Source organism: Vidua macroura, chromosome 5 (genome assembly GCF_024509145.1).
Source record: "Vidua macroura isolate BioBank_ID:100142 chromosome 5, ASM2450914v1, whole genome shotgun sequence".
Lineage (NCBI taxonomy): Eukaryota > Metazoa > Chordata > Aves > Passeriformes > Viduidae > Vidua > Vidua macroura.
The window spans coordinates 73,425,541-73,698,987 of NC_071575.1; the positions used below are offsets into that span (position 1 = coordinate 73,425,541).

The 273,447-nt window shown below is 56.8% G+C and overlaps 14 protein-coding genes across 25 annotated transcripts; 7 read left to right on the forward strand and 7 right to left on the reverse strand.

Moving 5' to 3' along the window:
• Positions 1–5,817: 5,817 nt before the first annotated feature.
• On the reverse strand, positions 5,818–15,623 carry IMPDH1 (inosine monophosphate dehydrogenase 1). Its single transcript, XM_053977072.1, has 16 exons — positions 15,355–15,623; positions 13,828–13,923; positions 13,335–13,383; positions 12,893–12,994; positions 12,389–12,463; positions 11,480–11,686; positions 10,808–10,895; positions 9,998–10,197; positions 9,211–9,301; positions 8,718–8,813; positions 7,941–8,084; positions 7,557–7,701; positions 7,338–7,481; positions 7,175–7,258; positions 6,629–6,645; positions 5,818–6,425 (listed from the first exon to the last, which is right to left on the reverse strand). The coding sequence occupies exons 1-16, from the start codon at positions 15,621–15,623 to the stop codon at positions 6,325–6,327; spliced, it is 1,908 nt and encodes a 635-aa protein (XP_053833047.1). The 3' UTR covers positions 5,818–6,324.
• A 2,665-nt stretch (positions 15,624–18,288) lies between these two features.
• Positions 18,289–26,613, reverse strand: LOC128807770 (protocadherin-15-like). The gene is made up of 16 exons (XM_053978339.1): positions 26,553–26,613; positions 25,697–25,923; positions 24,851–24,910; positions 24,624–24,756; positions 24,089–24,249; positions 23,906–24,016; positions 22,927–23,097; positions 22,738–22,828; positions 21,896–22,002; positions 21,458–21,658; positions 20,793–20,927; positions 20,392–20,470; positions 19,824–20,020; positions 19,311–19,331; positions 18,682–18,747; positions 18,289–18,585 (listed from the first exon to the last, which is right to left on the reverse strand). The coding sequence occupies exons 1-16, from the start codon at positions 26,611–26,613 to the stop codon at positions 18,289–18,291; spliced, it is 2,118 nt and encodes a 705-aa protein (XP_053834314.1).
• A 6,865-nt stretch (positions 26,614–33,478) lies between these two features.
• On the forward strand, positions 33,479–55,495 carry TNPO3 (transportin 3). The gene is made up of 23 exons (XM_053977060.1): positions 33,479–33,673; positions 39,598–39,798; positions 40,423–40,496; positions 41,163–41,319; positions 42,974–43,117; positions 44,916–45,091; positions 45,569–45,707; positions 46,717–46,863; positions 47,534–47,641; positions 47,987–48,078; positions 49,039–49,178; positions 49,245–49,436; positions 50,532–50,623; positions 51,120–51,196; positions 51,415–51,475; positions 51,909–52,049; positions 52,584–52,700; positions 53,143–53,237; positions 53,366–53,522; positions 53,868–54,035; positions 54,158–54,270; positions 54,862–54,952; positions 55,027–55,495. The coding sequence occupies exons 1-22, from the start codon at positions 33,548–33,550 to the stop codon at positions 54,920–54,922; spliced, it is 2,778 nt and encodes a 925-aa protein (XP_053833035.1). The 5' UTR covers positions 33,479–33,547; the 3' UTR covers positions 54,923–54,952; positions 55,027–55,495.
• A 36-nt stretch (positions 55,496–55,531) lies between these two features.
• On the reverse strand, positions 55,532–59,948 carry IRF5 (interferon regulatory factor 5). Of its 2 annotated transcripts, none has more exons than XM_053977083.1 (10): positions 59,927–59,948; positions 58,799–59,162; positions 58,271–58,457; positions 57,959–58,011; positions 57,835–57,865; positions 57,477–57,758; positions 56,791–57,180; positions 56,365–56,483; positions 56,016–56,286; positions 55,532–55,664 (listed from the first exon to the last, which is right to left on the reverse strand). In XM_053977083.1, the coding sequence occupies exons 2-9, from the start codon at positions 58,967–58,969 to the stop codon at positions 56,053–56,055; spliced, it is 1,467 nt and encodes a 488-aa protein (XP_053833058.1). In that variant the 5' UTR covers positions 58,970–59,162; positions 59,927–59,948; the 3' UTR covers positions 55,532–55,664; positions 56,016–56,052. The 2 variants fall into 2 exon arrangements, with proteins under 2 accessions (XP_053833058.1, XP_053833057.1); XM_053977082.1 differs by having other exon boundaries at positions 55,532–55,692.
• Positions 59,949–66,508: 6,560 nt separating this feature from the next.
• CALU (calumenin) lies at positions 66,509–86,160 on the forward strand. 2 transcript variants are annotated; one of them, XM_053977088.1, is made up of 7 exons: positions 66,509–66,552; positions 76,119–76,349; positions 80,174–80,367; positions 83,854–84,020; positions 84,122–84,182; positions 84,468–84,667; positions 84,763–86,160. In XM_053977088.1, the coding sequence occupies exons 1-7, from the start codon at positions 66,524–66,526 to the stop codon at positions 84,865–84,867; spliced, it is 987 nt and encodes a 328-aa protein (XP_053833063.1). In that variant the 5' UTR covers positions 66,509–66,523; the 3' UTR covers positions 84,868–86,160. The 2 variants fall into 2 exon arrangements, with proteins under 2 accessions (XP_053833063.1, XP_053833064.1); XM_053977089.1 differs by lacking the exon at positions 66,509–66,552 and adding an exon at positions 70,853–70,912.
• A 759-nt stretch (positions 86,161–86,919) lies between these two features.
• Positions 86,920–95,205, reverse strand: OPN1SW (opsin 1, short wave sensitive). Of its 2 annotated transcripts, XM_053977087.1 has the most exons (7): positions 95,178–95,205; positions 95,019–95,086; positions 89,398–89,638; positions 88,614–88,782; positions 88,281–88,446; positions 87,653–87,892; positions 86,920–87,162 (listed from the first exon to the last, which is right to left on the reverse strand). In XM_053977087.1, exons 3-7 carry the CDS (start codon positions 89,627–89,629, stop codon positions 87,040–87,042), a joined length of 930 nt encoding a protein of 309 aa, XP_053833062.1. In that variant the 5' UTR covers positions 89,630–89,638; positions 95,019–95,086; positions 95,178–95,205; the 3' UTR covers positions 86,920–87,039. The 2 variants fall into 2 exon arrangements, with proteins under 2 accessions (XP_053833062.1, XP_053833061.1); XM_053977086.1 differs by lacking the exons at positions 95,019–95,086; positions 95,178–95,205 and having other exon boundaries at positions 89,398–89,740.
• FLNC (filamin C) lies at positions 94,971–123,206 on the forward strand. 2 transcript variants are annotated; one of them, XM_053977055.1, is made up of 47 exons: positions 94,971–95,340; positions 97,120–97,368; positions 97,629–97,726; positions 98,076–98,226; positions 98,791–98,909; positions 99,035–99,112; positions 99,685–99,847; positions 100,434–100,634; positions 101,032–101,169; positions 101,516–101,642; positions 102,044–102,180; positions 102,784–102,977; positions 103,128–103,241; positions 103,487–103,630; positions 104,007–104,130; positions 104,563–104,723; positions 104,866–104,956; positions 105,160–105,329; positions 105,911–106,028; positions 106,635–106,897; positions 107,249–107,846; positions 108,467–108,640; positions 109,139–109,301; positions 109,999–110,159; positions 110,615–110,782; positions 111,294–111,417; positions 111,508–111,664; positions 111,878–112,067; positions 112,541–112,564; positions 112,663–112,910; positions 113,603–113,690; positions 113,776–113,916; positions 114,128–114,256; positions 114,385–114,558; positions 115,137–115,298; positions 115,611–115,814; positions 116,495–116,647; positions 116,747–116,869; positions 117,589–117,849; positions 119,160–119,429; positions 119,838–119,975; positions 120,275–120,390; positions 120,809–120,938; positions 121,365–121,541; positions 121,739–121,957; positions 122,437–122,646; positions 122,968–123,206. In XM_053977055.1, the coding sequence occupies exons 1-47, from the start codon at positions 95,004–95,006 to the stop codon at positions 123,153–123,155; spliced, it is 8,067 nt and encodes a 2,688-aa protein (XP_053833030.1). In that variant the 5' UTR covers positions 94,971–95,003; the 3' UTR covers positions 123,156–123,206. The 2 variants fall into 2 exon arrangements, with proteins under 2 accessions (XP_053833030.1, XP_053833031.1); XM_053977056.1 differs by lacking the exons at positions 112,541–112,564; positions 117,589–117,849.
• Positions 123,207–124,322: 1,116 nt separating this feature from the next.
• Positions 124,323–125,986, forward strand: ATP6V1F (ATPase H+ transporting V1 subunit F). The gene is made up of 2 exons (XM_053977105.1): positions 124,323–124,655; positions 124,950–125,986. Exons 1-2 carry the CDS (start codon positions 124,498–124,500, stop codon positions 125,149–125,151), a joined length of 360 nt encoding a protein of 119 aa, XP_053833080.1. The 5' UTR covers positions 124,323–124,497; the 3' UTR covers positions 125,152–125,986.
• Positions 125,987–130,847: 4,861 nt separating this feature from the next.
• Positions 130,848–133,752, forward strand: LOC128807064 (acrosin-like). Its single transcript, XM_053977085.1, has 5 exons — positions 130,848–131,227; positions 131,419–131,661; positions 131,900–132,159; positions 132,906–133,051; positions 133,195–133,752. Exons 1-5 carry the CDS (start codon positions 131,157–131,159, stop codon positions 133,576–133,578), a joined length of 1,104 nt encoding a protein of 367 aa, XP_053833060.1. The 5' UTR covers positions 130,848–131,156; the 3' UTR covers positions 133,579–133,752.
• Positions 133,753–134,562: 810 nt separating this feature from the next.
• On the reverse strand, positions 134,563–138,919 carry LOC128807070 (rab-like protein 2A). 2 transcript variants are annotated; one of them, XM_053977094.1, is made up of 8 exons: positions 138,742–138,919; positions 138,610–138,639; positions 138,415–138,494; positions 137,095–137,174; positions 136,280–136,391; positions 135,585–135,682; positions 135,247–135,330; positions 134,563–134,990 (listed from the first exon to the last, which is right to left on the reverse strand). In XM_053977094.1, the coding sequence occupies exons 1-8, from the start codon at positions 138,879–138,881 to the stop codon at positions 134,910–134,912; spliced, it is 705 nt and encodes a 234-aa protein (XP_053833069.1). In that variant the 5' UTR covers positions 138,882–138,919; the 3' UTR covers positions 134,563–134,909. The 2 variants fall into 2 exon arrangements, with proteins under 2 accessions (XP_053833069.1, XP_053833070.1); XM_053977095.1 differs by lacking the exons at positions 138,610–138,639; positions 138,742–138,919 and adding an exon at positions 137,509–137,639.
• Positions 137,574–141,761, forward strand: LOC128807071 (nucleoside diphosphate kinase 6-like). 2 transcript variants are annotated; one of them, XM_053977097.1, is made up of 6 exons: positions 137,574–137,653; positions 139,326–139,428; positions 139,506–139,545; positions 139,959–140,119; positions 140,332–140,459; positions 141,533–141,761. In XM_053977097.1, exons 1-6 carry the CDS (start codon positions 137,645–137,647, stop codon positions 141,656–141,658), a joined length of 567 nt encoding a protein of 188 aa, XP_053833072.1. In that variant the 5' UTR covers positions 137,574–137,644; the 3' UTR covers positions 141,659–141,761. The 2 variants fall into 2 exon arrangements, with proteins under 2 accessions (XP_053833072.1, XP_053833071.1); XM_053977096.1 differs by lacking the exon at positions 137,574–137,653 and adding an exon at positions 139,125–139,230.
• Positions 141,762–149,263: 7,502 nt separating this feature from the next.
• LOC128807061 (hematopoietic lineage cell-specific protein-like) lies at positions 149,264–165,384 on the reverse strand. 5 transcript variants are annotated; one of them, XM_053977079.1, is made up of 15 exons: positions 165,294–165,384; positions 162,337–162,420; positions 161,074–161,147; positions 160,391–160,520; positions 159,071–159,181; positions 158,636–158,690; positions 156,621–156,731; positions 155,996–156,106; positions 155,265–155,320; positions 153,228–153,297; positions 152,855–152,991; positions 152,144–152,257; positions 151,347–151,659; positions 150,561–150,632; positions 149,264–149,795 (listed from the first exon to the last, which is right to left on the reverse strand). In XM_053977079.1, the coding sequence occupies exons 2-15, from the start codon at positions 162,418–162,420 to the stop codon at positions 149,659–149,661; spliced, it is 1,575 nt and encodes a 524-aa protein (XP_053833054.1). In that variant the 5' UTR covers positions 165,294–165,384; the 3' UTR covers positions 149,264–149,658. The 5 variants fall into 5 exon arrangements, with proteins under 5 accessions (XP_053833054.1, XP_053833055.1, XP_053833051.1 ...); XM_053977080.1 differs by lacking the exon at positions 165,294–165,384 and adding an exon at positions 164,633–164,690; XM_053977076.1 differs by lacking the exon at positions 165,294–165,384 and having other exon boundaries at positions 151,347–151,656.
• Positions 165,385–166,577: 1,193 nt separating this feature from the next.
• GOLGB1 (golgin B1) lies at positions 166,578–206,284 on the reverse strand. The gene is made up of 24 exons (XM_053977054.1): positions 206,205–206,284; positions 203,097–203,229; positions 201,073–201,169; positions 200,287–200,439; positions 199,633–199,785; positions 195,954–196,106; positions 194,879–195,001; positions 194,346–194,459; positions 192,229–192,625; positions 191,489–191,580; positions 191,081–191,177; positions 187,930–188,003; positions 186,235–186,322; positions 185,393–185,460; positions 179,556–184,489; positions 176,818–178,768; positions 175,171–175,349; positions 173,765–173,930; positions 172,522–172,653; positions 171,238–171,396; positions 171,008–171,105; positions 170,213–170,347; positions 168,620–168,725; positions 166,578–168,248 (listed from the first exon to the last, which is right to left on the reverse strand). Exons 3-24 carry the CDS (start codon positions 201,160–201,162, stop codon positions 168,114–168,116), a joined length of 9,597 nt encoding a protein of 3,198 aa, XP_053833029.1. The 5' UTR covers positions 201,163–201,169; positions 203,097–203,229; positions 206,205–206,284; the 3' UTR covers positions 166,578–168,113.
• Positions 206,285–206,500: 216 nt separating this feature from the next.
• LOC128807075 (guanylyl cyclase-activating protein 1-like) lies at positions 206,501–219,128 on the forward strand. Of its 2 annotated transcripts, XM_053977101.1 has the most exons (6): positions 206,501–206,534; positions 208,288–208,506; positions 209,626–210,083; positions 213,172–213,321; positions 214,963–215,053; positions 216,051–219,128. In XM_053977101.1, exons 3-6 carry the CDS (start codon positions 209,886–209,888, stop codon positions 216,176–216,178), a joined length of 567 nt encoding a protein of 188 aa, XP_053833076.1. In that variant the 5' UTR covers positions 206,501–206,534; positions 208,288–208,506; positions 209,626–209,885; the 3' UTR covers positions 216,179–219,128. The 2 variants fall into 2 exon arrangements, with proteins under 2 accessions (XP_053833076.1, XP_053833077.1); XM_053977102.1 differs by lacking the exon at positions 206,501–206,534 and having other exon boundaries at positions 207,756–208,506.
• Positions 219,129–273,447: the final 54,319 nt, after the last annotated feature.

A 273,447-nucleotide genomic window follows, 5' to 3' on the forward strand; every position in this document is an offset into this window, starting at 1 on the left:
CAGGTGTTCCAGCTGTGCCAGGTGTGCCGGCTGTGATGGTTGTTCCAGCTGTGCCAGGTGTTCCAGCTGTGCCGGCTGTGCCAGGTGTGGTGGCTGTGCTGGTTGTTCCAGCTGTTCCAGCTGTTCCAGCTGTGCCGGCTGTGCCGGCTGTGCCAGGTTTGCTGGTGTTTCCATCTGTGCCAGGTGTTCCAGCTGTGCCAGGTCGGCTAGCCGTGCCAGCTGTGCCGGGTATGGTGGCTGAGCCAGGTTTGCCGGCTGTTCCAGCTGTGCCAGGTTTTCCAGCTGTGCCGGCTGTTCCAGCTGTTCCAGCTGAGTCAGGAGCGCCGGCTGTGCCAGGTTTTCCAGCTGTGCCGGCTGTTCCAGCTGTTCCAGCTGAGTCAGGAGCGCCGGCTGTGCCAGGTTTTCCAGCTGTGCCGGCTGTTCCAGCTGTGCCAGGTTTTCCAGCTGTGCCGGCTGTTCCAGCTGAGTCAGGAGCGCCAGCTGTGCCAGCTTTTCCAGCTGTGCCGGCTGTTCCCGGTTTGCCAGCCGCGCCGGCTGCGCCGCCTGTTCCACCCGTGCCGGCCCCCGCCGCGCCGGGGCCGCCCGTTCCCGCAGCCCCGGCTGTGCCCACGGCGCTCACGGCGCTCCCCGTGCCCAGCCCCGGCATGGCGGCGCTGCCGCCCCCCGGTAAGGCGGTGGTGCTGGTGCCGGTGCTCGCGGTGCTGCCGGCGCTGCCGGCGGTGCTGATGACGCTGATCTCGGTGCTCCCGGTGCTCCCGAGCACGCTGACCCCGTTGCTCTTGGTTTTCCCACCGTTCCCGGCGCCGCCCGGGACACCGATCCCGGTGTTCCCGGTGCCCGCGGCGTTCCCGACGAGGCCGATCCTGGCGCTCCCGGTGCCGCCGATGCCGCCGTTCCCGGCGCGGAACATTCCCGGCGCTCCCAGGGCCTCGTCGATGGAGCGGCGCAGGTCGATGGGAGAGGGGGGCCGGTACCCGGCCGTGGGGGTCCCCGTCCGCATCCAGGGGGGACTCGGGGGGCCCCCCCGCCTCCTCCCCCGGCCCCCGCCCGCCGCCGCCCTCGGGGGGCTCGGGAGGGCCGCCGGGGGCGGCGCGGCCGCTCGGGGGGGCCGCGAAGGCCAGCGCCGCCAGCGCCCCCCCCATGGCGAGCTCGGCCAGGCGCCCCCCGAGCTGCAGCCCCCACCAGGCCCAGGGCCCCGGGGCGGGGGTCGCCGCCCACCCCCAGGCCTGCAGCGCCCCGAAGAGCTGCAGCCCCGCGCTCAGCGCCGCCCCCGCCGCCCCCACCAGCCGCGGGACCCCCGCCCGCGCCCCCCCCCCGCGCTTGCCGCGCCCCCCGCCCCCCCCCGCACCGCCGCAGCCCCCCCAGCGCCAGCGCGGCCGCCAGAGCGGCGAACAGAGCCCGGGGCAGCAGCAGCAGCGCCGCGGGCCCCCCCAGCGCCGCCACGGCCCCCCACGGCCCCCAGGGCCCCCCCCAGGTGCAGCACCCCCAGCGCCAGCAGCAGCGGGGCGCCCCGCGCGGGGGGGGCCAGCGCCAGCCCCCAGCCCAGGCACGGCAGGGGCAGCTCGAACAGGGCGCGGGCGGCGGGGGGCGGCAGCCGCCCCCCCAGCTCGTAGGGGTCGAAGAAGAGGGGGAAGGCGCGGGCGAAGGCCGACACGGCCAGCAGCCCCCCCAGCAGCCTCGCCAGCCCCGGCCGGCGCCCCCCCCAGCAGCAGCAGCGCGCCCAGCGCGCCCAGCAGCGCGAAGGCCGCCCCCGCCCCATAGACGTGCCCCCCCCCAGGCCGCGCCCCACAGCGCCGCGGCCTCGGGCCAGGGGGTGCCCAGCGGCAGGAAGTGGGGGGGCCAGGAGAAGGGGGGCGCGGGGGAGGCCCCGCCGGGGTCGGGGCCCCCCGAGCCGCAGGCGGATCCGGGGGTGCAGGCGGAGGCGGCGGCGGGGGGCGGCGCGGCCCCCCGGGAGGGCTGGCGGCCGGGGGAGAGCGCTGCGGGAGACGGGGGGGGGGGGGGGGGTCAGCTGGGGGAGGGGTCCCCACGTCCTGGGGGCGCCCCGAACCCCGCCGTTGTTCCTGCCGGGACGCCCCGTGTCTCCCGGGTACCCCCCCGCACCCCGCAGCTCACCAGGAATCCCGAGGGAGGCAGCCGCGCCCCCCCAGCCCCAGCGCCCACAAACCCACCGATGATCTCCCCGTTTCCCCAGCACCCCCCAATCCACAGCCTCGCCCCCCCAGACCCCGCGTTCCCCCAGGCCCCTCCAAATCCCAGCATCCCCCGTCCGTTCCTCCCGGACCCCCCCGAGCCCAGGATGCCCCCACATCCCAGGACCTCCCCGTTCTCCCAGCCCCCCATTAAATGCAGGACACTCCCACCCCCCAGGACTCCCCCAGTTCCCAGACCCCCCCCAGCCCCCCAAGGCCCCCCAGGTCGTCCCCAAATCCCCCCCCCCCCAAATGCCCGCCCCCCACCTGGCTCCGCGCCGCTCCCCGCCTCGTCCAGCTCCAGGGACGCGTTGCCCCTCTCGGCGCCCATCTTGGGGGGCCCCGTGGGAAACAGGAACCCTGGGGAGGGGGGGGCACCGAGGTGTTGGGGCGTTCCTCAGGTTTGGGGGGCCCCGGGGGGCCCGGCCCGCCCCCGTCACTCACCGGCGGCGCTGAGTCTCCCGGCCAGCTCCGAGAGGCCCGGCAGGAACCGGGGGCGTCCGGGGGGGCCCCCCAGGAGGCTGGTGGGGGGCACGGCCGCCCCCGAGCCCCCCGGGGGGGGGTCCAGCCCCGCTGTCAGGTCGATGGCGATGTCCAGCTCCAGCTGCTTGTCCCGGGGGCGCCCCGGAGCGGGGGTCGTAGCCCCGCGGCCAGGGGGGCCCCCCCGGCCCCCCGCCTCCTCCGGGGGCCCCGCGGAGCCCTGCTCCTCGCCGGGGTCAGGCAGGGTGGGGGGCGCGGCGCTCCGGGGGGGCCCCGGGCTCTTGGGGGCGCTCGGGGGGGTGGGGGGCGCGGGGGGGCGCGGCCCCCCCTGGCTCCGCACCTTGATCTTGAAGTTGAGGCCGAGGTTGAGGGACAGGACCGGGGAGTCGCTGTGGGGCGCGGCGGGGCCCGGGGGGGTCCCGGGGGGGCTGCTGGGGGGCGGGGGGGGCGGTGGCCGGGGGCCGACAGGCAGAGCAGCGCCAGCAGCAGCCGGGGGGCGGCCGCCCCCCCCACCGGGGACATCAGGGACATCGGGAGCGGCTGTGGAGAGGGGGACAGAGATGTCACCACCCCGGCATCCCAGAGCCCCCCATGGCACCCCGGAGCCCCCCCATGGCACCCTGGAGCCCCGGCAGCCCCCAGGGGAACATTCTGAGGGGGGGACAGGAGCGCCCCGCGGGCAGGGACAGGATGGGACGGGCCATCAGGGATGGACACACGGGAGCGCTCCAAGGGAGGGGACGGGAGGATCCCGGGGTGGGGGGGACACCGGGGCACCCGGGGACACGAGTCCCCGGGGGGAGGACAGGAGCAGCCCGAGGGGGAGCAGGGGGCACCCCGAGTTTGGGACAGGAGCACCTGTGGGGGACACAGGAGCCCCCAAGGAAGGGGCAGGAGCAGCCCGGGTGCGGCGGTGGCACTCGGGGACGGGGGGCACGCGGGGCCGCCCCCGCCGCGGGGGCGTGCGGAGCTGCCCCCTCCCCCGGAGCTCCCCCCGCCCGCGCCGGGTCCCTAATCGGGGTGACAGGGGCTGTCGCCGCGGGGCGGCACCGCGCCCGTCAGGGCGGCGGCGGCGCGGGGACGACGGATGCGAAGTGACACGCGGGACACGCGGGGACCCGCGGCCCCCGCGCAGGACAGCCCGCGCCGCCCCGCGCCCCCGGGCCCGGCACCCCCGGAACGTGCCCCAGCCCCCCGCGACTGCCACCCCCGCACGGGACACCCCCGGAATTGTCACCCCCGCACGGGACACCCCCGGGACTGCCACCCACGCACGGGACACCCCCGCACCCGCCGCCCCCCGCGCCGGCGTCACCCGTGGGTCACACCCGCGCGCGCCCCGCACACCTGCCCCCCCCCCCGCCGCCCCCTCCCGCCGTGCCCACGCGTGTGACAGGGACATTGCGGGTGGGGGGGACGGACGGACGGACGGACACGGACACGGCCCGGGGTGGGCACCCCCCCGCGCCCCCCCCTCGCTCACCTGTGCCCCCCCCCACCCCTGCTCACACCCCCAACCTGTGCCCCCCCCGCACATCGCACGCTGCCCCCGCCCCCCCCCGCGCGCCCCGCCCCCCCCCCAGGGCCCCCCCCCGGCCGTGCCCCCCCCCAGCAGCCCCCCCCCCCCTTTCCCGCGCGTGGGTGCGTGTGCGCACGTGTGCGCGCGCGTGACGGCGCGTGCGAGCGCGTGTGCGTGGGACAGCGCGCGCGGGGGGCGGCGCGGGGGGGGGGGGGGGGGCTCGGAGCTCGGCGCTGTTTGGGGGGGGGGGCACCCCCGAACCCCCCCAAACCCCGGCTCGCCACCCCCGCCCCGCGGACGCGACACCGCCCCCCCCCCCTCCCCCCCGCATCCCGCACCCCCCGGGGCACCCCCGCACCCGGGCCCCCCCCCCCCGCCTCCAAACCCGTGGCCCCCCGAACCCTCGGCACCCCCAAACCCGGCTCACCTCCTCCCCCGGCAGCCGGGACCTCGCGATCCGCGCCCCCCCCACCCCGGGGACCCCAGCCCCGGGCACGCCCCGCGCCCCCAAACCCCGCACCCCCGAACCCCCCCCCCCCACCCCGCGCCCCCAGCCCCGGCTCAGCAGCGCCCCGCGGCCGCCCGGGCGGGCGCTCCCCCCTTTCCCGCACCCCGGGCACCCCAACCCCGGGCACCCCCCGCGCCCCCAACCCCCCGCGCACCCCCAAACCCGCCCCCGCCCCCCCGCACCCACCGGCCTCGGCGGCGGCTCCAGCCCCGGCCCGGCCCCGGCGGCGGCAGCGGCGGGAGGGGCGGGCCGAGCCCCCCCCCCACTCCTCCTCCTCCTCCTCCTCCCACCCCCCGCGCCCCCCGGGCTCCCCCCGCCCCAGCTCCCGCCCCCCCCCCCGCGGGCACCGGGACCCGGCGGGGCCGCGCGGCCCGGCTGGAGCGGGGGGGGGGGCGTTTGGGGGTGTCCCACACCCGGGGGGGTCCCTGGTTTTAGGGAGTCCCCCTCTTGGACGGGGTCCCACACTGCGGGGGGGGGGGGGCGGTCATGTTTTTTGGGTTCACAAATTTGGGGGGGTCTCACATGTTGAAGTGGTCCCACACTTGGGGGTCCCACACTTGGGGGGATGTCCCACATCTGAAGGGGTCCTCCCACATTTGGGATGCCCCCCCCCCTTAGGGGAGGGGTCCCACATTTGTCGAGGGGAATGTCCTGCATCTGGGGGCTTGTCCCAGATTTGGGGGGAATGTCCCACACTTGGGGGGGAGGGTCTCACTTCTGGGAAGGTGCCACATTTGGGGTCCCCTATTTGGGGGGTGCCACTTGTGGGGGGTCCCAGGTGTGTGCCAAGGTGGGCCGGGTGTGTCCCAACCTTTGTCACCCGTGCCATGCGTGTGCCACCCGTGCCATGTGTGCCACCCTGTGTCACGGCATGTGCCCTCCTGGTGCCACGCGTGTCCCCGGTCCCCGTGCCACCGGCAGGGACAGGGACAGGAACACGCCCGGGGCCAGGCCGCGGGACAGGACCATGGACAGGGCCAAGGACGGGGACAGGGTGAGGGGACAGGGACAAAGGCAGGGACAGGGGACAGGACCATGGACAGGCCCAGGGCCGGGGCCAGCCCAAGGACAGGAACGAGGACAAGAGCGGGGACAGGAGCGGGGACAGGGACAAGCCAGGCTCCGATGCTCCAAGACTTTATTCACCCCTGGACACAGCGAGTCCGGGGCTCCCCCAGACCGGGAGGCCACAGGCCCCTGGGGTCCCCCGAGACACTGCGGGGTGCCCCGGGACGCTGCGGAGGTCCCTGCAGTGCTGGGGGTCCCCCCATCCCCACTCGGGGGGACAGGGGGACACGGCCCTGCAAGCTCCTCAGTGCCAGGGAGGGTCTGGGGGTCCCCGCGGGGTTTAGGGGGTCCCCGCACCATTGGGGGGGTTGTGGGGTCCCTGCCTCCCCCTCTCTGGAGAGGCCGGGGAGGTCCCCGCAGCCTCGTGGTGCCCCGGGGACTTTTGGGGGGTTCCCTGCACCCCCATTTCTGAGGGCTCTGGGGATCCCCCTCCCCTGCGGTGCCCCGGGGGGATTTGGGGGCTCCCCGCACCCCCAGTTCCGGGAGGGTTTCGAGGTCCCCGCAGCCCCTGTGCTCGGGGGGGTTTGGGGGTGCCCCCAGCGCGGGGTGCCCGTGCAGCATCAGCAGCGCCGGTGTCGGGGGGCCGGAGGGGTCCCCGCAGGCTCTGGGCGGGGGGCGCCGGCCCGGGGGGACCCCTCCTCAGGGCAGCCGCCTCTCGGCACTGGGGGGGCAAGGGGGGGGTCAAAGGGGGGGAAGGGAACCCCCAAACCCCTTCTGGGGGGGCTGGGACCCCCATACCCAGATCCTGGCTGGGAGACTGGGGGTCCCCCCTCCCCCAGCGCCCCCGTCCATCAGGGAGGGGACAGAGGAGGGGTAAAGGGGACCCCCGGGTGCCCCCCAATCCCGGGGGGAGCAGGTACTTACGGGGCAGAACCGTAAAGCTGCGGGGGAGGGGAAGGTGAGGGGGTTGGGGGGGGCACAGGAACCCCCCCAGACCCCAACCCCCATCCCCGACACTGGGCAAACCGGGGGTGCCCCAGAGCCAGTACTGGGGCAACTGGGGCCCTCCGATGGGATCTGAAGCGGTGCCTTCCTCAGCCCCCCAAAACCTCCCCTGCCCCCCAAGATCCCCCCAGCTCCTGTACCCTTCACAGCCCCCAAAGCCCCCTCAGCCCCCCAAGACCTCTGCCACCCCCATGATCCCCCCAGCTCCTGTACCCATTGCAGCCCCCTCAGCCCCCCAAAACCTCTGCCACCCCCCAAGATCCCCCCAGCTCCTCTACCCACTGCAGCTCCTAAAGCCCCTCAGCCCCCCCCAAGCCTCCTCCAACCACTCTCAGCTACCCGAAATCTCCCCCAAATCCCCCAGCTCTCCCAAACCCCTCCAGCCCCCAACACCTCTCCAAACTCCCCCAGCCCCCCCCAAACCCCCCAGGCCCCCCCAAAGCCCCCAGCCCCGTCCCCACTCACGAGTGCAGCCCGTGCACCCCCCCCTCGACCTGCGCCGCCACCGTCCTGCGCTCGAACTTCAGCTCCCCCGCGAACATCATGGACCTGGGGGGCACGGGGGGGGTCGGCGGGGGCGGCTGGGGACCCCCCCCCGGCCCTCCCCGGCCCCCCCCCCCGCACTGACCGGAGCGCCGAGAGGCTGCGGGCGCCCAGGTCCTGGCAGCCGTGCTGCAGCCCGGCCAGCAGGTACGGCACGAACTTGTGGATGGAGCCCTTGTCCTGCACCGAGCCCGACACGCCCTGCGCCACCTTCACCGCGTCCCCCTCGCTGCGGGGGGACACACAGGGGCTGGGGGGGCGGCCTGGGGGCGGCACCCCCCCCCCCCCCGGCCCCTGGGGGTACCTGAAGTAGCGTTTCTGGCTGCCCGGGCCCTGCTCCATGGCGTCCAGCGAGCCCATGCCCCGGTACTGCTTCAGCCGCACGCCCTCCGAGAAAAAGAACTCGCCCGGCGCCTCCGTGGTGGCCGCCAGCAGTGACCCCATCATCACTGGGGGGGGACGCCCCGTCAGGACCCCCCCCCCCCGGCGGGGTGGGGGGCGTGAAACCCCGCCAGGATGGGCTGGGGGCCGCGGGGCCATCTCCAGTCTGGAGATGGAGCCCTGGAGCGTGGGATCCCCCCGGCGGCACCAGGGTGGGCTGCTGGCCACGAGACCCCCTCAGGGTGCCCCCTCTGGGTGCTGGGTGCCCCCTCACGCCCCCCGTGCCCCCCGTGCCCCCTGCCCTCACCGGTGGAGGCTCCCAGTGCCAGCGCCTTCACGGCGTGCCCGGGGCTGCGGATGCCACCATCGGCGATGACGGGGACACCGAAGCGCCGCGCGTACTCGGCCACGCGGTACACGGCCGTGGCCTGGGCACGGCCACACGCCAGCACTGCCGTGGGGACAGGGACACATCAGGGACATGGCCATGGCCTGGGCACGGCCACATGCCAGCACTGCCATGGGGACAGGGACACATCAGGGACATGGCCATGGCCTGGGCACGGCCACATGCCACCACTGCCATGGGGACAGGGACAGAGACACATCAGGGACATGGCCTTGGCCTGGGCATGGCCACACTGCCATGGGGACAGGGACAGGGACACATCAGGGACATGGCCATGGCCTGGGCATGGCCACACTGCCATGGGGACAGGGACACATCAGGGACATGGCCTTGGCCTGGGCACGGCCACACTGCCATGGGGACAGGGACAGGGACACTGTGAGGGACATGGCCATGGCCTGGGCATGGCCACACTGCCATGGGGACAGGGACACATCAGGGACATGGCCATAGCCTGAGCCTGGTCACACACCAGCACTGCCACAGGGACAGGGACACCAGCACAGGGACACCTTCACAGGGACAGGGGATCAGGGACAGGGACACTGTCATGGCAACAGGGACATGGGGACAGGGGGACAGCGGCTACAGGCCCACACCGAAGGGCACAATGGGGACACTGCAGGGGTGTCCAGGGGTGTCAGGGTGGGGTCAGGGGTCCCAGGTGTCACCCACCTTCCTGGGTGATGCAGATGGAGCCGCTGCCCATCCCCACCCGCAGCGCGTCCACCCCGGCGTCGATCAGGTTCTTGGCCTGGGCCGCCGTCACCACTGCGGGGAACACCCCAAAATGGCACCTCAAGACTGCCCAGGGCACCCCAGAAATGGTGCCCCTAAACAGCACCCCAACACTGCCCAGGGCACCCTGAATCCCATCTCAGTGCTGTGGGGATGCACCCCAAACACAGCAGTGCCCCGAAACAGCAGCCCAAAAGTGGCACCCCAAATCCGGCCCCCCTCTCCCCAAATCCTGCCCCACTATGACGGGGGGGGCACCTCAAAAACAGCCCCCAAAAATGGCACCCAAATCCACCTCACCAGTGCAGGGGACACCCCAAACCCTGCCCCATTTCCCCCACCTCTCTTTTGGGGTGCCCGCGTTTCCCCCACTCATCAGTGCCCCCCCAGCCCGGGCAGTTCCCGTGCCCCCCCCCGTTTGGGGTCTCACCGTTGCCCCCCACCACCTGCAGCTCGGGGTACTTGGCCTTGATGTACCGGATCATGCTGAGCTGGTACCGGGAGTTCCCCTGTGACGAGTCCTGGGGCCGGTTTGGGGTGCGGGTGGGGCAGGTTTTGGGGTGCCACGGGGGGGGAGCAGCAGGTTGGTGTTCAATGAGCAGGGGGTACCCCCCAGGCCCCTTCTTTTTTTGGGGCACCCCACCACCCAGAACAAGCAGCTCAATCCCCATCCCCAGATCCCATCCCCTTCCTTTTGGGGTCCCACGGCTTTTGGGGTGCTCCCACCGTCCTATTTTTAGGGTCCCCCCCTGCACCCCCCCACCTGCACCAACGGCTCCATCCCCATCTTTTTCCCTTCCCTTCTATCCCTGCCCGGTTTTTGGGGTCTCCCATTTCTGGGGATCCCCATTTCTGGGGTTCCCCATTTTCGGGGTCCCTCACAGCAGCACCCTAAGGTCATCCCCCCCGGCACCAGCAGCTCCATCCCCACCCCATTTCTCCATCCTCATCCTCCCCCTTTTTGGGATGCTCCCCTTCCCCCATTTCCGTGTCGCCTCTTTTTCATCCCCCCCGCATTTTGGGGTCTCACTTTTTTTGGGGTGCCCTCACCCCCCCCCCAATTTTCGGGCACCCCTCCACACCCACCGGCACCACGAGCTCCACCCCCCCTGCCCGGCAGCTCGAGCCCCATCCCCTTCCTCCCTCTCCTCCCCGCAGCCCCCCGCTGCTCGGAGCCCCTGGGTTTTGGGGTCCCCCCGGTTTTGGGGTGCCCGCACCAGCACCACGAGGTCGGCGCCCGCCTGCACGAGCAGGTCCAGCCGGTATTTGTCGTCCTCGCGGGTGCCGATGGCGGCCCCGACCCGCAGCTGCTTCCGCTCGTCCTTGGAGGCCGCCGGGTGCTCCCGGTTCTTCTTCAGGTCCGTGCGCGCCATCAGCGCCACCAGCTCGTCCCGGCTGTTGACGATCGGCAGCTTCCCTGCGGGGACAGCGCGGGGACAGTCACCCCCGAGCCCGGGACACGGGGACACCGCGGGAACCCGGGCACAGGGGCCGCGGAAGGGATCCCGAGCGCAGCGCGATGGTGGCCACCAGCTCGTCACTGCTGGTCACCGCCGGCAGCTTCCCTGGGGACACGGGGGGAATGCGGGGTCACCGCGGGGTGGAGGGCACTGGGGGGGCTGCAGGGACACGGGGACGTGGAGGTGACACCAGGGACACAGGGCTGACCCCAGGGACAGGAATGGGGACACAGGGCTGGCCCCAGGGACAGGAATGGGGACACAGGGCTGGCCCCAGGGCCACAGTGGGGGGACCTGAAGGATGGGGGGGTGACGGCCACCGGTTCACCAGTGCTGGTCACCATCAGCAGCCCTAGGGACACAGCGGGGACAATGTGAAGGGAGGGGAACAGGGACAGGGGACATCCCCCATGGGTTGCCCAGGATGGCACGGAGGTGCCCCCGAGTGGAGGTGACCCCTGGGGGGTGACAGGGAGGTGCCTCCAGGGCTAACAGGGGACTTGGGGGTGTGACAGGTGACTCAGGGGGTGACAGGTGACTCAGGGGGTGACAGGTGCCCCCCTGCACCTTTCTTGCTGCGCTGCAGGATCTCGTTGGCCTCTTTGAGAGTGACACCGGCTGGGGCCACCACCAGGTCCCTGCGCTTGGTCATCACCTGGGGACACAGGGACCCACGTGTCATTGGCATCAGCACAGGTGCTGGCACTAGCACTGTCTGGCACTGCCACCGTCACCGTCACCAGTGCTGGCACTGATCCTGGCACCGGGACTGTCACCAGCACTGGCACTGTCACCTCCACTGCCACCAGCGCTGTCACCATCACTATCTGTCACTGTCACATGCACTGGCACGGTCACAGGCACCAGCACGGGCACGGGCACTGTCACTGTCACCTGCACTGTGTGTCACTGTCACCTTCACTGTCACCTGCACTGGGGGGCCCAGGGCCACCGTGGGCAGCCCCCGCCCCTGCCATGGATCTCTCCATCCTCCGTCCACCCCATCCCGCCCCACATTACAGCATCCCCCAAACCACCCCCACATCCATCCCTGCCCCACATCATCCCTGCCCCACATCCATCCCATCCCATGGATCCCATCCCGCCCCACACTACAGCATCCCCCAACCCACCCCCACATCCATCCCTGCCCCACATCCATCCCATCCCACCCCATGGATCCCACCCCATGGATCCCACCCCATCCCTGTCCCCGCTGTCCCCCGGCCCCACACCCACCTCGGCCAGGGGGGTGGCCCTGTCCCTCTCCCGCAGGAAGTCGATGTCGCGGGAGGTGACGATGCCCTCGAGCCGCCCCCCCAGGCGCCCCGAGTGGGTGACGGGGACCCCCGAGAAGCCGAGCCGGGCCTTGGCGTCCCACACGTCCCCCACGGTGTGCGCCGGGCTCATCACCAGCGGCTCCGTGATGAAACCCTGCTCAAAGCGCTGGGGACATGGACAGCGTCACCGGGGACACGGGGACAGAGGACAGCATCACTGGGGGGCTCAGGGACACAGGACAGTGTCACCCAGGGGCATGGGGACACAGGACAGTGTCACCAGGGGGCTCAGGAACACAGGACAGTGTCACCCAGGGGCATGGGGACATGGGACAGTGTCACCCAGGGGGTTCAGGGACATGGGACTGCGTCAGCGGGACATGGGGACATGGGACAGTGTCACCCAGGGGGATGGGGATGCGGGACAGTGTCACCAGGGGGCTCAGGGACATGGGACAGTGTCACCGGGGACACGGGGACAGGGGACAGCATCACTGGGGGGCATGGGGACACAGGACAGTGTCACCCAGGGGCATAGGGACATGGGACAGTGTCACTGGGGACATGGGGACACAGGACAGTGTCACGGGGGGACTCGAGGACACGGGACAGTGTCACCCAGGGGCATGGGGACACGGGACAGTGTCACCGGGGGGCTCAGGGACACAGGACAGTGTCACTCAGGGGGTTCAGGGACATGGGACAGTGTCACCAGGGGCACGGGGGTGCTCAGGGACACGGGGGGGGCACAAGGCCAGGGGACACCGAGGGGGCTCCCACAGTGGGGTGCTGATGGCCACCAGCTCAGTGGCACTGGCCAGCCCGCCCCAGGGGACCCCGGGGTGCCAGCGCGGGGTCCCCAGCTCACCTTGACCTTGCGCACCTCGCTGGCCTGGAACTCGGGCGTGCAGTTGTGGTGGATGATGCCGATGCCGCCGTTCAGCTGGGGGCAAAGGGGGGGCAAAAGGGGGCAGGGGGGGCCGTGGGTTCCTGGGCACCCCCCGGGTGGGCACCCCTGCAGCCGTGTCCCCTTGTTTGCCCTCGCACCCCCCGCGCACCGTGCCCCCCAAGCACCCACGGGTGCCCCCCCAAGTCTGACAGAGCCCCCCCAGCCCCTGGATGTCCCCTCAGTGCCCCCCGAGAAGCCTCCACCCATGTGGGTGCACCCCCACCCGTGGTGACAGCCATGTCCCCCTCGGTGACCTTGTCCCCCAGTGTCCTCCCAGTGCTTCAGTGTCCCCCAGTGTCCCCTCAGTGCCTCAGTGTCCCCCCCTGCTCACGGCCATGGGGATGGCCATGTCCCCCTCGGTGACTGTGTCCCCCAGTGTCCCCTCAGTGCCTCAGTGTCCCCCCAGTGTCCCCCCCTGCTCACAGCCATGGCGATGGCCATGTCCCCCTCGGTGACCGTGTCCATGGGGGATGACACCAGCGGCGTTTTCAGGGTGATGGTTCGGGTCAGTGCCGACGTCAGGTCCTGGGGGAGGGCAGCACCCCTAAAATCCTGACCCCCCTCTGAATGGGGGTCCCCGACTCCACCTGACCCCCCTGCCCTCCCAGCACCCCCAAAAGCACAGGGACCCTGCACCCCTAACCACCCCTGGGGGCTGGGGCTCAGTGAGCCCCCCGCACCCCAAAACCTGCGGGGACCCCATGGGCATCCCCAACCCCAGAACCACGGGGGGGCCCAGGAGGGGCTGGGGGGCACAGGGCTGTCACTGAGGGGGTCCCGAGCCGGGGGAGCCACCCCGGTGGGGAGAGCACCGGGGGTCCCAGGGGGATCCTGGGGGGCACAGGGGGTCCTGGGGGTCACTCACCACCTCGTCGGCCGTGAAGTCGATGTAGCCAGGGAGGATGAGGAAGTCACTGTGGGGGGACACAGGGCTGGGACCCCCCTGGGCCCCCCAAACTCACCCAGACCCATCGGGGGGGGGCAGCCGAGGTCTGGGGAGGCACCGAGGGCGGGGGGACCTGTGAGCTGGGGGGGTCAGAGGGTTCCTGGGGGTTCCTGAGGGGTTGGCAGTGGGGGTGCAGGGGGGGTCTGGTGGTTCCTGGGAGCCCCCGGTGGCATTCCTTGGGGGGGAACCGGGGGATCTTTGTGGGGATTCCCTGGGGCTGCCACGGGGGGGGAGCTGGGGCTTCCCTGGGGGGGCTCTGGGGGTGTCGGGAGGACCCTGGGGGTTCAGGCAGCCCCAGGGAGGCATCGGGGGGTGCCGGGTTGTGCTTGGGGGGGGGGGTCTGGAGGCGCCCGTGAGGGCCAGGAGGTGCCGAGGGGGGTCAGAGGGTTTTGGGGCCGGGGGTCACCCGCACTTGTAGGTGAGGCCATCGGCGCAGGCGAAGAGCTGCTGGGCCGTGAGCCCGTCCTCGGGCACGTAGCCGGCGCCGCTGATCAGCCGCTGCGCCATGCTGGGGGGAGGCTGGCACCGGGACCACCGGGACCACCGCGACCCCCGCCCCACCCCCGGACACCCTGGGGGAGGCTGGCACCGGGATGGGCACACCGCGACCCCCGCCCCACCCATGGCCAAGCTGCGGGGAGGCTGGCACGGGACACAGCGGGACCACCGCGACCCCCGCCCCACCCGCGGCCGCGCTGGGGGAGGCTGGCACCGGGACACACCGGGACCACCGCCCCACCCCCGGACACCCTGGGGGAGGCTGGCACCGGGATCCCCTCGAAACAGCCCCGGGGCCTCCCTGGGACCCCCACCCGCACTGGGACAGAATTCCCCCCTCTCCCCAGGACTGGGACCCCCACTGCACCAAGACCGTCCCCACCCAGGGCCGGGACCCCCGAACCACACCGGGATCCCCACCTGGACCCCCCCCCACAGGACTGGGACCCCCAGCCACACCGGGGCTGGCCGAGCCAGGCTGGGGAGGGGGTCCCGGTCCCGAGTGGGCTCGGTTTGGGGGGGATCACGGAGGGTTCATGGGGGGAGTTCCTGAGGGGGCCACGGAGGGGTCACTCTTTCGAGGGGAGTCCCGGGGGGGGGTCCCGTGGGGGTCCCCGGAAGGCTCAAGTTGGGTCCCAGGCGTTTCCCGGGGGTCCCCATGGGGCTCTCCCGTTCCCGTGGGGGTCCCGGGGGTCCCCGTGGGACTGTCCCGTTCCCGTGGGGGTCCCGGGGGTCCCCGTGGGGCTCTCCCGTTCCCGTGGGGGTCCCCGTGGGGCTGTCCCGTTCCCGTGGGGGTCCCGGGGGTCCCCGTGGGGCTCTCCCGTTCCCGTGGGGGTCCCGCGCGTTGCGCTCCCGCAGCGGCCCCGGCGCGGGGCGGATCAATGGGCGTGACCATGGGTGTGGTCGGGGGCGGGGCCGCTGCCGCGGGGCGTGGCCAGGGCCGGGACTGGCCGCCGCAGCCCCCCCCCCTCCCAGCCTGCCCAGCGCCTCCCAGTGCCCCCCTCGCCTCCCAGCACCCCGGGAGCGGCCCCGGCGCTCCCAGTAGCCTCTCCCGGACACCAGCGACTCCCCCCATCCCCCAGCGCTCCCAGTAACCTCTCCCGCAGCCCGGGGACCCCCCCCATCCCCCAGCGCTCCCAGCAGCCCCTCCCGCATCCCCCGGTAACCCCCAGTACCCCCCCACCTCCCTCCCCGCCAGTGCTGCCCCACACCCCCCCAGTAGCCCCCCAGTAGCAGCCCCAGTGTCCCCTCGCTGCTGCTCCCTCCCGCCCCAGTAACGCCCCAGTCCCTCCCAGTGCCCCCCACCGCAGCCCTTCCCTCCCCCCGTGGCCCCGCTGCCCCCCGTCCCCCCCCCGGTGCCGCTGTCCCCGTCCCGGGGTGCCCCCGGCGCGCCCCAGCAGCGCCCCAGTCCCCCCCAGTGCCCCCAGTAACCCCCCCGTACCTGGGCTCCCCCTCGCCCATGGCGCTGAGCGCCGCCGGGGGCGGGGCCTCGGGACCACGCCCGCAGCCCCGCCCCTCCTGGCCCCGCCCCCGGTAGCTCCGGGGACACCCCCGAGGACACCCCCGAGCCCCGGGATTGGGGCTCCCCCCGCTCTGGGGCTTGGGGCACCCCCTTTCCTGCGGGCAGCCCTGGGTGTGGCGCGGCGTGCACCCCTCTTTTGGGTGCACCCCGTTTCGTGGGGTGCGGTCCTTTCTTTTGGGTGCTCCCATTTTTGGGGGGTGCGTTCCTCTGGTGCGGGTGCGCCTCCTGCATTTGGGTGTCCCCCCGCTTTTTGGGGTGCGCCCCTTATTTCGAGTACTCCCTCTTTTGGGTACGCTTCCTTTCTTAGGGAGCAATCCTCTGTTTAGGGTGCCCCACTCTCTTTTGGGTGCTCCCCGTTTTTGGGTGCTCCCCGTGATTTTGGGGGTACCTCCCCTTCGGGGGGGACACGCTTCTGCTTTGGGTGTCCCTTGGGGTCCCCCCTGCCCCGGGTGGCTCTGGGGACGGCCCGCGCCCCGCGGGGTTGTTTGTGCGGGCGTAACGAGCCCCGGGGGATGGGGCGGCAGAGCAGCCGCACCTGTGAGCACCTGTGAGCACCTGTGAGCACCTGTGAGCACCTGTGCTCGATCACGTGTGTGAGCACCTGGGTGATCACCTGTAATCGATCACTCTCTGTGCACCTGTGTGAGCACCTGGGTGATCACCTGTGATCGATCACTCTCTGTGCTCCTCTGATCACCTGTGAGCACCTGTGATCGATCACGTGTGTGAGCACCTGGGTGATCACCTGTAATCGATCACTCTCTGTGCACCTGTGTGAGCACCTGTGTGATCACCTGTGATCGATCCCCTGTGTGAGCACCTGTGTGATCACCTGTGACCGATCCACTGTGTGATCACCTGTGATCGATCCCCTGTGTGAGCACCTGTGTGATCACCTGTGATCGATCACCTGTGTGCCCCTCGGACCCCCTGCCCGTGCCCCGCCCGCCCCCTGCCCGGGGCGCGCCCCCATCCCGAGCCCCCCGGGCTGGGGGCCGGCTCCCGGCACTGCGCCCCCCGCAGGCCGGGCCGGGCATGGCGGGGGGGGCGGGCAGGGTGGGCAGGTGCCTCCCCCCGGCCAGGACAGCTCTCCCCGCCCCCCTCCAAGGTGACCCCCCCCCCGTGTCCCCAGGTGACCCTCCCCAGCGCAGGGACCCGCAGGGGGCAAACAGAGCCCACCCGAGGCACGGCCACGGCACGGACCCCCCCACGGACCGCCTGTCACGGACCTTCCCCCCGCGCTGTCCCGTCCCCCGGCTCCGACCCCCGGGACCCCTCGGCACTGACGCCCCCATCCCGGCACTGACGACCCCCCCCTCACGGCACCCACAGAGCCCCCAGACCCCCACGCCCCCTGTTCCCCCCCATTACCTGCCCTCCCCCTGTCCCGCGGGGGTCACCTCGCCCTCGGGGGAGTCTGGGGGCGCTTCCATGGCGTGGGGGGGGTCCCGCGAGGGTCCGTGGGTGCCGCTGCCGGCGGGACCCGGTGCCGTGGGAGGGGGGACGTGGGGGGGCGGCACCGCCCCCTCGGCTCCGCCCACCCCGTGGGGGCTCGGTCGCGACGCGGGGGAAACTGAGGCACGGGGCGGCGCGGGGGTCAGACCCACGTTCGCGGGGAGGTCACAGAGGGGAGGTCACGCACAGGGGGGGTCCCCGCCGTGCCCCCCCCACTGGCCGCGCCTCCGCGCTCCCCCCGCCCCACCGTGCGGGGGGGGGTCGCACTTCCAGCCCCTCCCGAGCGGCGCAGGGGGGACACGCGTGGGAGCGCGACACGCGGGGGTCGCGGGGGGGGGGGCTCGGGGGTCATAGCCTGTGTGCCCCCCCGCCCCCGGGCCATTTGCAGCCGCGGCAGCTGCCGGGGATTATCGCGGCCGGGATTAAGGGGGGATTTGGGAGGGGGCGAGGGGGCGGGGGAGGGGCAGGAAGGTAATGGAGGGGCGGTGCTGCTCCGCCCAGCGCTCCCAGTATAGACCAGTACAACCCAGCTGCCCGAGTGTGTCCCAGTACAACGCATTGCACCCAGTGCTCCCAGTACCCCCCAGCGCTCTCAGAGCGCCCGGTTCTCCCAGCGCGTCCCAGTACACACCAGTTCGCCGTGCTCCCAGTGCTCCCAGTACAGCCCCGAGTGCCCCGGTAGGTCCAAGGCCCCCAGTACACCCTTTGTGTGCCCAGTGCTCCCAGTACAAACCAGCGCACCACGCTCCCGGTGTTCCCAGCGCTGCCAGCGGCGGTGTCGCGGCGCCGGTGCCACCCGCCGGAGGTGACCCGCCGGTGCCGGTGACCCCGGGGATTAGCGACAAACTCCCGCTCAAGCCTCTTAGCGGGGGCCGCCCACGGCCACGGGGTCACGCGTGGGGGAAGGGCGCCCCAGGGGACCCCCAGGGCACCCCTCGGGGACCCCCGGGGGACCCCAGTGCCCCCCGCGGGGCACGGGGACCCCGCGGCACCCTCGGGGCATCCCGGGACCCTCGTGGCACCTCGGGGACGCCCAGGGGACACTCCGCCCCCCCGGCCCCATCACTGCCCGCCCTCGGCACCCTCCCCACGCGGGGCACGGGGACCCCACGTCCCCCTCATGGGGCAGCGCAGGCAGCGCCGCTTAAGGGACGCGGCGCCTTTAAGGGGCGTGGTCAGAGAGAAACCCCCGCCCCCAGGGGCGGGGCCACGGGGAAGGCGGGAAACGCCCAAATGGGAGCGGGGACACGGGGACTGTGACACCCCCCGGGACATCCCGGTGACCCCCCCAGTGACCCCCCCCAGTGTCTCCCAGCACAGCCCAGCGCTGCCCAGTTCCCACCAGTGCCTCTCAGGCTGTTTATTGCGCCCCCCCGAGCGCGGCCGCCCCCGCCCCGCTCAGCACTCGATGGAGTCCTCGAGCAGCTGCAGCAGCGGGGGGGGCACCCGGGGGTCGCCGCCCGCCGCCTCCTCCAGGCTCTCCTCGCTCTCCTCCTCCAGCGCCGGCAGCACCCCCAGCGCCGCCCCCCGCCGCCCCCCCGCCGCGGGGCTGCCCCCCGCCTCCGCGGGACCCCCCGAGACCTCGCCCGGGCTGGGGGCGCGGGGGGGGCTGGGGCTGCCGCGGGCGGCCGGGGGCGACCCCGCCGGGGATCCCCCCCCGGGCGAGCCCCCCCCCGGCCGCCCCACGGAGTTGGCCTGGGGTTTGGGGGCGGGGGGCGCCTGGGGGGCTGGCGGCGGGGGCGGCGGGGGCGGCGGCGGCGGCGGCGGGGGGGGCGGCGGGACCTCCCCCACCTCGCTGTAGCCCTCGTTGGGGTAGTAGAGCCGCGGGGGGCTCGGGGGGGACTTGCCGGCCTGGACCTGCGGAGGGGACAGAGGGGTCAGGGGGGCCGGGGGACGCCCCCCGCACCGGACACCCCCCCCCTCGGGACCCTCTCCCGCGCGGGGACCCTCCATGGGAGCCCCCCAGCACCCCGACCGCCCCCATGGGGTCCCCCCTGCTCAAGGACCTCCCCATGGGGACCCCCAGTGCTCCGAACCCTGCCCAGACCGGGGACACCCCGTGGGACCCCCCTCCCCCCGGGCCCTACCTGGCACAGAAACCACCCCGTGGGACCCCCCCCGGGCACCTCGAACACCCCAGGCACAGGGACCCTCACCCCCACCCAGCACCCCGACCATGGGACCCCCCAGCACCCCAATGTCTCCCCAGCACCCGGGACCCCCGTGGGAGCTCCCATCACCCCGACTTCCCCCGGCAGGACCAGCATGGGACCCCCCATAGGACCCCCCAGCACCCCGACCTAATAGGACCCCCCTGGCACAGGGGACCCTGCATCCCCCTTCTGGGGGGGCTCAGAGCAGGATGACCCTCCCCCCCCAGCACTTTTTGGGGGGTCTCCGCCTTCCCCCCCCCCACTCACCGGCTGGAACCACCTCAGGCTCTGTGGGGTGGAACGGGGGGGGGTCAGCTGGGAAACTGAGGCACGGGGGGGCTCCCTCCTTCCCTCAGGCCCCAGACCCGGGTACCTCCTTCCAGCCCCCCCAGACCTGGGAACCGCCGTCCTACGGCCCCCCCAAGCCAGCAGAGCCCCCGTCCCACAGCCCCCCCAGACCCAAGAAGACCCCCTTCCTTCCCAGCCCCTCCAAAACAGGGGACCCCCTTTCCCCCCACTGGAGGGTCCCCGATCCCGCAGCGCCCCCTTTGACCCGGGGACCCCTTCCCTCACCCCAGACCCGGGGGTGGGATGAAGGTGCCGGAGGTTTGGGGAGATCTGGGGGTGTGGAGCAGTTTGGGGGTGCGGGAGCAACTGGGGGAGCTTTGAAGGTTCGGGGAGGGGGTTGAGGGGGGCGCGGGGGGTGCAGGGGGGTGTCGGGGGGCTCCGGGGGAGCAGGCACGGGGCCGTGGGGTGCCCGGGGGCTGGGGGGGCCCCTACCACGTTGGGGTGTTTCTCGATGGCGAGCGCTGCCCGGTCCGCCGTGCGCTGCTGCCGCCGCCGCCGCCGCCGCGCCCGCAGCGCCAGGAGCGCCAGCAGGAGCACGGCCCCGAGCAGGAGCAGCGCCCCCGCGCCCCCCGCCACCGCCCCCGCCGGCAGCCCCCGCCCGGCCGCCGGCTCCGACGGGTCCCGCGGGGCTGCGCGACAGAGGGGACGCGTCAGCGGGGGGGACATGAACCGGGGGGAGCGCGGGGAGCGGGCGGGGACAAACCGCGGCACATCCCGGGGGGCTCCGAGGGGTCCCGGGGGGCTACATCACATCCCGGGGGGGGCCCCATCACGGTCCGGGGCGGCCTGGGGATCCCGTCACCGTGACCGTGGGAGCTTGGGGAAAATCCATCTCGGAGGGGGACACAGTGCTGGGGGGCCCCTCTCCACCGGGCGGGGCTCTGGGGACACCCCATCGCTGGGGGCGGGGGGTCCTGGGGGGTGTCCCAGTCCCGTGGGGATGGGGAGGGTCACGGAGGGGTCCCTGGGGGGTTTCTGGGGGGATCCCCCTCCTCCGTACCCGCCTGCCCCGGCCACAGCACCTCCAGCTCCACCGTCGTGTTCGAGGTCTCGCCCGATTCCTCGTCCCGCGCCAGCACCTGACGGGGAAGGGGCGCGGAGAGGGGACAGGGGGACATGGTGAGGGCAGGGGGCATGCAGGGACATGGTGTGCCACCGGGGGGACACACAAGGGCACATGGAGGTGCCCCAAGCCTCAGCGTCCCCTCTGTCCCACCCTGTGTCCCCTCTCTGGTGCCACCCAGACCTTGGTGCCCCTCTGGTACCCACAACCTCCAGCCCCCCCATGCCCACCCAGTGCCCCTCAATCCTCCCGTACTCCCACGTGGTCCTGTCCCCCCATGCCCCCTAATCCCCCCTGTCCCCCCATGTCCCCCTTCCCCCGCTGCCCCCCACGCTCACCTGCAGGCGGTAGCTCTGCCCGGGCCGCAGCTGATCCGCCTGGGCCACCAGGAGCCCGTTGGGCATCACCTGGAACAGCTGCTGGCTCTGGTTGGCGCCGTGGCTCAGGGTGTAGCGCACCTGGGGATTCACCCCCTGCGGGGCGGGGGGTCAGCTCCTGCCCGCACCCACCCTCCCCCGGCACCTGATTGCTGCCCACACCTCTTCCTGCATCCCCTACCTGTGAGCCCTACCTGCATCCCTACCCAACCCCCACCTGTCCCTCTGCCGCATCCCCCTTCCTGCACCTCCTGCCCTCACCTGCATCCCTGTCCTCATCCTACCTTCAATCCACCTGCACCCCTGCCTTCATCCCACCTGCATCCCTGCCTTCATCCCACCTGCATCCCTGCCCTCATCCTACCTTCAATCCACCTGCATCCCTGCCTTCATCCCACCTGCATCCCTGCCCTCATCCTACCTTCAATCCACTTGCATCCCTGCCTTCATCCCACCTGCATCCCTGCCTTCATCCCACCTGCATCCCTGCCCTCATCATACCTTCATCCCACCTGCATCCCTGCCTTCATCCCTACCTGTACCACTCCCCGCGCCCTGCCCGCCCCCACCTGCATGCCCTGCTCACACCTTGCCTCACCCTCACCTGCGCCCCCTGCGCCGCTCACCTCGGGGAAGTCGGGGTCGTGTGCGCGCAGGGCGAGCACCTGCCCGCCGAAGGTGAGCAGCAGGGCGGCGCGGCGCGGGGCCGCGGGCACGAACGCGCGGTACCGGGCGCGGGGGAAGCGCGGCGGGTGCCGGTTCGGGGCCAGGACCCGCACCAGGGCCCGCGCCACCGCGTACTTGGAGGGGTCGTTCACCTGCGAGGCCTGGGGGGCGCGGGGCGACAGGACGGGGGGACATGGGGGGGACACGGGAGGACACAGGGGGCGCGGGGTGTGGAGGGACACACGGGACACCCAGGTGTCACTGCCAGCAGCTTCCTGCGCCCGTGGGGGCTTCCCGGAGTGCCCCGGGCAGCTCCCACCATCCCAGGCACCCCCATCTCCCGGGGGCCCCCCAGCCCAGGCCCCCCCATCTCCCCGGGCCCCCCGTCCCCTGCCCACCATGACGCTGAGGCAGATCTCGGGGGTCTGCCGGCTGCTCTCCACCGCCCGCAGCAGCGTAATGGCCCCGGTCACGTTGTCGATGTGGAACCTGCTGCTCTCCTGACCTGGGGGGCCACAGAGATGGGGACCCCCCGAGACCACTCCACCCCCCCGGACCCCCCTCCTGCCCCGGGACACTGTGGGAAACTCTCCCCGGGGCAGCCCTGAGGGAGGTCCCTGCTGTCCCCCCATCCATTCCTGGACCTTCATGGCAGGGAGGACCCCTCTTATTTTGAAAGGGGGGGGGGGGGGGCGCACGAGGAGGGCGTTATTAACCCTTTGAACCCCAGTATGGAGGAGGTTTAACCCCTCTGGTGCTGGAGCACCCTTGGGTGCACCAGGGTTTGACCCCCACCCAAGCCGGAGGGGGGATTAGGGCCCCCCCAGCTCAATCCCTTTATTCAATTTGCCCCAGTGGATCTGGCAATTGGATTGTGCTAACTTGGAATCCCGGCAGAGAAACCCCCGGCGGGGACCCCCCCTCACCACAGACACCCCCATCGCACGGAGACCCCCGGCAGTGCCAGGGACTGGGGGGCACAGGGTGGCCCTGGGGCCCACCCCGGGCACCATGGCCACCTCTGCCCCCCCATGTCCCCGCCCACCACATCCCTGTCCCCGTGTCCCGGCCCTGTGTCTCTGCTGTGGTGTCCCTGTCCCTGTGTTCCTGCCCACGCGTCTGGCATGGCTGTGTCCCCGTGTCCCCGCCTCCCTGCCCTCCTGTGTCTGTGTGTCGCTGCCTCCCACGTCCCTGACCGCCGTGTCCCCCCGTGTCCCCCCGCGTCCCCTGTCCCTGCTACCTGCCAGCAGGGAGTAGGTGATGGCCGCCCGCAGCCCCCTGTCCCCGTCCTCGGCATAGACGGCGCCGGGGCTGAAGCTCAGGGGACCCCCCTGGGGACAAGGAGGGGACACGGAGGTGTCCGGCTGAGCCCCGCGGGCCCCCCCTGACCCCCGCGTCCCCGCGGCGTCCCCAGGGTCCCGTGTCCCACCTGGAGCTGGCCCTCGGTGACGTTGGCGGTGTAGACGGGGCTGGTGCAGACGAGGGGGCTGTGGGGGGCGCGGGGGGTGCAGGGCAGGAACTGGGGGTACTGGTCATCCCCGTCCAGGACATTGACCCGCACGCGGGCCGAGGCGTTGAACCGCTCCCGGGTGTTCATCTCCTGCAGGCAGAGCACGGGGCACGGCCCCAAAACCTGCTGGGGGTGCACGGAGAGGCACAGGGACCCTCGCGGCATGGGGACAGCCCGGGGGTGCAGGGGACCCCACGGCACAGGACCCCAGTGAACGGTGACCCCACAGGCACGGGGACACCCCAGGTACAGGGACCCCCACGGGACAGGGGCCCCCGTGCAAAGGGGGCCTGGAGGGACAGGAACCCCCAGCCCCAGGCGGGAGTGGGGGTCGCAGCCGAGTTCCCACCAGGGCGTGGGGGTGCCGGGGGGTGCCGGGTGGGGGCGGGGGGGTGCGAGGGGCGGGGCGCTGGAGGGGGGAGGGGGCGCAGGTGGCCCATTAAGGAAATGAGGGGGATTGAGGGCAGGTGACGGGATCACGTCACCCCCAATTAGCGGGGCCGGCGGGGACGGCCGGCGGGCGTGGGGGGGCGGGCAGGCTTGGGGGGGACCCCCGCCTGTGCCACCCACCCGCGGCACGGCCGTGAGGGGGGCGTGACCCCGAGGAGGTGCGGGGGGCACAAGGACCCCAGACCCCGCGGGCGGGGGCTCTGTAGGGGTGGGGCTGGGGTCCTCCCCGGGGCCAGGGGTGGGTGCCAGGGCCCCGTTCATGAGGGTGGTCAGGGGTCCCACAGCCGGGGGTCTCGTGTCAGGGTCCTGCACCGGGGTCCCACAAGTGGGGGGCTCACAGAGGGGGGTCCCATGTTCGAGCGCCTCGGGTGAGGGTCCCACGGACATGGGGAGAGACGGGAGCCGCGGGGGGCCCGCAGCAGGGTCCCGGGGTGGGCGGGGGTCTCACCACGGCGGTCACGACCACCTCGAGGTGCCGCCGGCTCTCGAAGTCGAGGGCCCGCGCCAGCACCACGCGGCCGCTGTTCGGGAGGTCGATGCGGAAGAAGCGGGCGTCGGGCTGGGGGGGGGTCGGTCAGGCCGGCAGATGGCCCCGGCCCCCCCGCGGCCCCCCGCCCCCGCCCCGGCTCACCGAGGCCGTGTCGATGACGTACATGAGCGTGTCCCCGTCCGCGTCCTCGGCCTGGGCGCTGAACACCACCGAGTGCACCGGCGCCAGCTGCCCGCGGGGGTCACCAGGGGTCCCGGGACACCCCGGGGCCCCCCCAACATCCCCCGGGGTCCCCCAACACCCTGTACTCCCCAAACAGACCCCACACCCCACCTCAAACAGACCCTAAACACCCCCGATGGTCCCCAAATGCACCCGGGAATCCTGAACACACCCTGCACCCCCAAACACCCCTGAGCTGCCTCATGGGGGTCACCGGGGGGTCCCCCAACACTCCCAGCACTCACGAACACATCCCATATCCCCATTCCTACTTTTGGGTGTCCCCATCCCTTCTGGGCACCCACCCTGGCACAAACTGTCCCTGTGCCCATGAGCCTGACCATCCCTGTCCCCATGCCTGTCCCCATGCCTGTCCCCAGTCCATGCACACGGCCATCCCTGTCCTGGTGCCCATCCCTGCCCCATCACCATGACCGTGTGCAGGACATGTCACCACCCCTGTCCCCGATAGGCGCCCGCAGTGCCACTGTCACCTCGCTGACGTTGTGGGTGAGGACAGTGGCCCCCTGGAAGTGGGGCCGGTTGTCGTTCTCGTTGAGGACCTGGACGATGATCCGGAACTCGACCTGCCAGGGGTGTGGGGGACGGACACAGGCAGTGACCAGGGTGGGACTGGGCACCCCCAGAGCTGCCCGGGGTCCCCACCGTGCGTGGCCGTACCGGGGAGGAGCCGTCCTCGGCACACGTCAGGGCCACCATCAGCACCGGGGACTCCAGCTCCTGTGGGGACAAGGGACACTGGGACATGGGGTGACATGGGGGGCTGCCCCACGGGGTCCCCAGCCAAGCAGGGGCAGGAGGGTCCCAGCTGGACAAGGGTGGACAGGATGATCTGGGAGGGAGGGGCTGCAGGATGGATGGACACAGCATGGAGGGGGCGTGAATGGATGGACACGGGATGGACACGGGAGGAGTATGGGATGGACACAGGATGGACATGGGAGGAGTATGGGATGGACATGGGATGGACACGGGATGGAGGGAGGATGGATACAGGATGGGCAGAAGAAGGAGGATGAATGGAACATGGACAGATGATGGTAGACCCAGGGTAGGTGGTGTATGGATGAGAGACACAGGATGGACACAGGTGGGTGAGGGATGGACACAGGATGGACACGGGATGGACACAGGATGGACATGGGTGTGGGATGGAGGGATGGACACAGGATGGACACAGGATGGACATGGGTGTGGGATGGAGGGATGGACACAGGATGGACACAGGATGGACATGGGTGTGGGATGGAGGGATGGACACAGGTGGGTGTGGGATGGAGTGTTGGCACACGATGGACATAGGATGGACTCGGGTGTGGGATGGAGGGATGGATGGTGGAGGTAGATGGACACTGGGTGGGTGGAGGATGGACACAGGGTGGATGGGGGTGGATTCAGGATGGACAGTGGACACAGGATGGATGCAGGACGGACACGGATGGACATTCAATGGACACAGGATGGTTGGAGCGGGACAGGGGACCGGGGCTGTCCTGGCAGTGTCACCTCACGGTCCAGCGTCCGCCCTGCCGACACGTTGAGCCGGACGCTGCGCCCGTCCAGGTAGAACCAGGCGGCGTCGGCGCCCACCAGGCAGAGCTGGAGGCCGGCGCCGCCCCCCGCGCCCCCCGCGTCCCCCGGCGGGGGCAGCCGCGCCACCAGGCTCCCGTGGGCGCTGTTCTCCGCGATCTCCGTGAACAGGTTCCCGAAGCCGCTGCAGCCGTCGCCCCGGGCTGCCGTTGCCGCGCCGGGGATGGGCACACGGGTGTCCGTGTGGGTGTGGCCCCGCGGGTCCCCATGTCCCCTCTCCTGGCACTCCAGGGGTGGGGACAGGCCCCCTCTCCAGGTCCTCCCCCACCCGTTCCCTGCTGACCCTCCCAGGGTCCCTCTTGTCCCCGCCCCAGGGTCCCCATATCCCCAGCCCAACAACTCCATCCGCGCTGCCACCTCCCCCCTCAGTCCCCCCGTGTCCCCACCACCCAAGTCCCACTCCCTGGACCCCCAGCATAGTCGCCCGTGTGTCCCCCAGGGTCCCCACCCCCAAGTCTCCGTCCCCAGGAGACCAGTGGGCTATCAACCCCAGTGGTCCTGCACTCGGGTGACATCTTTGGGTCCCTCCCAAGGTCCTCTGTGTCCCCGTGCCCTGGGGTTCCACCTCTCACGGTTGCTACTCCCAGGGTCCCCTTCCCATGTCCCCGAGTCCCCATTCCCTGGTGACCTCATCCCTTGGGTCCCCATCACTCCTGGTTGCCACTCCCAGGGTCCCCTCCTTGGGTCCCCACCGGACGCCCACCGGGTCGCTCCCAGGCCCGGTGTCCCCCTCAGGTGTCCCCTGTCGGCCAGGTGCCCCCCAGGTGCTCACCTGTGGCCAGGTGCAGCGCCAGGCAGGCGGCCAGGAGCGCCGGGCAGGACGCGGCCGCCATGGGGACACGGGGACCTCGGGGGGCGCCTGTGGCGGGGGAGGGAGGAGCGGGGCTGCCACCCCGGCCCCGCGCCCCTGTCCCCAGCCCCCTCCGCAATGTCCCCCCGGGCGGACAGCCCCGGTGACAGCGGTGACACCACGCCGAGGTCCCCTTTCCCGGGTCCCCGTGCCCGTGTCCTCATCCCTGTCCCCCTGCCAGGTCCTCTCTCCTGGGATCCCCAGCGGTCACCACTCCGGGGTCCCCTTCCCCTGGGACTCTCGTGCTTGGCTGTCCCTGCCCGTGTCACCCACCCGGGCCGCCATGCCCGAGGTCCCCTTCCCCAGGACCCCAGGGTGCTGTCGCTGTCCCCGGTGCACGTCCCCAGGGTGTCCCTGTCCCCACCCGAGGGTCTCACCGGCAGGTGCCAGGCCGGACAGCCGTGTCCCCCCTCCGCGTCCCCCCCGTGTCCCCCTGACCAATCCCACTCGTGTCGCCCCCTGAGGCCCCGCACCGTGCGGCTGCCCCTGCCCTGGGGTCTGCAGGGGGGACCCTCAGCAGGGGGGACCCTCAGCGTTCCCCGCGCTCGGCAGTGGCAGCCATATGGCGCCCCCCCCCCCAATTAGCGGCAGGTAATTAGGGCGGGGGAAGGGGGGGCGCTCCCCGTCTGCCACCCCAGCACCGCGGTGCGGGGTCCCCCGTGCTGTTCCCCCAGGACCCGCTCCCTGCTGGGGGGCAGAGGAGGAGTCGGGGGGGCTCCCCTTCCCACCCTGCGGTCCCCGGGTGTCACCCCGCCCGTGTGTCACCCCGGAGCAGAGGCCCCCCGCGTCCGGGACGCCCTCCCACTCCGGGACCCCCTCCCGGGGATCACGTCCCCCCACGGTCTCCTCCCCCCGTCGCCCCCGGCCGCCCCACAGCCCCCGGCCCCCCCCCGGCCCCCGCCCCCCCCGTACCTGCCCGGCGCCGCCGCCCCCGGCGCTGCTGCCCCGGCCCGGCGGGACGGGGGGGGCGGGGGCGGGACCGGGCGGGGCCGCGCCGGGGGCGGGGCTGACCCGGGACCTGCGGCCTGGGATCGGAGTCCTGCCCGACCTGGCACCGCCTGGACAGCACCGGGCATCACCTGCACCGCCTGGGCATCACCTGTCCTTCCTGAGCATCACCTGCACCGCCTGGGCATCACCTGTCCTTCCTGAGCATCACCTGCACCGCCTGGGCATCACCTGCACCGCCTGGGCATCACCTGTCCTTCCTGAGCATCACCTGCATCACCTGGGTATCACCTGTCCTTCCTGAGCATCACCTGCACTGCCTGGGCATCACCTGCACCGCCTGGGCATCACCTGCACCGCCTGGGCATCACCTGTCCTTCCTGAGCATCACCTGCATCACCTGCCCAGCCTGGGCACCATCTGTATCACCTGCCTCACCTTGGGCATCACCTGCATCCCCTGGGCATCACCTGTCCTGGCTGGGCAACACCTGGGCAGCACCTGCATCACGTGCCCTGCCTGGGCATCGCCTGCATCACCCGGGCATCACCCACCCTCCTGCACCTCCTGGGTGTCACTGTCATCACCTGCCCTGCCCGCACCTCCTGGGTGTGGAGTCTTTGTTTCTTTTTTGCCAGGGTCGGTTCTCAGGTCAAATTCCGTGTTATCTTTAAAATGCTCAGTCACCAGGTTCCAACACCTGGGTATCACCTGCTGGCACCTGCCTGGGCATCTCCTGCCCTGCCCTCAGCCCTTCCTGCCCAGAGCCCCGAGCCCCACCTGCCGTGCCCGGGGATCACCCGCGTGCCCCGATCGCTGCCTGCACTTCAGGAGATGTCACCTGTCTGTGCTGCCCGGGAGCATCCCCTGTCACCTGCCTGCACCCCTTCTGCCCCCTGCCCGAGGGCCCTGCACACCTGGGCCATCCCCTGCACACGGTACCTGCCCTGCCGGGCTGTGCACGGCCTGCCCGCGCTGCCTGCTCAGGTGTGGGCCCAGGAAGGGGTGTGACCCTCCCTGCACACCTGGGAGGGGTGTCACACCCCCTGTGCACACCTGGGAGGGGTGTGACCGCCCCCATGCACACCTGTGGCCCGTGTGGGGCTGGTCGGGCGTGTGGCTCCTCCTTGCACACTCGCGTGTCCCCGCTGAGCCACCGCCATAATCCGCTTTGGGGACAAAGAGGATGAGCTGGGGGGAGGGGGAAGTGACACGGGGGCCACCGCGGGGGGAGTGTGGGTGTGAAAATGAGGTGAGAGTGTATGTGCAGGTGTGTGAGGCAGCTCTGTGTGTGTGGCACAGGTGTGTGTCTCACACCTGTGTGTATGAGACACCTGTGCATGTGTGTGACACACCTGTGCATGTGTGTGACATACCTGTGTGTGTGACACCTGTGTGTATGAGACACCTGTGCATGTGTGTGACACACCTGTGTGTGTGTGACATACCTCTCTGTGTGTGACACACCTGTGTGTGTGTGACACACCTGTGCATGTGTGTGACACACCTGTGCATGTGTGTGACATACCTGTGTGTGTGTGATACCTGTGTGTGTGTGATACCTGTGTGTATGAAACACCTGTGCATGTGTGTGACATACCTGTGTGTGTGACACACCTGTGTGTATGAAACACCTGTGCATGTGTGTGACACCTCTGTGTGTGTGACATACCTCTCTGTGTGTGACACACCTGTGTGTGTGTGACACACCTGTGCATGTGTGTGACACACCTGTGCATGTGTGTGACATACCTGTGTGTGTGTGATACCTGTGTGTGTGTGACACCTGTGTGTATGAAACACCTGTGCATGTGTGTGACATACCTGTGTGTGTGTGACACACCTGTGTGTATGAGACACCTGTGCATGTGTGTGACATACCTGTGTGTGTGTGACACACCTGTGTGTATGAGACACCTGTGCATGTGTGTGACACACCTGTGTGTGTGTGACATACCTGTGTGTGTGTGATACCTGTGTGTATGAAACACCTGTGCATGTGTGTGACACCTCTGTGTGTGTGACATACCTCTCTGTGTGTGACACACCTGTGTGTGTGTGACACACCTGTGCATGTGTGTGACACACCTGTGCATGTGTGTGACACCTCTGTGTGTGTGACATACCTCTCTGTGTGTGACACACCTGTGCATGTGTGTGACACACCTGGGTATGACACACCTGTGTGTGTGACACCTCTGTGTGTGTGACACACCTGTGTGGGTGTGACATCTGTCTGTATGACGCACCTGTGTGTGTGTGACACCTGTGTGTGGCTGGTGTGCACAGGTGCGTGCAGGTCTCTGTGCACTGTCTGTGCACCCGTGTGTGCGAGCGAGCGGCTGTGACTGCAGAGGTGTGGTGTCCTGCTGGGTGTGTGCGTGCAGCCAGGTGTACCCGCACCCTGTCTGTGTGCACAGGTGTGTGCTGCTACCTGTGCGTGCCAGGGCCCTGCAGGGACCCCCAGGCCCCCCGAGGCTCCCCGGGGCTGGCACAGCCCAGGTGCTCCAGGGCACCCCTGGGGCCCCCGGCAGCAAGATTTCATCGCTGGTCAGCCACGGGGACAGGGTGGGGACACCTGCCCGCGGGGTAGGGACGGGGACACGCCCTGCTGGAGCTGGACCAGCCCGTGGAGTGCAGCGACTACATCCAGCTGGGCTGCGTGCCCGACGCCTCGCTCAGGGTGTCGGAGCTGAAATCCTGCTACATCGCCGGCTGGAACTTTGCCAGAGGTGAGCTCCCCAACAGGGTGTGTGCTCCGAGGGTGAGCTGGGCACCCCGGGGACACGGACTGGGCACAGACAGGGACACGGACTGGGCACCCCGGGGACACGGACTGGGCACAGACAGGGACATGGACTGGGCACCCCGGGGACACGGACTGGGCACAGACAGGGACACGGACAGGGCACAGACAGGGACACGGACTGGGCACCCTGGGGACACGGACTGGGCACCCTGGGGACACGGACTGGGCACAGACAGGGACACGGACTGGCCACAGGGACACGGACTGGCCACAGACAGGGACATGGACTGGGCACAGACAGGGACACGGACTGGGCACAGACAGGGACACGGACTGGGTTTCCATTTCTGATTGGCGATTAATTATTCGTCTGTGCCGTGTGAGCTGGGCGTGATGACGAGGCTGGGCGTTAATTACCACGGCTCCTCCCGCCTGGCTGAACCTGTGCCCCGGGGCACCCGCACGCTCCCGAGGTCCACTCCGGAGCTGAGCAGTGATTACCCCAGCTGAGGGTGACAACAGCACACTGCGAGGCGTTGAAATAGAGATTTTTGGAGTTCACTTGAGTTAACAAAATGAATTAAGCATTTAAATTTTAGCTTGTAGAATTACGTGTTGAATTTTAACCTTTTACTTAAGAAACCTCTGCCATGGTACAAAGGGCATAGGAAAATGCAAATTTCTGGAGCTTCTTGCACAAAGAGCAATACCGAGGAGACCAAAAGATGCAAAGAACCCAGATAAAGAAGCTCCTCTATCTCCAAGCCCACCAAGACTGACAGACGTACTCAGATAAGCACCAAAGGACCAAAAGCGCACGCGCAGAGAGGAAAAGTTCAAAAGTTCAATCATGAGGAAGACCACAATCTTCAGCCTCAGGACCACCGAGAGACCCCCGTGCGACCACCACAGCAAACCACGCGTGCCCAGAAGGGCGTGGACTTATTTAGCATGAGAGGCGAGCACAGGCGGGGCCAGGGGTTGAATATGCATGAAAAAGTTGTGTAATGTGCTGCAGATGGAACACCTTTGGGAATAAAGGTGTGGGTCAGACCGAGGCTCGGGGCACAAGTTTTTGGAGAGCTATCTCACCTGTGCCAGGTGCTGACAATACATAACTACCCCAGGCTGTGGAGTATTTTTGTATTGTACAGCTATTTATTCTGTATATCGCCTCAGCGTGTTCTGCTGGGCACCCAAACTCAGCATCCAGCAGTGGTGAAGCCACCGTGGGACCTGACCTGTGACCTGTGACCCAGCAGTGACACTGCAATTGGAGATGGACTGACCACGGAATCCCGGAGCCTCGGGCTGGTCTGGGCTGGAAAAGACCAAAGGGATGGCCTCGTGCCACCCACCTGCCATGGGCACCGCCACGAGGGGACGTGGGGGCTGGCCCAGCCCCGGGCAGAGCAGCGAGCACCGCTGGCCTCAGAGGCCACCTCATCATTGTTCAACAGTGACTAGGAGGGAAAGGAAATTAAAGGAGTTTTCCCCCAAAATCCTTCTCAATCCAGCGCCCCCGCCTGCCGACACGTTGGGTTTGACTCCAGGCTCATCACCAAACCAGCAACTGAGATGAGGAACAAGGTGGGATCAGGGCCCCAGGGAACCCCCCATCCCAAAATCCCATCGCAGCTGCAGATGGAGATTTGTCCCCGGACGCTGGGGCCGGGCAGAGCCGCCCTCAGTGGCTGCTCACGTGCGTTGTAAACGCGGGTGGGGGGAAAATGCTGATGTCTGACCCCAGTTCTGAAGGCTGAACGATTTCTTTATTATAACTGTGCTATAATACATTAATATACTATTTAAGGGAGATACTGAAACTACAAACCTACTTGTTCTAACTACCTAATCTAACTTCTACAACTCGTGCCCCTCTCTGAGAGTCCAGCCACAGTGGGTTGGATTGGCCACCAGCCCCAAACAATCCTCACCAGAATCCAACCAAGCAATCACCCCAGGTGAACAATTCTCCAAGCACATTCCACATGGGAAAAACAAGGGCCAGAAATAGAACTTGCTTTCTCTTTCTCCCCTCTGTGCTCCTCTATGAAACAATCCTGAGAGAGAGAAGAATGTGCCTGCCTCAGCCGTGCGCTCAGCCCTCCCGCAGCCACCCCGGGACTGCCCCACGCCGGCCGGCCCCGCTCTGGGGCTGTGCGGGGCTGGCACACGCGGGGGAGGCGTTTGGGGACAGTTCCCTGTCCCCGTGCAGGCCGGGAGGAGCAGTCCCCCGGCCGATGTGACCCTGTCCCTCCTGAGACCCCTCTGGGCGGGGGTTATCGGGGGACCTGAGCCCCCTGCCGTGGGCTGGGATTCAATTATCCCCGCGATTAATATTTCCATTCCGTAACTATTGGAGCTGGCCCCAGCCCTGCTCCCGCAGGAGACCCCCAAACGCCGCGGCGGGGTCGGTGGGGCCCCGGGACCCCGGGCAGGCTGCGCGGCGGGGCGGCGGCTCCGGGGGCGGTGGAGCCCCTCGGGACGGGGCATCGGGGCTGGGGGCGCTGGCACTGCCGGGGGAGCGAGCCCCCGGGGACCGCTCACCGGGAGGGGGGCAGCGGGACCCCCGTGGGACCCCCGGGGCAGCGGGAGTCCTGGGACAGGCCGGGGGTGCCGGGGGGTGCCGGGGCCCCACGCTCCGGTTTGAGGGGGTCTCTGGAGCCCTCGGGACAGGCCGGGGTGCCGGGGGGTGCCGGGGCCCCACGCTCCGGTTTGAGGGGGTCTCTGGAGCCCTCGGGACAGGCCGGGGTGCCGGGGGGTGCCGGGGCCCCACGCTCCGGTTTGGGGGGGTCTCTGGAGCCCTCGGGACAGGCCGGGGGTGCCGGGGGGTGCCGGGGCCCCACGCTCCGGTTTGGGGGGGGGGGGCACAGACCCTTCCCGCCGCGCCGAGTGCGCCCGGACACATTTGGCCGCTGCACCGCCGGAAACCCGTTTTGGGCAGGGCGTGGAGGGGGGGCCGGTGGGACAAACCGTGGCGGGATGGGAGAGGGCGGGACGGGACGCGATGGAATGGGATGGGACGGGACGGGTTGGGATGGGATGCGATGAGATGCGATGAGATGGAAGGGGCGGAACGGGGCGGAGCGGGCAGCGGCGAGGGAGGCCGGCGGAACGGAAGGACGCGGAACGGAAGGCGCACGGGCGCGTTTCCGGGGGCCGGCCCGGTGCGGCGGAGCGGCGATGGCGGCGGGCGGGCGGCGCTGAGGGACCGGCCATGGAGCGCGGGCCGGGCCGGCCCAGCCTGCAGCTCGTCCAGCAGGCCGTGCAGGCGCTCTACCACGACCCCGACCCCAGCGGCAAGGAGCGGGCGAGCTGCTGGCTGGGCGAACTGCAGCGCTCGGTGAGAGCCGCGGGCGGCGGGTACCGGGCCCGGGCTCGCGGGGAGGCCTCGGGCCCCATCCGGGGTGGGGCGGGGAAGGGAACGGCGGCTCCTTGGCGGCCTCGAGGAGCCTCTACCCCGCCGCTGCCGCTTCCCGCTGCTCTGTGGCTGCCCCATTCCTGGGAGCGCTCTGCAGAGGGACTGGGGACAAGGCCTGCAGGGACAGGACACAGGGAATGGCTCCCACGGCCAGAGGGCAGGGATGGATGGGATCTTGGGAATTGGGAATTCCTGGCTGGGCTGGAATTGCCAGAGCAGCTGGGGCTGCCCCTGCATCCCTGGCAGTGCCCAAGGCCAGGCTGGGCACTGGGGCTGGAGCAGCCTGGGACAGTGGGAGGTGTCCCTGCCATGGCAGGGGTGGCACTGCAGGGGCTCTGGGGGTCCCTTCCCACCCAAACTGTTCCCCGGTTCCGTGAGTAACCAGGAACAAGGGACTGGGACGTTTGGCACAGTCCTGAGGTAGCCGGGAAGGGGGAATCGGCTCCCGGAGGGAAATCTGGGCTTCTCCTGCCGGCCGGGGCGAGGGAGCCGCCGGCATCCCTGAGGGGATGGAGCCGAGGCCTCCTTCCCGTCCCCTGAGCCCTCAGGACACACCCCTGGGTTTGGGGCGTTTGTCGGGGTTTTGGGGGCTCCTGCTGGAGCTGCTTTGTCCCCGCCTCCCTCAGGGGGTGGATGTTTCCCCACCCCGGAGCTGGGCAGTGTCCCCTCTGTGCTGCCCCCTTTCCCCAAGCCCTCCCCGGGGGCGGGACAAGATTCCCTGCCCTGGGGTCGGGGAGGAGCCGTGTCCTGGCCTTCCCTGCTCTGGATGTCCCAGCTCTCTCCGAGCAGCTCAGCTCCAGCCCCTTCCCACCCTCTGGCCAATCTTGCCGCTCTGTTCCCACAAACTCGTGTTTTCCCCATCTCCCCCCGAATTCCCTGCAGTGCTGCAGCCACATTGCAGTTCCCATCAGAGTTCCCAAGGGAACGTCCATAGCTGGGTCTGGGGGACTCTGCTGCTGCTCCCCCCATCTCCCCCGGGGCAGGGGCTCTACCAGAACAGAGATCTCGGGGCAGCTGGAGGAGGGACGTGCTCGTTTCAGGGATGGGTCCTGTCCCAGGCTCCCCTGAACCTGGGTAAGACCCCAGAGTCCCTGTCCCAGGGACCCCCAGATCTGGGGTCACCCAGTAGGGCTGGGGGCTGCCTGGGTGAGCCCCCCAGGATTGCTGTTGGGTAAAGGGGTGTCCCCAGGTCAGGCCGCCCCATCCCCTGGAGAGTTTGGGTTTTGGGGACTGATTTGTCTTCCCGAGTATCTGGCAATCCCGGGCTCTCTGCTCCAGTTTCTCTGGGCTTTTCCCTGGGCTGTTTCTGATAGAATGGTAGTAGTAATAATAGCAATAATAATAATAATAATAAAAACAGCAATAACAACGTTGTTACTAACTCAGCTCAGCCCCAGGGCAGCAGCATTCCTGCTTCTCCCCTTTTGTTGGGTTATTCCCCCTGCTCCCCTCTGAGCTGCTCCCAGAAGGAATCCCAGTTATTCCCCAGGTGTTCTGGCCCAGCCTGGTTCCATCCAGCACCTCCTCTCCTCAGAGCTGCTGGGTTGTCCCAGCCCTGGCGGGGGCACTGAGGTGACCCTGCACAGCAGGAGCTCCCTGGCATGGGCTGGGATGCTCCGGTGGGACCTTTCCCAGCTTGGGCTCACGGTGACACTGGTGGGACAGGAGTCACTGTGGCCCTGGCTGGGTGCTGGCTGTTTGTCCCTCAGGTGTCCCCGTGCCCTGATCTGGATGGAGGCACTGGCATTAACCCCCCAGGGGATGTTTGCTTGGATCCTCTTGTGTGCCAAGCCGTGTCCCTGCAGTGCCACCTGTCACGGGCTGTTTGCTGGCACCCCTGGGCAGTCTGTGCCCCTTCCGCAGCGCCCAGCCCTGCTCAGCTCTGTCCCGTTTGCCTCTGCTGGGACGAGCTCTCAGGGTGGGGTTCCCGCTGGCTTTTGCCTTTCTGGAGTTGTAATCACAGAATCCTGGGATGGTTTGGGTGGGAGGGGACCCCAAAGCCCCTGCAGTGCCACCCCTGCCATGGCAGGGACACCTCCCACTGTCCCAGGCTGCTCCAGCCCCAGTGCCCAGCCTGGCCTTGGACATTCCAGGTGCAGTTTGGGTGATGGGCAGTGGGAACAGGGAGATCCTTGGGTGTGGGTGCAGTTTGGGTGATGGCAGTGGGAACAGGGAGATGCTGGGAACAGGGAGATCCTTGGGTGTGGGTGCAGTTTGGGTGATTGGCCGTGGGGCTGCCCCAGCCCCATCCCCGTGGGCACAGCTGTGAGCAGCAGGTGAGCAGCACTGGCAGCACTGAGCCATGGAGTGCCCAGGTGTGCTGAGCCACCACACGGGGCACAGAGGGCACACAGGTGCCACGCATGAACGTGGGGGGATAAAAGGGGGGTACAGAGCAAGAGCAGATGCCTGCAGCCCTCTGAGGTGTGGTGTCGCTGTGTGTGGGTTGAAGCCTTCTGAAACTGTGTGTGTGGGACACATCCCCTCGTGGGGATGAGAAAGCAAAGCCTGAAGCGGAGTTCGGGTGCCTGGGTCACTCTGTGGGGGTTCAGGTTTGGCACTGGGCACCCCCAAACCTGAGTGAGATCCCCGCAGTTCCCATCCCTGGCACCTCTGGCAGGACGTGGGTTCAGCTTTGGGTCTGGAGGGCCCTGGGGGCCCAGGTTTGTCCCTCAGCTCCCCCGGCAGCCTCGTTCTGGCCTTTCCTGCTGGTTGTTCCTGGGAAATGGGGCCGGACGTGGCAGAGCAGCTCCGAGCTTGCACAGCACTGGAGAGCTCGGCTGAAGGTGCAAGTTGACCTAAATCCCAGAATTTGCGGATCCTTCAGCCAGCCGTGTGCTGGGAGCTGTGTGAAGGCTGATTGCAGACTAGCTGGGGTTTCCTCAGGCAGAGGAACTGTACCCAGTGTGGGATTGGCCTTGTCCCAGCTTTCCCAGCTTAATGGCTGGAGTTCCTCTGCATCCCTGGTGTCTGGAGCAGAGCCCTGGGAGAATGTTCCATGTGGATCCATGGCTGTGACCTGAGTGTTGGGATTTTGGTGTGGATTGAGTGGAGGTTGGTTTGGGTTTTAGTGGGGGTTCAGGAAGTGCTTTCTGGGAAGGAAATCCTCTGGCTTTGTAGAATTCCTGAATGTGCCATGAGGAGTTTCAGGCATAGAAACAGCTTCTTTGGTGCTCACAGCCCATTAATAATTGTGCTCTTTGCTGAGTTGGGTTCCCTGACAGATTATCCATGTGCCCTGGGGTTGGTGGGTTTGGAAGGATCTCCCGTGTCTGCCACCGTGTCCATCCAAACCGGGAATTACCAGCCCGTGATTGAGGGGAGAAAGAGTTCAGTGAGAGGGTTTGGTGGGATTCTGGCTGTTGTAGGTGTTGAGTTCAACTTCTTGTCTGTTCCCAGCGTGGGAATTCCCTGTGAGGATAAGTAAATCCAGGGGAGATGTTCATGACAGCACTGGCTCCAGGCTTTTCTCACTCCCTGTTAGAGTCATTCCAGGCGAGTTTTACACCAGGAGATCCTGACCATGGAACAGCACCTGTCGTGGAGGCATCTGGGAGAGGAGGAGCAGAGCCTGGAAAGGGCAGAGGAGCTTGTGCGAAGGCTCTGGGAGGGCTCTCCTTGGCCGTGCTGTGGTCAGTGGTGGTGAGGGACCAGCACTCGGTGGGGAGAACGCCCTGTTCTCCCAGGAGTGCTTCCGCCTGGATGTGGCAGGGATGGATCCACCGGCCGTGGGGGCTGAACCTGGAGGGACTGAGGAGCCGTGGGGATGTGGCATCTGGGGACATGGGGACATGGGGCAGTGGTGGCCTCGGCAGTGCTGGGGAGCTGTTGGACTGGATGGGCTCCGGGGGTTTCCAGCTCGGAGGATTCTGTGGAAAGGAGGAAGGGAGAGGGGAGCACGTGGGGTGCTGAGGGTCCCAGCCTCCCCAGCTTGTCTGGGCCCTTTGGGTTCTGCAGTTGGCTCCAGCTGCATTCCAGGCTCCAGTGGCCGTGGAAAGAGCTCCTAGCAGGAATTCTGGGAGTGGGATCAGGAACTAGGCCTTGTGCTATTGCCAACTATAACATTTTCCTTTTCCATGTGCAAGAGACTGGGTTTTCCTGGGAATCAGCCTGGATCATGCTGATCCTGCCTGGTGTTGCCCTTTTGTTCCCCTCTGTGATGCTGGAGAGCCCTGGGAGCCCTGGCCCAGGATTTGGGTCTGGAGCACTGGTGGGGTGGAGCCTCTGGGCACGGCTGTCCTGCCTGGGGGTGGATTTGGAAAGGGGATTATTTTGTCTTCCAGGCTGGAATGCAGCTGGAAGTGAGGTTGGGCAGGCGGTGGTTTATAACAGAGAGCTGTTTGGCTGTTGGAGTGACTGGCCAAGGGTTGTGATGGAATTGCCTTCATTAGTGAAGCTGGAATGAGGACCAGAGCTGGGTTTTAGGGATGTAGAGGTTTTATTTCACTCTGGATTGAGCTCAGGGAAGTCCTGTGGCCCAAAGGCTGTCAGAGACAAGGGCTGTGAAGGTCATGGAATTGATTCAAGTTTTGTTCCCAGGTTTCCACATCAGCTGGATTTGGGATTTTTAACCATGCTGGCCAGGGAGTTTTGGAGTTCCCATCCCTGGAGGTGTCCAAGGAAGGACTGGACGTGGCACTCTCAGTGCTGTGGGCTGGGGACAGGGTGGGGATGGGGCTCAGGTTGTACTGGATGGTCTTGAAGGTCTTTTCCACCCTCAGTGACTCTGGGACTCAGTGAATCTGTTCCCATGCCCCAGCCCAGCCAGGGGGCTCTGGAGTCTGTCTGGTGTTTCCCTGGCTCACCAGTGCCCTGATCCCACACTCAGGACCGAGCCTTTGGGTTCAGACCAGCCTGGCACCGGCTGGAGCTGCCCTGAGGCCGGGCAGGCTCCTGCCTGGCTCTCCTCCAGCTCTCGGGCACATCCCTGTTCTGCTCTGGAGTCCTGGTGTGGGCCCTCAGATGGGCCTGGTGTCCTCAGTCCTGGGATTCCATATTGTGGTTGTAGTCTGGGGAGACTTTTATCCAAGCCCCTCTGCCACCTGTGCCTTGCTGGGCTCTCTCCATGTTTGTTTCCATGTGAGACTCCACCTAGCCCAGAAAAGCCTCTGGTTGCCCTTTCCTGCAAGGGTGGGGCATTGGATCCCCGTGGAATCTGCTCTCCCATAGGAGCTGTGGGCTCTCTGCCCATGTAGGGTCTGTTATGGAGCTGCTCTGTCCCTCCAGCTCCTTGGGTGGGTGTCCCAGTGCCAGCACCTGCCCAGCCCCAGCCTGGGGATGGCAGCACGGTGTGGGCTCTGCAGCCAGGGCTGTCTGGGGAGTCATGGAATGGGTTGGGTGGGAAGTGCCACCTCCAGTGCCACCCCTGCCATGGCAGGGACACCTCCCACTGTCCCAGGCTGCTCCAGCCCCAGTGTCCAGCCTGGCCTTGGACATTCCAGGGATCCAGGGGCAGCCCCAGCTGCTCTGGCAATTCCAGCCCAGCCAGGAATTCCTAATTCCCAATCTCCCATCCATCGCTGCCCTCTGGCAGTGGGAGCCATTCCCTGTGTCCTGTCCCTGCAGGCCTTGTCCCCAGTCCCTCTGCAGCTCTCTTGGAGCCCCTTTAGGCCCTGGCAGAGCTCTGAGCTCTCCCTGGAGCCTTCTGCTCTCCAGGGGAACATTCCCAGCTCTGCCAGCCTGGATCCCTGGGAACTGAGGGGCTCCAGCCTTGGAGGAGCTCCGGGGTCTCCTCTGGACTCGCTCTGGCAGGACAGGGCTGTGTTTCCATTGGGAAATTTGGACTGTCTGCAGCAGCCTGACCCCCCCCGGCCCTGCCCGCTGACCACACCGTGGCTTTCCCACAGGTCCATGCTTGGGAGATCTCGGACCAGCTGCTGCAGATCCACCAGGATGTGGAGTCCTGCTACTTTGCGGCGCAGACCATGAAGATGAAGATCCAAACTTCATTCTATGAACTCCCCACGGATTCCCACGCCTCACTCCGGGACTCTTTGCTGTCCCACATCCAGAACTTGAAGGACCTGTCCCCGGTCATTGTCACACAGGTTGGTGATGGCAGAGGAGGGATGGAGCTGCTCCCTCTGCGTCTTGCTCCTGGCAGTCACTCTGGGACCGCTCTCCCTGGGCTGGAAAACTGATCCAGGGAAGGCTGATCCCTGCTCCCAGCCTGGCACAAGATTATTTTCCCTCCTTCATCACTTGGTTCCTTTAGTTGCATCCATTATTTCATCCTCGTTTGCTGTTTGGAGAGGAGGAGCAGGGGTTGTCCCTGTGCTCTGCCATGGAGACCAAACCTTGCAGTGCCCTGGGTGTTCAGGGGGATTTCTCTGCACGCTTCATTGCCATTATCCATATGTTCCTGTGGCACTGGGGGCCCTGACACCCCCAGGCTGAGCCACGGTGCTCCATCAGCCCCTGAATGTTGTGGCAGGGATTGTCAGCCCTCGGGGCGGCCGGTGTTCTGCACTTCACCGCGTGGATTGTGCACAGACAGGGATTGGGAGATGGATCCTGGAATTCCCTGCCTGTGGGCCACGTTGGGAATGATTCCTGAGTTACCTGCTGGCAGGGATGTTAGGGCTGGATTCCAGAGCTGCCTGCCAGCCCTATTTCCCGGGCACATCCCAGCACTCCCCACACTGATCCCTGTGTTTTCCATTCCCTTCCAGCTCGCTTTGGCAATAGCTGACCTCGCCCTGCAGATGGCTTCGTGGAAGGGCTGTGTGCAGACACTGGTGGAGAAGTGAGTGACTGTTCCTGCCCCTGGCCTGGGGATTGTTCACTGGGCTGTGTCAGGCGGGTGTGGTGCAGGAAAGGGAAATTTTTCTCCCGTGATGGCTGATTTCAGCTGCCCTTGGTGGTGGCAGGAGGGGCTGTCTGCCATTCATGCTTCCCTGCTCACAGCCCAACACTCAGCGCTTTTCCTCATCCCTGTTTTGTTAGGGACAATCCCTCTTTCCCTCAGCTGTGTCTGTGCTGTGGAATGGAGCAGTGGGGCTGGAGCCAGTCACTCTTGGGTGTCCCCAGATGTCCCCATGGGATGCCACACGCTGCTGCACAGTGACAGCAACAGCCCCTGGGGCTGCCACCACCCTGAGGTGGCCCTGTGTCCGTTGGCAACAGGAGGGGATGGGATTTGTCTGGGCAGTGGCACCTGGACTCCCAGAGCTCATGGGCTGGGAAAGCTGCTGTCACTGCTCTGTTGGAAATTTGGGCTGAGCCATCCTGGAGGCTCCTCTTGGCAGGGCTGTGGCTGGACACTGCCTGTCCTTGAGGCAGGACTGTTGCCGAATCCGTGGGATATGGAATCGTGGGGTGCTTGGGGTGGGAAGGGACCTTAAAGCCCTGCCGTGGTCCGGGGTGCACTGCTGTTCCGCAGTGCTGAGGTGTCCCCTGTCCCTCCTGGCAGGTACAGCAATGACGTGACGTCGCTGCCCTTCCTGCTGGAGATCCTGACGGTGCTGCCCGAGGAGGTGCACAGCCGCTCGCTGCGCATCGGGGCCAACCGCCGCACCGAGATCATCGAGGACCTGGCCTACTACTCCAGCACCGTGGTGTCCCTGCTGGTGAGCAGCCTCCAGCTGCAGCTGCCCCTGCCCCACGGCCCAGCCTGCCTCAGGGGATCGTGGCCTTGTTTGGGGTGGAAAAGCCCTCAGAGCCCCCACGTGTCCAGTCATCCCCCAGCACTGCCAAGGTCACCACTGACCGCGTCCCTGAGTGCCACACACACATGGCTTTGAAATCCCTCCAGGGATGGGGACTCCACCCGTGCCCTGGGCAGCTGTGCCAGGGATGGACAACCCTTTCCAGGAAGGAATTTTTCCAGGATCCAACCTGAGCCTCCCCTGGCACAGCTCGAGGCTGCTTCCCCTTACCCTGTATCAGGAAATGGAGCTGAGCTGTGTCCTCTGCCCAGCAGCTCAGGTGTTGCTGGAGAAGCCTGTTCCCCCATTCCACATTTATCCCAGCAGAGTTCCCTGCCAGTGCCACTGCAGCTGTTGGGGCAGCCCAGCTCCACCTGTTCCTGGGATAAGTTGTCTGAGCAAGTCCTTGCTCACTCTGAAATTCCTTCACCTTCCTCAAGTGCCTGTCCAGGGCCATCCTGCCCAGCCAGCCCCGGCTTTTCCAGGGATACCTGGGAGATCTTGGCTGGTCCCCACACTATGCTGTCTTCTCCAGCCCCATCGTTTCCTGGGACCCCTGGGATATCCCAGCTGGCACATCAGGAAACCCTCGCACTGGCCTGTCCCCTCCAGCCATGTCCAGCCCCAGCTTTTCCCAGCATCCCTGGGAGATCCTGATTGACGTGCTGGGGACACAGGCAGCGTCACCTCTCTCATGCTCACGGCTGCTCAGAGCTGACAGGGGATCAGCAAGGGCTGGCCCTGTCCCTGCACATTCCTGCCCCCTCTGCACCTGCCTGAAGCTTTCCTGAGCTTTCCCTGCTGGTGCCAGCATGGGCATTTCCACCACCTACCTGAAGAGCCAAATGTATATTTTCTGTGTAGGATTGAAATGCCAAATTCCCCTCTTCAGTTACAAAATGAGGGGTTAAAGCAGCATTCCAGGGACTGTGATGAGGTGCAGCATTCTGCCTTTAGGACTGAAGTGTCAAGTGAGGGGAGAAGATCTCTGGAAGGCTCTTGTGCAAGGATTCCTGGGCCAGTCCAGGGGTTCTGGGATCTTTTTCCATGTCCTGCCTGTCCACTTCTTCCCCCTTTCCCTGTGCCAGTTGAGGCTGGGGCTTTGGGCAGGGCTCTGCTGGCGCTGGGCCGCAGCTGGAGCATTGGTCAGCACTGGGAATGAGCTGCTGCCATCCCACATCTCGGCACATCCTGGCTTGGACGCTGGGGTGGCATGTTTGGAATGTCCCTTGGGCTAGGTCTGGCTCTCAGCACCAGCTTCTCTCTGCAGAGGTGGTTTTCTGGGAGAAGGGTTAAACTGGGATTTGTCAGGTGTGAACATCTCTGATGGCTGTGCTGCGCTGGCCCGACACGGGATCCTGCAGCAGTGGGAGTGAGGGAGGTGCTCCAGCTGCTCTTCCTGCTCCTGTGGGCTCTGTCCCTCCCTCTCACTAAGTCCAGGGCTGTTGGTGACAGGGCCTTTGGGAGCAGCCTGCCTCTGGAATGCTCTCATGTGGACTCCAGAGGATGTTATTGGTTATTTCTCATGGATCACCCGCTGGAGTCAGATCCTGACTGGCTCTTCCGTGCCCCGCAGGTGACGTGTGTGGAGAAAGCGGGCAACGAGGAGAAAATGCTCATCAAAATCTTCCGGTGCCTGGGCAGCTGGTTCAACCTGGGTGTCCTGGACAGCACCTTCATGGCCAACAGCAAGCTGCTGTCCCTGCTCTTCGAGGTGCTGGTGAGTGTTTCCCAGGAGGTAGGGGGGTTCTGGGGTGGGGGCACTGGGGAATCCCAGCAGGACTGAGGCGTGGGGCAGGGGTTCATCCCTCCTGTGTCGTGCAGGGACTCTCTGGTTCCCTCTGGGCCAGATCAGCTCCACAGAGCAGGCAGTCCCTCTGCTGGGAAGGGCAGTCAGGGACGTCCTGCTGCCCATGAGGTGCCAGGTAAGGTTTATCACACCTGAGGGTGCCAGGTGAGGTTTGTCCCATCCAGGAGGTGCCAGGTGAGGTTTGTCCCACCCAGGGGGTGCCAGGTGAGGTTTGTCCCACCCAGGGGGTGCCAGGTGAGGTTTGTCCCACTCAGGGGGTGCCAGGTGAGGTTTGTCATCCTTGTGGCTGGGCATTGGAAGATCAGGGGGGTTGAGGTTATTTTGGTTTCTTCCCAGATTGTCAGTAAAGCAGTATTCATTTTCTGACCCTTTATCCTTGGGAGATCCCCTCCTGGAGGTGTTGGGGTGTTTGTCCAGCTGAGTGTGGGAGAGCTGGAGGTGTGGAGAGTCCTGTGCCATGGAGCCAGGGCAGGCAGGCAGTGGAGCCAGAGCGAGGAGTTCCTGGAGGACAGAGGTTTCTGCTGCAGAGATTGTCCCTCCTCGCTCTCTCCCATGGGATCCCTCATTTCCATGATTCAATCAATGACAAATGCAGATGAGGGCTCCCAAGGAAAGATACCCATGCAGGATCCTGAATATCCATGTGGGATCCTGCTTTGAGTGGAGCTGTAGCAGGAGCTGCTCCCAGGACAGGCTGTGGGGCTCACCAGCCTGTTTAGTGGTTCATGGCACTTCAGGTGGGGTGTTTTTCCTTCCTCCCCTTCTCTCTTCAGTGGCACCAGGAATTGTTTCCAAAATCTGTTGAGACCTCATTCAGTAGGACTCGGAGTCTCTGCTTTGTTTCTTCCCTGTTTGCTCTCTCCTGGTTCTCTGTATGTCCTGTCTCCTTCCCTGTAAACCCCCCTCACTCATTCACCACCCATGGAGTTCACTGACCCTCCCACAGCCATCCCTGGTCAATATTCCACACATCCTTGTGGAAACACAAATATTCCACACATCCTCGTCTCCTTCCCCACCAAGGACTCCCCAGTTCCCACCTCTCCTCCCAGTGGGAGTGATGACTCCCTGTCCAGCCAGGTGATGAGCAGTATGATGGTTTCCTTCCTTCCAAGCTGCCCTGGCTTCCAGCTGGTGTTTTCCCTCCTGTGTTTGCCAGGGAATTTGCCAGGGTCCCTTGGGGAAGGGTCAGTCTGACCTGGAGTGTCTAGGGAAGCAGGTTACAAGGCTGGTGGGGGGGAGTGGGGGCTGTGGCTGTGCAGGACCTCTACAGAGTGTTTCCACAGAATTCTTTGGGTTGGAATAGATCTCCAGGATCAAATCCAACCATTGTGGGAACAAGAACAAAAACCTGGTGGTTTCATTACTGTCTGATTGCATGATACAATTGGGGCAGTGGAGGGGCAGCTCCCATCTCTGCTCTGGTGACCAGTTACAGGACCCAGGGAACAGCTGGAGCCGTGCCAGAGCAGGGTCAGGCTGGAAAGCAGGAAAGGTTCTTCCCCAGTGGGTGCTGGGCACTGCCCAGGCTCCCTGGGGAATGGGCACAGCCCTGAGGCTGCTGGAGCTCCCCTCCCAGGGATCCCAGGCTGGGATTGTTGGGGTGTCTGTGCAGGGCCAGGAGCTGGATCTGTGATCCCTGTGGGGCCCTTCTATCTCAGGAGATTCCAGGATTCTTTGATAATTGCTGGGCTTTTGTGCCTTGCAGCAACAGGACAAGACCTCGTCCAACCTGCACGAGGCTGCGTCGGACTGCGTGTGCTCGGCCCTCTACGCCATCGAGAACGTGGAGACCAACCTGCCCCTGGCCCTGCAGCTCTTCCAGGGCGTGCTCACCCTCGAGAGTGCCTATCACATGGCTGTGGCACGGGAGGACCTGGACAAGTGAGGGACAGGGACCTGTGCTGTGTCTGGGAGGGATGGGCAGGACAGCGCTGACCCAGCTGGTGCCATGTCCCTCCAAATGGAGATACCAGTGCCAGGAGCACCAGCAGTGATGGGGGCACTGGGGCTGGGCAGTGCCCGTCCCTGTGCTGGGCACTCGTGGGGTCACACCCAAATCCTGGGGGGAGGTCTGGGCCTCTCACTGCAAGAGGGACCTGGAGGGGCCAGGGGCTGGGCTGGACTGGAACCTTGCCCTCACTGGGCTTTTGGAGAAGTTTGAGATCAGTATTGCAGCAGATTTACTTATTGGAGCCCAGTGTTTGCACTCACTTCCCCTGCTGAAGTGTTTCCCAGCTGCTGGAGAAGCAGAAGTTGGGGTTTCTTGCTCCGGCCAAGGCTCTGGGCACATTTTGGCCCAGCCCTGCCCTGCACTGGGGTAAAGCCCGTGAGGTTGATCCAACCCTTGTCCCTCCGCAGGGTGCTCAACTACTGCCGTGTGTTCACCGAGCTGTGCGAGACCTTCCTGGACAAGATCGTGTGCACGCCGGGCCAGGGCCTGGGCGACCTGCGCACGCTGGAGCTGCTGCTCATCTGCGCGGGGCACCCGCAGTACGAGGTGAGCAGGAGCCAGGCACTTCTTCCCTGCTGCTGCCACACTCGGGGTCCCTGGGAGCTGCTGGCTCTGGAATTCCCGCTCTGCACTCACGGGCAGGGCATTTCCTCCCTTCCGCGTGTCCTGCAAGTCCGGGGTTGCCAGCACGGCTCTGAAACCCCTGTTAGTGCTTTCCCACACATTAAAGTCGAGCTCAGTGGGGATTTGTAGTTCCTGGGAATTTTGCCCTGTGGGTGACTGAAATGCTGGTTCACATCAAAGCTCCTGCCCACCTGCCTAAGGAGCAAAACTTGTCATTGTTTTGGTCTCTTTTTAGCCTTTATTTAATTCTTTATCCTTTTATTCTTCCCAAACCTTTAATTAAGTGCCAGTAGCTGGTCCCTGCCTGTGTTCAGTGGATGGGAGCTGCTGCCTGGCTGGTTTGCCATAGGAGGTGCAGAGCGGCTGTGCTCCAGCAAGCCCCATGCGCTCCCTGGGGTCCCGGGGCCCGTTTTCCTCCCTTCCCAGGTCTGTTAAACTCAGTTTTCCTTGGCCACAACCTCATCCTGTGCCTTGAGTGCTGAGGGGGCCATGGAGCTCTGCAGCTGCTCTTGACTAAATCCACACTCGTGGTTTTTGTGCAGTAACCACACATGAAATAAAAGAACCCACCACAAAGGGGCTGCACCCACTTCCAGCCTGAGCTGCTCCCAGAGCCCCAGGCTTCACTCTGGGGTGGTTCTGGGCCAGAGGGGCTTTGGCTGCCAAGAGCTGGGGCAGCTCTTCAGTGCCACTGTGGGGTCCCAAGCCCTTTATTAGCTGACAGGCAGAGAAATCGGTGGATCTGGGGCAGCTGGTCGCTGTGTCACCGCTGTGTGGCACAGCAGCTCCGACACACGTCTGTGGTGCTGCCACTGCTGCCACCAGGGCCAGGGTGTCGGTTTCTGCACCGGGACCACTTACAGAGTGGGGGGAAAACCATTCTGTGTTCTGCTATTCTGTAACAAAATGCTGCATTTTTCTTTCCAAACAGGTGGTAGAAATTTCCTTTAACTTCTGGTACAGACTGGGGGAGCACCTGTACAAGACGGACGATGCTGTGATCCACAGCATCTTCAAAGCCTACATCCAGCGCCTGCTGCACGCGCTGGCCCGGCACTGCCAGCTCGACTCCGACCACGTAAGGTCCCTGTGGAGCAGCTGGGCAGGGGGATGTGTGTGTGTCCCTATGGAACAGCTGGGCAGGGGGATGTGTGTGTGTCCCTGTGGAGCAGCTGGGCAGGGGGATGTGTGTGTGTCCCTATGGAACAGTTGGGGCACTGGGATGTGTGTGTGTCCCTATGGAACAGCTGGGCACTGGGATGTGTGTGTGTCCCTATGGAACAGCTGGGCACTGGGATGTGTGTGTGTCCCTATGGAACAGCTGGGCACTGGGATGTGTGTGTCCCTGTGGAACAGCTGGGGCACTGGGATGTGTGTGTGTCCCCTTTGAGAGCTGTGTTGTCCCTGCTTGAGGCAGTTTTGTTGGGATAAGGATGGCATGGCTCACTAGCCACAGCTGCTATCTTCCATGCAGTCTGGGATGGTTTATTGTCTCCTCTCCTTCTCATTCACTTGCTTCCCATTCCTTCCTTCCCTCGGAGGTGGAGCAGGAATACACAGTGTGTGCTCAGCCTGGTCATGTTTTCCTTGGGCACAATTCTCCAGTCCCTCCAGCAGCTTGGTCTGTGACAGGAGGGCAGGAATACTGTATCTCCTTAAAACAGAATCACTGGTGTTCCCCTGGCTGTGGCTGAGTGGGAACCTGGACTCCCCTGAGCTGCCCTTGTGCTCTCCCTCCTCTCCCTCAGGAGGGTGTCCCGGAGGAGACCGATGACTTCGGGGAGTTCCGGATGCGTGTCTCGGACCTGGTGAAAGACCTGATCTTCCTGGTGGGCTCAGTGGAATGCTTTGCTCAGGTGGGTTTGTGGGAGTGCAGTGAGGTGCAGGCAAATGCCAAGGGGGGTCACCGAGCCCTGGTGGCTTTTGGGACTGGAGGAGATCACACACATCTTGTGCATGAGGAAGTGTGTGGTGGGAGCTGCTCTGGGAGAGCAGGAGGTGTGGGAGCAGCTGGAGGTTTCTGACATTTTGGGGAAAGCCACTGTGGTCCCACAATGTCAGGGTAGCCTGTGGAATATGGGGTTTCTGTGGGCCCACAGATGGGGTGGGAGTTGGAGGTAGGGAGGGGTCAGGAACAGGGCCTTGGGGCAGGGGTTGGTGATGGGGGTTCGTGGCCCCTCGGTGACCGTCCCCTCCTGCAGCTCTACGCGACGCTCAAGGACGGGAACCCGCCCTGGGAGGTGACAGAAGCTGTGCTCTTCATCATGGCCTCCATCGCCAAGAGCGTCGACCAGTGAGTCCTGCCTGTGGCCAGGGGGGCTGGGGGCCAGGGCTGCCTCTGTGCGACACGGACACCACAAATATCCCGAGGACCTTCCCTTCCCTGGCAGTGCCCAAGGCCAGGCTGGACACTGGGGCTTGGAACAACCTGGGACTGTGGAAGGTGTGTCCCTGCCATGGCAGGGGTGGCACTGGAGGGGCTTTGGGGTCCGTTCACACCCAAACCATTCACTGGGGATCCTTCCACATCCAGGTGGAGTTTTCCTAGGTATCCTTAGGGACGGTTAAGTCACTGAAAGTGTTTCCTCCTATGTTAGTGGCAGTGGAAGCATGGACAGGCGATACCCAGTGTGCTGAGCCCACAGCGAGTCCTGTGCACTGCCACCAGTGGGACAACCCAGCTGACCTTCCCTGGGCTTGGAATGCTGTCCCTCCCACCCTTGGGACACTGGGATGCCCATACCTCTCTTCCCTGGCTGTGATTGCCACCACTCCTTTTCCCAAGGAGGCTGGTAACACCATCCCTCCCGTCCTTGTGAGGCTGGGAATCCTATCCCCCTGCTCTCCAGGCACCTGGAGGAGTCACCTCAGTCCCTTCACATCTCGTGTTATCTGTGTTGAGGCTGCTCCTGCTCGCTTTTCCAATGTCTTGTTCCTGGGGGCGCTGGCTGGAAGCACTGGGAACTCCAGCCCAGGATCACCCCATCACACCCTCCTACAGCGGAGGAGGCAGTTCCCAAATAATGAACCCCCCTGGTTCTCGTGTCCCCCAGTAGTGGTGGGGCTCTCCCTGGAGGTGTTTGGTGTTCCCTGTCTGTCCCCTGCTGTGGCACTGGTACCCGTGGGGCTGAGCCCCATCCTCGCAGGGTTTGTCCCAGTGTGCTCCACGTCACATTCCACATTCAGAGCGTCCTGCCCGGCAGTGGGGCCCCTCCCGGCCCGCTCCGGGCGCTGAGCCGAGGCTGTCCCACAGGGAGAACAACCCGACGCTGGTGGAGGTGCTGGAGGGCGTGGTGCGGCTGCCCGAGTCGGTGCACACGGCCGTGCGCTACACCAGCATCGAGCTGGTGGGCGAGATGAGCGAGGTGGTGGACAGGAACCCGCAATTCCTGGGTGAGTCCCGCTCCCCCGCGGCCCCGCCGCGCCCGCCGCCCCCTGACCCGGCCCCTGTCTCTGCAGATCCCGTGCTGGGCTACCTGATGAAGGGGCTCTGTGACCGGCGCCTGGCGTCGGCCGCGGCCAAGGCCATCCACAACATCTGCTCCGTGTGCCGGGACCACATGGCCCAGCACTTCTCGGGGCTGCTGGAGATCGCCCGCGCCCTCGACTCCTTCGCGCTGTCACCCGAGGCTGCCGTGGGGCTGCTCAAGGGTGGGTATCCGTGGGGTCTGGGGGTTGTCTGTGGGATCTACCAGGGTATCCATGGAAACTGCTGGGGTATCCATGGGAGTTGCTCCCCAGGGTGCTGAGCCTTATCCACACGGCGTTTGTCCTGATGGGCCCCAAGTCCCATTCCACATGCAGAGCATCCTCAGGAGTTCCCTTGGGGCTGGAGGCAGAAATAAATCCTAGATTGGTAACGGGTCCCCATCCCTGAGACAGAGCTCAGGGAGTGTCCTGGGCTAGATATGTGCGAAGAACATGTGGGAAATGCTGAGAGCCAGGCTGGCAGTGCTCCATCCAAACTCTGGGAATCACCTGCTGGACACAGAGGGTGGAGATTTGGGAGTATTGGTCATTTTAGAGAGTTTGGGCTCGAGAACAGAGATTTTCAACTCAGAGTGTTGGTGTCTCACTGGACTGTTAGGCACCATGAGCGTCCTCAGCCATGGCTGTTTTTGGGGATGTGCATTAAAGATTTCCAATGAATTCCAGTGCTGCTGGAACTTTTACCCCCAGAACCAGGGAGCCTTCCCTGCAGTTGTGTGCTGCCATGGCAGACAAAACTCCCCTTGTTCCACTGAATGCCCCAACGCTGGCCGAGCTGCTCCTCTTCCTGCCAAAGGGTTTTCTCCCCCTCCCTTAGAACAAGCCAGGGAGGTTTCCCCCACGGTGGTTGGCACCACAGCCAGATCCTGGCTGTGCCGGAGCTGGGAGTGAGCTGCTGCCCATGGGAGTGGGAGCAGCTCAACGCTCCTCATGTTCCATGGCTGGGAGCCCCAAAGCACCTTCCCTGGAGCTTCCCGGGATCTCACGGTGCTGCTGGACTGGGACAGGGACACTGGGGACACGCAGCAGGCCCAGAAGTGCCTGTGGCATCCATTGGCCTGTCCCTGTCCCTCCCACCAGCGTCACTCCCTGCTGGAGTGAAGTTTTCGGTGTCTGGTTCAGCCAGAGCCAGGTTCAGCTGCAGGGAAGCTCTCCCAGGCCCTGCCCCTGTCCCGCAGCCTTTCCATCTGGGAATGTCATTGCCCAGCCACCCTCCTGTGCTGCATCCCTGCTCCTGAGCCGTGTGTGTCCTTGCAGGGACGGCGCTGGTGCTGGCCCGGCTGCCCCTGGAGAAGATCTCGGAGTGCCTGAGCGAGCTCTGCGCCGTGCAGGTGCTGGCGCTCAAAAAGGTGTGTCTGGATGGGGGGGACAGTGGGGACAGTGGCCAGCCCTGCTACAGCAACTGTGTCCTCAGAGTCAGAGGTGTATCCTAGAGTGATGGAATTGTTTGGGTTGGAGAAGCCCCTGGACCCCCTGGAGTCCAGCTGTACCCCAGCACTGCCAAGGCCACCACTGCCCATGTCCCCAAGTGCCACATCCACACAGCTTTTAAACTCCTTCAGGCATGGGGACTCCACCCCTGCCCTGAGCAGCTGTGCCAGGAATAATTTCCCCAGTATCCAACATGACCCTCCCCTGGCTCATCTTGAGGCTGTTCCCTCTCATCCTGTCACTTGTTCCATGGGGGCAGGGCCCAGCACCCACACAGGACGTGTCCAGGACTGAGCCCTTCCCTAAGTCCCACCTGAGGAGGTGAAGAGGTGCTGTTGGTGGGGTCAGTGTCCAGGCAGTGTCTTCCCAGGGCTACCTGTGCTCTGAAATCCTATCTTTTCCCTCATTTTCCAGCTGCTCTCCCAGGAGCCAAGCAATGGCCTCTCCTCAGACCCTACAGTGCCCCTGGATCGACTCGCTGTCATTTTCAGGTGAGGAAGGAGCTGGGGCACTGCTGCTCCCCCAGAGCCTGACTCTGCACCGCCTCCTTCTCCCCAGCCTTTGGGGAATGGGCTGGAAGTCTCTGCTTCTCCAGGTTCCAGCTCCTGAGGTGCCCCCCCAAGCCAGTTGCTGGTCCACTTCCAACAGCTCCAACCCTTTTCCTTGGCTTTAATCCCAAACTCCCCTTAACCCTTGGCTGTTCCCACAGACACACCAACCCCATTGTCGAGAACGGCCAGGTGCACCCGTGCCAAAAAGTGATTCAGGAGGTGCGTGGGAGAGGGCTGGGATTTGGGGAGAGGGTTCTGGTGCGGGCTTTTGGGGTGGGAGTTTCCAGGTATGGGGGTACCTTGGGTGTTGTACAGAGTCCCAATCTTTGGCTGCCAGTGGATCCATGTGTCTGTACAGGAGGGGAGCTGTGGGGCACCCTCCTGTCCCTCGCGGAAGCAGGGATTGGGGTGTGGAGGGGAAATTTGAGCCTTCAACCCTCTGGAAGAGGCCTTGGCTCTGGGAATGTCCCAGGTGTTTGGTTTCCCTGCCCGTGTCCCATTTGCCACGCTGCACCGGAGGGGATCAGCTACCCCAGGCTCCTCCAGAAAGCTTTCGTCCCTCATCTGCTGCCCCTCACTGGGATCTGGGTGTTGTGGGGACCGGGAGGGAATGGGCGGTCAGGTGTGACCCCTGCCACCCGTCCGTGCCCAGATCTGGCCGGTGCTGTCGGAGACCCTGAACAAGCACAGTGCCGACAACCGGATCGTGGAGCGCTGCTGCCGCTGCCTGCGCTTCGCCGTGCGCTGCGTGGGCAAGGGCTCGGCCGCGCTGCTGCAGCCCCTCGTCACCCAGGTGCGGCTGGGCCACCGGGCTCTGGGGGACACGGGGGACGCAGCTGGCTCGAGGGCCTCGCTCAGGTCACTGCGGCTGCCGCCAGCGTCGCGGGGATGGCTGTGGGCACTGGGAGGTGCTGCAGTGAATCCTGGCAGTCTTGGGAATTCCAGCATAAACCCTTGGGGAGGAGAGAGGCTTTGGAAGAGGTGGGGGATGCCGGGTTGTGGATCCCCGTGTGTGTGTGTGTGTGTGATTTGGGAGGTGTGTGAAACCCTGCGTGGTGCAGCTCCCTGGGGAGGTAACCCAGCCTGAAGGAAGGATCCGTGAATCCCAGAGCTGGGTGTTCCCTGCTCCGCTTGGCTCCCGCCAGGCTCCAAGGAGAAGCTTCCATGGATAAGCGCTGCTGGCTCAGGGAGCCTCAGCACAGAGATGCTCCCAGGAGCTGTGCGAGTCCGTTGGGATGTCCCTGCCCACAGGGGACAGGCTGGGCCCGGAGGGGTGTGGGGTCAGGGCAGATCTGGCGGTGCCTGTGCAGCGTTCCTGTCTCCCCAGATGGTGAATGTGTACCGGGAACACCAGCACTCCTGTTTCCTCTACCTGGGCAGCATCCTGGTGGATGAGTACGGCATGGAGGAGGGCTGCCGGCAGGGCCTGCTCGACATGCTGCAGGTGGGACCCACCTACCCTGATCACAGCGTCACTCAGGGTGGAAAATCCCTCAGAGCACCTTGAGTCCAACCGTCCCCAGCACTGCTGAGGCCACCACTGGCCGTGTCCCCAAGTGCCGCACCCACACAGCTTTTCAATCCCTCCAGGGGTGGGGACTCCACCCCTGTCCTGGGCAGCTGTGCCAGGGCTGGACAGCCCTTTCCAGGAGCAATTTTCCCTAATATCCAGTCTATATAGAATCTCAAACTGGTTTGGGCGAGACAGGACCTTGAAGCCCGTCCAAGGGCAGGGACACTTTCCACTATCCCAGGTTGTCCCCAGCCCCCTGCAGCCTGTCCTTGGACACTTGCAGGGATGGGGCAGCCCTAGCCTGTTCCATGTGGGGAAGGGCAGCTTGAGGAGTGATCCCAGGTAGTTGCTGATGGATCCCTGTTCTTCCTAGGCTCTCTGCATCCCCACCTTCCAGCTCCTCGAGCAACCCAATGGCCTCCAGAACCACCCGGACACCGTGGATGACCTCTTCCGCCTGGCAGCCAGGTGCCACCTCCTCCCACAGGACACCCGGCCCCTCTCCCCTCATGGAGGGTCCCCGTGGGGGGCCCTGTGGGAGCAGTGGAGTGGGGAGAGGCAGGGCCTGCCCTGACGTCCGTCTGTCTCCCGGGCAGGTTTATCCAGCGCAGCCCCGTCACCCTCCTGCGCAGCCAGGTGATGATCCCGATCCTGCAGTGGGCCATCGCTGCCACCACCCTGGACCACCGGGACGCCAACTGCAGCGTCATGAAATTCCTGCGGGATCTGATCCACACTGGGGTGGCCAACGATGTGAGTGACGCACAGGGACGTTCCTCAGGAGGCTCCTCCTCCGTGTGGATGTCACCATGGAATCCTGGAATGGGTTGGGTGGGAAGGGACCTCAAAACCCCTCCAGTTCCACCCGCTGCCATGGCAGGGACACCTCCCACTGTCCCAGGCTGCTCCAAACCCTGTCAGCCCCATCATCCCCATCTGCCCTGTCCTGTTGTCCCCACAAACCACCCTGGTTTCTCCGCCACTGCTGGCAGAGAAGCTCTGGGAGTTGCCTGCAGAGTGAGGAGCTTATCCCTGTCCCCAGGACCAGTGTGCCCCTGTCCCCAGGTCCTGCCCACCCCCTTCTCCTTCCTCCCACAGCATGAGGACGACTTTGAGGTGCGGAAGGAGCTCATCAACCAGGTGATGACCCAGCTGGGGCAGCAGCTCGTGAACCAGCTCCTGCAGACGTGCTGCTTCTGCCTCCCACCCTACACCCTGCCCGACGTCGCCGAGGTGCTCTGGGAGATCATGCAGATCGACCGCCCGGTGAGGGGAGGGACGGGAGGGACCCCCAGAGGGTGGGGCTGGGACCCCGAAGCTCTGCCGAGGCAGGGCCCGGGAGCCAAGCTGGGCTCCACATTCCGAGTTCCTCCCTTTCCCTGGCACAGACGTTCTGCCGCTGGCTGGAGAACTCGCTGAAGGGGTTGCCAAAGGAAACCACGGGTGGAGCCATCCAGGTGACACACAAACAGCTCACCGACTTCCACAAGCAGGTCACCAGGTGAGTGGCACCAGGGTCTCCAGCTGGCACCAGCTCCCTCCTTCAGGCTGGCGTCCAGCAGCCCCCAGCCCCAGCCCTGCCTGTGCTGTTCATCCTGCTGGGATGTGCCATCTGCCTGCACGGGCACACGGAACCCTGGGGGCCACGCGGCGCCGCTGCCGTCACCCAACGGGTTTTTCTGCCCGGCCCGATCCCTGCGGAGCTGCTGGCCCTTCCTGACCCACCTCCTCATCCCCGTGAGTCACTGGTTCCAGCTGCCAGGCCCTGCCTGGGCCTGTCCCTTCCCAGGGCCACCAGCTGCTTTGGGAACGTTGACTCCCTCTGCCTGGCTGCATCTTGTCCCTGGACAAATCCCAGAGGCCAAGTGCCTGGGGGCAGCTGGTTCTTTCCACCCAGCCACCACCGTGGTGGCACACAGATCTCCTCCAGGGACAGTCCCGGGGGCTGCCGACCTCGTTCTGCCCTGATGATTGTCCCTTCATCTCTCCCAACACCTCGGAGCCGAGCTGCCACGCTCCCAGCTCCCATCCCTCGGCAGGACACCTTCCCTGGGTCCCAAACATCGCCTTGGGGTCATCCCTTGTCTTGCAGTGCTGAGGAATGTAAACAAGTCTGCTGGGCTCTGAGGGACTTCACCCGCCTGTTCCGATAGCTCCGGCTCCACGTGGCACCTGTCTCCCAGGTAAGGGCCTGGCTCTGGGATCCCCCGCCCCACAGGACGGGGACAAAGGGCTGAAGCTCCCTTCCTCCTCCCAGGAATGTCTTTAAGGAGAAGACAGGAAACAGCAACCCAAGAATGTGTCCCACAATCAGCCGAGGGCTCTCGCCCGCTCCAGCGCGTCCCGGAGTCCGGAGCCACGGGAGGACGGCTCGGGGGTCCCGCCTGCCCGGCGGCCTCGCGGCCCCGAGCTCGGCCACCGCCACGAGCAACAGCCCAAGGGGAACACCTCCAACCCAACTGCAACCCACCAGGCACCGGAGTCTCACGGATCCACTCGGATTCGCCCGGCAGCAAAAGAAGTAGAAAAACTTTCTGTGAAATGGAGACAAAAAAGAAGGAAAAGAAACAAACAAAAAACAAACAATACAAATTGTTATGGAAGATGGGGGGTCAGTGTGGGGGTCCTGGGGCGCTGCCCCCCTGAGCCCACCGTGGCCTGCCTGGTGCCGACTCCCAGAGACGACACAGGCGGGACGGACTCTGCAAATAGAGATTTATATTTTATTTTGTTCTGCTTTTTTTGTTTGTTTTCTTGTTTGATTGTTTTCTTTTTTTTTTTTTTCTTCCCTTTTTCGGGGTTTTCTTTGGTTTGATTTTTGGGGTAGGAGGCGGTGGCTCGAGTGCAGGCAGGGCGGGCGGGCGCATGCGGTTCCCTCCGGGGGTGTGTAGCCATCTCGAGAACAATAAAAAACAACAAAAAACTGAAAAAATAAATTAAAACCTGAGGTCCCTCTGGTTCTTCTCTCAGGGCTGGGGCTGCTTTGCGCCCCCCCCAGCGCTGGGTACCCCCCATCCCTGGGGGCTCCAGGTCCAAGGTGGCCCCAGCCCGTTTTCTTGCTTTTCCCCCCAAAACTGATCCTTAGGCAGTGCAGGGAGGGGCGTGTGGAGCTGCCCCAGGGTGCGGGGTCACGGTCCCCTTCCCCTACAGCGCTGCTGCTCTGGGAAGATGGGCATGGGGACAGGGACGAGGGTGGTGCTGGGTGGCCCCGGCCCCACCAGCCGCGATGGCCACGGAGCGACTCACCCCGGCTGGCGGTGCCACGGCTGTCCCCGTGTCCCTGTCAGTGGGGCAGGGGGCCGGGGGGCAGCGCCCAGGGCCCTGCGGAGGGGCCGGGCTGGGGCTGCGCCGGCGGCAGCCGCTGGTGGCTCTGCCAGAGCTGGTGCAGCTCCTTGAACTGCTCCACCATCCTGTCCTTGAGGTCGGGGTGCGAGATCTGCAGCGGGATGCTGTCGGCCGACCAGGACAGCTCCCCGGAGAACATCTCCAGCAGCAGCCGCGCCGCCACCGGCACCACCTGCAGGAGCCGCAGGGCGTCACCGGGGCAGGGACCCCGCCCGTGTCCCCGGGAGAGCCGAGGGTCCCGGCCCCTCACCTGCACCGTGATCAGCTTCTTCTCCTTGGGCTTCTGGTCCGGCCACTCCTCGCCGAAGCAGAGGAAGATCTCAAAGGGGGGCGGGGTGGGGGTCTGCCCCTTCTGGAACTGGATCAGGCCTGCGGGGCCCGATGCCGAGGTGAGGGACAGGACGGGGCCTCGCGTCTGCCTGGGCCACCACCGCCCCACTGAGGGCAACCCCGAGAGCCAGCTGGTGACCCCCATCCCAGCTCCGTCCCCCCCGTTCCACCAGGCTCCTGTGTGCCACCTGGTGTCTCCCCATTCTACCTGGTGTCCCTGTCACACCTTTGTCCCCCTCATGTCATCAGGTGCCCATGTGCCCGGTGTGCCCCCACCCTGGGTGACCTCTCCGTCCCAATCCATTGCCCTCAAGGGACACAGGGCCACCCCCCCTTTTCCTCTGACCGTTGAGGAAGCCCTCGAGGCTGAAGAGCTTGGTCCTTGTCTCCCTCTGGATGGGGTTGGGGCCGGGCCGGGGAGCGGCACAGGGCCCTGTCCAGAAGACCTTGCACTGGCAGAGCCGGAGGGCGAAGAGGTCCTGGCCCTGGAGCTCCAGGATGAGCCCTCGGTCCAGCACGTCCAGCAGCTGGTGGGTGTAGAAGCGCTGCTTCTCGTTGGGAATGGTGTCGGGAGCAGGGAAGGGCACCTGCTCCAGCGTCAGGGGCCCGAAGAGCTCCTCCTGCTCCCGCGTGGGCTCCAGGCTGCTGTGGAACAGCCGGCAGCCGTGGGGGTTGCTGACGGTCAGGGCGCACACCTGGCGGCCCCGGTACTGGAACTTCAGCTCCAGGTCAGTCACTGCCGGGGGGCCACGGGGTCAGCGGGGCCAGGGAGCCCCCAGGACCGCTCCAGCTGGCCACCCTCATCCATCCCACAGCCGCTCTGTGCCCACGGCCACCCCGATCCAGCCACCCCGTGGCCACCCTTCACCCAACGACCCAGCGGCCACTGCCATCCATCCCATGGCCACCCCACACCCATCATCACCTCTGTCCCACCACCCCATGGCCACCCCAATCCTCCCGGCCACCACCTGGCCTCACCACACCCACGAGCACCCCACCCCGCGCCCCCTGCGCCCCTGCCCTGCTCACGTGGCAGCATGTGTGGGCTGACCAGCAGGTCGGGGATCAGGTGCTCTGTCGGTGCCACCGGGCAGGTGGACGAGGGCCCCGGGGGGGCCAGGGGGGGCCCCATCTCAGCGAGGGCCCCGGGGAGCAGCTCAGGGGCCCCGTGGGTGCCCCCTGCCTCCCCCTGGAGCAGCGCCGGGGGGGGAGGCCCAAAGGGCCCCCCCGGGGGGCAGTGGTTGGCAAAAGGGGGAACCTTCTCCTTGGGCCAGGGGTAGGGGGGCAGCAGGTCCCCCTCGTGCCGCGTGTCTGGAGCAGAGAGGGGGGTCAGAGGGTGCCCCCCAGCCCCCCTGACACCCCGACCCGCCCTGAGCCCCCCACTCACCATCGATGCTCAGGGATGTCATCTTGTGGAGCTGCAGGGCAGAGTGGGCATTGCAGGGACACCCCTGGCCCTCTGAGGTGCCCCCGGTTTGGGGATCCCCCCCACCCCGAGCCCCCCCAGATACCTGGCTGACGTCTTCCTCCCCACTGCAGCCATAGTTATCCTCGTCCCCCCCATCTGCAAGGGAGAGAGCGGCTGGGAAATGCAGAGGGAACTGGGGGGTGCTGGGGGGGGTATTGAGGGGTTCTGGGGACTCAGGGGGCACTGAGGCTTCACAGGGGGGTGGGTCCCTTGTGGGGGGCCAGTTCTCTGGGGGCGCTGGGTCCTCATGGGCTGCTGGGGTTTGTGGGTGTGGGGGACTTGTGGGATGTCACGCCTTTGTGGGGTGCTGGGACTTCGGGGGCTGCTCAAAGGGCTCCCCAGAGCCCCCCCGTACCTGCGCCCCCGGGGGCCTCCTCGCAGAGCTCGTACACGCGGAAGGGCCGGGCCGGGGACCCGCGGGGCCCGTCCAGCAGCAGCCGGAACTCGCGGCTCTTGTTGAGGGCGCAGCGCAGCGTGGCCTTCCAGCGCGGGGGGTCCGGCGGGTCCCCGGCCCGGAACCGGCCCGTCTCCTGCGCCCACGCCTGGGGGGGGGTTAGCGCCCGCCACCCCCGCCTGCGTGTCCTGCCATCCCATCATCCCCACGTGCCAGGTCCCCCTTGCCACCCCACATCCCGTGCTCCCCCATCATCCTTGTCACTCCCTCCCGTGTCCCTCGTCACCCATGTCACCCTGTCACCCCTGTCCCTTGTCCCCCACTGTCACCCATCCCGTGTCCCCATTGTCACCCCATCACCCTGTCACCCCCATTCCGTTTCTCCTGTACCCCTACCGTCCCCACACCGTGTCCCCCTTGTCACCCCCTGACACATGGCCCCCATCCCACGTCCCCATTGTCACTGCCGCCCCGTGTCCCCAGCGTCACCTTGAAGATGGTGTCGTGGTCCTGGGGCCCCGGGGCGTTCCTGGTGGCCTGTCCCCAGGGGATGACGAAGCGGCGGTGCTCGGCGTCGAGCCAGTGCAGCCCCGGGAAGCGCCGGCTGCTCACCTGGGCCACCAGCCAGGGCTTGAGGCGCACCCGCCGCGGGGGCTCCATGGCCTGGGGACACCAGCGGGCACCGCGGGCCGCCCTCGGTCCGAAAGAGGAACAGGGGCCCCGCACGGCCCCTCCGGGGGAGCCCCGGTTCCGCTTTCGGGGCCGGGAGGGTGCGTGAGGCCGCCCCGGGCTCTGCCTCCCCCGCCGGTGTCCGGGGGCGTCACCGACAGCCCGAAAGCAGAAGCTGCGGTGGCTTCAGGGGAAGAAAAGAGGAGCTGAGAAGCGGAGGGGACAGGAGGGACACGAGGGGCACGAGGGGAGAGTGGGACATAGGAAATGTGGGACGTGAGGGGGATGTGGGGGCGCGAGGGACAAGGGGAGGACACGAGATAGGAGACACGGCGACACGGAGTGGATAAAGGGAGTACACAGGGGACACACGAGGGACGGGGACACATGTGGCGACACGGGGGAACGCTGAGGACACGAGGACGTGGAGGGACATGGGAAACGTGCGGGAGACGGGGGACATGGAGAGGAAGGAGGGACGCAGGGGTGACATGGGATGGGGAGGACACGGTCACAGGATGAGGGGGGGGACACAGAGACAGGCGGTGGCACACGCGGGATGGGGGGACACGGAGAACACATGCTGGACACGGGGACACGCGAGGTCCCCACCGCGGTCCTTGCGCAGTCACGGAAGCCCCGCGAGGGGAGACCCCGCCCGTCCCCCCTCGCGGGGCAGCGCCCACGCGTGTCGCACGGGCGGGCCGCGGCCACCGCGCCCGGGCACGGCGTGTCCGGGGCTGCCGCCCCCCGTCACGGACGGGCACTGTCCCCGCGTGTCCCCGTGCCTTTTCCCGGCCATCGCAGCATCGCCCCGCCACAGCGCCCACTGCCGCGGCCCCCTCCCCACGGGGTCCCACCCCACGGGGTCCCACCCCACGGGGTCCCACCCCACGGGGACCCCCCCGCGGACTCCCCGCGCCCATCGGGAGCGGCCCCGGGTCTCACCTGCGCTCGGGGCCGGTCCCGGGGCCGCCGCCCGGAGCTTCCGCGCGCGGGGCCGGGCGTGGGCGTGGGGCGAGACCGGCCGGTACCGCCCCCGGACGCGGGGCGTGGACCGGGGCTCCCCGTGTCCCCACAGGACCCCCCCGTCCCGTGTCACCGTCTCGTGTCCCTCCGGGCTCCCCCCTCGTGTGGCCCCCCCCCCCGTCTTCACCCCCACGTCCCCGTGTCCTCCCCGTGTCCCCACGCTCGTGTCCCCTCCCGGACCCTGCCCCTTCTCCCCGGCTGTCAGCCCGCACAGCTGTCAGCCCCCTCATTAACATACGCTTTGCATATATTTGCATACACAGTGCCTATTTCCCTCTCCACGTGACGCGAGGGGATCTCCGCGGTGGGCGGGAACACCGGAGCGCCTTCGCGGGATTTGATTGGCTGCACCCTCTGTCATTCATTAATGGGCGGGCCCGTGCGCCCCGAGCCCCGCCCCCGAATCAGCTCTCTGTCAACGAGGGGCGTGGCTTAGGTAGGCGTGGCCAATGTAGGGACCTGAGCGGGAGTGGGCGGGGCGAGTCCCGGGCGGGGCGGGGCCAGTCCCGGGGCGGGGCGGGGCTGCTCGCATGGCGCCGGGCGCGCCCCGCCGCACGCCGGGACCCCCCGGTGCCCCCCGCGCCCCCCCGGTGCCGCCGGTGCCCCCGCCCCGCCCCGGGAGGAAGAACCGAAGGAGGTACCGGGACTCCCCCTGCCCTGGCACCCGCCGGGGGACGACCCCGCAATGCCGCCGCGCGGGGGCGGCGGTACCGCTGTGTCCCCGGCGGTTGCCGCTGCCGGGATGTCCCCGGGGGGACGGGGGGGACTCGGGGGCCCCGACGGGCTTGGGCCACTATCGTCCCGTTTAGCTTGCAGATCTCGGGGGTTTAATGTTGGTTTTCGCCCCGATCCCGCTGCGACCGCTGGGAACGGGAGGGGGGCTTTCTCGAGGGGAGCGCAGATCCCGGGGCAGTGTTCGAAGGGAGGAGCAGATCCCACTGGATCCAGGGTGGTGGTGGGGGAGTAGAGCCCCGTGGATTGCCGGGGGAAGAGAAGATCAGATCCCGGTGTATTCCCAGGGAAAGACGCTCAGATCCCCGTGAGCAGGGGCCCCGTGGGTCCCCGGGGCAGAGGAGCGGGTGGATTCCCGGCTGGATCACCGCTCTGCAGCTTATCCCACCGCTGTGCCTGCTCTCGCCCTGTCCGTGCTTCTCCCGGGATCCCAGCTGATCCCAAGGGACAGCTGCAGCCTGTGTGTGTCTGGCCGCAGGCCAGTGCCTGATCCCAGATGGGGAAAGGCAGCAAAGCCACCAGTTATGGGGTGCTAAAGGGATATTTCCCCCAGGATCCCAGCCTGGTGTCTGCTCAGGCCTCACTGGGGGTTTCTCCAGAGTGGGATCTTGGGGGTGTGAGTGGCAGCATCGAGCATCTCGGCTGGGATTCTGGGAAACGGGAGCTTTGGTCACGGGGACAAAATGGGGGAAAACCTCAGGGTTTGGGTCATCCTGCAGTTGCTCCTTCCACCCCAAACCGGTGCTGCTGCCGTCGCATTCCTGGGCACGCTGCTGCTCCGTTGGGCTGGGGTTTCCTCCCAGCCTGGTACAATTCACCCTCTGCACTTGGTACTTTTCTGGAAAGAGAAACCGGAATAAATCTCCGGATCACCTCGAGGCTGTGGCCATGAGAGGGAGCCTCGGAACTGCCCACGCCGGAGCTGCTCCGGGTGGTGTTGGATGGGATTCCCTGGAGCTGGGCTGCTGCTTCCCCGGCCAGCCGCTGCTCTGGGTACCATCCCTATGGACTGGGTTTTGGGGCTACTTCAGGCAGGTTTGGGCCATAGAGGGAGAGCCTGTGGAAACAGCTCCAGTGCTGTCTCCTCCCTCATTTGGTGGCTGTGGAGCTGGGATGTGCTGCCAAGGAGCTGCCTGGGATGCCGGATCTGTTCCGGGGTGGAGGTCCATCCCCTCAGCGGGTCAGCTCTCCGGCTCTGACACTCCCTGTTCCCCACGGCAGCTCCGAGTGGACGATCCAGCGGAAGCTGCGGGAATTCTTTGCCGTCCCGCGGTGCCTGGTCAGCGTGTTCAGCCTCTTCCTGGTGGAGCTGATCCGCTTCCTTGGCGAGGCCGTGGTCCAGGTGAGCCGCCCCGTTCCCGCAGAGCCACGGCCGGAGCAGCTGCTGAGGATGTCAGAGTCCTTCAGTACTGGGAGAAGGACCCTCCATTTCCCACGGTTGCACATTTCCTCTCCCGTAGTGGAATTTTTGTGTCTCAGCCCCTGTTTGGTGACTCCTGCTGGCAAGTATCCCTCAAACACAGGATTTCATCCCAAATCCAGGCGCTGGTGGTCGGTGTACTGACAGCCATCGGCGACCACGTCCTGAAGCCCTTCCTGGCGGCGGCGTTTCACAGCCTCCTGCAGCCGCTCCTGCTCTTCCTGCTGAAGGTGCTGGGTGCTGTCCGGGACCTGACGGATCCTGTGCTGGACGTGGTGGCCCGGGTGTGCTCCCAGCTGGCCGTGCTGCTCCGCGCCGTCCGGCTGGTGGAGATCCGCCTGCGCCCCGACCTGCGGGCTGGCCCTGGCGACGGCGGCGGATGAGGACAGGCTGTGGGCGGTCAGATAAGACAAGGAAGAAGAATTCCTGGGAATTGCAGAAGAGCGGGATCAGCTGCGGCCCAGGAGGCACCGTTGTCTCCACGTGTGTCCAGGCAGGGGGCAGCACATGGTGTGCTGGGAGGGCGGTTTGGATCTTCTAGTTCTGCAAATATCTCCTTAACTTAATTAAATTCCAATTTTATCCATTGGAGCATTGCTCCAGTGAGGTGTTTTTCCTCTTCCTGCCTGGAAAACTGGGCTTCTCACTGAGTAGGATTTCCCTGTGCAGTCTATTGCCACCAGATGGGCTCCACAGCTGGGGTGGTGCCCAGGGCCTGAGCCTCAAGCACTGCCAGGAGGGGACAGCTTCTGCCAGCTTCCAGCTCTCTGGAACGGTCTCCAGAGCCAGTGGTATGGGACAGACTGGGATTCGGGGGCAATCAAAAAATAGGGATCACAATATAACAGAATAACCACCTCTGTGTTCCTAACAACTGGTTCTGGTGCACAGTTTGGGTCGTGTATTCCCGTCGGGATGAGGCGGCCAAGGAGCCAAACGGCGGCAGCAGAGCTCTGGGCGTGTTTTACAAACACTTGGAGGGGTCAGGGCCAGGACTGAGCTGTGTTTTGGGGCTCCCCCCGCCCCCAGCCTCAGCTCCCTCTGCCCTTTTGCCGTTCCAACAACGCTGCCTCCTGGGAGCGTCTCCCCCGGCTGGCGCAATCCCCGTGTTCCCGATGATTCCATGCCCAAAGCCCTTTGCTTTTTATGGGCAGGAGCAGCATGTTTGGAGCTTCCCAGGCTGTAAGATCATCCGCGGGCCAGCGCCGGGGCCGGAGCGCTCCTGCTGGGGGCCAGGCTCACCGGGCTATTTGGGGGGTGCTGAGTTCACGGAGCCGTGACGGGATGTTCCCTGGGCGCTGCGAGGGGCCGGGAGCTGGGAGCCAGCCCCGAGGAGCTCTCCGGGCTCGGGTGACCAAGGGCAGCGTGGGAATGGGTGCCGAGAGCTGCCGGGCAGCGGGAAGCGGCCAGGCTCTCGGGGACGGGCAGGGCCGCACGTGGGCACAAACAGGAGCCGGGCACAGGGACCGAATCCAGGACGTCCTGCAGCAAAGGCTCCGTGCCAGGACAGCCACACGCAGGCTCTGGAGCTCCTCGGGACACCGGGGACACACGATTGTCCCTGGGAACTTCCACCCTTGCTGGGCTGCAGGCCTGGCCTGGCCACTGCTCCTGTGACCTTTCCCTGATGAAACAATCCCAAGAAGGGAAGGGCAGAATTGATGGGGGGTTTCTCATTGCATTGATTTAGCTGGCAAATCACTTTAATATTTGTAGTGGTTTTAATTAAATTTGGCTACTCCGGACCCAGGAATTCCCCGGTACAGTTTCTCCCTTTTGGCTCAAGCTCTCCCAATCAAGGGCCCAGTAGATGGAGAGAGCTGGGAAAATTCAATGCCCAGGATGAGGAGAGGCCGATGGTGTCATCTTTGACCTCCATCCGTCATCCTGCAGCGGGAGAGGAGGGCGGAGAAAGCCCCGGAGCTGGGAGCCGCCGCCTCCCCGCAGCCCCGTCCCGCCGCGGGAGCCGGGCAGCTCCAAACGCGGCGGAGCAGCCGCTTGGAATTCGGGCTGTGCATCCAGCGGGAGCGTGCGGCTCGGAGAAACCCACGGGATTTTGGGGTGCAAAGGGGGGAGAGGGACGTCTGGCCCACCGTCTCACCGGGAACAAAAAAACCTCTTTTCTTCCTCAAAACACAGCCGAGGTTCCGGGAGCGCCGCCCGCGGCCGCCGCCCGGGGCCCACATGTGCCGGGGGACGGCGGCGTGTCCCGGGGCGGGCAGGACAACGCCGGGTGACCCGCGCGGGGACAGCGCCGTGCCGGGACAAGGACATTTCTGGGCTGGCGCTGCCGGCAGCCGGGCTGGCAGCTCCCCCGCATTGCTTCTCCCTGAGATCACGGCTCCGAGCGCTCGTCCCGGCTCCCAGCGCCCGTCCTGGGCACACGCGGCCGGCCCGAGCAGCGGCCATCCGCCGCTCCGGGCCGGTGCCGCTCCAGGGGCCGGGGCTCCGCGGTGCCCGGCCCGCCCCGGGGCAGCCCGGCCGAGGCCGGCCCGGAGCGGCCGGAGGAGGGGGCGCGGGCCCGGCTCCAGCCAGGAGCGGGAGCGGGGCCAGGAGCTGAGCGCGGCCTCCTTGGTTCTTCCCTAAATAGCCGGCGGCGGGCAGGAGGATTAGCCGGGGCATTCCTCGGCCCGTCATCCTCCCACGGCCGCCTCGCCGCTGAGCTCCCCCGGCCTCGGGATTCCTGCTCCTCCCTCACGCCGCCCTTCCAAACCACCGCGGGGTCACCCGCAGCCGCCCGAGCCCGGCCGCGTTCGTCCCGTTTGGCAGCGGCCTTTGGGCTTTTCCCGGTGGCGGCCCGGCCGGAGGAGCCCGGGCCCCTTCAGAGCCACTGCCCGTCCCGAGGGGACACGGCGGTGCCAGCCTGGGGACAGGGCCCGGGGACAGGGCCCGGGGACAGGGATGGGGCCCGGGGACAGTGTCTGGGGACAGAGCCCAGGCAGCACTGTATGGGGCCCAGCTCTGCTCTGGGTTCTATAGGATTTGGCCCAGCTCTGCTCTGGGTTCTATAGGATTTGGCCCAGCTCTGCTCTGGGTTCTATGGGATTTGGCCCAGCTCTGCTCTGGGTTCTATGGGATTTGGCCCAGCCCAGCGGGGGCTCTGCTCTGGAGTGTGGGGCTGTGAGGGAATGCCCTGCCTGTGCCCGCAGTGGGTCCCACAGAGGGTCACACCAGGCACAAGAGCATTGGGATGGAATGATGCGGAATGAACCGTTGGAAGAAGCTGGGAACGGCTCAGGGGTTTGGTTTCCTGACACCACCTTCCTTCCCATGGGCTGAGGGAAACTGAAGCAGATCATGAGTCAGCCTTTCCCATCGGGATGCACCTCCCAGGCGGCCTCCTTGATGGAGGTTCTGCATTCCAGCTTCTCCATCCCTGGTTCTCTTTCCCTTCCGTACAAATTCTCCCACTGCAGGTCCATGTGCTGGACCTGGACTATGCACACCCTGATCCAAACCCTCCCAGATTGCTAAAACATTTCCATATATCCTCTTTTTCCCACATTTCAAGCACAGATTCCCCGTCCTCTCCTCACAGATGCTCTGGGACCTCCAGGAGCTGTTCTCATATCCCCTGTGTTTTGTCTCTTCCCAGACCATCCCAGCTCTTCCCCTGGGGGTTTCTTAGGGAATTCACAGAGGTGCAGCCTGCCTGGAGTCTGTGTCCAGGGCCCGTGGTGGCTGTGGTGGGTGGAGGGGATTGATAAGAGACAGACCAGTAAAATTCCCTCTCCTTTGCCCAAATACCAAAGCCATCCTCCCTGGAGCTTTGCTGGCTGGGGTGTGTGACAACGGGGCAAACATGGCTGCAGCCAAAAAGCTGGTTAATAAATAACATGCCTTCCTAAATTCTGGGATTTAGAAGTGTCTGAAGGTCCCATTAATAAATATCCAGCTGGGAAGTGTGTTAAAATCAGAATTTTTACCCAGTTTGGGATCTGCTCTCACCGACATTTGGGAGTGGGACAAGACCACTGGGGAGGGGAAATGTCTGTCAGTGCTGTCTGAGCAGAGAAACCCTAAATGTCCACAGTGTGGGCAAAACCAGCAGGTTTGGGGGACTGGGGAGGGCAAGACAAGAAAACAGGAATTGGGAGTGGCTTTTGCCTTTTGCTAAATAGAGGGAGAGAAGAGGATCCAGCTGCAACATGTCAATGGCTTTAAAAGACTGAGAAACTGGAAGAACTAAAAAAAGAAACAATGGGAATGGTGCGAGGTGTGAAAAAAGGGGATTCGTGAGGGACTTGGAGCTCAGAATCCTTCAGCTCCTCCGGAACGGCAGGAAAAGGGATTTCCACGAGCACTTCCGTAAGGAAATGCAATAAATCACTCCCAGAGCAGCAGAGAGCTCCGGCTCAGCTAACATGAGAAAAAGCAGCTGTGGAGTCAAAAGGTGGGTGGGTCAAATGGGATTTGCTTCCCCAGGAACGGTCAGGCCAGGCTGTGGGGGAAGAGGTGACTCCTCCCCTGCCATGGGGAAAGCTGATGGAGAGCACAGGAAGAGTCTCCAATTCCCCTCAGCCCTCCTGGTGTTGGTGGGCATTGCTGGGCCATGGCCAGGATTCCGGGAGCTGCTCCGTGTCCCTGGGATTGGGCACGAGTGTCCACCCCACAGCCTCCCGATGCCCACCTCCAAAATGTATTTTATTCAAAAAAACCCCTCACATTTCAACTTCCTAAAGCATTTTTGTTTTTAAAAAACCAAAATTACCCTCAAACCAATTTTTTTAATTTTAAAACCCCATCTAAACTCCCTTAACTTACATTTTAATAAAAATTTAAACATTTCAACCTTCGTGAGCCACCCTTTGTTCAAAAAACCGTCTCAACCCCCGAGATGTATTTTGTTAATAAGATAAAAAATCTCATGCTTTACAGTGTCTGTTCCCCATATCTGGGACTATTTTGCTCTCAAGACTGTGTGATTCCAGCACCGAGGGAGATTTAACGAGGGGAAAAACACAGTGGGAGGTTTTCCAAGGAATTCTGGGCTGCGCTTTTTCAGCCCGTGACTTCACTTGTGGGGCCGTGTCCGAGTGTCAGTCCTGGCAGCGCTCCCGGCGGGGCCGAGGGTGGGAATTATCTCACTGACTGTAAATATCTGCGGGAGCCTCTGCCCGGCTCGGCTCCCTGGGACGGGAGAGCCGCAGCCCCAGGATGCTCCCGCTGCCCTAATTTAGGCATTTCTGCAGGATGGGATGAATCACGGCGCTGGAAGCGCTGGTTTCCCCGCGGCGGCTCCGCGGGAGCTGGGCAGCCGCGGCCGCAGGGATGGTCCGGCGGGCTGGGCGCTGACCTCAGCCCGCTGATGTGTCACGGAGCAGAGGCAGCGCGGGGGAAATAGAGCCTGACGCTGCTGGGAGCCCGTAAAGCGGGATTTGGGTCCTGGGAGACATTCCCTGCCGATGGGGTCACACCTTGTGCAGGGAGCCTTGGACATCAGAGCGAGGTGTATTTATAGCCGGGCCGTCACTTCGGACGTGGAGCCCTGGGGCTATTTTGGGATCGATGTGGTCATGGCTTGGGGCACGTCTGGAGTGTGGCTGGGACCTGTGTGGAGAGAGGGGCCGGAATGTATCCAGGGAACGGAGCTGGGAAGGGAATGAAGCCCCAGGAGAGGCCGAGGGAGCTGGGAAGGGGCTGAGCCTGGAGCAAAGGAGGCTCAGGGGGGACCTTGTGGCTCTGCACAAGTCCCTGGCAGGAGGGGACAGCCGGGGGGGTGGGGCTGTGCTCCAGGGAACAGGGACAGGAGGAGAGGGAACGGCCTCAGGCTGGGCCAGGGGAGGCTCGGGATGGGTTTTGGGGAAATTCCTTCCTGGAAAGGGCTGTGCAGTCCTGGCACAGGGCTGGAGTCCCCATCCCTGGAGGGATTCCAGAGCTGTGTGGATGTGGCACCTGGGGACAGGTCAGTGGTGGCCTTGGCAGTGCTGGGGAATCTCAGTGGTCATGGAGGCTTTTCCAACCAAAATCAGCTGGAAGCTGGCAAAAGTTATCCCAGTTTTCAAGATGGCCCAGAGGCACAAGCTGCAAGCATCAGGCCTGTTGGTGCCCTTACAACCTTGGAATGGATTCCTCTGGGAGTTATTGAGAAGGCTGCAGCCACCAGAGAACATCGTGATTGCCAAACCTCCTTACTTTGTACCACAAGGTCCTCCTGAGCTGATCCAGGGAAGCCAGAAAAAATAATTTTGCATCTCAGTAAAGCTTTTCCAGAATCTCAGAATCATTGAGCTTGGAAAAGCCCTCCCAGCCCATCCAGTCCAAGCTGTGCCTGACCCCCACCTGTCCCCAGCCCAGAGCCCTGAGTGCCACCTCCAGGAATTCCTTGGACACCTCCAGGAATGGGGGCTCCAAAGCTCCCTGGGCAGCCCCTGCCGAGGCCTGACCCCCTTTCCACGGGGAAATTCCTGCTGATATCCAACCTCACCTCCCCTGGCCCAGCCTGAGGCCGTTCCCTCTCCTCCTGTCCCTGTTCCCTGGAGCACAGCCCGACCCCCCCGGCTGTCCCCTCCTGCCAGGGACTTGTGCAGAGCCACAAGGTCCCCCCTGAGCCTCCTTTGCTCCAGGCTGAGCCCCTTCCCAGCTCCCTCAGCCTCTCCTGGGGCTCCAGCCCCTTCCCAGCTCCCTCGGCCTCTCCTGGGGCTCCGCAGCCTTAACATCTCCCTTGAGATGTTTCAGTTCTGTCTCTCTCCAGATCTTTCTGGACAAAGTGCCCAGCCCAGCTGGATAAACACCTCAGAACCCAGGGAACGGCTGGAGCTGTGCCAGGGGAGGGATAGGATGGACATCAGGAAAGGCTCTTTTCCAAGGGTGCTGGGCACTGCCCAGGCTCCCCAGGGAATGGGCACGGCCCCAGAGCTCCAGGAGCATTTGGACACTGCTGCCAGGGATGCCCAGGCTGGGATCACTGGTGATAGGAAAGGTGTTTCCAAACAATTCCACAGGTGAGGCTCTGGGTGCTGATGTCTTTGAAGTGGGGCTGAACGCCTGTGGCGGGTTTGTCCCAGAGCCCAGACACCCCGACCCCTGAAATGGACACGGGTCGGCACAAGGCCGAGCTGCTGGACTCTGGGGGAAGGTGCCAGGGCCAAGGGGGATGTGAGGCAGGCTCCACCTTCCCGGCACCTCAGCCACGGGGACGGGAGGAGGGAACGTTCAGTTTGGGATGAAAGGAGGCTGCGCTCCCCGAAACCCCAAGAGAGAAAGCCCAGTGGGCTGTGCCCTGCTGGACACTCTGCCTTCACTCGAGCAGAGCTGCAGGACTGCTCCGTGCCCTCTGTGACTGCTCCGTGACTGCTCCGTGTGCTCCGTGACTGCTCCGTGTGCTCCGTGACTGCTCCGTGCCCTCTGTGACTGCTCCGTGACTGCTCTGTGACTGCTCCGTGTGCTCTGTGACTGCTCTGTGACTGCTCCGTGACTGCTCCGTGTGCTCTGTGACTGCTCCGTGACTGCTCCGTGTGCTCTGTGACTGCTCTGTGACTGCTCCGTGCCCTCCGTGACTGCTCCGTGTGCTCTGTGACTGCTCCGTGACTGCTCCGTGACTGCTCTGTGACTGCTCCATGTGCTCCATGACTGCTCTGTGACTGCTCCGTGCCCTCCGTGACTGCTCCGTGTGCTCTGTGACTGCTCCGTGACTGCTCCGTGTGCTCTGTGACTGCTCTGTGACTGCTCCGTGACTGCTCTGTGACTGCTCCATGTGCTCCATGACTGCTCTGTGACTGCTCCGTGCCCTCCGTGACTGCTCCGTGTGCTCTGTGACTGCTCCGTGACTGCTCCGTGTGCTCTGTGACTGCTCCGTGACTGCTCCGTGACTGCTCTGTGACTGCTCCGTGACTGCTCTGTGACTGCTCCGTGCCCGCTCTGTGACTGCTCCATGCCCTCTGTGACTGCTCCATGTGCTCCGTGACTGCTCCGTGACTGCTCCGTGACTGCTCCGTGACTGTTCTGCCTCCTCTGTGGACGCCGCTTTCCGCAGTGGGGTTTTCCCTGCGCTGGGGTCTGTGTAGGGCTGGTAGCTGGATTGGTGACCCCTGCGGGTCCAGCTCAGGGGGTCTCTGGGTGGGCTCCTGTCGCTCAGTCTGTGGCTCTGTGGCAGTCCGGGCCCTCCGCTGGGCCACGCTCACCTGCTGGGAAAGGCTGGGAGTGACCAGGGGTGACCAGGCGGTGACCAGGGGGTGACTGGGCGGTGACCAGAGGTGACCAGGCAGTGACCAGGGGGTGACCAGGCAGTGACCAGAGGTGACCGAGGGGTGACCAGAGGTGACCAGGCAGTAACCAGGCAGTGACCAGGCGGTGACCAGGGGTGACCAGGGGGTGACCAGGGGGGGACACTCAGCCCCACTGCCCCAGCCCCCCCTCGGCTTTCCCGCCTTTCCCACACACGTGACTCTGCCTTTCCCGCATGCGCGTGCGCAGTGCGGCGCGGTATGCCCCGGTGGGCGGGGCCGGCGGTCGGCGCGCGCCTGAGGACGTGGCGCTTTCCAGCCAATCAGCGCCCGCGTACCCGTCAGGGTGGGCGGGGCCGGAGGGAGCGGGGCCGGAGGAGGGCGCTGGGGGCGGGGCGCGAGGCGGGGGCGGGCAGAGGGGCGGAGTGGCGGCAGAAGAGACCAATCGAAACGCGCATCGGCGCGGAGGAGGAGGCGTGGCTTGCCCGTGATTGGTGGGCGGGGAGGGCGCGCGGGGGGCCGTGCGGCGTGGCGCGGCGCCGACTTCCGGTGCGTGGAGCGGCGGCGGCGGCGGCGGCGGTGGGGACGGTGAGGGACGGGCAGGGACCGCGATGGGCACCGGGGCCGGGGCCGGGTTTTGGGGCGCGGGAAGCGGCGGGAGCGGCTCTGCGGGGTCGCTGCGCTGTGGCGGTAGCGCGGCGGCGGCAGCGCCGGGCCCGGTCTCCATGGGAACGGGCGGGAGCGGCGGCGCCGCCGCGTCCGCGACTCCTGCGGCCCGTCCCCCTGCGCGGTGCTGCGTCCCAGGGCCGCCCGTGAGCGGGCCCAGGGCGGCTGGGCTGGGCCGGTCGGGACCGCCGTTCCCGAGGACGGAGCCCCGTCCGCATCTCGCGACCCGGGCGGGACCGGCCCGGGGAATCCATCGGCATCCCCGGGGCGTGCGCCGGGAGAACGGGCTGTGGGACCCCCGGGACACCAGGATAACGGGCTGTGGGACCCCCGGGACACCAGGATAACGGGCTGTGGGACCCGCGGTGCTGCCCTGCACGGGGACTCTGGCCCGGGGAGGTGCCGCCCCAAACCCGTGCTCCTGTCCCGCAGCTCTCAGTGCCCCCAGAACTCTGGGGCTGGTCTGGGCCGGGACCAGCCGGTTTCTACCCCGGGATTGGTTTTGGCTCCCGATGTCTCTCCACATCCATTCATCCTTCTCAGGGCCGGGATTCCCCTCACGCCTGCTGTGCCCCTGGGGTGGCACCGCGGGGTCCCAGTTAATTGTTCCCTGGCTGCTCCGATGGGATCCGTTCCCTAAAAAGCTGAAACAGAGGCTGATTCCCAAACCAGAACAAATTGTGTTGCCTGTGGGGGGTTTTATGGGATCCTGTTGGCCTCCCACGTAGGAAATGTGTGTCCGGAGGGGCTTCTTCCCATCAGTTTCCTCTAAATGTTGCCACAGTTCCAAGCCCAGTGCAGGATCCTGAATTCCTCTGTCAGCAAACCCAATGGGAATTCTGGGTTCCTCCATCAACAGCCCATCAAACCCACCTGAAATCCCGAGTTTCTCCATCAGTGTCCTTGGAATCTCAAGGTCCTCCATCAGTATCCCACCTAGCCCCTCTGGAATTCCGAGTTCCTCCCCAGCTGAGGGTCTGGACCCCCACATCTTCCCACCACTGGCTCCTGCTCCCGACTTCCCTGCAGTTCACCCAGAGACCCTTTACTGGGAGGGAAGGGATCCACTGCCAAAGGCAGTGCTGGGAGGAGAGGGGCTCTGCTTTCCCTCGGATTGGGATCCACAGGGAATCCAGGGCCCATCCCCTTGGTCAGCAGGAGCTGCTGATGATGCCAAGTTTTCCTGGAGAATTATTTATGGATAACCGTGGGTTTGTGGGTTTTGGTCTCTCTGATCACCTTTCCTGGCCCCCGGCACTGCCCGGATCCGGCTGGAGCTTGGATTGTCCCTCTTTGATCACTTCCAAGTGCCTCCCGGGCCCTGTGTGGACACTGGCAGATAAAATCGGGCTGTTTGACCCGTTCCAGGTCACTCTGTGCTCCAGGCTGGGCTGATCCTGGGATCAGCACGCAGCTGGGCAGGCCCTGGCCGCTGGGATGTGCCCAGGGGGGCAGGAGTCAGCTCCTGGGGACGGGGATATCCAGGGATACCAGGAGTCAGCTCCTGGGGACGGGGATATCCAGGGATACCAGGAGTCAGCTCCTGGGGACGGGGATATCCAGGGATACCAGGAGTCAGCTCCTGGGGACGGGGATATCCAGGGGGAACAGGAGTCAGCTCCTGGGGACGGGGATATCCAGGGATACCAGGAGTCAGCTCCTGGGGACAGGGATATCCCGGGGGAGCAGGAGTTGGCTCCTTGGGATGGGGATAGCCAGAGCTCCACGTACACCTGGCACTGGCTTTTCCTCCTGGAAGGTTTCTCCTCCCCAGAAACACTAAAAAAGTGACTTTTATTCTTCATAACGCAAATCCCCTCACCATGCCCCCTCCTTCCCCACTTCCAAGGAATTGAAGTTTGTGGATCTTCTGTGTCTGATAAATCCTCATTCAAAAAAAGGAAGGAAAGGGCTTTTCCGTGTCCTTTCCCCCATGTTCTGCCACCAGTGTCTTGGTTTGACACGGGACCAATCCCAGGTCACTCCTGGTCACTCCTGGGTCACTCCTGGGGCAGAACTCCTTGGTGTGAGTTCAGGTTAAAGGGCTGAGGTTCAGGCTGAAGGGGAATACCTGGATTTTAAACCACAGACTTAAAGAGATACAGAATGGCAATACCTGGGTTTACATTTATATTTAAGAGCTCTGGATGGGGAAGACCTGGATGTAAATTTAAAGGGGTAAGGATGGGAAATATCTTGGGTTTAAATTTAGGTTAAAGCAATAAGGATGGGGAATGTATTGAATTAAATTTGCATTTAAGAGCTCTGGGTGGTGAATATCTGGATTAAATTTAGAGTGAAAGAGTTAAAATCATAAATATCTTGATTACAATTTAAGGCTAAATACATCAGGATGATGAATACCTGGAGTGAAATTTAAAGAGATCAGGGTGGGGAACACCCCGATCTATGATGGGATCTAAGTTGGGATCTCAGTGACAAGCATGGGGAGCACCTGAGTTTCTGTTGGGCTTTAAAGGGACGAGCCTCTGGAATGCTTCCAGAGGATCCCAGGCACATGTGGGTGGTTTGGTCAGGCGGGTCCCAGCGCGGGGGGATCGGGTCTGTGGGGGAGGATTCACCTGCAGCGGGTCTGGGGGAGCACCAGGGCTTGGGGGGGGAGAGCAGGGGGGTGTGTGCACGTCCTCCACATTCCTCGCATCTGGATCCACTTCCTTCCTTCCTTCCTTCCCGCCAGGACCCCTTTCCCCACCCCTGGATCCCTTCCCAGCCCAGCTGCTGCTCTGAGGGGCTCTGGGATGGGGTCGGGAGCAGCTCCGGGGAAACGGGACCTTGCCCACGTGCACAGGGACTGGAAATTCCCTGTGCCCCGATAATCTCTGTTAATTAATCCCTGTGCCCCGATAATCTGTGTTAATTAGTTACCGTGCCCTGATAATCTGTGTTAATTTATCCCTGTGCCCTGATAATCCGTGTCAGTGAATCACTTTTGCCCAGATAACCCATATTAGTTCATTACAGTGCCCTGATAATTAGGATCAATTAATAAATCTGACCTAAGAATATGCAGGAATTCATCCTTTTCCCGCATAATTTGCATTTATTAGTCATTTGTGCCCACACAAATCTGCACTAATTCTCCATTTTCCTGAATAATGTGCAGTAATTCCCCATTTTTCCCAGACAGTCTGCATTAAATCATCATCTTGCCCAGACAACTCGTATTTATCATTTCATCCAGATCACCTGGATTAATTGATCATTTCTGCTCCCATAATCTGTATTATTGTTAATCTGTTTTTTCCCCAATAACATGTCCTAATCCCCCATTTTTCCAAGATAACTGGCCTTAAACCCTATTCTTCCCAAGTGACCTGCCTTAATCCCCATTTTTCCTCAACAGCATGCCCTATTGCTGTCCCTCCCTGTTCTGGCCCTGGTGCTGCCTGGTGCCCGTTGCGATGTCCCCGGCCCATCGTGGTGTCCCCGTCCCACTGCGGTGTCCCTGTCCCGCTGTCCCTGACCCACAGCGCTGTCCCTGTCTTGCTGTCCCCATCCCACCGCAGTGTCCCTGTCCCAGGGCAGTGTCCCTATCCCACGGCAGTGTCCCTGTCCCACAGCAGTGTCCCTGTCCCAGGGCAGTGTCCCTATCCCACGGCAGTGTCCCTGTCCCACAGCAGTGTCCCTGTCCCAGTGTCCCTGTCCCACCACAGTGTCCCTGTCCCACCACAGTGTCCCTGTCCCACCACAGTGTCCCTGTCCCACAGCAATGTCCCCGTCCCACGCGGTGTCCCTGTCCCATGGCAGTGTCTCCGTCCCACGGCAATGTCCCCGTCCCACGGCGGTGTCCCTGTCCCAGTGTCTCCATCCCACGGCAGTGTCCCTGTCCCACAGCAATGTCCCCATCCCACAGCACTGTCCCTGTCCCACGGCGGTGTCCCTGTCCCACAGCAGTGTCCCCATCCCACGGCGGTGTCCCTGTCCCACGGCAGTGTCTCTATCCCATGGTAGTGTCCCTATCCCATGGCAGTGTCCCTGTCTCACCACAGTGTCCCTGTCCCACAGCAGTATCCCTGTCCCACAGCAGTGTCCCTGTCCCAGTGTCCCTGTCCCACAGCAGTGTCCCTGTCCCAGTGTCCCTGTCCCACCACAGTGTCCCTGTCCCACGGCGGTGTCCCTGTCCCACAGCAGTGTCCCTGTCCCACGGCGGTGTCCCTGTCCCACGGCAATGTCCCTGTCCCACAGCAGTGTCCCTGTCCCATGGCAGTGTCCCTGTCCCAGGCAGTGTCCCTGTCCCACGGCGGTGTCCCTGTCCCATGGTGGTGTCCCTGTCCCAGTGTCCCTGTCCCACGGCAGTGTCCCTGTCCCACAGCAGTGTCCCTGTGCCAGTGTCCCTGTCCCACAGCAGTGTGCCTGTCCCAGTGTCCCTGTCCCACTGTCACTGTCCCACGGCAGTGTCCCTGTGCCAGTGTCCCTGTCCCATGGTGGTATCCCTGTGCCAGTGTCCCTGTGCCAGTGTCCCTGTCCCAGTGTCCCTGTCCCACAGCAGTGTCCCTGTCCCAGTGTCCCTGTCCCACGGCAGTGTCCCTGTCCCACAGCAGTGTCCCTGTCCCCATGTCTCCGTCCCACGGCAGTGTCCCTGTCCCACAGCAGTGTCCCTGTCCCAGTGTCCCTGTCCCACGGCAGTGTCCCTGTCCCAGTGTCTCCGTCCCACGGCAATGTCCCCGTCCCACAGCAGTGTCCCTGTCCCATGGCAGTGTCCCTGTCCCATGGCAGTGTCTCCGTCCCACAGCAGTGTCCCTGTCCCACGGCAATGTCCCCGTCCCACAGCGGTGTCCCTGTCCCAGTGTCCCTGTCCCACAGCGGTGTCCCTGTCCCACAGCAGTGTCCCTGTCCTAGTGTCCCTGTCCCACGGCAGTGTCCCTGTCCCACAGCAGTGTCCCTGTCCTAGTGTCCCTGTCCCATGGCAGTGTCTCCGTCCCACGGCAATGTCCCTGTCCCACAGCAGTGTCCCTGTCCCAGTGTCCCTGTCCCATGGCGGTGTCCCTGTCCCACAGCGGTGTCCCTGTCCCACGGCGGTGTCCCTGTCCCACAGCAGTGTCCCTGTCCCAGTGTCCCTGTCCCACGGCAGTGTCCCTGTCCCACAGCAGTGTCCCTGTCCCCGCAGGCCCGGCACGATGCGGTTCCCGCGGCTCCTGCTGTGCCTGGGCGTGTGGGCGCTGTGCGGCTCGGCCAAGCCCACGGAGCGCAAGGAGCGGGTGGTGCGGGAGGCCCCGCTCAGCGCCCGCGAGCACGACGACGCCCAGAGCTTCGACTACGACCACGACGCCTTCCTGGGCGCCGACGAGGCCAAGAGCTTCGACCAGCTCACGCCGGAGGAGAGCAAGGAGCGCCTGGGGTAAGGACAGCTTCCCGACCCTTCCCAGAGCGGGAATGCAGCCACACGTGCACCGCTCCCCCTGCGGGAGGCCCCGCTCCCAGCCTAGGAATTCATGCCCGGCACCAGGCATTCCCCAAAAAAGTCACCGGAGCCATTTCCTGTGCCAGGCATTCCCCGAAAGTCCAGGGCAGGGGAGGAGGGGGTGGTCTGTGCTGTGCCGTGCTCGCTCCATGTGCTCTGGGTGCCTCTGGAGCCCCTGGGGTCACTGGTATTTCTCAGCTGGAAGTTGGTTGGGAGTTGGGACAACAGAGCCTGTATGGAGATTCCCCTCCGGCGTCTCTGCTGGGACCCCACGATGGCCGTGCTTCTCCTGGGATCTGGCCGTGCTTCCCCTGGGATCTGGCCATGCCTGCCCTGGGATCTGCCCTGGGATGGTTCTGGGAGCAGTGCAGGGCCGGGTGCCTCCGCAGCAGCTGCTGCCGCAGTTGTTCTGGGGCTCGGGGTGGCTCAGACCTGGGAACTGCAGCCTCCAGCAGGGCCGGGGGGGCTGGGGGACAGAGGCTCCCTGGGGAGCTCGGGACACTTCTCAGGATGTCCAGTCATCTTGGAACTGGATGCCTTTGGCTGGGTTTTCATGGAATGGTTTGTGTGGGAAGGGAGCTCAGAGCCCCTGCAGTGCCACCCCTGCCATGGCAGGGACACCTCCCACTGTCCCAGGCTGCTCCAGCCCCAGTGCCCAGCCTGGCCTTGGGCACTGCCGGGGATGCAGGAGCAGCCCCAGCTGCTCTGGGCACCCTGTGCCAGGGCCTGCCCACCCTCCTAGCCAAAAATTCCTTCCCAGTATCCCACCTGAATCTCTCCTTTTTTATTCAGACTTTGATTTTTTCCAGCCAAGCATCCCAACCCTGCTGCTGCTGGAGGAGCCACTACCACAGCCCATGGTGAATTTTGGGCTGTTTTTTGGAAATGGTGCTCCCTGATGGGAAAGAAAAGCTCAACCACGTGTGGGTGCTGGGGTCACTTCCAGAGTGAGCAAATTCCCACAGCGGGATGTGCAGGGCAGGGGGTGCCAGGTGCAGGTGCCCGGATGGGTGCCATCCATCCCTATGGATTGTCCAGGCCCCCAGCAGGAAGGAGGTGCTGGCCTCTCCCCCAGCACTTCTTAGCCGGAGGGGATTTCCTCCCTCCAGGGACAATTTAAACTGGAAAACCCCATGGTCCCTTGGAGCCAGGCCCTGGTCGCTCCATAAGCTCCAAAATATAGGATCCGGAGGCATTTTGCCTCCTGGCACAATCAGAGCGTGCCTCGATGCCCCTGCAGCAGCGTCAGATCCGAGGGAAGCTGGGCCTCCCCCGGCCTCTCCCGATCCCAGGGCTGTGATCCCAGAGCTCCGTCACGGCTCAATCCCATTGTTCTGCCGAGTTACCGCCGGAACGCCTTTCCATCAGGGATTTACCGCACAAACAGCCCCAGACCTGTCCGCAGGGGCCATCCCGAGCTGGAGGTGCTTTGATAAGCCCTTATCGCGGGCTGGTTCAGTGAGCTCTGTCCTTCAGCGGGGCTGTGCTGCAGCAAGGGCCGCTTTTCCTGCCAGAGCGCCGGCTCCGCTGCCCTCGCTGCCTTTCGGGGCTTTGGGCGCGCTGCCCGCCGGCCCCGCTGTGTCCCGGCGGCTGTGCCGTTCCCTGGCAGCGGCGCCGGGCACGCCGATCCCTGGGAGCGGCGAGTGGGAACGGCGAGCAGCTGCCGGCCCTTCCCCAACATCTGCTGCCCGCCCGGGCAGGGGGGCAGGACGGGGCTTTGGGAAAGTGGAAGGGTTTGGTGGCTGCTGCCCTGGGAAAGCAGCCGGGAGCAGCTGGTGCCAGCCCCCGGAGCAGGGTGGGGAGGAGGTTTGGGAGCTTCCTGAGCACTCGGAGAGCCTGGAGAGGGTTTGGCTTCCCTGGGAAGCTGTTTCCTAGTTAACCCCATAGAAACTGCCCTGGAAAAACGGCCGGGCCATCAACCCCTGCTGGCTCTGGTCCTCCATTCTAGGGATTTTCCCTAATAAATCCCATTGCCGGTGGTGTACCTTCTTGGGAGAGGGAAACACAGAATGTTTTCTCTGCAATAGGAAGGATTTGACAGATTTATTTGTGGTTTATATACCTACATGGACAAATGTTTAATATCCATGTGATACTTTACATACTTCTATGCAGAATCTTAAAATATTGATTGACTTGTTATATACTTATATGGAAAATTCTGAACGTTTATGTGACATTTTGCATATTGCTGTGTTTGATCAGAAATATTGGAAGAGATGCTTTGCACATTGATATATAAAATTCTTAATATTTCTCTAATATTTTACATATTTCTGCATAAATTTGGGCACTATTGGTGAGCTATTTTTTATATTTACATATTTATTTTATCTATTTCTCTTTAAAATCACTCAGGTCTCCAAGCCCTGCCCACTGCCCCCACTCTGGCCTCTCACTGCCAGAACTAAATTCCGCATTTTCCTCTTGTTCTTCTAGTCTCTCTCCAGCTTCTCATTGCCAGGAACATCCTTTGTGCCACAGAGGAATTCCTGGTTTTCCTAGACCAAGGCAATTCTGAAACACGGAAACCTGGGTGTGAGCATGGGTGGCTCCGGTGCCCAGCTTTCCCTTTGCGTCAGTGTTTTTGGAATTGAAAGTCCTAGTGGTGATCTAAAATTTAAAATTCTGTGTTTTCCACCTGTCTTCTAAAATTCCTCAGATACCTGGGCTGGAGCTCAGGATTCCTGAACTGTTTTCTGTTAAACCTTCACGTTAAAGGAAAAAGCCAGGATCCCGCTTCACCAGACAAAGGATTTTGGGACCGTTATCCCCGATTTTCATCCAAGGAGCCCAAAACTTCCCCAGCACAGAGCTGGGTGTTGTCTGGGGAGCGAACACTGCGGATCAAGCAGCCCCCACCCCCCGGCTCCATCTGCCCCTGGATCCTGCATTCCTGCCGGCCTTTCCTACAGCTGCTGCTAAAAATAACGGAGGCACGCGGCTCTGGGGCTGCGGCTCCGGTGTCTGCCCCGGGCAGCGGGCGGGACCGGCCCGGCACCGGGGCTGCTCTGCTCCGCGGGGCTTGGGCGGCTCCGATTCCTCCCGCAGAGCCAAACTTCCCGGGTTTAGCAGAAATTCGCATCCGTGCTCCTCGCCCGGCGCCGGCGAGGCGGGAGGCCGTGCAGATGGAGCTTTCCTAAGATTTAACAGGGAAGGTTTTCCCCTAAAATTCATAATTCCTGAAGGAACCAAAACTTGAGCGGTTCAAGAGTGGCCAAGCTGGTGATTTCCATGTCTGAGCCAGTGTTTCCTGTGTCCAGAACAGTTCTGGCAGCTGACCTTGCTTTTCGGCAGCTAACCCAAATGTTGGTTTTAAAGATAAACTTCTCAAGTGGTTGAATTTGCAAATTCTATAACCACCTCAAACTTTCTCCTGGCATCACCAGGAGAGGCAGAGCCAATATTCCCATTTTTAATATAAATACGGGTCTGTACTCATCACCTGCACTGCCTTGGTCAAAGGACACATGGATGGGTCTTTCCCAGGGGCTTAAAAGGAAGTTTTTCCCCTAAAACTCATAATTTCTGAAGAAACCAAAACCTGAGTGGTCCAAAAGTGGCCGAGCCAGGGATTTTCATGTCTGAGCCAAAGTTTTGGCAGCTGAACCATATGCTGGTTTTAAGGATAAACTCTCCAAATGGTTGAATTCCCAAATTCTGTAATGACCTCAACTTGCCCCCTCTGCCCCTTCCCATTCCCTCCCTGCTAACCCCTCATTTTTTTTAACTTCTGCTGCATTTCTCTGTGTTTCCCACAGGAAGATTGTAGGGAAGATAGATGCGGATGGAGACGGGTTTGTGACAGTGGAGGAGCTGAAGGCCTGGATCAAGTTTGCCCAAAAGCGCTGGATTTATGAGGATGTGGAGCGCCAGTGGAAGGGCCATGACCTCAATGAGGATGGACTTGTTTCCTGGGAGGAGTATAAAAATGCCACCTATGGATATATCCTGGGTAGGTCCTGGCTCTTGGGATGAGTCTTTCCTGGAGCCAGCAGCTGGGACGTCCTGCTCTGCTTTGGGTCACCGAGGGCTGGTGGGATGGAGGCGGATCAGGGTGGGATTGTGGCACAGTGGTCAGTGGGTGGTCATGGATCAGGGTGGGATTGTGGCACAGTGGTCAGTGGGTGGTCATGGATCAGGGTGGGATTGTGGCACAGTGGTCAGTGGGTGGTCATGGATCAGGGTGGGATTGTGGCACAGTGGTCAGTGAGTGGTCATGGATCAGGGTGGGATTGTGGCACAGTGGTCAGTGAGTGGTCATGGATCAGGGTGGGATTGTGGCACAGAGGTCAGTGAGTGGTCATGGATCAGGGTGGGATTGTGGCACAGTGGTCAGTGGGTGGTCATGGATCAGGGTGGGCTCGTGGCACAGTGGTCAGTGAGTGGTCAGGGATTGGGATGGGCTCACAGAGTGGTGGTGGGTCAGATGGACACTGATCCGGGTGGGGTTGTGGTGAAGGGGGAGTTCGGGGCCTGGATTAGGAAGTTGTGGTTGAGAGTGTGGAGCTGTGCTGGGCTGGTGCTTGGCTGACCTGGGATGGATTTGTCCCCTGGGATAAGCACAGGAATATGATGTAGGATGTTCTCTTGGCATACGTGGGGCCAGCTGGAGCAGATGTCCCCAAGATGTTACACTTTAAAACCTCTAAAACTCTACAAATTGATCTCCTGGTGGCATTAGCAAAGAGAAATCCAAGAAAAAGAACCCAAAATACATGGAAATCTCCCCAATGGAAAGTTTACACACCTCACACCCTCCTTTTCCCCTCTGCAGCCACACTTGGACATTATTAATGTCCCTGGTGACAAATGCAGCTCTGGGCTGATTCCAGGTGATTTTGGGATGAATGGCATGTGGGAATAGGGCTTTCCAGCCCTTTGGAATTCCTGGCTTGTGGGGGAATTTGGGACCTGCAGGTGGAACCCACTAATCTGCGGCTGTGGAGCCACCTTGGTGTGTCCATTGCATCCTCAAACCCAAAAAACCACTAGCAGAGATTTCAGTCACTTTCCCTTGTCCTGGGAGCAGTGTTAGACCCCACAACTCAGGGATTTTGGGACACTTGCTGGGCCAGCAGTGTGGCATGGCTTCAGTCATCCCTGGGAGTGAGGGAAGCAACAGCACTTTTGGGGTTAAAACCTTAAACCCTCAAGCCCTGTGCCAGCTCTGGCCTCCAGCACTGTAGACTGGCCCGGGTGGAGGAGCTGCAGCTCTGGAGTGTCGAATCCACTCTAATTTCCTAAATATTGCCAAAAATAGTCAAACTGTTCTGCGGGATGTGCAGAGGGGGAGCCGCTGCACAGGAGGCTCATCCATCTCCCTTGGGATCAGGGAGGATCTGGATTTGCTGTGCTGGTGGCCAGGGAAGGCCCCATGACACCCCTGGGCTGGGGCAGCACCTCCCAAACCTCCCTTTGCCATGGGTTCCTGGGGTCTGGGCTAATCTGCCTGTGTAAATCCAGCCTGGAAGGGGGCAGACAGGTCCTGGGAGGGGTTTGAGCACTCTTTGAGGAATCTGGCGTGGCATTTAGGACCTGCAGGTGTTGGATAGAGAAAAGTATGAACATCCACGAGGAAAAGCCTTAACGAGAGAACCCTGAATTAACAGAGCTCCCTTAATGAGCTCAAGGAGGAGCTCCCTCCTGCAGTGGAGGTTCCAAGGCTGGAGCGGTGCTGGAGGCCGCGTGCCCTTGGCAGGCCCCGGAGGAGCCTCCACTCCTGCTGCTCCCACATACTTGTGTCCTTACGGAGTGCCGGGAGGATCCTGCCTCACGCTCTGGCTCTGGCTCCTCTCGGCAGGAATTACTTTTCCACAGCTCCTTGCTGCTAAAATGTTCCCCTATCTTCTCCTCGCTCCCCTCCCTGGCCAGACTGGGGCTGGAATGCCCCTGGAAGTGCCTCCTGAGTGTTGACCCGTGGCCAAGGGATGCATGGGGCCAGGCATTGCCCTCAGTTGCTCTGGAGGGTCCAGAATGTGGTGTTTTGTCAGCAAAATGAGGTGCTGGGAGTGGTTTTATTAATTAATTAATTACACACCAGGATGAGTCACCGTGTGGCCCCCAGAAGTGTCATGGAGCAGCGTGGGGTTCTGCTGGGGGGAGTCCTGGGAAGCAGGGAATATCGAGTGATAAACGACCAAGAGCTTAATCTGAGACTGGAAATTCCTTTGAAACTCCCTTCAAAATCAGAATATTATCATCATCATCACCACTCCTCTTTTTGTTAATTCCTCAATCCCATGGTGGGATCCAAAACCAGGACACAAGATGTTGGGTTGAGTTTGTGGCTTTGCTGCCATACTCTGAGCAAAACCCTGGCTCTGTCTGCTCTGTCTGCTTCCCCTCCCTCTGCTCCCCCAAACCTCTCCCAGCCCAGGACCAAGGCAGGAAGTAACTTTGGGGACTTTGGGTGGTTTAGCCCTTTTTAACCCATCTGCCCCCCACCACTCCCCCATCAAACCCATTAATTAGCTCAACAGCAATTAAGGAATCATCTATTAATGGCGCTGGTCCTGAAGGTTTCCTTGTTCGGGGCTATGCTGCTTCTCATAACCTTGGGAACAGAATGTGGAATTTGGGGTTCATTCTGCCCTAGAGCTGCCTTAAAGTCAAAATCTTTGGATATTTAATGGATGCTCCAGAGCTCCTTAATCCTGAGCCCCTTAATCCAGGGCTCGCCTTTTGTCCCAGGTAACAGAGCAGGGACACAAAGGCTTTTGGACCTTCTTATTAGATGGGGCCTGCCTCTGGCTTAATTTAAGCAGAGTGTGGCAGTGTCCCCGAGGATTCACATTCTCCACGGGCTGCTGGACGCTGCTGTGTCTGGAACTCCTGTCCTGCTGCTGGCGGGGCTGTGCCAAGCGGCCACGCGTGCCCCGCAGTCCCACCCGGCCGATGCCTCCTGGCCCTGCCACTGCCAGCAGCGAGTGAGATCCCCTTACACATTCCCCTCCCAAAATAGTTCATGTTGAGCCTCTGGCCGTGCTGGCCAAAGCCCCCAAGCCCTGTCTTTTGGGGCCTCTCCCTGGGAATGCCATGATCCCAGGGCTTCTGCAGCTCCTCCTTCTCCTGGGAATGGGCACAGGAGAGAAGTGGTGGCTGCAACTGAGCTTTTGTTGGCAAAGCGTCGGGAGGTTGTGCTGAGAGGGAGGAAGTTGAGTTGAGTTTGAGGTGGGGTGGAGGATGTTGAGGTTGCATTGAGGAAGTTGAGGATGAGAAGGTTATGTTCAGGAGCTTGAGTGGAGGAGGTTGAGGTTGGGTTGAGGAGATTGAAGCTGTCTTGAGGTTGAAGATGAGAGGAAGTTGAGGTTCAGTAGAGGAGGTTGAGCTTGAGCTGAGGTTGAACTGAGAATGTAGCGTTGGGTTGAGGTTGTGTGGGTGGTTACGGGGTCCTCGTCCTGCCCGAGCTGACCCAGGTGCTCCCTGTGCTCCCTCGCAGACGATCCGGACCCTGACGATGGCTTCAACTACAAGCAGATGATGGTGCGGGACGAGCGGCGCTTCAAGATGGCCGACAAGGACGGGGACCTGGCGGCCACCAAGGAGGAGTTCACGGCCTTCCTGCACCCCGAGGAGTACGACTACATGAAGGACATCGTTGTGCAGGTGGGGCCAGCACAGAAACACTTTCGGCAGCTCTGGTGGTGGGTGGTCACAGAGGGGCAGGAATTGCCCCGGGCCCGGCTCACGCTGGCATCTTCTTGCAGGAAACCATGGAGGACATTGACAAGAACGGCGATGGTTTCATTGACCTGGAGGAGTACATCGGTGAGACACCGCTCCGTGTCCTATCCCTGTCCCCTCGGTGTCCCTGTCCTGTGGGAGCCACTGCTACTGTGTCCTTCCCAGTCCTCCCCCTCACAGAATGTTCTTCTTTCTCTCAACTTCCACCTGCCCCCAGGCCTCCACTGAGGATTTTTGGGTGAAATCATGACCCAGGTGGTGCTTTGGGGTTTTAGGGAATTTAGGGATTTAGGGAACTCAAAGCTTTGGGTCAATCCTTGGGGTGGGGACAGGGCCGTGGGGCTGATCCTGATCCTGCTGTCCCCCCAGGTGACATGTACAGCCAGGACGGTGATGCTGATGAGCCTGAGTGGGTGAAGACGGAGCGGGAACAGTTCGTGGAGTTCCGGGACAAGAACAGGGATGGGAAGATGGACAAGGAGGAGACCAAGGATTGGATCCTGCCCTCGGACTACGACCACGCCGAGGCTGAGGCCCGGCACCTCGTCTATGAGTCCGACCAGGACAAGGTGGGCCAGCAGCTCTGGGGGGGTTTGGGGAGCGGGATGGGAGGAGTGGGGGAATAGCGGGATGGGGAAATAGCGGGATGTGGCGTTCCCTGCAGGACGGAAAGCTGACGCGGGAGGAGATCGTGGACAAGTCAGACCTGTTCGTGGGCAGCCAGGCCACGGACTTCGGGGAGGCGCTGGTGCGGCACGACGAGTTCTAGGCTCGACGCCGGCACCCCTTTATGGGCTCCGTCCCTCGCCGAGGCCGTTCCTGCCGCGGAGAAACCCCATCCCGGCTCCCGGGGACGGGGCTCGGGAAAGCCACACTCCCCCGGCACCTGGGGCTCATCTCGTTGTGGGTTTTCCCCGGATTTTAACGACTTTTGGGTTATTTTTGTATGTTTTGGTTTTACCACGTGTGGGAACAGCTCCCCTGGCGCGGGGGCAGCGACGGGGCTGTCCGGGGTCGCGGGGCCCGGGGGCCTGGGGGGGAGTGGGAAATTCACAGAGGGATTGGGATTGGAATTGCAGTTGGAATAAAAATTAGAATTGGAATTGGAATTAAAGCTGAAATTGAAATTAAAATTGGAATTTGAATTGGACTGAAATTTGAATTAAAAATTGAATTGGAATTAAACATTGAAATCAAAGTTGAAAATTGAGATTGAAATGGAATTGGAACCAAATAAGTGAAATTGAATTAAATGGAAACACTGATGTGAAATTGGAATGCAGAGTGAACATAGAAATGAAAATTCAAACCCAAGAAAACCCCAAAAACCGTCAGAGCAGCAGCAGGACCCAGGGGGTGACCCGGAGGTGACCCCAGGGAGATTGGACCCTCCTCCCCTGTCGCTGCCCCGTGAGACCTGGGCAAGACCCTTCTCCCCAGCCCCACTCCAAGTGCCTTGAATCCCCCAAACCTCTGGGGGAGGGCCTCATCCCACCCCGCTCTGGGACAATTCCCGAGGTTTTCTCTCTTCTGTGTTGTTTGTCTCCCTGCAGCTGCCAGAGCTGCGTGGAATTGGGCCCGGCCATCTCCAAATTTCCAGGTTTTCCCTTTAATCCTTTCCCAAAGATTTCCAAGGGCTGACCGGATCCTCCCATCTCCTCCTCCTCTTTCTACTCCTTTTCCTCCCCTCCCTAAATCCAGTGGTAAGTGGGTCGGGAATATGGCCCCGTGCAGGGCTTGGGAATCTGGGAATGCTGGGGGTGATCTAGGAATGTCGGGGTTGGTTTGGGACACCAGGGATGATTTGGGACAGTGGAAGTCATTTTTGGAACCCTGGGAAAGCCTCTGGTGCAGCTACCCAGCCCTGCAACAGCCCCTCTCCTAACATCTCCGGCTCCCATCCGTGAGGATTTGGAGCCCTGTGACAGCTCTGGACGTGGATTTTTCGCCTCCTCTGGGTTTATTCCTTGGTTTTCTCCTCGGGCTGATTGAAGGGATCCGGATCGGTTGGAACTCAATAAAACTGTTCACCCCCCCGACGGGCCGAGGGGGACGTACCCCAGTTCCCTGTGTCCCCCCAAACCAGGATCTGGGAGAGCCCCCTTGCACTGAGCCAGAAGGGTTCAGGCAGTGGGGGGCCCTGAGGAGGGGAGGGGGGGAGCTGGCTGGGGACACACGAGGCCTGTGGGAGCTCTGCCCCTGGGGCTTGTGGGGCTCAGCCCCACAGAGGGAATCCAGCTCTATGGATGGGGGGGGCTCAGTCCCACCCCAACCCCACAGATGGGGAGCCCAGCCCCAGCCCCATGGATGGGGAGCTTATCCCCACGGATGCGGGCCTTTAGGTCCCACCCAGCCCCACAGATGGAGATGGGTAGCAGGATCCCACCTCCCTGCCCTCCCTGCATGTGAGGCCTAAAGGGGGACAAGGGAGCAGGGCCCCACCATGGCACCGCCGTGGAGCACAGCCACCTCCAGGACCCATCCTGCCCCACGGTGGGGCAGAGTTTCCGCTGGGACCCACCCTCTCTCCCTGCCGTGGGGCACAGCCACTCCCAGGACCTGTCCCGCCCTGCAGTGGGGCATAGCCACCCCTGGGACCCCCATCCCACCCTGCCATGGGGCACAGACTCCACCAAGGCCTCCACCCCATCCCACCATGCGGCACAGCCAGTCCCCGGCTCCCCCATTCCCACCCTGCTGTGGGGCACGGCTGCCCCATGGACGCCCATGTCGTGGGTGCCCTGCCCTACAGGTCCCACGTGCTCAGCGGGTCCCCGTTGCGCTCAGACCGCGGCCATGGTTTATTGTCCCACCCGCGCTACATCCTAGGCTGGCCAGGGCCCCCGGCCCCCAGCGCAGTGCCGGCCCCACGGTGGGGGCAGCTGGGGGATAACTGGGGGGCAGCCGGGGGTCCTGGGGGCTGGGGCAGTGCCAGAGCCCCTCAGCTGGGGCCGACCTGGCTGGAGGACACAGAGGAAACCTCGGTGCGCTGGGCCGAGCTGGACACGTCGGAGTCGTCTGACATGGGCCGCCCGCACACCGTCTCCATGATGCAGGCGCGGAACTGCGGGGACACAGGTGACATGGGGTCACACGAGAGGGGACAGCTCAGCCTGGAGGTCCCACTGGTCCTGTGTCTGGCCCTGGCACTGTCCTCACACCCTCAGGTGCCACATTGGCCCTATCTCCTGTCCCTGGGGTCATGGTACGCCCAGTCGTGCAAGTGTTCCCGGATGCGCCATCTCCAGGTGTCCCTGGTCCCCCAGTGTCCTTGGGCACCCCTGTATGTCCCCACTGCCCCAACGTCCTGGGGTGTCCCCATCTTCTCTGTGTCCCCCTTGCCAATGTCATCCCTTTATCCTGAGGTGTCCCCTCACATGGGTATCCCTGGGTGTCCCCATGCTTGGGTCTCCCTGAGTGTCCCAGGTCCTCAGATATCCTTGGGCACCCCGGATGCCCCCATCACCAGGTGTCCCTGGGTGTCCTCTTTGCCCACGTGTCCTGGGTGTCCCCCTGCCCGTGTCTCTGGGGGTGTCCCCGGTCGCTGTTGTCACCTGTTTGTTCATGAAGCAGTAGATGATGGGGTTGTAGACGCAGGAGCTCTTGGAGAAGAAGGCAGGGATGGTGACGAGGCGCAGGTCGATGCCGTGCTCGCGGTTGTTCACCATGTACATGGCCAGCGCCGCGTAGGGGACGTAGCACATGCAGAAGGACCCCACCATGACCACGACCATGCGCGACACCTCCCGCTCGGCCTTCTGCGTCGTGGCCGACTCCTGCTGCTGCGCCGCCACCTGTGCCAGGGACAGGGACACCTTGGGCCTGCCCGGGCTGCTGGCCCCCTGCCCATCCCCTGTGCAGCCCCCTGACCCCTGCCCATCCTCCTGCCTGCGCTCCTGCCCAATCTCCTGTCCAAGTAATCTCCCCTCCCTTCCTGCATCCCTTCATCCCTCCAGTCACCTCTCCCTCCCTCCTGCTTCCCATCCTGCTCTCCCTCCCTCCTGCTCCCCATCCTGCCCTCCCTCCCTCCTTGCTCCCAGTCAATTCTCCATCTCTCCATCCCTTGTTCTCTCCCTCCCTCCCTCTCTCCCTCCTGCCCCCCAGCCCCTCTCCACTCTCTGTCCCTCGCTTTCAGCCACAGGTGTGCCTGACCCCCATGCCCCCCGTGTCCCCGGGACTCACGGCCCGCAGGGCGCTGAGCAGCTGGGAGTAGGAGAAGATGATGAGGGAGAGGGGGACGATGAAGCAGAAGATGAAGAGGAACCAGGTGTAGTACTCGCTCTTGTACTTGGTGCCCACCGTGTACCAGTCAGGGCCGCAGGAGCACTGCAGTCCCTCGGGGATGTACCTGCAGAGCTGTGCTCAGCCCCCGCTCTGCACCGTGGGGCACCGCCACAGCACCCCGTGGCACTTCTGGTGCCTCAAGGAGTCACCTGGCACCCCCATGGCACCCCCATGACCCCCCACTTGCCACTCTGTTCCACCCCCTGCCCCCCACGCCCGCTGTGTTCCCACCTGCTCCAGCCGAAGAAGGGGGGGATGGCGACACCGACGCCGATGATCCAGGTGGCCGCCACGACCAGCAGCGCGTGGCGGGAGTTGAAGCGGAAGTTGCCGAAGGGTTTGCAGATGACGATGTAGCGCTCGAAGGCCAGGAAGGCCAAGGACCACCCTGTCACCAGCCCTGGGGGAACAAGGCCACCACTGGCCTCACACAACCGCCCGTGGCCACCAGGGCTAGGGCTCACCGCAATTCCCACAGCCCCCCAGGCCAGCGGGTCGCCCCAAGTCCTATGACCCCAGTAGAATGTAGGAATCACCCCTCCCTTCAGGCCTCAGTGGTCGCCCCAGCTCCTCCAGCCACAACAGATCACAGGGCTCTACCCTACCCGTGGCCCTTACCCATCTTGCCACCTTCAGCCCCACCAGACCACAATGATCACCCCAACTTCCCCAGCCCCAGAAGAACATGATGGTCACCCCCACTTCCAGCTCCACCAGACCCCAGTGGTCACCCTAACTCCTATAGTCCCACCAGACTACAGTGGTCAGCTCCTAAAGGTCCAGAAGGTCACCCCAATGCCTGCACCCCAGCAGCCCGTGGCGGTCACCCCAACTCCTAAAGCCTTAGCAGAACGTGGTGGTCATGATACCTTGAGCCCTACCAGACCGTGGTGGTCACCCCAACTCCCACAGCCCCAGGAGATCACTGTGGCCACCTCTGGCCCCAGTAGCCCCCAGTGGTCACTCCATCGTCTCTGGCCGCAGCAGCCTGAGTGCCCCCGTGGTCCCCTCGTACCTCCGGTGGCCCCTGCAAAGCCCTCAAAGGCACACATGTGCTTCCCGAAGACAAAGTATCCCTGGGAGCTGGCCACGAAGACGGTGAAGATGCAGAAGACGCAGCACATGAGGCCGCTGACGGAGATGTTCACCAGGATGTAGTTGAGCGGCTGCCGCAGCTTCTTGTACTTGATGGTGACGATGAGGACGATGGCGTTCAGGGGCGTGCCCGCCACGAACACCAAGCCCATGAAGATGGTCTGCAGGTAGAAGGCCCACATGGGCGCGATGTGGTACTGGGGCCCATCCCAGGGCCCCACCGACGACTGGTTCTTGAACAGGTAGAACTCTTCCTCGTCCATGGCAGCGGTGGCGGGGGGGGGGGGGGCACCCACCCCCCTGATATACCCTGTGCCCCCAAAGCTGCTTAGGGGGGATCAGGGCTCAGCCCGGCCAAACTTGGGGATTAGGGTGGGCTAAACCGGGCTCAGCCCCTAATCGGCCCTCTGAGCCGGGTCGAGCCGATTGCCGGTGCTCTGGAGGATTTGGTGGGGGGGGGGGCAGAAGGGCTCCCCCTAACATCTGGGTATGGGGAGGGTCCCCAGGGGTCTCCAAGCTTGATCCTGCTCCTCCTGAGGTGTTCAGGTGTCCCCAGGTGTTGCCAAGCCCAAGTCTTGGTCCCACCACAACAGTCAGAGGTCCCCAGCCTTAGTCCTGATCCCACCAGGGTCCTCAGTGTGACCCAGGGGTCCCCGAGCTCTGTCCTGGTCACCCCCAGAATCGCCAGGTGTCCCCAAGTGTCCCCAGGTGTCTCCAGCCTTGATCCCACTCCCCCAGGATGCCCCGGCCCTGGATGCTTTGGGAAGAACTCGGAGTTTCCTCATGAGCTCATCTGCTGCCCCCCACCCCAGCACCCCAGGGTGTCTCCCCCCTCCAGCGATGTCCCCAGTTCTGGGCTTGGGGGATCCCTGTGCTGGGGAGACCCCAGGTGAGGTGGGGGAGTCTGGGGGTATCAAGGGGTGGGTGGAAAGATGGGGGGGGGCACTGCTTGAGGTGGGGTGTCTGAGAGGGGGTGTTCATTTTGGGGGGTGCAGTGCCCGGGGGTCATTGATGGGGGGGTCACTTTGGGGGTGCGCTGCTGGGACTCGAATCCCAGAAAACTCCCGGTGTTTCCTGCCCTCCCTCCCCCCTCTTCCCCCCCCCAGCCTGTGGCACCCCCGGGGAACAGGAAGGATGAGCAGAAGCTGCTTAGGGGGGATTACAGGACCCCCCCCCGGGCTGGGGGCGCCTATAAAGGCCGGTGCAGGGACTGCACTGTGGCACCCGGGGACCCCCAGGGAAGGGAGAGCTCAGCTGAGGGGAGGGGGACACCTCCAGGGAACGCGGTGCCCTGGGGAGCGTGTGTGGGGTGCCCACCCTGGGGGTACCCCAGGGCACCCTGCGCTTCTGTCCAGCTCTGGGGCAGAGATGGGGCCAGGGGGGCTCAGGGACGGGCCAGGGATGGGGCCAGGGGAGGAGCAGGGGGATTGGGTGAGCTGAACCCCCAGCCCATGTTTTACTGGGCTGTACTGGGCTGTACTGGATGATATTGGCCTGTATTGTACTGGTTTGTACTGGGCTGCACTGGGCTGTACTGCACCGCATTGTGCCATGGGATTGTACTGTGTCCTATTGGCTTGTACTGGGTCTGGTCATACTGTACCAGGCTGTACTGGGCTCAGCAGGGCCATACTGGCCTGTACTGGGCTGTACTGGGTAAGGTCAGCTCTGCTGGTGCTCTCCTGGGCATCCCCATGGAGGGGCACCCCCAGATGGGTGCCACAGGGTGGCGACCCGGGGGACAGACACCCCACAAAGGGTCCCCCCACCATGTCCCCGTGGAGCTGCAGTCACTGTGGACACTGAGGCCAGGGAGCTGCGGGGGGGGGACAGCGCAGGGGGTGTGGGGCCACGGCAGAGCTGGGGCACGGTGGGAGCTGCCAGCCTGGAGGTTTGGGGTGCCCATTCCTGGAGGTGTCCAAGGGAGGCCTGGAGGTGGCACTCAGGGCTCCGGGACAAGGAGGGGTCAGGCACAGCTTGGACTGGATGGGCTGGGAGGGCTTTTCCAGCCTCAGGGATTCTGTGGTTGGGTGATTCTGGAACGGCGGATGAAGCAGGGAAGTGAGTCGGGGGTGCTGCTGAGCAGCCGCTCCCCCGCGGCAGCAGGAGGTGCTGGGCGTGAAGCTCCGGGGGCTGCCAGCCCTGCCAGGACCCCCAGCACCTACCAGCGCCCAGCACCAAGCCCCCAGCACCCACTGGTGCCGGCAGCACCCACTGGTACGAGGAGCACCACCTCCAAACGGGACCCATGGCCCCCAGGCCCCCCCGTGCTCTGTCTCCAGCCCCATGGCCCCCGTGGGACTCCCGGGGTCTCCAAGTTGCTGCTCTTGTGCCCTCCTGGGTGTGGCCCCACACATGTCCCTGCTGTCCCCACGGCCACGTTCCCTGTGTCCTACTGACCACGTACCCCTCGTTCTCCTGTCCCTTATGCCCCTCAGCCCTGGCCCCCTTGTCCCCATGGCCACGTCCCCATTGTCCCCCTGTTCCCCTCTCTGTGCCCTCAGGCTGCCGATGGCCCCCTCCCCGTGTCACCCCACCCTGAGGACCCTGAGTGCTTCCAGCCCCAGTGCCCGAGCTGGGGACAGGCTGGGGGACACTGGGCTCAGGGTGTCACCACCGGCAGCAGCGGCTCTGCCCTATGTCGCCTCCCCAGGAGACATTGGCGGGGTCAGGTCCTTTGTCCTCTCATCGTGGCCTTCACCATCATCTTCCTCTGCCCCGGCTGCGGCAGAGCCGAGACCCCGGGGGGCACTGGGCCCCCCTGGGTCCCCCTGACCTGCCCCAGCAGCACCCTGAACCCCCATCCTGGACTGCACTGACCCCCCCCGCAGTGCCCTGACTGCTCAGATCCCACTGCACCACCCTCGACCTCCCCAAACATCCTGACCCCCACCCCAGCCCACCCTGACCCCCCCCCCCAAATCCACTCGCTCCCCTTCCCACACCTGCCATGGGTTTGGGGGTCCTGCTGGGGGACCCTGTCGCGTTTCGCCCCCAACCCCGTTGCGTGCCCCCCCCCGGCCCCCTGCCCCAGCGTATTTTGGGTGATGATGTGTTGGGGGTGCCCCCCCCCGCGTGCCCCCCCGGGTATTTTGGGTGCCGGTGCGTGGCTCTGACTCGGCAGATTATTTTTAGGTGTTGGCGCAGGCGCCACCGCGTCACCCCCCCCACGTCACCCCCCCACGTCACCCCTTGTCACCCGTTGTCACCTCGGGGTGCACCCGCACCACCCCCCCCCCCCCCCCCCCCCCCGTTCCCTTGGAAGCTTCCAGGGCAGGCACCGGAACAGGGGGAACACGATACTCCCCAAATCGCCCCCCCCAAAAGGACCCAGATGTGGGTCACACAAGTGTCCCCCCCGCCCCTCCCAAGGGTGTTGAGGAGGCCTCGGGTGTCTGGAAGGGGGGGAGACACAAGAGAGATTCGGGGGGCAGAGGGGCTCAGGGTGCACCCCAAATATGACCGAACCCCCTCCCCAGGCATGTGCCACTGCCGTGGGAAACTGAGGCACGGCCAGGGGGACCCCACGGCTGGAATCACTGGGGGAGAGTGGGCGCAACCAGGGGGGGCCGGGTGGGGGTTCCACGGCGGGGGTGATTCTGGGGGGGTCCCAGTGGGCTTCCCCGGAGGGAATCCTGGGAGGGTTTGTGAGATCTTGGTTGTGCCCCTCGGGGTTGGGGGAGAGTTTTTATGTGTTTTTCAGGGGTTCCCAAGGGGGAAAGGATGAGTGAGGGGGTTCCGAGTAAGTTTGGGGGGCGTCTTTGGGGGGGTTTTGGGGTGCGTTGTGCTGTGGGGTGCCTGGGGTGTTTGGGTATCAAGGTACAGGTGTATCAGGATTACAGGGTGTTGGGGTGCCTGGCCTATAGGGTGCTGAGGTTTTGGGGTGTCGAGGTTGCAGGTATTTGGGATTATTGGGGGTGGATTCTGGATTTTGGGGTGCTAGAGTTTCGGGGGTGTCTGGGTGCCGGGATTTGGGGGTACCAGTGTTTCAGTGTAGAGAGGCTGGGGTACCTGGGGGCCGAGGTTTGGGGGTGCTGAGGTTTGAGGGTGCCGAAGTTTAGGCGTGGCAGTGGTTCAGTGTGCAAAGGTTGGGGGTGCCAGTGCCTGGGGGCAGGGGGTTCCGAGGTGCCAGACTTTAGGTGTTTGTGACACTGGACTTCAGAGAATTTGGGGAGTTTTGGGGTGTTGGGGTGCCAGTGTTTGGGAGTTGGTGGGTGCCGGCGTTTAGGGGTGCTTTGTTTGTGAGTGTCGGTGTTTTGGTGGGCCCGTGTTTGAGGTTACAGAGGTTTTAGGGATGTCAGAGATTTAGGGGTGCTGATGTGTGTGCGTTTTTGGAACTGCCAGTGTTTGGGGGTTTCGGGAGTGCCGCGGTTTGGGGGAGCCTTGGTCCGGGAGTGCTGAAGTCGGGGGCTCCAGGGTGCGCTGGGATCCGAGGTTTCGGGAGGTGCTGGATTCCGGGTGCCGGAGTGCGAGGTTTGAGGGGTGCCGGAGTCCGGGGGTCCGAGGTTTGGGGAGTGCCGAAGTGCGGCGGTTTCGGGGGTGCCGGTGTCTGGGGGTCCGGGTGTGAGGGCGGGGCTGTAAATAGCGACGGCCGGGCCCCCCACCCCCGGCCGGTCGGGCGGTCTTTCCGTCCCTCCTGCTCGGTCCCTCCCCGGGACGGGGCGGGCCGGGCCGGGGCAGCGCTTAAAGCCGCCGCCGCCCCCGGCCCCGCCACTTGCCGCCGTCGCCCCTGGCCCAGGAACGCTCCTGGGACTTATCGCGAACATAGAGGAGCTCGCCGCGAGCCGCCGCTCCGGGAACTAATCGGGAACCGACCCGGGAACCTACCGGACCCCCCAGCCCTCCGGGACCCGCCGCTCCGCTCCGGGAACCCACCGGGAACCAACCCCACCACCGGGAACTTGCGCCGGGACAGACCCAGGACACCAGCCCCCGAGCCCGGGAACAGGGACCCCCAGCCAGGACACCGGTACCGAGCAGCGAACCCCTCTCGGGACACCGGCACTGAGACGGGACCCCGTCCGCAGGCACCCGTACTGACGCCGGGAACCGGGACCCTCCCTGGGCACCGGGACTGACCGAGGACACCGTCCCCCATCGCCGGGAACTGGGACCCCATCCAGGACACAGACACCCACCCGGGCCCCCACCCAGCAACCGGGACTGACCCAGGACGCCACCCCCCATCGCCGGGACCCCATAGCGGGCACCAGCACCCACCCAGGGCCCCACCCGGGACACCAGCTCTGACCCAGGACACCGTCCCCAACCCAGGACACCGTCCCCCAGTGCCAGCTTTGCCACCGGGACACAGAACCCCCACCCCGGGCACCCACAGGACACCAATACCGATTTGGGACCCACACCCACGGTACCGGGATCCCTTCAGGACACTGGGACTGACCCACGACCCCCACCCAGCACCAGAAGTGACCCAGTGCTTCCCCCTCCCCCCCTACCCACTCAGGACCCTCCACACCACCCAGGAACCCCCCTGCCCATCGAGGACCCCCCGAGCCCTCCAGGATGAACTCTACTTACGAGGCAGCACCGGGTGAGGACCCCGAGGAGCTCCCGGCCACCGAGAAGGACCTTGCGGAGGACGCGCCCTGGAAGAAGATCCAGCAGAACACGTTCACGCGCTGGTGCAATGAGCACCTCAAGTGTGTGCAGAAGCGGATCGTGGACCTGCAGCGCGACCTGAGCGACGGGCTGCGCCTCATCGCGCTGCTCGAGGTGCTCAGCCAGAAGAAGATGGGGCGCAAGCACCACCCGCGCCCCAACTTCCGCCAGATGAAGCTGGAGAACGTCTCGGTGGCCCTCGAGTTCCTGGAGCGGGAGCACATCAAGCTCGTGTCCATCGGTGGGTGTGCAAGGGGAGCAGTGTCCGTGGGTGGGTGGGCAAAGGGCGGGTGAGGGGGAAAGGGGAATGGGAACGGTGCTGGGGGGTGGAAGGGGAGTGGGAACGGCATGTGCAAGGGCAGGGGCAGCGCTGGTGCAGTGGAAAGAGGGTACAGAGCGAGGATGAGGCTGGCGGTGAGCGTGCCAGGGCAAATGGGAATGAGGAATGAGTGTGCAAGGGTGGGCGTGATGGGGGGATGTGAAATTGAGGGTGAGTGTACGAGGGCAGGGGTGGACAAGTGAGGAGGTGGATGAGTGTGTAAAGGGAGGTCATGGATGAGTGTGAATAGGGTGAGAGTGCAAGGGTGGGGAATGGAGGAGTGGGAGTGGAGGATGAGTGTGCAAGGGGCATGATGGACAAATGAGGATGGGGCCGTGGGTGAGTGTGCAAGAGTAGTAGGGTGATGGATGAATGGGAACGGAGGATGTGTGCAAGAGTGAGGCCGATGGGCAGATGAGAACGGGGATGAATGTGCAAGGGGAGGGGTGACAGGAGCAGGAGCGGGATGAGTGTGCAAGAGCGGTGCAGGAATGGGAGTGGGGGTGAGCGTGCAAGGCTGGAGGGGCTGCGGGCGAGCGAGCAAGGGGTGAGTGTGCGGGGGCGGCGCGGTCTGCGGGCCCGACCCCGCGCAGGGCGTGCGGAGCGGGGGGGTCCGGCCCGTGCAGGGCCGTGCAGGGGGGCTGAGCTCACGCTTGGCTCGGGGCCGGGGCGCTGAGCTCACGCGCGGGGGGGCCCGGCCCGCACACGCACCCACCCCTCGCAGGGCCTCAGCGCCCACCCCCACCCGACAGCTGCAGGGTGACCCCCCCGGCACGGGGGGAGGGTTTGTTGCGGCCCCCCCAGCACACACGTCCGTGCGCGGCCCCCCTCGCACGCCCGGACCCGGGGGGTGCGAGAGCCCCTCCCGCGGTGTCAGCTCCGCCTCCCACGCGTGTCTTTGCCCCCTCCCGGGACCTCCCCCCCCCCCCCCGAGATGTGACCCCAAGTTTGGGACCTCCCAGGTGTTGCCCCCCCCCGCCCCCCCGGAGCTCCCGGCGGGGAGGGGTTTGTCCCACATCTCCCCCATTTCCTCCCTGAAACGCGATCGCTCGTGGGGGGAAGTGGCGGGGGAAGGGAGCGGGGGAGGGTCCGCTCCGCAGGGCGGTGGGGGAGGGACCGGGATGCCTCGGGCCCCCCTCCCCCCCCGCGGCCGTCCCCTGCCTCAGTGTCCCCATTCTGGCACTCCAGGAATCCCTTGGGAAGGTCAGGGGTGGGGCATTCAGGGTGCTGCCTTGGGGACCCCCCGGGTGCTGCCAGGGTCGTGCCCCCCCAGGCACTTCCCGGGGGTGCTGGGGTCCCTGCAGGGTGAAGTGCTCGGGATGGGCAGGGGGCAGTGTCCTGGGGTCATCCCTCACTGCTGTGCCCCGGGGTGTCCCCAGGCAGGTGTTGGGGTGCAGGGTCCCGTGCCACTGCCTGGGGTGTCGGGGTGCCCCGAGACGGGTGCTGGGGTCTGCCCCGTTGTGCCGCGGGATGTCGGGGTGTCGGGGGTCCCTGTGGTGGTACTGTGGGGTTTGGGGGTGCCCCAGGCGAGTCCTCCCATTATCCCCCCTTCCCACAGACAGCCGGGACAGGACCCTGAAGCTGATCCCGGGGCTGTCAGGGTGCGGGGATCTCTCCAGCAGGTCCCACAGGATGTCGGGGTGCTCCCGGGGGGAGTGCCGAGGGATATCGGGGTTCAGCCCCTCTGTTTCTCTCCCACAGACAGCAAAGCAATCGTGGACGGGAACCTGAAGCTGATCCTGGGGCTGATCTGGACCCTCATCCTGCACTATTCCATCTCCATGCCTATGTGGGAGGAGGAGGAGGATGACGAAGGCCGCCACCAGACCCCCAAGCAGCGACTGCTGGGCTGGATCCAGCACAAGGTGCCGCAGCTGCCCATCACCAACTTCAACCGTGACTGGCGCGACGGGAAAGCGCTGGGAGCGCTGGTGGACAACTGCGCGCCGGGTGAGGAGCGCGGCGGGGCGGGGACCGTGGGGCGCAGGGGGCGTGGGGGGCACAAATGGGGGGAGAACTGCGCCCCGAGTGAGGGGGGAGTAGGGGGGGTGCGGGGGGCGGGGGTGGGACAGGGGGCGGCTGGCAGGGGCACGGGGGGTACGAGGTGCAGGCTGGCTCGGGGGGCACCGGTGGAGATGCTGGGGGCACCAGGCGCAGAAGGGGGGACGTGCAGGACGGGGGTGCGCCCCTGACCCTTCTGGTCCCCCCAGGTCTGTGCCCAGACTGGGAGAAGTGGGACCCCAACAAGCCGGTGCAGAACGCTCGGGAGGCCATGCAGCAGGCGGACGACTGGCTGGGAGTCCCCCAGGTACGGGCATGGTGGGGGGCACTGCGGGGGCACTGGCACTCACCCAGGTACGGTGCAGGGCAGGAATGGGTGGGGGAGGCACTGGGAGAGGATGCTGGGGGTGCAAGGGCGTGTCTGGGGGGTGTCCTTGGGGATCCACAGGGGTCCCGGGGCATTTGGGGTACCCCATGGCACCTGTGGGTGTGGTAGGAGTGTGACTGTGGGGGTTCCCCAGCAGGGCAAGAAGGGTCTGATGGGTGTTGGGGTCTCAGGAGGGTCAGGCAGGTGTCAGGGGGCCCCTCCTGGTAGTGGGGTGCGTGGTGGGGGGGTTCCCCAGCAGGGTCTGACAGGTGTTGGGCTTCCCCGCCAGGTGATCGCCCCCGAGGAGATCGTGGACCCCAACGTGGACGAGCACTCAGTGATGACGTACCTGTCCCAGTTCCCCAAGGCCAAGCTCCGGCCGGGGGCCCCTGTGCGCCCCCGTCTCCCCGAGCCCGGCCGCGCGCGCGCCTACGGGCCCGGTACGGGGGGCTGAGGGGGCTCGGGGGGCCGTGGGGCAGCTGGGGTCCCAGGACAGGGGGCCAGGAGGGGCTGGAGGTTTGTGTGGGCACCAGGGGGCTGGCACAGATGGGACATGGGACACAAAAGGGGCACAGAGCCCACACAGCGGAGCTCAGGGGCACATGGGGACTGGCACAGGGAGCACACGTGGAGGGTATTGGGTGGGGGACATGGGGGGCTTTGGACCCAGCACACGAGAGTGCCTGGGGGCTATAGCTGTCAGGCCAAGAGAGTAAACTGTGGCCCCCTGCAAGCCCAGGGACCCCTCTCCAATCCTGGGGTGTCACCTGTGCCCAGGGACACCTGAGGGAAACCTCAGGGTCTCCACTCCCCACCCAGGGCTCCCCAAGAGTCCTGCTATGCACAGGGACCCCTCAAAGTCCTATCAGGCTCACCTGCCCATACTCAGGAGGCCACCATTGACACTCTGGACCCCCCTGCTACCACCAAGGACAACCTGGGGCCCCAAAGTCCTGGGGAGATTTGAGGGGCTGGGGCCCCCCTTGACTCCCCCCACCCTGCAGGCATCGAGCCCCAGGGGAATGTGGTGCTGCGCCCTGCCCAGTTCACAGTGGAGACCCTCGAGGCGGGCATGGGCGAGGTCCTGGTCTATGTTGAGGACCCCGAGGGACACACTGAGGAGGTACAGGGGACCCTGGCCCCCCCTCTGGGGGATCCCCCCCATCTCCCTCTCTGGGAGAGGCCCCCCCAGTGCCCCAGCTCTGTGTCACCCCCTTCCCCCGGTTTTGGGGTCTCTTCCCACCGCAGGCCAAGGTGGTCCCCAACAATGACAAGAAACGAACATACAGTGTCACCTACGTCCCCAAGGTCGGGGGGCTGCACAAGGTGAGCACCTTGGTGACCCCCCAAGGCAACCCTTCTGTGACATCCCCCTTGCTACCCTCCCTGCAACACCCCCTGCAACAGCTCCACAACATGCCCCCTGTGACGTCCCCATGGCACCCCCGTGACACCCCCACCCCGTGACACCCCCATGTCTCAGAATGGTGGCTGCCCCTCCCACGCCTCCTTCCCAAGGGGAATGGGGGACACCTGGCACAGTCGGGTTTGGGGGTCCCTAGGGGGTCCCTAAGAATCTCTGGGGGGCTCTCCTTGGGGTCCCTGGGGATGGCACACTGAAGTCTGTGGGGGGAGGTGTTGTAATGGGGGGACCCTGGAGTGTCCTGTTGGGATTCCTGGGTGTCCTATGTATTAGGGTCCCTGGAGGGGACAATAGGGAGTCCTTTGGGGTGGTCACTGCTGAGGGGGATCCTCTTCAGGCTGTCATCCTAGGGGGTGTCCCTGGGGTGTGTGTCACTGCTGTCTCCATGGGGACCCATGGGGGGTTCTTCCTGGGGTGTGGTGCGGCCATGGGGGCCGTGGTCCCCTGACACCCTTGATGTCCCTGTGCCTTCCAGGTGACAGTGCTGTTTGCGGGGCAGAACATTGATGGGAGCCCCTTTGGGGTGACTGTGGGCATGGCCCTGGGCGACGCCAGCAAGGTCACAGCACGCGGCCCCGGCCTGGAGCCTGTGGGCAACGTGGCCAACAAGGCCACCTACTTCGACATCTACACTGCAGGTGGGGGCACCGGGGGGCTGGGGGTCCCTGGGGACATGTCCTTGGGGTGGTGTTGCCATGGCATGGCCAGGTGACTGGGGACATGCCTTCATGGTGGCATTTCCATGGCATGACCCAGAGACTTTGAGGACGTGTCCTTGTGGTGGCTGTGACGTGACTTGCTGGCACTGTCCATGTCCTCATGATGACATGGGGTGGCCTGGTGGCTCTGGGGTTGTGTCCTTGGAGTGGCAGGGCCATGGCATGACCATGGCACGATCTCATGATGGCTTGGGGACACCTCCTTCTCATTCCAGGGCCACAGCATGGCCAGGTGGCTCTGGGGACGTGTCCTCAAGGTGGCCTCGATGTAGCATGACCTGGTGGCTCTGGGGCCACACCTTCATGGTGACGTGGCCATGGGGTGGTCTTATGGTGGCAGGGCCATGGCATGGAAGTGGCACCAAGGCTGTGTCCTTCTTGTGCCATGGCCATGGGTGGTCTGGTGGCTGTGGGGCCATGTTGTCAGGCATGGCTGGGTGACTCTGGGGACATGTCCTCATGGTGGCCTGGCCATGGGACTGAGCACATGTCCTGGTGACGACAGGGGCTGGCTCGGGCGATGTGGGGGTGGTGATCACGGACCCCCAGGGCCGACAGGACACAGTGGAGGTGATGCTGGAGGACAAGGGGGACAACGTGTTCCGCTGCACCTACCGGCCCGTCCTTGAAGGGCCACACACCATCTGTGTCACCTATGCTGGCGCCCAGGTCCCCAGGAGCCCCTTCACTGTCAATGTGGCTGAAGGTGAGGCTCCCTCCTGGGTCCCCACGTGGCTCCATAACATTTGTGGTGACTGTAACTAATGACACCTGTCAGTGGCCCCACGTCACCCAACTGTGACCACGGTGGCCCCAAGGCACCCAGTGGTGAACGTGGTGGTCCATGACACCAATAAGTGACCGTGGGTGAACCTATGGTCCCCTCACACTCCCCGGGGTGTCCCTCTGACACCCCTGTCCCCAGGGTGTCCCCAGGGGTTGGTTTCTTGTGCCCCTGAGTGCCCCATGGCACTCCCCTGTCCCCAGGGCATCCCCAGGGCATCCCCATGGGCCCCTCCCAACCTGGGACACCCCCCCTTCCTGTCCCTGGGGGCTCCCCAGGGTCCCCCTGGTGCCTGGTGGGTGCTAATGGGAGTTTGCAGCCTGCACCCCCTCGGCGGTCCGGGCCACGGGCAGGGGGCTGCAGCCACGGGGGGTCCGAGTGCAGGACGTGGCTGACTTCAAGGTTCTGACGCGGGGCGCGGGCAGCGGGGACCTGCGGGTGACACTGCGGGGACCAGGTACGTGTCACTGAGTGGAGCATGGCGGGGCTGGAAGGGTGAGGGGCCACTGGAAGGATGTGGGGAGGGTCCCACTGGGGGGGCACATGGGGTGAGTGTATGGGTGGGCATCCCCCATGGGGGGATGGATATAGATGGGGGACACCATGGGGGCTCTAGGGGTGGGGGACACCATGGGGGTGGCCGTGGGGAGGTGGGTGCGTGGGCGCGGGTCCCATGAGGTTGTCCACGGAGGTTGGACGGTTGGAGCCAGGCTGGGGTTGACCATGGGTTGGGGGGCACCATGGGAGGTGCACGGCTGCTGGGTGCCCCGGGGGTGGGTGCCCCATCTGCCCCCCTCCCACAGGGGGCACGGAGGAGCCGGTGACAGTGCGGGATGTCGGTGACGGCGTCTACGAGTGCGAGTACGTGCCCCGGGTGCCCGGCACCTACCAGGTGTCCATCACCTGGGGTGGCTACGCCATCCCCCGCAGGTCAGTGCCAAGTGCAGGGGTCCCGGCAGGGGGAAGTGAGGGGGGTGGGCTTGTGCGGAAGGGGGGGCAGGGGGGGATGTACAAGCCCCGCTCCTCACTGCCCCTCCACCCTCCCCAGCCCATCTGAGATGCAGACGTCCCACGGGGGTGGGGGCTTTTGGGGAATGGGGGGGGTGTGTGTGGGGTACAAGCCCTCCCTCATCCGCCCGAGCCAATCTGAGGTGCAGGTGTCCCCCCAGGGGTGGGAGCTACCTGGGGGGACTGGGGGGTGCAGGTGTGTGCAGGTGTAGTGTAGCCCCCTCCCTCCCATTCCGCCCAGCTCCTTCGAGGTGCAGGTGTGTGAGGGGGTGGGGCTGTACAGGTGTGTTACAGCCCCCCTCACACCTGCCTGTCCCCCCCAGCCCATTCGAGGTGCAGGTGTCCCCTCAGCCAGGGGCACAGAAGGTCCGGGCCTGGGGGCCGGGGCTCGAAGGCGGGGTCGTGGGGCGCCCTGCAGACTTTGTGGTCGAGGCCGTCGGCACTGAAGTGGGGACCCTTGGTGAGCAGGGGGGGACATGGAGGTGGGGGCACTGTGGTGGGGACCCTGGGTGAGCCCTGAAGGGGGGGACATGGGGGCAGGGTCAGTAGCACCGTGGTGGGGACGTGGGGACAGGGCTGGGTGTTGTGTGGTGGGAGCAGTGTGGGGAGCTGTGTGATGGGGACAAGGGCATGAGTGGGTGACACCCTGTTGGGGACATGGGGACAGAATGGGGGGCACCATGAGGCAATGTGGCACTGTGAGGGGTGTCAGCATGGTGGGGACTAGGGCACGGAGTGTGTGAAACCCCACTGGGAACATGGGGACAGGCTGGAGGATGGGCACCACAGTGGGGTCCCCCACTGCTGTGGTGACACAGGCATGCAGAGGTGGTGACATGGGGCAAGTTGGGGGTGGCCCCAGTGGGGTCAGGGGGACATGGGTGGTGCCACCCTGGGGACATGGATCACAGAGAGGGGACAATGGTCTGGGGGTCCCCACTGGGGGGACATAAGGACTTGTTAGGTGTCACCCTGCTGGGGGCACGGGCACAGAGGGAGGACAAGGACAAGGTCTGGGGGCTGTGGCACGGGCACAGGGTAACGGTGGCTGTGGTGCCCCCAGGGTTCTCCATCGAGGGCCCATCCCAGGCGCGCATTGAGTGTGACGACAAGGGCGATGGCTCGTGTGATGTGCGGTACTGGCCCACGGAGCCAGGGCTCTACGCTGTGCACGTGGTCTGTGACGACGAGGACATCCGGGACAGCCCTTTCATGGCTGATATCCGCCCCGCTCCCCCTGACTCCTGGCCCGACAAGGTGCTGCGACCCACGGCAACCCACGGACCCTGTTGTGCCCTTGTGCTCCACAGTGCCCTGCTGTGCTCCATTGCGCCCCTTTACACCTCACCTGTGGGTGCTGGGGGTGCCAGCACCCCACTGCATCCTTCTAACCCCCCCTCTCTACAGGTGAAGGCCTTTGGGCCCGGGCTGGAGCCCACTGGCTGCATCGTGGATCGCCCAGCCGAGTTCACCATTGACGCCCGTGCTGCCGGCAAGGGGCCCCTCAAGCTCTATGCCCAGGTGGGAGCTGTAGGGGCTGCTGGGTGCTCTTGAGTGACATTGGGTGGTGTTGAGCACCTTTGCGTGCTGTTGAACACTGCTGGGTTCCATTTAGTGTTACTGGGCACCATTGGGTGCCCTTGAGCACTATTGGGTGCCCTTGAGCACTATTGGGTGCTGTTGGGCACCGTTGGGCACCCTTGGGTGCCATTGGCCAGCGCCAAGAATGCTGTTGGGCTCCCTCACCTCCCCCCTGCTGCTCACAGGACGCCGAGGGCTTCCCCATTGACATCAAGGTGAAGGACAATGGTGACGGCACCTTCCACTGTGTCTACGTCCCCACCAAGGCCATGAAGCACACAGTCATCGTCGCCTGGGGGGGTGTCAACACCCCCAATAGCCCCTTCCGTGTGGGTGTCATGGGGGCCCATGGGTGCTGGGGTGGCTGTGGGGGTCCCTTGAGGTGTAGGGAGGGGGTGCTAGTCATGGAGGGTGTTAAGGTGTCAGATGTGGGGCATGGGAGTCCCGTGGGGCTGGGGGCCCATGGGTTGATGTGGATGGAAATGGGGGTCCCATGGGGTGCTGGGTGTGGGGATGGAGGTCCCAGACCCATAGGGTGCTGGGGTAGGGCTGGGGGTCCCATGAAGTGCTGGGGGTGGGAGTCTATGGAGTGGTTGGATAGAGGGAGAGTGCCAGTGCTGGGGGGGGTTGGAGGTCCCAGTCCCATGGGGTGCTAGGGAAAGAGGGATCTGTGCCCCTGCCCCATGAGACACTGTGGGCCCGCAGGTGAACGTGGGTGAGGGCAGCCACCCCAGCAGGGTGAAGGTGCACGGGCCAGGTGTGGAGAAGACGGGGCTGAAGGCCAACGAACCCACTTACTTCACCGTGGACTGCAGCGAGGCTGGACAGGGTGGGTGCAATGGTGGGAGGTACCCTGGGAACTCCTCTATGGACATGAGGCTTGTGTCCCTGGTCCTGCACCCCTGGTCCTGCACCCCTGGTCCTGGACCATTACCACCAGTCCTGCTCCATCATTCCTGGATCAAGGGTCCTTCATTCTGGGCCCGTCAATTCTGGTCCTGGTCCTGCATCCCTGGTCCTACATCCCTGATCCTGCATCCCTGCTCCTGGTCCATTGTCCCTGCTCCTGGTCCAGGATTCCTGGGCCTGCATCCCTGTTCCTGCACCTGCATTCGTGGTCCATTATCTCTGATCCTGGTCCATCAATCCTGGTCCTATCCATCATCTCCAGTCCTGATCCAGTCCCCTGCCCCATGTGCCCCGTTCCACTCCTTGGTGTCCCCCTGGGGAGTGGGTGCTGCTGACCCGGCCACCCCCACAGGTGACGTCAGCATTGGCATCAAGTGTGCCCCAGGAGTGGTGGGGCCGCTCGAGGCCGACATCGACTTTGACATCATCAAGAATGACAATGACACCTTCACGGTCAAGTACACAGCGCCGGGCGTGGGACTCTACACCATCATGGTGCTCTTTGCCAACCAGGTCAGGGTTCTGGGACTGCCCCACATCCCCAAGGGTCCGTTCCCCACTCTGTGGGGTGCCCCCACCTCTTAGGGGCTAGGTGGGGCTGGGGCTTTGACCACGTGGTGCCCCCGTGTCACTGTGCCCTGGTCTTGGTCCCCAGGAGATCCCCTCCAGCCCCTTCCGCATCAAGGTGGACCCATCCCACGACGCCACCAAGGTCAAAGCCGAGGGACCTGGGCTCAGCCGGACGGGTGAGGGGCCAGTGGGGTGGGGTGGGGGACATGGGGTGGGGGTGATGGGTGCTGTGAGGCAGGTCCTGTGAGTGGCGTGGGTCCCACGGTGGCTGACACTGGGGGGCAGGGGGGGAGGTGGGGACCCCCACCCACATCTGGGTGCTATGGGGCAGGGACTGTGGGTGCCGTGGGTCCTGCAGTGACTTGATGATGTGGTGCAGGGGTGGAGGTGGGGACCCCCACCCACTTCCGCGTGCAGACGCGGGGGGCGGGGAAGGCCCCCCTGGACGTGCGGTTCGTGGGGTCGGGGCCTGGCCCAGCCGTTGCCGACTTCGAGGTCATCGACAATCACGACTATTCGTACACTGTCAAGTACACCCCGCTGCAGCAGGTGCGTGCTGGGAGCACCTGGACCCATGGGAACATCCCATAGAGCCACCTCAACCAGTCTGGGCACCCCAACCCATAGGGTCACCCCATGGAGGAATGCCCAACATACAGGGGCTCCCTGGCCCATGGGGTACCTAAGAGGGGCCCCCTCACTGACATCTCATTCCCTGGGACACTCTCCCTCAAGGACACCCACCGATACAGCCCAGGGTTTAGGGGCACCCCATGAGCATCCCCTCCCCATAGGCACCCCCAGCTCCTGGGCAGCCCACCCCTACGAACACCCCCCCATCCCCATGGTCACCCCAGCTCTGAGGGCACGCCCTTGGGGCAGCTGCAGCCCCACATGTGTACCTGTCAACCCAGGGCACCCCCAGGTCCACAGATTCCCCCATCCCTGGGAATTTACCCTCCCCAGCAGCCATGGGTGACCCCAGCCCCCCTCAGCCTTATGGCTATGTGTCCCCTGGTACCCCCTTGGAATCCCCCAGCACCGTCCTGTGGATGTCTGCCCTCTGTCCCAAGACTGGGTGCTGTGTGGGGGTGCCCTGGCAGCACCCTGAAGTGGAGTTGTTCCTGCAGGGCCCCCTATCCGTTGTGGTCACCTATGGGGGGGACCCCATCCCCAAGAGCCCCTTCCCCGTCACTGTGGCTCCCCCTCTGCAGCTGGGCAAGGTCAAGGTGCAGGGGCTCAACAGCAGTGAGTGGCAGCACTGGGGGAGTGGTGGGGGGACACCGAGGGAGGGGAGCACCCTGCATGTGGTGTAGAGTGTGGGGTGGGCCCTGCAGGGGACACTTGAGCATTGGGGGCATCCTGGGGGAAGAGACCTTGGAAGGGACACCTGGGTGACAGGATCAGTCTGGGGGGGCACTCTGAATATGAGGGCACTCTGGGGGAGGGCACTCTTGAGTGTGGGGTTCAGTGGGGTGAGGGCACATGAGGGCACGGACACTGCATGGAGGGATACCTGGGTGGGGGATACACACCCTGGTTATGGGGTGCAGCTTGGGGGTGCCAAGGGTGGGTTGGGGGGCACCCTAGTAGGAGAGATTTGGGACTACCTATGTGTGGGAGCAACCAGGATATGTGGGACGGATATGGGTGAGGGCATGGGGGGGACACACACCCTGTGGGGAAACAATACCCTGGATATGGGGGACACCCTTGGGTGGAGGTGACACACCCTGGGACAGACACACACCCCCCACCCCGGGTCTGAGGGACACATCTGGGTATGGGGTTCTCCATAGGTCTGGGGGCACCCCAGGGTGTGGGGTGCCCCTCTGACCCCCCACTCCCCTGCAGAGGCAGAGGTGGGGCAGGTGCAGGAGTTCCAGGTGGAGGCCCAGGGTGCAGGAGGCCAGGGGCAGCTGGAGGTGAAGGTGACGGGCCCCTCGCGGCGCCCCGTGCCCTGCACAGTGGGGCCTGCGCCCCCTGGGGGCCCCCACCCTGTCACCTTCACACCGTCCGAGGAGGGGCCCCACCGCGTCGAGGTCACCTACGATGGGCACCCAGTTCCAGGCAGCCCCTTCCCTGTGGAGGCTCTGCTGCCCCCTGACCCGTCCAAGGTGAGCATGGCACAGGCGTGTGCAACAGGGATGTGTGTGTCCCAACCCCTGTGTGTCCCTCTGCCCTCCTGACCCCCACGTGCCGCTCACAAGCCCCAAATGTGCCCATATCCCCATAACCCCTGCATGTCCCCCCTGACCCCCACATGTTCCTGCACGAGCAGGTGGTGGCCTCGGGACTGGGGCTGCAGGGCAGTCACATGGGGGTCCACTGACTCCCACCTGTCCCCCTGTCCCCCTTGCCCCCTACATATCTCTCTGTCCCCCTGACCCCTACCTGTCCCTGTGTCCCTCTTGACCTCCACCTGTCCCTGTGTTTCCCCTGACCCCCATGTGTCCCTGTGCCTGCAGGTGGTGGCCTCGGGGCCGGGGCTGAAGGGCGGTCGTGTGGGGGTCCCAGCACCCTTCTCCATTGCCACGCAGGGCGCGGGCAGTGGGGGGCTGGGGCTGACAGTGGAGGGGCCCTGCGAGGCCAAGATCGAGTGCCAGGACAACGGGGACGGCTCCTGCGCCGTGTCCTACCTGCCCACAGCGCCCGGAGAGTACCACATCAACATCCTCTTTGCTGGGCGCCACATCCCGGGCAGCCCCTTCACGGCCGCGGTCACGGCGCCCTTCGACCCGGCCAAAGTGACAGCATCGGGGCCGGGGCTGGAGCGCGGCCGTGCGGGCGAGGCGGCCGTCTTCTCCGTGGACTGCTCACAGGCCGGCGAGGCCGAGCTCACCATCGAGATCCGCTCTGAGGCCGGCGTCAAGGCCGAGGTGCTGGTGCAGAACAACCGCGACGGCACCTACGCCATCACCTACACTCCGGCCTGCGCTGGCGCCTACACCATCACCATCAACTACGGCGGCCTCCCGGTGCCCAACTGCCCCGTGCGCGTCACTGTCGACCCAGCCGTCGACACCAGCAGCGTCAAGGTCTACGGCAAAGGCGTGGAGCCACGAGGTGAGGGAGGGGCACACAGGGGTTGCTCACCACGGCATCTCTTTCTCCTGGGTGGGGATCTCCTTCTCCCCAGGGGCATCCCGTCCCTGTGGGCATCTCTTCCTCCTGGGTACCCCTGTGGACACCACAGGCATCTCCCCTCTATGAGCATTCCCACGGGCACCCCATCCCTGAGGGTATCCCCTCTCTGTGGACATCCCCGCTCACAGGCATTCCAACCCCATGGAAAGCCCTTCTCATGTGGGGGATTTCTGGGCACCCTATGGACATCCCTCCATGGGCACGTCCCCCTTGCATGGACAACCCCGTGGCTATGGACACTCCCATGGTCACCAACATCTCCTTCCCATGGGCATCCCCTCTAAGGGGGGCTCTCCTGGGCACCCCACAGGCATCTCTCCTCCCTCTGTCCCCCTTGCCCCCACCACTACTCAGGGGTCCCTGTGGTTTTCCCCTCATTCCTGGGTGGAAGTTCTGGGGGTGCAGGGGGTGTGGGGTGGGACACCAAGGGTGTACCAGTTTCCCCTTGAAGCCCCTGTATGTGCTGGGGGGGCCGTGGGCTCTCAGAGGGTGCTGTAAGGGTGAGCTCTGGGCCCCCTTGACCCCCTTGTACCCCTCAGGGGTGCTGCGGGAGGTGAGCACTGAGTTCACAGTGGATGCGCGGGCACTGGCCCCCACTGGGGGACCCCACGTCCGGGCACGGGTGCTGAACCCCTCAGGGTCCCCCATCGACACCTTCATCACTGACCTCGGCGATGGCACCTACCGTGTGGAGTACACACCTTTTGAGGAGGGTGAGGGACCCCCACAAAACCCCTGGGAGCCCCAACACCCCCAGGGACCCCGAGGCCCTCTTGGAGAACACAGGCACCCCCAGGGGACTCCCAAACCCCTAGGGACCCCCAACCCCCTGGGAACCTCCAGGGACCATGAGCTCCCCCAGGGACTCTGGTGCTCCTACACCAGACTCCAACATCCCCCCCAGACCCCAAGTCCTGGCCAGGCATCCTCCATTCCTCGTGAGGGACCTTCAGAGAGGGATCTTCCTGTGCCATGTCCAAGTGGGGACCCCCTTCAATTCCCGCTGGATCCCCAGAACCAGGAACCCCCAAGACCACTGAGACATCCCCAAATCCCAACCAGGGACTCCCAGCCTCCCCCAAAAACCTCATCCAGGGATCCCCAAAACCTCCAAGACCTTTCAAACCTCACCTAGGGACCCCCAAAATCCCCATCCCTGAGACCCCTTGAGCCTGCTCCACGGGCAGTGTGTGATGGTGTCCCTGTCGCAGGGCTGCACCTGGTGGAGGTGACATATGATGACGTGGCGGTCCCCAAGAGCCCGTTCCGTGTGGGGGTGACCGAGGGCTGCGACCCCACACGCGTTCGGGCGCATGGCCCTGGCCTGGAGGGCGGCCTGGTGGGCACGGCCAACCACTTCACCGTGGAGACCAGGTGGGCACTGACCCCCACCCTCAATCCGGCTCTGCTCCCCAAAGGCCCCCAACCCCTGCCTTCCAAATCCCCTGCCCTAGCCGTATTCCACACCCACCCATCCCTCATGCTGTCCATGTTGGGGGGTTTGGGGTGGGCATGGCTCCCTGCTTCATTGTGAAGACCAGGGGGCCACCAGCCCTGAGTCCCTCCATTCCCACACCCATGGATTCCTCCCTCAGAGATGTCACCTCCATCCCAAGCCACCAACCCACCATCTCCATGCCCTGTCATGGAAGTGCCACCACTATCCTCTTGCACCTGTGCCCTTCATGTGCATGTCTCACTTCTATCCCATGTCACCAACCCGCCACCTTCATCCTATGCCACCACTCTGGCATCTCCATGTTCTGCCACAGAGGTCCCATGCCCAGCCTTTTGCATCCTCTACTGCCTGTGTCCTTTCCCATGGATGTACCACCTCCATCCCATGTCACCAAACAGGCATTTCCCTCCCTGCCATGAAAGTGCCATCTCCATCCCATGTCACCAGGATGGCATCTCTGTCCCCTTGCCATGGAGGTGCCACCTCTGCCAGGGAGGTAGCACCTCCCTCCCGCTGCCATGGAGGTGGCACCTCCATGTCCCTACCATGGCAGTTGTTCCCCCTGGCCCCACCATGCCTGTGTCGCCTCTCTGAGTGGTGGCATGTCCCTAGGGGCGCGGGCACTGGGGGGCTGGGCCTGGCCATCGAGGGCCCCTCAGAGGCAAAGATGTCCTGCAAGGACAACAAGGACGGGAGCTGTGCAGTGGAGTATGTCCCCTTCACGCCTGGTGACTACGACGTCAACATCACCTTCGGTGGCCACCCCATCCCTGGTGCGTGGGGACACAGGGACGGGGGGTGGGGGGAGGTGTCCTGATTGTCATCTGTTGGTCACAGGGCTTCACTGTGGTGATGCCACCCATGGTGGCCCCACAGCCAAGCTGTCCCCTGGCTGTGCTGTTCCCATGGCCATGGCTTTGGTACCCCTGTGGCCACACTGACCGGTGGTCGTGTTGTCCTCATGGCTCACATTGACCCCATGGCCACATTGACCTTATCAGCACACTGGCCCCACAGATTGTCCGTGCATGTGATGGACATGTCAGCTCTATGGCCACACTGTCCCTGTGCCCCTGTTGACCTCATGGCCTTGTTGACCTTGTCCTCATGCTGATCCCATCCCCACATTGACCCCACACTCACATTGGCAGTAGCCACACTGCCCTCATCTCCACCCTACCCTGCCCCATGCTGCCTCCCTCATGCACTGACCCCCTTCTCCACACAGGGAGCCCATTCCGGGTGCGAGTGCGGGATGCTGTGGATGCCTCAAAGGTGACGTGCTCAGGGCCAGGGCTGGGGCCCAGTGTCCGTGCACGACTGCCCCAGAGCTTCACCGTGGACGTCAGTGCCGCGGGACGTGCAGCCCTGGAGGTGACGCTGCTGGGGCCCACTGGTACGTGGGGACAGGGGGAGCAGGGGTGCCTGTGTCTCGTGGGGTGTCCTGACCTCCGGGGTGTCCTGCCTCTTCAATGTCCTGCTCCATAGGATGTCCTGGCCCTTGGATCCCATGGTCTATAGAGAGTCCTGCCCCCGGGGTGTCCTGACTCCTGGGTTGTCTAGCACCATGGATGCCCTAATCCATAGGATGTCCTGCCTCATGCTGTCCCCTGTTATAGAGGGTGTCCTACCTATGGGCGTCTTTCTCCACAGGGTGTCCTACCCCATAGGACGTGCAGGCCCATGAATGCCCTTCTTCATAGGGTGTTCTACCCCATAGGATGTCCAGCCCCATGAATGCCCTTCTTCACAGGGTGTCCTTCCCCATGGGATGCTCTCCTCATGGATACTCAGATCCACCCAGGGAGGTTGTGCCCCACATGCTGCTCTATGCCCACCATGTCCTCCTGTCCCACATGTCTCCCTGCCTCACATGTCCCCACCCCACATGTCCCACTGCCCCACAGGGCTACCGGAGCCAGTGGAGATCCGAGACAATGGTGATGGCACCCACAAGGTCACCTACACCCCAGCCACTGATGGGCCCTACACCGTGTCTGTCAAGTACGGGGGGCAGGAGGTGCCGCGCAGGTGAGACCCCACCTCGGGTGAGCAGAGTGGGACAGGATCCCCACACAGCCTGGAGATCCTGGCACCCTTCTGACTCCCTGCTTCCCCCAGCCCCTTCAAGGTGACGGCGCTGCCCACCCATGATGCCAGCAAGGTGCGGGCGAGCGGCCCCGGGCTGAGTGCGGGAGGGATCCCTGCCAGCCTCCCTGTGGAATTCACCATTGACGCCCGCGACGCTGGCGAGGGACTGCTCACGGTGCAGATTCTGGTCAGTGTGAGAGGAGGAAACATGGGGGAGTATGAGGGTTGTGGGAGAGCATACTGGGGATGGGTGAAGGGCTGCTCACAGTCCAGATCCTGGTCAATGCAGGGGGGAGTCATGGGGTGCTGGGCCCCACATGGTGCCCTTTCCCCCACATCCCGGGGTGCTGAGCCCCACAGGGTGCCCCCAGGACAGGGCACTGATGGGGATTGCCTGCAGGACCCCGAGGGACAGCCCAAGAAGGCATCAATCCGGGACAATGGGGACGGCACCTACACAGTGTCCTACGTGCCCGACGTGCCGGGGCGCTACACCAGCACTGTCAAGTACGGGGGCGACGAGATCCCTGCATCGCCCTTCCGGGTCCTCGCCGTGCCTTCTGGCGATGCCAGCAAGTGCCTCGTCACAGGTGGGGCTGTCCCCCAGTGTCCTTATGCTGACCTATGTCATCCCCTTGCTGGCCTCTGGCATCCCCTTGCTGACCCACAGCATCCCCTCACTGTCCCACGATGTCCCCTCGCTGCCCCACCGCACCCCTCCCTGCCCCACAGCGTCCCTCCTGCCCCACAGCATCCCCTCCTGCCCCACAACATCCATATGCTGACCCACAGTGTCCCCCTGCTGTCCCACAGCACCCACCCCAGACACCCCTGCCTTACCCACCACCCCATGGCTGCCCCCCAGCACACCCACTGCCCCACTGCTGCCCCTCAGCACCCCTCCCACCACCCCCAGACCTGCCCCACGGCACAGTGGGGATGAGTGGGTGCCCCCAGGACAGGATGTGCTGGCCCCTCGGAGCCCCCCGGCCCCCTCGGCACCCCTGGCCCCCCAACCAGCCCCCCAACCCCTTCTCACCGCTCTCCCTGGTCTTTCTTGCAGTATCCATTGGGGGCCATGGACTGGGTAAGTGGTGCCAGGGGGGCAGTTGGGGGGCTGGGAGGAGGCAGTTGGGGGATAGGTTTGGAGTCCCCCCATGGCCCTGACTCCACCCCCCCCTGCAGGTGCCTGCCTGGGCCCCACAATCCAGATCGGGGAGGAGACGGTGATCACGGTGGACGCAAAGGCAGCAGGACAGGGCAAGGTCACCTGCAAGGTGTCAACGCCTGATGGTGCTGAGCTGGACGTGGATGTGGTGGAAAACCACGATGGCACTTTTGACATCTTCTACACTGCACCTGAGCCCGGCAAATACGTCATCACCATCCGCTTTGGCGGGGAGCACGTCCCTAACAGCCCCTTCCATGTCATGGTGGGTGGGGCACTGGGGTGGGCACTGTGAGTCTGGGGGGGTTGTGATGAGCACCATGGGTCAGACTTTGGGAGACCATAGTGTGGGCAGCATGGAATTGGGAGACCGTGATGGGTGACATGGGGCAGAGAGTTGGGACTATGACGGGCACCGTGGGGTCGGATGACCATGGTGGGTGCTGTGGGGCAGACAAGTGGGGCCATGGGGTTGGGAAACAGTGGTGGATCCAAGGGGCAAAGAGTTGAGGGCACAATGGACACCATGGGACAGATTTTGAACACCAGGGTGACACTGTGCAGTAGGGAAACTATGGTGGGGTTGAAACATCATGGTAGGCACCAACAGAGAGAGGACTGGAGCCATGGTTGACACCAAGGGAGAGAGAGTTGAGTCAGTCAGCATGGAGTTGCAAGAGCACAATGGGCACTGCAGGGTTGGGTGACCATGATGGGAGTTATGGAACTGGGGGACCATGGAGGAGCAGTGTTGGCACAATGGTGGCTGTCATGGAGCTGAGAGAGTTGGGAGCGCTGTGGGGCTGGATGACCACGGGGAGCACTGTTGGGCCAGGGTTGTGGTGTTGGGGGTTGGGATCATGGTGGACACCATGGGCTTTGGAGGTCATGAGGATCATCACAGGGATGGGAGCCCACCTTCGGGGTTCTCATGTTCCCTCTCTGCCCCACAATCAGGCCACGGAGGAGCCCCCAGCCACCACCGAGAACCTCCGGCCCTTTAACCTCGTCATCCCCTTCACGGTGCAGAAGGGTGAGATCACAGGTACAGCACAGGGTTGTGGGGATAGGGACCACCCCTTCAGGCACCAGCCCCCCTCTTGGTGCCCCTACTGACAAAATGCCCCCAGGTGAGGTGCGGATGCCCTCGGGGAAGACAGCGCGGCCCAACATCACCGACAACAAGGACGGGACGGTGACAGTGCACTATGCCCCCTCCGAGAAGGGGCTGCACGAGATGGACATTCGCTATGATGGCAACCACATTCCCGGTGAGCCACTGAGCCACTGGGGGGCACTGGGAGCCACTGGGAGGTGGCTGAGGAAGGTTGATACAACTCTGCCCTGGTTGAACTCCTGTGGGTCAGGCATGCACCATGGTGTGGGATGTCCAGGTGGAATGTCTCTGTGGGGTCCATGGTTGGTCACCCTTGGGTTGGAGTGTCCCCAGGGGTCTCTGACCATTGTCCCTTGTGTTCCCAGGGAGTCCCCTCCAGTTCTATGTGGATGCCATCAACCCACGCCATGTCAGTGCCTATGGGCCTGGGCTGAGCCATGGGATGGTCAACAAGCCATGCACTTTCACCATTGTCACCAAGGATGCTGGCGAGGGTGAGTGATGGCCAAGGGGGCCTGGGAGGTCATGGGGACCCTCCCAGTGCCATCAGGAGGGACTGGAGACCCCTATTGCCTCCTGACGCCCCTTGTCCAGCGCCTTCTGACAACCCCTGTGCCTCCAGGTGGGCTGTCGCTAGCGGTCGAAGGTCCCTCCAAGGCGGAGATTACCTGCCAGGACAACAAGGATGGGACATGCACCGTGTCCTACCTGCCCACAGCCCCTGGCGACTACAGCATCATTGTGCGCTTTGATGACAAACACATCCCGGGCAGCCCCTTCACTGCCAAGATCACTGGTGAGACAGCCTGGGGGGCACACTGGGGTCTGGGGGAGTTCCAGGGGTTCTTGGGGGCTCCACGTGGCCATGGGGGCACCTGGTTGGCCATGGAGACATCTACGGAGTCATGGCCATGAGGGCACCTGCGAGGTTGTGGGGGCACTTGTATGACCATGGAGGCACCTGTGGGTCATGAAGACCATAGTATGGTCATGGGGACACCTGTGGGGTAATGGGCACACTTGCCCCATTGCCATTGGGACAGCGGCGGTGTCTCTTGTCCATCCCTGGTCCACCAGGCTCCCCCCTCCCATGGCCTTGGGGACACTGTGAAACCTTGGAGACCCCAACCCATGGCCATGGGGATGTCCTAGAGCTTTGAGGACCCCATCACAAGGCCATGTAGACCTTGTGGGGACTCTATCCATGGAGGATGCTATTCACACATCTTTGGGCGACCCCTGATTCTGAGGACCCTCTCCATATGTCCAATGGGACCTTGTGGGGCTTTGGGAATATCATTCCATCACCATTGGGATCCTATTCATCCTGTTGTCCACCTTGGGTTGATGTCCCTGTTGATGGCATCTCTGCAGGAGATGACTCCATGCGCACGTCGCAGCTCAATGTGGGCACCTCAACTGATGTGTCACTGAAGATCGCAGAGACAGACCTGAGCCTGTTGGCGGCTACCATCCGTGCACCCTCGGGCAACGAGGAGCCATGCCTGCTCAAGCGGTTGCCCAACCGCCACATCGGTGTGCAGGGACAAGGGGACACCATGGGGACATAGGGACAGATGTGGGCACAGGAAAACTGGCAGATGGGCACATGAGAGGAGGATGTGGGACCTGGGGACTTGTCAGGACAGGGAACAGTGAGGCTGTGGGGTCACAGGAATGGGTGGTCTTGTGGCATTGGGTCAGCAGGGGGTTGGTGGCCATGGTCAGGGGACTTGGGTGGTGACCAGGGGCTGATGGAGGTGGCCAGGGCGGTGGCTAGGGGATGGGAATGGTACATGGGTGGTGGCCAAGTCTGGTGGTGGCGTGTGACCACTGTGTCCTCCCCAGGCATCTCATTCACACCCAAGGAGGTGGGCGAGCACGTGGTGAGTGTGCGGAAGAGCGGGCAGCACGTCACCAACAGCCCCTTCAAGATCCTGGTGGGACAGTCAGAGATTGGTGATGCTGGCCGGGTCAAGGTGTGGGGCCAGGGGCTTCTGGAGGGCCACACCTTTGAGGTGGCTGAGTTCATCGTGGACACACGCAGTGCTGGTGAGGATGTGGTGGGGGATGGCCATGGGGGAGGAGGCAGCCATGGCTAAGGGCAGGATGGGGTGATGGCCATGACTGTGAGAAGGTTGTGGCTACCCAAGGATGAGATGGTGGCCATGGTTATTGCTGTGGTGTACTAAGGCCACATGTGATGGTGGCCAAGGCTACCTGTGGCCAGGAAGAGATGGTGGCAATGGTCATGGCCAAGGCAGGATGGTCTCTGTGGCTGGGGTTGGATGGTGGCTGTGGTGGTGATGTGGCCATAGCCAGGATGATTTGATGACTATGGCCATGCTACAGCTGTGGCCAGCACAGGATGAGGTGGTGGCTATGCTGTGACCTTCATCTGAATGGGATGGTGACCATGGCTGTGGCATGGCCAATGCCCAGGTGAAACGTGGCTAAGGCCATGCCGTGGCTGTGGCCAACACAGGATGGGGTGGTGGCCATGATTATGGGCATGGTATGACCATGGCCAGGATAGTGTGGTGGCCATGTCCATGGTGCAGCCAAGAGGGTGATGCTGTGGTGACCATGGCATGGCCATAGTCAGGAGGGGGATATGGCTGGGATTGGGTGGTGACCATGGACAGTTTGGGCTTGTGGCCTTGGTGTGACCATGACCAGGACAGGGACAGCCTCCGTGGGACACCTCTGATCATGTCCCCATGGCCACCCAGGTTATGGCGGGCTGGGCCTGTCCATTGAGGGCCCCAGCAAGGTGGACATTAACTGTGAGGACATGGAGGATGGCACCTGCAAAGTCACCTACTGCCCCACCGAGCCCGGCAACTACATCATCAACATCAAGTTTGCTGACAAACATGTCCCAGGTGGGGCTGGGGGAAACATGGGGGACAGAGGGTTGTGGTGGGGAGGGGTGCTAGGACCCCCAGGGGGTGACGGGTCCCTGAGGTAACTGTCTCCCACAGGGAGCCCCTTCACAGTGAAGGTGACGGGTGAGGGGCGGATAAAGGAGAGCATCACGCGTCGGCGGCAGGCGCCCTCCATCGCCACTGTCGGCAGCACCTGTGACCTCAACCTTAAGATCCCAGGTAGGGTTAGCCTTCCTCCTCCTTCTCCTCCTTCTCCTCCTCCTTCTCCTCCTTCTCCTCCTCCTTCTCCTCCTCTTCCTTTTCCTTCTCCTCATCTTTCATCCTCCATCATCCTCCTCTTCATCCTCCTCTCTTCCTCCTCCTCCTCCCTTCTCCATCCTAATCTTCCTCCTCCTGCTCTGTGGGCCGTGGGGATGGAGACACATCTCAGCCACTCCAGCTCTGATTTCTCCTTCCTTCCTCTTTCTCTCCCCTCCGTGCGTCTGTGTCCATGTCTGTGTCCCTCTGTGTGTCTGTGCCTGCGTCCTTGCATCCCACTGTGCATGCCACCACACACTGATCCCTCCATCCACATGTCTGTGTGTCCATTCACACCTATCCACGTGTCCATCTCTGGCTTCATTCACCTTGGCTCCACCCCTCCCTGCACCGTTCTCTACTTCCAACCCTGTGACCACCCGTGTCTCCACCCATCATGATTCCATCATCCCTGTGTCCATCCTTGTCTCCATTCCTCCATGTCTCCACTCATCCACGTCTCCTCCCATCACTACATCTGTCCCTCTGTCCATTCATGCCCATGTCTTTCCATATTCTCCTGTGTCCCCATGACTCCTCTGTGCACCCTTCTGTTCCCCCTCCGTGCTCACATCCTGTGGTCCCTGTGTGTCCCCATGTGTCCGCACTGTCCCTCTGTGTCCCTGCGGGGTGTTCCCCAGGGAACTGGTTCCAGATGGTGTCGGCGCAGGAGCGGCTGACGCGCACGTTCACGCGCAGCAGCCACACGTACACGCGCACGGAGCGCACTGAGATCAGCAAGACACGTGGTGGCGAGACCACGCGCGAGGTGCACGTGGAGGAATCGACCCGCGTGGGGGGTGCCTTCCCCCGCGCCCCCCCGGAGCCCTTCGGTGCCTTCGGGGCCTTTGGGAGCCGCGAGGGCATCGGCGCCTTCGCAGCCCCTGCGCGCGTACATGAGGGTGCGTCCTGCACCAGGGGCTGTTCGGGGGCTGTGCATGGGCACGTGCAGCAAAGTGGGATTGCACAAGAGCTGCGTGTGCATGAGGGGCAAGTGTGCACCGGGGCTGGGTGTGCAGGGCACTGTGCTTGCACGAGGGGCGGGCGTGCATGAAGGGAGTGCGAGTGCAGGGAAGTGTGTTTGCACAAGGACTGGGTGCACCGGAGCACCGGTGTGTGTTTGCACAGGGCTGTGATTGCACAAGGGCTGGGTGCGCAGGGAAGTGGGCTTGCATGAGAGCTGAGCACACTTGCCACAGGAGTGCCCTTGCACAGGGCTGTGTGTGCCCAGGACACTTGGGGCAGACTCCCTGGCACATGCGTGGGGACTGCTATGCTGACGGGGGATGCCCTTCACACGGGGATGTGTGCAGAGGTGGGGGACAGCTCTGGCTCTTTGCACAGGCAGGTGCACACCTGCTTACGGGGTGTGTGTGCTCAGCCCAAAGGGCTGTGGGTCCCCTCGGCATGGGTGTGCAGTCTCACAAGGGCCTGTGCACGTGTGTGCACACGTGTGTGTGTGAATGTGTGCATGTGCACGCTGGCAAATGCACATGTCCTGTGCATGAGGGGATGTGCTTGTGGGGTGGGGTGCACCCAGGGCGTTCTGGTGGGTGTTGGGATGTCAGGGCACACTGGCGGCAGGGTGGTGGGATGACAGTGACAAGGGTGCCCTGGTGGTGGGGTAGCAGGGCGCTAAGTGTGCCAGGGACGATGGTGAGAAGATGATGGGGCAATGGGGTGCCCCAGTGCCCTGGTATCAGAGTGACAGGGTGTTGGGGTGACAGGATGACATAGTGCCCTGGTGACAGGATGACATAGTGCCCTGGTGACAGGATGCAGGGGTGCTGTGGTGCCAGGGTGATGGCTTGATGGGGTGACGGGGTGCCATGGTGACAGGATGACAGGGTGCTCCAGTGACAGGTGCTGGGGTGCCATAGTGACATGGTGATAAGGAAATAGGGTGCAGAGGGCTGGGGTGTAGGGGTACAGGGGTTACAGGATGATGGAGTGATGTGGTGACAAGGTGCCCTGGTGACAGGATGACAGTGTGCCATATAGCGATGGGGTGCTGGGGTGCCACAGTGGTGCAGTGGTGGGGTGACAGTGGGGTGATGTTGGAGTGCCCAGGCGCCTGCAGGGTGACGTGGTGTGTGCCTGCAGGCGAGGCAATGGTGCAGGAGCTGGGATGCTATAGCCATAGGGTGTTGGGGTGACGCTGGGGTGACGCTGGGTGTTGGGGTGCCCACGGTGACGTGGTGTGTGCCTGCAGGCGAGGCGTCAGCGCAGGAGCTGTCGGCGCAGGTGCTGAGCCCATCGGGGCAGCGGCGCGAGGCCGAGGTGGTGCCGGGGGGCGCGGGCGTATACAGCGTGCGCTTCGTGCCCCAGGAGACAGGCGCCCACACCGTCAGTGTCAAGTTCCGGGGGCAGCACGTGCCCGGGAGCCCCTTCCAGTTCACCGTGGGGCCCCTGGGCGAGGGCGGCGCCCACAAGGTGCGCGCGGGGGGCACCGGGCTGCAGCGCGCTGTGGCCGGCACACCAGGTACGGGGGGTCTGCCAGGTATGGGGAATATTGGGGGCCTGGGGGTCACTGGGGGGTAATGGGAGTGTGGGTGTGATGGGGATGTGGGGGCAGTGAGGGATGGGTGCTCTTGGAGGCATGTGTCTGGGGTCTGGGTGCTATTGGGGGTGTGGGTGGCAGTGGACGGGTAGGTGCTATGTGTGTTTGGGGTGTTGGTGAAATTTGGGGGCTCTGGGTGCTGTGATGGGGGATTTGGGTACAGCTGAGTGTGGGGGCAATGGGGGGTTATAGGTGCTCTGTGTTCCATGGGTGGGATGTGGGTGCTGTGGGGGGGTCTGGGTGCCATGGGGAGGTGGGTGCAGGTCTGTGCTGGATGTTGCCATCCTGGGGTGCCATTGAGGGTCAGGGTGACCCCGGTGACCCCCCCAGCTGAGTTCAGCATCTGGACGCGTGAGGCGGGCGCGGGGGGACTCTCCATTGCCGTCGAGGGGCCCAGCAAGGCCGAGATCTCCTTTGAGGACCGCAAGGACGGCTCCTGTGGCGTCTCCTACCTGGTGCAGGAGCCAGGTGAGGGGGAGCTGTACCCCAACACCCCCAACCAGCCCTAACATGCCCCAGGGTGCTCAGCCTGGGCTGGGGCCACAGGACCCTCATATGAGGAGGAACCCACATGCAAGTGTATCCCAAATTAAGGGTGTCCCCATGGGAGGATGTCCCCAAATGAAGGTGTCTCTGCACAGGTGTCCCCAAGGGGGGGTGTCTCCATGAGTAGTGTTTCTGTGCATGGGTGTCCCCACATAAGAGGGTTCCCAAGGGAAGGTGTCCCTGTGTGGGGCCTCCCTGCCTGACTGTCCCCTGTCCCCCAGGTGACTACGAGGTGTCCATCAAGTTCAACGAGGAGCACATCCCTGACAGCCCCTTCATTGTCCCTGTCGCCTCCCACTCCGATGATGCCCGACGCCTCACTGTCACCAGCCTGCAGGTACTGGGGACAGCCCCTGTGAAACCCTCGGGCACCCCTGGGCTCACAGATGCCCCCTGGGTCCCCAGGTCACTCTTGCCTGCTCTGAGCCCCTATTGCACTCTTGGGATGCCCACTGTGTGCCACCTTTGGGTCTCCTGTTGCACCCTTGGACCCTCTGGGGCCACCTCTCCCTCCCTCATGTCACCCCTAGACCACCTTTATGTCCTTCTGTGGCAGCCTTGGGACCCTCTCTGGTGCCAGTCTCACGTCCCTTGTGTCACATTGCACCCCTGTGTCACCCTTGGGCCCCATGGTGTTCCCCCTGCCCCACTGCTCCCCCGCCATGTCCCCCCCTTCCCTGGGGTGAACCAGCTGGCATCATTCACGATGTCGCCCTGTCCCCCCCATCCCTGATGGCACTGTGGCATGCCCACAGGAGACAGTGGCAGTGAACCAGCCAGCGTCCTTCGCGGTGCAGCTGAACGGGGCGCGTGGTGTCATCGACGCCAAAGTGCACACGCCTGCAGGGGTGGTGGAGGAGTGCTACGTGTCTGAGCTGGACAGCGGTGAGGGGACACGGGGACACTGTGGGGACACCGCGGGGACCGTGGGGACATCGGGTCTGCAGATGTGGGGCTGTGGCACAGGGTGCAGGACATGGGGACATGTGATGTGGGGATATGGGGCTTGAGAACATGAGGACATGGGGTATGGGGACAGTGACACAGGGACACAGGACATGGTGGCATGATGGCATCCCCCAGACTACTACACACTGGAGTTCTTGCATGGGGTGTGGAGACACAGGGATGTGGGGACACGGGACATGGGGACACAGGGGTATGGGGACATGTCTGTGTCCCCCTGATATGCATTGGGGTTCCTGCTGTGCAAGAACAGGGGTGTGGGGACATGGGGACACAAGGACATGGGGTGTGGGGACATGGGGGTGTGGGGACACAGGGACACGGTGACATGTCTGTGTCCCCCAGACCGGTACGCCCTGGGGTTCCTGCCGCGTGAGAACGGAGTGCACTCCATCGACCTGCGCTTCAATGGGCGCCACGTGCCCGGGAGCCCCTTCAACATCCGCGTGGGCGAGCAGAGCCAGGCCGGGGACCCTGGGCTCGTCACTGCCTTTGGGCCGGGCCTCGAGGGTGGCCGCACAGGTGACACTGCTGTGGAGACAGGGACAGGGCTGTGGGAGGGGGGTGGGGACGGAGACACAGCTGTGGTGGTGGCAGGAGAGACACGGCCGTGAAATGGTGATGGGGACAGAGCCACGACGGAGATGTGGCCGTGGGTGGTGACCACAACGGTGTCCTGGTGTTCCCCCCATGATGCCATCCCCATGTCCATGTCCCAGGGGTGCCCTCAGAGTTCCTGGTGCAGACAGCCAATGCAGGGGCAGGAGCACTGGCTGTCACCATTGACGGCCCCTCCAAAGTGGAGCTGGACTGTACTGAGGTCCCCGAGGGCCACCGCGTCACCTACACCCCGATGGCTCCTGGCAACTACCTCATCTCCATCAAATATGGGGGCCCCCACCACATCGTGGGGAGCCCCTTCAAGGCCAAGGTCACCGGTATGAACAAGGGGGACATGGGGATGGGAAGGGACATGGGTATTGCGAGGGACATGGGGACAGAGAGGAACACAGAACTAGCGGGGACACGGGAACTGAGGGGGACATGGGGACACCGGGGCCACATCATGGGCAGCCTCTTCAAGGCCAAGGTCACTGGTACAGACGGGGTGGGGGCAGACATAGGGATGGGGGGTATGGATAAAGGAGACTGAGGGAGGAGAGCATGGGGGTCCCCAGTGTGGGGTGATGAGGGGTCAATGATGGGCATGATGGAGGGTTGCAGGAGGGCCATCCTGCAGGACCCCCAGGGTGACATGAGTGGGGGGGCTCCTGGGGGTGATGTGGTGTAGGAGCCCCAGGATGACATGATGGGGGTCCCAGGGGGAGGGGGGTTGTCCCCGAAAGATGTCCCCCCGGCACGGCGTGAGGGGGGTGTCCCACGGTGGGGGCTGACCGTGTCCCCCGGTACTCCCCAGGCCCACGGCTGTCGGGCGGGCACAGTCTGCACGAGACCTCGACAGTGCTGGTGGAGCCGGTGGTGAGGGCGGGCTCGCGGGGCCCCCCCGCCTTTGGAGGGGTCACCAAGGCCCCGTCGGACGCCGGGCAGGTGGTGGCCCGGGGGCCAGGGCTGGCAACCGCCCGCCTGGGCCACAAGAACCACTTCACCGTGGACTGCAGCAAGGCCGGTGAGGGCGCTGGGGGTCCTGGGGTGGCTGGGAAGGGGCATGGGGTTGGAAGGGCAGATGGGGGCTCAGCACGGCGGTCGAGGGGCTCCTAGGGGAGTCCTGTGAGGGCTTGGAGGAGAGGTGGTGTGTCTGTGGGGTGCTCAGGGAATTCTGGGGAGTCGTGAGAAAAGATGGGATAGGCTAAAGGGGGGCCTGGGGGTCCTGGGAGGGGATGGGGTGGGTGAGTGGGGCAGTCTGGTGGAGGGTCCGGGATGCAGGGGGGGGGTTCGGGGTGGCCCCGGGGTCTCACGCTCATGGTTCACCTTGCCCATGTCCCCCCAGGCACAAACATGCTGCTGGTGGGGGTGCACGGTCCCAAGGCCCCGTGCGAGGAGGTGCACGTGAAGCACGAGGGGAACCGCGTGTACACGGTGACCTACAGCGTGCGGGAGCGCGGCGAGTACGTGCTGCTGCTGCGCTGGGGTGACCGCGACGTCCCGGGGAGCCCCTTCCGTGTCACCGCGGCCTGAGACCCCCGGAGCCGGGGGTCGGGGCCTGGCAATAAAGCACTGGGAGAGGAACGGCGTCCGAGTGGTGACTGGGGACACTCACAGGGTGGGGCTGGGAGCGGGCCAGGGGCTGGGGGCACTCTGGGGAAGGACTCCAGGTCTAGGGGTGTCCTGAGCAAGACACCGCCATTCTGGGGTGTGCGGAACAGCACAGAAGGGTTTGGGGGTGGCCCTGGGGGTCTGGGGCAGGATGGTGGGGCCCGGGGCGGGTCCAGAGCAGGACATCCTGGTCCTGGGGAATGGGGGGATTCTCGGAGCTGCAGGATGGGATAATGAGGCCCCGGTGTGAGATGGTGGGGTCTGGAACAGAACACTGGAGGTGGCCTGGGAGGGTCTGGAGCAGAATGCCCGAGTCCTGAGGGGGTCCAAGGGGGTCCCATGGCAGAGCAGCCCGGGGGGCTCAGGGGGTCCAAGGGGGTTCCATGGCAGAATAGCCCGGGGAGCTCAGGGGTTCCAAGGGGGTTCCATGGCAGAATAGCCCGGGGAGCTCAGGGGTTCCAAGGGGGTTCCATGGCAGAATAGCCCGGGGGGCTCAGGGGTTCCAAGGGGGTCCCATGGCAGAGCAGCCCGGGGGGCTCAGGGGGTCCGAGGGGGTCCCATGGCAGAACAGCCCGGGGGGCTCAGGGGGTCCGAGGGGGTCCCATGGCAGAACAGCCCGGGGGGCTCAGGGGGTCCGAGGGGGTCCCATGGCAGAACAGCCCGGGGGGCTCAGGGGGTCCAAGGGGGTCCCATGGCAGAACAGCCCGGGGGGCTCAGGGGGTCCAAGGGGGTCCCATGGCAGAACAGCCCGGGGGGCTCAGGGGGTCCGAGGGGGTCCCATGGCAGAACAGCCCGGGGGGCTCAGGGGGTCCAAGGGGGTCCCATGGCAGAACAGCCCGGGGGGCTCAGCGGGTCCCGGCCAGCGTGCTCCGGACTGCCTGCGGCGCCCGTGCTGTCCGGTAGGGGGCGCTGTGCAGAGCAGCGCCCCGCGTCCCCTCAAGGACACGCCGCTCTGCGCATGCGCGCTTCGGGGCGGGGCCGGCAGGAGGGGGTGGGGCGATGACACTAGGAGGGGCGGGGCCGGCGGGGGCGCGGGTCCGCCCACGGCGGTGGGCGGGGCCTGGCCGCGTTGCCGGGCAGCGGCGGGCGGGGCGCTCCGCGAGCGGCGGCGGAAGCCGGAAGCGGCGGCGGGTCCCGGTCGGTCCCGGCGGGTCCCGGTCGGTCCCGGCCGCTCCCGGCGGCGCACCCCGACCCCGCCGGCTCCCGGCAGCGGCTTTCCCAGCGTCCCTATCCCGGCGGATTCCGTGCCCGGCGGGCCCTGGGCATGGCGGGCCGCGGGAAGCTGATCGCGGTGATGGGCGACGAGGACACGGTGACCGGGTTTCTGCTGGGCGGCATCGGGGAGCTGGACAAGCACCGGCGGCCCAACTTCCTGGTGGTGGAGAAGGAAACAAGCCTGGCGGAGATCGAGGAGACGTTCCGGTGTGTGTGGGGGGAAGGCGGCCTGAGCGGGGCCTGGAGGGGTCGGTAGGGTTCGGGGGTGCCCGAGGGCTCCCTGTGGTGGCCTTGTGAGTCCCCAGTGGGCTCTGAGGGGGATCCGGGCAGGGTCTGGGGGCGTCACAGAGTTCCTGGAGGGGAGGGAGAGGCCGGCACGAGTCTCGGGTCAGGGTGCCGGGAGTGTCCAGGGGATCGGGGGCCCGAGGAGCGTGTCCCCCGCGCTGGAGCGCCCGCGGTGGGCGCTCTGTGCCCCTCACGCTCCCTTTTTCCCGTTGGCAGGGGTTTCCTGGCGCGGGAGGACGTGGGCATGATCCTGATCTCGCAGGCGCTGGCGGAGCAGATCCGGCCGGCGGTCGCAGCCCATGCCCGGGCGCTGCCCGCGGTGCTCGAGATCCCCTCCAAGGACCACCCTTACGACCCGGCCCGGGACTCGGTGCTGCGCCGCGCCCGCGGGCTCTTCGCGCCGGATGAGCTGCGATAAAGCCCCCCAGGACCCCCCAGCCCCTCCCCACACTCCCCAGATCCCCCCAGATCCCACTCCAAGCTCCCCCAGACAGTTCCCTGACACCCCCCGTGTACGCAAACCCCCTGGCAGCCCCAAACTGTCCCCTGCCCGTGGCATCTGCGCACCCAGCCACGGGTGACAGGCGCTTCCAGACAGTCCCCGGTGCCTTCCCAGCACCCCCAGACAGTCCTCCACCACTCTCCCAAATTCTTCTTCTGGTAGTCCTCCCTGGTACCCCAAAACAGCCCGTGGCACCCACGGGGTCACAAGCCAGGCCTGGGGGTCTCCACCCCAGTGAAACCCACCCAGGGGCCATTGTGCCCCATGCCTGGGGGTCCCCACCCCAAGAAGTCCCCAGCCCATCCCAGGGTGCTGCTGGGGGTCCCTGGGGTTCCCAGGATGTCCTTTGGGTGCTGGGGGGCTGTGGTTGCCCCGTGGGTCTGAGGGTGACACGGGGAACCTGGCGTGTCTCTGAGGGTGCCTGGGGCTGCCACAGGGGCCCTGAGGGTGACCCGTGACTGTGTCTCAGGCATGTCCCGTGATGGGGAAGTGCCACCACTGTATCCTGCTGAATCCTGCCAAGTCCTGCCTGTAGGCAGGGAGGGACACTATGTGGGGGGAAAGGAGCACCCCAAGGACACTGGGAGTTGTCACTGTGACCTTGTCACCATTCTGCCAGCTCCTCCCCAGCCTCCTCAGCCCCAGCAGAACCTGGTGGGAAGGTTATTTATTGTCCTCCCCCAATGCCCAAGTGTCATTTGTGTCCCCGTGTGTCTCCCTGACAGTGTCCCCAACATGTGCTGACACCACTCATTGTCTGCTCTGGTCTGCTCTGTGGGGTGCTGTGGGCAATGGGACATTGCGGGGACAGAAATGGGGGGGATGTGGGGACGTGGCACAGGGACATGCAGTGGGGCATGGGGACAGAGATGTGGAGGGCTCAGAGCACAGGAGCACCCTGAGACCCCCCCCCCATAACCCCCACCCTCGGGGGGACAGCAGGGGTGAGCCCCTCATGCCCCACAGGGCCTGAGGGGCGTTGGTCTGAGGGCCTGGGGGCCCCGTCCACCCAGCCCTTTCCCCATGTTTCTGTTGCCACCCTCCATGTCCCCATGGCCCCCCCACCTCCTCAGCAGCGCCTGCTGTGCCCCTGCAGACACGGGTGACATCTGGAGGGGGGTTGAGGGGGAACCCACATCTCTGCAGGCCTGACTGGTGGCCATGCTGGGGACATGCAGTGGGCAGGGGTGGGCACGGGTGGACACGGACACAGTTGTGACAGGTCTTGACAGTTGTCCAGAATCCCAGAGCAATGTGAGTGGGAAGGGCCCTCTGGTGGTGATCCAGCTCAACTCCTGCCCAGGCAGGGTCACCTGGAGCAGGTGACACTTGTCCAGGTGGGTTAGGATGTGTCCATGGAGGGACACTCTGCACCCTCCTGGGCAGCTGCTCCCAGGGCTTGGCCTTTCCATGATGCAGGGAAGTTGTGCTTCATGGTGAGCTCAGGGCCTGACTCCTCGTCCCGCCCCGGGACCCGGCACCGTCCGCATAACCTGGGGACGTCTGGGGTTGGTGGGATCCCCCTTCAGATATTTGTATGGATTGGTGCCGTCCCCTCAGGTGAGGAATTAGTGTGGACATGTGAGCAGCAGTCCAAAGCTCCACGTGGACTCAGGAACCCTGGCAGCCCATCAGGCACAGAGGGAGACATTGCCAGGAGCAGGGGGAGATCCAAATGGCTCCTGGCAGCGCAGGTGACCCAGAGCGTGGTGTCTGGGCCAGGCAAATGGCACATGGAGCAGCAGGACATGGCATGGCAGCTCAAGCAGCAGGATTTGTAGGAGGGCATAGCCACCCTCCTGACTCTTGAGGTGAGCTCCCCTCAGGTGGGTATTGGTTTTTTCACTTGCCCAACTTGATTAGACCCAGCAGTAGTTCACACACCGACAAAAGCCATTGCTGGCAGGAGCGGGGAGAAGCGGACAGAGCTCCCCAAGAAACACCAGGCAGGGAGTGTGTGAGCCTACTGTTACTGCTGGAGGACAGTGGAAACAGCACTGCATGTGGTGTGAACAGGTGGAGATCTGTTACAGAGGAGGTGGGGAGGTTGAGGATTATCAAGGAGTGCCAAGGAGAAGCAGACTGGTGGAGTTGCACCCTTCCGTCCAGGAGAGAAATGCAGTGCATGAAAGCTCAGCAAGAGTCAGAGTAGCCCCTGACCCTCTTGCTATCAGGCAGGAGGAGACCTAAAAGCTGGGGAATGGAAACAGGTCCCTGCTTAGGGAGGTAGCAGAATCTCCTCCTGGCTTCCCTCGCCTTCCCAGGTGCCCTTACAGAGCCAATACGAGGTCCTGGATTTTGAGGGTCAGACAGTTGAGAGTGGAGAAGAAAGTCTACTTGGTGGGTCTCCCAGATCAGTGCAGTCAGTGAGACAGATCACAACTACAGTTATTAAGGAAATAGAAAGAAAGGTAGTTGTAGTGTGTGATTCACTTCTGAGGGGGGCCGAGGACCCTGTATGCCAACCAGACCCATCCCATAGGGAAGTCTGCTGCCTTCCTGAGGCCCAGGCAGGGGACATTGCTGAGAGACTCCCTGCACTAATTCAGCCCCACCAGCTGCTGCCCACTGCTCATTGGCCTGATGAGAAAAGTACCAGGGTAACAAAAAAGGACTTAAGGCACTGGGTTGCCTGGTTGAAGGGACAAGAGCACAAGGTACAAGAGGTGGTGGTCTTGATTCCTTTGGTAGGAGGGATGAGTGCCAAAATGAACAGGAAAACTCATGGGATCAAAAAGTAGCTTAAAGACTGGTGCCATTGGTGGAATTTTGGATTTTTTGAACATGAGGTAGTTTGTATAGCACCAGGCTGGAGATAGATGGGGTTCACCTCTAGAAGAGGCAAAAAGGTTCCAACCTGTGATTTGGCAGGGCTGATTGAGAGGGCTTTAAACTAGGTTTGAAGGGAGAGGGGGATGAGATCACACTCACTAGAGATGAAGCTGGGGGCAGCAGGCCAGTGCTGGGGAGAAATCGATAGCACAGCTACAGTGCATCTACACCACTGCAGCAGTGTGGGCAACACAGGAGGAGCTGGAGGCCATGGTGCAGTGGCAAAGCTCTGATGTAGTTGTTGTCATGGAACTGTGAGGAGATGACTCCATGACTGGAATGCTGCAATGGATGGCTCCAAGCTCTTCAGAAAGGACAGGCGAGGCAGGAGAGGTGGTGTGATGACTCTACATTAGGGAGGGTTTTGGCTGTCTGGAGCTTAGTGGCAGTGATGAAAAGGTCAACTGGTTATGGGTCAGAATCAAGGGGAAGGCTGGCAAGGCAGATATCCTGGTAGGGGTCTGTTCTAGACCACCCAACCAGGATGAAGAGGCAGATGAATTATTCTATAAAGTGCTGGCTGATGTTTCGTGGTTACCAGCTCTTGTTCTTGTGGGAATCTTTAACCTGCTTGATGTCTGCTGGAAGGAACACAGTGGAGAGGAGACAGTCTGAGAGACAGTCTGAGACAGTTCCACATTCCTGGAATGTGTGGAAGAGAACTTCTGACTCAGCAGCCAAGCAGCCCACCAAGGGTGGGGCCCCACTGGGCCTGCTGTTTGCAGACAGAGGGGCTGCTGGAAGATGTGGTGGTCGGAGCCATCTTGGGCACAGTGACCATGAAATGAAGGAGTTTTCAATTCTGGGTGAAGTAACAAGGTGCATCAACAAAACCTCTATACTGGACTGTCAGAGGGTGAATTTCAGCCAGTTTGGAACACTGATTTGGACAGTCCCTTGGGAAGCAGCCCTTAAAAACAAAGGGTCCCAGGAAGGCTGGGCATACATCAAGAAGGAAACCTTTAAGGTGCAGGAGCAGCCTGTCCCTGTGTGCCTAAAAAGAGCTGGTGGGGAAGAAGTGATTGTCCCCCTGAACTTGGCTTTGGTGAGGCCACACCTCAAGTCCTGTGTCCAGTTCTTAGCCCCTCTGTTCAAGAAGGACATGGAGGGGCTGGAGTGTGTCCAGAGAAGGCAACATAGCTGGGAAGGGTCTAGAGGGTGAATCCTATGAGGAGCAGCAGAGGGAGCTGGAGACGTTCAGCCTGGAGAAAAGGAGGCTCAGGGGGAACCTTCTCACTCTCCAGAACTCCCTGACAGGACAGCAGAGCCAGGGGAGGCTCGGCCTCCCAGGGAATAAAGGACAGGACAAGAGGGAGCGGCCTCAAGTTATGCCAGAAGAGGTTCAGGTTGGACTTCAAGAAAAATTTCTTCATGGAAAGGTGGTCAGGCATTGGAAGGGGCTGCCCCATGGAGTCCCAGTCCTTGGAGGTGTCCAAGGAACAACTGAACGTAGCACTCAGTGGTCTGGTCTGGTTGACAAGGTGGAGACCAGGCATGGCTTGGACTCAGTAGTCTGGGAGGGCTTCTCCAGTGTAATTGATTCTGTGGTTCTGCATGATTCTGTGATTTGAGATATTTATATGGATTGATGGAATCCACTCTCAGCCTTCTCCAGACTGATCAGGCCAAGCTCTGCCGTCTCTCCTCATCAACAGACATGCTCCAGACCCTGAATCATCTTTGTGGCCTCCTTGACCCTCTCCAGCAGCTCCTTGTCTTTCCTGAGTTGTGGAGCCCAGAACAGCCTCACGTGGGCAGGGCAGAGATGCAGGATCACCCCTCTGCCCTGCTGGCCACACACTGTCCAACACCCCTGTGATGTCCCACCCAAAGGGGAAGGGAGAACCTGAGATCACAGATGTGCAGGAAGAATTTAATATCTTTGTGAATGACAAGGATGAAAGGAGGGAGTGCCCCCTCAGCAGGTTTGCAGGTGACACCATGCTGAGTGGGGCAGGTTGCCCCCTGAGGGACCTGGACAGGCCCAAGTGGTGGCCTGTGGGAACCTCATGAGGTTTGACAAGACCAAGTGCAGATGCTGCACCTGGGGCAACCTTCAGAATCCATTCCAGGTTTGGAATGAGCAGATGGGGGAGCCCTGGGAGAAGGACTTGGGGGTACTGGTGGATGAGGGGCTAGACATGACCCAGCCCAAAACCCTTCTGTCCTGGGCTCATCCCATAGCATGGGCAGCAGGGGATTCTCTTGGATTGTGCTGTGTGAGGGAGATCAGGCATGCTGACCCCCTTCCATCCAGAGAGCAGCAACTGTATTTTCCCCTATAATTTCATACTGTTAACTTTTTACCCTCAGCCATCCTCCCACAAAATACTTCAAGAAATTATGGAGAAAAAATGTAAACTTTTATTTCTCAAGGTATTTAATCAAAGTCAGATGCCTTTCTGAAATGAATGCAAATAAACATATGTAAAAGGTGAATGTAGGTGAATTAGCAGAGCACTGCTGTTTTGCAGTAAGGATCGCCACATCTAAAATGTTCATTCAGGGTGGGAAGAAGGGTTGACAGGCTGAGAGAGTTATGGCTGGTCAGCCTGGAGAACAGAAGGTTCCAGGGAGACTTTGTTGCCCCTTCCAGTACTTATAGGGGGCTTAGAAAAAGGGTGGAAGGGTACCTTGGACAAGAGCATGTAGTGATAGGACACAAGAAAAATGGCCTTAAGCTGAAGGTGGGCAGATTTAGATTAGGTGTTAGGAAGGAATTTCTGACTGTGAGGGCGGGCAGGCCCTGGCACAGGGTGCTCAGTGCAGCTGTGGCTGCCCCTGGATCCCTGGCAGTGCCCAAGGCCAGGCTGGACAGGGCTTGGAGCAACCTGGGATAGTGGAAGGTGTCCCTGCCCATGGCAGGGCTGGCACTGGGTGGTCATTAAAGTCCCTTCCACCCAGACCATTCCATGTCTCTATGACTCTGTGTTGCCCCTCCCTGCCATGCCCAGCACTCAGAACTGTTCCCTCTGTGACAGCAGCCCTGGCTGGGGCACTGTGAGCACCACAAAGGCTGTGGGTGCTGTGGCGGTAGCCGCGCTATAGGTGACACCTCGGTTCTGGCTCTGCCACCTGTGCTGGCACCAATGGCTCTTCTGTGGCTGCTCGTCCTGCTGGCCCTGGCCAGGCCTGTGTGGGGCAGCTGGGACACCTGCAGGTCAGTGGTCCCAGGCTCTGGGAGGGAGCTGGAAGAACACTTGGGGACTTCCCTGGCAGAACTGTGGGGAAAGATGCCCTTCGAGGTTCTCTGGCCCTGCTGCTGCTCAGCACCAGCTGGGACTTTCAGCCTGAGTGGCAGCAGAGCAGCGGCAGCCACCGAGCAGGGCAGTGATGGCTCTGTGCTTCCAGAGGGACCTGCGGGCTCCGGCCCTTGGCCTCTGACCACAGCTCTGCAGTTCTCGACTACGACTCCATGACTTCTGCTGCTGACATGTCCCGTGTTGTGGGTGGCACCAGTGTCCAGCCAGGGGCCTGGCCCGGCATCGTCAGCATCCAGGCCACCTGGGAGAACGGCACGTGGCACATGTGCTCAGGTGTCCTCCTCAGCTCCCAGTGGGTGCTCACGGTTGCACACTGCTTCGCCAGGGCCGGGTAAGAAACAGCAGGGACAGAAATGTCCCTAGAGCATGGACAGAAATGTCCCTAGAGCATGGACAGAAATGTCCCTAGAGCATGGACAGAAATGTCCCTAGAGCATGGACAGGTGCCCAGCTCACAGCACCACGTGCCACTTCCCTGTCCGCCTTGGGAAGCAGAAGGCCGGGAAATGCTGGGCTGCTGCAGCCTGTGGCTCTGCTCCCTGTCACCCCTCTGTCCATCTGCTCCCCAGGGGCATCTCCATGTGGAAGGTGGTGATGGGGGCCTCAGATCTGACTCAGATGGGCCCTGAGGCTGAGGTGAGACACATCCAGAGGCTCCTGGTGCACCAGCACTACGTTCCTGCCACGGCCAGGAACGACATTGCCCTGCTGGAGCTGGACCAGCCCGTGGAGTGCAGCGACTACATCCAGCTGGGCTGCGTGCCCGACGCCTCGCTCAGGGTGTCGGAGCTGAAATCCTGCTACATCGCCGGCTGGAACTTTGCCAGAGGTGAGCTCCCCAACAGGGTGTGTGCTCCGAGGGTGAGCTGGGCACCCCGGGGACACGGACTGGGCACCCCGGGGGCATGGACTGGGCACAGACAGGGACACGGACTGGCCACAGACAGGGACACAGGCTGGGCACAGACAGGGACATGGACTGGGCACCCTGGGGACACGGACTGGGCACAGACAGAGACACGGACTGGGCACAGACAGGGACATGGACTGGGCACCCTGGGGACACGGACTGGCCACAGGGACATGGACTGGGCACCCTGGGGACACGGACTGGGCACCCTGGGGACACGGACTGGCCACAGGGACATGGACTGGGCACCCTGAGGACACGGACTGGGCACAGACAGGGTTTGGCTGCAGGATGTCAGTGGGGCCGGTCTTGGAGCAGCCTGGGCTGGGGAAGGAGTCCCTGCCAAGATGGGGCATGAATGGGATGAGCTGTAAGGTCCCTGCTCCCCCAGACAATTCCTGCAGGCCCTGTGAAGCCTCGGGAGAGATGGGTCTGGCCCCTTCCCCAGGCCAACAGCAGGGACACGGCTGGACAGCATCGCTCCGTGGGGAAGGGGCAGGGACACAGCTGGACAGCATCACTCCGTGGGGAAGGGGCAGGGACACAGCTGGACAGCATCGCTCCGTGGGGAAGGGGCAGGGACAGGCCCGGGAAGGGCTGAGCCCCAGGCAGGGGAAGGGATGGGTACTGAGCTTCTGGGGGCTCATTCCCCTCTGTGCCCACAGCTCAAGGAACAGGCATGGTGCTGCAGGAGTCCAAGGTCCACCTCATGGACACGGAGCTCTGCAACAGCAGCCCATGGTATGCAGGGGCTGTTCATGCTGACAACCTGTGTGCTGGGTACCCGCAGGGCGGCATCGACACCTGCCAGGTAGGAGCATATGATGAGTCCCTCAGCTCCCGACAGCACAGGGACCCCCTCATCCCCCACACACAGCCCAGCCTGTCCCCTGTCCACCCCTCCCTTCCCCAAAGCAGCCCCCCACAGTCCCTGAGCCATCTCTCCTGGCACAGGGGGACAGCGGGGGTCCCCTCGTCTGCAAGGACAATGAAGCTGACTACTACTGGCTTGTGGGATTGAACAGCTGGGGAAGAGGCTGTGACAGAGCCAGGCACCCTGGGATCTACACCTCCACTCAGCACTTCTACAACTGGATCCTGCTCCAGACGGGCCTGAGCCCAGCAGAAAGAGCTGGTCCAGCACCAGAGCCAGTCATCACCTCGGCCCCTGAGGAGGAGCCTGAGGAACATATCAGCTTGAACCCTGAGTACAGCCAGAGACCAGCAGTGACATCCTCGGGCACGTCACTGTCCATGGCATTCCCCCACCAGATCCTGATGCAATTCCGGAATCTGCTGCAGGAATTCCTGCAGTTTCAGAAGGACAAAACAGCCTGAGCAGCAGCAGGATGAGCAGGATCCAGGGCTACAGTGGATCATGGCAGTTCCTGCTAGGCCAAAGGTAGCCTTGGGGCCAGAGGCTTCTCTGTCCTGCCCACGCTGCTGCACTGTGGCCACAGCAATGCTGACGTGACCAAGGTGTTGAAGTAAAGCTTCTATGTTCACCATTAACTGTGTTTTCAGCCCTGCTCAGTGCCCGCAGGCTCACAGAGTCCCTGCTCTGTCTGTCCATCTGCTGTGTTCACATTCATTCTTCAGCCTGGAGAGGGCTCCAGGGAAACCTCAGTGCCCCTTGCAGTGCCTGAAGCAGGTTATAATAGTGGGGGAGAGCGGTTTTTTGCACAAGCAGGGCATGATAGGACAAGAAGGAATGGATTAAATCTAGAGGGGAGATGCATGAGGTGCTGGGAAGGAGTTTTTACTCAGGGGGTGATGAGGCCCTGGAACAGGGTGCCTAGAGAAGATGTGGCTGCCCCTGGATCCCTGGAAGTGTCTAAGGCCAGGTTGGACAGGACTTGGAGCAACCTGAGATAGTGGAAGGTGTCCCTGCCCATGGGAGGGGGTGGAATGAGGTGACTTTTAAGGTCCCTTTCAAACCGAACTATTCCATGATTCAGTGACTGTCTTAGAGTGTGTGTGTGTATCCATCTCTCTGGAGTGCAGCATCTTGTGCACACACACACACACACAGACCATGGCCATGGCCACATCCAACAAGCTGGGACAGAAGCAGCCCCTGGGTGTGAGCCCACCAGCGTCAGCTGTACAGACCTGGAAGGAGAAACCTCCTGTGCTCAGCAGCCCCTGGGATCTGGCTGTTCTGGGGTAGAACGGGGACAGCAGCCCAGGGATGGGCAGCAGAGGTCATGGGGGAACTGAGGCAGCACTGGCTCAGCTGGGAGCAGGCTGGGCTGGCCTGTGGCCTTAAACCACCTGGGACCTGCCTCCTTAGAGCAGCAGTGCAGGGAGGATGCCATCTCATAGCTTTGTAAAAAATATCCTTTAGTGTTTGCTTTCTGCAGCAGGTACCACTACAGCGCCTGGGCAGGATCCCTCCTGCAGGTCCAGGATGGCTCACTTCTCCTAGGCAGCTCTGTTCTGAAGGAGCAGTAGGAATGAGCCACCATCCATGTGGAATCATGTGGATTCTCCCATCCCTCTGAGCGAAATGTGCAGCAGTGAGGGCTGAGCCAATGAAGATCCTGCCCAGGTAGGCTCCCACAAGAAGGGAAGAGGCCCAGCTGCCCATCACCACAGCTCTAGGGCATGAGAAGCATCACTGTCCTCCGTGCAGGCCCCAGATGTCCAGAGCCAAGGGGAAAACAGGCCTAAGCAGATGAGGGCTCCTCTTCAGTGCAGCTTTTCCCTTTATTTGACAAATCCTTGCCTGTGTTCTGCAGATCAAAGCTCTGGAAAGGAGTAGGACAAGGAACTGCTGAGAAATGACACAGACTGCAACAACTGTATCTGCTGTGGCTCTTTTAGACTCTGCCTAGGGCAGTGAGAGCTCTTGTGATGGTTCCCACTTCCCCCCTCCCAGCCCAGATGGAGCAGCACACAAAGCCCAGCAGAGGGCAAAGCTTCCCTTGCTGCACACAGGGGAAAAAAGGCAGAACTGCTCATCCGACAGGACTCAGGACGGAGCAGGGACAGAGCCTTCCCTACCTCCAGCTCCCGCAGGACCTCGTCCATGAAGTCTCCCGAGTGCTGTTTGTAAGCCACAGCCAGTCTGATGGCGTCATTGAAGAGCTGATGGGAAGGACAAGGCCCATCACTCATGGGATGGGGTACACGGGCATTGGGCTTCTGTAGCAGATGGAGACTGTTCCCACATCCCAGGAGAAAAAAAAAACCCTCTGCAGCTCTCCATAGCCACCAGCCTCTCACATGGAGCTGAAATGATGGACCATTTCCTGCTCTCTGTGCCCACAGCAGCCCCCACATCCCTGGGCTGCCAGGGGGCCTCATGGACACCAAGCCCAGCAGTCAAACGCCCATCTCACCTTCACCACGTTGGTGCCATCAGCAGCAGACACAAAGTAAAAGGGCAAACTGAACTTCCGGGCAAAATTGAAGCTTTTCTGGGTCACCTTCATATCCGCTGAGGCAGAAAAGAAGACACGGTCAGTCAGACATGGCAGGAGGTGCAGAAGGTGGGTGTCTTCTGTGTGAGCCAGACAAGCCACAGCCCTGTGACAGCAATTGCGAAGGGCTGGCTAGCATTCCCCATGGGAGGGAACCTTCCAGCCTCCTGCAGAGCCAGGTGAACAGTTCTGTCAGCAGGTACATTGAGACACTTCAGCACAGAGGAGTCTGTGCAGGCTGAAGGAGCACCAAGGCCATCCCTGACTGATCCAGGGAAGCCACAGAACAGCTTTTGCTTCCTTTTGCTGCCATTTTTGACCAGGTGCTACTCCAATCACTTTTGGGTTCTTGATGGATAGAACAGGCAGTGTGGTAAGGACAGAACTGGAAGAAAAATGCTTGAATAAAACTGAAATGGATGAAACTTGCACTTTTAATTGCTGGTGACACAGGACAAGCACCTGTGAGACAGCAGCTGAGGTCAGCACAGAACCCAGCCCTGCGGGACTGAGGAAATCCTCTGGACCCAACAGACAAGGGACATTGGTTCTCAGTAAGGACAGGAGTGAATCTCACCACACCCTGACAAGCTGGGAGCAGAAGACACACTCACCATCAATCTTGTTGGCCACTACAATGCATGGAATCTCTGGGCGGAATTCCCTCAGCTCCTTGTACCAGCTGTTCAGGTTCTTGTAGGTGACCTTCCGCTGCACATCAAACACCTTCCAAGAGAGAAGCACCTATCCCGGGGCCAGCCCAGCACAGCTGACTGACCCAGGACAGCTCTGACCAATCTGTGGGGCCAACCCAGGACAGCTCCGAGCAACACAAGGACAGAATCCAGAATGTTCCCATGAAGACAAGAAAAAGGGAACTGGGCATTATTGGAAAGGGTGAAAGAGAAAGAGATAGTATTGCCAAGTCCAGCCAGCAGGAAACACCCCCTTGATTTCCTTTCCACTGTCCTGTGCCCTGTGCAAGTCCCTGCCACCCACACAGGGAGCTGGCACTGGGAACAGTTTGTGCCAAGCAGGATCAGATGTGGCCTCCTCTGTTCTGACAGCTAAACCACCAATGAAAATCACTGGTGGAACAGTGGAAAGTGAGAGCGACAGGACAAACCAAGAGATCTGAGCAGAAGAGGAGCCAACAAAACTGGCAACAGGGGCAAACATGGGGACACTGAGAAGACAGCAGAGCCAGGGGATAGAGGAAAAGTGTTACCAGGAGAGACAGACCAGAGCTAAGAGGTCCATCTACAGGAGGTTTATCTGGTGAGAGAAGAAAGAACAATCTAGGAAAGTTTTTTAAACCACTGGAAGAGACAAGGAACACATGGCAATGTAACCATAAAAGTAACACAAAGGCCAGGTGCCACTGAGACCATTCTGCCCAAATCCCATGGTCCAGCTGAGACCCCCTCACCATGATGCAGGCATGGGCCTGGTGGTAGTAGGAGGCGTGCATGCTCCGGAACCGTTCCTGGCCCGCTGTGTCCCAGAAGTCTGTAACACAAAAACAGCTCAGAATGACACAACTCGCCGAGCTCTGTTTTTCTCACAACTTACATCCAGGAGGCAAAGCCCAGCCCACCTGCTCAGGGACACAAACTGAGCTCCACCTCACCAATCTGAAACACCTCAGGGTTAAGAAATTGTGCCAAACTGGGACCTTTCCTTGCTGGGCTCAGCTGTGGGCTGTGCTGGCACTAGCCATCAACAAAGGAGAAGCCACCAGTGACATGAGTTGTGTGGGACAGCAGGACCAAAACAGGCAGAAGTGCACAGAGCAGTAGCCATGTCTGGCACTCTGTCACTAGGGATGACAACGGGAAACTACCTAAAACTCCAGGAACTGCTGGACAGTGATGCTTTCTGACCCAGTGGTGGTCAGCCAGGGCCCTGCCATGGGAAGTGCTCCAGCTCCTCTTGCAGATATCTGACTCCACTCTCCCAGGGGCAGGAATCATTCTGAAATGCTGAAGGTAAGTCAGCCAGAGGCAAACAGGTCCCAGTCCATGCAGTTCTGTGTACACCACATATCATGGGGCAAACCTGGACACGGCTGTGCCTTTTGCTGTTGGTGCAGCTCAGGTGGAGATCCCCCACCACTCACTGGGTTTGTAGGTTCACAACTGGCTCTGGTTTGCTGCATGAACTGGCACAGCTTCAGTTAAGCACCTCAGTGTAGTCACACCTCTTGTCAGCTGGACCCAAGCATGGTGCTGTACCCAGAGCCAAACAAGCCAGTTTCCTTAGGGATTCCTTTTCACTGATACTGTGACTAGGCTCTGTGTCAGACCTACTGGACAGTGACTTTCTTAAACTGCCCAAACACAGACAGGTCCCCACCAGACCACATTTGCATTCACTGCCTGTGTGACAACAAAGATGTTGAGCAGTGTCAGCCCCAACCCCAATGAGCCATGACCAGTGACTCCATGCAGTCATCCAGACCATTCTTCATTCTCTGACTGTCCACCCATCCATCCAACCCCCGTCTCTCCAGCTCAGAGTCCAGGACATCGTGGGGACAACGCCCTACATTTTGCCAAGCCTAAGGGGATGATGGCAGTCACTTTGCCCCATCCACCAATGCTGCAGCCCCGTCCCAGAAGGGCACCAGATTTGTCACGATGCTGTTGTCTATCAGAACACCTAACCGAGACCCAACCCGAGGGGATCTGCACTTCCCAGCTGTGCCCTCTACCATGGCCCCCCATGTCCCCGGGCTGGCCCCACTCACCCACGCGGACCTCCTGCCCGCCCACGCGGGCGCGGTGCTGGTACAGCGTCAGGGCGAACGTGGAGAGCTGCTGGGGGCGGCTGCGGCGCGTTAAGGAGCGCACCGAGAGGCGCGGACCCCGCTCCGCCGCGACCCGCGGGCCGGGCCGATCCCGCCTGCCCCGTGCCTGCCCCGCTGCCCCGCTCCCAAGGATACAAGCCATCGAGCAGGAACCGCTCCAGCAACCTGCGGAGAGAGCACGTGCCGCCGTCAGCCGCGGCACCCGCCGCTGCCCGCCCGGCTCGGGACCCCCCGCCCGCACCCGCGGGACGCCCGCGCCCCACGCACTTGGACTTGCCCACGGCGCTGTCGCCCAGGCAGATGATCTTCACCGTCTCCTCAGCGCCGGCCGCGGCCTCGTCCCGGGCCCCATCCTGGGCTTCCTCCCGGGCCGCGGCCTGGCCCTGCTGCTCCGCCGCCGTCGCCATGGCAGCGCCTGCGCGTCCCCGCCGCCGCGCGACGCCTCCCGGCCCCGCCCCACGCCGGCCCCGCCCCACGCCGGCCACGCCCCACGCCGGCCCCGCCCCACGCCGGCCCCGCCCCACGCCGGCCCCGCCCCACGCCGGCCCCGCCCCACGCCGGCCCCGCCCCACGCCGGCCCCGCCCCACGCCGGCCCCGCCCCATGCCGGCCCCGCCCCACGCCGGCCCCGCCCCACGCCGGCCCCGCCCCACGCCGGCCCCGCCCCATGGCGGCCATGGCGGCCCCCGCGCGGCCGCTGCAGCTGACGCTGGCGCTGCTCAAGCCGGACGCGGTGGCCCATCCGCTCGTGCGCGAGGTGAGGGCCGGGCTGGGCCGGGTCGGGTCGGGCACAGCACAGCACAGCACAGCAGGCCTCGCCACGACCCCCCCCAGCGCCGCCTCTTCCCGCAGGCCGTGCACGCCGCCATCCTCCGTCACCGGTTCCTCATCGTCCGCGCCAAGGAGCTGCGGTGCGGCGCGGAGCAGAGCCGCCGCTTCTACCGGGAGCACGCAGGTACGAGCGGGGCTCAGGACTGCCGGAGCGGGATGCTGACCCGGGCCGGTGCCGACTCGGTCCGTGTCTCTCCGCAGGGCGTTTCTTCTACCAGCGGCTGGTGGAGTTCATGGCCAGGTACGGGCCGCGGGTGTGCGGGGCGCGGGGACGGCCCGCGCTGCCGTGTCCCGTGTGCGGAGGGGCTCGCTGGGATGTGCGGGGGTGGGAGGCTCTGGCCGCGCGGGGAGGAGACATCGTAGCCATCGTAGAACCGTCGGGTTCATCGTAGCCTGCTGTGACAGCAGTGACGCCTGGCGGGTGGCACCGCGAAGGTGGTGGAGGTCATAATTTGGAGTAGGTCAGCAGTGCCAGCGCCGTGGCCTCGATGCCACGGTGGGACCGTGCCCCTCCCCATGGCGTGGCAGGGCAGGCCAGGGCCCAGCGTGGCAGCCCATGGCGGCTGTACTGTGCAGGTTTGTAAGGACGAATAACCTGTTTGTAATGAGCTCTTCATAATCTTTTCTCCTGCTGTTCCTGGGCCCTTGCTGCAGTGGCCCCATGTGGGCTTACATCCTGGCCCATGAGAATGCTATCCCTCTCTGGAGATCCCTGATGGGACCCACTAAAGTGTTCCGAGCCCGACACAGCCACCCAGACTCCATCCGAGGTGCCTACGGCCTTACGGACACCAGGAACACCACCCATGGCTCAGGTAGGCCTGGCATTCTTGGGTGGTTCTTGGGGAGGTAGAAATGACGGTGCTTTGTCTGCCTTTGCTTTAGTTCTGGGGCTCCAAGTGAGTGATTTGTTCCTTTCTGCACACCTGGCCAGGTGCAGCCTAGCCAGGCAGCTTTGGAGTCCAGCATGTGTTTGTGGTGGCAGACTGGCAAGTCTCTCTCATTGCCTTTCCCTCTCTCTTGACAGACTCACCTGCCTCAGCCAGCAGAGAAATTGCCTTTTTCTTCCCCGAGTTCGACGAGCGGCGCTGGTACGAGCAGGACGAGCCCCGGCTGCGGCACGCGCACTGCGTGCTGCGGGCACAGCAGGCACAGGTGACCTGAGCTACCTGGGCAGGGCGTGCTTTGCTGGCCTGGCAGCACCTGTGGGCACTCTCCTGGGGTGCCAGACACAGAGCTGTGCTGTGTTTCGGGAGCGTGGCAGAGGGAAAGCCTCGTGTGTGTTGTGCTGCCTGGGCAGATGATCGGTGTAACAGGCAGGTGCTGGGGTGCTGTAGGAAGAATTCCCCAGCAGTGCTTGTGCTGACAGTCTGGCCATGCAGCTCGCTGGCCCCTGAGTTTGTTTGGGTGTGAACAGGACACGTGGTGAGTAGGTCAAGGGCCAGGTGAACAATGGGCTGCTTGTTCCAGATGGGATTGGCCTGGGTTTGCTGATGGGAAGCCTCAGATTCTCCCTGCTGGCTGTTCCCACAGTGCCTTAGGGAGAAAAGAAGGAAAAAGAATGTGAAGAAAGACATCAGCAGGGCAAGATGAACTGTCCTGTCCTTGCTCAGCTGCAGCTGGGCTGGGAAATGAGGAGCTTTGCCAATAGCTCTGCATGTGAGAGCATGTGGAGCCCTCAGTGTCCACAGCCCTAACTGGGTGCCGAGGCAGTTCTGTGTCCTTGGGAGATGGGATGAACAAAGCCATTGAATTACCCAGATATGTGGTGGAACGATGACAGGGTGGTGCAGGAGGGCTCAGTTGGGAGCTACAGAGCTGGGTCCTGGTGGCCGATTTGTGTTTCTGTCTGTGATGCCATGTGAGATGTGTTCCTGGACGAGGTTTCAGTCCATTTATGCTGTCTCCCTGTGGGCTCCTTGCAGTGCTGCCATTTTAGTTACAGTGCCCTGTTGAAATTTCCTTTGGGCAGTCCCAAATGCTCGGGCTGGGGAAGGTGTGCTGTGCTTGGGGTAGGAAAGCTGAGCTGAGATTTGCCAGAGCCCTGGTACATCACAGAGCCAAGGCAGGCACTCCAGGTGCTTCCAGAACTCTGTGAGGTGTTGGGTAGGGACTGGCTGACTCTGTGGTGGAAAGCACTGCCCAGAGCTGCCATGGTTAAACTCACCTGTGTTTGTGTTCCCTCTCCTCCTCCTGTCTGGGATCAAATGGTCGTTGTTCTGTTCCAGGTACAGATCCAGGGATCTGCAGGACATCACTGCTGTCCCTGTCCTCAGCAGTGTCCAGAGGGGATCTGCTCAGGATCCTGTGTGTCTTCACAGAGGTCTGAGAGCTGCTGTCCCCAGTGCTGTTGATACTTTATTGATATTTTGTCAGTTGTTTTATTGATTCCCAGAGGTTTTGCTCAGATCTGTGTGTTTTTCTTTTAACTATTAAACTTTACTATTTTTCACCTTTCTTCCTTTATGTTGTGCTTTCTGTTTTGGATATCCTTGGGAATGTCATTAACTGATAATTCCTGGCTCACACATGCCATTTTTGAAGTTTTGGTCTTTTTTCCTACTCACTTGCAATGGTTACACTTTGGAAAAAGGCCCTTTTGAACATTGCCAGTGCAGAGAACTCTGCCAGCAGGATTGTCACAATGACACTGCCTCACAGCCACTGTGATTCAGGTACCTGCTGGGTAGCACCTTGACATTGCCCTGGCCCCCAGGCTGTACCTGAGCACAGGTGCTCAGACTGGGCATCCCATTGCCCCAGACAGAGGATTTATTGTGTGAATCTAAAGCTGTCCAGCAAACTCATCAGAGACCTGAAGCACTTGGTGTTTGATGCAGGAGACAGTGTCAAAACTGATATTTGGTCTCCAGTGAAGTCTTATGGAATGTCAGAGGTAACTCTGCTTTGAGGGCTCTTATCAAAGTGGGTTTGTTTTTTTTTTGGTTTTTTTTTTTTTTTTTTTTTTTTTTTTGTTTTGTTTTGTTTTTTGTTTTTGTGGTTTGTTTTTTTTTTGTTGTTGTTGGTTTTTGTTTTTTGTTTTGTTTTGTTTTGGTTTTTTCCTATTTTCTTTTTCCCTTCCTTGTAAATACCCAGGAAGTGATTTTTTAGCTTTTCCAGTGATGCTTGCCCCATCCCTGGCAGTTTCCTGGGGTGAGCTGGATGGGCCTGGAGCAGCTTGGTGTAGTGAGTGACATCCCTGTTCATGGCTGGATGAGCTGTATGGTCCCTCCCAGCCCAAGCCATTCCATGCTGATGGGTGTGTGTTACAGCAGTAAATCAGTCTCCCAGTTGGTCTCTAACCGAGACAATGTGGCACCTCAGTACAGGTGTGAAGGGCAGTTGGAGATCCCAGTTTTTTCCTGGAAGCTGCAGGTGCCCTGGCCCACCTGTGGGGTCTGTGCACAGGGCTGGTCACAGCTGTGTGTCTGCAGCAGCTTCTGCCCCTGGTGCTGCTGCAAAGCACTGCCTGGGGCACAAGGTCCAGCTCAGGCACCTGCAGGGACACCTCGGGTGTGGAGCTGGGGCTGGTGAGTTTGAGCCTAAACTTGATCTGCTCTTGGAAGAATTGAGCAGGTTTGTGTCAGCACTGGAGGGGACAACACGGCTTGGCCTGGGAAGAAGGAAAGGAAAGGCTTCAGAGGGAAATCAGTGCTGATCCCAGCCCAGGCTGCTTATCCCAGCCCAGGCCTGGCCTTAGTCCCTGCCACCATGGGCAGAACCCTCTCAAATTGAGGAATTTCACTTGATTTATTGCTGTAACACAAACTCTTAGTTACTGATTCAGATACCGAGGAAAACCCAAGATAACAACTAAAGAAACACCTGGGGAAACACCTTTCCTCTACTTTCCCAGGTTCAGCTTCAGTCCAGCATCTTTTCTCCGCTCTTCCCCTGCAGGTTCTGCCTAGTCTCTCCCAGTCCCTGGGGGAGGTGACACAGCACAGAGGGCTGGGGCTGGGCTGGGCTTTGCTTTTCTACTTGTTGTTTCTTCCTCTCTCCTGTTTTCTCATTCATGGCACACCCACAGGCTTCAGTCCCTCAGGTCTGTACCTGCTCCAGTGTCGTCCCTCCCTGGATGGTCTCTTCAAGGAGAAATGAGGCAATGGGAATTTCATGAAGTTTCTAGAGGAAAACGCCATGTCCTGCACCTGGGCAGGGATGTTTCCATTTGCCAACACTCATGTGAGGGACCAGAGAAGCATCTGGCTGTCCTGGTGGCCGTGAGCCACCCCTGAGTCAGCAATGCCCCTCCATGGTCTGACAGCATCCTCAGGGGTGGGAGCCAGAGCACTTGCCCATAAGTTACCCCCATCCCCTCCTGGGGCACAGGTAAGGCCACATCTGGAGCACTGGCACCAGTCTGGGACTCCCCAGTGCAAGACAGCCTGGTCAGAACTGGAGTCCAGCATGGATTGATTAGGACATCTGAGAATCTGACAGGTAAGGAGAGGCTGAAGGCTGGGGCTACTCAGACTTAGGAGCTCAGTGGGGTTTATCAATGGGTAGAAGTCCCAGGTGTGAGCAGTGAAAGGAACCTCAGGTTTCCCAGGAATGGACATAAGGTAATGGAAACGATCTGAAAACTGGCAATTTCGCTGAGACATAAAAACCCCTCTTTTATTATTTTTATACTCCAAGGGTGATAAAATAAGGTCGGGAACCCCTGTGTGAAGGCAGTGCTTTGGCCTCAACACCCTCCAGAGTTCCTTTCTGTGCTCCTGGGCAGGTGTGGACCCCAGGGTGTTGCTGCAGTGGCAGGCGATGCACGGGGGCCACGTGGGCACCTGGGCAGCAGGTCAGGCCTCTCCTTCCTCCAGCATGGCCATAATTCCTACCAGCCCCATCTGGGGGCTCTGTTGCTGTTCAGTATTTCCCTCTGCAGCTGATCAATGTTGGAACCCTGGATGCTGAGAATTTTAGACTTTCTGTGCTGAAAGGCACAGACCCACAAGAGAACACTGCATTTGACCTGAGGCTGTGGAGAAGGGTTCCAAAATTGATTGATAGCACTGGGATTATGGGTGTGTAGTCGATTAGAAGTGTGTAATATCACAGGGTGGAATGATACTTATCTCTTTGAGCCAGGTCTCTTAAGCTCTCAGAGAAAAGTACCACACCCGAGAGAGCTCAACTACCTCAGGTGGCATAAAAATAGCAGAATGGCTTCTGTGTTGGAAACAGAAAAGTTTTAAGTGTTGCAAACAGAAAAGTTTTAAGAAAAGGCAAAATAACAAAGCTCTTTACAGAGAAAAACCAAGCCAGGGCAAGAGGTTCTTGCTCCTGCTAAAACACTTCACAAAAGCGATTACTTTTTTTGTTCTCTTCTTTTTCTAGTGAATTGCTTAGGCGGGACTTTTTGGCTTCTGTCCAATTGGGTATCCTTAAGTTTGAGGTGAAGTCCCCAAGGTCTTATGAGGTGTCTTTTAACCAAATTGAGGAAAGAAACTTCTGGGCTTTTTTCAAGGAGTCAAAGGATAATTTGTTCACTCCGTCAACAGGGGGCACATTCCTACAGTGGAAAACTTAGAGTTTAAGGTTTTAGAATACAGTGATATATATAGAGCAAGATGGAGGTTTTAGGGCAGTTCTTCTTCACTTTCTTCCTTCTCCTTCATGGGTTTGGGTGGTATTGTGTAATTGGACAGAAAGTCCACATTTTGGGACATGAGGGATTAGTTATTGGGTTAAAAGTGAAAATAATTTAGGTGTCATTTCTTAATTGGATAGTTTAGCCTTAAAAGACCTTGTATAGAAAGGTAGTTGGCCATTTTGTAACTTGTTAGTAGAATGCTGTAGAACTCACCACTTGTAATAAAGAAATAATAAACACCTGAGTCTGAACATGAAATATAGTCTTGAGCACTTCAATCCTGACCTTGGCAGAGGCAGAAAAGAAGCCAAGAACCAGCAGATCTGCCCTTTTCCCAACAGCCTGTGTCCTGCTTTTCCCAGGTCTGGGGACAAGGAAAAATGGATACAATGGAAATAAAGACAAATTTACCACTTCAGTGCTGGCTGCACTTGTCTCTGCTAAAGCTGCATCTCACTGTACAGAGATAGAGATAAGGGTGTTGTAGGTGGCCAAAGATTTTGTGGATTTGATCTTGTATCAGGCTGTGGGTTCTCCCATGGAAAAGACAAGGAGCCTGGGAAAGCAGCCACAGAATCAAATCCCAGGCAAACAGAAGTAATGGTGTTCAGGGAAGGCTGTGCCAGAGAAGTCCAATCCATCCCCATGCTGAAAGTTCCAAGGAATTAGCAAACGGTCATCTCAGATTTGGGGGTCACAACCATGTTGTCCACAGTTTTCCCACAGCGTGGCTGTACAAAGCAGGAGGAACAAGAAGTGAGAGAAACACTAAACTGCAGAAAAAAAAAATCTTCATAGATTGGGACTGCTTTCTCCCTAGCACAGCAAATAAGCATTCTCCTACCTCATGCCCCAGACAGGCCAAGCATGGGCTGGATCTGGACACTGACCACTCGTAACTTTGAGCTTGATGTGGTGCCACAGACCAGGAAAACCCCATGACAGACCAGACTGCTGTCTACACAGACAAGGCATCCACATGGGCTCCTCCTCACCTGTGTCCACACAGCCACATCTCTGTCATACACTGTCCAAAGCCCTGGCAGGCTCCAGGAAGAACTGTTAGCATTCAGGAACACACATAATCACGGAATATGATTATATGCAGGTGGTTTTATTGAAGAGCTCTGGGAATCAGGGGTACAGACCCAAATCTGACTCCAACATTGCAGCTGGGCCCAAGCTCAAATGAATCTGTGGCTGTGGGGGCAGTGGCCAAATCTGCAGGTGTGCACATGAGGCACAGCAGTGTCCAGCACTGCAGCAGAGCCAGGAGCAGGGGCTCACTGGGGCAAGGGAGATGACACAGGCAGGTGACACCTGCAGTCACACAACCTATGTCGGCTGAACCCAAACACGCTCATCTGTAGCTCAGTTACCAAGAGACACCCAACAGTATCTAATTGTTCCCAAAGAAACCCACTGCAGAGTCAGAACTGGCACTAGGAGGCACACAGCCTTGTTGGGAGCAGTTTGCCATTTCTCAGTGCACAACGCATGCTGATTTTACTCTTCAGGGAAAGAAATGTTTCTGTAACCCACCTGTTGGGTTGGGCTGTTGCTCCTATCCAGACAGGCTGTGAGCCCCTCAGCCCTCTTTGCTATACACCCTTCTGGATTCTAAAAAGTCCTTGAAGCACCCTCAGTCCAGTGTCACTGGACACATCAGACTCTGACCAGTGAACACCTTTCTGAGGAGCCCCTGGAAGGGGACAGCAGGAAAAAGCAGAAACCACACAAGGAAAGAGACTGGGGAAGCTGCCTCAGAGAAGCAAAAAACCCAAATCACTCCAAATAAAAACCCCAAAGCCAACCAACCAGAAACCCAAACAAGAAACCTCTGGAAAACTTGATAATTGATAAAATTGATAATTTTTAACCTGAATCCCAATGCACCTTTCCTGTGACAGACAGACAGTCGTTGGGTGTTCCCAGGATCAAACACTGAGCAGGAGTGCCACACTCCTGCCCAGGCAGTACAGGCTTGGTCAGCTGCAGGGTGGTCCAGAACTCACCTGTAAACCACACTGAACTCTAAAGCTTAGTGTCAGTGGGACCCTCTGAGCACACTGCTGGCAGTAGCAGTGACTGGGCTGTGCTCCCACAGCCCCTCAGGTGTTCCTGCAGCCTTTCAGGTGTGCTCCCACAGCCCCTCAGGTGCTGTTCTACTCAGCTGTCCCTGGTTTATTCCTGCTGTGATGGTACCTGCATCCCACAGAGGAACAATTCCCAAAGCTGAACATCCACCTAAGAGGTACTGGCTTGAAAGAGGGCTTTATTTTGCATTTCTGGAAACTGTTTTAAACATTAGCAATAAAATGTTTCTTCCTGTCCTGCTTCCCACCTGCCCAGCCTTTTCCTCACATCTGTGATGGAGAGTCAGGCTTTTCAGGAACCTCCAGCAGGCACAGGGGACACGAGCTGCCACAGAATCACTGGACACAGTTTGAGCCAAGCCAGAGCAGAAGCTGGGAGGGAGGGCACAGCCCTGGGGACAGACACACCTGTGCCCAAAAGGGTCACACAGACCATGTTCATGTTTCTCTGGTCCATGCTGCAAACATGGCTCATGCTAAAAATGGAAACCTTTCCTTGGAATAAACACAAATTTGGCTTTCCCAGCGCTCTTTGCTCCGACCCCTGACTAGGATGAGATCCAGGGCCACAGCAACTGACAAAGGTCCTACAGCTCACATCCCTTCTGCCTTGGCTGGACTAGATTTGGTATTTCTGCTCTGGGAATTGCCCCACTGGGAACAGGACACACTGCTGCAGGCTTGCTGGCTGACAGGTGGGGTAGCCTAGATAGATGAGACCTTGTATTGCACTCATATACTCTTAAACCATCCCAGCTTGCCCACCTGGAAGTGGATGGGAATCAAAACCCTCTTGGGCATAAGACAAAATATTCCCTCTGGCACTGCCGATTTGCTCCTTGATATTTCTCTGAATGTGGATGTACCAAGCTGAGCGAAATTAAGCTGATAACACAGGAAAGGCTGAAGCAGAGACAGGCTGCCGTGATTTGACACTGGCCAAATGTCAGGCACCCACAAAAGTCACTCACTCACCCTCCCCTGCCACAGAGGGGGGGAAAAAAAAATGAAGGGTTCATGAGTTGAGATAAGGACTATGAGAAAACACTTCACATCATGGTCTCACCACAGCCTGCAGAGGAATCGCAGCTCTGGCACCTGGAGCACCTCCTGCCCTTCCTTCCCCACTGACCTTGCTGTCTCCAGGTTGTTTCCCTCACATGTTCTCACATCCCCCTCTTCTCTGGCTAGGAAAAAACCTAACAAACTGTGCCCACTTTGTTTTGATTTTCTTCTTAAATATGTGATTCACAGAGGCAAGAGGTGGAACGTGTTGGTTTAGCACGGCCTGGTTTTTTGGGGGGTGGGTGGGGCACAGAGGTGGCTTCTGTGAGAAACTGCTGGAAGCTTCCACCATGTCCAGCAGAGCCAACCTCTGGTGGCTCTCAAAATTGATGTGCTGCTGGCCAAGGCTGGCCAATGAGAGATGATGGTAACACCTCTGTGATTTAAGAAGAAAGTCAAAACAAAGTGAGGAGCAATTTCAATTCCAGACAGAGAAGAGGAGAAAGTGAGAATATGTGAGCGAGACAACCTGGAGACACCAAGGTCAGTGGGGAAGGAGGGGCAGGAGCTGCTCCAGGGCCCAGAGCTGAGATTGCTCTGCATGGTGAGAGCATGGTGAAGCAGCTGTGCCCCTGCATCCCGAGGGGATCCACGGGGGATCCAGAGATCCACCCGCAGCCCAAGGGGATCCATCCACAGCCCGTGGGGATCCACAGGGAATCCAGAGAACCACCCACAGCCTGTGGGGATCCACAGGGGATACAGAGATCCATGGGGGATGCAGAGATCCATGCACAGCCCATGGATCCACAGGGGATGCAGAGATCCACCCAGAGTCTGTGGGGATCCATGGGGGATGCAGAGATCCATGCACAGCCCGTGGATCCACAGGGGATGCAGAGATCCATGCACAGCCCATGGATCCACAGGGGATGCAGAGATCTATGCACAGCCCATGGATCCATGGGGGATGCAGAGATCCACCCAGAGTCTGTGGGGATCCATGGGGGATGCAGAGATCCACCCCCAGCCCGTGGGGGAAGTGCCCATGCCAGAGAGCAGTGGATGCCTGGGGGAGGCTGTGATCCAGTGGGAAATGCAGTGGAGAGAGAGCCCTTGCTTCCAGGCTGGAGCAGCCTGGCCTTGGAGGACTGCACCTCGTGGAACAGTGAGCCACACTGCAGCAGTTTTGGGAAGACTGCTGCTCGTGAGAGTGGACCTCTGTCAGAGAAGTTCACAGAGAACTGTCTCCCATGGGAGGTCTCACAGGGGAGACTCCTCTCCCAGAGCAGTGGAAGAAAATCTCAGTGATGAGATGACCAAAACTCCCATGCCCTGTCTCCCTGCACTGTTGGTGGGAAGGAGGGAGGAGTTGGGGGAAAAAAAAGGTGTTTTAAGGGCTTATTTTCTCATTATCCTCCTCTGACTCTGTTAGCAACGAATTCACTTTGTACCTCTAAGTCAAGCCTATTTTGCCCTTGGAGTGTTTTCTCTCTGTCCTCATCTCAGCTCATGGAGCCTTCATTAAATTTTTCTCTCCTCTGCCAAGCTTTGACAGAGAAGGGTGAATGAGTGACTTTTGTGGGTGTCTGGCATTTGGCCAGTGTCAAACCACGACAGAGGCAAAAGTTGGGAGGAAACAGTTTGCACTGTGCTCATTTCACTGCAGAAGCTTCACATAATTTGCTGGGAAGAGGCCGACTCTGCCATGGCACTGTCCCCGCCACCAGCCTTCATCCACCATCTCAATGTGTGTGATTGTGTCATCAGGATCAAAAGAAATCTCATCATCACCATCTGCAAAAATTGTTAAGAAAAGACAGTCACAATGCAAAGAGAACCCCAGAAAGAGCTGGTTCACATTCTTCCTCCCACCTTCCCCCAGGCAGGAGAAGACAGAACAAGTGCACTGATAACCCCAAGAGTTTACCTCACCCAACCTCCATCCTACAGCACAGATAAAGCAGAGAAAGAGCAAGACCTCACAGATGAAAGATGAAGTTTCTCTGTTCCTGTCCTGCTTTGGGCCAGGACAAGGCTAGTTTTTTGCAGTAGTTGGGAGAGGCCATGGCCAAGACACCGAGGTTATTCTGTACCACCTCATGTCATTGCCAGCGTGGGGGAAAGGGACTCTTGATTACGAGGAACACTGGGTTGAGAAAATGTGGTGGAGGGAAGCCATCCAGTATTGTCTATTGGTGGGTGTTTTTCCATGTGAATAATTTATTTTCTTATCTTTTGTTATTAACATTGTTGCTGTTACTGTTTGCTTTCTTATTGCTGTTTCCAAAATTGTTGTTATCTCAACCTGTGATCTTTGCCTTTTTGTGCCTCCAATTGCAGAGGAGAAGTGATGCATATCTTTTTTACTGGGAGTACTAAACTGGAGGATACTATTCCTACACCATGACATTCCCAAGTCAGATCTCATTCTGCTTCCCAGGAGGAAGCAATTTAAACCACTAAGTCCCAGTCCTTTCCCTGCTGTGGTGAGCCCCCACATCCCTGCGGCACAGCCCTGCAGGGGCTTCCCCCTTCCCCCAGCCCTGAGGGCAGACCCACCTCCTTGGTAATCATAGAGAGCCACTGCGCAGATCCCGGGGCTCTGCCCCTCAGCAGCACTGTCCGTGTTCCCTGCAGGACACACAGATGAGACAGAGGCTGAAGCATCCACACAGTCCTGGTCAGTGCCACCCTCCAGCCCAGCTCTGGGGAAGCACATCAACCCTGTCAGCAAGGAGAGGTGCACCACAGCCCAAAGCAAGGAGTGACTTCCCTCCCTTCTCTCAAGGAGACAGTTGGGTCCTGATCTTTCATACTCCTCTCCCAAGAAAAAGGCTGGGAATAACTCCAACCTCTTAACTTGCCAGCAATGCCAGCCGTGACGGAAGCAGCAACAGCAGCCCATGCAGTTTGCTCCTGTGCTTGGACAAAGGCTACCTGCACTCCTCACACCAGAGACTCCACCAGAGGAGCTCCCAGGAACACCAGCTAAATGAGGAATGGGCTGCACCAGAGGCACCCCCAGGCCCCAGGGCAGCACTTGCCAGGAAACTGCAGCAAGAGTATTGGTCCACATCCAGCTTCTCCCAGGCCTGTGGCAGCCTCCTGCCCAGACCCTGATCCAGCAGATTCCTGCTTCTGGTCCAGCATCCCATGCAGCACATCTGCACCTTAGAGCTGGGCACGAGAGTGGGACACAACCAAGTCTCCATCACCAGGAGCTGCTATCCTGACCACAGTAGACTTCAGGATAAAAATTCCCTCTGCAGTTTGTCCCATACATCCAGTGAAGTTAGTGGACAGGTACAAGCTTCTCAAGACACGGGCTCTTCCATCAGTACTCACCCAGGTGGGGATGGCTCTGTCTGGGCTCCTGAGGAAGGATCACCTCATAGTCTTCACCTCCATCTCCTCCAAAGTCATAGGTGGCATCCAGCTTTCCCAACGGGGCTGGCACCTCCTCATAGTCAGCACCTCCACTGGTGCTGTCACAGTAGTCAGAGGGCTCTGGCAGCTCCTCATAGTCTCCACCAACATCCAAACTTACATTGTAGGTGGGCTGACCCTGGATGGGGACCTTGCACAGCTCTGCATCCAGATCTGCTGGCCTTGGTGGCAAAGTGGGTGGTACTTCTTCATCCTCCCTTTTGGCCTTCTGCTGTGAGGTGGGAAAGTGACTGGAAAGTCACCTGCAAGGCACCCACCACAGGCAGCTCTCCCCTGACTCCCAGCACCTGACACAAGGCAGCCCCTTTACTGCTGCCAGGGCACAAATGGAACACCATCCCCTGCACACCAGGGAAACAGCTGCTCGGGCCGTGCTGAACCAGCAGCTGGGATTGCCCTGGAGACCCTCATGACTCATGTGTCTGAACTCTGCTCATACTTCACCACAGCCCATGGTAGTGCCACTGCACTGACCCGCTCCCAGAGCTTGTGCCATGGGGTCAGCAGTGTCCCATGGGGTCAGGTGCTGCGCAGCATTGGGGAGCCCAATGCTCCCACTCATCCTTCCAAAGCCTCTCCCACCCTGTGGCTGTGCTCCACATCTTCCTGCAGGGCTGCATATAAAGCACAGCTCCTCTCAGGTGCAATCCCCTCTGCCTGCTCCCCTCCCCAGCTCTCCCAGACTGCCTTGGTACCTGTTCTCCTGGTGACACGGGCTGGTCCCCAGCAGCACCCCTGGGTACCCCTGCTGGCACAGCTGGAGGGGCTGCCCCAGTCCCAGTGTGCTCCTTCTCTCTCGGAGTGATTTCCTGGTGGAGAAAAGCCATCAGACTGCTCAGTCCCTCTGAACAATGGCTGTCCACATTCCCAAAAGAGCAACTCAGAATGTTCTCCTCCACCTACAAACCTGCTGCGGGCCTGGGCACTCGCAGGTTGGTGACAACAGTCGGGTAGCCTCGAAGAGGAGCAATGTTGGGGGGGACAGCTCCACTGTTAACACCCCTCTGTCCCCTGAGTGCAGGAACAGCACCAGGGGGAAGGCAGGTAAACACAGGGGCTGGGGGCCATCTCCAGTTTGCTGGGATGCATCCCACATAGACTGCTGGGATAGCAGTGCTGGGGAGCAGTAACCACACTGTTTGCCAGGCACCAGAGACAAAAGAAGCTGAGGCCAGAGCACAGGCTGAGTGCAGGTATGTCCTTGTATGAGTGTTTGGTGTGCTGAAAAGGCAAGTCCAGTGACAGCTGTGAAGCCATTCTGTGGCCTGCATTGGCAGATGCAGGGAAGCAGTTTAGGCAGGAGGTTTCCCTCAAGAGACCAGACAGAAGGACATGGAGCTGCAAGGCTCTGAAGAAAAGTCTGTATCACGAGTCTTGGAGGACACGGCAGGACAGCCCTGGCTCACCTGCTGCTGAGCCAGCCGGTGCTCCCGGGCCTGCCGCCTGGCCCGCTCCTCCTCTGCCTGCCTCCTGCTCTCCTCCTCTGCCGACCTGGCCATGTGCTCAAACCGCGACCGCAGGCTGCTGGTGCCACTGGAGGCTCCTGTGAGGAGACAGCTGATGGACCCAGCCCTACATCTTCCTGCCACCACCCCAAGCATCCAGGAGAAACCCAGACCTCTGTCTCTTCCAGAGAAACTGGCAGTCAGCCAATTTCTTCTGCCCTCCGGCACAGGTTAAACCCCTATCCCACCACAGCACACACCTGCCAGCAGGCTGCCACAGAGGGACTGTGAGGCCCACAGCTTCCTAAGCCCAGGGCTGGTACTCAGGTCTCACCTGCCTCCAGGGGTCTTGTTTTCTCATAGGAGGAGGTGGGAGCTGCCATCTCATCAAAGCCAGCAGCATTCTGCAAGAGGAAGTGAAAGAATTGTTCAGCCCATCGGGCAATGCCAGTGCTGGCTTTGGGTACTGGTGATGGCAAGCTTTGCTCCCGGGTGTGTTTGTCCTCACCTGCACACCTGCCCTGGCCCAGGGGAGGCTGTTGGCTGCAGCCCTCCCTTCTGACCCTTCCCTATCCTGGGGATGTGCCTGTTGCCCCCCCAGCGAAGGACACAGGTGTCCCTGCCCAAGAGATGGTACTGAGAGCTGGAAAGGTGCTGTGGAGCCCAGCAGGGAAGACTGAGCGGTGACACAAGACAGCAGGGCTGGGGACACTCCCTGTACCATGGCAAGGAGCTGGGGGATGCCTGGCCATCTGCCTCTTCCCCAGGCCCAGGGACACTGCACATCCACACCATCACTCCCCGTGGCATGAGGCCTGAAAGCAGCACCTGTGTGCAACACCTGTGGCACCACTGGCTTCAGGAGGGAAGGAGAGAGGCTGAACCGGGAATAGGATTGGTGGGGAGGGTGCAGGAAAAATGAAGTGAGATAGAGAAGGCTTAAGGGTTTACCTGCTTTCATGAGAAAACGATTTCATGCGAAAAGGAATGAGCAGGTAGGACCCACTTCTCAGCCTGACACTTTACAGCAGGTGCTGCCTGCAGGTGTCACAACAGGCTGATGGCTGACTGCAGCCATGGAGCCTGACAGCAGCTCTACTCTCCCTGCAGAAAACACACCTGAGCAGGTAAACCAGCCTGCAGGCTCAGAACCAGCTGTCCACAGGTAACAGCAGAAGCCTGGACATGCTGTGTATATGACAGCATTTTTATTTTGTGTGAGCCTTAGTCTGATACTGAGTGTCCAGAACTTTACAAAAGGGGAGTTCAGGCTGCCTGAGGGTCTGTTATGCTCTGCTCTGGTGCAGTGAATTCAGCATTTCTCCATTCCTGAGGACCAGGCAATCTGACAGTTACTTGCCCAAATAATCCTTATTTTTACCATGTTTATGCTTCAGTATTCTTAAAATGCACAAATTCATGTTCACTTTGAGCTGAACAGGAACTGCTTATCTCCTCTCTGCATCCCGCCTCCCAAAAGACCCACAACCCTTTTACCGAGTCCTCATCTGCTTCTGCATGTTGTTTTTGACCACATACAAGGTGTGCCCTTTGTCAGTGCACCTCCATTTGCTGTTGTTAAATTCAGAGCTAGCTGTAATCTCTTCTGAGGGCAGGACAACACTCCCTCTCTGTTGCAGGCCCAGCCTCCACACGCAGCACGGACAGAACCATGTGGGTGGTTTCAGTGCGTTTGCACCCTCCCCTGCTCCCTCGAGCTCCCGAGGACAGTGATGCTGGTGCTGTACCAGGCACAGCCCTGTGTCCCCAGCAAGGGAAGGAGGTTTCAGGGAAGGCACCGTCACTCCTCTTCCAAATGCCCCAAAGTCCCAGGATCTGCATTTTTTAGATCACACCCACTCGCAGGACCCCTCTGGGGACCAAGCCCTGAAGGGCAGCCTGCCAAGCACAGAACTGATCTCAGTGCCTCACTCCAAGATGTGACTGTAGATGAGGCTTTGCCTGGTGTCAGCCCAAGCAGAAAACCTGAACCAGCAACTTGGTGACCTCTTCTCATGCACAGCAGATTGATCTGTGTCAATCCCATCCCTGCTGGAGTTTGTCAAGGTACGTAGGAAGATTTAGCACCCGAACAGACCATGAGGCACTCCTTGACAGGAGTGAAAAACCTGCAGAGGGTAACAAACAGCAGAGAAGTGAGGAGTGACAGAGAGTGCCATGAGGAATCCTGCATTACAGTCTCCTCAGGCTGCATTCCTCTGCACCCTCTGGTATTTTAGGCTTGGCCAGTTCCTTCCATAGCTGTGCACTGGGTACTGGGATCCCACCTCCACTGGGGGAATCTCTTCTCTTTCAGCTGGGCAAAAAGCAGTGATTACGAGGAAGCAACTGCAGGCTGCAGCAGTCTTACCTTATCCACTCTATCCTTCTGGACCCCATAACGGCCTCCAAACCCCTTGGCATAGTCTGTATGGGAAAAAAAATGTTATTTTATAGTATTTTGTATGCACCTCTGGCTTCAGTATGCTGTGATCAGTGAAATGAGTTTGCATGTGTTATCTCTAGTTAATTCCAGATGTGATGAAACACAGATAAAGCTACGTGCTTTGGACAGTAGCTTTTAGGACTAATCCCTCCCTCCCTTCAGCTGAGGGCACAGGTGAGCAGGGCTGTACCTGCCAACCTGAGCCCAAGGCACCAGGGTGAGGCCAGTCACCCCACCTGACCCTGTTCAGGAAGGTCAAACACGCTGTACACAAGGCACTCCTGGGATCTGCTCTGCCTCATTCCTCTCTGAGAGCTCGTGACTTCAGAGTGTGTCTCGTGTGTGCAAAGAGCAAATCTGGGCGGAACCGGGGCAGGGAGGCTACAATGAGCTCATGGTTAGGAATGTCCCTCACAGACAACGGGAGAGTCTGAAACTCCTGATTGAGGGACCCACACTGCATGTCCCCCACTGATCCAAGCTCCCATCTACTCTGCCCTTGTGCTTTGGGGTTCACTGTGTCTCAGCTGCTCTGCAACGTGCTGGCCACATTCTGTTTCCAGCAGCTGGATCTCTTACTATGAACCACAAGCTCCAGACACAGGTCTGTGTGTGCTCCAAGGAAACTTCTAACACCTCTGGCAATATTGCCTGACCTCTCTGGGATGCGTGGGGCTGCACTTCTTCCTGATGGTCCCAGCCAAGTGCATTCTTGTCCTGACGATCCCTCTGGACCCCAAACTTCCCACCAAAGCCCACAGAATAGTCTTCAGCCACAGGGATCCAGATCAGGGCATGGAAGAGAACATAGAAGGGTGGGAAGGAGACAAGTGGTAGCAGTGTGAGCTCAGGCTGCTCTCACAGGTTTTCCATGCCCAGGACTTAGACATGGAACAAGGCCAGATTTCCCCACCAGTGTTGCAGCAACAGCCCTCCCTCCTCCCTAGGATATGTCACCTGCTATTAGCACCTGCCTGAGCTTCCCCTTCATCCTTCCTTTGGTGAGACGCTGTCCAAGAAATCCCTTTGCCCACAGAACTCTTCTGCTCCTCTTCCTTTAGCCTGAACTCTTTTTAGCAGCCATGCACTGTGCAATGGCTTTCCTCACCTGGCCCTTCCCAACAGCTCCCTGTAGCTCTTCCACCATTCCCATAGTCCTAGTAGGCACAGTCCCCAGCTCCAGCCCTGACACTGCCTGCTCCCCCTCCCCAGCACCCCCAGCCCCTCCAGCTCACCCAGCTCCCTCAGTTTTCCCCAGCTCACCTGGTTGCCGGGGCTCACCTTTCTGAGATTCATGCTTCTCTGCCTGGCTCTTGTAGTCAAATCCCACAGCTGCTTTGTCCACCTTATCCCTTTCCACTCCGTAACAGCCACCAAAGCCCTTGGAGTAATCTGAGGTGGAGCATGGAGTCAAATGCTGCCCCCAGCACGGGCTGGTGAGGAGAGGATAGAGAGCAGGACTGGAGAGGGCCCCAGGGAGAAGGGACAGCAGCAGAGATTATGGAAACCACCACAGAAACTGAAGGGTTGGAGGGGACAGAGTGGATGGTAGGGAGCACCACAGATGAGAGCCCATGGGAATGAGAGCACAAGGCAAACCGGGTCAGGGCACCAGGAGACACAGCAGGCCAGGAGGAAAGAAGAAAACACACATGCCAAGGACAGTGGGAACTGTCACCCACGAAGGCAAAGCCAAGCAGGACTTGGGCACTGACAGCTGGGGCATCAGTCCCTCACCCACCTCCAAAGCCAGGATTTCAGCCTGTGGTCTGCCAGCCTCAGGAAAGGGCTGTGAGTAGAACACAGCCTTGGGAGTACAGGAATGGCAAAAGGGCTTATGTTTGCTATAATGGAATCTCAGCTTCCCCAAGGACACACCTGACGTTGGGGACTGCCACCAAGGCTAAACACCCCTTTCTGCAGACTTGCTCCCACTCTGCTCCCTGGTACAATGGTCATTGTGCAAGAGCACAGCACAGTTGCCCTGTGCCTCTCCTTTTTCCATCTCCAAACCAGTGATCCATTAAAAACTTCAACCATGTTCAGCTGTTTCACAGGACCACCTGGTTATTACTGGCTGCTGATTCCTGAGACATATCAGCCTCCATCCTAACTCCTGGCTGTACAGACTCCTCCTTTCAGACACCTGCCTGCTCAGTCTCTAAATCCTGCCCTTCAGGAGTAAATTGGAGCCACCTCTCCCTGTTCCCTCATGCTATTCTCACAGGTCTCCATTTCATGGGACTGAGTTGAGGCTTCTCCAACAAATTCAGCTGTACCAATCCATGGAGGCTGTGATCTAGAGAAATACGCACAAGAACATTCTGTATTCCAGAATGGGTCTCTGCTTCATGGAAGCTCAGTCACTTAATCTGTAAGTCCTAAAAATTCTTAGACTTATTGTGACTAAACTATTATCCACTTATGGGCCTGTGATGAAATGGATCTTGAAGAGACCTGTTTTCAGTAAACACAGATTTTATGACTGTTACCTTTGTGCTGGAGCTTCCACTATGGACACATTTTTATGAAAAGCAATTCAAACACACTATTTCTGACATTTCCATTTCCTGAGAAATTTCTGTGTTTTCACACAGCCTGATGAATTCCTCTGTCTACAAGAATATGTTAATGGAGCACAACTGCACAACATTCATTATTTTAAGATCAACCAAGAATGCCTCAAACAGTTTTCCTTCTTTTATAGTTTCTTTTTAAATGAACTTGATTCAGTTCATTCCTTGGTAATGCAGTATTCCACACATTTACCTGAAACAGCAACAGACCATGCCTTCTCATCTTCTCTTGGGTGGAGAATATTTAAGATATCCTGAGTTTCAATTCTTGTACAGCTTGTTGAATTATCTGCAGAATTCTGCAGAAGTTTGGATGCTTTGTAGGGTTTTGCTTTCATATCCATTGCTGTGCCTTTTCCTTACAGGGCTGCTTTTCCAGCAGTCACTTCTCAAGTGCTATAGTGCTCAGGCTTCCTCTGGAGCAGTTCTAGGAAGGGCTTTGAGAGGAGAGGGAGCACCAGCCATCCATCGTGGGGTGGGGTGTCTCCTCTGCTCAGCCAGGACGGGCTTTCCACCAAAGCAAAGCACAGAGACAAGCAGGAGGTGCAGGATGAGGGTGGTGACAGGACAGTGGCACATGGGGCCACAAGGGAGATGGACTGGGAACAGGAATCTGAAACAAGAGACAGGAGACTGTGGCACAGCCAAGAGCACGGGACAGTGGGAGCAGAAGAGAAGCTGGGCAAAGGGTCAAGGGGCCACATATGCCCAAGGACTTGCCTTTCTGGGACGAGTGTTTCTCCACCTCGCCCTTGTATTCAAAGCCCAGTGCTGACTGGAACAAGAAGGGGAAGACTGTCAATCATCCTGAGAACCAAGATGGGTCTCAGCCTCCCTCCCCTGGGACCAGGCTGTCACTGGCTCCCTGTCTTGTGCTGCAGCACGCAGGGGCAAACACCACAGCCCCTAGAGAAACAGTGTTCTGCCTGGGTGGGACAGGCCCACCATAGCAACGCACACCAGTCACCTCCTCAGCTGCCCCACACTGTGGGGCCACTACCCTGCACACAGCTGAGCTGTGCTTCAGCGAGACCAGGGCACAGGGCACACCCTGCATGCCCTGAGCTTTGACAACAGCCCCAGGCTGGCACGTGGCAGTGCTCCAGGGGCAGCACAGGCCACAGGTATGGATTTCAGCTGCACTGTCCAACACACCTTGTCGGCTCGGTCCCGCTGGACTCCAAACTTGCCACCAAACCCCTGGGCTGCATCTGTCTGCGAGGAGTGCTTCCCAACATCAGCAACATACTCGTGTCCTACTGCGCACTGAGAGGAGAGACAGTGTGACATGAGCATCCATGGTGGACAGGCAGAGGCACCAGAGCTGCTCCCACACACTGCTGACACGCTCATAGCCACAGGTAACAGGTCCAAGTTGGCTGTGCTGATGGTGCTCAGGCTCTCCACGTGGCCTTTGCCAGCAGCAGCTCTGCTCAGAGGCCTGGGAGGAGCCTCGAGGGCTGTCATCTCACAAACATCCCCACTGCCAGCTCTTTAAGCAATGTGGGATGCCGAATGCCAGCTGCTCTGAAGTGCTGGTGGAGTTGCATGGTGGATAATCACAGGGTAGACAAGAGAAAGTGCAGACAGGCACACGCAGCCGAGAACTCCAGGCAGAGCTCTGGGACCCGTTTCCCACTTCTGTATCTGACAGTGAGGGCCAGCAAACCTGGCCACAGGCCAGGCCAGGAACCTGCCCTCCCTGCTGGAGGTGCTCTGGACAGGAACTGCAGACACTCTATGCCAAAATGGAACAGCTGTGCTCAGACTCTGCTGGACTACAGCGAGAGTGCTTTTGTTCAGCAACTTCTTAGCCTTTGTCTGGTTTCATCAGGATGCTGCAAGTGTTCAGCTTCTGCCCCTGCTACTGAGGAGCGTGTGCAGTTCCTGACTACAACAGCTCTGGCAGAGAGAGCAGGGAATTTTTGAGGACAATCTTTCTCACCCTGCCATCCTGGTATTGTTCAATCCCACAGTGACCACATCTATGGAACTCTACTTTGACCTAATCATCTCATCTCTGAGAAAGAAGCATTAAATGCTGAAAGGTGCAGGAAGAACCATGATAATGATTATCACAAAACATAGACCAGATCTGATGTCTAGGGCTTTATCTTGGGGAGATATGATCTCTGTAATGCAGAATATGAGGAGGGAATTACTATACATTAGTTCTGCAAGCACAAGTAGGGAGGCACCAGATTTAATTGTTATGCAGCAGGCTTGAACAGCCCCAGAAAGTCTTTCACAGCTAAAGGGAGCATTGCAAAGAAGTTGTAGAGACGAGTTACACAAACGAATTGAAACAGATCCTGGAGACAGAGTATGTGCTAGCTGGACATGTGTGAATCTGTGCAGCCATGCAAACTCTCCATACTCTCCCTTCAGGGTCAGGCCAGAAAACAGAGATACCCCCTCCTTTATGAGAAAAGCACTTTTCCACTGAGGCTCAGGGAAGCCTCCCACAGCTGTTACCTTATCCATTCGGTCTCGCTCTGTTCCAAATTTGCCCCCATAACCATAGGATGCCTTGGGGCCAGTCTCCAGCTCCTTCTTCTTGATGACCTCATGTTCCTCAGATACCTTGTTCCTCAGCTGATGGATGCTGGAGACAGAGACAGGGTGGGTGGGTGTGCTATTTCGCAGAGCCATGCAGCTGTGCCCCTGCACCAGCCAGAGCCCAGCAGGACATTCAGGCAGGACCAGCTGCCTGCGCTGGGCTCCCCTGGGTGCCAGCCAAACCCGCAGCCACTGTGCCTGAGGGCACCCGGGGGTCTGGCAAGGGACCAGTGGGCTCAGGGGGACATCCAGCCCCGCTCCAGCAGCTCTGTTCAGGGCTACACCCCGACCTTCTCGGGAGCCCACACCTTCCTTTTTCCTGCAGAGCTGCGCCGGGCTGGCCCGGAAGGAGCTGGCAGCCTTTGCACCGGGGCAGCCCCGTGTGCGGGTGTTCGGCGCCCGAGCCCCTACGGCTGCGGGGCGGAACCCAGCCAAGAGCCGCCGAACGGGGCCCGGAGGCTCCCGGCCCGCCGCAAACCGGCCCGGCTGTGTCCGCGGTGCCGTCCGCTCTCCTCCGCGGGGCCGGGCCCGTTCTGTCCCCGCGGGGTGGCTCCCCCACGCCCCGGTCCCGGTCCCGGTCCCGGTGCCGCCGCACTCACTCGATGTGCCCGGCGCGGCCGGAGCCCTCGATGGTTTTGGCTCCCCAGCGCTGCTCCCGCTCGGAGATGTCGTTCTGCGGACGAACCGCGGCCGTCAGCCCGGCCCGCACGGGGCTCGCTGCGCTCCGCCGGACCAGGCACGGCCCAGGGGTCCCGCACCCCATCCCCGCCGGGCCGGGCCGGGGTGTCCGCCCCACTCCGCAGAGCCGGGATGACACCCGGCATGTGCGGAATTCGCTGTTCGGGAAGACACTCGAGAAACCGCAGTGACCTCAGCCCTCGGGCCTGGCCATCATAGCCTTGTGTTGTAGCTTTGTGGAAGCTCTGAACATATATTTGATAAAGTGAAGCATCAATAAAGTATTTCCTAATATACAATAAAGCTGAAAATATGTATATATGAAATATAATGAAAAAGTTAATAACAAGTCTTATTGTATTCATGCTTACTTTGAATGCTTCCACAAATAGAAGAAATAAAGTAAGCAAAAAAAAAAAAAAATTGACAGTGTAGATTTTTCCTAAAACATTAATAACTTGAAACCATGAAAAATTAATTTCTTACTGGAAATAATTAGGCACGACTACACCTCACAAACACAGGACTCTTGTCCAACAGGAGAGGCTTATTAGGAAAGTAATAGAGAACCAAACAGAAAATGAAAATCATGACCATGTATGAATGCAGAGGGTTCCCCAGGCTGAACCCTTCTGCTCTCTCACCAACTCAACTCAGAGTTGAACTAGATAGAAAACAAGAGTGTAAGAGGCACAGAGCCACACCTGCACAAGTTGACTGTAAACAGAGTAGGATTTTTCATCTGGAAAAAAAGACGAATGAGGGAAATCCTGCATCCTGTACAGTTACAAACAGTGTGGGACAGAGAAAATTTGTTTGCTGTGTCTTGTAACATATGTTGTGGAGAGGACAAGGGAGTTACCCTTGTGACAAGGGGGTTTCTTAAATGAGCAGGTTTATAAAATCCTGCATATTCTGTACTCCTTAAGTGCCATTACTTGTGGTCAGACATGGGGTATGCAATAATGTAGGAAGTTCTGGAGACTAAACCTGGGAGATGTGTCAGAAGTGGCTCAGACAGGTGACCTGACAGTGCCTGCAAGGGGCTGATGGCACTCGGTTGATCCTGCCCTGCCAGCAGTGCTGCAGCCCTGCTGAGCCCCAAGCCCTGCCCCAGCAGCAAGAACTCAGGGCCAGGAGCTCTTCACACCACCAGTATAAGAGTTTCCACACCAGACACTCACCACGAAATCGGGGTCTGTGTCCCAGTCATCTCCCTCAGCCTCCACTTTCACTGACACGTTGTGTCCCACAACTGCTTTCCACATCTGCACAACAAGGACATAATGTCACTCAGGGTGGCCACACATGGCCACAGCTGACTCACACTTGGCTCACACCCAGCCAGAGCAGAACCTGGGCTGGAAGGGGCCCTCACAGGCTACCGGTCCTCACACATCTTCCCTCATATAGCACAGGGCACCCCAAGATAGCTGCTCCTGAGCCCCAGCATGTCTTACAGCAAAACACACAGGGCGTGTAGGTAAACCATGGCCTTCATGCACCCTGACTCTGCAGTAGGAACACACACATTGAAATGTAAATGAATGCTGGCATCCAATTTCCAGATTCTGCTTTTCCAACACACATTAATTTTCTGTGCTGTGGGAGGCTGTTCCCTGAGTTACCCCTGCTATTAGCTCAGTTGCACGTGCCATGGCGTGCTCCAACACCATGACACTGTGCTGCTGGATCTGAGGTGGACTCCTCAAGCCTCTTGTCTGCTTTTCAGCCTTTTAATCCCTGCCCATAGCCTAGAGAAGGATCAGAGCAAGGCTGGACAGTGGTGTGACAGAGCTGGTGCTGTGTGGAGTTCATGTCTGTCACATGGAGAAAATGGGAAATGGGGCTAAAAGCACTAAAGATGTAGGACTAAACTGGCTGAGGCTGTGGTGGAACTGCTCCTTCAGGCTTGGAGGAAGTGATGGGCCCAGGAAGAGGAAGTTAAAAGTAATGTGAAATCTAAAACTGCTGCATTTCATTTTCAAGGTGACCATGAAATAAACAGGATGAAAAAGCCCCCTCAAAACAACTGAGTTTTTCCAAAATGAGAGACAGAGAGAAAATATTAGTTTGCTACCCCTACAACCCAGAGCAATCACCCTCATCAGAGCCCCATCCCTTCCTATCCCATCCTTTTTTTCTGCCTGCAGTGTTGAGGAACTGCAAGTTCTCTGTGTCACCCAAAGCAGCTTTATCATGGGGCAGAGAGAAAGATGGAAGAGAATGTGCAGGAAAGACTGAGCTGAGCCCTGTTCTCCATCACACCAAACTGTAACCAAATCAGCAGGAAGGAAGAGAGCTCCTGTGTGCTGAATCTTCAGTTAACAGCAGCTTTTACCACGTGCTGCTCAGCTGTGCTAACCCCTCACTCCCATGGCTGCGTGGAAGTCTCAGACAGCCCTGAGCTCTTGGGGCAGTTGCCCTCTGTGAAAGCAAAATGTTTATGCTGAATCATTAATAATTCTCTGTTTATGCTAAGTAATTAACTGTCCCACATCAAAAGCTGCTTAAGTGAATAACCTTCTGGTTTAGTGCACTGCTCAGTTTCGAGCTGTCCTTTCTAGAGAACCAGCACTGTAAGATCAGGGAGCGAAGAGAACAGAAACCAAGAGAACAGCAATGATGATTCTTCCTTTTGTTAAACAAAGGCCAGGTAGTCAGCTAAGAGAGAAGATGAAGGGCTAAGGCAGATACACAGTGAAGACCTGGTTTCAGGCCTTCTCCAGGTGCCTCAGGACCATAGCCAGTCTGTGACATTGCTCACTGACAGCAATCCAGTGCCAAACTGGATACAGTTAATTGCGGTTAGAAGCAGGGGATGTGTAAAGGCTCATGTGGACAACACAGCCCCTTCTAACACCTTTCTTCTCCTTTCCCCCTCTCTCATTTATTGGCATCTCTCATGCCGAAGATTTTTAAAGTTTGTTGCTCATTTTCGTAAAGCATAAACCAGCAATAATAACCAGCTATCACAGGGCTGCTCATCATCAGGACAGCTGATTTGAGCTCAGATAAGATGGTTGAATGACCTTTTAACCAGCAGTTTTAAATACTGGTGTAAATGGTTCTTGACCACCCATTCTCCAAAGCCAGCTGCCAAGCATTGTGGGAGCCATGACAAACCACAGGCTGTAATCGCATCACGAGGCTCTGGACACTGTCCGTATGAGAAATATCAGCCGGGGTAGCATCTCAACCCTTTCTTGTCCCATTTTCCCCTGGGAAAACATCCACTACAGCACAAATACAGGCTACCACACAGCACAGTCGTGCTGGTAGATTTGGTAATGTCGTTCTTTAGAGCCTTAAACACAAGAACCACAATGATGACAGGACAATAGCCTGAGAAGCAAATCTCGAGTATTGTCCACTTAAACATGCTTGTTCAGGAAAGAGTTCTCTTTGCCCACCAAAAACTACACTTTTTTTGTAGTTATTTCTCACTTTCCACTCCCAAAACCCCCTCAAGTTTCTTACCTTTAAAGGCTCACCAGTTCCTGCTGGCAAACTTGCTGCTTTTTGCTCAGGCACCTGCTGCCAGTGACAGCTTTGGGCCTGTGTCTGCTCTGAGTTCCTGTTTTAACTTCAGCTCTTTTCACTTCCTGCATCCCAGCCCCCAGCTCTGCTCAAGTCGTGAGTGCCAGAGCTGGCCCCAGTGCTGCAGTTCCCCTGCAGGTTGCCTCTGTCCTGAGACACTGATGCAGTGCAGACAGAGTTCCCCCATCAGCACACTGGAGACCATCAGGTCCCAGCACACCTTGTGTTTTAAAGAAGACTCACATGGGTATAAAAACAAAAGTTCTGGTGGAGGCACAAATCCTGGAGCCAGGTCTTGAGCATGCCTTTTACTTTTGATATCTCTCCCCATTACTTGGAGGATTGATAACACTTAACTGTGCTCCTGAACCTTTTCCCATTGTGCCCAGGGCCCTGAAAACTCCTTTGATCAAACTTGGGCTTCTTGTTGCAACATCACCAGTACCCCCATGAGAGAACCAGAGTGGGCACAGTCCAAAGGCTGCACTGAACTGAAGTCAGTTGTCTGGTGACATTGTGTCTTGGGCTCCTGGGAGGCAGCAAACATTCCTGGAAAGAGTCTAGCACATGGGTGCTTTCAGTGTGCTCAGGAGCAACTTACCTGTGATTGCACCCATGCTGTTTCTCCTCAGCACTGGCCTTAATGCAGCTCTCATTATCAGGGGTGGATTGATCTGCCCTCGGCGAGGGCACCTGTGCAGGCTCCTTGCACCTCATCATGAGCTTTGTCTGCCATTCCCAGATCCTCACACCTGTCCTGTAAAGGGAGCTGAGAGGATTGGGAGGGTTCCCCTTAGAGCTCCATGCAGTAACTTGTATCCACTCCTCCCTACCCCTGATGTTGCCTTCCTCCCGGCACATAACCAGACCTGTCCCAGCCTCAGTGGTGGTGCTGAATTGGTGTGAGTGTCCGAGGATGACACAGCACAGCTTCGTTGGCTGACCTTCCTTCTCAGCCTTTATTGAAGATAGATCAGAAATCAAGGCAGGACAGCTCCACTGGAGAAGAAACAAAATGTTGAAATGTTTGAGACAGGAACCATCAGCTGAATGGCCCCGTCTTTCATCAGGTCAAACCACAAAGCTGTTCAGTCAGACTACGCTTAGCAGACCAGGAGATCCTTTTGTGGTTTTATTCCTATATTTAATCTAAGCTATACCTGTTCTATCTGGAGGTATAAAACATTTAAATGTATCTGAGGCATCAGAATCATGCCTTTAGTTCGGGGAAAAAAAATGCATGGACTTTAAGGAAACATACTTTGCTTATAATCCTTGCTCCTGTTAAACACAGTGGAAACGTTATCTACAGCCTTACAACATCCCCAATGCTGGCTTTTGTTCCAACGGTGGTCGGGGACTGTAGTAGTGACTATGAACAAGGATACCTGTTTTTGGCTGCAGAAAGTTGGGACAGTTGAACTGTCCCATCTGAATGACCAGCACATTCTAGCTCACTGTTGCCAACTTCTGTATCTGTCCTGGGGTTACACAACACTAACAAGGTGCAGTGTTCAGGCAAATGTGGAAAAACAAACTCAAGCAGGTATTGTTTTACTGGAATTGCTTTCATGATGCATGCAATGGTCTGGGTTGGAAGGGATCTTAAAATCATTAGTTCCACCCACCCCTGACATGAGACATTGCCTATTCAAGTGCTATTTCCTTATTCTGTCAGCTGAAAAAGGCTGAGCAAGAGGTGGGATAGGGAAAAAAGGTCATGACCTAGGCATTCACATTGTATAAAGAAACAGCTTCTGCAACCATCCCACAAGGCAGTGCACACAAAGGAGACCTGCAGTCCCACCGTGTCCCACACAAGGTGTGCTGATACAGCAGCACTACACTCTCCACTTGCAGAGTTACATGGCAATGTTACACAAACTCCATCTGAAAAATAAACTTTATTATACATACAGGAGCTCATACCCCAGGAAACTATAGACAAACTATTTGGTCACTGAATTTGACATAGTTAGAGGAAGTTCACACTGATAATCACAGACAGTCCACAGAGGATATCTAGTGCCAGTGCTCTGGACCTGCCAGAGATCCAGCTCTTTTAGCTACCGGTGAAATCAATCCACCCTCAAACAGGCTTTCTGCACCGGCTACAGCAGCTTAGTTTACCAGCAATATCAAAAGAACTACCTCTTTCCCATGGGAAAAATGTGACTGTTAATGCTCTACTAAGAGGCAGATAGGATTCTCCTGGCCAGTACTCTGAATGAAACAACCACTCAGGATCTGACAGCGAACGCGACAACTTCCTTTGCATTCAACATTCTCCATTTGGAAGAGGACAGTCTCAAATTCAGGAGGTTTTTAGAAAATATATGGAAATATATCCATATTTCTATTATATATCCGTATTTCCATATATCGTCAAAGATTCAGTTCATTTGCATCATTTGATTTGGGTCCAAACATGGCCAAACACCAGCACCAGCTTTCTACACCAGAGGGTTCTAAAATCAGGTTTTAGAACTCTGGTTCCTTCCTCAGCACAAGGGAGAGAGTTTATTTCTGGAGTTTCTGCCTTTGCTTTGGGCCCAAACAGCACATTATGGACCCCTTCAACACAGCCTGTGCATCTCGTGATGAGTATTTAGTGGATGAGAAGGCAGGAGCAGGGCTGCTCTACTAGAGGTAAGGCAGCACCTTCCATCATAAGAGGTGCACAAATGCTATAAATAGGAGGATTTTTAACTTACGAGCTAAAAGGTTTCATGTTTCCTATTCCTTTTAAATAACTAAATTACTGGCATTATTTTACAGGCTTGTCAGGGCAGACATATGACTGATTTTAAATGGAATGCTCACCAGGGCAAAATATATTAATTTTGGCCATTCTTCAACAGGAGATGCAACTGAGCGGGAAACATGATTTTAAAATTCACATTCCTTAAAGTGCCCATAACTTCCTTAGGATATGCATTTCAGACAGCTCTGAGCCATGGAGCAAATCTAAGGGGTGGAAGAAAGGGAAGACAATTCCTTTACATCCAGCTACAGTGTTCCCCCAACCCCACTCATGGATTCAGCCTAAGAGGGGAAGATTGTGCAGTTTTAGAAGTGCTGAAGTACTGCAGCAACTCAAGAGTATTTTTCTTATTCCTACTGCAGCACAATACTATCTAAAATGAGTGGTACTGCTTCCAGGAACAGATGCTGTCCTTGAGGCTTGCTGCACAGCTCTGGCTCAGAAAACGAACCACTCACGTAGAAACACTGAGGGAAGGGCAGATCTCCTGGGAGCAGCTCCCCAGCACCAGCACTGACAGCAGGTGCTGGGTACAGCTGCTGCTTCAGGGCCGGTTTGGGAAAGGCTGCAGCTGGGGCAAGTGCTGCCCTTCTTTGAGGGCGTGCAGGCCCTCAGCATGCAGAGGGCTGAGGCTCGAGGAAAACCTGTCACTCCTGCTCACAGATGGCCTGTGAAGCACAGGAAGAGCAGGACATGGAGAGCAAGCAGATACGTGGCCACTAGCAGTGGCAAGTGGGCTCGGGAGCGGAAGAGAGAGCGTAACAGGCGTCGTAGTCCAGGAGTACTCCGGGTCTGGAAGAGTAAAGAAAGACCAGTCACTACAAGGAATGGCTGTGGCCCCAGCTGCCTTCATCCAGAGCTCTCCAGACCATGGAGATAAGTTTGCTTAAGCTAATGAGTATAAACCTTCCCCAAATTGCTCCGCTGTCAGATCCTAGCACTAGGGCAATCCTCATGAAATGTTCCCCTTCCCCTGCTCTCTGCAAGGCTGTCCATGAACCAGCCCCACCCGATTTTGTTTCCAGCATGGTGAGAGCAGAAAAACTACACAGTCCCTGACCAATTTACATGTGTCTACAGAGGAACTTAAGTGCTGTAGGTTCAGAGTTTCTTGAGTCAGCTGGGGCTCACATAATTGACAGCTGTGAATGTTAAATTCTTACTCTGCTGGAATTATTATCCATGGAGTCGATCAGCAAGGACTGCTCATGACCTGGAGTCATATCAATGCTGGCACTTAAGGAAGATGACCACTCACTTGACTGCAACCTGTCACAACAAATATGAAATTAAATTCAGTTTTTTATTATGATGTCCCAAATCAACACTGTAATCAAGCTTAGGAAAGAAGGTATTTCTTAAAAAAGGAATCAATCCCTGCAAGGAAGTCCTGGCTTCACTTGCCAAGAGCTGGTTCCATTTGAACAGGTGTCATGCCTCCTGAGCTCACATTGAGCAAAAGAACAGGGTGGCCTAGCTAGCAGGAGTCCTTCTTCCTTTCAAGTGAAATTTTATATTGTGAAAGCCAGGGCAGATGACCTGAATGCTTTAAATTCTATGAAATTATTTTGGAAGCCAGCTCTGGCTGTAATAGTGCTGGTTCTTCCTATTTTCTAGTGACAGAGGCAGCAATCACATCCTGGGGCTATGGTTCATTAGTGAGATCAGCTGCAGGAGATTTTTATAGATGTTAATGCCAGAAGGAGCTAGAGCTGTCCAAACCTTGTAGCTATTACCAGGGAACCTCATCCAGAATTCTTCCATACAGACCATTATTTTTTTGCTAAATCAGCAAGTGTGTCAGAAGAAAGGCATTGTTTTCATGTAAAAGACTCCCCTAGTCCATAACTCCAGTTGTTTGAACTACCAGGAAATGCACAGCACATGTGCCTACAATCAGGTCATGTGCTAAAACCCCCTCCATAGTCAATGAAGAGAATCAAGCATTTTGAACCTGCTGCCCACTGCACCCTAATCCCAACATCTAGTCCAGATCAGCACCTTTGCTCTGCTGACTCTCAGGGTATCCGTGTAGTGCCCTGAGATAGGCAGAGCCCTGTGCAGTGCAGACCCCACTACTGGATACTGGGCATGGGGCAGGACAGGGGGCTAGGCTGAAGCTAAGCCTGGGAAAGGTGGACAAAAGTCCTTTCTCCTAAGTGTTTGTTTCTCAATAACCAAATTAATGAAAAGTTGATGTTAATTGGCAATACATTAAAAATTCTTCAAGTCAAAACTGCTTTAGGCATGACAGACAGGTGCTTACTGAGCAGACAAATCCCCTGGAAGCATGAGAAGTCCTCTTCAGCATGCACCCAATTCTCAGTCTCCAAATTATATTTTCCAGTACTTAATTTAACTAATTGAGAAAGTTGGCATCTAGTTTCTAGACAGAACTTGCCTTAATGTCTAATAATCTGTCTCATCATATCTGCCTACAATTGAAGGAACGGTTGCCCAGGGAGGTTGTGAAGTCTTCCTCTTTGGAGACACTCAACAGCCATCTGGACATGGTCCTGGGCAACTGGGTCTAGGCCAAGCAGGAGGCTGGGCCAGATGGTCTTTGGAGGCCCCTCAACTTCAACCCCTTTGGACCCCCAACCTCAACCTTTCTGTGATTCTGTGACAGACATGGTAGTTGTTGCTGTGCCACCAGTGCCATTTGAAAGAAGGATGTGATGAAGTGCATATGAAAAACAGAGCTAGAACCAGCACACTTCTGTGGTGATAGTGTTTGTTTGCTCAAGCTGCCTCACCTCCTGATCTGATCCTGTGCTGCAAAAAGCGCCTCCTCTGCAGCAAGACGACGGTCCCGTTCTTCCTCCAGCTGCTCCTCCAAATACCTAATATCCTGCTGTGTGCTGCTATGTAAATGTTCTGTTTCAGACAACCTGTCAGAAAATAACAAAGCATATGCCAAAAAAGGCCCAAATCATGGATCACTGTGTTTCTATTCTATTCACTAATGCAGTGTGTGAACAGACTGAAATTACTTCCCAGCTCACACAGGAGATTAGTCATCTTTACTATATATAAACTATTTGGAAAACTTGAGAGAAGATAAATCTTTTGAAGCTTCTGTTTCACATCAGGAAGGAGTTCCTTGCCTCTGTCACCATGGCTCTGCCTTCTGAAAATTATTTTGAAAGGGTTTGAGGAATCATGTGGTAGATCTTAGTTTCAGAAGGTTACAAGGAATCCTGTGCTACATCTCAATTCCAGACACACTCTCAGGCTACAGTCTTGAGACCAGGACCATTGATATACTTCAGCAGCTACTGAGGACGCAGCCTACCAGATACAAGATGCTGCTTTGGCTGGCATTGCTGCTGTATGTTATCCTTGTGGTTTTTTGAAGCTCTAATCCAAAGAGATAACTAATGACAGCTAATAAGTGCATACAGCAGTTCCTCCAAGTCCACAAGATCCTAGCATGGGACTGAGTTTTCCCAAAACACTGGTGGCAGAGTAAAAGCATCAGGCTCATCACTAGCCTCAAGGCCTCCATCAGGACCAACATCCAAACCCCTGTTTTCTCAGACTTTCTTTACCTCAGCTGCAGCTCCTGCAGTTCAGGTGTGTAAGTGCCTCTCTGCGCCTCATTCTTTTCTTGGGGTGCTCCTGGGGCAGCGTCTGTTGCAAACAGCTCCTGAAAGAACACAGGAATGTAGTGCAAACTGCACTGAATGAAGAGGACACACAGCCATTACAATGCTGGACAGTCTGCAGAGCCACTTGAAATGAGCTTTTCCCCGCTGTGCAGCAAGCCTAGCCCCCTTACCATGCTCTTGTCTGCAGCCTGCAGCTCCTGGAGCTGTCTTTTGAGCACTAGACAGCGGTTCAGGACCTCACTGTAGTGCTGATGGCTCACACAGGGGCTCCGACTGCTCCCTCGGAGCTGGAGGGAGAGGGCATTTTTCTCCTCAAAGGCCTGAGATAGCTGAGAAGAGAACACAACCGGCAAGCAAAGAAATTGATTTTGTGAAAGCAAAATTGTTCTCTGTCTAGCTGAGGGTAAGAGTTCTCTTGAGAACACATAATTGCCACGCTGCCCATCGCTAATGTCAAAAGACCAGTGACAATCTCCGAGAGTAGCTTGTGGCAAAGGTTTCTGGAACAGGGAGTCTCAAAACATCAAAGAGACGTACAGAATACTACATGTCCAGAACAAGATTTCTAAAGTGCTGATACTGACCTAAACCTTTCAGAAATATCATCAGTAAATTATTATTTTATATTCTCACTTTGTCCTTGAACACAGCTCTCTTTCTGAAGATTGATAAATTCCGGGTCTTCCATTTCAGTGTGGGAACTGACTGATTGTGATTCTGCACTGAAATGCAGGAAGTGTTTCAAGCTGGCAGGCAGAAGTGAAGATGACAAGCTTGCCTTCCCAAGGAGGGACTTCCTTCAGCAGCCCAGAAAGCAGGAGGCTAGAAAGTGCTCCTGACAATAGACATGGAACCTGTAAACAACTTTCTTCATATGGTCTCGCTCTCTGGTCCCTTTGTCTGGCCTTCATCTCCCCCATCCAACTTCTTTCTCCCACTGTCCCCTCCATCTGTCCTCTCTCCTCCCCTCTCCCTTTCTGTCATCTCTTTTTTTTCCTCCCCTGCCTTCTTCCCTCCTCCTTTCTCCCTCTGGTCACCTGGGAAAAAGGGCACTAAATGGCAGTGGCAGAAAAGCTGCTGGTTCAGACCCTGTCACTGAGCCTGCTGGATGGGATCTGCCTGGGGCCTGGATATCGTTCTGGTGCATAAAGAACAGCTGTCCCACTCATGGCTTCTCTCTGCAGTGCTCTGGCTCTCACAGCTGCTCACTGAGGGAGAGCAGTGTGGGACATGGAGGATGGGCTCTGCTGCTGTGCCAGCGCTGTGCAGCAGCAGCGAATCCATCACTGTGATTCTAACACTGCTTTTCTGAGAGATGTATTTCTGATTTTGTGTTACTTCATTGAATGCCTGCAAGGACAGATTAATTCCTGCTTCCTGAGCCATATTCCAGCCAAACCCTCCCCACATTCCTTGTCCCTGACTGCAAGCAAGTATAAGACATGTATCAGTACCTTGCTGTTTAACTGCTGAATTCTGAGCTCTTTCTGGTGCAGTTCTTTCAGACTGTCATTTAGCTGGGCCTGGAGGTGTTTCATCTCTGCTTCTAGGCTTGAAAAGTCCCCTTTCAGGACTTCTGGAGAAATCTGCCAAGGAAAGAACAATGAAAAATATACTGCACATATGACAACTCGCTCTTGTGTTTCTCCTCTCTTTTCAGTATTCCAAGGTCAAACCTAACATTATTCCTAGACCTGGAACTTGATCTGCTCAGGCAAAAGAGCAAATGGGGAATAAACAGAAATATCCTAAAAGCCATCTGAAAATACAAACAGTCAGGAAAGATTACCAAACTTGTACATATGATGGGTCCTGCTCAAAAAATGTCTTAAAGCTGTTTGCAACACAGGAAGAAAAAAAAAAGGCACATGAATGAGAAAAGAAAAAACAAACAAAAACCTAAAGCAATGTCCACACTGCTCTAATCAACAAAGACGAGAGGGCCAGCACTGAAGAATCCTCCTGGAAAGCATCACATGAACATTGTTCAAGCTTTTTCTTTGCATATATGCATGGGTGTATCAAAGGGATAAAGGAGATTTGCTACCCCCTCCACTGACATAAACCACTGGGGCATTGCAGACATGGCTGGGAGAGTTCTGTCTTGGCTCTGATGCACTGCACTGTGCATGCAGCCTTCCCTAGGCAAGCAAAATACCAAACACATTCCACTCCACCTTTAGGACTGTATACAGGGGGAATAAGAGAGCAAGTGCAGTGTTCAAGCCTCATCCTCTCTGGGCTTGAACCAGGATTGTAGATCCCTGTTACAGTAAAAACAGCAAGAAAAATTCAATAGAAAACTTAAAAATTAAGATCTGACATTAAAATGAGAACTAAGACAGAAAATCTTAGATTCAAAGACAGTGCAAGAGGGCAATTCTAAACCAGCCAGAATACACACCTGAGAAGTTCCATGCTGCTCCAAAGGACCCAAGGTGCCTCAGAAGCCCTGTCTCTTTTACCCTCTTTCTTGAAATACTGGAAACCAGGAACTTAATGAAGAGCACTTAAGGGTATGCCATAATTTCTACAACTTTCAGTGATGCAAGTTAGACTTGTTGGTATTATCTTTGGAGGCCTCACAACCACATCCAACGCTGCAGTCTGCAGGAGCTGGATACAGGCAACACATGCTCTTCTGGCTGAGTTTCAAGCTTCACATTTCCAGTAAAGAATCTGTATCTTTCCACCCACCTTGCTTTGGTGCTGCTCCTCTACGGTTTGAAACTTGCTGAAAGGCAGCCTCATTTCCTGTGTGAGCCTTTGTAAATGGCTCAGCTGCTTGTCCTTCTCTGCAATGGCCATCAGGTACTGCTCCTTCATCCTGCTGCTCTGCTTTTCCCAGGTGGTCTTCTCCTGTCTGCCCAGCATAAACAAGGGAAGTTACTAGTATCACTTATGATGACCAGGTACCCAGCTAAGAATGAGCCAAGGGTGATTCAATCATCACCTCATGCTAGACACGAAGTTTTATAACCAAGCCAAGCCAAAAAAATACACTTAAGTACAGGAACCTTAAAAGCAGGTTTAAGGAAGTTTTCTGTATTTGGTTGAACCCTTTGGATTATTCCATGCTGTCGCAGGGTGACTTTTTCACACTTTATGTGTTCCTGCACATTGTTTTGATCTCACTGTACAGAGTTTTGTCAAGGAAATTACTGGCAATGCCACTTGTCCCCATAATAATTTCTCTGCACAGTCATATGTACACCAGAGCCACAGTACTGATCACACCACATCAACCTGAGGCCATCACTCCATGTACAGTGTAAAAGCTGCACAGGAAATAAACCTCCTGTTCTTTTGTCAGGATAAATAAAATTTGTAAGATGCTTCAAACTTTACAAGATTTGAAGTGTTAATTTGAGGGTCAGATTGGGAGTAGGGGGGAGGGAGAGAACTACAAGTTTTTATATCACTCTGGACAAAGATAAGCCATAGACCTTTCCACAAAGAAAATCCCACCCTTTTCATTCAAGCCTCAGGCATTCTTAAATGGATCTTTGAAATATCTGAAAGCATTTCCCCCTGTTTTCAGAACAGAGCGTATTTGTCTGACTAGTTTTAGTCCAGTTGGAGAAGACAATTTTACTAGACTTGAATTACAGAGTTAAAAAAAAAAAAAACCAAACTAGAAGACATAGAGCAAGTGAAATCAAGGATTTATAATAAAATAAATATAGCTATACAAAAGTAGTATACTCTAAACTATGGTATCAGTGGGATAATAAAGGGTGTTCAGCAGCAGCCTGGAATGGAAAGTACTGTGATCATATACATAAGCTCCAATACAAGAAACAGCCTCAGTTTCCTCTCCAACAGATGATACTGACCACCACTGGATTAAGGAAATAAAAACAAAAACGTCATTGATCTATTTCACACAGGCATCGACCTCCAAGATGCTAGGCTGTAATTCTGAGGCAAAAGCTGGACAAGGGAAACACATGTCGTCTCCTGGCCAGGGCAGAGTGCTCAGTGTCACTTGGCACAGTCCAGGCTGAGCTCAGCATTCCCTCCACCTCTGCCCACAACTGCTCTTTGAGAGAAACAAACACATTTGCAAGCTCGTCAAGGCAGGGAGCAGACAGACAGCTCACCTGAGCTGCTGGAGCTCCTGCTGGTACACAACTCCTTCCTGCCTCAGCTGTTCTTGTAGACGAAGCTGTTTGTCTGCCTCTTGCTCCCACTGCTGCAGCTGTGCCTTTAAGCGATAATTTTCAGCAGCTTCCACCCCGACCAGGATGTATTGCTGCTGCAGATTCTCCAGCTCTCTTATCTGCAATTAAAGAGAAACATCATTGTGTGACAGCTGAGCAAACATCAGGTTTATTACTTAGAACAGTTTAAGAGCATTTCTTACTGTGGAGTCTGGAGGGAGAAAAGGTCACATTCAGATGACAGAGGAACTAAAAACAGAATCATCAAATACAGCAGTGTACTAAAAACTGCTCAGAATAAAAGCCCTCAGACAATTCTACTGGTAATGAGGGCAGTGAGTTTTGAGCCCTCCCATGAAGATGTGAAATACATTAACAAAAAGACCCCAGGCTACAATATTGATTACCTTATTCAGAGGAAAATTAAGTGACACAGAAGGAGCTGGTTAAGCATACCTCCTGAAGTTGGTATTTACTGTAAACGAGGAAACTGATAAGTAAAATCCTTCTGGGTCTCCAGTTCCAGTCAGGCTATAATTAGAAGTACGTTGTTACACATGCATCACTGAAACTGTTTTTGAAGACAGGAAGACATGGCTGATCTGGAGACAGGACAGTGCTCAATGACTGGCAGTGGGACCTGACTGTCAAAGTCTGTCTTCTGACCTGCAACAAGAACTCTGGAACTTGCTGGGCTGCACTGTGTCAGAGACTATACAAACACAGACACATCCAGTGTGCAGGCAAGAATGTCAAAAGGAATCTGCAATGTCTTGTACCTGCCTTGAAAGTCAGCTGCAAAGAGGAGGACGAAACTCAAGCCTTTGTTCTAGTCTCTTTTAGAAATCTAAGGCAAATCAAATGAGCTGACACAGATGTGAACTATGCAGGTTAACAGGGACTTTATTTCCATGATTTCATATTTTAAACCAAGCTAACAGAGAAACCACCCTGGGAAGTTAACAGTGGAATCATAGCCTCCATGCCAGAGAAAATAATACAGATGGCCCACACTGGATCCATGGGGTCTGATGGAGCATGCCCACAAATGCTAAGGTCATTGGGAGGCAACTCTATTACCTTTGAAAGGTCATGGTGACCCAAGAGGTTCCAGAAGACTGGAAGAAAGCAAATGTCATCCCTAGCTACAAGAAGGGCAAGAAAGAAGAATTGTGAACCTGCAGTCTGGTCAGCCTCATCTCCATCCCTGGGAAAGTGAGAGAGAAACTAATTCTGGAAACCGTTTCCAGATACATGAAAAAACAGGTTGGCCTGAGAAACTGTGGAATATTTACCAAGCTGTGGAATATTTACCAATTCAAAATCCAACAGGACATTGTACAGAGCAACCTATTCCAGCAAGCCTTGTTTGTGCAGGGGGATTGGACTAGAAGATCTCCAGAAGACCCTTTGAATCTCAACTATTCCCTTTGAATCAACACTATCTTCAAGCGATTCCATGAAGATGCAGCCTGATCTATGCATCACACTGCAATTACCAGACCTAAGTGCTGAATTTTAAGAGTTGAAGATCCAAACCTCCTGTGGTGCTTAAAGTAAGAGCAGGAAGAGAGAACATGGACTTACTACTCTGTCTCTGTCACTCTGCAAGGAGGCCAGCGCCTTCTTCAGACTCTGCACTTCTGAAGCAGTGGTGGAAAAGCTCCCTTCTTCTTGTTGCTTCACTTCTTCGATCTTGCGTGTTTTGTCCAATTCATTCAGCAGACGGTCTCGGTCATTCTGCAGGCTTGCCATAGCCTTGGAGAAAGATTTGACTTGGTTGGAAGAGCCTTCCAATTCCAAAGACAAGTGGAGAAGCTCATCATCTTTAGCTCTGAGCTGCTGATTAAGTTTCTCAATCTGGGCCAAGAGGCCTCTTTCATCAATAGCCTTCTGCAGTTCTGTCAGCTCAGACCTCACCGTATCTCGGTCCCTGACAGTGGAATGTTGCTCCTCTTGTAGCTGAGCCATCTGTTTCTGAAGATTCTGCACTAGACTCTTTTGTTCCTCCAAGTCTACAGAATATTTCTGTTTCAAAATATGAAGCTCTTCATTGGCCTGGTCTCGGCTATCCTGAAGAGAGCTCATGGACCTCCCAAAAGACTGAATTTGAGCTCTGAGATCTTTGTTTTCATCTGTGACTTCAAGCAATTTCTGTTCCATTTCCATCAAGTCCCGTGCCAACTCTGCTACTCTCTCTTCAGCTGTCTCGGTTTCGTTCCTCATTATCCCTGCATCATGATGCAGGTGCTTCAATTCCTTCCGAAGCCTGTCCTCAGCCTCTCCCACTCTCTTGGCTGCATCCCTCTGAACACCTTCTAGCTCCCCCTCAAGTTCTTTTATTCTTTTCTGGGAGAGGGAAAGCTCATGACTCAGTTGTTGTACCTCTTTCTCTCGAGCCTTCAGTTCTGCTTGACACTCCACAATGGGACTCCCCTCATGTAATGCTGCCATCTCACTCTGCACCTGCGACAGAGAGGACATAAGAGTTTCAATCTCTTGAGACATACCGACTTTATCCTCTCTTAAGGCTTCCATGCACTTCCTGAGATCATCCTGAGTATGCTCAGACTCTTTCAGCTGTTTTTCTATGATTGCCTTCTCATTTTCCAGAGTTTGGATCCGCTGAAGCTGTATTTTGAGAAGTTGCTTCTGTTGGGAGTCCTTTATTGAAATCACTTGGTTAAGGTCTTCTCTGTACCGCACCAACTCTGCATTCAGCTTGGCATTCTCAGAGTTGAGGTCATCCATCTGGCTATGGAAACTTCTCATTTCTTCCTTGAGCTTGTTGTTTTCAGCAGCAGCCTCTTGAATTAGCTGGTCTTTTTCCAAGATGATAACAAGATGGCGTTCCTCAAGCTGCTTGTAGTCTCTCAGAATGCGGTCCCGGTCGTCCTGCAGAGATGACATGGACCTGGTGAAGGAGTCCAGCTGTGCCTTCTGCTGCCTACTTTCTTCTCTGCTTATCTTCATCTTCTCAGTGAGATGATCGAGTTTGTCAAGAAATTTGTTCTTCTCATTTTCCAAGGCTTTTTTATCGTCTTCCTCCTTACTTAGCCTACACTCCAACTCTTTCATCTCTTCAGAATGGTGCTGCTGTAATTCAGATAGAGCAGCCATCACTGCTTCTTCTTTGGCAGACAGCAAACTCATGATCTTTTGATCTTTGGCACTGGTTTCTTCATGCAGCTTATTTGTTAGGTCCTTGGAAGCCTGCAGGTCAGCTTCAAGCTGCTCACACTTGAGTTTAAAATTCTGGATATTCATCTCTTGTTGTTTGACCACAGTCCCCAGCTCTTCCCTGGCCAGCTCACATTTGGTGAAGGAATTCTGTAAGTCAGCAAGCTGGTCTCTTAGGGTGCTGATTTCTGACTTCAGTTCCTGCTGTTCATTCTGAGACTTGCTGTACAGTTCCTGAGACCTCTCAAGCAGAGTCAAAAGCTCTTTTTTTTCCTCCTGCAACATTTCACATGTCTTTTGATGATGCTGAATCTCCTTCCTGCAGTCAGCCTCCCAGTCTTTCTTGTTGCATTCCAGCCTGAAAAGATTAAGTTGGTCAAAAATCCACAAAGTATCTCAGTATCTAAACCCACACTAACTCTGTTGTTATAGTAATTTAGAAAAGCCACAGAAATTGTTTTACTTAAAGAAAGCAAGCTGGAAATATCTCTCAATTTAAAATTCAATATATCTTTTAAAGTTCTGACTGTATTACCGCCTTAAAGGGGTTGTAGCAGGGGAATATATTCTTTTAAAGTTGTTCATATCAATACTGAAAAAAGTGTTCACTTAAACACTGAATGTTATCACCTCCCTGTCATTACATTACTCTTCTCGTCCATTGTAGCTAACAATAAAAACAACCCCATGCCATCCCACAATAAAATTGCTGGTTCTGATACCTTTGATGTCCATTTAATGCTTCATCATGCAAAGATACAGCATATATATGTAAAACTATTTTACTCACGTAAGAATGGTTTCGTTTTGAATTTTGGAAATACACAGATGTATACACATTTTGATAGGTTTCCATAGCTCCATCTTCCCCTTAGAATTTATTTTGGGACTAAATTGGAATTATGTATCCCAATGCTCTCTTGACTTCTCAGTGCAAAAACTCAGTGCAAAAGAAACTCTTTAATTAATCTGAAATTTTAAATACTCTGGAGAGTAATCAGATGGTGAGTGCTTGTCACAGAGAACAGATTTAACACAGGTATTCTACGGACGTGAAGAAGGCCTATTCTAGAGTGATCACCCCAAGTCCTTGTGCAGATAACAAATACAAGTAACCTTTTCCTCCCCTGACACAGCTTATTTACCTGGATACATGAGTCTGGAGTTCTTCCACACGCATGGTCATGTGTTTCAGCTGGTCCTGTAGCACAATACAAGCTTCCTCTTTCAAACGTATTTCTTCTTCCTTCTTTTGAATAGTTTCAGTGAATTTCTTCTCCCATGTTTTTGATTCATCTATCACTCTATCCCTATCATCCTGAAGGGAAGACATGCTCCTGGTGAAGGCTGCAAGCTGGGCTAGTGTTTTGTTTAGATTGCCTTCCAGTTGCTTGGCTTCTTGATCCTTTGTCTTCAAGGAGTCTTGCAGGTCACCAACTGTTGTTTCCATATGGTCTTTCTCCCTCTGCAATGTTGCCAGCTTTGCTTCCATATTTTTGATCTCCTTTGAGTGCTTGTCTTTTTCCTGTTCCAGTCTTCTTTCAAAGTCCTCATCCTTTTTCTTCATTTGAATTTTAATTTTCTCTTTGTGCGCTTGCAACTCTTCTTTCACTTTGATACTCTCAGCTAGAACCCTTGCTGCCTCACTCTGGGTGTCATCCAACACTACTCTGCAGTGAGCAAGCTCTGCCTGGGTTTTCTTGGTGTCTTCAACTGCTTTAGCTGAAATTTCTTTGGCTGCTTCTACCTCTTTCTGAGTCTCACTCTGCAGAAATTCCAGAGCTTTAACAGTTCTTTCTAAACTACTGTTCTTTTCCTGGCTTTTGATACAGTCCTTCTGCAGCTGCTTAATCTCCTGCTGTTTCTGTTTCAGCAGTTCTTGAAGCTCCTTTATATGCGTGCTGCTTTCTCCTCTCCAATTGTATTTTAGCATTTCTACAAATTCCTTTTGCTTTTCTGAACTTGCTTTGCTTTTCTCCTTTGCCATCTGACTTTTCTCCTCCTCCAGTTTGTGCATCATTCTCTGCAAGCTCTGAAGTTCATGTTTCAGTTGATCATTTTTGATTTGGAAGTCTGTTGCATCTTGCTGATAGTTTCCAATACTTCCATTAAGTTCTGCCAGCTGATTCATGAGCCTTTCTTCCAAGTCATCCTTTTCAGCCTCTAGAGCATCCTTCAGTGCTGTCATTCTGACCAGGTCGTCTCTGGCTTCTTGGACCATTTGCTCCATCTTTGCTACTGTGGCCTGCAGATCATTCACTTCATGGACTTTCTCTCCCATTTGGTGCTCTAAAGCCCTTTTCTCACCTGCTAAAGTCTCAACAGACCTGCGGATGTTGCCCAGCTGTTGCTCTGAAGCCCTTCTATTATCTTCCATCTCTGTGATTCGCTTGGTGAGCTCAGCTATTTGCTGTCTGTAGAGACCAGGATCCTCACAAGGTCTATCACTTTCAAATGCCTCTTGTTCCAGCTCTGCAGGAGGCTCTGATCGAAAAGTGACATCCACTTGATTTTCAGACTCTTCTGTTGGTGGTAGTGTGGCAACTGCCTCAGTTTCTTCCTCTGCTGTCTGCTGGGCAACACACCTGTCTACAAGTTCTCTGCTTTCCTTCAGCTTAGATTCTGTTACCTGCAAAAGGCACTTCAAGTCCATAATCTCTTGATTAAGAGACTCCTTTTCAGCCATTACTGTCTCAAGCTGAGTAGAAAGAGACTGGCACTCTCTCCTAGAGCACTCCAGATCTTCTTTCAGGCTAGTGTTTGTAAAGCTCTCTCCAGTCCTGTGTAGCTCTCCATCTGTAAAACGCATCTCTGCTCTAAGCTTCTCATTCTCCTCCTCTAGTTCCAGGATCTTTTGTTGCTTTGACTTCGCAAATTTCCTCATTTTCTCCTTCATTTCATCCATTTCCTGTCCAGCTTCCTGTAGCTGCTTATCTGTTTCCTGTTTTTTTGCTTCAGCCCCTTTTAGCTGAATGAAGATTTCCTGCTTTTCCTGCCTAACAGTTTCCAACACACGCTGAATTCGCTCAGCCTCGTTACTCACATTCTCATATGACTGCAGCAGAGTTTCATATTCTCCCTGAAGCTCCTTGTATTTCTCCTGCCACTCAGAACTCTCAGTGGCTTGAAAGCTTTTCAATGATTCCACCTCCTTCTCCAGCTTCTCCTTCTCTAGAACAACTCTGTCCAGAGTAAGTGTAAGGTTTTTACAGCAGCCATCAAGATTCTGATTTTCTCTAAGTAGTTTATCAATTTCTGCAGTAAGTTTTTCTCGCTCTCCAGTGAGGCACACTAACTTTTCTGTTAAGGTATCTGTTTCTTTAACATGGCAACATATTTGGCTTTCCATATTTGTCAGCTTGACAGAAAGATTGTCAATAGTAGTTTTAGCATTAGCTAGCTCTTCTTTTAGAGACTTACTCTCCTTTAGTGCCTCTTTTCTAGAAATAAGTGCTGCTTGCAACTTTCTCTGCATTTGATTCTTCTGCTTAGCTGCTTCTGCATTGTCTTCTTGCTTCTCCTGAATTTCAAGCATCTCTGTTTGTAGTCGCTTGCTTTGCTCCTCATGCACCTTAGCCTGAGCTTCCAACTGACTACACAGTCTTTGGACAGATTCCTCTTTTTCCAGCAATTGAGCGTGCATATTATTGAGAGTGTCGCTTTTCTCCATTAACTGCTGGTTAAGAAATTCCATTTCTTCATCCTTTTGATGCACAAGAATTTTCAAGTCTTCCAGACTGGCCACTCCAGAAATTTTTCCTTGATTCTCCTCCAATTCTGTCTGAAGACTTGCTCCCTTAGCTTCAGCTTGGTCAGAGGTTCTCTTCAGCCCTTCTATCTCTATAAACAATTGTGCTATGTGCTGTTGCAAATCAAAGATTAATTCTGATTTGTGAGCAAGCTCCCTTTGCATATGGCTGACATTACATTCCAATTTCTCTTTCTCCATGTGCAATTTGTCAAGGTTTTTTTTCCACTCTTCCTCAGAAATATCTGCAACTTGTACAAGCTTGTTATTTGTTGTATCTTCTGCTTCCACGGATGAAGAATCCAACCTACCTTGACTCCCAAAAACACTCTCTGCTGATCCTTTCTGCTCTTGGAGCTGTCTGAGCTGAGCCTGGATGCTGTCCTTCTCTTTGCTTTGCTGATCAAATTGTTCTTGCAGGATGTTGTAATCATCTTTTTGCTGTTTCAGTTGTTCTCTGTGATGCCTGTCTTTTTCTTGAGCCTTTTTTATAGTGTCTTTGCGAGATACGAGAGCTTCTTGAAGTTTTTTTTGAAGTTGTTCTTTTTCTTGTTCAAGAACTGAAATCCTTTCTTTAAGAGCAAACTTTTGTTTTTCTTCCAGATTTGTACCTGCTGAACTGTGTTTCTCATTTTCTTCATCAACTTCTGGGCTTTCATTGGTTTCAGTTACTTTGTCAGGAATTGTCTGATGCTCCATGATTTCATCTTTAACTGAAGCAGTGTTTGCCTTATTTTGCAAGCTTTGCCTCATTTCCTCAATCACTGCCTGCAGTCGTGCTTCAGTAGTTTCTTTTTCCTTCCGTATGCTCTGCAACTCAGATTCCTTTTCAGAAAGCAGCTGAATCATATAGTCCTCACGGGAGTGGTTTTCAAGACCCATTTCTTTGCTCATCATGCTTCTCACATCTTCTTCCCCTGCAGCTGCCTGAGCCACTGAGGTTTCCAATTTTTGTTCTCTACTCAGTTGTTCTAATTCATTCTCCAATCTGGTTACCTTCTTCAGAAGCTCCTTCCTGTTCGCAAGTACTGCTTGCAGCTTCCGCTTTACTTGCTCGTTTTCTTTTCTCAGAAGTTCAACTTGATTTACTAATTCCTCATTTTCTTTACTCACTGCTTCTGCCTCATTCTGCTGTTTGGATACCCCACACTTCACACAGGTATCTTTTGCTCCTACGTTCTGTTCTTTTTCTTCCTGGGCTTTTAATAACAGACTTGTCTGCTCCTTAAGATTCTTCAGCTCATTTCCTAGAGAAAACTTCTCTTCATTCAGCAGGACCATTTTCTCAGACATGCTGACACTGATCTCTGCCATCTGTCGGTCCTTTTCCAGCAAGGCTTGTTGCAGGCTCTCTATAGATTTGGTGTGCTCAGCAACAAGCTGTTCCAGGCTTGCTGCCTCGTGTCCCTTTAAGGTTAACTTGTGGGAAAGCTCTTCCATCTCTGCTGTATTCTTCCTCAAAAGTTGTCCTAGATCAAGTACTTCACATTCCTTTGTCTCAACCTGGCTTCTCAGATCCTTTAGTTGCATGTCCTGGTCAGAAAGCTGAAGTTGTGCTTCATCCAAGTCCTTTTGCAAAGCTTCAATTTTTATATCCTTGGATTTAAATTCATTTTTAAGGCTCTGGATTTGCTCTCTTAGAAGACTGCTTTGACTGTCTGACAGTCTCTGCTTTTCTGAAAGAGCTAGCTCTTCTGCCAGTTGCTTCACTTGCTCCTTCAGTTCTGTTATGGTAGCAAGTTCTTTGGCCTGATCTTGTTCTTCAGTCAATACACAAGACGTACTGTCAGAATCCTCTCCTTTTTTCTTGTATTCCTCAGCCAACTGGTTTAGCCTATTTATTTCTACACATTTTTCTCCTAGTTCTTTCCTAAAGGATTCTTCTGATTTCTGCAGAATTATTTGCAGTTCTGTAATTTGGTTTTGTAGCTTGATCAGCTCTTGAGATTGAGAGGTGCCAGGGCTTCCCTGAGGCTCTTCTTGGAAGCTGATTCCATTTTCCTGAAGAAAGCCAATTTGCTGCATTTCTGTTTCTCTCAGTAATGAGACACTCTGTGTATCTGAAGCCTTCTGCTCCTCCCTCTCCAGACACTGTATCTGTGAATTCTCTTCCAGCTGGTTACCTTCTGTTTGGCTGCCTGTAGAAGTTTGGCCACTGGGGCCCTTGAGCTGGCTTTTCAGAAAAGTTATTTCTTCTTGGGCTTCTTTCAGTTCCAGCAGCAAAACAGACAACTCTTTCTGTTTCTCTGCAGCAATGTAGTCTAGAATTCCAGGTGGACAACTTTCCTCAGTAAACTGCTTGCTTCTATTGGTAAAGCCATCTGTTCTTGCCTAAAAGAAAACAGTAGGCATCATTTTTCCTTTGAGTCTTGTGAAAGGGCCATTTCTGGAAGTATCTGCTTTCCACATTTTGTAGCTTTTGTAGCTGTCTCAAGCTGGCTTCTGCAATACATAGAAGCCTTGCTAATAACAGGGGGACTCTGTCTTGGCAGTGGGGGGTGGACTAGGTGACCTCCAGAGGTCCTTTCCAACCCAAACTATTCTGTGATTCTGTGACTTCCCAGGTCACTTCTGCTAATTTCAGTTTCTGAAGTTGCAGCATGAAAGATTCTGGCTTCAGGATCAGATCGTAACAACTTCCTAATCCCTTTTTTCCCCTTCTCTCTTGATTGCAAGATAGTATGACTCTGAACTGTTTAAGTTCTCCTGTGATTCTAACAAGCCCTCTAGTGTACTTAGCCAGTCACAATTTCATGGCATCCTATTCACAGTCTCTGAATAAGGAGGTTTTGTCCCCTATTCGATCTGTCCATTAACATGGCAAAGAAGCAGGATAGAAACCCATATTCCAATCTGTGTCCATGCCCAAAGTGAAAGCACTAGACAAAGCACCTGGAGCAAGGTGCTTGGCTTTTTCCAAATAACAATCTTTAGGTTTCTTCCCAACCCCCAAACAGATTACAAAAGAAAAGCACTCACAAATCCTCCCCAGACAGCTTGGACCAACAGTCCACCAATAAGTCAACATGCTGCACTGTAAAGACTTGGAGGTCCGAAACAGTTTATGGGGAACCATTAAAAGAGAGCTGCTCTTAAAAAAGTCTGCTGTCATAATGAAGCAACCACTTTAAGTCCCAGGAGGTTAAAAAGAGCCAACTCTTCGAGGCTCCTAAACTAAATTAAAGTTTTTGTATCTGCAAATGCATACAATACTGAGACCAAAAGGGTTTGTACCTCAGAGAGCATGGAAGTGTCACCAAAAGGCTTTTGCATTTCAGAATTCACCAGGTCTCCTGACACACCTAGTGAGAAAAGGAACACTTGTCACCATCAGTGTAACAACTTGCAGGTAAAGTCAGTAGGTAAGTGAAGGGACAAATAATGGGAGCAGAGCTTCTATAGAAGGTGAGAAAAGAAAAAAGAAAAAAAAAAAGACAGAAAAAAAAAAAAAGACAGCAAACCAAGCACAGAAGAAAACAACCCAGCGTTGGAGTCTATGCAGTGCACAGACTTCCTGTTTTGGTTTAACCTCAGCCAGTAATTCAGATGCTGCAGCTGCAGCATGGCTCTGTGCAACCCCCTGTGTTTGCTGCATCACCTGCAGGCAGCACTTCTGACCCCCGCAGAAGGATGAAGAGCAAAGAGACAAGAGAACCAGGTAACAGACTGGTTTGACTGGTTTTTTTTTTTTTTTTTTCTCCATGTGGGATGCAGCATGGAATTCCAGACACAAAAAGACATTTACTAGCTTGCAGAGGAACACACAGCTCTTCATTTCATCTTAATTCTCTTCTGTGCCTTACACATCAGTCTTTGCATCTACAAACACACTCCTTCAAACACTTCTCTCTTTCTAACCTTAGCAACCACTTTTCTTCTTCTCTTCTTTTATATCCTACCCATCCCACACTAGAGTGTTCTCTTCTACCTCATGTAAATCCTTTCTGCCTTCTGTAGATTATCATCTTTAGATTCTGACCTCAGAGCTCCTCTTTCTAAATCATCTCCAGATTTGTCCCTGAAACTCCTCAAAGTTTCACAATTTTCTTGTCACATGCCTTATTCTGTGTCCTCACCTGTAGAAGAAGAGCAGTCTACATAAGAAGCTGGAGCTTCCACAGTCCACAAGTCTTGCAATTTTGCCTCAGCACCAATATTCTTATCCTGTGGGATGAAGAAAAGACACTGAGCTTTGAGCCAGGATCCTGGTACAAGAAGACAGCTCTCTTAGCTGTCTACTGCTCTGCCAGCTCCAAGTAAAACCTATCCAACTTTGGACACAACTCTGAAGCCTAATGAAAACAAGCAAACAAATAAATAATGAAAAAGAGATTGATTTTGATGTTAAGCAATAGATAAGACATATCTCTGCAGATTAACAGATCAATGGATGCAATGATCTAAATAATTTCCTTTCTACATGATTTCTCTTCCATCTTCACTACCTCAAAGGGACTAATTACAGTATCATAACCTCTCACTGACCACCCAAGCAGAGAAGGTGAGAAGTCACGTGTCTGTCAGCCTATGCCTTACTGCTCCAGCAGACAAAAAACCTGGAGCTTTCCCAATAAAGTTATGCTACCACACAAACCAATAACCCCACAAGAACCTTTTAACTATTAGATGCCTTAACCTAGGTTTGGGAAATTATATTACTTGGCCTAAAGCCATGGGTCAGGTGCACAAATGGTAGGAATAGCTGTCCAAGTGTAAAAACTTAGATGTAAGCTATTTAGCTGGACTCTTTTTATAATGAAGACATTGAAATGGACCACTCCAGGGTTGTTTTCATTGACCCATTTTCAACATTCACCTTGTGGCGGGTGAGTCATATGCTAAAGAACCTGTTTTTTCACTGTCTATAAAGGGGCAGTAGAAAATAGTTAAAATGCTTACATGTGCCCTTGAAAAGCCTACGTGTGTTGGTGTGTGTGCACTCCCACTGATCTACCAGCTCACAGCGTGCAGGCAGTTGGAAAGTGGATGAATTACTCAAAATGCTTCTCCGGTTCCAAATATCAACTTTTACCTTAATACTTCACAGTAATATACAAACCTTCTGATAGAGAGGAATGTATTAGACAAAACACAGCATTAACCTTTCCCCTGTGGGCAGGATGGGTCAGCAGAGCAGGCTGCAGAGAGCCAGACCTTGCTCTGTGCTAACAATCCATTCCACAGCAAATCCTCAGTACAGATACGCAGAGGCTGTCATCTCCCCATGCTGAACACAGGGCCAAGCAACAGGTTCCTAATCCTGCATTCTTCACAACAACAGCCTGGCTGCACTTGCACCTGCAGCTGGACACTGGAGCAGCACAAGGACAGTGCCCACCTGTCCCCACTCACGGAGCCCCACACTCAGCTCCCCCAGTCAGTCAGCCAGGTGCCCATGAGGGCAGTGGTCATGGTTTGAAAGGCATCTTATATAATGACAGCTGAGCCTTTGGAATTTTATTTCCAGAGACCCGTCTGAGATTAGCCCATAGCTCTGCTGAAAACCTAACTCACAACATGTAGAAAATAGCACAAATGTGGACTGGATGGATGAAGGACACAAGAAAAGCACACAGCTGGCAAAGGGAAACACAGTCTGTTACTAACACAGTGCAAGCTGTATTTGGAAGCTATTTCTGTCTTTCACCATTAATCCAGTTAATAATAACCTTCAAAGAGGATTGGTAAAAAAGACCATGACAGCTTAGCTGTTTTAAGGCCAGTCCTTGACCTATTTTAGTTTTAGCTTATTTCAGCTTCTTAATCATTACCTTTTCTGCATCTTTTGTGACCATCACAGCTTCCTGCTGAGACTCCTGGAGAACAACTTGCAAATGTGGTATTTCTGAAACATTCAAACACAAAAAATGTCTTTGAAATTTAAGACTTTGCTTTAGATAGCAAAGTCTTCCAGGAGCTTTTGAGAAAGGACCCATGGCTGTTAATAACACTTATGTAGTGAAGGTATGTACTGTCATGCGATAATGTGGGTTTGGTTTTTTTTAGAGGCCACCACACAACCAACATGCTCTTTTAAGCAGCTTTTAGAAAAGAACAATTGTTGTCATACAGACATACTGAAAGACAGGTAACAGAGATTCAAGTTTTAAGAAACATTTTTATAAAGGAGAGGAAAGAACTACTGTAGCAAAACGTTTCAAATTTCATTTGGAAAAAATAAAATTACAAATTGTTATAAATGTACAAGAAAAATACATTCTAATTCATCTCAGTTCTAATTAATGTATTAGGTGATGGCTCAGCTTTTTAGCATAGCAGCCAGTAAAGCAACAAACACTGTGTCTTCCCCAGAAATACTAACTTAGAAGCATTTTAAAAAACAGGCCCCATTTTTGTGAACACGTTTACTAGCAATGATGGTATGAAAAATAGGTTAATATATATGCAAAATAAAACTCAGGACCAAGTTAAACAGTTCTCTAAGGGGTATGAATATCTGTACTTTTCACTTCTGAGCATGCAGAGAGGACACACATACCATCAACATACAGTACAAGGTTTTCTTCTGTTCTCCTTCAAACACTCTTGTACATACAATTGATTATACAAAACTGCATTTGCTAAGTACTACGGAAGCTGAGGAAGCTCAAGTGAACGTTTTGTGAATTCTAACAACTGGAAGGAAGTCTGTGTTTTCTGTGATAATGGCTTTCCTTTATTGACCCATATTCTACTGTAGTCTTTCTACCAAGTGAACTATGGACAGCCTCATACAACGTTATGCAAAAGCTGCCTCAAGAGAAGTTCAAAGAATCCATACAGATGTAAATAGAGTTACAGATATTCTGGTCTAATGCACTGCTAAACCCACGGAAATTGAGACTGTACAAGGATTTAAAGAATCTTTATATTTCAAACAACAACAGCTTGAAATTTGAAGGCATTTGTTGAGGTCTACTTGAAAAGCACCAAAAATTGCAAAATATAAGGTAACTATAAATCCTTATTTCATTCTATCCAAGTTGGGAATGGATTATGGTGGCAGTTTTAGGCATCCCACTTTAATTAAGACTGACAAATTCACGACACAAAAAGGAGTAACAAAGTACTTAGAACCTATAAAGCAGACTTAAAGGATTTTTAATGTTTCATTTAATATTTTGGTCGTTTTTAAAAAGAAATTACATTTCCCAGTGTTTAAGATCAAAAAAAAACAGTAATCAAGGGTTCAACACACCCACTGGAAACAGAATAACAACAACAACATAAGCTTGTTTTGAAGTAAATATGCAGTTAAACATGCATTGGGAAAGATGCTTTAAGTAACATGACAGTGAAGCTCTGAGTCACCACATTTTTCAGGTGGAATTCCTTTCACTAGAGGGAGGGAGGAGCTGCTTTTTAAGAAAGCTGACTGAAGTTTTCCAGGTGCATTTTGGGTGTACTCAACTGTAGCTTGGGGCACGATACCAGATTGAAAGCTGGATTTCTGTGAGGCCTTTGCTACTAAATTGCTGCTATGGGTTTGACAGGTGGGCTGTTAAGTGGGGTAAGGAACTGGCTGTGTGCAAGGAGCTGCAGTCAATGGCTTGACATCCAGTGGGAACCAGGAGCCACAGAAGTCCATACTGGGACTGGCACTGTTTAGTGTCCTGACTGCTGACAGGACAGCTGGGTGGAGTGCACCCATGGCACACCTGTGGGTGACCCAGGCTGAGCAGCTGATTTTGCTGGGGGGATGTGATGCCATTCAGAGAGACCTGGACAAGCTTGAAGAATGCAGCCATGCAGCCCTTGTGCACAGCAAGGTTTAGTAAGACCAAGTGCAAGGCCCTACACCTGGGCTGGGGCAATCCCCAGTACCAGCACAGACTGTGGGGTGAATGGATTGAAAACAGGCTACAGAGGAAGACTCTGGGATTCTGGTAAACTAAAAATTGGACAAGGGCAATGCGTGCCTGCAGCCCAGAAAGCCAATCATACCCTGGGCTGCACCAAAAGAGGTGTGGGCAGAAGGTTGAAGGAGATAATTCTCACCCTCTTCCCTGCTTTTGTGAGACCCCACTCAGAGCACTGTGTCCAGTTCTGGGGTTCCCCTGTACATGACAGATGTGGATCTGCTGAAGTGAGTCCAGAAGAAACCACAAAAATGATCAAAGGGCTGGAACATTATCTCCCATGAAGAAAGGCTGAGAGACTCATGGTTGCTCAGCCTGGAGAAGAAAGGCTTCAGAGAGGCCTTATTGCAGCTTTTCAAGAAGGCTGCTTCTCTCTGGATTGCCCAGAGAAGCTGTCAGCTGCCCCATCATTGGACATGTTCAAGGTCAAGTTGGATGGGGCTCTGAGCAACCTGACCTGGTAAAGGATGTCCCTGCTCAGGGCAGGGGGGATGGACCAGATGACCTTTATGAGTTCCTTCCAACCCAAACCATGCCACGATTCTAAACAATGTCTTGAAGTTCATTAAAGATCTGCATCTCTGAGATCTTGGAACAAAAAAAGAGAAAGATGATGTTCTAGGACTGTAGGAATCTGGTTTATTGGTGATTATTCTCTATCTTTGAATGCCAGGAAGCAAAATGAATCTACTTCTCAAAAATCAAGACAGCCTACTGTCACAGTGTCAATCATACCAGACCCTGAAGTAAACACGTGAGGGAATCCACTGTTTTATAGTAAAATTCCAACAGAGCTGTGATATTTCTGCTAGCAGTCTACACGACCAGACACTCAAAACCAATGCAGTTCTCTGGGGTTGCTATATGTGGCATATATATGGGTCCCTTATTGCTCAGCAAAAGCTATCAAAAATACCCCTCCCAGAAGTACCACTTGCAGATTGTCAGCATTTTGTACTGGGGAAAGCTACCACTTCAGCTCTATCTTATTCTGTAGAAGCTAATTCTAGAATGATTCTTAAGTATATTAAGAATATTAAAATAGGTAAGGTAATCATACAACCTTCTGTCTTCTGTCTTTCCAAGTTTTCTGTGGGCAGGAATGAATTCCCATTCTGGTCTTCCTGATCTACTATTTTTTCCTGTGAAGTTGATTCATCCTGTTTAAACAGGATGGAGGGGAGAAAGACAAATTTTAATACCATTTATAAATACATATTAGTCTTTGATCATTTGATTAACTTTTTTTTTTTTTTTAATCAATTGGCAACTTTTAAATTACTCGAATTGACTTCTACTTCTTTCCAGGCTTCTGTAGTCATAACATGCCTGTTCATCAACTGAGAGAACTAACAAAAGCCTTTCTCAAGCAATGCATGATAAAAAAAAAAAGGCATTCTAGACATTTAATTTGGCTTCAGTTCCTAAATAGACCAGAAAAATTAATGAGAATAATTTCAAAATATCAAACCTGCTGCTCCAGTTCAGAAAGCTGCACTTGTGGCTGGGATTTCAGCTCATCCTGACAGCAGACAAATTCTTCAAGTCTCTGTAGAAGTTCATCTGACAGAGGGCAAAAAGGGGAGTTAAGGTCTGTTCTTATCTTTTTTGCCACACTATGTCCATTTTACACACATGCACAATAGTTTATGAAATCTCTTATCTCTTAGTCACTGCTTCAGCTTTGGGCCATAAAGAAGCTGGAAGAAAATCAATTTGAAATAAGAGCTTGAGGCAAGATCAATGTCATTATTTTTAACACAGGTCTATGGGGAAAATGGTACACTTTACTTTTCTTGGTTGTTTTACTTATAATTTCAGTAGAAATTCAGACTGTGAAGAACGAGGGACATCTAAAAAGGACTTACATAAGCTGACAGAAAAAAAACCAAATCAATAAAATCAACTAAAAAAATACATCCAGCTCAAGAAATCCATAAATCCCAAAAAAAAGGAGGCTGGGACAGTACACAAGCAAAGCACCATATATGCTGCCCCACACTTCTGCTCTCTTGCAGCTGCCAAAGACAGAATGGTGGGATCGAACTAGCCCCCCTTAGTTTGAGACAGCACCACCACTCCTGTGTAATTAGGAATTGTTACATCAAGCCATTCTTATGAACTGTTGTAAAAGCAAAGCCAAAGAGAAGGTAAGCCAGTGATACCCAGGTTCCTGAGGACCTGCTCCACCTGACTGCCGTGCCTGCTCACCCTGTGCTCCGTGTCGCAGGGGTGGCACTGAGAGCTGCCCAATGCCCTGCTCCAGCTGCTCCTCCTCAGCTCCACGGGCAGCACGGCCACATCCCAGCTCTCCTTCAGCCACCGTCAGACCACTGAGCAGCCGGTTTTTCTCTTCCACCTCCAGCCTGTGTTCCTGTTCCAGGTCTTTATACTTCACCTCTAGCTCAGCTTGTGCTCTTCTTGCCTCCTCCAGCTGTTCTGAGAGACACTGCACCTCCTCCTGCAAGCGATGTGAAGACAGCTTCCTCTCAGCTAGCTCCAGCTCCATCTTCTCCCTGAGATCCTGAGACCCTCGTCTCTCTGCATCTAGCACATCCCTCATGGAGCTTAGTTCCACTTCCATCTTCTGGCACTGATCTAGGAGTGTCTGTAAAATGATGCAGAAATTAATTTGTCTCTCAACTAGTTAAACACCTTGACAAAGCAAAGTAGCTGAATTATATTTTAAGGTTTTCAGTAAATCCTTTTAAAATACCTGAGTAGCAGAAGGCAGGAAACAAACATGCCAGACATTTCAATCTGTTAGAAAGAAACTGCCCCACAATTTGGAAATTGCAAGAAAGCAATGCTGGGAGAAACAAGTCCTCATCGTTGTGGTAAAGAAAAGGTAAGTCTTGATTTAGAGGAAGGGAATTTAGAGAAAAGAAGCAACAGAACAATGGCCAGGAGCTCTCTTTTAGAAGAAAGCAAACTTCGCAAAAAGGGGAGGAAGAGCTACAACAAATGAGGGAGAACTCAACAATTACAGAGTAGAATTAAAAAAAAAAAAAAAAAAACAGAGCAAAAGTGTGTATGTGAAAGGGGAATGCTGAAATATGAATCTGGAGATAACAGAGGGCTCCACACAGTATCCACTGCTTTAAGAAAGATCTCAGAAGCCTCTGGTAAACACTGACCAGAGGTTTAAGGTGACCAAGAGACAGAAACAGACTCTACATTTGCCCAAACTCCTGTTGTCAAACTTCCTTCTTACGGAGCTGTGGATGGCCAGCACAGCTAATTTCAGGAGGAATCTGATGAGGAGCTCCTTTTACTTTATGGGTAGGCTTCAGCCACAGGGCCTCAAGTTTGTACCTATACCAGGTCTCCTTCAGACCACAGAATGTATGAGAGAAGTCAAAGATACCAAGGAGAAGCCAAGAGAGCTTCTCCAACCAGCCAACCCAACAACCATGTCATGAAGATATCCATGCCAGCACCCCGTGATACACCCCTGCCGAGCAATGCAGCCAGTAGCGAGTACAAGTCAGCTCACTGAGGTTCTTTACCTCTTCTCAGTAGGAAGAGGACCCACCAACGTGGGCCTGGCTGGGACACAGAGCAAAAGAAAATATGTTGGGCACAAGTGTGTAAAAATTATCAAAATGAGGTTCAGCATTAGACTGGCTGGAGATCATGCAGCCAATGAATATGAGACTGATTCAGTGTAAGTCTCTTCTTAAGGGATGGAGAATTTTCAGAAGTTCAGATACTGGAAAAATGAGAAATACACTCATCCTCTATCTGCAAACCAACCTTTTAAGAGCTTGTGTTCTTAGTCCTGTCTCAAGGAGCCCCTGTCTATATAGTCCCATATGCACAAACTTGATCTCATTCTTGTCACACTCCAAACTGATGAAGTGAGAGCCAATCCCACTCCACAAGTTGTGTCACCATATAAGCAAGTTCTCAGCAAGACATACCAAAGAATAGCTGTTTCTGCTCTGATCTGACCTTGACACTGCAGTCCAGAAACACTGAGGCTTCAGCAGCACCGTATAAAGCATTTCTGCTTTTGGCAAAGGTTTGTGTATTTGGCTTTGAAAGTACAGTCAGCAGCATGGGCATGGATAGATGTAGACCCTGTCCACCTGCCCTGCATCATTAGAGCTGGCAGCTGCAGCACTCACTGTCTGGCTGTACCTGCTGTGAGCTGTGCACACAGACCTGCAGCTCTAATGTCTGACCCAGGGAAGGCAACCCCAGCTGATTTCATGATGGAAAGCTGGTGCCAAAAAAAACCTAATCTGGTAACTTCTGAGCCACTGACAAAGGCCCCATCCCTCCCCCCCCCCCCGAGTAAAGCAATAAAAAGTATGACCAGGTACCTGGTTTTGTTTTTCAGCAGTGTGTAACTCCTGCTGCAGCAGTTCTACCACCTGAGTTCGTCCTAACAGAGCTGCTTCCTGCTCCTCAAGCTTTCTCTGAAGTGTGCGCAGGTTCTGTGAGAGAGACAAGATCATTCCAGCACTGGGGAGACCAGTGTATATTTAGATTCCCACGTTTCATCCATATACCTCGTTTTTGTAACACAGTTACTCTGATAGCCTGAATTAACTAATTTTTGTTGACACCTATTCTGGAACCCTGGTGCAGTAGGAGGAGCTTACTTTGCTTCATGAATAGGGAACTGGAGCACAATAATGTAACACTTTTTTTCAACTGTTCTTTCTCTTTGACTGATAGCAAACCAGAAGATTGAAGCTAGGACTCAAAGCCCCAACTAGCATTCCAAAAAACTCCAAACCACCAAAGCATCTTTGTTCTATCCTTTCTGAGTTACTTTAATGAGAAATGTTCTTTCAGAGTGTCTTCTGTTTTCCTTCCTCCTCCCATGATATGATTATTATATCAAATATACCTGTTGCATCTCTACTTCCATATCTGACTGGACCACCATCTTGAGCAATTCAGCTTGATGCTGGTGCACATGCTTTTCCAGGAGAGCTTCCTTCTCCTGAATCACTTCCTGCAGGGAACTCAGCTGAAAACATAAGCCACAAAGTAAAAACAAACCAACAAGGTTATGAACCTGACAGACACATGGGATTGCTTTCAACACGCACCAGCATATTGTGTGTGTGATGGAATTTTCAGCTGGATAACCCTATACATCACCTTGGTCAAACACTATTTTTAGTTGGTGTCTTTATCCTACTATTATGTGTATAACAACTGCTAAGATTTCAGATCCCAGAAAGCAAAAAGCATAGAATTTAATCTACAAATACGTAGAATAATAAAATAAATTATTACGATATAATTAACAGTTCATAAAACTTCTGGGCTTTTAATTGTATAGGATGCAGCCCAATTCACAGTTCAAAAGCTAAACCTGCAATTTAGAGTATTAAAAAAATCTTTCCACAACTAACTACAACATACTATTAATGCTGTTACATCTGTGATAAGCAGCTGCCCTGCACACACCCACAGCAGAACACAGAGAGGCAATGGCAGGCCTGGCAGCTGGAAGAACACTCTGCCCCACATACTGCAAAGCCCATCACAGAACAGCGAGGGCAGACAGGAAAGAACCCAAATTCTGACTCAGAGGAAGGAACACCCTATCCATCCAGCCCCTTCCAGGGACTGTTTTCCCCCTCCTCAGAGAGCCATCAGTCTCACTGTCCAAGGGTGAAAACCATCGCTTACCTGCAGAGCACCTTTTGCACTAAGGGTGGTTCTGGCCTGGGGCAGAGGATGGGGGGCAGGAGAAGATCATTTTGGGATTGTGAAAGACTTAGGTAATGTTTAGAGGAGGAGCCAAAGGCATTGAAATGGATGGACCTAGGTGACTTGAGGAAGCTCAAGACTGACAAAATTGAGGTAAGGGAATTGAAGACCAGCTATGTAAGCATTATTCTATTATATCATACTAGTCTAAACAGTGAGGTGGGAAACACAGACTGATGAACAGAAAAAAATTTTTGTACCTGTGTTGCATACATGATTTCAGCATCTTTCAGATTCACTTTGGCTACAGCCAGCTGTTTCTTCAGGTCCTGAACAGTCTTCTCTTGCTCCCTGAGCTGCTTTTTCAGTACTTCCACTTCCTCTCTGTGCCCTTCACTTGTATTTTCGTTTTTCTGACATTGCAAGAGGACAAAAAGCGGGAAGAAGAGAAACAGAAGAGATTAAACTTATCAGCATTACTGGTTAATAAATTAAATAAATAAATAAAATTTTAAAAATATACTATAATGCTACTTTACTCTTGACTCCTAATCAGATGATTATTTTTACTACATTGCTTAATTTCTTTACATTTATTTCTTTAAATGAAGTTCTCCTATGTTAAGTAACTATTTTCCCTGTTTCTGTGTCAGGATGAACAAGATGCTTTTAATTGGGAAGTGTCAAAGCACTTGGCAGGGCTAGCAGTCCATGACTGCTCACTATATAAACTAAGGCAAATTAGATTATTAAATACATTATTTATTATATGACTACTCTGATTTTTGAGGCTTTTTAACATCACAAATTTTTCTAATACCAGAAATAAAAACATTTTAAAATTAATTATAGAAGAATATTCTCCATGTGACAAAAGGGTAGATGTTTTAGACTACAGAAAATGCCCAGGGAAATCTCTTCAGACTACAGGATTATTAGCAATGAACTTATTAGATACAAGCAAAGGGAACAGGCAAACAATTAGCAGTTCTACTCCACTCTGAAGCATTTAAATCCTCTGTTTATGACCAAGAAATTTAAACAACGTTCCACATAAAATGTGCTTAGCCTATGTCTACTCAGACAGCCCAGCAGACCACACCTGCACTCTTCTGTCTCTCCACCTGGATGAGGGCAGGTCCCTCACCACCTGTCTCTGAGCAGAGAAAACTTGCTCTACATTCTTATCTCAGCACTTCCAGCTACTGTCAGCACACAGTGCTGGGTATTTTGTACTGAATATATATAAAATACATATCTTCCATTTTATTTGCGGCAGGTATTGGGTCAAACACCATCAATAACACAGGAATTCTACAGGGTATTTATGTCTTTAAACCAAATCTGAAAATACTATGAAGGCTTTTAGAAGTACTTATACATCAGTATAATAAGAGTAAGAGGCTACTGTTCCTCAAAAGCTGTTTCACCTACAGAGAAGGTCATTGGCAGAACAAGCAGACAAAGCAGCTTCAGTTGCACTTAAATTTAGAAATAGAACAAGACAGAAGAATAAAGAACAGAAATGCAGGAAGCTCTAAGAAGCCAGGATATACATAACTTGTAAGACTGGGGCAGAGGAGCTGCTGGGGGGAAGATAGGTGGATTAGTTTGCTTACTTGTAATTAGCTTTCAGGATTGATACTCACAGTGGGATTTTAAAAAGCCTCTTACACTGGCCATTACACAGAGTGCCACAAGTAAGGACAGTAGCACAGCCACAACGAGCTCAAGCTTTTAAATGCTATGTTTTTCCAAGATGTATAAGCTCTTATATCTGAACATAATTTATCTTTACCCACTTCAAAAGTTTGAGAGGAGCCTCAATTGTTCTGTAAACAAATACTATCTGAGAGAAGGAGATAAGCAGATATTTCCATTCTTCTCCAAATAAGGCACTCTGCTAAAAGCCCAGGAAGTAATAGTACTAGTTAGAGATATTTAAAATACAGCCTTCCCACAGGGCCCACATCATTGAGAGAAAAAAATCCAGCCCTTTGCTACTATTCAATACTTCAGCATAACAGGCAAGTCTAACCTAGAATTTTCACCTTTAAATGGCAGGGTAAATGTCTAGGAAATACCCCCATTACTCAAGACAGCATCTACTTGGAGAAATAAGTGTAAATAAAGGACTCTCTATCTTTTCAGTAGGTTTAACCTTGCAAGATATAAGCTAGTGCTTTCTGGGTCAAATACAAAATATTGCAGGTAACTGCCCTAACATAATTTCACTCAAACTATGTTCTAACCCAAACCAAGTAAGACTGTGGTCCATACCATGTCCACTGGAGACTGTCTCAAGCCCTCATTCCTCTAATTAGAAGGCCATTTTTCTTAATGGCTAATTTACATTCATCCATTCACCTGCATTATCCTTTAACAGTTTGCCCACTTTCTTGAAGCTCACCTTTCTCATACAACTGTAGAGAGAAATGACATTTCCTCTCTGACTTTGGCTGACTAAATAACCAAGCTGTTTGTCTCCCAAGTGCAGCTACTAACACAATGGGAGAACAGAAATCTCTTGCTGCTCTCAGAATTTATCTTTCCTGATTCCAAATGAGCAGAACATGCCAACACTGCACACAAGGCCTTGCCACTCTCAGTAGAATAGCTAGAATGGTATGTAAAAAAAGGTAAGGTCTCTTTTTAAAATCTATATTGCACCAATTAACTGATTATCAGCCTTCCCTCATTTTGCCTTCTTCAACTGATAAATTTGATTTTTGAAGCAAGAATACTCACCAGTCCTCAACACCAAGTCTACACAAAGTCATGTAACAGCACATGAATGTTACATGCTGCAGATAGATAAGATGAAAAAGAGCCTCAGCACCAGGACAGCAATGTCAAGTGACACAGCTAAACAGCTCCTGTGGCCTTCACTGGCCTCTACAGCCAGGGAATGCTGCTCATGCTTGATCGTGCACTGGTTAAATTTTGCTTTGTTTTTCTATTATGTCAGTCCTCGAGATCATCCAGTTCTTCATGTATGAAACCAGATGGTGCTTTGCATTGAGAAAGACTCTCAAGTTGGTATTGGGAATTACAGAAGCACATTTCTATGATTTTATGATGCTCTCAATCAAAAATAGTCAGCACAAGTCATAGAACTGATCTTCATTAGTAGTCACCTCTCATCTGACAGCTCTCACAGGCACCTCTTACTGTTTCCTATAATATTTTAGTATTTTTTTCAATGTCTGAAATAACCTTTATGTTCTCTGGTTTAATTAATCATCTGATGTCTGGAAAGCATTTTGGACTTCTATCCCATTTCTCTTCCATAATATTCCCAAGTTTTTGAAGAAAACATTGTTCTGCTGATCACATAGTCAAGTTTTCAAAAATTGCCAGCTCCAGTGGGAGCTTCTAGTTAGTAGCTAACAGCCTCTTTAATGTCTTTGTAGAGGACACTTTCCCTTCAGTTTTTACCTAGTGTTACACAATTATGGTTTGTCAACCATCAAACTTTATGATGGCTCAGGAAGCTACGCGACTGGAAAAAATATACATTTATTTTTTTTTATATTTAAGGTACTGCCTTCCAGTTTCAATGACCTCCTTACCTCTTTGTTCTTGTACTCCAGCCAACCTTTGCTGTACTGTCATGACAGGCAACATTTTGAAACTCATAGCTCAGATAGACACACAGTTTCTGCAGGAAAGAGTTCAGCTACAATGGATTACCAAAGTTATGCAGAGGGAAACTAGCCCATGACCTTGAGGAAATCAAGCTGAGCACTCCAAGGGCATCTGCAGTACAAGGAAGCTGGACAGACAGGCTTCCTACAGCACAGGGACATCCTTGCTGAAATTATGAATATCCTGCTAATAAGACAAATAGACCCTGCTGGGTCACTGTGACCTGAAACATCAGGCAGTACCAGGTTATCAGTAGAAGCTACATCTTTTAAATAGCCCCCTTCTCCCAACCTTGGGATACTCCAGTTCTTCTGCTAAGGCCTGTGCAGGCAGTGGCGATCCTTTCTCTGTCAGCTCCTCGATGCGTTTGTTCAGAGAGGCCAGTTTGGCTTTGGCTTGAAGTTTAAGTTTCATCAGCTTGGCATCCGCGGCCTCTCGCTCTTTCTGTAAGAGAAGGACACAAACTGACTGCCCTGACTTCAGTGCTGCTACTCAAGAAGCACCACTTTGAAAAACCTACACAGTTTGTCAGCCTGCCATATTCTGTTTAACCCTGCCTCCCCAGTAACAGCACTACCTAAAACACATCTGCAAACCAAATTTGTTCTGAAACACCACACATACCAGAAGTGGGGAAAGAACAACCTCACACAAGGTATTAGTACTTATTAGAGCCACTGGGAACCGGCATGGGCCTCAAAGGGCTCTGAGAAAAAATGCTGTGTAACTTGGATGTAACTTATCTACTCCAGTCTAAATTAACCCAATCAAACAAACAGAAGATATTCTACATCTCTTAGGGTCCATTATTCAAATTTTAATATTTCTCCGGAACTGATGCCATTTGTCATGCAGGTATCTCATGTTCAAAAGAAACCAGAGACTGACTTGCACAGAAGACTGAAGCAGCATTTTACTCTTGGTTCCCAGAGAAAGAAATGGTACCTTGAACACAGTTTCTTTTTCCTGGAGTAGGGCATCCTTTTCTCGAATCAAACCCTTCAGCTGAACAACTAGCTTTTCTGTTTGGGCTAGGCGCTCCAACAGCTCCTCAGGTGCCTCCTCCATGCTTTCTGCTCCTGACTGCAAAGCTTCTACCTGAAACAACAAAATGAGTGTTCTGAAGGAAAAAAAAACTATTAACAGCCTGCAGCAGAGCATCCACACGATAGCTTCAACTCCTGTCCTCAGCGCTGCACTCTGCTCCCTGCAGATGAATTGCAGGCATTTCATGAAGCCTGTAGAAACATACAGTTAGATGAAACCAGGAGGAAACTCAGAGAACTTGTAAGCCAACACACAAAACCAAAGAGTACCTTGCTGAACACCACATGAACAAATCTGAAATGAGAGGCACCCTCACACACTACCCATTGTCTCAATACCAAAGGGCGGCACAAAGATGAAGCCTCCCACTGTGACCCAACCATGCAGAGCTTCCCCTTCTGCTACACACAACCACTAGTACTCTTAAAAATCTTTCTTCACCCTAATTCTAGTTTGTTTCCTGGGATCACCTTGAGATGTGGAAACTGAGGAGATTATGGTCTGCCCAACAGAAATGCTGACTTAAGAGGTGAGGAGTAGAAGAAAAGCAGAGTGGAATGACAGCTCAGTCTAGTGCTCAGCAAGGAAGAAGCAGAAGACAGTTTTCACTGCAGTCTAATGAACCATGCTCCCCAAACTAATTGTCAATAAGATCTGAAAGTCTATAGATAACACTGTACTTACAGCAATAGATGGTTCAGTAGCTGCATCTCCATCCTCCCCCGACAGCTCTTGTAGAACAGTACTTGCTAAACCTGACAAACGGCTCAGCATCTTGAGCCTAAAACAAAACCAAGAGTCAGAATACAGTTCCAGAGTCAAAACTGCTATAAAGAATGAACTCCCTTCTGCTGATCTCTAATGTTACAGCAGTTGGTGACCAGGCTTGTAGGAATTTGTCTCCTTTGCCAAGAGAGAAAAGCCAAAGTAAAACCTCAGGAAAAAAGAAAATGGTCACATTAACAGGAGCATTGTTAACGTGCTCTGAATATTAAAGCAGAGGATGTGCTGGCGTCAAGATACATGAAGATTCCTTCACTGCACCACACGTATGATTGAAAAATATATTTTTATACGAGATGCCACGTCATCCTCATAGTTCATTCTTGATCTTTCTTAACAATGACATTACAGAACTACGATCTGTTCAGTTTACTGAAAAGAAAGGTGATTGTTAAATGAAGTCATTTCTCTACAGGCCAAACATGGCCTGTAACGAAATCAGCTTTCTGATAATAAGTAGTGGAAATAATGGACTGAGCCTTGATGTTTGCTAAACAGATACAAGTGTGTCACCTTAGAGAGATGATGAGCATGTCACATACAGGACAGGACCTCAACACAGGGGAACAGTCTGGAGAGGACATAGATTCCCTGGCTGCTGCTTAGCATACCTTCTTTCCTTTCCTTGAAATTCAGGAGCCAAATTAATCCAGCAAGTGGAAGTGAAGAACCAAAAAACATGCAGCAGTACCAGACAGCAACATATAACTTGTCATTTTGGGAAGAACAGTAAATTAAATTCTCCATTATTAACTGAGACGATGGGATGCACTCCACCTCACTAAATTCACTGAATTCGAATGAGCCTTTGTGTAGAGTTGACAACCAGGAGAACAACAGGCTGGAGAAACAGATGGATCGTGAAGTTCAGGAAAGGTAGAAGCCTATGCCTGGAATGGGAAAAGCATGAGTGGCACAGGCTGAGGCGCAACTGGCTGTACAACTGTGTTGCAGAAGACAAGCTCCAAGTGCTGATGGCCAAGCCTGGCACAAGCCACCAGTGCGTTCACGGCCAAGGTCAGGTGTACACTGAGCTGTACTGGCAGGACTGCAGGCAGCAGGTTGAGAAAAGCAATTACTCCTCTCTATTCACACCTATAAGACTACATTTGAAGTAGAGTGCCCCCTTTCAAAACAGTGAATCAAGTACAGCAGAGAGCCCCCAGGATGACTGGGGTCTGCTTTACAAGGCACGTGGAGAGTATAGGAGTGATGGGCTTGCTCAGCCCTGAGAACAGCAGGTGAGGGGTAGGATACAATTGCTGTCCTCCCTACAACAACCCATAAGGTAGCTAAAGATAGTCACACACCTCTTACAATGTCCACATAGGATGAACATGAGGCAGAGGACACAAGTTGCAGCATAAGCAATTTCAATCAGAAAAAAAATGCACAGGGAAGAAGTTAAAATACTGTATTAAGCTCATAGCAACCTGATCTGATTTTTGATGTTAGACATACTAAGAACAAAGGATTTGACCAACTGAACTCCCGAAGTCCCTTAAGAATCACCATTCTAGTGTTCTATAAAAAGAGGTCACGTGACATTTGACATCTCTGAACACAAAGGCCACAGAACTGTCCATGCCTGTAAGTGGCAAAATAATTTGTACAATTACAGAAGCTCCAGTATTGCAAGCTGAAACTAGGCAAACTCACATTAGCTATAAGATCAAGTTTACATTATTAAAAATAACTCCATCAAATTGAATCTTTTAATATGATGTCTCTGCCTCACTGACTTCCCTTGTCTTACTAAGCAAACACCTGGTCTTAGATTGCCACTTAAATGTGTGAAAATATTGACACTGGAGAGGAGCAGAGCATTACTCTTCTGTAGCAGCCAGCTGATTTTGCAGAAGTAGAAAACATGACAATGCACATTGTCATGCATCAATAGCAGAAAAGAGCATATGAATACTAACCTGCTTTGTACTCCAAGGAGCTCATGGGTCTGCTGATTCAGTAGTAATGTTTCCAAGGTAGAGCAGTAACACACAGGTCTTTATTGACATTCCTTATTATCTCTTGAGTACTGACAGGTTGCATGAACCAAGACTTTTGATGGCGAGAGAAGCAATAAAGAACAAAAAAAAGAATAAAATAAATTACCCAGTAATAAAGAAATAAGCCCATCCTTCATCCTACACAGTATACTCCAGGACTGTTAGTCAGTCACTTGCAATACACATGAAAAGTGACAAGTCTGCTCTGTTTGGGAACATGGATTTGCAGACATGCCCTGGTTTCTCACACTGTACAGCATGAGCTTAGTCTCTTCAGCCCACGGAATAAAACACTCCAGCAGCAGTTAGTGTAGCAAAAAGACATGCAGCAAGAGGCCAGGCCTCAGACAGGCTCCTGCAAAGAGCTCAAGGGGATGCAACTCCTCCAGAAGCACAGTCTGAATGCCAGGATTGTTCGTGTTCTGCAACAACACAGCAGTCACTGAAACGAGTCCTGGTACTTTGCTCGCTTCTCAGCTGGCCCTGGACAAGATGTGAGGCACGGAATTCCAGAACAGTACAGCTTTACAGTTCCTGCTAGGGAGATTTCTTCTGACAACATCAACTCACCAGTGCGGAAATATGAGACACTCATGTGGAGACCTGGAATGTCTGGAATCCATCATAAGAATAATAAAGTATTTATAGTTTTGTCAACTATCACTCCCACGATGCCCCAGTGAGGAACCGAATCTGCTGTCTTGGCAATGGTGCATTTTAGAAAAGAGCCATCCAAATGCAAGAACACCCCTTTCTAACTATCTCCAACACTTGAAGACGGATCTGATCTTCCAACTGAGAGTTAGGCCACAGCCTCTTAAAGTCAGAAATGCAACATATGTGGCTGGGACCGAGAGAACCAATAGATGAATTATTAGAAAAATGAAAAAGAAGCAGAATCTAGGCATTTGCATGGGCCTCAGCACATATCTGCATGCTACAGGCACTACAATTTCAGGCATGCATACCTAGATTGAGAAAACATTCTTTGGCCTTTGTCCAGGTTGGCCACATTAACCTGATACTGCACTCAAGCTAGTAAGCCTTGCTGGGTTTGGCTCACAGTTGGCCTCCTTAAAAATGCAAACAGAGGAACCATCTGCACCTATTTGCACAGATGTGGACATTAATAACCTCAACTCCAGTCTTAGAGATTCGTGTCTTTTGAATTAATTTTTAATTTACATTCTCAGGTCAGCCAAATATGGCAAGGGATGTGAAAGGGAAACAAAAAGTGATTCTACAACTCTGTAAACAGCCATAGGTCTGCTGTCTGTGTAGATGAAACAGGGAAAACATGGGCCTAGGTGGGCCACTGCTTTGGATGGCATCCCTCAGATCACATCCCTGAAAGCAGCACTGCAGAGAGAGACTGGGGATTGCAATGGACAACTGACCCAGGCCATCAATGCCCCCTCATGACAGAGGCCAGCAGCAGCATCCCGGGCTGCATCAGGAGGAAGGTGATCCTTCCTCTCTACCAGGCACTGGTGAGGCCACGTCTGGAGTTATGTGTCTTGTTCTGGGCTCCCCAGAACAAGAAGCGGGAACTTGCTGGAGAAAATTCAGTGGAGGACAACATAAATAATAAACAAACATAAATGAATAAATAAAAGGCTCAAGGAGAATCTTATCAAAGAACCACAGACTGGCTGAAGTTAGGAGGTCACCTGGTCTAAGCTCCCTGCTCAAACAGAAGCTGTGCAGGCAGCTTCTGAATATTTCCAAGCATATAAGGCTTCACAACCTCCCTGGACAACCTGTACCAGTGCTCAGTAGGCCACGGAGTGAAGAAGTATTTCCTGATGATCAAGGTAATCACCTGTGTCTCAGTTCATGCTCACAACTTCTCATCCATTCACCAGACATCACTGTAAAGAGCCTGGCTCTGCCTTCTTTGAGCCCGCCCTGAGAACAAAACCAGGAACAGGCGTAACACGGCTTTAAATTGTCCCAAAGCCAACAGCCTGCACAGAGGGTGGTGGCTGTCCTCAATTGTGCATTAGCCTCAAGGACTTGTGGCAAGAATATCCTGGTCTTATACAATGCCAAACATGAAAGGACAGAGGTTAATTTGTGTTCCACTGCCTCACCCCAATAAAGCAAACAGTGCTCTCAGAGACAAGACTGGTGCTCTCCCAGGCTCACACTGGCATATGGATTCCCACCTCTGTAATGAACAGCAGAACACAAGGACCCTCACAGTGCTCAGGATGTGAGCCAGGATCCTTTACATCCTCTACCTTTGCTCAGCATTCCTGTAACTAACAAACTTTTGCTGGGGAGACTTTACTTTGAACACTGGAACTACAGATCAGCAGTGATCCGGAGGAGCCTCCTTTCCTCTGAAATACACATCCCTGACCCAAACAGTCGAAGCTCACTGCTAGTCTGCACAGCCTGCAGTAAGCAGCACATTTCTATCCCTAGGTATCAGCCACAGCAAAGAAAGATTTGACAACGTTCTTCCCTGATTTATTTTACTATAAGTTATTATACATAAATGAAGATAATTCCTTGCATTTCCCTTCGTTTAAAATCAAACACGCGTTAAAAGCACTGCTGCTGTACACAAGCCCTGGGCCAAACTTCTCACGCTGTGCGGAGGGGTTCCAAGAGAAGCCGGGAGGGACGGGAAGCACTGGAAGGCCGTGCTGGCCTCCGGGAGCGGCGGCTCAACGGGCCCCAGCAGCCCCGCATATTTACCGGACCGCATGCCTCCGGCGGGCCCCGCGGAGTGCCATCCTCCCCCTGTCGGGCTGCGCTCTCGGTACCTGGGGGCACCGCCGGCAGCGTCCCACCGGCGTGGCGGGGGCTGGGCCGGGACGTAAAGCCCAGAGCGAGAGCAGAGGCCTGCCCCGGCCCACTGCCCCTTACGGCCCGGGCCCCGGCGAGCTGCGAACCCGCTCCGGCCCCGCATGGCCACGAAAGGAGCCCGACCAGCGACTGCCGCCGAGAGCTGGGCGGCAGAGTCCGCGGTCCGCGCAGGGCGGGCGGAGAGCACCCAGGGCGAGGGGAGGCACTGACCTGCAGCACGGCGGGGAGGTCAGCGCCGAGGGGCCCCCACCGGCCCCGCTGCCGCCGAACCGCTCCACCGCGCCACCTCAGCACCGGAACGCGCCGCCGCCACTTCCGCCTCCGGCGGGGCCTCGCCCCCGGCGCAAAGGAACCAATCAGCTGCGGCGGTTGAAAGATAGACGCGACGGCCAGGCAATCGCGACGGAGCAGCTGCCTCGGCGCCATGGTTGTCCTGCAACATGGCACATTGTGACCAATCCCGAGGACGCTGTGGGTTCCCGCCCAATAACAAGGCAGCGACCAATCAGTTGCGGCGTTTCGTGCCGGACCGAAACGTTGGTGAGACGGAGGCTCACACTGGCCGGTGGGCGACGGGGGCGGGCCGGGGCCGGGTGGAGGCGGGGCCGTGTTGAGGCGGGACCGGGTGGAGGCGGGGGCTCGGAGGGCGTGGCCGCGGGGCGGGGCCTCTAGGGGCGGGGCCGCGCAGCCTCGCGCTGCCGCTCGTTCCCCGGTGGTTTGTCCCGGTGAGGATGATCCAGCCCCACCCCTGCCATAGGCACCTCCCAGCAGCCCGGGCTCCTCCAGGCCCCGTTCGACCCGGCCTTGAGAGCTTCCGGAGATGTCCGAGCCGAGCCTGCGCTCGTGCAAATGGGCACTGTTGTCCCCTGCTCTGGTACTACAGCTCTTGACATAAAAATATTTTTACATGCTGATAGGCTGCAATGAGGTCTCTCCGGAGCCTTCTGTTCTATAGGCTGAGCACCCCAGCTCTCCCAGCCCGTCTCCAGAGCAGAGGGGCTCCAGTCCTTGGAGCAGCTCTGTGGCCTCCTCTGCACCTGCTTCAGCAGCTCCAAATCTGTCTTGTTCTGAGGGTTCCAGGACTGGAGAAAGCTCTGCAAGTGGGGTCGCACCTGCGTGGGGCAGAGGGACAAAATTCTTCTCCTCACCTGCTGCCCATGCACACTGGATGTGCATGCTGCCAGCCCGTCCAGTCTTGTTCTCCTTCTCAGAGCTCTTGATCCATTCCCTCCCTGGTCTGTACTGGTACCAGAGGTTGCCCCCAGCCAGATGCAGGGCAAGATTTCAGGGGGCCTGAGCAGCACAGTGTCCTTGCCTCCTGGCCACCCTTACTGTGCACACAGACACACTGTATTCCTATTTCTGGTAGCACCGGTAGTGTGCCAGTGTCCTGGTATGGCCGCGGGCTCTGTCCCTACTTCACAAGGCCTCAGGACCAAGGCTTGCCAGGTGTGCTCTGAATTTTTCATGCCCTGCCTGCAGCTTTAATCACTTTGCTCATTTCACTTTGTTCACTTTAGCTGTGAGAGCAATTTCTCCAGGTATCTATGGCTAATTTATTTTACTTATCTATCTTTGTGTGGTACAACCATGGGCTTATATTGGTAGTAATAGCAAGCAGTTATTCTAGGTAGAATGAGATATTTGCAATTCTAACACATACCAGAGGAGCAGCAGGCAGGTAAGCATAACATCAGAGAAAGCACAGAAACAAACTGTGTGTGTTGCAATTTTAATTGGATTATTGCTACTAGTGCAGCTTTTTTTCTCGTATATAAGTACTTGACCTACATTATTTTTCTTTGCTTTTCTGTAATTAGATGTAGATTTGTTATGACTCCCAAATCAGACTGTTAAAATTTCTATTATACTAAAAGTAAGTTTTGGCTTTAAATGTGTATGTTAAGTGGTGTGACTGATACTCTATAGGGAAGGGCTAGGGCATCCAGAAATATCTGGACAGGCTAGAGAGAAGGGCCCATGCCAGCCTCATGAAGTTCCACAAGGCCAGGTGCAATTCTCAACATGGGTACAGGCTGGGTGATGGGTGAATTGGGAGCAGTCCTGTGGAGAAGAACTTGGGGGTCTTGGGGAATGAAAAACTGGATATGGGCCAGCAATGTGCACTCCCAGCCAATTGCAGCCTGAGCTCCATCAAAAGTAGCACAACCAGCAAGGGAGCCTAGCCTCCAGTTACCTGCTTTAGGGGAAGGTGTTTCTGCCCACGGCGAGGTCTGTAATTAGATGATTTTTAAGGACTCAATAACCAAAACTATTCTGTGATTCTGTGAAGGTCCATCAGTGGGAAGCACAGAGAATGTGTGGGCTTAGACATCCAGCCTACCCATCCTGCCTCTCCGTGCCTGGTCTCCCCAGCTGCTGACACCTGGACATGCCAGACCCTGTGAGGTGCACAACCCTGCCACAGCCACCAGTACAGATTCCATTGCACACAACAGCATGCAAACAGACATGTACACTGGGTGCTCAGGATGCAGAGAAACACAGATAGGTGGGTCACCCTCAACCCTACATCCTCAGTCCAATAGTCAGCTACTCCAGTGGTCTCATTAACAGAGACACACACACACGTTTTACAGACTACTTGGCCTATTTGCTGGCTAGTCTGGCTTGATATTTACTAGTGATCACAGACTGACATGGTCTCACTCAATCCAGTTGTAGGCACTTAAATCCCCATGCATACATATGCCCAGAGCACAGCTCTCTGTAGCCAGAAAAAAAAAAAAAAAAAAAAAAAAAAGGAGGTAGAAGTGTCAGAAGACAAGAAAGACTGTGATGACCAGGCCCAAGGCATGGATACACATTCATACCAATTAGCACCATTCTACATGCAACCAGCCCCTTCTGTTCCCCTTGCCTCCATTTTCTCATGTTTGTTCATTCCCATACCACCTTGACCCATCCTTTTCCCCACCTTCTTTTCCCCTGCTAAACATCCTGTTGTGAGTCTTGTCCCCAAATGCTCTTGCCCTGGACCCCACAGTGTTTTCCATGTCCCTAGGCAGTACAACAGGTTGTAGAGTCCTCTGCAGCCTCTCCTACTGACTCATCATGATGGGTGCCACCTCTGGGCCCAAGGCACTGGTGGCTCCCCTGCAACAGATTTAGAAGGAGCTGGGACAGGGCCTTTATTTCTTTTACTGGGTAATTTGTGTTCCCCAGCCTGTGGTTGTCTCTCTGCTTCTTCACCTTTGTGCAGTTGAGCCTTTCATGGGTTGACTGCACTTCCCATTACTTTTCACTTGTAATGGTTCTTAGGTTTGCCAAGCCAGGGGATTATTTGGGTCCCCCCGCATTGTTCCTCTGTGCTCCTTTGTGTGCATGGAGGTGAGCTTTTTCCCACATAACCTCACTCTTGTACTGGGCCACTTCTGTAACACTTTCTGGTCCTACACACTCTGTCATTCAACATGTCTCTTTGAGAAAACAGACTCTCAAATCCACTTAGAGGAGCAGATCTTCACTTAACCTCACAGTCCACATCTCGTGGGCATTTCCTCTTATCTTCACATATAATTATATCAAGGTTAAAAATAGGGTAGTCTACCAAACCAATATAGCTCCCAATGCCAGTGTCTGATTAACCTTCTCACCCTTTCTGCTTTAGCTCCTAAAATAGCAGTGATTTGCTAGATTATCTTGCATCTCCTTTCCATTCTAAGAAGACTGTTTATTTCGCTGAAACTTTCTGGTTTGTAAATCAGCCTCTAAGAAGATTAACATCTATAATTGGCTTGCGGAAAGTTAGATGCCTCACGTAACTGACATTGGTGTTGAGCATGGACAGGAGCAAACGGGCAGTGCTGTGAGAACCACAGGAGGAAGAGGATCATTCCTGTAGCATCATCCTTCTGACCACAAACACATATGGGAAACAACAGCAGCTCCACAGTGGATGATCTACAGGCTGTCGAGATCCACCACTGGTACAAGAAATTCATGACGGAGTGTCCTTCTGGACAGCTGACGGAGCATGAATTTAAGCAGTTCTTTGGGCTTCGAGGGCTGGATCCAGAGGCCAATAAGTACATCGAGCAGATGTTCCGCACGTTTGATATGAACAAGGTGAGTTCTCTGTCAAGGAATTAAGTGTCTTGTACTACTTAGAAGTGATCCAACTCCTGCACTTTCAGAATCTTTGTCTTTCTCTTGCAAACATAAAGAACATAAATATTCTCTTGCAAACACTGGTGGGGAAAGCTGCCAAGGGATGCTTATGTAAAGTAGCTAAATGTAAGGAGCAAATGAATGTGTACAGGTAATAACATAGATGACATAAACATAGGTACACCTGATTATCTAACTACCTCATGCAAGTTCATATTTGAATTTTAAAAATTCCTTATTGCTAATTATTTGACTTGGCCTTCTTTAACTAGCAAAATGCTAATTTCATTATTCTTCTTACATGTTCTTATTATTCAAAAATATAGCTGTATGAGATTGTGGAGACCACAGGAATCAGACACAATAGAAATCATTATAGCATTCACAGAGGAGTAATTTCCAGGTATTTGGCAGCTGAAATTAACAGTGCGTGGGCAGACAATGTCTGTGGCTGTCCTTGGTGCTGGTGGGTGCAGCATGGAGCTGGAGTGAGGGGGTGGGCAGTATTTCACACTGTGATGGGTGAGAAACACTGTGCTGGTAGAAAACAGTAGCCCCCATAATTCCTTTAAGCGTGCAGTGGCCCTCACTTTTGCCTGCTTTTTATCCATATGTATTTCAGCCTATGCTTGCAGGCCTGTATTCTTAATGACAAACAAATCTGGGTTTATAGCATCCTGAGAAAATTCAGCTTTACTCTCTGCTTCAAGGTTCTGAAATGGAGTCAAGGAGGATCCAGTCACAGAGGCATGACAACAAGGTGGGAAATCACAGAGTTAGTCTTGAAGAAGGAAAGCTTAGGGACCAACAAAGAATGCTATTTTGGACATGTGAGGCAGCATAAGGAGTTAAGGAATGCTTAGGAATATTACAAAATTCTTAAGCAGAGCAGCAGACAGACTCCATTAGGGTAGCTGAGGTCTTGTGGTGGAGGTAATGACTGGAAATAACTGCAGACCTCAAAGAACATCTTTTCTCATCACAAAGTCCTCTGTGCCCAGGATGATAATAGTGACGAGAAGCAGTTTCATAAGGTAAAGCAAAACCTTTACAGCTTTTGCACAAGTCTTTTTTTCACTTCACCTCTCTCTCTTCTTGGAATGTTCAAGGAATTTAAAATTTATTCAAGGATGTTGTGCATTCCAGAGTTTTCGTGTGATCCCTGTGTTATGCACTAAACAATGTTATAAGAAGGTTCTCAGATTCAAATTTGGTCAGAAAAGCCATCATCTAAATAAAGTGATAGTGATCTCAGGAGGAATGAAGTAAAAGTGTGGCAACTAGTGGCGATGGACCTGCATCAGTTACTCTTAGTCTTTTAACAGTTAGTCACTTAATCTAAGATCCTTTTATGAACAAGGGCAAGTAACAAGAGCACCCAGAGGAACATCCACCCTGTCGTAATACAGACATGATAGATGGAATCGTCTGCCCTCTGGATCTTTGAAAACTTTGATAATGACAAAGAGGATAAATTTTCAATATTCTTCTTTTATAAATTGCAATCATAGCATTATAGAATGGTTTGGGTTGGAAGGGACCTTAAAGGTCACCTCATTCTACCACCTCCCATGGGCAGGGACACCACCTCCCAGGTTGCTCCAAGCCCTGTCCAGCCTGGCCTTGGGCACTGCCAGGGATCCAGGGGCAGCCACAGCTGCTCTGAGCACCCTGTGCCAGGTCCTGCCCACCCTCACAGTCAGAAATTCCTTCCTAACACCTAATCTAAATCTGCCCACCTTCAGCTTAAGGCCATTTTTCTTGTGTCTTATCACTACACGCTCTTGTCCAAGGTACCCCTCCAGCCTTTTTCTAAGCCCCCTATAAGTACTGGAAGGGGCACCAAAGTCTCCCTGGAACCTTCTGTTCTCCAGGCTGACCAGCCATAACTCTCTCAGCCTGTCAACCCTTCTTCCCACCCTGAATGAACATTTTAGATGTGGCGATCCTTACTGCAAAACAGCAGTGCTCTGCTAATTCACCTATTACATATGTTTATTTGCATTCATTTCAGAAAGGCATCTGACTTTGATTAAAGTCAGATTATTAAGCCACTCCTTAATAATTGAGAGTTTCATTTTTTTGCTCTGTTATGTGTTGAAGAATTATTGTTATTCAGAATCTTTGACCTAGATATGTGTTTTATTTGTAGTTTGTTTTTAACAGCTTCAAATTTTAGTCAGCTTTAAATCTAGGGCCGATGAACTTTTACTAACTGGCATTTTTCTTGCAGAAGAAAGACTTTCTTTGTAGAGTCAAGAAATCAAATCACACTCTATGTATTTTACAAAATATTCCCAGTCACATTATTTTCCACAGAATGGAGAAGAGATCTATGGCTTAGTGGAATAGCACAGTTTCCCACAAAGGCAGAGCAGACTAGTACAGAAAACCTGCAGCCCATGGGATGGGCTCAATGTTCTTTCCCGGCAGGCCAAAGATAGTCATCTTCGGTGTACAGAGGTGGCTTTGTTCATGCTGACAAGGAGGAGTGACAGGTTCCCTCACTGCAGGTGGTGAGCAGAGGGGAGCCTCTCTGTACTAGATCATAACTTTAGGAACCCAGGTATTTAGTGGCTACAGAAATGTGTCTGTGCACTAAAGATTTTTCCTAAGTCAAAGTCCCTGTGCCACTTGTTGGCCTTTCTCTTTCAGCTGTGAATCTAAAGAGCAATAAGGTGAAACAACTCCAGTGCATTAACTTCCTCAGTTTACTCTGTCACCCTGATTTTTAAGAGTTTTCTAAAGCCTTCTGAGTTTACATTCTTGTAGAGAACTTTCTCACACAACTTTCTGCAAACAACCTATTGTTTTGCATTCTTTCATAGAGGCGGAGAAATTTGATGTACTGGTAGTTTGTCCAGTGTCATTGGAGAGGTGGCACGTTCACCCTCCAATCCACTGGCACCTTTTGAGAACTATAAATGATTGGAGTCAGAGGAAATAAATTAGTCTCTTCATCGTGACCATAGCTGTGGTGCGTCGTTTTTCCTTGTGTCATCTGGTGACATTACTCCTGTCACAATTTGGGGTTTTTTTCTGACAGGATGGATATATTGATTTCATGGAATATGTGGCTGCCCTCAGCCTCGTTCTCCGAGGGAAGATGGAGCAGAAATTGCGGTGGTATTTCAAGCTCTATGATGTAGATGGCAATGGCTGCATTGATCGACATGAATTGCTCAACATCATCAAGGTGAATCTCCAGGGGTCTGTGTTCTTGCCTCTTTCCTTAAAGACAAATCTCACAAGTAAAACCTTTGCTGTTTCCCATATCATGGTTGAGGCCTTTAAAAGAATTCCTTCTCTAAGCAGAACTCCCCACCACTGTATAATGCAATAAGCAGACTTGACAGATGCTTTATCACCACAGCTTATGTTACAGCATAGCTAACCATAAAATTGTTTTGGCTGCCTGCGACCTAAATTGCACTTTCCAAGGTTTCAGACCCTGTGACTGTGAGTTGCTATTTCTGCAATGTGTCCTTCATATGTCCTTTTCCCCATGAGAAGTTGGAGAGCTACTCCCAGTTTGCTTTTTAGAATCAGCTCCTAAATATCAACATAATAAAACGTTTCTGACTCTGGTGAATAGCCTGAATAAAAAGGATTGAGAATTGAAAGGATTGTATGCAAATAGCTATTGTGGATGGGGTTGGGATTACGGGCATAAAGATCACTATAAATATCTCAGAATTAATTGTGCTGCAAATTCAGATTATTTTGCAGATAATGGGAAAATACCAAGATGCAGGAAAGATTCAATGACCCTAAATAAATAACATTTCTGAATATGAAATGTCATAAAATTGATTTGATAAGGCACTAATAAGATGCTAATAATGCATTCTCACCTGGATAAGAATTTTAGAACTGGGTATCAAAGAGACCTGACCAATACCTGTAGTAACGTACAGCCTCCAATTAGTAGCTTTAAATAGAAATACTCAGACATTACAGCAAAGCAACAGATAGCAATAGTTAACACAGAGCTCTTGAGAAAAACAAGTCCTGTGGTCAACAACTGGTGGCAAGAAATTTATTGTCCTTTGTCTTTTTTGGGTGTAGTTCAGTGTCTTTTTTGGTAACCTTAGGAAATTGCTGAGATGATATAAGTTTCAGTAAAATAGCATTTGAAAAAGAATGAATAAAATGACCAAATATCAAAGGGTAAAAATTAGAACATGAATAGTCTTAGAATCAGTATAAAGGCTTTGAAATCACATATTGCATGGACATCCTTAAACAAAGGAAATAATTAGCATTGAAAGAAAAGAGAACCCTGCACTATGCAGTTATGAATAAGAAGAATTGTAGCAAACAGAAGTGGATAAGGCTTAAAGTTTATCAAGATGAAAATGAATTTCCAGCGAGCTTTAGGGAGAAGCCAGACACACAGGAAGGAGTATATAAATGGAAATTGTGAAAGTAAGAATAGAAATAAATTACCACAGCATATAACAAAGGAATTTCATAATGTCAAGTGCAGAAGGTGTTTCTGAGGCTTGGTGTACAATAGGGTCACAAAGTGGGACAAAGTGGATCAATTAGGTGGATTCGGATTCTGCCATTTCTGCAGCACCTAAACTGTACCTAAGTGGAATTAGGCCAATCCTCTGGGTTTTACTGCTAATTCTGTGCTCCAGAGCCACGCTCCCTTTGCACCCTTCAGTGCCATCTATAAGGCCTGATTATTTGTGCTTTGTTTTCCTGTGGTACTGGTTTATTTGTATGGGGAAGGTACCAGGCATGACTGTCTTATTCTGAATCAATGCTGACATGTGGAATCAGTCTGGGAGTCCTCAGGCAGCTGCTTACTCTTGCTCTTTTATTTTAGGCTATTCGAGCTATTAATGGTGGTGACCATGAAACTAGCGCAGAAGAGTTCACCAACCGAGTCTTCGACAGGATTGATGTGAATGGCGACGGTAAGGTTCCTGCCTTTGTCATCCAGCTCAGTCTCTTCTACAGAGTAACATCCAATTTTTCCTTTATTGGTTGAACTTTAGGCCTCTTCACTTCATATTTTATTTCTATTTGCATTCTCAGCCAGTAATGAGTTCTCCATGGACCAAAAAGGATTTTTCTCCTGGCATTATACATAATCAGTGTGACAGGATTTGTTCCCTGTACAGGTCTCAGCTTTGTTCTGTCCACATGAGTTTGGTAGTGGGGTTTTGGAGCGGTGTTTTGTTTTCCTTTTTGTATGTTGCTGTGTAGCTCATGGCAGTTAGAAGTGGGAAATATTATCAAATGGCCCCAGCTACTCCTAGGTACTTCAGTATGGAAAGGTGCAGGCCACTGACCCCCACAGAAAGGAAGAACTGCAATTAAATGTTCAAGTTCAGAGTTTCTTCACTGGGTCTGCTGTAGGCAGTACAGCAAGAACATGAAGTGCTCAGTCAAAAGTTGGTCAAGTGTCACTGTGGTCCCTGTATGTCCCCGAGAGGTATCTCTTTCCTTGCTACTTCAGGTGCTCATTACTTTCTGACAGGCTCTTTTGTTATTCCAGAATAATTCCGCTGAGCTGCTTCCCTGTACAAGGGCTTTTTGGCCTAGGACATAAAGAATTGTTTCTGTCTGTCACAGCCTCCTTCTGTTAGTTCCATTATCCTTGAAAACCAGCAAGTACAGGGCAGGTTAGTATTATGACAGGTTGAGCCAAAAAGGATGCTATGATCCCACTCCTTAGCTACCCACTTCTATTGTTCTTTCTTATGTACCTCTTCCTTTGTATGGGAAAAAAAAAAGGAAGCAGGTGTTGTTTGGATACTGGGAATGTTTCATACAAGCTTAAGACCTGAGGTCTTTAGGACAGTGCCTTAGAACAGTGCCTATATAGTAAGTGGTCTCTAAAGTTAGATTACTGCACTCCTTTTCCTGTCAGATGTGGATTCTGATGCCCTTTATTTGTGTCTGACACAGGTGAACTTTCTCTGGATGAATTTGTGGAGGGAGCAAGGAAAGATGAGGAGTTCATGGAGGTTATGATGAAAAGTTTGGACCTGTCACACATTGTGGCCATGATAAACAATCGTCGGCATAGTGTATAAATCAAGCTGGGAGAAAATGCTGTGCCAATAGACAGAAGGGTGTCACAAGGAAGGAGAGACAGCATTTTTCAAAACAAAATTTCCATAAGCATGAACATGGAAGTAGGAACAGAAAGACACTGCTATATTTGTGTATCTGAGTGCATGTTCCTGTACAAATATTGAAGCTTAGCCACATAAATGCAAGGCAGGTTCAGAAAAACTGAATCTGGGTGGTAGTATTTGACTTGTCTTTGTAAAATTTAAAGGCTAAATTTCAGGACACAAATTTCCTTTTTATTCTGTGTCCCAGATTATCAGTTTGAAATGGACTAAAAATAACGTCAAGTTTGTGAAGAGCACTAGCAGAACTGGGTGGTGGAGTGTGGAGGAAATATTCTGACATAGAAAAGAAGAGTTTCAAGCCATTATTAGTGTAGGGAACTAACAAAAGAATGTAACTTGCACTGTTCTTGTCATGGTATTGGTTCATAAACACCAGCATGGTTGTCCATACCACATGTGCTTGGATTTGGTAGTCTCTACAGAAGCAGCTTTAGTCGTAAGATCACAAGAACTGAAAGAAAAACCAGTCTGGCAGTGACAAATCTGTCCTCAGCTGCAGCTGTTTGAGCTTTCTGTGATCAAAGAACCCTAGCAAACAAGTCGACTGTTTGAAGCAGCTTCTGTAACCAGAGAAAATACGCTACTCAGTTTCCCAAAGTAGAAGAACTACTTGAGAGATCAAATCTTTTATATACTCATGATCCTACTTATTCTCCTCTCATACAACTGAGTCACTGGGAATGTTCAAGGCCACACTGAACAAGGCTTGGAGTAACCTGATCTAGCCCCATGGCACGGGGCTGAAGCAAGATGATCTTTGAAGTCCCTTCCTACCCAAACCATTCTGTGACTCTAAAACTGAAGTATTTGAAGATGGTCCAAATATTATTGCCTCACACATCCTTTATTGCTCTTTCTTCTTATTCTTGAGGAGACAATCTAATCAAAAGAAACAACTCACCAAGGTGACTTGTGAATTGTGCTGTTGATGTGAATGCTGGAGTGAAGCTGATACTCTAGATCAGTACTGCCATAAATGACACTGATTTTATACACGATGGGAAGAGTGATGCAGCATGGATAGAAGCTCAGCAAACTGTGTCTTGTTCACTGTTCATTAGATAAGGTCATGTGTTGCAGTGTGATTTCATGGTTTCCCCAGAACCCCAGTTTTCTCCCCTGAAGATTTCCTCCCAGGTGCATCAATCACTCCTCCTTTCCCCACCCTGACCCCTGCTGAGCACTGTCTGTCACTCCTGGAATTCCAGAAAGGGCATCGAGTGATTGGGCAGATTCAAAAGATGCTCTCCACCCCCGGGGGGGGGGGGGGGGGGCATTGGGCCATCCAGGTGTCCTCTGTCCCTTGAGACCTCTTCTCCCCTAGCTGGTTGGTGGGCTCCCTACCCGTCCCCTCCTCCCCTCCCCCAGGTAAAAGAGCAAGCAGCCACGTGGTCCAGGCAGTTCTGATGGAGAAGTGTCTGAATTCGGAGTTCTGTTTGAAGCCGTTGCTACATTCAGAGGTCTGCGGGCCAGAATAAAAGCTCTGGATTAAACCCTCCATCAGAACCGACTCCTTTCCTTCACCATCGCCTTAAAGGATTCTCCGACAGGGGGAAACCCAAGGAGTGGACCCTCTGCGAGAGGAAGCTCCATCCCGCCGCCACCTGAGCTCCGGCTTGCCCAGACTTGTCTCCGTGCGCCCATCTGCAACATCCAGCTAGCCAAAGGTGTCTCTGGGGTGAAACACCACAGTTGTCGCTATTTGGCTCAGCAGCAGGGGCCAGACAAGCCAGGGCACATCCCGTTCTCTACATTGTAGTCTCCAATAGTCATGATCAGAAGCTCCTTTGAATCTGGGAAGAGAACCAGAAGGAAAGAAGAATGCAGGAAATGTTCAACAGAGTGCCTATGCCATAGTTGGCATGTTTTTCCTGTGCGGGAGGAAGAATGTGCAGAACTGTAACAAAACTTTAGACTGGAATTATTCTTGCTTATATTTAGGCTTCTCTGATATTCATATGTGTATTGGTTTGCATGGCAAGGTTTTGGTAGCAGGGAGGCTACAGGAATGGCTTCTTTGAGAAGCTGCTGGAAGCTTCCTCCATGTCTGGCAGAGACAATGCCAGCCAGCTCCAGGATGCCACTGGCCAAGCCTGAGACCTTCAGCCATGGTAGTAACATGTCTGGGATAACATATTTAAGAAGGAAAAGTTATTGGGCAGAAGCAATTGCAGCCAGAGAAGTGAGGACTAAGAATATGAGGGAGAAACAACTCTGCAGACACCGAAGTCAGCTAAGAAGGAGAGGGAGGAGGTGTTCCAGGCACTGGAGCTGAGATTTTCCTGCAGCCCATGATGCAGGCCATAGTGAAGCAGATTGTCCTCCTGGAGCACATGGAGGTCTGCAGGAGAGAAGCACAAATCTACCCGCAGCCTGTGGAAGAGCCCCATGTTGGAGCAGGCCCTGGAAGGTCCTGTGGGCCTGTGGAGAGAAGAGCAGGTTTCCTGGTAGGACTTGTGACCTCACAGGGAACCCACTTCAGAGCAGTTCCTGAAGGACTGACCCCAGGGAAGGTACCTCACACTGGAGCAGCTCGTGAAGAACCACAGCCCATGAGAAGGACCCATATTGGAGAAATTAATGGAGAACTGTCTCCTGTAGAAGGGATCTCATGCTGCAGCAGCACAAGAACTCCTCTCCTGAGGGGAAGCAGTGGCATGAACTGACTGTAACTTCCGTTCTCATCTTCTTGCACTACTGGTGGAGAAGAGGGAGAGATTGGGGAATAAAGTTAATCCTGGGAAAGAGAAAGGGATGGGGGAAAGGTGTTTTAAAGACTTGTTTTACTTCTCATTACCCTACTCTGATTTTGATTGGTAATAAATTCAATTAATTTTTCCCTTTTTTCCCTCTGATGTCTCCTTGTCCTATCTCAGCTCATAGGCCGTTTTATATTTTATCCAGCTGAGGAGGAAAGTGATTGATAGAGAGGTCCTGGTGGGCACCTGGCATCCAGCCAGGGTCCACCCACCACAGCAGCATTCTGAACAAAGTGTCTGGGCTTTCACTGAAGGGAAGATCTAGTAAGGGAGATTTAGTAAGTACTGTCATTGGAGTGTGAAAGAGTGAGTGATCATGTTTAGAGTAGCTACCAAGAGTTTTCTAGGCAGGCTCATGCTCCAGGCCCTACTGGCATGTGCATGTCTGCAGTCTTAGAGCTTCTGCAAGGAATCACAGTCTTGTGGTTGGAGAACTGTCACTTGAAAAGGGAAGATTTCTTTGACCCTCAGTATTTAATTTGTCTGTCAATGCCCCGGGAAAGCTGAGACCCTTGTGCCTGACCAGTCTGTCAGCGTCCTGTTACAGGGACCCTTTGTTGAGCAGTCCTACTGGATTGGAGGGAAGTTTGACTGACATTCAGGGAAATAGGCCAAGAGCATAAGGGAGACCCCTCAGCAGGTCTTCCCACTTTATGACCCCTCAGTAGGACTTCCTACTTGAGTATGTTACGGGCTGCTGGCAACCTCTAGCATCCATGAAGGAGTCACACTTTGGAATTTTATGGAACAGTTTATGGAACTATACTCTTTATAAAATTTTGACAGGTTAAGGTTCAGGGATTGTTGGTAATTGTGACAGGTTAAGGTTCAGGGATTGTTGGTCACTATCTGTCAGTGACAGTATTTGACTGCAAAAACTTATTCAAAGCAATATACAGACAAGCTGTAGTCCCCAGTAAAAATATTCAGCAGGCAGAGTGCATTTCTAACCCAACAGGCATTCCTATGGGGGAGAAGACAGGTTCAGCCCATTGACTGATCCCAGCAGTTATGATGGAGCCTTCACTAACTTTTTCTCCATTCTTGGCTTACTTTTATAGTATTTCTTTACATTTAGGTGAAGCTTGAGTGACTCATGTCATGTCATGTATATATTTGCTACTGATTGGTGTAAAATCTTCTCACTTCACTTTCAAAGATACAGTCAAAAAAATGTATAGAGCTCATGCCCAGTGAGAGGTTGTCGTAACTTGGAGGCAGCTAACTTTGGGATGGAGGTGTGCATTAATATTACAATTAGGCTATAATGAACCACGTTCATCTGAGGAAGGTGATTTTGCCACAGTTGCTGGCTCAGCAGCAAGACATCTCCTCTCTCACAGCTGCTATGAAGTTAATCAGCTTCATAGTACCATCAAGTTGCTGCCCCTGCAAGGATTTTGGCAGAGCCTGGTTGTGGTGTCTCCATTCCACTCCACCCCCCCTTAGCAGGTGCTTATGGTTGTATGGGGAATCATCGTGGAGCATGCCAACCCAGTTCCATCCTGGGAACAGCACCTCTATTTTACCCTAAAATTTCTGTCCCGTTAGAACTCGTGTTAGGATATAAATGTCAGTTTCCTCTGATTTTACTCCCAGTCATCTTTCTAGACAAACATTGCTCCACTCTCCAGAGGATTATTGTGAGCAGATGTGAGCTCTGCTGTCCCTTTGGACTGAGAAAGACAGAGGTTTTTTCTCAAGTTCCTTTTGAACCTGTCCTGCACCTGTTACAAGTCCTCAGTCTCCTGCAGTTTTGTGGGTCAGGCACATGTAAAACAGCACAACTGGCTGGCATGCTCTGCTCATGAGGGGAGACAAGAGAAGAATCCTTCTTCTCACACCAGACCTGCAGCTGCCAAACCCCACCAAAGCACCTGAGGAGCACCCAGGGATTGATGTCACAGAAGGGAGGAGATGGAGGACAGCACAGTAGGCAGCCTGCCCTCCATCTGGGTGTGGAGAAAGCAGGGCTGGGAACTGTCAGCAACATCCCACCAGGTCTGGCTCATGGTGCCACCCTGAGGGTTTCCCCTACCTTTGCGCAGCCCCAGCTGCTGCAGCTCACTTGACAGAGACTCGCTGTCTATACTGTGCTTGGCTGCACTGGAGAGGATGAAGCCGAGGACAGCAATGGTTGCCTTCACATCCCGTGACCGCAGATGGGAGGGAGGGTGAGCTCTGTCACCTTGGGAAGGCATCCGCAGACTCATTGCTGCCCATCTCTGGAGCACGGCTCCATCGGGGGATCACGGTAAGGACAGCAGTGCTCACCTAACTTTGCACCTGAGGTCAGCTTCAGGATCTTGTCATACTGTGGGAGAGCAGAGCTTCACAGTAAACACCAGCTAACACACTCACTACCAGTGTTAACACTAACAATTCTTACCTAAATATTAATACTAATAACACTTACTATGCATATTATTAATACTAGTAGAGGCCAGTAGCGTTCTTAGCTGAGGCTTGCATGAAGAACACAAAATTAATTAATATTGCTGATTATGCTATTGTAGTGTTCAAATATTTGGCCTTCACTGTGACAGCCCCACACTTACTTCAATGGCCTCCACCAGCAGGTCCCAGAGCACCTGGATGCAGATCAGCTTCAGCTTCACTGATGTGATAAACAGAGTCCACCCTTTAGAATTTTTTAAAGTTTAATAAAAGGACAAAGGACAAAATAATCCAGAACTGGGATGCTTTTGGCACATGGCCAAAGAGCACAGAGGTAGCTTAAAATAATGTTCACTATATACGGCTACATTGCTGGGGTTACATGCATATTCATTAGCTTATACATTATTCAAATATTCCTTTGAGTTTTTGATGTTCCAGGATATCTCTTGTTTGGTTTTAACTTCTGACTTGTCTGCAGAACACTCTGTAAATTAGGTCTACATATTTTATTTCTTCCTGTAGTTTTATCCTGTTGTTTCACACTCCCTGATAATGCCGATAGAATCAATAAATCCTTCCTGGATGCTTATGCTCTGTTTTTGTCACTGTTATCTTATCACTTGGAAAGGCCAGTCCACAGATATAATAAACAGAATAACTGCTTTACACCATTCTCTGAGTTAGTTACATAGAAGTATTTTAGTCTCTATTTTAACATTTTGCTAAAGCCTATCAGATAATATATTTATCACACTACTATTCATATGAAATATACAGTGCATACATAAACTGGCATATTATACTATACAAAGCAGTTAAAAGTAAGTAAGTTGTACCATATCAAAACACTTGTGACGCAAACAGCTAATCTATGAATGCGAAAGCCAATATTATTTTATCATGTATAACATCCGACGACTGTAGGGGAGAAGGAGGGTGAGCAGCGGGCCCGCAACAGGCCGAGGGCGGGCAGGGGGACGCGGACACTTGACTATTTTGGCCAGGGTGCTGATCTCGGCCAGTCGGGGCAGGCCAAGTCCCCGCAGAAGCGGAAACACTGCGAGGGAAGAGGCGCCCAGAGCCCGCAGCGGGCTCTGCACGCCCTCCCCACTCCCCACCGCCGAGCCCCCTCCCCACCGTGTCGCCGCCACTCCCTGATCCGAGCTGCTATCGCAGAGTCCGCCTTTGCGATCCGGAACCATTCCCGGGCTACGCTCCTCCCTTCCCCCTGCCCCCAGTGCCGATGGGTCGCTGCAGTATGGGTTCTGCGGGGCCCTTTTCGCCGGGACCCGTACACGAGAAAGAGCCGGAGAAGGGGACAGGGGATCTTGCGAGCGGGACCCACGGCGCCCGCGGGCCCTTCGAGCAGCCCGGGCCCCCCCGCCCCACGCTTCGGGGGCCACAGCCGCACAGCTCCCAAGCCCTGCCAATCCCGGCCCGCCTTTCTCCGCCCTGTCCAATCACAGCTCTCCTTTTAATCCGGGCGTGGTTCCTCCAAGTTCAGCCTGCTCAGTCGCGGCCCAGGTCCTCAGCCTGGCCCCACTCCCCCGAGCGTCTGAGGCACCGCTCCCGCCGCCGCCGCTTTGGGAGCCGCCGGAGCCCTATCCCTGCTGCCGCAGCCTCGGCAAGCGCTGTTGGGGCCAGGAAGGGCGGGCGGGAGCTTCCCGTTCAGGTCCCGGCCGGGATTTCTCCCAGGGAAACAGACTGACGGCGGAGACCGGGCGGACCCGGCCCCTGCAATGGCGGCGGCGGCAGCGGGGCTTGAGGGGACCGCGGGGTGGTCGAGGAGCCGAGCGCAGCGGGAATGGGCGGGCTCGGATTGGTGGGGCCGGCGCTGCCTCGGGTTGTGATTGGCTGGCTGGCCCACCCCTGGGGCATAAATGGCGTGCGTCGGAGAGGTGCTGGCGTCAGTTCGGCGGCGGGGCTGGAAGCGGTGGGCGTTGCGGATGCGTGTTCCGAGGAGCGCCGCTGCGCCACGACGGGGCCCCTGCGGCTGCCTATCCGAGGAGCACCGGTGAGCTCGGACGCGAGTGCCGCGTCTGCGTGCGCCAATGTCTGGGGGCCAGCGGTGTCCAGTTCTTTCCACCGCGCCCTGCCCAGCTCGGGCGGTTAGAGGCTGGTGCGGGGCCTGGAGTGGCGCAGGGGGGAGCGGCTGCTGTTACTGGGGAGTAGCCGTTTCACGGTTTGTGGATTTAAAGTGACGTTCAGAATACCGGGAGTAAAGCTGGCTTCTTGCATTTTTATTATTTTATTTTGCTTTTCTTTGTAAAAATAATGTGGGTTTTTTTCCTTAATGTATTATGTCATTGTTCTGTTCGTTTTATTAAATGCATTTTGTTTGTTTTTGTCTTCTTTATCTGATGTTAGTTCAGTAAGGGTTGTGGGGCTGGGGCTGAATGACCGGTTGTGAGGTCACTGGAGACATAAAGCCCCAGGGTGTGGAATAAGGACTTTGGCACGAGTCAGGCCCAAAACAACGTGGAGCAGTGGAAATGCTGGGGCTGGAGCTGGATAAATGCTATGGGAGAAGGGCATGGAGCTGCAGTGCAGGGCTTGCAGGAGATGCCCGGGGGTTCCCAGCCCCTGCCCCTTGGTACCAAGCAGAGGCTGAGGGTGTGGGGGCTCAGAGGGTTCCAGGGCCCATGCACCAGTCCAAGGGAATCTTTTGGGATGTGGGAGCAGGGGCCTGGCGGCTATTCCCAGCCCCTGGGGCTGCCTGGGGGAGGTGACGGGGGGCTTTGGGCAGGTGCTGGGCCAAGACCCAGGGGGAGGGGGAAGGTAGATGTTTGGCTTCAGGCCTCAAGTGTCCCCAAAGTTGGGATCCCATTACAGTGGCTGGGACAGTTCCAGGAGACATTGAAATGATGACAGTAACTGATTTGTGCCCTTATCAACAGCTCCAAGCTGCAGCGACAAGCATGAGCAGCTTTCAGCTGCAGGCAGTAGGAAGCTGAGGACCTGGAACTGAGGCGGCAGAGCTGGAGGAGACAGAAACGTGGTAGGGTTTGGGTTAAAAACCCTGTGGAGCTGGAAAAGGGAATATGGAGCTGGGTTGTGAACTGCAGAGCTGGAACTGAAATTCCTTTAAGGGCTGTGATAGGGATTGTAGAGCTGTTACTGCAGGAAGGATTGTCAGATTGGGGCTGGAATATGGCCTCCAGAGATGAGCTGAAACCACAGAGAGCTAGAGCTAAAACCAACATCCTCCCCTGAGAACCAGAAGCAGCATTATGTGGAACTGCTGGAAAGATGTAGAGCACGAAGTAAAACAGAAGAGCTGGCAGTGAAATGAAACTCGTGGGTCAAGAGCTGAAATCACTAGGGCTGGGAACGGGAATTTGTAGGGCTGGTGCTGTGATCCCTGCAGGGCTGGGAAAGGGACTGCACAGGGCATAGGAACCAAATGGCTGACGCAGAGACTGTGGCCTTTGTGCACTGAAATTATTGGAGGCCTGTGACATTGATGCTGGGGCGCTGGCTCTTGGGACTAAAACTAGAACAGGATGTGTAGTGTGGAAATCGGGGCTCTAACTGTGTGCCTGAAAAAGCTGCTGATGCAGTGATGTTGCCTTGCTCTGTGATGGTACCTCTGGGGCTGGAGCCAAAATCACTGTGGGCCTGGGAAATGGACTGCGGGGCTGGCATCGTGAGTGAAAATGGAAAAGAAACGGTGTTCCTGAGAACTGGGCTGTGGGCCTCGAGGTGAAATGGTGCAGGGACTGGCATAGTGACTGTGCATTGTTGGGAGGGAGCTGAAATCGCTGCGGGGCTGGGATATTGGTGGTGGGACGGGCTTAGGGACCGCCGGGCAGGAGCTGAACTGCTGCAGAGCTGGAGGCAAGACCAAGATGCTGCCCTTTGAAGCTGGAGAAGCGCGCAGCTGGAGCTGGAAGAAGAGAGCTGGCAGAGAAATAAAGCTTGTGGGTCAAGAGCTGAAATCACTGGGGCTGGGAAAGGGGATTTGTAGGGCTGGAGCTGTAATCACTGCAGGGCTGGGAAAGGGACTGCACAGGGCATAGGAACCAAATGGCTGACGCAGAGACTGTGGCCTTTGTGCACTGAAATTATTGGAGGCCTGTGACATTGATGCTGGGGCGCTGGCTCTTGGGACTAAAACTAGAACAGGATGTGTAGTGTGGAAATCGGGGCTCTAACTGTGTGCCTGAAAAAGCTGGTGATGCAGTGATGTTGCCTTGGTCTGTGATGGTACCTCTAGGGCTGGAGCCAAAATCACTGTGGGCCTGGGAAATGGACTGCGGGGCTGGCATCGTGAGTGAAAATGGAAAAGCAACGGTGTTCCTGAGAACTGGGCTGTGGGCCTCGAGGTGAAATGGTGCAGGGACTGTCATACTGACTGTGCATTGTTGGGAGGGAGCTGAAATCGCTGCGGGGCTGGGATATTGGTGGTGGGACGGGCTTAGGGACCGCCGGGCAGGAGCTGAACTGCTGCAGAGCTGGAGGCAAGACCAAGATGCTGCCCTTTGAAGCTGGAGAAGCGCGCAGCTGGAGCTGGAAGAAGAGAGCTGGCAGAGAAATAAAGCTTGTGGGTCAAGAGCTGAAATCACTGGGGCTGGGAAAGGGGATTTGTAGGGCTGGAGCTGTAATCACTGCAGGGCTGGGAAAGGGACTGCACAGGGCATAGGAACCAAATGGCTGACGCAGAGACTGTGGCCTTTGTGCACTGAAATTATTGGAGGCCTGTGACGTTGATGCTGGGGCGCTGGCTCTTGGGACTGAAACTAGAACAGGATGTGTAGTGTGGAAATCGGGGCTCTAACTGTGTGCCTGAAAAAGCTGGTGATGCAGTGATGTTGCCTTGCTCTGTGATGGTACCTCTAGGGCTGGAGCCAAAATCACTGTGGGCCTGGGAAATGGACTGCGGGGCTGGCATCGTGAGTGAAAATGGAAAAGAAACGGTGTTCCTGAGAACTGGGCTGTGGGCCTCAAGGTGAAATGGTGCAGGGACTGGCATAGTGACTGTGCATTGTTGGGAGGGAGCTGAAATCGCTGCGGGGCTGGGATATTGGTGGTGGGACGGGCTTAGGGACCGCCGGGCAGGAGCTGAACTGCTGCAGAGCTGGAGGCAAGACCAAGATGCTGCCCTTTGAAGCTGGAGAAGCGCGCAGCTGGAGCTGGAAGAAGAGAGCTGGCAGAGAAATAAAGCTTGTGGGTCAAGAGCTGAAATCACTGGGGCTGGGAAAGGGGATTTGTAGGGCTGGAGCTGTAATCCCTGCAGGGCTGGGAAAGGGACTGCACAGGGCATAGGAACCAAATGGCTGACGCAGAGACTGTGGCCTTTGTGCACTGAAATTATTGGAGGCCTGTGACGTTGATGCTGGGGCGCTGGCTCTTGGGACTGAAACTAGAACAGGATGTGTAGTGTGGAAATCGGGGCTCTAACTGTGTGCCTGAAAAAGCTGGTGATGCAGTGATGTTGCCTTGCTCTGTGATGGTACCTCTGGGGCTGGAGCCAAAATCACTGTGGGCCTGGGAAATGGACTGCGGGGCTGGCATCGTGAGTGAAAATGGAAAAGAAACAGCGTTCCTGAGAACTGGGCTGTGGGCCTCGAGGTGAAACGGTGCAGGGACTGGCATAGTGACTGTGCATTGTTGGGAGGGAGCTGAAATCGCTGCGGGGCTGGGATATTGGTGGTGGGACGGGCTTAGGGACCGCCGGGCAGGAGCTGAACTGCTGCAGAGCTGGAGGCAAGACCAAGATGCTGCCCTTTGAAGCTGGAGAAGCGCGCAGCTGGAGCTGGAAGAAGAGAGCTGGCAGAGAAATAAAGCTTGTGGGTCAAGAGCTGAAATCACTGGGGCTGGGAAAGGGGATTTGTAGGGCTGGAGCTGTAATCACTGCAGGGCTGGGAAAGGGACTGCACAGGGCATAGGAACCAAATGGCTGACGCAGAGACTGTGGCCTTTGTGCACTGAAATTATTGGAGGCCTGTGACGTTGATGCTGGGGCGCTGGCTCTTGGGACTGAAACTAGAACAGGATGTGTAGTGTGGAAATCGGGGCTCTAACTGTGTGCCTGAAAAAGCTGGTGATGCAGTGATGTTGCCTTGCTCTGTGATGGTACCTCTGGGGCTGGAGCCAAAATCACTGTGGGCCTGGGAAATGGACTGCGGGGCTGGCATCGTGAGTGAAAATGGAAAAGAAACAGCGTTCCTGAGAACTGGGCTGTGGGCCTCGAGGTGAAATGGTGCAGGGACTGGCATAGTGACTGTGCATTGTTGGGAGGGAGCTGAAATCGCTGCGGGGCTGGGATATTGGTGGTGGGACGGGCTTAGGGACCGCCGGGCAGGAGCTGAACTGCTGCAGAGCTGGAGGCAAGACCAAGATGCTGCCCTTTGAAGCTGGAGAAGCGCGCAGCTGGAGCTGGAAGAAGAGAGCTGGCAGAGAAATAAAGCTTGTGGGTCAAGAGCTGAAATCACTGGGGCTGGGAAAGGGGATTTGTAGGGCTGGAGCTGTAATCACTGCAGGGCTGGGAAAGGGACTGCACAGGGCATAGGAACCAAATGGCTGACGCAGAGACTGTGGCCTTTGTGCACTGAAATTATTGGAGGCCTGTGACATTGATGCTGGGGCGCTGGCTCTTGGGACTGAAACTAGAACAGGATGTGTAGTGTGGAAATCGGGGCTCTAACTGTGTGCCTGAAAAAGCTGGTGATGCAGTGATGTTGCCTTGCTCTGTGATGGTACCTCTGGGGCTGGAGCCAAAATCACTGTGGGCCTGGGAAATGGACTGCGGGGCTGGCATCGTGAGTGAAAATGGAAAAGAAACAGCGTTCCTGAGAACTGGGCTGTGGGCCTCGAGGTGAAACGGTGCAGGGACTGGCATAGTGACTGTGCATTGTTGGGAGGGAGCTGAAATCGCTGCGGGGCTGGGATATTGGTGGTGGGACGGGCTTAGGGACCGCCGGGCAGGAGCTGAACTGCTGCAGAGCTGGAGGCAAGACCAAGATGCTGCCCTTTGAAGCTGGAGAAGCGCGCAGCTGGAGCTGGAAGAAGAGAGCTGGCAGAGAAATAAAGCTTGTGGGTCAAGAGCTGAAATCACTGGGGCTGGGAAAGGGGATTTGTAGGGCTGGAGCTGTAATCACTGCAGGGCTGGGAAAGGGACTGCACAGGGCAGAGGAACCAAATGGCTGACGCAGAGACTGTGGCCTTTGTGCACTGAAATTATTGGAGGCCTGTGACGTTGATGCTGGGGCGCTGGCTCTTGGGACTGAAACTAGAACAGGATGTGTAGTGTGGAAATCGGGGCTCTAACTGTGTGCCTGAAAAAGCTGGTGATGCAGTGATGTTGCCTTGCTCTGTGATGGTACCTCTGGGGCTGGAGCCAAAATCACTGTGGGCCTGGGAAATGGACTGCGGGGCTGGCATCGTGAGTGAAAATGGAAAAGAAACAGCGTTCCTGAGAACTGGGCTGTGGGCCTCGAGGTGAAACGGTGCAGGGACTGGCATAGTGACTGTGCATTGTTGGGAGGGAGCTGAAATCGCTGCGGGGCTGGGATATTGGTGGTGGGACGGGCTTAGGGACCGCCGGGCAGGAGCTGAACTGCTGCAGAGCTGGAGGCAAGACCAAGATGCTGCCCTTTGAAGCTGGAGAAGCGCGCAGCTGGAGCTGGAAGAAGAGAGCTGGCAGAGAAATAAAGCTTGTGGGTCAAGAGCTGAAATCACTGGGGCTGGGAAAGGGGATTTGTAGGGCTGGAGCTGTAATCACTGCAGGGCTGGGAAAGGGACTGCACAGGGCATAGGAACCAAATGGCTGACGCAGAGACTGTGGCCTTTGTGCACTGAAATTATTGGAGGCCTGTGACGTTGATGCTGGGGCGCTGGCTCTTGGGACTGAAACTAGAACAGGATGTGTAGTGTGGAAATCGGGGCTCTAACTGTGTGCCTGAAAAAGCTGGTGATGCAGTGATGTTGCCTTGCTCTGTGATGGTACCTCTGGGGCTGGAGCCAAAATCACTGTGGGCCTGGGAAATGGACTGCGGGGCTGGCATCGTGAGTGAAAATGGAAAAGAAACAGCGTTCCTGAGAACTGGGCTGTGGGCCTCGAGGTGAAATGGTGCAGGGACTGGCATAGTGACTGTGCATTGTTGGGAGGGAGCTGAAATCGCTGCGGGGCTGGGATATTGGTGGTGGGACGGGCTTAGGGACCGCCGGGCAGGAGCTGAACTGCTGCAGAGCTGGAGGCAAGACCAAGATGCTGCCCTTTGAAGCTGGAGAAGCGCGCAGCTGGAGCTGGAAGAAGAGAGCTGGCAGAGAAATAAAGCTTGTGGGTCAAGAGCTGAAATCACTGGGGCTGGGAAAGGGGATTTGTAGGGCTGGAGCTGTAATCACTGCAGGGCTGGGAAAGGGACTGCACAGGGCATAGGAACCAAATGGCTGACGCAGAGACTGTGGCCTTTGTGCACTGAAATTATTGGAGGCCTGTGACGTTGATGCTGGGGCGCTGGCTCTTGGGACTGAAACTAGAACAGGATGTGTAGTGTGGAAATCGGGGCTCTAACTGTGTGCCTGAAAAAGCTGGTGATGCAGTGATGTTGCCTTGCTCTGTGATGGTACCTCTAGGGCTGGAGCCAAAATCACTGTGGGCCTGGGAAATGGACTGCGGGGCTGGCATCGTGAGTGAAAATGGAAAAGAAACGGTGTTCCTGAGAACTGGGCTGTGGGCCTCAAGGTGAAATGGTGCAGGGACTGGCATAGTGACTGTGCATTGTTGGGAGGGAGCTGAAATCGCTGCGGGGCTGGGATATTGGTGGTGGGACGGGCTTAGGGACCGCCGGGCAGGAGCTGAACTGCTGCAGAGCTGGAGGCAAGACCAAGATGCTGCCCTTTGAAGCTGGAGAAGCGCGCAGCTGGAGCTGGAAGAAGAGAGCTGGCAGAGAAATAAAGCTTGTGGGTCAAGAGCTGAAATCACTGGGGCTGGGAAAGGGGATTTGTAGGGCTGGAGCTGTAATCCCTGCAGGGCTGGGAAAGGGACTGCACAGGGCATAGGAACCAAATGGCTGACGCAGAGACTGTGGCCTTTGTGCACTGAAATTATTGGAGGCCTGTGACGTTGATGCTGGGGCGCTGGCTCTTGGGACTGAAACTAGAACAGGATGTGTAGTGTGGAAATCGGGGCTCTAACTGTGTGCCTGAAAAAGCTGGTGATGCAGTGATGTTGCCTTGCTCTGTGATGGTACCTCTGGGGCTGGAGCCAAAATCACTGTGGGCCTGGGAAATGGACTGCGGGGCTGGCATCGTGAGTGAAAATGGAAAAGAAACAGCGTTCCTGAGAACTGGGCTGTGGGCCTCGAGGTGAAACGGTGCAGGGACTGGCATAGTGACTGTGCATTGTTGGGAGGGAGCTGAAATCGCTGCGGGGCTGGGATATTGGTGGTGGGACGGGCTTAGGGACCGCCGGGCAGGAGCTGAACTGCTGCAGAGCTGGAGGCAAGACCAAGATGCTGCCCTTTGAAGCTGGAGAAGCGCGCAGCTGGAGCTGGAAGAAGAGAGCTGGCAGAGAAATAAAGCTTGTGGGTCAAGAGCTGAAATCACTGGGGCTGGGAAAGGGGATTTGTAGGGCTGGAGCTGTAATCACTGCAGGGCTGGGAAAGGGACTGCACAGGGCATAGGAACCAAATGGCTGACGCAGAGACTGTGGCCTTTGTGCACTGAAATTATTGGAGGCCTGTGACGTTGATGCTGGGGCGCTGGCTCTTGGGACTGAAACTAGAACAGGATGTGTAGTGTGGAAATCGGGGCTCTAACTGTGTGCCTGAAAAAGCTGGTGATGCAGTGATGTTGCCTTGCTCTGTGATGGTACCTCTGGGGCTGGAGCCAAAATCACTGTGGGCCTGGGAAATGGACTGCGGGGCTGGCATCGTGAGTGAAAATGGAAAAGAAACAGCGTTCCCGAGAACTGGGCTGTGGGCCTCGAGGTGAAACGGTGCAGGGACTGGCATAGTGACTGTGCATTGTTGGGAGGGAGCTGAAATCACTGCGGGGCTGGGATATTGGTGGTGGGACGGGCTTAGGGACCGCCGGGCAGGAGCTGAACTGCTGCAGAGCTGGAGGCAAGACCAAGATGCTGCCCTTTGAAGCTGGAGAAGCGCGCAGCTGGAGCTGGAAGAAGAGAGCTGGCAGAGAAATAAAGCTTGTGGGTCAAGAGCTGAAATCACTGGGGCTGGGAAAGGGGATTTGTAGGGCTGGAGCTGTAATCACTGCAGGGCTGGGAAAGGGACTGCACAGGGCATAGGAACCAAATGGCTGACGCAGAGACTGTGGCCTTTGTGCACTGAAATTATTGGAGGCCTGTGACGTTGATGCTGGGGCGCTGGCTCTTGGGACTGAAACTAGAACAGGATGTGTAGTGTGGAAATCGGGGCTCTAACTGTGTGCCTGAAAAAGCTGGTGATGCAGTGATGTTGCCTTGCTCTGTGATGGTACCTCTGGGGCTGGAGCCAAAATCACTGTGGGCCTGGGAAATGGACTGCGGGGCTGGCATCGTGAGTGAAAATGGAAAAGAAACAGCGTTCCTGAGAACTGGGCTGTGGGCCTCGAGGTGAAATGGTGCAGGGACTGGCATAGTGACTGTGCATTGTTGGGAGGGAGCTGAAATCGCTGCGGGGCTGGGATATTGGTGGTGGGACGGGCTTAGGGACCGCCGGGCAGGAGCTGAACTGCTGCAGAGCTGGAGGCAAGACCAAGATGCTGCCCTTTGAAGCTGGAGAAGCGCGCAGCTGGAGCTGGAAGAAGAGAGCTGGCAGAGAAATAAAGCTTGTGGGTCAAGAGCTGAAATCACTGGGGCTGGGAAAGGGGATTTGTAGGGCTGGAGCTGTAATCACTGCAGGGCTGGGAAAGGGACTGCACAGGGCATAGGAACCAAATGGCTGACGCAGAGACTGTGGCCTTTGTGCACTGAAATTATTGGAGGCCTGTGACATTGATGCTGGGGCGCTGGCTCTTGGGACTGAAACTAGAACAGGATGTGTAGTGTGGAAATCGGGGCTCTAACTGTGTGCCTGAAAAAGCTGGTGATGCAGTGATGTTGCCTTGCTCTGTGATGGTACCTCTGGGGCTGGAGCCAAAATCACTGTGGGCCTGGGAAATGGACTGCGGGGCTGGCATCGTGAGTGAAAATGGAAAAGAAACAGCGTTCCTGAGAACTGGGCTGTGGGCCTCGAGGTGAAACGGTGCAGGGACTGGCATAGTGACTGTGCATTGTTGGGAGGGAGCTGAAATCGCTGCGGGGCTGGGATATTGGTGGTGGGACGGGCTTAGGGACCGCCGGGCAGGAGCTGAACTGCTGCAGAGCTGGAGGCAAGACCAAGATGCTGCCCTTTGAAGCTGGAGAAGCGCGCAGCTGGAGCTGGAAGAAGAGAGCTGGCAGAGAAATAAAGCTTGTGGGTCAAGAGCTGAAATCACTGGGGCTGGGAAAGGGGATTTGTAGGGCTGGAGCTGTAATCACTGCAGGGCTGGGAAAGGGACTGCACAGGGCAGAGGAACCAAATGGCTGACGCAGAGACTGTGGCCTTTGTGCACTGAAATTATTGGAGGCCTGTGACGTTGATGCTGGGGCGCTGGCTCTTGGGACTGAAACTAGAACAGGATGTGTAGTGTGGAAATCGGGGCTCTAACTGTGTGCCTGAAAAAGCTGGTGATGCAGTGATGTTGCCTTGCTCTGTGATGGTACCTCTGGGGCTGGAGCCAAAATCACTGTGGGCCTGGGAAATGGACTGCGGGGCTGGCATCGTGAGTGAAAATGGAAAAGAAACAGCGTTCCTGAGAACTGGGCTGTGGGCCTCGAGGTGAAACGGTGCAGGGACTGGCATAGTGACTGTGCATTGTTGGGAGGGAGCTGAAATCGCTGCGGGGCTGGGATATTGGTGGTGGGACGGGCTTAGGGACCGCCGGGCAGGAGCTGAACTGCTGCAGAGCTGGAGGCAAGACCAAGATGCTGCCCTTTGAAGCTGGAGAAGCGCGCAGCTGGAGCTGGAAGAAGAGAGCTGGCAGAGAAATAAAGCTTGTGGGTCAAGAGCTGAAATCACTGGGGCTGGGAAAGGGGATTTGTAGGGCTGGAGCTGTAATCACTGCAGGGCTGGGAAAGGGACTGCACAGGGCATAGGAACCAAATGGCTGACGCAGAGACTGTGGCCTTTGTGCACTGAAATTATTGGAGGCCTGTGACGTTGATGCTGGGGCGCTGGCTCTTGGGACTGAAACTAGAACAGGATGTGTAGTGTGGAAATCGGGGCTCTAACTGTGTGCCTGAAAAAGCTGGTGATGCAGTGATGTTGCCTTGCTCTGTGATGGTACCTCTGGGGCTGGAGCCAAAATCACTGTGGGCCTGGGAAATGGACTGCGGGGCTGGCATCGTGAGTGAAAATGGAAAAGAAACAGCGTTCCTGAGAACTGGGCTGTGGGCCTCGAGGTGAAATGGTGCAGGGACTGGCATAGTGACTGTGCATTGTTGGGAGGGAGCTGAAATCGCTGTGGGGCTGGGATATTGGTGGTGGGACGGGCTTAGGGACCGCCGGGCAGGAGCTGAACTGCTGCAGAGCTGGAGGCAAGACCAAGATGCTGCCCTTTGAAGCTGGAGAAGCGCGCAGCTGGAGCTGGAAGAAGAGAGCTGGCAGAGAAATAAAGCTTGTGGGTCAAGAGCTGAAATCACTGGGGCTGGGAAAGGGGATTTGTAGGGCTGGAGCTGTAATCACTGCAGGGCTGGGAAAGGGACTGCACAGGGCATAGGAACCAAATGGCTGACGCAGAGACTGTGGCCTTTGTGCACTGAAATTATTGGAGGCCTGTGACGTTGATGCTGGGGCGCTGGCTCTTGGGACTGAAACTAGAACAGGATGTGTAGTGTGGAAATCGGGGCTCTAACTGTGTGCCTGAAAAAGCTGGTGATGCAGTGATGTTGCCTTGCTCTGTGATGGTACCTCTGGGGCTGGAGCCAAAATCACTGTGGGCCTGGGAAATGGACTGCGGGGCTGGCATCGTGAGTGAAAATGGAAAAGAAACAGCGTTCCTGAGAACTGGGCTGTGGGCCTCGAGGTGAAACGGTGCAGGGACTGGCATAGTGACTGTGCATTGTTGGGAGGGAGCTGAAATCGCTGCGGGGCTGGGATATTGGTGGTGGGACGGGCTTAGGGACCGCCGGGCAGGAGCTGAACTGCTGCAGAGCTGGAGGCAAGACCAAGATGCTGCCCTTTGAAGCTGGAGAAGCGCGCAGCTGGAGCTGGAAGAAGAGAGCTGGCAGAGAAATAAAGCTTGTGGGTCAAGAGCTGAAATCACTGGGGCTGGGAAAGGGGATTTGTAGGGCTGGAGCTGTAATCACTGCAGGGCTGGGAAAGGGACTGCACAGGGCATAGGAACCAAATGGCTGACGCAGAGACTGTGGCCTTTGTGCACTGAAATTATTGGAGGCCTGTGACGTTGATGCTGGGGCGCTGGCTCTTGGGACTGAAACTAGAACAGGATGTGTAGTGTGGAAATCGGGGCTCTAACTGTGTGCCTGAAAAAGCTGGTGATGCAGTGATGTTGCCTTGCTCTGTGATGGTACCTCTGGGGCTGGAGCCAAAATCACTGTGGGCCTGGGAAATGGACTGCGGGGCTGGCATCGTGAGTGAAAATGGAAAAGAAACAGCGTTCCTGAGAACTGGGCTGTGGGCCTCGAGGTGAAACGGTGCAGGGACTGGCATAGTGACTGTGCATTGTTGGGAGGGAGCTGAAATCGCTGCGGGGCTGGGATATTGGTGGTGGGACGGGCTTAGGGACCGCCGGGCAGGAGCTGAACTGCTGCAGAGCTGGAGGCAAGACCAAGATGCTGCCCTTTGAAGCTGGAGAAGCGCGCAGCTGGAGCTGGAAGAAGAGAGCTGGCAGAGAAATAAAGCTTGTGGGTCAAGAGCTGAAATCACTGGGGCTGGGAAAGGGGATTTGTAGGGCTGGAGCTGTAATCACTGCAGGGCTGGGAAAGGGACTGCACAGGGCATAGGAACCAAATGGCTGACGCAGAGACTGTGGCCTTTGTGCACTGAAATTATTGGAGGCCTGTGACGTTGATGCTGGGGCGCTGGCTCTTGGGACTGAAACTAGAACAGGATGTGTAGTGTGGAAATCGGGGCTCTAACTGTGTGCCTGAAAAAGCTGGTGATGCAGTGATGTTGCCTTGCTCTGTGATGGTACCTCTGGGGCTGGAGCCAAAATCACTGTGGGCCTGGGAAATGGACTGCGGGGCTGGCATCGTGAGTGAAAATGGAAAAGAAACAGCGTTCCTGAGAACTGGGCTGTGGGCCTCGAGGTGAAACGGTGCAGGGACTGGCATAGTGACTGTGCATTGTTGGGAGGGAGCTGAAATCGCTGCGGGGCTGGGATATTGGTGGTGGGACGGGCTTAGGGACCGCCGGGCAGGAGCTGAACTGCTGCAGAGCTGGAGGCAAGACCAAGATGCTGCCCTTTGAAGCTGGAGAAGCGCGCAGCTGGAGCTGGAAGAAGAGAGCTGGCAGAGAAATAAAGCTTGTGGGTCAAGAGCTGAAATCACTGGGGCTGGGAAAGGGGATTTGTAGGGCTGGAGCTGTAATCACTGCAGGGCTGGGAAAGGGACTGCACAGGGCATAGGAACCAAATGGCTGACGCAGAGACTGTGGCCTTTGTGCACTGAAATTATTGGAGGCCTGTGACGTTGATGCTGGGGCGCTGGCTCTTGGGACTGAAACTAGAACAGGATGTGTAGTGTGGAAATCGGGGCTCTAACTGTGTGCCTGAAAAAGCTGGTGATGCAGTGATGTTGCCTTGCTCTGTGATGGTACCTCTGGGGCTGGAGCCAAAATCACTGTGGGCCTGGGAAATGGACTGCGGGGCTGGCATCGTGAGTGAAAATGGAAAAGAAACAGCGTTCCTGAGAACTGGGCTGTGGGCCTCGAGGTGAAACGGTGCAGGGACTGGCATAGTGACTGTGCATTGTTGGGAGGGAGCTGAAATCGCTGCGGGGCTGGGATATTGGTGGTGGGATGGGCTTAGGGACCGCCGGGCAGGAGCTGAACTGCTGCAGAGCTGGAGGCAAGACCAAGATGCTGCCCTTTGAAGCTGGAGAAGCGCGCAGCTGGAGCTGGAAGAAGAGAGCTGGCAGAGAAATAAAGCTTGTGGGTCAAGAGCTGAAATCACTGGGGCTGGGAAAGGGGATTTGTAGGGCTGGAGCTGTAATCACTGCAGGGCTGGGAAAGGGACTGCACAGGGCAGAGGAACCAAATGGCTGACGCAGAGACTGTGGCCTTTGTGCACTGAAATTATTGGAGGCCTGTGACGTTGATGCTGGGGCGCTGGCTCTTGGGACTGAAACTAGAACAGGATGTGTAGTGTGGAAATCGGGGCTCTAACTGTGTGCCTGAAAAAGCTGGTGATGCAGTGATGTTGCCTTGCTCTGTGATGGTACCTCTGGGGCTGGAGCCAAAATCACTGTGGGCCTGGGAAATGGACTGCGGGGCTGGCATCGTGAGTGAAAATGGAAAAGAAACAGCGTTCCTGAGAACTGGGCTGTGGGCCTCGAGGTGAAACGGTGCAGGGACTGGCATAGTGACTGTGCATTGTTGGGAGGGAGCTGAAATCGCTGCGGGGCTGGGATATTGGTGGTGGGACGGGCTTAGGGACCGCCGGGCAGGAGCTGAACTGCTGCAGAGCTGGAGGCAAGACCAAGATGCTGCCCTTTGAAGCTGGAGAAGCGCGCAGCTGGAGCTGGAAGAAGAGAGCTGGCAGAGAAATAAAGCTTGTGGGTCAAGAGCTGAAATCACTGGGGCTGGGAAAGGGGATTTGTAGGGCTGGAGCTGTAATCACTGCAGGGCTGGGAAAGGGACTGCACAGGGCATAGGAACCAAATGGCTGACGCAGAGACTGTGGCCTTTGTGCACTGAAATTATTGGAGGCCTGTGACGTTGATGCTGGGGCGCTGGCTCTTGGGACTGAAACTAGAACAGGATGTGTAGTGTGGAAATCGGGGCTCTAACTGTGTGCCTGAAAAAGCTGGTGATGCAGTGATGTTGCCTTGCTCTGTGATGGTACCTCTGGGGCTGGAGCCAAAATCACTGTGGGCCTGGGAAATGGACTGCGGGGCTGGCATCGTGAGTGAAAATGGAAAAGAAACAGCGTTCCTGAGAACTGGGCTGTGGGCCTCGAGGTGAAACGGTGCAGGGACTGGCATAGTGACTGTGCATTGTTGGGAGGGAGCTGAAATCGCTGCGGGGCTGGGATATTGGTGGTGGGACGGGCTTAGGGACCGCCGGGCAGGAGCTGAACTGCTGCAGAGCTGGAGGCAAGACCAAGATGCTGCCCTTTGAAGCTGGAGAAGCGCGCAGCTGGAGCTGGAAGAAGAGAGCTGGCAGAGAAATAAAGCTTGTGGGTCAAGAGCTGAAATCACTGGGGCTGGGAAAGGGGATTTGTAGGGCTGGAGCTGTAATCACTGCAGGGCTGGGAAAGGGACTGCACAGGGCATAGGAACCAAATGGCTGACGCAGAGACTGTGGCCTTTGTGCACTGAAATTATTGGAGGCCTGTGACGTTGATGCTGGGGCGCTGGCTCTTGGGACTGAAACTAGAACAGGATGTGTAGTGTGGAAATCGGGGCTCTAACTGTGTGCCTGAAAAAGCTGGTGATGCAGTGATGTTGCCTTGCTCTGTGATGGTACCTCTGGGGCTGGAGCCAAAATCACTGTGGGCCTGGGAAATGGACTGCGGGGCTGGCATCGTGAGTGAAAATGGAAAAGAAACAGCGTTCCTGAGAACTGGGCTGTGGGCCTCGAGGTGAAACGGTGCAGGGACTGGCATAGTGACTGTGCATTGTTGGGAGGGAGCTGAAATCGCTGCGGGGCTGGGATATTGGTGGTGGGACGGGCTTAGGGACCGCCGGGCAGGAGCTGAACTGCTGCAGAGCTGGAGGCAAGACCAAGATGCTGCCCTTTGAAGCTGGAGAAGCGCGCAGCTGGAGCTGGAAGAAGAGAGCTGGCAGAGAAATAAAGCTTGTGGGTCAAGAGCTGAAATCACTGGGGCTGGGAAAGGGGATTTGTAGGGCTGGAGCTGTAATCACTGCAGGGCTGGGAAAGGGACTGCACAGGGCATAGGAACCAAATGGCTGACGCAGAGACTGTGGCCTTTGTGCACTGAAATTATTGGAGGCCTGTGACATTGATGCTGGGGCGCTGGCTCTTGGGACTGAAACTAGAACAGGATGTGTAGTGTGGAAATCGGGGCTCTAACTGTGTGCCTGAAAAAGCTGGTGATGCAGTGATGTTGCCTTGCTCTGTGATGGTACCTCTGGGGCTGGAGCCAAAATCACTGTGGGCCTGGGAAATGGACTGCGGGGCTGGCATCGTGAGTGAAAATGGAAAAGAAACAGCGTTCCTGAGAACTGGGCTGTGGGCCTCGAGGTGAAACGGTGCAGGGACTGGCATAGTGACTGTGCATTGTTGGGAGGGAGCTGAAATCGCTGCGGGGCTGGGATATTGGTGGTGGGATGGGCTTAGGGACCGCCGGGCAGGAGCTGAACTGCTGCAGAGCTGGAGGCAAGACCAAGATGCTGCCCTTTGAAGCTGGAGAAGCGCGCAGCTGGAGCTGGAAGAAGAGAGCTGGCAGAGAAATAAAGCTTGTGGGTCAAGAGCTGAAATCACTGGGGCTGGGAAAGGGGATTTGTAGGGCTGGAGCTGTAATCACTGCAGGGCTGGGAAAGGGACTGCACAGGGCAGAGGAACCAAATGGCTGACGCAGAGACTGTGGCCTTTGTGCACTGAAATTATTGGAGGCCTGTGACGTTGATGCTGGGGCGCTGGCTCTTGGGACTGAAACTAGAACAGGATGTGTAGTGTGGAAATCGGGGCTCTAACTGTGTGCCTGAAAAAGCTGGTGATGCAGTGATGTTGCCTTGCTCTGTGATGGTACCTCTAGGGCTGGAGCCAAAATCACTGTGGGCCTGGGAAATGGACTGCGGGGCTGGCATCGTGAGTGAAAATGGAAAAGAAACAGCGTTCCTGAGAACTGGGCTGTGGGCCTCGAGGTGAAACGGTGCAGGGACTGGCATAGTGACTGTGCATTGTTGGGAGGGAGCTGAAATCGCTGCGGGGCTGGGATATTGGTGGTGGGATGGGCTTAGGGACCGCCGGGCAGGAGCTGAACTGCTGCAGAGCTGGAGGCAAGACCAAGATGCTGCCCTTTGAAGCTGGAGAAGCGCGCAGCTGGAGCTGGAAGAAGAGAGCTGGCAGAGAAATAAAGCTTGTGGGTCAAGAGCTGAAATCACTGGGGCTGGGAAAGGGGATTTGTAGGGCTGGAGCTGTAATCACTGCAGGGCTGGGAAAGGGACTGCACAGGGCATAGGAACCAAATGGCTGACGCAGAGACTGTGGCCTTTGTGCACTGAAATTATTGGAGGCCTGTGACATTGATGCTGGGGCGCTGGCTCTTGGGACTGAAACTAGAACAGGATGTGTAGTGTGGAAATCGGGGCTCTAACTGTGTGCCTGAAAAAGCTGGTGATGCAGTGATGTTGCCTTGCTCTGTGATGGTACCTCTGGGGCTGGAGCCAAAATCACTGTGGGCCTGGGAAATGGACTGCGGGGCTGGCATCGTGAGTGAAAATGGAAAAGAAACAGCGTTCCTGAGAACTGGGCTGTGGGCCTCGAGGTGAAACGGTGCAGGGACTGGCATAGTGACTGTGCATTGTTGGGAGGGAGCTGAAATCGCTGCGGGGCTGGGATATTGGTGGTGGGATGGGCTTAGGGACCGCCGGGCAGGAGCTGAACTGCTGCAGAGCTGGAGGCAAGACCAAGATGCTGCCCTTTGAAGCTGGAGAAGCGCGCAGCTGGAGCTGGAAGAAGAGAGCTGGCAGAGAAATAAAGCTTGTGGGTCAAGAGCTGAAATCACTGGGGCTGGGAAAGGGGATTTGTAGGGCTGGAGCTGTAATCACTGCAGGGCTGGGAAAGGGACTGCACAGGGCAGAGGAACCAAATGGCTGACGCAGAGACTGTGGCCTTTGTGCACTGAAATTATTGGAGGCCTGTGACGTTGATGCTGGGGCGCTGGCTCTTGGGACTGAAACTAGAACAGGATGTGTAGTGTGGAAATCGGGGCTCTAACTGTGTGCCTGAAAAAGCTGGTGATGCAGTGATGTTGCCTTGCTCTGTGATGGTACCTCTAGGGCTGGAGCCAAAATCACTGTGGGCCTGGGAAATGGACTGCGGGGCTGGCATCGTGAGTGAAAATGGAAAAGAAACAGCGTTCCTGAGAACTGGGCTGTGGGCCTCGAGGTGAAACGGTGCAGGGACTGGCATAGTGACTGTGCATTGTTGGGAGGGAGCTGAAATCGCTGCGGGGCTGGGATATTGGTGGTGGGATGGGCTTAGGGACCGCCGGGCAGGAGCTGAACTGCTGCAGAGCTGGAGGCAAGACCAAGATGCTGCCCTTTGAAGCTGGAGAAGCGCGCAGCTGGAGCTGGAAGAAGAGAGCTGGCAGAGAAATAAAGCTTGTGGGTCAAGAGCTGAAATCACTGGGGCTGGGAAAGGGGATTTGTAGGGCTGGAGCTGTAATCACTGCAGGGCTGGGAAAGGGACTGCACAGGGCATAGGAACCAAATGGCTGACGCAGAGACTGTGGCCTTTGTGCACTGAAATTATTGGAGGCCTGTGACATTGATGCTGGGGCGCTGGCTCTTGGGACTGAAACTAGAACAGGATGTGTAGTGTGGAAATCGGGGCTCTAACTGTGTGCCTGAAAAAGCTGGTGATGCAGTGATGTTGCCTTGCTCTGTGATGGTACCTCTGGGGCTGGAGCCAAAATCACTGTGGGCCTGGGAAATGGACTGCGGGGCTGGCATCGTGAGTGAAAATGGAAAAGAAACAGCGTTCCTGAGAACTGGGCTGTGGGCCTCGAGGTGAAACGGTGCAGGGACTGGCATAGTGACTGTGCATTGTTGGGAGGGAGCTGAAATCGCTGCGGGGCTGGGATATTGGTGGTGGGATGGGCTTAGGGACCGCCGGGCAGGAGCTGAACTGCTGCAGAGCTGGAGGCAAGACCAAGATGCTGCCCTTTGAAGCTGGAGAAGCGCGCAGCTGGAGCTGGAAGAAGAGAGCTGGCAGAGAAATAAAGCTTGTGGGTCAAGAGCTGAAATCACTGGGGCTGGGAAAGGGGATTTGTAGGGCTGGAGCTGTAATCACTGCAGGGCTGGGAAAGGGACTGCACAGGGCAGAGGAACCAAATGGCTGACGCAGAGACTGTGGCCTTTGTGCACTGAAATTATTGGAGGCCTGTGACGTTGATGCTGGGGCGCTGGCTCTTGGGACTGAAACTAGAACAGGATGTGTAGTGTGGAAATCGGGGCTCTAACTGTGTGCCTGAAAAAGCTGGTGATGCAGTGATGTTGCCTTGCTCTGTGATGGTACCTCTAGGGCTGGAGCCAAAATCACTGTGGGCCTGGGAAATGGACTGCGGGGCTGGCATCGTGAGTGAAAATGGAAAAGAAACAGCGTTCCTGAGAACTGGGCTGTGGGCCTCGAGGTGAAACGGTGCAGGGACTGGCATAGTGACTGTGCATTGTTGGGAGGGAGCTGAAATCGCTGCGGGGCTGGGATATTGGTGGTGGGACGGGCTTAGGGACCGCCGGGCAGGAGCTGAACTGCTGCAGAGCTGGAGGCAAGACCAAGATGCTGCCCTTTGAAGCTGGAGAAGCGCGCAGCTGGAGCTGGAAGAAGAGAGCTGGCAGAGAAATAAAGCTTGTGGGTCAAGAGCTGAAATCACTGGGGCTGGGAAAGGGGATTTGTAGGGCTGGAGCTGTAATCACTGCAGGGCTGGGAAAGGGACTGCACAGGGCATAGGAACCAAATGGCTGACGCAGAGACTGTGGCCTTTGTGCACTGAAATTATTGGAGGCCTGTGACATTGATGCTGGGGCGCTGGCTCTTGGGACTGAAACTAGAACAGGATGTGTAGTGTGGAAATCGGGGCTCTAACTGTGTGCCTGAAAAAGCTGGTGATGCAGTGATGTTGCCTTGCTCTGTGATGGTACCTCTGGGGCTGGAGCCAAAATCACTGTGGGCCTGGGAAATGGACTGCGGGGCTGGCATCGTGAGTGAAAATGGAAAAGAAACAGCGTTCCTGAGAACTGGGCTGTGGGCCTCGAGGTGAAACGGTGCAGGGACTGGCATAGTGACTGTGCATTGTTGGGAGGGAGCTGAAATCGCTGCGGGGCTGGGATATTGGTGGTGGGACGGGCTTAGGGACCGCCGGGCAGGAGCTGAACTGCTGCAGAGCTGGAGGCAAGACCAAGATGCTGCCCTTTGAAGCTGGAGAAGCGCGCAGCTGGAGCTGGAAGAAGAGAGCTGGCAGAGAAATAAAGCTTGTGGGTCAAGAGCTGAAATCACTGGGGCTGGGAAAGGGGATTTGTAGGGCTGGAGCTGTAATCACTGCAGGGCTGGGAAAGGGACTGCACAGGGCATAGGAACCAAATGGCTGACGCAGAGACTGTGGCCTTTGTGCACTGAAATTATTGGAGGCCTGTGACGTTGATGCTGGGGCGCTGGCTCTTGGGACTGAAACTAGAACAGGATGTGTAGTGTGGAAATCGGGGCTCTAACTGTGTGCCTGAAAAAGCTGGTGATGCAGTGATGTTGCCTTGCTCTGTGATGGTACCTCTGGGGCTGGAGCCAAAATCACTGTGGGCCTGGGAAATGGACTGCGGGGCTGGCATCGTGAGTGAAAATGGAAAAGAAACAGCGTTCCTGAGAACTGGGCTGTGGGCCTCGAGGTGAAACGGTGCAGGGACTGGCATAGTGACTGTGCATTGTTGGGAGGGAGCTGAAATCGCTGCGGGGCTGGGATATTGGTGGTGGGACGGGCTTAGGGACCGCCGGGCAGGAGCTGAACTGCTGCAGAGCTGGAGGCAAGACCAAGATGCTGCCCTTTGAAGCTGGAGAAGCGCGCAGCTGGAGCTGGAAGAAGAGAGCTGGCAGAGAAATAAAGCTTGTGGGTCAAGAGCTGAAATCACTGGGGCTGGGAAAGGGGATTTGTAGGGCTGGAGCTGTAATCACTGCAGGGCTGGGAAAGGGACTGCACAGGGCAGAGGAACCAAATGGCTGACGCAGAGACTGTGGCCTTTGTGCACTGAAATTATTGGAGGCCTGTGACGTTGATGCTGGGGCGCTGGCTCTTGGGACTGAAACTAGAACAGGATGTGTAGTGTGGAAATCGGGGCTCTAACTGTGTGCCTGAAAAAGCTGGTGATGCAGTGATGTTGCCTTGCTCTGTGATGGTACCTCTGGGGCTGGAGCCAAAATCACTGTGGGCCTGGGAAATGGACTGCGGGGCTGGCATCGTGAGTGAAAATGGAAAAGAAACAGCGTTCCTGAGAACTGGGCTGTGGGCCTCGAGGTGAAACGGTGCAGGGACTGGCATAGTGACTGTGCATTGTTGGGAGGGAGCTGAAATCGCTGCGGGGCTGGGATATTGGTGGTGGGATGGGCTTAGGGACCGCCGGGCAGGAGCTGAACTGCTGCAGAGCTGGAGGCAAGACCAAGATGCTGCCCTTTGAAGCTGGAGAAGCGCGCAGCTGGAGCTGGAAGAAGAGAGCTGGCAGAGAAATAAAGCTTGTGGGTCAAGAGCTGAAATCACTGGGGCTGGGAAAGGGGATTTGTAGGGCTGGAGCTGTAATCACTGCAGGGCTGGGAAAGGGACTGCACAGGGCAGAGGAACCAAATGGCTGACGCAGAGACTGTGGCCTTTGTGCACTGAAATTATTGGAGGCCTGTGACGTTGATGCTGGGGCGCTGGCTCTTGGGACTGAAACTAGAACAGGATGTGTAGTGTGGAAATCGGGGCTCTAACTGTGTGCCTGAAAAAGCTGGTGATGCAGTGATGTTGCCTTGCTCTGTGATGGTACCTCTGGGGCTGGAGCCAAAATCACTGTGGGCCTGGGAAATGGACTGCGGGGCTGGCATCGTGAGTGAAAATGGAAAAGAAACAGCGTTCCTGAGAACTGGGCTGTGGGCCTCGAGGTGAAACGGTGCAGGGACTGGCATAGTGACTGTGCATTGTTGGGAGGGAGCTGAAATCGCTGCGGGGCTGGGATATTGGTGGTGGGACGGGCTTAGGGACCGCCGGGCAGGAGCTGAACTGCTGCAGAGCTGGAGGCAAGACCAAGATGCTGCCCTTTGAAGCTGGAGAAGCGCGCAGCTGGAGCTGGAAGAAGAGAGCTGGCAGAGAAATAAAGCTTGTGGGTCAAGAGCTGAAATCACTGGGGCTGGGAAAGGGGATTTGTAGGGCTGGAGCTGTAATCACTGCAGGGCTGGGAAAGGGACTGCACAGGGCATAGGAACCAAATGGCTGACGCAGAGACTGTGGCCTTTGTGCACTGAAATTATTGGAGGCCTGTGACGTTGATGCTGGGGCGCTGGCTCTTGGGACTGAAACTAGAACAGGATGTGTAGTGTGGAAATCGGGGCTCTAACTGTGTGCCTGAAAAAGCTGGTGATGCAGTGATGTTGCCTTGCTCTGTGATGGTACCTCTGGGGCTGGAGCCAAAATCACTGTGGGCCTGGGAAATGGACTGCGGGGCTGGCATCGTGAGTGAAAATGGAAAAGAAACAGCGTTCCTGAGAACTGGGCTGTGGGCCTCGAGGTGAAACGGTGCAGGGACTGGCATAGTGACTGTGCATTGTTGGGAGGGAGCTGAAATCGCTGCGGGGCTGGGATATTGGTGGTGGGATGGGCTTAGGGACCGCCGGGCAGGAGCTGAACTGCTGCAGAGCTGGAGGCAAGACCAAGATGCTGCCCTTTGAAGCTGGAGAAGCGCGCAGCTGGAGCTGGAAGAAGAGAGCTGGCAGAGAAATAAAGCTTGTGGGTCAAGAGCTGAAATCACTGGGGCTGGGAAAGGGGATTTGTAGGGCTGGAGCTGTAATCACTGCAGGGCTGGGAAAGGGACTGCACAGGGCAGAGGAACCAAATGGCTGACGCAGAGACTGTGGCCTTTGTGCACTGAAATTATTGGAGGCCTGTGACGTTGATGCTGGGGCGCTGGCTCTTGGGACTGAAACTAGAACAGGATGTGTAGTGTGGAAATCGGGGCTCTAACTGTGTGCCTGAAAAAGCTGGTGATGCAGTGATGTTGCCTTGCTCTGTGATGGTACCTCTGGGGCTGGAGCCAAAATCACTGTGGGCCTGGGAAATGGACTGCGGGGCTGGCATCGTGAGTGAAAATGGAAAAGAAACAGCGTTCCTGAGAACTGGGCTGTGGGCCTCGAGGTGAAACGGTGCAGGGACTGGCATAGTGACTGTGCATTGTTGGGAGGGAGCTGAAATCGCTGCGGGGCTGGGATATTGGTGGTGGGACGGGCTTAGGGACCGCCGGGCAGGAGCTGAACTGCTGCAGAGCTGGAGGCAAGACCAAGATGCTGCCCTTTGAAGCTGGAGAAGCGCGCAGCTGGAGCTGGAAGAAGAGAGCTGGCAGAGAAATAAAGCTTGTGGGTCAAGAGCTGAAATCACTGGGGCTGGGAAAGGGGATTTGTAGGGCTGGAGCTGTAATCACTGCAGGGCTGGGAAAGGGACTGCACAGGGCATAGGAACCAAATGGCTGACGCAGAGACTGTGGCCTTTGTGCACTGAAATTATTGGAGGCCTGTGACGTTGATGCTGGGGCGCTGGCTCTTGGGACTGAAACTAGAACAGGATGTGTAGTGTGGAAATCGGGGCTCTAACTGTGTGCCTGAAAAAGCTGGTGATGCAGTGATGTTGCCTTGCTCTGTGATGGTACCTCTGGGGCTGGAGCCAAAATCACTGTGGGCCTGGGAAATGGACTGCGGGGCTGGCATCGTGAGTGAAAATGGAAAAGAAACAGCGTTCCTGAGAACTGGGCTGTGGGCCTCGAGGTGAAACGGTGCAGGGACTGGCATAGTGACTGTGCATTGTTGGGAGGGAGCTGAAATCGCTGCGGGGCTGGGATATTGGTGGTGGGATGGGCTTAGGGACCGCCGGGCAGGAGCTGAACTGCTGCAGAGCTGGAGGCAAGACCAAGATGCTGCCCTTTGAAGCTGGAGAAGCGCGCAGCTGGAGCTGGAAGAAGAGAGCTGGCAGAGAAATAAAGCTTGTGGGTCAAGAGCTGAAATCACTGGGGCTGGGAAAGGGGATTTGTAGGGCTGGAGCTGTAATCACTGCAGGGCTGGGAAAGGGACTGCACAGGGCAGAGGAACCAAATGGCTGACGCAGAGACTGTGGCCTTTGTGCACTGAAATTATTGGAGGCCTGTGACGTTGATGCTGGGGCGCTGGCTCTTGGGACTGAAACTAGAACAGGATGTGTAGTGTGGAAATCGGGGCTCTAACTGTGTGCCTGAAAAAGCTGGTGATGCAGTGATGTTGCCTTGCTCTGTGATGGTACCTCTAGGGCTGGAGCCAAAATCACTGTGGGCCTGGGAAATGGACTGCGGGGCTGGCATCGTGAGTGAAAATGGAAAAGAAACAGCGTTCCTGAGAACTGGGCTGTGGGCCTCGAGGTGAAACGGTGCAGGGACTGGCATAGTGACTGTGCATTGTTGGGAGGGAGCTGAAATCGCTGCGGGGCTGGGATATTGGTGGTGGGATGGGCTTAGGGACCGCCGGGCAGGAGCTGAACTGCTGCAGAGCTGGAGGCAAGACCAAGATGCTGCCCTTTGAAGCTGGAGAAGCGCGCAGCTGGAGCTGGAAGAAGAGAGCTGGCAGAGAAATAAAGCTTGTGGGTCAAGAGCTGAAATCACTGGGGCTGGGAAAGGGGATTTGTAGGGCTGGAGCTGTAATCACTGCAGGGCTGGGAAAGGGACTGCACAGGGCATAGGAACCAAATGGCTGACGCAGAGACTGTGGCCTTTGTGCACTGAAATTATTGGAGGCCTGTGACATTGATGCTGGGGCGCTGGCTCTTGGGACTGAAACTAGAACAGGATGTGTAGTGTGGAAATCGGGGCTCTAACTGTGTGCCTGAAAAAGCTGGTGATGCAGTGATGTTGCCTTGCTCTGTGATGGTACCTCTGGGGCTGGAGCCAAAATCACTGTGGGCCTGGGAAATGGACTGCGGGGCTGGCATCGTGAGTGAAAATGGAAAAGAAACAGCGTTCCTGAGAACTGGGCTGTGGGCCTCGAGGTGAAACGGTGCAGGGACTGGCATAGTGACTGTGCATTGTTGGGAGGGAGCTGAAATCGCTGCGGGGCTGGGATATTGGTGGTGGGACGGGCTTAGGGACCGCCGGGCAGGAGCTGAACTGCTGCAGAGCTGGAGGCAAGACCAAGATGCTGCCCTTTGAAGCTGGAGAAGCGCGCAGCTGGAGCTGGAAGAAGAGAGCTGGCAGAGAAATAAAGCTTGTGGGTCAAGAGCTGAAATCACTGGGGCTGGGAAAGGGGATTTGTAGGGCTGGAGCTGTAATCACTGCAGGGCTGGGAAAGGGACTGCACAGGGCATAGGAACCAAATGGCTGACGCAGAGACTGTGGCCTTTGTGCACTGAAATTATTGGAGGCCTGTGACGTTGATGCTGGGGCGCTGGCTCTTGGGACTGAAACTAGAACAGGATGTGTAGTGTGGAAATCGGGGCTCTAACTGTGTGCCTGAAAAAGCTGGTGATGCAGTGATGTTGCCTTGCTCTGTGATGGTACCTCTGGGGCTGGAGCCAAAATCACTGTGGGCCTGGGAAATGGACTGCGGGGCTGGCATCGTGAGTGAAAATGGAAAAGAAACAGCGTTCCTGAGAACTGGGCTGTGGGCCTCGAGGTGAAACGGTGCAGGGACTGGCATAGTGACTGTGCATTGTTGGGAGGGAGCTGAAATCGCTGCGGGGCTGGGATATTGGTGGTGGGATGGGCTTAGGGACCGCCGGGCAGGAGCTGAACTGCTGCAGAGCTGGAGGCAAGACCAAGATGCTGCCCTTTGAAGCTGGAGAAGCGCGCAGCTGGAGCTGGAAGAAGAGAGCTGGCAGAGAAATAAAGCTTGTGGGTCAAGAGCTGAAATCACTGGGGCTGGGAAAGGGGATTTGTAGGGCTGGAGCTGTAATCACTGCAGGGCTGGGAAAGGGACTGCACAGGGCAGAGGAACCAAATGGCTGACGCAGAGACTGTGGCCTTTGTGCACTGAAATTATTGGAGGCCTGTGACGTTGATGCTGGGGCGCTGGCTCTTGGGACTGAAACTAGAACAGGATGTGTAGTGTGGAAATCGGGGCTCTAACTGTGTGCCTGAAAAAGCTGGTGATGCAGTGATGTTGCCTTGCTCTGTGATGGTACCTCTGGGGCTGGAGCCAAAATCACTGTGGGCCTGGGAAATGGACTGCGGGGCTGGCATCGTGAGTGAAAATGGAAAAGAAACAGCGTTCCTGAGAACTGGGCTGTGGGCCTCGAGGTGAAACGGTGCAGGGACTGGCATAGTGACTGTGCATTGTTGGGAGGGAGCTGAAATCGCTGCGGGGCTGGGATATTGGTGGTGGGATGGGCTTAGGGACCGCCGGGCAGGAGCTGAACTGCTGCAGAGCTGGAGGCAAGACCAAGATGCTGCCCTTTGAAGCTGGAGAAGCGCGCAGCTGGAGCTGGAAGAAGAGAGCTGGCAGAGAAATAAAGCTTGTGGGTCAAGAGCTGAAATCACTGGGGCTGGGAAAGGGGATTTGTAGGGCTGGAGCTGTAATCACTGCAGGGCTGGGAAAGGGACTGCACAGGGCAGAGGAACCAAATGGCTGACGCAGAGACTGTGGCCTTTGTGCACTGAAATTATTGGAGGCCTGTGACGTTGATGCTGGGGCGCTGGCTCTTGGGACTGAAACTAGAACAGGATGTGTAGTGTGGAAATCGGGGCTCTAACTGTGTGCCTGAAAAAGCTGGTGATGCAGTGATGTTGCCTTGCTCTGTGATGGTACCTCTGGGGCTGGAGCCAAAATCACTGTGGGCCTGGGAAATGGACTGCGGGGCTGGCATCGTGAGTGAAAATGGAAAAGAAACAGCGTTCCTGAGAACTGGGCTGTGGGCCTCGAGGTGAAACGGTGCAGGGACTGGCATAGTGACTGTGCATTGTTGGGAGGGAGCTGAAATCGCTGCGGGGCTGGGATATTGGTGGTGGGACGGGCTTAGGGACCGCCGGGCAGGAGCTGAACTGCTGCAGAGCTGGAGGCAAGACCAAGATGCTGCCCTTTGAAGCTGGAGAAGCGCGCAGCTGGAGCTGGAAGAAGAGAGCTGGCAGAGAAATAAAGCTTGTGGGTCAAGAGCTGAAATCACTGGGGCTGGGAAAGGGGATTTGTAGGGCTGGAGCTGTAATCACTGCAGGGCTGGGAAAGGGACTGCACAGGGCAGAGGAACCAAATGGCTGACGCAGAGACTGTGGCCTTTGTGCACTGAAATTATTGGAGGCCTGTGACGTTGATGCTGGGGCGCTGGCTCTTGGGACTGAAACTAGAACAGGATGTGTAGTGTGGAAATCGGGGCTCTAACTGTGTGCCTGAAAAAGCTGGTGATGCAGTGATGTTGCCTTGCTCTGTGATGGTACCTCTGGGGCTGGAGCCAAAATCACTGTGGGCCTGGGAAATGGACTGCGGGGCTGGCATCGTGAGTGAAAATGGAAAAGAAACAGCGTTCCTGAGAACTGGGCTGTGGGCCTCGAGGTGAAACGGTGCAGGGACTGGCATAGTGACTGTGCATTGTTGGGAGGGAGCTGAAATCGCTGCGGGGCTGGGATATTGGTGGTGGGATGGGCTTAGGGACCGCCGGGCAGGAGCTGAACTGCTGCAGAGCTGGAGGCAAGACCAAGATGCTGCCCTTTGAAGCTGGAGAAGCGCGCAGCTGGAGCTGGAAGAAGAGAGCTGGCAGAGAAATAAAGCTTGTGGGTCAAGAGCTGAAATCACTGGGGCTGGGAAAGGGGATTTGTAGGGCTGGAGCTGTAATCACTGCAGGGCTGGGAAAGGGACTGCACAGGGCAGAGGAACCAAATGGCTGACGCAGAGACTGTGGCCTTTGTGCACTGAAATTATTGGAGGCCTGTGACGTTGATGCTGGGGCGCTGGCTCTTGGGACTGAAACTAGAACAGGATGTGTAGTGTGGAAATCGGGGCTCTAACTGTGTGCCTGAAAAAGCTGGTGATGCAGTGATGTTGCCTTGCTCTGTGATGGTACCTCTGGGGCTGGAGCCAAAATCACTGTGGGCCTGGGAAATGGACTGCGGGGCTGGCATCGTGAGTGAAAATGGAAAAGAAACAGCGTTCCTGAGAACTGGGCTGTGGGCCTCGAGGTGAAACGGTGCAGGGACTGGCATAGTGACTGTGCATTGTTGGGAGGGAGCTGAAATCGCTGCGGGGCTGGGATATTGGTGGTGGGACGGGCTTAGGGACCGCCGGGCAGGAGCTGAACTGCTGCAGAGCTGGAGGCAAGACCAAGATGCTGCCCTTTGAAGCTGGAGAAGCGCGCAGCTGGAGCTGGAAGAAGAGAGCTGGCAGAGAAATAAAGCTTGTGGGTCAAGAGCTGAAATCACTGGGGCTGGGAAAGGGGATTTGTAGGGCTGGAGCTGTAATCACTGCAGGGCTGGGAAAGGGACTGCACAGGGCATAGGAACCAAATGGCTGACGCAGAGACTGTGGCCTTTGTGCACTGAAATTATTGGAGGCCTGTGACGTTGATGCTGGGGCGCTGGCTCTTGGGACTGAAACTAGAACAGGATGTGTAGTGTGGAAATCGGGGCTCTAACTGTGTGCCTGAAAAAGCTGGTGATGCAGTGATGTTGCCTTGCTCTGTGATGGTACCTCTGGGGCTGGAGCCAAAATCACTGTGGGCCTGGGAAATGGACTGCGGGGCTGGCATCGTGAGTGAAAATGGAAAAGAAACAGCGTTCCTGAGAACTGGGCTGTGGGCCTCGAGGTGAAACGGTGCAGGGACTGGCATAGTGACTGTGCATTGTTGGGAGGGACCTGAAATCGCTGCGGGGCTGGGATATTGGTGGTGGGATGGGCTTAGGGACCGCCGGGCAGGAGCTGAACTGCTGCAGAGCTGGAGGCAAGACCAAGATGCTGCCCTTTGAAGCTGGAGAAGCGCGCAGCTGGAGCTGGAAGAAGAGAGCTGGCAGAGAAATAAAGCTTGTGGGTCAAGAGCTGAAATCACTGGGGCTGGGAAAGGGGATTTGTAGGGCTGGAGCTGTAATCACTGCAGGGCTGGGAAAGGGACTGCACAGGGCAGAGGAACCAAATGGCTGACGCAGAGACTGTGGCCTTTGTGCACTGAAATTATTGGAGGCCTGTGACGTTGATGCTGGGGCGCTGGCTCTTGGGACTGAAACTAGAACAGGATGTGTAGTGTGGAAATCGGGGCTCTAACTGTGTGCCTGAAAAAGCTGGTGATGCAGTGATGTTGCCTTGCTCTGTGATGGTACCTCTAGGGCTGGAGCCAAAATCACTGTGGGCCTGGGAAATGGACTGCGGGGCTGGCATCGTGAGTGAAAATGGAAAAGAAACAGCGTTCCTGAGAACTGGGCTGTGGGCCTCGAGGTGAAACGGTGCAGGGACTGGCATAGTGACTGTGCATTGTTGGGAGGGAGCTGAAATCGCTGCGGGGCTGGGATATTGGTGGTGGGATGGGCTTAGGGACCGCCGGGCAGGAGCTGAACTGCTGCAGAGCTGGAGGCAAGACCAAGATGCTGCCCTTTGAAGCTGGAGAAGCGCGCAGCTGGAGCTGGAAGAAGAGAGCTGGCAGAGAAATAAAGCTTGTGGGTCAAGAGCTGAAATCACTGGGGCTGGGAAAGGGGATTTGTAGGGCTGGAGCTGTAATCACTGCAGGGCTGGGAAAGGGACTGCACAGGGCATAGGAACCAAATGGCTGACGCAGAGACTGTGGCCTTTGTGCACTGAAATTATTGGAGGCCTGTGACATTGATGCTGGGGCGCTGGCTCTTGGGACTGAAACTAGAACAGGATGTGTAGTGTGGAAATCGGGGCTCTAACTGTGTGCCTGAAAAAGCTGGTGATGCAGTGATGTTGCCTTGCTCTGTGATGGTACCTCTGGGGCTGGAGCCAAAATCACTGTGGGCCTGGGAAATGGACTGCGGGGCTGGCATCGTGAGTGAAAATGGAAAAGAAACAGCGTTCCTGAGAACTGGGCTGTGGGCCTCGAGGTGAAACGGTGCAGGGACTGGCATAGTGACTGTGCATTGTTGGGAGGGAGCTGAAATCGCTGCGGGGCTGGGATATTGGTGGTGGGACGGGCTTAGGGACCGCCGGGCAGGAGCTGAACTGCTGCAGAGCTGGAGGCAAGACCAAGATGCTGCCCTTTGAAGCTGGAGAAGCGCGCAGCTGGAGCTGGAAGAAGAGAGCTGGCAGAGAAATAAAGCTTGTGGGTCAAGAGCTGAAATCACTGGGGCTGGGAAAGGGGATTTGTAGGGCTGGAGCTGTAATCACTGCAGGGCTGGGAAAGGGACTGCACAGGGCATAGGAACCAAATGGCTGACGCAGAGACTGTGGCCTTTGTGCACTGAAATTATTGGAGGCCTGTGACGTTGATGCTGGGGCGCTGGCTCTTGGGACTGAAACTAGAACAGGATGTGTAGTGTGGAAATCGGGGCTCTAACTGTGTGCCTGAAAAAGCTGGTGATGCAGTGATGTTGCCTTGCTCTGTGATGGTACCTCTGGGGCTGGAGCCAAAATCACTGTGGGCCTGGGAAATGGACTGCGGGGCTGGCATCGTGAGTGAAAATGGAAAAGAAACAGCGTTCCCGAGAACTGGGCTGTGGGCCTCGAGGTGAAACGGTGCAGGGACTGGCATAGTGACTGTGCATTGTTGGGAGGGACCTGAAATCGCTGCGGGGCTGGGATATTGGTGGTGGGACGGGCTTAGGGACCGCCGGGCAGGAGCTGAACTGCTGCAGAGCTGGAGGCAAGACCAAGATGCTGCCCTTTGAAGCTGGAGAAGCGCGCAGCTGGAGCTGGAAGAAGAGAGCTGGCAGAGAAATAAAGCTTGTGGGTCAAGAGCTGAAATCACTGGGGCTGGGAAAGGGGATTTGTAGGGCTGGAGCTGTAATCACTGCAGGGCTGGGAAAGGGACTGCACAGGGCATAGGAACCAAATGGCTGACGCAGAGACTGTGGCCTTTGTGCACTGAAATTATTGGAGGCCTGTGACGTTGATGCTGGGGCGCTGGCTCTTGGGACTGAAACTAGAACAGGATGTGTAGTGTGGAAATCGGGGCTCTAACTGTGTGCCTGAAAAAGCTGGTGATGCAGTGATGTTGCCTTGCTCTGTGATGGTACCTCTGGGGCTGGAGCCAAAATCACTGTGGGCCTGGGAAATGGACTGCGGGGCTGGCATCGTGAGTGAAAATGGAAAAGAAACAGCGTTCCTGAGAACTGGGCTGTGGGCCTCGAGGTGAAACGGTGCAGGGACTGGCATAGTGACTGTGCATTGTTGGGAGGGAGCTGAAATCGCTGCGGGGCTGGGATATTGGTGGTGGGATGGGCTTAGGGACCGCCGGGCAGGAGCTGAACTGCTGCAGAGCTGGAGGCAAGACCAAGATGCTGCCCTTTGAAGCTGGAGAAGCGCGCAGCTGGAGCTGGAAGAAGAGAGCTGGCAGAGAAATAAAGCTTGTGGGTCAAGAGCTGAAATCACTGGGGCTGGGAAAGGGGATTTGTAGGGCTGGAGCTGTAATCACTGCAGGGCTGGGAAAGGGACTGCACAGGGCAGAGGAACCAAATGGCTGACGCAGAGACTGTGGCCTTTGTGCACTGAAATTATTGGAGGCCTGTGACGTTGATGCTGGGGCGCTGGCTCTTGGGACTGAAACTAGAACAGGATGTGTAGTGTGGAAATCGGGGCTCTAACTGTGTGCCTGAAAAAGCTGGTGATGCAGTGATGTTGCCTTGCTCTGTGATGGTACCTCTGGGGCTGGAGCCAAAATCACTGTGGGCCTGGGAAATGGACTGCGGGGCTGGCATCGTGAGTGAAAATGGAAAAGAAACAGCGTTCCTGAGAACTGGGCTGTGGGCCTCGAGGTGAAACGGTGCAGGGACTGGCATAGTGACTGTGCATTGTTGGGAGGGAGCTGAAATCGCTGCGGGGCTGGGATATTGGTGGTGGGACGGGCTTAGGGACCGCCGGGCAGGAGCTGAACTGCTGCAGAGCTGGAGGCAAGACCAAGATGCTGCCCTTTGAAGCTGGAGAAGCGCGCAGCTGGAGCTGGAAGAAGAGAGCTGGCAGAGAAATAAAGCTTGTGGGTCAAGAGCTGAAATCACTGGGGCTGGGAAAGGGGATTTGTAGGGCTGGAGCTGTAATCACTGCAGGGCTGGGAAAGGGACTGCACAGGGCAGAGGAACCAAATGGCTGACGCAGAGACTGTGGCCTTTGTGCACTGAAATTATTGGAGGCCTGTGACGTTGATGCTGGGGCGCTGGCTCTTGGGACTGAAACTAGAACAGGATGTGTAGTGTGGAAATCGGGGCTCTAACTGTGTGCCTGAAAAAGCTGGTGATGCAGTGATGTTGCCTTGCTCTGTGATGGTACCTCTGGGGCTGGAGCCAAAATCACTGTGGGCCTGGGAAATGGACTGCGGGGCTGGCATCGTGAGTGAAAATGGAAAAGAAACAGCGTTCCTGAGAACTGGGCTGTGGGCCTCGAGGTGAAACGGTGCAGGGACTGGCATAGTGACTGTGCATTGTTGGGAGGGAGCTGAAATCGCTGCGGGGCTGGGATATTGGTGGTGGGACGGGCTTAGGGACCGCCGGGCAGGAGCTGAACTGCTGCAGAGCTGGAGGCAAGACCAAGATGCTGCCCTTTGAAGCTGGAGAAGCGCGCAGCTGGAGCTGGAAGAAGAGAGCTGGCAGAGAAATAAAGCTTGTGGGTCAAGAGCTGAAATCACTGGGGCTGGGAAAGGGGATTTGTAGGGCTGGAGCTGTAATCACTGCAGGGCTGGGAAAGGGACTGCACAGGGCATAGGAACCAAATGGCTGACGCAGAGACTGTGGCCTTTGTGCACTGAAATTATTGGAGGCCTGTGACGTTGATGCTGGGGCGCTGGCTCTTGGGACTGAAACTAGAACAGGATGTGTAGTGTGGAAATCGGGGCTCTAACTGTGTGCCTGAAAAAGCTGGTGATGCAGTGATGTTGCCTTGCTCTGTGATGGTACCTCTGGGGCTGGAGCCAAAATCACTGTGGGCCTGGGAAATGGACTGCGGGGCTGGCATCGTGAGTGAAAATGGAAAAGAAACAGCGTTCCTGAGAACTGGGCTGTGGGCCTCGAGGTGAAACGGTGCAGGGACTGGCATAGTGACTGTGCATTGTTGGGAGGGAGCTGAAATCGCTGCGGGGCTGGGATATTGGTGGTGGGACGGGCTTAGGGACCGCCGGGCAGGAGCTGAACTGCTGCAGAGCTGGAGGCAAGACCAAGATGCTGCCCTTTGAAGCTGGAGAAGCGCGCAGCTGGAGCTGGAAGAAGAGAGCTGGCAGAGAAATAAAGCTTGTGGGTCAAGAGCTGAAATCACTGGGGCTGGGAAAGGGGATTTGTAGGGCTGGAGCTGTAATCACTGCAGGGCTGGGAAAGGGACTGCACAGGGCAGAGGAACCAAATGGCTGACGCAGAGACTGTGGCCTTTGTGCACTGAAATTATTGGAGGCCTGTGACGTTGATGCTGGGGCGCTGGCTCTTGGGACTGAAACTAGAACAGGATGTGTAGTGTGGAAATCGGGGCTCTAACTGTGTGCCTGAAAAAGCTGGTGATGCAGTGATGTTGCCTTGCTCTGTGATGGTACCTCTGGGGCTGGAGCCAAAATCACTGTGGGCCTGGGAAATGGACTGCGGGGCTGGCATCGTGAGTGAAAATGGAAAAGAAACAGCGTTCCTGAGAACTGGGCTGTGGGCCTCGAGGTGAAACGGTGCAGGGACTGGCATAGTGACTGTGCATTGTTGGGAGGGAGCTGAAATCGCTGCGGGGCTGGGATATTGGTGGTGGGACGGGCTTAGGGACCGCCGGGCAGGAGCTGAACTGCTGCAGAGCTGGAGGCAAGACCAAGATGCTGCCCTTTGAAGCTGGAGAAGCGCGCAGCTGGAGCTGGAAGAAGAGAGCTGGCAGAGAAATAAAGCTTGTGGGTCAAGAGCTGAAATCACTGGGGCTGGGAAAGGGGATTTGTAGGGCTGGAGCTGTAATCACTGCAGGGCTGGGAAAGGGACTGCACAGGGCATAGGAACCAAATGGCTGACGCAGAGACTGTGGCCTTTGTGCACTGAAATTATTGGAGGCCTGTGACGTTGATGCTGGGGCGCTGGCTCTTGGGACTGAAACTAGAACAGGATGTGTAGTGTGGAAATCGGGGCTCTAACTGTGTGCCTGAAAAAGCTGGTGATGCAGTGATGTTGCCTTGCTCTGTGATGGTACCTCTGGGGCTGGAGCCAAAATCACTGTGGGCCTGGGAAATGGACTGCGGGGCTGGCATCGTGAGTGAAAATGGAAAAGAAACAGCGTTCCTGAGAACTGGGCTGTGGGCCTCGAGGTGAAACGGTGCAGGGACTGGCATAGTGACTGTGCATTGTTGGGAGGGACCTGAAATCGCTGCGGGGCTGGGATATTGGTGGTGGGATGGGCTTAGGGACCGCCGGGCAGGAGCTGAACTGCTGCAGAGCTGGAGGCAAGACCAAGATGCTGCCCTTTGAAGCTGGAGAAGCGCGCAGCTGGAGCTGGAAGAAGAGAGCTGGCAGAGAAATAAAGCTTGTGGGTCAAGAGCTGAAATCACTGGGGCTGGGAAAGGGGATTTGTAGGGCTGGAGCTGTAATCACTGCAGGGCTGGGAAAGGGACTGCACAGGGCAGAGGAACCAAATGGCTGACGCAGAGACTGTGGCCTTTGTGCACTGAAATTATTGGAGGCCTGTGACGTTGATGCTGGGGCGCTGGCTCTTGGGACTGAAACTAGAACAGGATGTGTAGTGTGGAAATCGGGGCTCTAACTGTGTGCCTGAAAAAGCTGGTGATGCAGTGATGTTGCCTTGCTCTGTGATGGTACCTCTAGGGCTGGAGCCAAAATCACTGTGGGCCTGGGAAATGGACTGCGGGGCTGGCATCGTGAGTGAAAATGGAAAAGAAACAGCGTTCCTGAGAACTGGGCTGTGGGCCTCGAGGTGAAACGGTGCAGGGACTGGCATAGTGACTGTGCATTGTTGGGAGGGAGCTGAAATCGCTGCGGGGCTGGGATATTGGTGGTGGGATGGGCTTAGGGACCGCCGGGCAGGAGCTGAACTGCTGCAGAGCTGGAGGCAAGACCAAGATGCTGCCCTTTGAAGCTGGAGAAGCGCGCAGCTGGAGCTGGAAGAAGAGAGCTGGCAGAGAAATAAAGCTTGTGGGTCAAGAGCTGAAATCACTGGGGCTGGGAAAGGGGATTTGTAGGGCTGGAGCTGTAATCACTGCAGGGCTGGGAAAGGGACTGCACAGGGCATAGGAACCAAATGGCTGACGCAGAGACTGTGGCCTTTGTGCACTGAAATTATTGGAGGCCTGTGACATTGATGCTGGGGCGCTGGCTCTTGGGACTGAAACTAGAACAGGATGTGTAGTGTGGAAATCGGGGCTCTAACTGTGTGCCTGAAAAAGCTGGTGATGCAGTGATGTTGCCTTGCTCTGTGATGGTACCTCTGGGGCTGGAGCCAAAATCACTGTGGGCCTGGGAAATGGACTGCGGGGCTGGCATCGTGAGTGAAAATGGAAAAGAAACAGCGTTCCTGAGAACTGGGCTGTGGGCCTCGAGGTGAAACGGTGCAGGGACTGGCATAGTGACTGTGCATTGTTGGGAGGGAGCTGAAATCGCTGCGGGGCTGGGATATTGGTGGTGGGACGGGCTTAGGGACCGCCGGGCAGGAGCTGAACTGCTGCAGAGCTGGAGGCAAGACCAAGATGCTGCCCTTTGAAGCTGGAGAAGCGCGCAGCTGGAGCTGGAAGAAGAGAGCTGGCAGAGAAATAAAGCTTGTGGGTCAAGAGCTGAAATCACTGGGGCTGGGAAAGGGGATTTGTAGGGCTGGAGCTGTAATCACTGCAGGGCTGGGAAAGGGACTGCACAGGGCATAGGAACCAAATGGCTGACGCAGAGACTGTGGCCTTTGTGCACTGAAATTATTGGAGGCCTGTGACGTTGATGCTGGGGCGCTGGCTCTTGGGACTGAAACTAGAACAGGATGTGTAGTGTGGAAATCGGGGCTCTAACTGTGTGCCTGAAAAAGCTGGTGATGCAGTGATGTTGCCTTGCTCTGTGATGGTACCTCTGGGGCTGGAGCCAAAATCACTGTGGGCCTGGGAAATGGACTGCGGGGCTGGCATCGTGAGTGAAAATGGAAAAGAAACAGCGTTCCCGAGAACTGGGCTGTGGGCCTCGAGGTGAAACGGTGCAGGGACTGGCATAGTGACTGTGCATTGTTGGGAGGGACCTGAAATCGCTGCGGGGCTGGGATATTGGTGGTGGGACGGGCTTAGGGACCGCCGGGCAGGAGCTGAACTGCTGCAGAGCTGGAGGCAAGACCAAGATGCTGCCCTTTGAAGCTGGAGAAGCGCGCAGCTGGAGCTGGAAGAAGAGAGCTGGCAGAGAAATAAAGCTTGTGGGTCAAGAGCTGAAATCACTGGGGCTGGGAAAGGGGATTTGTAGGGCTGGAGCTGTAATCACTGCAGGGCTGGGAAAGGGACTGCACAGGGCATAGGAACCAAATGGCTGACGCAGAGACTGTGGCCTTTGTGCACTGAAATTATTGGAGGCCTGTGACGTTGATGCTGGGGCGCTGGCTCTTGGGACTGAAACTAGAACAGGATGTGTAGTGTGGAAATCGGGGCTCTAACTGTGTGCCTGAAAAAGCTGGTGATGCAGTGATGTTGCCTTGCTCTGTGATGGTACCTCTGGGGCTGGAGCCAAAATCACTGTGGGCCTGGGAAATGGACTGCGGGGCTGGCATCGTGAGTGAAAATGGAAAAGAAACAGCGTTCCTGAGAACTGGGCTGTGGGCCTCGAGGTGAAACGGTGCAGGGACTGGCATAGTGACTGTGCATTGTTGGGAGGGAGCTGAAATCGCTGCGGGGCTGGGATATTGGTGGTGGGATGGGCTTAGGGACCGCCGGGCAGGAGCTGAACTGCTGCAGAGCTGGAGGCAAGACCAAGATGCTGCCCTTTGAAGCTGGAGAAGCGCGCAGCTGGAGCTGGAAGAAGAGAGCTGGCAGAGAAATAAAGCTTGTGGGTCAAGAGCTGAAATCACTGGGGCTGGGAAAGGGGATTTGTAGGGCTGGAGCTGTAATCACTGCAGGGCTGGGAAAGGGACTGCACAGGGCATAGGAACCAAATGGCTGACGCAGAGACTGTGGCCTTTGTGCACTGAAATTATTGGAGGCCTGTGACGTTGATGCTGGGGCGCTGGCTCTTGGGACTGAAACTAGAACAGGATGTGTAGTGTGGAAATCGGGGCTCTAACTGTGTGCCTGAAAAAGCTGGTGATGCAGTGATGTTGCCTTGCTCTGTGATGGTACCTCTGGGGCTGGAGCCAAAATCACTGTGGGCCTGGGAAATGGACTGCGGGGCTGGCATCGTGAGTGAAAATGGAAAAGAAACAGCGTTCCTGAGAACTGGGCTGTGGGCCTCGAGGTGAAACGGTGCAGGGACTGGCATAGTGACTGTGCATTGTTGGGAGGGAGCTGAAATCGCTGCGGGGCTGGGATATTGGTGGTGGGACGGGCTTAGGGACCGCCGGGCAGGAGCTGAACTGCTGCAGAGCTGGAGGCAAGACCAAGATGCTGCCCTTTGAAGCTGGAGAAGCGCGCAGCTGGAGCTGGAAGAAGAGAGCTGGCAGAGAAATAAAGCTTGTGGGTCAAGAGCTGAAATCACTGGGGCTGGGAAAGGGGATTTGTAGGGCTGGAGCTGTAATCACTGCAGGGCTGGGAAAGGGACTGCACAGGGCAGAGGAACCAAATGGCTGACGCAGAGACTGTGGCCTTTGTGCACTGAAATTATTGGAGGCCTGTGACGTTGATGCTGGGGCGCTGGCTCTTGGGACTGAAACTAGAACAGGATGTGTAGTGTGGAAATCGGGGCTCTAACTGTGTGCCTGAAAAAGCTGGTGATGCAGTGATGTTGCCTTGCTCTGTGATGGTACCTCTGGGGCTGGAGCCAAAATCACTGTGGGCCTGGGAAATGGACTGCGGGGCTGGCATCGTGAGTGAAAATGGAAAAGAAACAGCGTTCCTGAGAACTGGGCTGTGGGCCTCGAGGTGAAACGGTGCAGGGACTGGCATAGTGACTGTGCATTGTTGGGAGGGAGCTGAAATCGCTGCGGGGCTGGGATATTGGTGGTGGGACGGGCTTAGGGACCGCCGGGCAGGAGCTGAACTGCTGCAGAGCTGGAGGCAAGACCAAGATGCTGCCCTTTGAAGCTGGAGAAGCGCGCAGCTGGAGCTGGAAGAAGAGAGCTGGCAGAGAAATAAAGCTTGTGGGTCAAGAGCTGAAATCACTGGGGCTGGGAAAGGGGATTTGTAGGGCTGGAGCTGTAATCACTGCAGGGCTGGGAAAGGGACTGCACAGGGCATAGGAACCAAATGGCTGACGCAGAGACTGTGGCCTTTGTGCACTGAAATTATTGGAGGCCTGTGACGTTGATGCTGGGGCGCTGGCTCTTGGGACTGAAACTAGAACAGGATGTGTAGTGTGGAAATCGGGGCTCTAACTGTGTGCCTGAAAAAGCTGGTGATGCAGTGATGTTGCCTTGCTCTGTGATGGTACCTCTGGGGCTGGAGCCAAAATCACTGTGGGCCTGGGAAATGGACTGCGGGGCTGGCATCGTGAGTGAAAATGGAAAAGAAACAGCGTTCCTGAGAACTGGGCTGTGGGCCTCGAGGTGAAACGGTGCAGGGACTGGCATAGTGACTGTGCATTGTTGGGAGGGAGCTGAAATCGCTGCGGGGCTGGGATATTGGTGGTGGGACGGGCTTAGGGACCGCCGGGCAGGAGCTGAACTGCTGCAGAGCTGGAGGCAAGACCAAGATGCTGCCCTTTGAAGCTGGAGAAGCGCGCAGCTGGAGCTGGAAGAAGAGAGCTGGCAGAGAAATAAAGCTTGTGGGTCAAGAGCTGAAATCACTGGGGCTGGGAAAGGGGATTTGTAGGGCTGGAGCTGTAATCACTGCAGGGCTGGGAAAGGGACTGCACAGGGCATAGGAACCAAATGGCTGACGCAGAGACTGTGGCCTTTGTGCACTGAAATTATTGGAGGCCTGTGACGTTGATGCTGGGGCGCTGGCTCTTGGGACTGAAACTAGAACAGGATGTGTAGTGTGGAAATCGGGGCTCTAACTGTGTGCCTGAAAAAGCTGGTGATGCAGTGATGTTGCCTTGGTCTGTGATGGTACCTCTGGGGCTGGAGCCAAAATCACTGTGGGCCTGGGAAATGGACTGCGGGGCTGGCATCGTGAGTGAAAATGGAAAAGAAACAGCGTTCCTGAGAACTGGGCTGTGGGCCTCGAGGTGAAATGGTGCAGGGACTGGCATAGTGACTGTGCATTGTTGGGAGGGAGCTGAAATCGCTGCGGGGCTGGGATATTGGTGGTGGGACGGGCTTAGGGACCGCCGGGCAGGAGCTGAACTGCTGCAGAGCTGGAGGCAAGACCAAGATGCTGCCCTTTGAAGCTGGAGAAGCGCGCAGCTGGAGCTGGAAGAAGAGAGCTGGCAGAGAAATAAAGCTTGTGGGTCAAGAGCTGAAATCACTGGGGCTGGGAAAGGGGATTTGTAGGGCTGGAGCTGTAATCACTGCAGGGCTGGGAAAGGGACTGCACAGGGCATAGGAACCAAATGGCTGACGCAGAGACTGTGGCCTTTGTGCACTGAAATTATTGGAGGCCTGTGACATTGATGCTGGGGCGCTGGCTCTTGGGACTGAAACTAGAACAGGATGTGTAGTGTGGAAATCGGGGCTCTAACTGTGTGCCTGAAAAAGCTGGTGATGCAGTGATGTTGCCTTGCTCTGTGATGGTACCTCTGGGGCTGGAGCCAAAATCACTGTGGGCCTGGGAAATGGACTGCGGGGCTGGCATCGTGAGTGAAAATGGAAAAGAAACAGCGTTCCTGAGAACTGGGCTGTGGGCCTCGAGGTGAAACGGTGCAGGGACTGGCATAGTGACTGTGCATTGTTGGGAGGGAGCTGAAATCGCTGCGGGGCTGGGATATTGGTGGTGGGACGGGCTTAGGGACCGCCGGGCAGGAGCTGAACTGCTGCAGAGCTGGAGGCAAGACCAAGATGCTGCCCTTTGAAGCTGGAGAAGCGCGCAGCTGGAGCTGGAAGAAGAGAGCTGGCAGAGAAATAAAGCTTGTGGGTCAAGAGCTGAAATCACTGGGGCTGGGAAAGGGGATTTGTAGGGCTGGAGCTGTAATCACTGCAGGGCTGGGAAAGGGACTGCACAGGGCATAGGAACCAAATGGCTGACGCAGAGACTGTGGCCTTTGTGCACTGAAATTATTGGAGGCCTGTGACGTTGATGCTGGGGCGCTGGCTCTTGGGACTGAAACTAGAACAGGATGTGTAGTGTGGAAATCGGGGCTCTAACTGTGTGCCTGAAAAAGCTGGTGATGCAGTGATGTTGCCTTGCTCTGTGATGGTACCTCTGGGGCTGGAGCCAAAATCACTGTGGGCCTGGGAAATGGACTGCGGGGCTGGCATCGTGAGTGAAAATGGAAAAGAAACAGCGTTCCTGAGAACTGGGCTGTGGGCCTCGAGGTGAAACGGTGCAGGGACTGGCATAGTGACTGTGCATTGTTGGGAGGGAGCTGAAATCGCTGCGGGGCTGGGATATTGGTGGTGGGACGGGCTTAGGGACCGCCGGGCAGGAGCTGAACTGCTGCAGAGCTGGAGGCAAGACCAAGATGCTGCCCTTTGAAGCTGGAGAAGCGCGCAGCTGGAGCTGGAAGAAGAGAGCTGGCAGAGAAATAAAGCTTGTGGGTCAAGAGCTGAAATCACTGGGGCTGGGAAAGGGGATTTGTAGGGCTGGAGCTGTAATCACTGCAGGGCTGGGAAAGGGACTGCACAGGGCATAGGAACCAAATGGCTGACGCAGAGACTGTGGCCTTTGTGCACTGAAATTATTGGAGGCCTGTGACGTTGATGCTGGGGCGCTGGCTCTTGGGACTGAAACTAGAACAGGATGTGTAGTGTGGAAATCGGGGCTCTAACTGTGTGCCTGAAAAAGCTGGTGATGCAGTGATGTTGCCTTGCTCTGTGATGGTACCTCTGGGGCTGGAGCCAAAATCACTGTGGGCCTGGGAAATGGACTGCGGGGCTGGCATCGTGAGTGAAAATGGAAAAGAAACAGCGTTCCTGAGAACTGGGCTGTGGGCCTCGAGGTGAAACGGTGCAGGGACTGGCATAGTGACTGTGCATTGTTGGGAGGGAGCTGAAATCGCTGCGGGGCTGGGATATTGGTGGTGGGACGGGCTTAGGGACCGCCGGGCAGGAGCTGAACTGCTGCAGAGCTGGAGGCAAGACCAAGATGCTGCCCTTTGAAGCTGGAGAAGCGCGCAGCTGGAGCTGGAAGAAGAGAGCTGGCAGAGAAATAAAGCTTGTGGGTCAAGAGCTGAAATCACTGGGGCTGGGAAAGGGGATTTGTAGGGCTGGAGCTGTAATCACTGCAGGGCTGGGAAAGGGACTGCACAGGGCATAGGAACCAAATGGCTGACGCAGAGACTGTGGCCTTTGTGCACTGAAATTATTGGAGGCCTGTGACGTTGATGCTGGGGCGCTGGCTCTTGGGACTGAAACTAGAACAGGATGTGTAGTGTGGAAATCGGGGCTCTAACTGTGTGCCTGAAAAAGCTGGTGATGCAGTGATGTTGCCTTGCTCTGTGATGGTACCTCTGGGGCTGGAGCCAAAATCACTGTGGGCCTGGGAAATGGACTGCGGGGCTGGCATCGTGAGTGAAAATGGAAAAGAAACAGCGTTCCCGAGAACTGGGCTGTGGGCCTCGAGGTGAAACGGTGCAGGGACTGGCATAGTGACTGTGCATTGTTGGGAGGGAGCTGAAATCGCTGCGGGGCTGGGATATTGGTGGTGGGATGGGCTTAGGGACCGCCGGGCAGGAGCTGAACTGCTGCAGAGCTGGAGGCAAGACCAAGATGCTGCCCTTTGAAGCTGGAGAAGCGCGCAGCTGGAGCTGGAAGAAGAGAGCTGGCAGAGAAATAAAGCTTGTGGGTCAAGAGCTGAAATCACTGGGGCTGGGAAAGGGGATTTGTAGGGCTGGAGCTGTAATCACTGCAGGGCTGGGAAAGGGACTGCACAGGGCATAGGAACCAAATGGCTGACGCAGAGACTGTGGCCTTTGTGCACTGAAATTATTGGAGGCCTGTGACGTTGATGCTGGGGCGCTGGCTCTTGGGACTGAAACTAGAACAGGATGTGTAGTGTGGAAATCGGGGCTCTAACTGTGTGCCTGAAAAAGCTGGTGATGCAGTGATGTTGCCTTGCTCTGTGATGGTACCTCTGGGGCTGGAGCCAAAATCACTGTGGGCCTGGGAAATGGACTGCGGGGCTGGCATCGTGAGTGAAAATGGAAAAGAAACAGCGTTCCTGAGAACTGGGCTGTGGGCCTCGAGGTGAAATGGTGCAGGGACTGGCATAGTGACTGTGCATTGTTGGGAGGGAGCTGAAATCGCTGCGGGGCTGGGATATTGGTGGTGGGACGGGCTTAGGGACCGCCGGGCAGGAGCTGAACTGCTGCAGAGCTGGAGGCAAGACCAAGATGCTGCCCTTTGAAGCTGGAGAAGCGCGCAGCTGGAGCTGGAAGAAGAGAGCTGGCAGAGAAATAAAGCTTGTGGGTCAAGAGCTGAAATCACTGGGGCTGGGAAAGGGGATTTGTAGGGCTGGAGCTGTAATCACTGCAGGGCTGGGAAAGGGACTGCACAGGGCAGAGGAACCAAATGGCTGACGCAGAGACTGTGGCCTTTGTGCACTGAAATTATTGGAGGCCTGTGACATTGATGCTGGGGCGCTGGCTCTTGGGACTGAAACTAGAACAGGATGTGTAGTGTGGAAATCGGGGCTCTAACTGTGTGCCTGAAAAAGCTGGTGATGCAGTGATGTTGCCTTGCTCTGTGATGGTACCTCTGGGGCTGGAGCCAAAATCACTGTGGGCCTGGGAAATGGACTGCGGGGCTGGCATCGTGAGTGAAAATGGAAAAGAAACAGCGTTCCTGAGAACTGGGCTGTGGGCCTCGAGGTGAAACGGTGCAGGGACTGGCATAGTGACTGTGCATTGTTGGGAGGGAGCTGAAATCGCTGCGGGGCTGGGATATTGGTGGTGGGACGGGCTTAGGGACCGCCGGGCAGGAGCTGAACTGCTGCAGAGCTGGAGGCAAGACCAAGATGCTGCCCTTTGAAGCTGGAGAAGCGCGCAGCTGGAGCTGGAAGAAGAGAGCTGGCAGAGAAATAAAGCTTGTGGGTCAAGAGCTGAAATCACTGGGGCTGGGAAAGGGGATTTGTAGGGCTGGAGCTGTAATCACTGCAGGGCTGGGAAAGGGACTGCACAGGGCATAGGAACCAAATGGCTGACGCAGAGACTGTGGCCTTTGTGCACTGAAATTATTGGAGGCCTGTGACGTTGATGCTGGGGCGCTGGCTCTTGGGACTGAAACTAGAACAGGATGTGTAGTGTGGAAATCGGGGCTCTAACTGTGTGCCTGAAAAAGCTGGTGATGCAGTGATGTTGCCTTGGTCTGTGATGGTACCTCTAGGGCTGGAGCCAAAATCACTGTGGGCCTGGGAAATGGACTGCGGGGCTGGCATCGTGAGTGAAAATGGAAAAGAAACAGCGTTCCTGAGAACTGGGCTGTGGGCCTCGAGGTGAAACGGTGCAGGGACTGGCATAGTGACTGTGCATTGTTGGGAGGGAGCTGAAATCGCTGCGGGGCTGGGATATTGGTGGTGGGATGGGCTTAGGGACCGCCGGGCAGGAGCTGAACTGCTGCAGAGCTGGAGGCAAGACCAAGATGCTGCCCTTTGAAGCTGGAGAAGCGCGCAGCTGGAGCTGGAAGAAGAGAGCTGGCAGAGAAATAAAGCTTGTGGGTCAAGAGCTGAAATCACTGGGGCTGGGAAAGGGGATTTGTAGGGCTGGAGCTGTAATCACTGCAGGGCTGGGAAAGGGACTGCACAGGGCAGAGGAACCAAATGGCTGACGCAGAGACTGTGGCCTTTGTGCACTGAAATTATTGGAGGCCTGTGACGTTGATGCTGGGGCGCTGGCTCTTGGGACTGAAACTAGAACAGGATGTGTAGTGTGGAAATCGGGGCTCTAACTGTGTGCCTGAAAAAGCTGGTGATGCAGTGATGTTGTCACAGGACCTGCTGCACAGGAAGTGGCACAGTAATGGATTTGAGCTGTCTAGAACGTTATTTCTCCTCCCCTTGCCTCTCCCTGACAAAAAAAATCTCTTCTGCAGGCACAGAGTGCCCTGACAGGTTCAGGCAAGTGCACCAAAAGTGCCCTAGAATATGGTCCCCCGTAGGAGATGGACCAGCTGCTGGTGAGGATCTGCCTTTCAAATGTGGTTTTCTTTTTTTTTTCTTTTTGTTCTGTTTTATTTTGTTTTTCAGGTTTCTGGAGAACAAGGTGATAAATAAAATTATTTCCTTACTCCATCCTCTATGGCTAATAAATTTAGGAGACAAGAGAGAAAACAGGAATCGGTCCCAGATGCTGCTGTTGAGATGGATATATGATCTATCTATCTGTAGCTAGATATACGTATATACGTATATCTGTGTAGTGATAATAATGGGATTTTTTATGATACGTTGCTTCACCGTTTTATATTTTTAATAAAGTGTGATTTTAAGTTATTAGTTATGATATTTTATTATAGTTATTGGCTAAAGTAACATTTTCTTGTATTTTATTGGTATCAAGTAATTAATGTTAATCATTAATTGGTAAGAGTTTGTAATGAATTATTAAGCTATGAATATTGTTCGTTAAGGTACGTCTTTTTTAACTGCAGGTATTTTCATGTGTTTATATGGGTTTTTATGTTAATGATTTGGGGTTTTGATGTTATGAATATATTAGTATTTTATTAGGTTTTTCTTGTTAGTTTAGTTGTTTGGTGTGTAGATTATTCATGAAGTATGTTTATCTATAAATGTTTTAAATTTAAGTTATAAATCTACTTGTTAAGGATTTTTGTAGAGTTCTATGTAAAAATTTAAATCGGTAGGGGAGATAAAAAGCAGTAATTATTAATAAGATGAGTATTTTAGTTTTTAATAATGATTTAAGTTATTTAGTGATGTTTTAATTCTTGAAAATATTATTTCGTTATTTTTTATTTATGTGTGATTGATTAATTTAAAATTTTTGTAATGTTTTTGTAAATTGATTTCTTGTGATTTCATCAATTTCTATATTTTTTAAATGTTTTATATTTATGATTGTGTGTGAATAATAAAAAATGAACAGTTGTTTCATTTTGTAAGGTAGTATGTTTAAAGATGTTCCTATTTGGCAGTAATTTATTTAATGTTATAGATGTGTTATTGTTTCATTTGGCTAGTTAATAAGTAAGTTCATTTAATGTGGTTCAAGTGTGAGTTGTAGTTAGTTTAGGTGTTAAAAGAGATGCAGAAATAATAGAATTAGGTTATTAAAAGGTCGTACTGTTTTGATACTGAGAAGTAAATTTGTGTTGGAGCGATTGGGTATTTTTGGGTGGGTGTTCTTTTTTTTTTTGGTTGGTTGTTTGTGGTTTTTTTGGTTTTTTTTTGGTGTTTTTTTAATGTATTATTGTTAAGTTTGGTCTTAGTGGATTAATTGTTTTAAATTGTAGGTTTGCTGTTTTGAGGTAACTTCTTTGTGGTTTTGTGTGGTTTGGGGGTTGTTTTGTAACTAAATATTGTACAAGTATTTGTTTGTAATGATTTGAGTAATTTTACTTTTGGTGGTTTACCTGTAATTTGGGGTATGAGTGTATAAATGTTATTTGAAGAGTTTATGTTATGTGTAAGTTTTTTGATTTGCAATTTAGTGTTTGTAAAGGATAAGGTTAGTTGTGAGGAGGTATACAAACGAGACACGTTGAAAAGAGATTTTTCGGATTGTATTTGGATGCGTGGTTTTAGTTAGTGTTACTTGTTTGTTCTGTTTTGGTTGTGGAACTATTTCTTTTAGGGTTTTTTTTTTGTGTGTTTTAAATAAGGCTTGACACAGTGAGTAGGACTCGTGTGTGATTTTTCTTTTTTTAAGTGTGGAAACTTAAGTATAACGTGTTCTTTAGGTTCTGAAATTGACGGGACTACTTTATCGGCTACTTACTGAGTCTTGTAGTTGAGTAGGTTTTTGTAACTCTGATTTTGAAATCAAAGAAGAAAACTGAGGAGACGAAGGAGGTAGAGAAGTTTATCTCCTTCTAGGACAGAAAGGGTTTAGCGCAGAAACTGCTGGCTCTGATGTGGCGCGGGGGTTTCCGTGCGCCGGCCGGGCCGGGCGCGGGGCTCGGCGGCAGGAGAGCGGCGAGCTGTGCGCGTGCGCGGGAGGCGCGCTGCCGCGGGGAGCCGAGCGGAGCCGAACGGAGCCGAGCGGAGCGAGCGGCTCCGAGTTGAGGCGAGCCGAGCTGCGCCGAAGAGGCGAATCCAGCCGAGTCTAGCGGAGAACAGCCCGAGTGTAGGCGAGGAGCCGAGTGGGGCCGAACCGAGCCGAGCTCCGCCGAGCGCAGCATCCCGAGCAGGGCGGGCCGCCGGGGCGGGCTCGGGGTGGATCGGCGCTCTCTGAGGCTCCCCCTCTTGTCCCTCTCTCTACCAATCCTTCTTCCTTTCTTCCTCCTTCCCGTATTCCCTTTCTTTCTCTCTCTATCCCTTAGTTCCCTCTCTCCCCAAAGCCGACCCCTTTCTCTCCCTTTTCGGTCTCCCCTCCCGTCCCCCCCTCTACCCTTCCTTCCTCCTCCCCGTATTCCTGTTCTTTGTCCGCGGACCCTCCCCTCCTCTCCCTCGCAAACCCGACCCCCACTGCCCTGTCCCTATCCCGCTCCTCCGTTCTATTCCTCTTCTCTCCCTCCTCTGTGCACCGTCCCTCTTCCCCGCTCCCGGCCTTTCCCTTGCCCTCCCGCTTTCCTCCACAGCCCGACCTCCCTCCCTCCATACGCTGTCTCACGCCCTGCTAGCCCTCCTCTCTTGCCGTCGCCCCGTTCCTTCTTTCCCCGCAGCCGCGGGGCCGGGGGCGCCGGAGAATAAAGCCCAGAGGGCCGGAGCCCGGCGGCCCCGGGCCCTTGCGGGAGTCCCCGCACGGGGCCGGAGGCTCTCGGCGGATCCCCCCGTGCCGGTCAAACCCCGCCCGGCCCCGCCGGACCTGCGGCTTTGCCGGCATCGCGCTGAGAGCGGCCCCCGCTCGGTGCCGTGCCGTCCGTGCCGCGTCCCCGCCGTCTCTGCCGCTCCCTCTCTCTGCCCCTCGCCCGTGACAGCGAGGCTGGGCAGGAGCTTCGACCCTTCTGGCGGCTGCCCCCCTTTCTTGTTGCGGCAGAGTCCCTTTCGGGGGGGATGTACATGTGGAAAGGGATGGAAGCAAGTGCTGGGCTGCTGTCCGGGGCAGTTAGACTCGTTCTGTGCCTTCTTTGGGGGCCAGGAAAAAGGGGTGAAGACTCGGGGCTCTGGTGTCATTTGGGGCACCCTAAGGTCCCTAGGAGAGGGACGCACGCTGCGGCGGAGGAGCAGGTGGGTGGCGAATGAGGGGGGGTTCCTGCCGGGTGCCGTCCCCCCGAGGGACCCAAAGCTGCCCCAAAATGCACAGGGAGGGGGGTGTGTAGAATACTACTAAATCCCGGCAAATGTTTCGTTTTTATAGGTATTGGTAAAAATAGGAAAGTATTGCTAAATTCATTTGGAAAGAAAGCCAGAACAGCCCCAGGTATGCGCTGTGAGGATGTAATGTATAATTAATATACGTGTATATAGAAATAGAAATAGAAAATAGAAAAAAAATACAAAATCACAGAAATCGATACAATACCTAATAGATATTCTAGTGTATATGTCTTATTATACCACATTACATGTAATATATTATATCTATCTAAATATAGTACGTCAATATACTGTAATATAATATACAAGAGCATATAGATGTAAATATCAAAAGCATGAATATAGAAATATTCAAATATAGTTTAAAATAAAAGGATTTTTAAAATTTTGTATTTGTTAGTAGGCAGGGTTTTTATTGTAAAAATTAGAAATAGAAATAAATTAGAAATCTATGTATAGAAGAATATCATACGTACATTAAAATCTATATAAAAATTAAAATGTAAGTAAATAGAAGTATTAGCAGTATGTATGAAATATAATATATATAATGTTTTATCTATCTTGTTATCTTATTATATATATTATATACATTTATAAATATAATCCATCCATAGAAAGTATAAATGCAAATGTGATTATAATGATGAAAATATGCTATAAATATTTAAATATTGTTTAAAGAAAGGGCTTTTTTGGTTTTTATTTGGTTCGAGGCAGGGTTTTTATTTAAAATAATATGAATATACATTTTATTTTGATAGACTTCTAAATATAAAAATATATAATCAATGTATAAAGATAGATATAAAAATATAAAATATAAGTAAAAATAAGTAATAGGAAGAGATAGAATATAAATAACGACATATATCAATCTACCTTTAAAATGCAAATTTGAATATAAATGCGAAAAATATATAGATAAATTTACAAACAGTTTAAAAGAGGTTTTTTTTTTTTAGGTTTTTACTTGGATAGATGCAGGGATTTTATTTTTAAAAATATAAACCTTTTAGAAATATCAATCTAAATATAGAAATATGTAATCCATATATTAAGACATGCATAAAAATATAAAATAAAATAAACTTTAAGTAATATGAATGAATGTAAGAAATTATGAAATGATCATTATACATCAGTATACATTTTAAATCAAAATGTGAATATAAATATAAAAAATATAAAAATAATATAGATTGAAATATAGCTTAAAAGAAAAGATTTTTTATTTTGGTTATTATTGGGTTAGAGGCAGTTTTTTTTTTTTGGTTTTTTTTTTTTTTTTGTCGGTGTTTTTTGGTTTCGTGCGGGCTGTTTAGGGGCATTTATTGCAGAGGATGTTTTGAAGGGGGTCGCGCCTGTTCTTCTTTGCGCGCCTTCCCCGCCTGCAGCCCCAGGGCGGGCGGCAGTGCCGCCGCCTTGTGGCCAGAGTGCGGTACTGCAGCCGTCGCCCGAGGTCCTCCCGCGGCCGCCATCTTGGGAGTGGGTTGTCGCGGACTCGCTTGACCTTCCCAATATGGCGGCAAAAAAGGCGGGAAAAACGAGGACCACGGTCTGTTTACTGCACTGCCTGCACGCCACCCTGACGCCGGCGCCGCCCCGCGGGATTTTTTTCGCTTTTTCCCGTGTCGTGGCCACGGACTGTGAGCTCAGCGGCTGCGCGGGCGGTCGGGTTGTGAGCGGGCGCCGACAGGCATCGGCAAAAACGCCTCTCCCTTCCGAGGGCCTCACGCGGCCGCCATCTTGAAAGTGTCGCGGCGGCCGGGACACTCTTGACCTTCTCAATATGGCGGATAGGAGAAAAAAAAAAAAAAAAAAAAAAAAAAAAAGCGCGGGAAAATCGTGGTCCGCCTGCTGCACTGCCCGCGCGCCACGCAGGCGCCGCCCCGCCGGGATTTCCCGCGGCCTTGCCAGTACTGCGGACACGGGCTGTTGCCACACTTGCGCCGCGGGCGGGTGGGTTTCAGGCAGCATTTTTCTTTTAAATAAGAGATCGTTAATATTAATATCATAGAGCTAGAATTTGGTTACAGGCAGGGCTTTTATTTTAAATAACAGAACTATTTTTGCAATATAAATATAGAAATGTATCATATATATATCTAGATCTACAAAAAGATAAAATAGAAATAAATAGAAGTCATAGGAAGATATTTAATATAGAATCGAAATAACATCATGCATCAATATACATGATAAATGGGAATGTGAAAAGTATAAATATGAAAGATAGTTAGAGAGAGTTTAAAAGAAAAGGATTTTGGAGGGGTTGTATTGGGTTAGAGGCAGTGTGTTTTAGTTTGTGTGCGGGTGTTTTTTGGGCCATTTATTTTTCAGGATTTTTCCAAGGGGATCGCCCCCGTTCTTTTCTGCCTCCCTTCCCTCCGGGCGAGCGGCAGCCCCCGGCTGTGGCCGCCGGCGGTGCTGCCGCCTTGTGGACAGAGAGCGGTACTGCAGCCCCCCCCCAGCCAGCGCCCTGCCCCTCGCCGCTGGGTGCCGGCTGAGGGGGGGAAGGACGGCTGCCGAGCGTGGGAAGGGCGAGGCGCGGGAGCGAGCGGCAAGCGGGGCGGTGTCTGTAAATAGAGGGGAGGGGTGAAGGAGATTCGGGAGAGCAAAGGGACCCGATGACCGAGAAGAACGGCAGCGGCGAGGGCGGCCCGGCGGGGCCGCTTTCGGCGGGCGGCGGAGGCGCGGTCGCAGCGCTCACGGGCCGGGGGCGGCGGGCGGCGGGCGAGCGGCGTCGGAACAGGGCTGCACTCCCCTTTCCCGATCCCCGCGCGCGTCCCTCTCTAGACGCTGGAAGCGACCGCGTGCCGGAAAATGCCGCCGGGGCGGCGCGCGGGCGGCGGAGCGGGGCCCCGGCTTTCCCCGCCCCTCCTGCCGCCATCTTTGGAAGGTCAAGCGAGTCGTCGCCGTCCCGCCGCGTCCCTGTCTCGTCCCGCCGCGTTCCCGCCGCCTCCCCGTGCTTCCCCGCCGTCTCCACTCTGACACGATCCGCCCCCGTCCCGGACCCCCTCCGCTGCAGGGAAATGCAGGAGAACGCGAAAGCATCGGGGCAGAGCAGCCGCTGGAGGTGCCCGAGCCGTCTCCCCCTTGCCCGCAGGGCCGGAGTTGCCCACCGCCGGCAGCTGACAGGTACGCTGACAGCACGGGCGGCTCCGGCACGCTTTGCCTCGCTGTGTTCCGGTGCCGTGCTGCTGCGGGAGGACGGGGCCAGCGCTCCAAAGGCCAGCG

Excerpts from the sequence above, each read along its gene's own strand:
- OPN1SW (XM_053977086.1), bottom strand. The coding sequence starts at position 89,740 with ATGGACGAGGAAGAGTTCTACCTGTTCAAGAACCAGTCGTCGGTGGGG. Across the intron at positions 88,783-89,397 it reads CTTTGCAGGGGCCACCGGAG|GGCTGGTGACAGGGTGGTCC; the intron begins GTACGAGGGGAC and ends TTGTTCCCCCAG. Across the intron at positions 87,163-87,652 it reads ACTGCTTCATGAACAAACAG|TTCCGCGCCTGCATCATGGA; the intron begins GTGACAACAGCG and ends GTGTCCCCGCAG.
- LOC128807070 (XM_053977094.1), bottom strand. The coding sequence starts at position 138,881 with ATGGCGACGGCGGCGGAGCAGCAGGGCCAGGCCGCGGCCCGGGAGGAA. Across the intron at positions 136,392-137,094 it reads AGGCCCATGCCTGCATCATG|GTGTTTGATGTGCAGCGGAA; the intron begins GTGAGGGGGTCT and ends CTCTCTTGGAAG. Across the intron at positions 134,991-135,246 it reads AGGTCCTGCGGGAGCTGGAG|AGCTTTGATCTGCAGAACAC; the intron begins GTAGGGAAGGCT and ends ACTCCTTTCCAG.
- LOC128807075 (XM_053977101.1), top strand. The coding sequence starts at position 209,886 with ATGGGAAACAACAGCAGCTCCACAGTGGATGATCTACAGGCTGTCGAG. Across the intron at positions 210,084-213,171 it reads GCACGTTTGATATGAACAAG|GATGGATATATTGATTTCAT; the intron begins GTGAGTTCTCTG and ends TTTTTCTGACAG. Across the intron at positions 213,322-214,962 it reads AATTGCTCAACATCATCAAG|GCTATTCGAGCTATTAATGG; the intron begins GTGAATCTCCAG and ends CTTTTATTTTAG.
- LOC128807071 (XM_053977096.1), top strand. The coding sequence starts at position 139,141 with ATGGCGGCCATGGCGGCCCCCGCGCGGCCGCTGCAGCTGACGCTGGCG. Across the intron at positions 139,231-139,325 it reads CCCATCCGCTCGTGCGCGAG|GCCGTGCACGCCGCCATCCT; the intron begins GTGAGGGCCGGG and ends CTCTTCCCGCAG. Across the intron at positions 140,120-140,331 it reads GAACACCACCCATGGCTCAG|ACTCACCTGCCTCAGCCAGC; the intron begins GTAGGCCTGGCA and ends CTCTCTTGACAG.
- IMPDH1 (XM_053977072.1), bottom strand. The coding sequence starts at position 15,623 with ATGGGAGCACCCAAAAGAAAGGACCGCACCCCACGAAACGGGGTGCAC. Across the intron at positions 13,924-15,354 it reads ATGGGCGAGGGGGAGCCCAG|CATGGCGCAGCGGCTGATCA; the intron begins GTACGGGGGGGT and ends GCCTCCCCCCAG. Across the intron at positions 10,896-11,479 it reads GGGCCACCCCCCTGGCCGAG|GTGATGACCAAGCGCAGGGA; the intron begins GTGGGTGTGGGG and ends CTGTGTCCCCAG.
- CALU (XM_053977088.1), top strand. The coding sequence starts at position 66,524 with ATGAGAAAAAGCAGCTGTGGAGTCAAAAG. Across the intron at positions 80,368-83,853 it reads CACCTATGGATATATCCTGG|ACGATCCGGACCCTGACGAT; the intron begins GTAGGTCCTGGC and ends GCTCCCTCGCAG. Across the intron at positions 84,183-84,467 it reads TGACCTGGAGGAGTACATCG|GTGACATGTACAGCCAGGAC; the intron begins GTGAGACACCGC and ends CTGTCCCCCCAG.
- GOLGB1 (XM_053977054.1), bottom strand. The coding sequence starts at position 201,162 with ATGCTGAGCCGTTTGTCAGGTTTAGCAAGTACTGTTCTACAAGAGCTG. Across the intron at positions 196,107-199,632 it reads AAGAACTGGAGTATCCCAAG|AAAAACGAAAATACAAGTGA; the intron begins GTTGGGAGAAGG and ends TTGCAATGTCAG. Across the intron at positions 168,249-168,619 it reads TGGATAATAATTCCAGCAGA|ACCCGGAGTACTCCTGGACT; the intron begins GTAAGAATTTAA and ends TTACTCTTCCAG.
- ATP6V1F (XM_053977105.1), top strand. The coding sequence starts at position 124,498 with ATGGCGGGCCGCGGGAAGCTGATCGCGGTGATGGGCGACGAGGACACG. Across the intron at positions 124,656-124,949 it reads GAGATCGAGGAGACGTTCCG|GGGTTTCCTGGCGCGGGAGG; the intron begins GTGTGTGTGGGG and ends TCCCGTTGGCAG.
- FLNC (XM_053977055.1), top strand. The coding sequence starts at position 95,004 with ATGAACTCTACTTACGAGGCAGCACCGGGTGAGGACCCCGAGGAGCTC. Across the intron at positions 105,330-105,910 it reads AGTACACCCCGCTGCAGCAG|GGCCCCCTATCCGTTGTGGT; the intron begins GTGCGTGCTGGG and ends TTGTTCCTGCAG. Across the intron at positions 112,068-112,540 it reads CAGCAAGTGCCTCGTCACAG|TATCCATTGGGGGCCATGGA; the intron begins GTGGGGCTGTCC and ends TCTTTCTTGCAG.
- LOC128807064 (XM_053977085.1), top strand. The coding sequence starts at position 131,157 with ATGGCTCTTCTGTGGCTGCTCGTCCTGCTGGCCCTGGCCAGGCCTGTG. Across the intron at positions 131,228-131,418 it reads GGCAGCTGGGACACCTGCAG|AGGGACCTGCGGGCTCCGGC; the intron begins GTCAGTGGTCCC and ends CTGTGCTTCCAG. Across the intron at positions 132,160-132,905 it reads CGGCTGGAACTTTGCCAGAG|CTCAAGGAACAGGCATGGTG; the intron begins GTGAGCTCCCCA and ends CTGTGCCCACAG.
- TNPO3 (XM_053977060.1), top strand. The coding sequence starts at position 33,548 with ATGGAGCGCGGGCCGGGCCGGCCCAGCCTGCAGCTCGTCCAGCAGGCC. Across the intron at positions 49,179-49,244 it reads CAGGAACCCGCAATTCCTGG|ATCCCGTGCTGGGCTACCTG; the intron begins GTGAGTCCCGCT and ends CTGTCTCTGCAG. Across the intron at positions 50,624-51,119 it reads AGGTGCTGGCGCTCAAAAAG|CTGCTCTCCCAGGAGCCAAG; the intron begins GTGTGTCTGGAT and ends CTCATTTTCCAG.
- IRF5 (XM_053977083.1), bottom strand. The coding sequence starts at position 58,969 with ATGGAGCCCCCGCGGCGGGTGCGCCTCAAGCCCTGGCTGGTGGCCCAG. Across the intron at positions 58,012-58,270 it reads GGAGGCCCCCGGGGGCGCAG|ATGGGGGGGACGAGGATAAC; the intron begins GTACGGGGGGGC and ends TCTCCCTTGCAG. Across the intron at positions 57,759-57,834 it reads GACATCCCTGAGCATCGATG|ACACGCGGCACGAGGGGGAC; the intron begins GTGAGTGGGGGG and ends TCTCTGCTCCAG.
- LOC128807770 (XM_053978339.1), bottom strand. The coding sequence starts at position 26,613 with ATGGCGGCCGCGTCCTGCCCGGCGCTCCTGGCCGCCTGCCTGGCGCTG. Across the intron at positions 21,659-21,895 it reads AGATCTGCCTCAGCGTCATG|GCCTCGCAGGTGAACGACCC; the intron begins GTGGGCAGGGGA and ends CGCGCCCCCCAG. Across the intron at positions 18,586-18,681 it reads CCAACGAGGGCTACAGCGAG|GCCAACTCCGTGGGGCGGCC; the intron begins GTGGGGGAGGTC and ends CCCAAACCCCAG.
- LOC128807061 (XM_053977077.1), bottom strand. The coding sequence starts at position 161,237 with ATGGGGTGCGGGACCCCTGGGCCGTGCCTGGTCCGGCGGAGCGCAGCG. Across the intron at positions 155,321-155,995 it reads GCCCCACGCATCCCAGAGAG|ACTATGCCAAGGGGTTTGGA; the intron begins GTCAGGCAATAT and ends TTTCCCATACAG. Across the intron at positions 152,258-152,854 it reads ACCGGCTGGCTCAGCAGCAG|GAAATCACTCCGAGAGAGAA; the intron begins GTGAGCCAGGGC and ends TTTCTCCACCAG.